The 265,000-nt window shown below is 38.9% G+C and overlaps 11 protein-coding genes and 13 non-coding genes across 37 annotated transcripts in view; 7 read left to right on the plus strand and 17 right to left on the minus strand.

The window, feature by feature from the left end:
- arid1ab (AT rich interactive domain 1Ab (SWI-like)) overlaps positions 1-9,115 on the minus strand; it is a 75,230-nt gene extending 66,115 nt beyond the window's left edge. The window contains exon 1 of the mRNA XM_053638717.1: positions 7,833-9,115. Coding sequence (XP_053494692.1) covers positions 7,833-8,729 — 897 coding nt within the window. The 5' untranslated portion in view covers positions 8,730-9,115. The remainder of the gene's footprint in view (positions 1-7,832) is intronic.
- A 42,265-nt stretch (positions 9,116-51,380) lies between these two features.
- tbxta (T-box transcription factor Ta) lies at positions 51,381-55,394 on the plus strand. The gene is made up of 8 exons (XM_053638159.1): positions 51,381-52,032; positions 52,344-52,608; positions 52,778-52,912; positions 53,005-53,066; positions 53,188-53,249; positions 53,341-53,514; positions 53,721-53,844; positions 54,031-55,394. The coding sequence occupies exons 1-8, from the start codon at positions 51,848-51,850 to the stop codon at positions 54,293-54,295; spliced, it is 1,272 nt and encodes a 423-aa protein (XP_053494134.1). The 5' UTR covers positions 51,381-51,847; the 3' UTR covers positions 54,296-55,394.
- Positions 55,395-64,452: 9,058 nt separating this feature from the next.
- Positions 64,453-72,052, minus strand: nudc (nudC nuclear distribution protein). The gene is made up of 9 exons (XM_053638766.1): positions 71,862-72,052; positions 71,412-71,489; positions 71,049-71,264; positions 69,681-69,749; positions 68,138-68,251; positions 67,198-67,392; positions 67,027-67,110; positions 66,794-66,912; positions 64,453-64,702 (listed from the first exon to the last, which is right to left on the minus strand). The coding sequence occupies exons 1-9, from the start codon at positions 71,934-71,936 to the stop codon at positions 64,651-64,653; spliced, it is 1,002 nt and encodes a 333-aa protein (XP_053494741.1). The 5' UTR covers positions 71,937-72,052; the 3' UTR covers positions 64,453-64,650.
- A 3,348-nt stretch (positions 72,053-75,400) lies between these two features.
- Positions 75,401-75,472, minus strand: trnad-guc (transfer RNA aspartic acid (anticodon GUC)). Its single transcript has one exon. It is a non-coding gene; the product is annotated as a tRNA-Asp (tRNA).
- A 923-nt stretch (positions 75,473-76,395) lies between these two features.
- trnay-gua (transfer RNA tyrosine (anticodon GUA)) lies at positions 76,396-76,483 on the plus strand. The gene is given in 2 exon segments: positions 76,396-76,432; positions 76,448-76,483. It is a non-coding gene; the product is annotated as a tRNA-Tyr (tRNA).
- Positions 76,484-77,668: 1,185 nt separating this feature from the next.
- On the minus strand, positions 77,669-77,740 carry trnae-cuc (transfer RNA glutamic acid (anticodon CUC)). The gene has a single exon. It is a non-coding gene; the product is annotated as a tRNA-Glu (tRNA).
- Positions 77,741-79,206: 1,466 nt separating this feature from the next.
- Positions 79,207-79,278, minus strand: trnad-guc (transfer RNA aspartic acid (anticodon GUC)). The gene has a single exon. It is a non-coding gene; the product is annotated as a tRNA-Asp (tRNA).
- Positions 79,279-80,527: 1,249 nt separating this feature from the next.
- On the minus strand, positions 80,528-80,599 carry trnad-guc (transfer RNA aspartic acid (anticodon GUC)). Its single transcript has one exon. It is a non-coding gene; the product is annotated as a tRNA-Asp (tRNA).
- A 923-nt stretch (positions 80,600-81,522) lies between these two features.
- On the plus strand, positions 81,523-81,610 carry trnay-gua (transfer RNA tyrosine (anticodon GUA)). The gene is given in 2 exon segments: positions 81,523-81,559; positions 81,575-81,610. It is a non-coding gene; the product is annotated as a tRNA-Tyr (tRNA).
- Positions 81,611-82,795: 1,185 nt separating this feature from the next.
- Positions 82,796-82,867, minus strand: trnae-cuc (transfer RNA glutamic acid (anticodon CUC)). The gene has a single exon. It is a non-coding gene; the product is annotated as a tRNA-Glu (tRNA).
- A 1,470-nt stretch (positions 82,868-84,337) lies between these two features.
- trnad-guc (transfer RNA aspartic acid (anticodon GUC)) lies at positions 84,338-84,409 on the minus strand. Its single transcript has one exon. It is a non-coding gene; the product is annotated as a tRNA-Asp (tRNA).
- Positions 84,410-85,332: 923 nt separating this feature from the next.
- Positions 85,333-85,420, plus strand: trnay-gua (transfer RNA tyrosine (anticodon GUA)). The gene is given in 2 exon segments: positions 85,333-85,369; positions 85,385-85,420. It is a non-coding gene; the product is annotated as a tRNA-Tyr (tRNA).
- A 1,185-nt stretch (positions 85,421-86,605) lies between these two features.
- Positions 86,606-86,677, minus strand: trnae-cuc (transfer RNA glutamic acid (anticodon CUC)). Its single transcript has one exon. It is a non-coding gene; the product is annotated as a tRNA-Glu (tRNA).
- A 1,470-nt stretch (positions 86,678-88,147) lies between these two features.
- trnad-guc (transfer RNA aspartic acid (anticodon GUC)) lies at positions 88,148-88,219 on the minus strand. The gene has a single exon. It is a non-coding gene; the product is annotated as a tRNA-Asp (tRNA).
- Positions 88,220-89,142: 923 nt separating this feature from the next.
- On the plus strand, positions 89,143-89,230 carry trnay-gua (transfer RNA tyrosine (anticodon GUA)). The gene is given in 2 exon segments: positions 89,143-89,179; positions 89,195-89,230. It is a non-coding gene; the product is annotated as a tRNA-Tyr (tRNA).
- Positions 89,231-89,878: 648 nt separating this feature from the next.
- Positions 89,879-89,950, minus strand: trnad-guc (transfer RNA aspartic acid (anticodon GUC)). Its single transcript has one exon. It is a non-coding gene; the product is annotated as a tRNA-Asp (tRNA).
- An 11,213-nt stretch (positions 89,951-101,163) lies between these two features.
- Positions 101,164-141,663, minus strand: cgnb (cingulin b). Of its 2 annotated transcripts, XM_053637999.1 has the most exons (21): positions 140,990-141,663; positions 130,453-131,529; positions 129,801-129,901; positions 129,272-129,341; positions 126,539-126,618; positions 125,176-125,308; positions 124,352-124,564; positions 123,989-124,116; positions 122,080-122,106; positions 120,513-120,609; positions 114,567-114,785; positions 113,449-113,538; positions 113,114-113,359; positions 111,510-111,680; positions 109,592-109,753; positions 109,256-109,345; positions 109,066-109,149; positions 106,178-106,296; positions 105,871-105,979; positions 103,297-103,460; positions 101,164-101,635 (listed from the first exon to the last, which is right to left on the minus strand). In XM_053637999.1, the coding sequence occupies exons 2-21, from the start codon at positions 131,518-131,520 to the stop codon at positions 101,503-101,505; spliced, it is 3,504 nt and encodes a 1,167-aa protein (XP_053493974.1). In that variant the 5' UTR covers positions 131,521-131,529; positions 140,990-141,663; the 3' UTR covers positions 101,164-101,502. The 2 variants fall into 2 exon arrangements, with proteins under 2 accessions (XP_053493974.1, XP_053493975.1); XM_053638000.1 differs by lacking the exon at positions 122,080-122,106 and having other exon boundaries at positions 140,990-141,662.
- A 4,114-nt stretch (positions 141,664-145,777) lies between these two features.
- Positions 145,778-151,660, minus strand: pygo2 (pygopus homolog 2 (Drosophila)). Of its 3 annotated transcripts, XM_053638598.1 has the most exons (4): positions 150,543-151,659; positions 149,826-149,875; positions 148,357-148,696; positions 145,778-148,323 (listed from the first exon to the last, which is right to left on the minus strand). In XM_053638598.1, the coding sequence occupies exons 1-4, from the start codon at positions 150,598-150,600 to the stop codon at positions 147,077-147,079; spliced, it is 1,695 nt and encodes a 564-aa protein (XP_053494573.1). In that variant the 5' UTR covers positions 150,601-151,659; the 3' UTR covers positions 145,778-147,076. The 3 variants fall into 3 exon arrangements, with proteins under 3 accessions (XP_053494573.1, XP_053494574.1, XP_053494572.1); XM_053638599.1 differs by having other exon boundaries at positions 145,778-148,696; positions 151,337-151,660; XM_053638597.1 differs by having other exon boundaries at positions 145,778-148,696; positions 150,543-151,660.
- A 13,651-nt stretch (positions 151,661-165,311) lies between these two features.
- Positions 165,312-169,842, minus strand: s100s (S100 calcium binding protein S). Of its 2 annotated transcripts, XM_053637588.1 has the most exons (5): positions 169,606-169,842; positions 168,809-168,862; positions 167,411-167,463; positions 166,939-167,092; positions 165,312-166,146 (listed from the first exon to the last, which is right to left on the minus strand). In XM_053637588.1, the coding sequence occupies exons 1-5, from the start codon at positions 169,657-169,659 to the stop codon at positions 165,946-165,948; spliced, it is 516 nt and encodes a 171-aa protein (XP_053493563.1). In that variant the 5' UTR covers positions 169,660-169,842; the 3' UTR covers positions 165,312-165,945. The 2 variants fall into 2 exon arrangements, with proteins under 2 accessions (XP_053493563.1, XP_053493564.1); XM_053637589.1 differs by having other exon boundaries at positions 167,411-167,466; positions 168,809-169,842.
- Positions 169,843-169,958: 116 nt separating this feature from the next.
- Positions 169,959-177,047, minus strand: s100u (S100 calcium binding protein U). The gene is made up of 3 exons (XM_053637590.1): positions 176,893-177,047; positions 172,793-172,919; positions 169,959-172,278 (listed from the first exon to the last, which is right to left on the minus strand). The coding sequence occupies exons 2-3, from the start codon at positions 172,910-172,912 to the stop codon at positions 171,940-171,942; spliced, it is 459 nt and encodes a 152-aa protein (XP_053493565.1). The 5' UTR covers positions 172,913-172,919; positions 176,893-177,047; the 3' UTR covers positions 169,959-171,939.
- Positions 177,048-179,141: 2,094 nt separating this feature from the next.
- s100a11 (S100 calcium binding protein A11) lies at positions 179,142-181,938 on the minus strand. The gene is made up of 3 exons (XM_053637591.1): positions 181,845-181,938; positions 181,276-181,429; positions 179,142-179,478 (listed from the first exon to the last, which is right to left on the minus strand). Exons 2-3 carry the CDS (start codon positions 181,402-181,404, stop codon positions 179,344-179,346), a joined length of 264 nt encoding a protein of 87 aa, XP_053493566.1. The 5' UTR covers positions 181,405-181,429; positions 181,845-181,938; the 3' UTR covers positions 179,142-179,343.
- Positions 181,939-182,054: 116 nt separating this feature from the next.
- On the minus strand, positions 182,055-197,222 carry pbxip1a (pre-B-cell leukemia homeobox interacting protein 1a). Of its 2 annotated transcripts, XM_053637586.1 has the most exons (11): positions 197,105-197,222; positions 193,751-193,841; positions 190,393-190,477; positions 190,188-190,261; positions 189,024-189,861; positions 188,712-188,939; positions 188,551-188,574; positions 187,890-187,921; positions 187,686-187,748; positions 187,357-187,519; positions 182,055-184,308 (listed from the first exon to the last, which is right to left on the minus strand). In XM_053637586.1, exons 2-11 carry the CDS (start codon positions 193,814-193,816, stop codon positions 183,530-183,532), a joined length of 2,352 nt encoding a protein of 783 aa, XP_053493561.1. In that variant the 5' UTR covers positions 193,817-193,841; positions 197,105-197,222; the 3' UTR covers positions 182,055-183,529. The 2 variants fall into 2 exon arrangements, with proteins under 2 accessions (XP_053493561.1, XP_053493562.1); XM_053637587.1 differs by lacking the exon at positions 188,551-188,574.
- Positions 197,223-207,618: 10,396 nt separating this feature from the next.
- tuft1b (tuftelin 1b) lies at positions 207,619-234,912 on the plus strand. Its single transcript, XM_053638778.1, has 13 exons — positions 207,619-207,756; positions 215,731-215,775; positions 223,699-223,773; positions 225,437-225,517; positions 225,607-225,687; positions 226,478-226,537; positions 227,050-227,139; positions 229,498-229,596; positions 230,056-230,273; positions 230,607-230,712; positions 231,009-231,092; positions 232,185-232,276; positions 234,265-234,912. The coding sequence occupies exons 1-13, from the start codon at positions 207,697-207,699 to the stop codon at positions 234,335-234,337; spliced, it is 1,164 nt and encodes a 387-aa protein (XP_053494753.1). The 5' UTR covers positions 207,619-207,696; the 3' UTR covers positions 234,338-234,912.
- Positions 234,913-242,790: 7,878 nt separating this feature from the next.
- Positions 242,791-265,000, plus strand: part of ubap2l (ubiquitin associated protein 2-like) — a 40,842-nt gene continuing 18,632 nt past the window's right edge. For 8 of the 9 annotated variants that reach the window (XM_053638769.1, XM_053638776.1, XM_053638771.1 and 5 more), the window contains exons 1-14: positions 242,902-243,039; positions 244,602-244,734; positions 249,488-249,565; positions 251,792-251,902; positions 253,185-253,362; positions 255,590-255,685; positions 256,212-256,257; positions 258,935-259,041; positions 259,765-259,824; positions 259,930-259,982; positions 260,072-260,157; positions 260,945-261,125; positions 264,339-264,540; positions 264,900-265,000. The exon at positions 264,900-265,000 is cut by the window's right edge and continues 216 nt beyond it. In XM_053638769.1, coding sequence (XP_053494744.1) covers positions 244,645-244,734; positions 249,488-249,565; positions 251,792-251,902; positions 253,185-253,362; positions 255,590-255,685; positions 256,212-256,257; positions 258,935-259,041; positions 259,765-259,824; positions 259,930-259,982; positions 260,072-260,157; positions 260,945-261,125; positions 264,339-264,540; positions 264,900-265,000 — 1,389 coding nt within the window. In that variant the 5' untranslated portion in view covers positions 242,902-243,039; positions 244,602-244,644. Of the gene's footprint in view, positions 242,866-242,901; positions 243,040-244,601; positions 244,735-249,487; positions 249,566-251,791; positions 251,903-253,184; positions 253,363-255,589; positions 255,686-256,211; positions 256,258-258,934; positions 259,042-259,764; positions 259,825-259,929; positions 259,983-260,071; positions 260,158-260,944; positions 261,126-264,338; positions 264,541-264,899 lie in introns of those variants that run through there. The other variant, XM_053638770.1, reaches the window with a different exon arrangement.

Below are 265,000 nucleotides of genomic sequence, written 5' to 3' on the forward strand. Positions count from 1 at the left end.
AACTGGAGATGTCCTTGACAAGTGTAAATGCACATGTTCTCGCCTCTTTGTCTCACTGACTCTTCAAACCCACACTACTGCTTAAAATAAGTTTATGTCCATGTCCTCTCAATGTTGACTGCAACTATAATTTCACATCAATCTATTACAAACTTCTGCTTTAAATCAGTGTTCCAGCTTCATGAACGTTCATTAAATCTGCAATATATTATAGCACTGCTGAATTTTTTTTTATTCTGATTGGTCAGAACCATGGCACAGCTCTGACAGCAAGGCTTATAATTAAATCAATTGTTCCAATACGTTATCGTTTCTATAGTAACAGCTCATTCACAGGGACACCTACAGCAGATGCTTCACATAATCAAACACTAAAAAAACAAAAAAAATTTTTTTAATATGCTGTTTTTTTTTTTTGTTTTTTTTTTAAAGACGTAGATGTACAATCATTGATATAGTTTTCTGTAAGACGTTTATTTAACATTTATGGAGGGAGTCTCCACTGTCAGCACTTTGTAACAGCAAGTTTTCCACCATGGGATAGTCTTCAGGAGTTTTGGGGCTTTATAGTTTCTCAATACAGAAATGTCAAGAAAGAAAAACAGAAGCAGGTGAGGTGACGACTGTTTATAGCTGTTATAACATTAGTGGAAACTTCTGCAACATTAAACACTACTATAAAAAGTTTAGAAGTATGATGCGTCACTCGTTAATTTAAAAAAAAAAAAAAAAAAGAAAGACAAACAACTCCGCTTCACATCAGCACACATCACACCACCACACTATTGATTTTCCAACAGAAGCATGCCCTATTGTGTTGCATTACTTGGTTGTTACATACGATTCCTGATAGATGCCTTATCTGGATTATTTCAATCAATCAATCTAATGCTGTACTGCTCAGAAGGTTATTCTGTCCCAATCACCACAGGGCAGGAGTGCAAGCTGAAATCATACAGACCTCCAAATCTGCATATAGTTTAGGTTATGAGAACGGACTTACTCAATTTACAACAAGTCTTTTAGGCAACAATTCACACACCAAGCCTATATGTTCAATTTTCAGCATTTGTAAGTAATAAGAAGATAAGCCTGAGGTGGCTGAGAGAGAGCGCTCTCAATATCACAGCATATTTATAGGCAAGAGGATATTGATTCGAATCGTGTGTGTTGTGTGACTACAAACAGCCAGCAACCGTTTAACACATCAGGTCAGGTTAGAGGTGCTCTGTGAATGTGGATAAATCTTAATACAGCACTGCTTATGAACTTTTTCACAAAGTTATAAGCCATCAACAGAACTCAAGGTTTTCTTTTCAGTGATTGGCACAAATACATCCCTGTAGTTTCTACTGTTTGAACTGATGATTATCAGTAAAGGCTGGTTTTCTTCTGAAACTATTGGTTGTGCTCAGGACGACAGACGATAGCATCGCTGATAGATTCTAACTATTGTGAAGGCTATCGAGTCAGACTATTTAAATGTCTTTGGATAAACATGGTGTCTGCAGCATTAAGATTGACAAAAATAAAGTGTGTTTTATCTTGTGATACACGTTTCCTTTTCACCTATTTTTAACCTATTTTTTTGTACTTTAATAACCTGCTGTCTGACTTCGGAGCACAGCAACAAAAGATTTTTCTCTGATGTGTCTTAGCTTCCCATGTCGGTGCTGCTGAACAGATAACATCGTGATGGTCTTCGATCACAAATCATGAAAAGAGATTTAAAGAAATAAAACATTGTTGTTTATTGAGGCGACTTCATTCAACGAGAATTCAATCCTGCTAATGCTCAACACTGAACACACGCACATTTAGTTTGTCATTTCATAATGAGTATAGTTACAGCTAATAACTCATTACGTTTATTTAGTATATACTTCAGTTTTGTGAACATTGCCGATCTTGCTAATGGGCAAATAATAACAAAAAAACTAATGCTAATTCTAGACACTAGCAGCTACAGCCGACCTGTAACCACGTTCCCGGTATGTTTTTTTTTTTTTTCTGTTGTAATGACGCAAGGTGTACTTTAGGCTTGTGAGATTGTGTGCAAAATGTAAATTTTCCTATGGTTACTCCTAACTATCGCTGATTGATGACCATATCTCTTGTAGCTTTGGAGACTGTCTGCTGCAGCCAGTGTGTGAGATCAGGGTCCTTTTGCAGCAGGTGGGAAAAGAAGGGGCGTGGCTAGATGCATTTAAAACATGTGTGCATGTTACGTCATTTCAGCGAAACACGAAGCAAGTTAGTCGGTTGCATGATAGGGCAATGCTATACTGCACACAATCTCACAAGCCTACTGTTGGCATCTTCTTAATCATTAACAAATATCAGCAGAATTTTTAGCCTCCTAAAATCTTTATTCGCATTACTGACAATTTTCATCAGTCAGATGCTGCAATCAGCTGTTACTTGGAGGTAAATTGCTAGTGCAGTGTTGTATATGTAAAGCAGGAGTATACACAAGTGACAAGAGGTATAACTTGTGTCACTATTTTGTACAGGGGGGAAAAAAACCCAAATAAGTGAAAATTTGTAGAAAATTGGTTATGTACACAGGCAGAGAGGGTTGTCTGTTCAAGAAAAAGAACTGGAGAAACAGTGCAAAAAAAAAAGTAGCTTTTTTTTTGTTTGTTTGTTTGTTTGTTGTTTTTTTACACTGTGCACTGCTGAGAATCACATCATGTTTTTACTTTTGCTGCTCCGAACAAACATGACATTCTAAATAATTTCTTACAGAAATGATGGTGCTCACATTCTGTTCTTGTCTTTTTAAGTACATAGATGGATGATAAACTGGGTTCAGGGATCTGCTGCGCCTGAGGGCAGATGAAATTGACTTCCGCTCATGACACTGAACTGTTCACACTACACGAGTCGGCAAGCATTAGACTTTGCATTCGGGGCTACGAGTGCGCACTAGGTTTAACTAATGAGTTGCTAGCCAGCTAGTATAATTCGCATGCTGTCTCAGGCTCTGCTCACACACGTGTCTTGGGTGATCCAATCACAAGTGGGCAGACAAGATGTTCACACCTGGAAGTTTTCCCTGACCATGTGTGATCATTTTTCTCCAGTAGATGGGCTGCCAAAACTGGCAGAAACAACCTGTGGCCACTCACTTTTAAAATCAAACCCAAAAATACCAGCAAATACTAATGCATTTATTTAGCCATCAGACAGCATTTTTCCAACAAAACCATTCAACACTCGAAATAATCAATAAAATCTATAGTGCTACTCCTGCGGTCATCTGACTGTGCAGCTTTTTGCATAGGTTAGCTAATTGTGCTTAACTTTTTCAGCCACCACACAAGTACACATCTGAAAGGAGAGGAAAGTAAAAACCATGGATGCATCAATACCAATACCAGTCAGGTACAGGTCAGATACAAGACATTTACTCACACTTGATGAAACAACAAAATATATATATATATATATATATATATATATAAATGACCGTTTAATGGCATTTTTAGACCTGTAGTTCTGTGCTTTGTTCTGAAACGGGGACTTAAACTGTAACAACGTCGCATGTTCTCCTTGGCTCGGTTTGCGTTCACAAGGCAGCATTTCAAAGCATACCTAAATGTGTTTTGTGACGCAAGTCACATGTGAGTAAGCGTCCTCTCTTTGGTCAGAGTGTGCCTGTTTATGTTCCAGGGGTTCCGCTCGTAGCAGTCGACCGTCACGATGGATAGACAGCAGCTCCATGAGCTAATTGTGGCTTTCTTTTTAGCTGTAGTTATTATAATGGTTTGAGTGGCAATCGATGTTCCACAGGGCGATTAAAGCCCATATCCTTGAGACACTCTCTAAACACCTTGTAAACCTGTGTTTTTATCCGTTTTTGAAAGTTATTCAGAAATATGTTCGTCAGACCAAATTTCAATGAGGCATTTTACCTCGTCTTTAGTCCAAGTTAAACCACAATTCATGTTGGGAGTCATTAGCAAAACAAACGTGCTTTTTAGGTAACGAAGTTCTCATCATGCATTGCTATACAGGTTGGTTCATTGTGTCGGATTGCTTTCTCACCACAAGCAAACCACTCCAGAGATTGTTTTGGTGCAGATCCGAGCGCAATTGCCGCGTTCATACATGTCGAAACAAACTTCAAATGAGCCTGGGGTGAAAACGGCCTAGGACCTGCATAGAAACATTGCATTTTAACAATGGACGGTGAAAGTATGCCAAAATAAAGAACTTTTTTCCCCTCTAATAAAAACAGCTGATGAGTCAATCGGCATGTGAATCTGGAATGACTGACAGCTGCACAGGTGCTTTAACTTTACAATAAAAAGACGCGCGGATGCGGCACTCTTGCTTCTTGTCACAATATGGAATTTTTTTAAACATTTATTATGAATGCTAGATAAAGTCTATCAATGTGTGTCTGACATAACGATTAATAAACAAGTATATAAAACATAAGTTGACTATACTTATTAGGGAGGCCACTGGAATATTTTGTTCAAAAATAGTTAAAAACTCCTTGTTTTGTCCAAAAGAGAAAAAAGGCTGAACATTTTCACCAAAAAAAAATTAAACATGCCTGCAATAAAATGTAAAATTTAACACTTCACAAACAGTGCTGATAAAAATTATAATTGGATGGTGACAAACCATTCTGGGTTCACGAGGGACATCAGACCAGATATTTCTAAAAGGATAAGACCGAAGATGTACTGTTATGTTTCTTACTGTTCACGGTGTTTACCTCCCTCCAATATTCTACTGTATTAGAAGACTTTATTGAATTTTATTTTCCAGTTAATAATAGGCAATCATTTCACTGGGTTTTTTTTTGAGGGAGTAAGGGCTTGAAAGTTTGAATACCTCTAGTCTAGAGACGACCCTATGTGAGTGAAAATAAGCCACTATCGGTCTTTGACAATAAAAACAGCTGTAAAGAAGAGCATTTCCGAATTTAAACACACCTGCTCTTCTCCACTGCAACTCTACACAAGCCAAGGTAATGAAGTAGCTACACTAATATTTATAAATAAAACACATTGATTTTTGCACAACAGAAGAAGTTTTCCCATTGGTGTGCATGTTTAAATGTAATGTACTTTACTCGTGTGACGTACCTCAATGTTATAACCAACACACGCTTGTGAATCTCTCCACCTGCCGCACTACACACATCAGCCAAGGCACGAACCATCTGAATGTTTTTATTAGCTGGATTACTCAGTGTGCATGGATGATGGATGATCTTTTGCGAATCAGAGACACACAAGTACATGGCAACACTGACAAGACCGAGAAAACGTGCAGTGCAATGCTGTCAAATAACCACTGTGCAGTTAAACATGTGGACTGAAAATAACATGAGAAGACATGTTTGTTAGCGAACACTTTTTAACCTAGTCAATTAATTTTGGCTACCTAATCACACTCAAATTTACCCAGCAGGCTAGCTAAATAAACTTGTCATTTGTCCAAATTATTATTTTATTTTAACCAAAAATTGCCTTGTACACTCTCAAAGCAGCCTGTTAGAGCACAGTGCATTGTTTCAGTCTGAGAAATTTCCAACAGCCTGCTTTAGTTATTCGTAGGTTTTCCTATGACTGGACACTAATCTCAACCAATTAAAATTTATAAAACACTTCCCAAAAGACACTACTATATACGTAACGTGATCAAAGAGTGCACAGAATCAGTGGAAACATAAGCCCTATTTGGACGAGATTTAGGTGGCGGTTACGTTTTCTGGTTTCAGACTCACTTGCGCTCATCTTACATCATCACAACCGAACTCTGACTACCTCCTTCAGGTAGTCTCAGGTGTGGTACTGTGGTGCTCTTCCCGTTCCGCATGACAGCTTTCATATTACCAATTTTTCATGCAGACCGTGCACTGTTTCAGACTAAACTGGCAGTGTGAAAAGCTCCTAAATGTACATGGGGTCCTGGGGATGTTTCTTATTGTACAGAAGCTCCTCTATGATTTTATTTCCATCATCATCACCCATGTTGGTGTTTGTCTTTTGTCCTTTGAGAAATTTTCAGGCTAAATTAACTTGCTTAATTTACTGTTTTGCACCAAACTTGGCACTAGTCTGATCAGTTTAATCCAGATACACACGCCTGTGAGTTTCTATGCAAATGTCGGCTCGTGTTGGAGGGGATGGGGTTTGGGGGTGTTTGAATGTTGTATTTATTTTTGTAGAGTGCGCATCAGTGCCGTTTCCCAAGATATTAAATACTACCAGAGTAAAGAAACAAAAAACCCTGATGTTTTAGAAGAGGCATTCTACCTTATACTTGGCAATGCTTTGACTTCACACGCTACCTGGGAAAGAAAAGTGAGTTCCTGCATTCGGATTAAAGGAGCCATTATAATGACAGTCACAGGTATAAAACATTACTTTATATTCACATTTCAACTTTCTTCAACTTTTCTATAAATAATAACTAGTTGCATCACTGCCACATTATTAAATATGCAATGTTAAATGCTAATAAATTCATATTGTAAATTATTTCATTGTTGAGCATGATCATATGAGCGCGTGACGCAAACATCTGTGTTCACAGAAAGTTAACACTGACGAGGCGTGTTAAAAAAATGTGTAATAAACTAATCCAATCCAAATAAGTCATTAGACACTGAACTAAATGTAAAGAGAAATAGCTATACAAGATACAGTGCTAAAGTGTTTGTTGAAACATGTCATGCATGCCCCTGATCCAAGGATGGACTAAATATATACCACTGCATATACTTTTATATAGGCCTATACCTGCTTACACAGATAATTCATATGGAGAAGAGCATTTCAATTCAAGGAGTAATGGGGTACATCCTGGACACGGACACACACACACAGCTGAAGTGCAGCAGCGCGTCAGCAGGACTCTTTGCAGCATTACATTAGATACAATTATACATGGCCAGGAGAAGACAGGCAGCCAATCAGATTTCAGCTTGCGTGTCAACCCAAGACCAACTGTGTCCTGGCTTTGACAGAAGTATTTTACCTCCATAATTCAAATCCCAAAGCAAAGCAGCCTGCTCCTGCTCACATCACTGACCTGTTTACCAGCACGAAACACACAACACTGTGCACGTCAACCTCACTGAAACAGACACATGCTCGACCCTTACACGTGTACAAGGCACAATTTTACACACAAATCAACACGAAATGGCATCCACATGCAGCAGTGTGACCGCCCACGTGCATGCTGTAAACAACTGCAATGACCCTGTGTGTGAGATATCAAACACACTGCACTTATTACACACCATCAAACACCCTAGCACACACGCACAGAAGGTGGGGAAAAGCCTACAGTAGAGTACTGTTATTTTGTATTTGAATGATTTACATTGCATCGCTCTATCTACTGCAGTAAGAAAACAGGACAGAAGTGCGCAGCCCTTTTTTTTTTTTTTTTTTTTTGCTGCATTCCCATCCCCAGACTTCTGCTTGAGGAAAACACTTGTTTTCACGCGTGAAGAAGTCCATCATCACCATGCCCACTCTCAACTTAATCCCTGCTACACCACAATCATCAGAAGTGGACACTACACTGGTATAGTTCAGGAGGGAGGTATATATATATATATATATATATATATATATATATATATATATATATATATATATATATATATATAAAAACCTCCAAACAAAACCTCTCATACACACTACTGCGAGGGAGGAGAAGAGAAAGGCAGCCATTTTAGAGAAGACGTAGAGAAACAATGGCAGGTCCGTAGCAGCAGTTTGTTTCCTATAACAGCACTACAGCTCTCAGCGAGCGCGTGCTCACGCCTAAAGTTTGAGTTGAACAAAGTTTACCTGGTTCCTGTTGAGCGCGTGTGCAGTGTTCCCCGGGCTCATGGGGGGCGCGTGATGGCCTCTTTGTTGCCAGGGCGGATGACCCCCTCCATAGTGATTAGTGCTGCCCATGTCCCCTGCTCCTTTACTCGTCCCGTCCTGACTGTTATAGTCATTCTGTGGGTAATTCTGGTAGCCTCTGGTGGCGCTGGGTGATGTCAGAAGCTGGTTTAAAGTTGGGGTCGGGGTTGGCTGAGGGTTGCTCATGTTATACCTCTGATTATTATACGAACCCGCCATAAGAGTTCCTCCTGGTTGCTGCTGCTGCTTGCCTGGCTGACTCGCCTGGTTAGTGCGCGGGGAATTCATGCCATATCCTTGGCCCTGATATTGAGTCCGATTTGGGAATGGCCCATAGTTGTTGTAGTGGTTGGGGAAGCCGTGATCGTGTGAGTTTGTCGGATAAGGCTCCATTATACTGCCCGGTGCCATGCCAGGGCTTTGTTGTCCGCCATGTTGATGAAAAGGGCCCCGGTTGTAGTGCTGGTTGCAGCCGTATGGTGGTGGAGGGAAAACACTCGGGTGGTGATGAGCAATGCCTGGGTGACTGTTAGCGTCTAGATCGTTCTGGTTGTTATTATTACTGTTGTTCATCCGGGACGAATTGTCGTTGCCGTTTTTCATGTCAGGGTCCCCTCCTCCGCCTCCTCCTCCTCCTCCACCGCCTCCTCCTCTTCTTCCTCCCGGTGCATTAGCTACCTCCGTGCCGTCCTGGAGCTCTTTCTGTCCAGGAGAGCCGCCGTTATCCTTGATTTCCTGCTGTGTCTCTCCCGGTATCGAGTCTTCCTGCGCGTCTCTGTCCGGTTTCTTCAGTTCGGCGGCTGGGCTCGGGCTGAGCGCAGCGACCTGAGCGGCCATTATTCCCCTCTCTCTCTCTCTCTCTCGCTCGCTCACACACACACACACACACACACACACACACACACACACTCGCTCTTTCCCTCTCCCTCTCTTTTAAAAGGAGGTAGTTCTCACAATCGAGCTCCAAACAGCACTGGATATAAATAAAATTATTTTAACAATGTAGCTGTGTCCTGGATCATTCCTCCCCACCCCTACCTCCAGACCGGACCCGGTCTTCTTTCCAGTTTCTAAGTAAAAAAAAAAAAGTTACGTGATTAATATAAATGAGGACCCCAGGAATGAATTGAACGGGCACAAAATGTGTGCACAGTGCCTCTGTTACAGAAGGAGAGTAGGAGCGAGAATCCGATCTAACCAGCACGAGGCTCCGCGAGACACGGCCATTTTACCGAGGCGCAGAGTCACATGGAACAGCAGGCGTGGATCTGAGCATGCGCGTGGATCCGGACTACAGTACAAACCTGTCAGAGAAACATTGTACTTTCGCTTCAGGGTGTTGTTGTTGTTTTTGGACATTTATGAAAATATCAGAATGAACAAAATTATATGACATAACCTAATGCATGAGTAATTAATTTAGTCTCATGGACATAGCAGTTATTATTTAATGCTGCAGTAGACTGTTATATTTGTTCTCATACACATAGGAGGATAAAAGTGTACTCTCTACATGTATACACAGCAAATAGGAGTGCCAAAGCGAGAAGTTTGTTCTGTGGAGAAAAGCGTGAAATTGCAGCCTACGTGCGCGCGCGCGGTTCCGCATGGAAAAGGAAGAATGATGGGGGGATGGCCTGAGAGCAGGAAGTGAAAATGGAAAAAGAGAGAGTCAGAGAGAGAGAGAGTGAAATGCTGAGAGAGAAAGAAATGCTGTGCAGAGAGGAGTGGAAAATATGTAGCCTATAAAAGGACATCAGTGATAATATTCTTTAAAAATTCGCCGCAACAAATATACGCAATGCTAAAATAGCATAATTTTAATTTCAGGTGTGTTGGTGAGGTAGGGTGAACGAAAAGAGCCTCGCGCTCGCGCTCCCCCACTCCTCCAATGCGTCCCTTTGCTTGTTTCTGTCCACCCCCTCTCTCCCTTCACCCCCCACCCCCATCTCGCTCTCGCTCTCTCTCTCTCCCTCTCCCTCCCCCCTCCCCCCATCCCTCAGCACAAGTTTGCTATCGCAGTGTGGGGGAGGGGAGTGAAGCTCACAGCTCATATACAGCCTTGTTCAATGCACAGAATCAGTTAAAGGTGCAATAGGCGATGTTTTTATTCTTCATAAATAACATGTAAATGATATAGAACACGATAAAACATATATAGATAAACATATATAATATATAGATAAAACATATATAAGCCTTGACCTCAGCACAAATATGAGACATCCCATTTAGAAAACTGTCTTATGAGCCATGGTGCTTGTTTATATTGACATGGGCCTCTTGTCAGTCTTTGTATAGACACGCCCCCATCTCAGTTTGTTGGCTGAACAGGGACACAGAAAGGTGTTTTACATTGGGGGTGCTGGAATTTTAACCAGCGTACATGTGATGTGTGCTATGATGTCACACCGGAATGACAGTCACATCATTCTCTTAACAAAGAAAGGGCCTCGTTTAGTAAATGGCGCACTTATATAGCGCTTTTATCCAAAGCGCTTTACACTGTGTCTCATTCAACCACACATACACACGGTAGCAGAGCTGCCATGCAAGGCGCTAGCTTGCCATCGGGAGCAACTTGGGGTTCAGTGTCTTGCCCAATGACACTTCGGCATGTGGAGTCACGTGGGCAGAGAATCAAACCGCCAACCCTACAATTAGTGGACAACCCGCTCTACCACCTGAGCCACAGCCGCCCAAGAAACCTCTGCAAACACATTGCTGGTTCCACTGAGATAGTAAGCTGGATTTATTCATAAAGCATTTCTCTGAGCATTTACTCAAGAAATTTGGTATTCAAGAAAATCCCTTAAATTCTGGAAAACGTTTGTATTGTACTCATGCTCCTGAGTGTGTGTAATTTTACACACAAGAAGACTAACTAATGTGCACCTCGACTTCACATGATATAATTTGCATGTATTACTGCACTTTTATATACTGTGGAGTTTAAACTGCTTATTTTTATTACGTTTCCAACGTTTAGCAGATGCCCTTATCCAGAGCGACTCACAGAAGAGCTTTGGATTCTCTATCAAAAACACATCCTCATGCTAGTTCACTGGCTGAGGGACCATCCAGAACATTTAGTGAAAACAAGTCATTTTATTTCATTATCACTAATTAAAGAATATTAAAAAATTAAAGAAAATGAGCCTACACTCTCCAATAAATTAAGACTAATAAAACTAATCATTTGATTATGATAAAAGAAATGATGATGTATAAACAGAGGATGGGCCTGTCTGTCTGTGCAGAGCCGTAAGCCGTAAACACATGTTTAAGCTGACACAAGACTTACAACTCACTTATATATTATTACATTTTTATTTCCATAGAAGTGGGTCTAAATAACTTACACTTCCGTTTTTAAGCCTTTACCCTGATTGGTCATTTAGTGCTCCCATCTGCCTGTGCACTTTACCTTTTATGGAGTTTTGTGGGCGTCACTATATGCAGATGAGTTGTATCAGGAACTCGCTTTGCATGTTAAGGGTGATCAACATATTGCACGTGAGTACAATGAAAATCAACATTTCCAAATCTTTTGTAAATCCGGTGGAAAATTTTTATTCAGTTTGGTTTACACGCACACTTACACACAACTTTACTGAAAGATAAATAAAAGATAAATGAGGCTCAATGTTTGTTGAGAGAGCGATTGAATTCTTGAATCAGAGGGTGCTGATTAATTTTCTATAGCAGCACAGACCTGACAGTAGTTACAACTTTATCATAAATGATACATTATTAGTATTTTATTACTGTTGATGTGGATGAAGCTGGATGCAGATTTAGTGACGTTGCTCCCTTGTGGGCATGTACATGCTATCTGTATAAAGCTTTGAATTTTTTGAGTGACTGGTTTTATATAACAAATAAAATAAAAACCTTTTTATCACTTACAGAGCTGGTACTGGTAACGCAATGTGCATAGGATGAAAGACTTTCAGCATAATTTAAAGCTAGCTAACTCCTGTGCAGCTACCAATGCTATCACCAGCGCTTAAAATCTAATGAGTGCTCATTATAAAGAAAAACAGGACAGTGAATGCACTCTTGACCATTATCATAAATCAATATAAGCCAAATTTCACATGTTTATAGTGCACTCAGCTCGTCTTCCTGATCAGCTCCTTGTGTGGGTTTTGTGACACATACCATCTGTAGCAGTGGTATAATTTAAGACTGTTTATTTGGTCCTCCCTACACCATTTCCCCATGTGCCTAATCATGATATATTGTTCATTGCATCACTCTAGGGTCTCTCTGGTTGTCACATTAAAATGTTTGGAAGCCAGCCTAGGGACACCTTGACCAAAATCAAATTTATGTACAATGGTGTCATCAGTTTATGAGCTTTTTAGCTGTTGTTGTAGTTATTCAGCGTTCCTCTAAGAAAGCATGCTGAGGATGAGATGATGTTCAGAAGACACATATCAACATAACCTTACAGTAAGTAGAAAACCACTCCTTCACTTCACTGACATCACAGCAGGTACTATTGGAAAAAAAAAATGTCACGAAGCGTTTCATAATGCTTAGCCAACATCTCAGAGCAGTGATGCGATTTTGGGCAGTTTGTTGCAGCCATGGACAGAATGCACAGTAAAATCCACAGTGTTGACCTGCAGTGTTTAATCATGTCCTATTGGACACAAATGAACACTGAAAGTGTTAATTCAACACTGGGGTTTTTACTGTGTGACCTTTTGTGATGTATTGATTCATGTGCAGAGATCCTAATGCATGTTATGCTATATGTATATTTTTCCCCCCATTAAGAATGTGTATTTTTGAATAAACATTGGGGACAAAAACCAAAAGACCTTTTTTACTTTTGGGGAAATTGATGCTTTAGTGTTTTTTAGGCACAAAAAGTCCAGCAGCAACTGAAAATATAATTTTTTGATCTATGACAAAAGGTTAAGTTGCACAAATGTAATGACTGAATGGTAATATACAGTATAACATAGTTAAGAGTTGTATCAGTGTCAGACCAAAAAAGTTCATTGATGACAGTTAATACATTTTTTTCAATCTCATGGGGAACAGTCTGGGATCTGCGCCATCCAATTATCAAGACAATCCAGTAATCTGGAGTGGAATTTCTTAAATAGAATGGACTCAGGTTTTGTGCACAAAGATATTACCTCCCACACTCACTTAGTACTTCATTCATGGCCAATAAGCAACATGCAGTCAAAGTAATCAAGCTGGCAGGAATGACAGAGGAAACACCCCTGTGAGAACGTCCATGCACATATGCACACTCACCACACAGCTCTGAATCTGCTAGCTGATGTGTGATCAGGAAACTGCCACCTTAGTTTTCAAACAGATATTCAGCACAGACACTTGGCACACCAGATCACAAATACAGTGTAAAGAGAAATGGATATTGAAGATGATGATAATGAAAGAAACACGATGTCTCATTTCTCTTTCCTTAGATGGTTTTGGAACATTTCATTATGCAGAGTTGGGTATCACTGCTTACCCATGTCCCATGGCAGTGCCAGATCGGACGTACTGTACTGCCGGTACTACAGCACTCCTTGTGTTCTTCTAATGGATATGGTCATTTCGTAATTACCATAAAATTATGATAAAGTGTGTTAAAGAAAGGATGTTAAATTCTCAATATTGACTGCAATCTTTGATGGTCATGGTGATTTGAGGAATGATTATTATATTTTGTGATTATTATAATGATTAATGATTTGTGATTATTATATTTATTATAACATTATTTTGTATTTTGTTCCCAGAGATATGGATTGAACATATCACCATGTTTTGTTCACCCTCAGCCTTGTTATGAGGATGCTACTTTTCTACACCTCACATAACTCTGAGCAATTCTATTTGACACCACCTGTTCATCTTTACTGACAAGTCATGAAACTGTCATGAAAACAGGCATTATGAAATAAATTAGAGAGGAAACTTAGTAAAAAGTAATCTGGAATAAGCTCCAATCTTCACAGTGAGAATTCTGAAGTACAGTACCCTTTGTAGGGGTAATGAAAGTAAAGACCATTTGGAAAATTGTATCAGTTTGGCAGCCCCCACAGTCTCCTGACAGTCTCCTGTGGCTAAGTGCACCTAATCTTAGTTTAGTTTAGTTTATTTATTTAAAAAGCACATTTAAAACCAACATTTAATAGTATCAAATACCAGTTGACAAATGAAAATTCTACACCCTCAGACCAAATTAATAGATAACGAATAAATATGAGTCTTCAGAGGAGATTTGAACATAGCAATAGAAAGGAAGGGATAGGGAAAGACCTAATATGCAAATGCAGACTATTCCAGAGCCTGAAAGCAGATACTGAGAAAGCCTAATCACCTTTTGTTTTAGAATGTGAATGAAGGACTGAAAGGAGTAGTGCACTGAATGATCTTGATGGAGTATACGTGGTAAGGAGATCCCGAGTACTGGGGAGCAAGTGTATGCAAAGCTTTAAAAACTAATAGCATAATTTTAAAATCAATGGTAACCGGTGTAAAGAGGCGAGGACAGGAGTAATGTGCTCACAGTTTCTGGTGCCAGTCAGTAATCTAGCCGCCACATTTTGTACCATTTGCAAGCAATTTAGAGCCGTTTTAGGCAATTCAAAATAGAGGGATTTACAGTAGTTTAACCTTGATGTTATGAAAGCATGAATAACAGTTTCCAGGTCCTTTTTAGCAATAGATCTCAGCTGAAAAAGCTGCTTTTGACAGCACTGATCTGCTTATCAAAACAGAAGAATGACATAAGGTTTTTGACACAATCGTGCACATTGTTAGACAGAGGACCTAACTGATTGAAAATAGCAGTAGTTGAGACTGGTGGGACAAAAATTATTATTTCAGTTTTATCACTATTTAGCTGTAAAAAAAAAAAATCATGTCCATCCAGCATTTAATGTCATAAAGACATTCAAACAGATTTGACAGAGAACAGCTGTTATTCAAATTGACAGGAAAATAAAGTTGTGTGTCATCAGCATTCACTGTTAGACTTTGCTGTCATTTTACAGTTACTTACCGGAAAAAAAGCCCAGTAAAATACCATATATATTATTTACGGTTAACTACTGTAATATGCACTGCGTTATGGGTATTTTTATGAAGTTTACAGTAACTTACTGTATATGGGAATTTGTAGTACTTTACTGTTTACGCAAAAGCAGTAGTGCTACTGTAAATGAAGAGGACAGATTTCTTAAGTGTGTATATGCTGCTACGGACTGCATCTCAGCAGTCAGTATATGGATGGGCATGCATGCAAAGCACTATGCATACAATTAAACTGTAATTATTGCCTTATAATTCACTGGAAGACTGCTCATTGTTCTGTTCATTGTGTATACAATTTGTATTACTCATAGGGCTATATGCATATTGTTTTAGGCCTATTAAAATGTCATACAGGCAATAATTTTATTTAATTTATTATTTTGTTTAATGCCAGGGTAATAACAGCACAAGTGTAGTAATATAAATGTAATTTTTAAATGCTAAAATAAATGAAATATATAAAATTTGCTTACACCTCACAAAATTGAAATGGTTACTTGCGTGCAAAGCACCCGCAACAGCCTGGCAGAGGGCATATAAACTGAGGTTTGTGTCCAGCTCGCGCGTAACGGTCGTTCCTGCTGAGAGGATTGCCAGACGCCAGCTGCGAATATTCCTAAGGTAAGTACTTTCTACTTAACACATTTTTAACAAATTTCTTATGTAAACCAATATCAATGAAATATAGTTAAATATATGAAGAAAGTAAATAATAAAATTGAATTATAGGCTATTACTAACAGGACAGTCTGAGGGAACTGTTAGTTTTCCTCAAAAACTACCTCTTTCGTGTGAAACCCATTAAATTGTCATATAATTGACTGACTGTCTTTTCCAGTAGATCTAGAATCCAATCTAGTATTTACACAAACGATGGTTTCCCGTCTTTTTTACGGCAAGTTATGGTATATTATACTTGTCAATTAAATGAATACCGTTAAATGTGTGTGACGTCATTGGAAGTAGCGTGTTTTCTCAAAGGCTCTCATTCGCCCCCTGCTCTCTCTCTCTCTCTCTTTCTCTCTCTTGTATAGAAAACATTTACTCCAATGTACACCAGGGAAAAAATGAAGAAGAAAAATTCTAGTAAAATTATAATTCAAGAATGAAAATGCATTCCTTATTATGGCTTCTTATTTCTTATTTGATTATGGCTTGTTATTTCATATTAATATTATTATTCATTAATATTAATATTACCCTAATATTTATTTTAAATATTAATATGAATATTAAAGTGATAGCCATTCGTTCTTCCTTCACTTCATAGTTCCCAGACCTATCCCTGAACTTTCTGGCTACACAGGTTTCTCTAAAGGAACTGTGTGATCTGGTTAACCAGATAAAAATAACTTCCACCTCACTTGAAGTTGTTCCCCCAGAGATTATAAAAGCAACTTTCTTTAATTGTTCCCAGTATCCAGGTGTTGATAAATTCATCTTTGGATACTGGGGTGGTCCCGAATTGTTTTAAGCATGCTATTGTTTAAACTTTGCTTAAGAAACAGGGTTTGGATGAAGGTTTCTTTAATAATTATCAACGTGTCTCTAAGTTATCATTCCTGTAAAAGCTGTCAGAGAATGTTATACAGTCACAATTGATCCTGTTTTTAAATTCAGCTAAGTTATTGGAACCTTTCCAGTCTGGTTTCACTGCTTATCATAGCACAGAGTCTGCTTTGCTAAAAGTGTCCAATAACGTTTTACTGGCAGTGGATGGTGGTAAAAATACTGTGTTGATGCTACTAGACCTTACAGCTGCCTTTGATACTGTAGATCATAACATACTTCTTTGGCATTTAGAGCATTTGATTGGTATCAAGGGTACCACCTTACAATGGTTCAGCTCATGTCTTAAAGACAGGTCCTTTTCGGTAGCGTTGGGTAATTTCTCTTTATCTTCTGCACCTATTATTAGTGGTGTACTTCAAGGCTCCATTCTGGGCCCACTTCTCTTTAACAGATATATGCGTCTGTTGGGGAATATTATTAGGGTGCACAATGTCTCTTTTCATTTATATGCTGATGATACCCAGTTGTACATAACGTTGAAAGCTGGTGCCTCCATTGAACCATTGTTGGACAATAGTTCGACAATATTAAAAAATGGTTGACAAATAACGTTCTTCAACTTAATGAAGACAAAACCTAAATAATTGCTTTTGGTCCCCTGAGATTGAGAGATGGTCTTATTAATGAGCTTTGTAATCAGTTCCCCTCAATTTCTTCCCAGGTTTGGAACCTTGGTATCATCCTGGACTCGGAATTATGCTTAACCAAGCAAATAAATTTGTTCCACAAGAATAGTTTTTATCAATTATGGATTATTTCTAAACTTAAAACATTTTTTTTCCCCAAGATTTGGAGAAGGTTATTCATGCTTTTTATCACATCGCGTTTAGATTATTGTAATTCATTGTACTTGGGTCTTCCTCAGTCATCTCTTGCTCGTCTCAAGATGGTTCAAAATGCAGCTGCCAGGCTGTTGACCAAGGCAAAGAAATATGATCATGTCACCCCAATTTTAGCATCGCTCCATTGGCTCCCAGTCCATTTTCGGATCCAGTTTAAGATTCTGTTGTTTGTCTTTAAAACTCTTAATGATCAAACTCCTTCTTATCTCAAAGATCTTCTTACACCACATTCATCTAGCAGATTTTTAAGATCTTCTGATTAGTTACTTTTGTATGTCCCTCAATCCCAAATCCCGTTTTATAAACTAAGGGGGATAGAGTTTTTGCAGTCGCTACCTCTCGTCTATGGAATCAATTGCCACTGGATATCCACCTTGCACCTTCTATTATAATTTTTAAAAAGAGGCTGAAAGCGTATCTCCCAGGCATTTTAATCTAATATTTACTATTGTTTATCTAATTTATACACTTTGGTCAGCTTTGCTGTGTTTAAATGTGCTATATAAATACAATTTAATTACTTACTATTAATTCATTTTTACATGTTATTGTAGGCTATATATTCTCTTCTCAGTGTTGATTGTCATCTGATTGTGTAAGTGATCAATCTATCAGTCATCCTAGATCTATGATTTATCATGTTCATAACATATAGTCATTAGTCAATAATCATTGATGAAAAATTATGATTCTTCTTTTTCTCTCTTTTGCCTGTGTCAACAGGCACTAACTACACCCCAAAGGCCACAGCACTGAGCATCTTTGGCTTTGTAATTATATGTTTTGAATAACTATCAGATGCATTATGTGATTAACATCTTGTAATCCATAACATTTTATTATTTCAACAATAAAACAACTGCCTAAATTTCTGCCTACTTGGCATCCATTTGTTATATTGTGATTGTTTTATAGTCTCATGTGGGATATGCCACTGTATAACATGTCAATCAGTGGTTTACCAGTATGGAGGCCAGCCAAGACCAACTGGGATGTTTTGTTCATGCCATATTTTCATGATCTCTGCTTTGATTTGTTGTTATGCATTCAATTCTCTATTTTTTTTTTGTAATGTTGTATCATAAATAAATAAATGAATTAAAAAAAATGGATGTAACTGATAGTGACAGTGAATAAAAATATACTGATGTGCATGGACTGAAGTCACTTATTTGGAATTTATTAAATTCCATAGCATTCCTGTAAAATATTCAAAATAAAGATTTTGTAAAATAAACAGTGTAAAATAAATTGCACAAAAATTACAGTAATATTATACTGTAAAATGAAATTGTGGTAAGGGCATCATACTGTAAAACACATTTACAGTTAAGTTACTGTAAAGCCCTGTTCACAGTAGGACGATTTTCGCAGCGTGAAAAAAGGTCAGTTTAACTGACAGCCCCAGTGGCTGTCAATAGAAGTGTTCACACCCAGGCGTCAAAGCGTACATTTTTTTAAACGTCAAGGGGTTCTTTGGGGGTTTTTTTGTCACGCCACATCAAAGACTGGCCGACCAATGAGATTTGCGCTTTTGTTCACGTGCCCGGAGCACGTATTTTGCACCTGGCATATGTATGCATATAAGTATTCTTGACCTCTTATTCAAATAGCTAAGTGCCCCATTATTGTGATGTTGTATGACCATATTCACCACAAAAAAAGACTATTCATAGTCAACACTTCATCAATTTGCAGGAACATTAACATTATTTGTCTTATACCCCCTCCCCTCCCAAAAACAAAATTAGATTCAATTTTTTTTATAATAATCAGGGTCTTCCCATAAGTATGTGAATGCTATTGCTGATTTGGTATAATTCGAATCAGTTCTTATTTAAAAAGAGTATACTGTTTAAAATGAGAACTTTAAGGATTTAGCTTTAAAGAAGTAGTTGTTGCAGTGGCCAAATCACCAAATACATTTCATTTCACAAAAGTGCGTACATGCTTTGCCAGTTAGCAAAAAGTGTGTGAACAACTTAAAGACGGAAATACTGGCTCTCTTCTTCTTATTCTCAGTGATAAGCGAGTGTCAGAAACGGAAAGTTGTGCAGCGCCACCTTGTGTACCGGGGTATTTCTGCTTTTCAATAAGCACCATCTACTGTCAGGGAGTGAATTTGCACTTTCATTCAGCGCGTCCCTCGTGTTTAACGAAAATGCGTTGGAAAAACGGACCGTTTAACGCATTGTGAAAAACGTCCTGGTGTAAACAGGCCTTAAAGGGGCAGTTACAGTAACTTACTGGCAATAGTGCTGCCACTAAGTTACCGCAGAAATAAAATAAAATGTCTACAGTGCAACAGTGATATAAGTTGTGTTTTTGAATGATGTGACCAAGGGGAAGCATATATAGAGTAAACAAAAGAGGTCCCAAAACAGAACCCTGAGGAACACCATAAGAGATTTGTACATGAGATGACAAACAATTTCCTACATTAACAGAAAAATTTCTCCCCTTATGGTAAGAGGCAAACCACTTCAACACAGGTCCCTGAAACCCAGACACATGATTGAGTCTCTTTAAAAGGATGTCATGATTTACTGTATCAAAGGCCACACTTAAATCCAGCAGGATTAAAATACAGCAGGAACCAGAGTCAAGAGAGAGTAAAATGTCATTGGTCACCTTTAACAAAGCAGATTCAGTACAATGTAGCTCTCTAAAACCAGACAGAAATGTATCAGAAATGTTAAAAGTACTCATGTAAGAAGAGATCTGAGAATAAACAACTTTTTCCAAGACTTTTGAAATAAGAGATAGTTTGGAGATGGGTCTGTAATTATTCAGATCATGTTGGTCAAGTGTAGTGGATTTTGTACACACCATAGAATCAACCCGAATAAGGACAAACATCAGTAGTGCCTTTTCTTGGGTGTTTACAGCAAGCATAAAATGTGAAAGTGTTACAACAATCGTCTCTGTTCTTGTTTCACAATCTCTCTTCAGAGTGCTTCCCGCCGACTCATATTACAAGATGTTTTCTTTTCGGTATCTTAAATTGTTCCACTTAATAAAATGCATAACAACACCAAAGACATATTTCTATATTGAACTAACAAGATTTATGAATTTGGAAAATTAATGAAACAAATAACATTAATTATTATTAATAATAAATAAACTAAATTAATATAATAACTCATACCTGCAAGCATAAAATAGGCCTGTGTTACAACAATTGTCTCTGTTCTTGTTTCACAATCTGCAAATGCATCATTTAGTTAATACATTGTCCCATTCCTCTAATATGCAGGCAACTACAATACCACAAAGTCACAATTCACAGGTTCAGCTTTTTCTTAACTCATTTAACATGTTTTAAGTCATGAACTGCATTAGCCAAGATGCACCGCTCTTAACTGGCGCGCATTTCGCTCTGTGCGGCAACAAATTAACCACAGGTCTTATCGAAACAGAATGAAATTGGACTCAGATCAAGATTAACAAGCCTCTGCATACTCCTGTCAATGAACATAGGACATAACCAGATACTTGAGATGTTGTACCGTTCATAAAAATATGATGCAACAACCGCGTTTAGAGCGATACAGTATATACAATGTATTTAACATATATAAACCCTTCATTTAACACATAACAGGGTCCACAACAATATTACCACCATATTATATCTCATCGTTACTTCTATTTAATATGCTCTAGGAGCTTGTTTGAGTTGTCCATTAATTGAGACACATTCCCACAGACTGAAGAGTGCAGCACATGGGGAATATACCATTGATCGAAGAGAGGAGGTTATCGATAACACGAAACAACATTGCACATCTTTCTAATCAAACACATGCAGTATATGGCAGTAGTGCAGTTATAATGTTCGATAAGCACCAAGACTAAATGCTGTGAAAAAACAATTACAATTTCCATGCTGCATAAATTAAATATATACTCCCAACCCCCTCCTTAATGAAATCATGAATCATCTCTTGCTCAATCTCTCTGCACCTGGTTGAGAAATTTATCTGTTTAACAAAGTTTGATGAATTATGACTATGTTTACATGGAAAGCAATAATTGAATTATTGACCGTATTCTGAATAAGACAATATTGTGATTAAGGTGTTTAAATGAGTCGCTTTAAGAATACTCCTTTCATGTTCCTGTTTTACATGTTATAGAACATAGATTGATTAACAGCACACGTCATTATGTCCCCACGCCACGCCGTCCGATGTTCCCTCCAGAATTTCACGTATCAACATACAGTTCGTATTTGTTATGGTACCGTATACAGTTTTGGGTGTTATTCTTAATTTTATGAAAACTTCAAGTGCAGTTAATTACTTGTCATGCTGTACGTGTAAATAGACGACTGCTTGAAGCTGTGGGCTGCGTCCGGAACCGCATACTTACCTACTATATATTAGCTGAAATATATGTATCTCGCCTACTATATAGTAGGTAAGTATGTGGTTTCGGACACAGCCGTTTGTGGACTTCATGTTAGAAACAATATCAGAGAGTTGTAAAGGTGACAAATTGAAACTGATATAGAGAGCTCTGATACGACAGCATTTCTAAGAGAACAGAGCTATAGGGCAATATGTTAGACCTTATGTCCTCAACTTTATGAATAAAATTATTTACAAATTGTTCAGACAGGACAGTAGCAGTCTCTAAAGGGCCAATAAAAGTAGGATTTAAAAAGGCATTAATTGTACTAAAGAGTACCTTTGGCCTTTCTGCATTTTGTGCAATTAAATCTGACATGTATTTGAACTGAGCTTCTTTAACAGAGCTCTGATACTGCCTAAGGCACTCCCTAAGAATTTCATAAGATATCTGTAGTTTATCTTTTTTCCATTTGCGCTCTGCGTAACTACGCTCCTGTCTAAGGGCATGGGTGAACCCATTTAGCCAGGGCTGGACTTTATGCATCACCTTGGGTCTTGCATAAAGACCAACCAATTAATCAGGCTTGAAACAAGAGGATAGAATTTTCACAGCATTTTGCAGTGGAGTAGATATATAGACATCACTGAAAAGCCTGGCAGTAGTGGGACTGAAACATCTGGAACAACAAGATGGTTGATAAGATTTAGACATAGAACATGACAGCACATATTCAAAAACAACTAGACAATGATCAGAAACAGCAGCATCACATATTTCGAGGTTTGCCAGAGAAAAACCAAATGATAGCACTAAATTAAGAGTATGACCCTTCTGACGTGTAGGTCCAGAAACAGACTAGACAAGGTTAAAAGAGTCCATAAAACAAAAACTCTTTTATCAGAGGTTTCGACTGGCAACAAACATGTATATTAAAATTGCCTAGAATCAGAAGTCTGTCAGTGTGTGGCACCAGAGAGGCCAGAAAATCAGAAAATTCTTGAATGAAATCCTTGTTAAATTTAGGTGGTCTGTAAACTAGCAGACATAGCAAGGAGGTAGGAAGATCAACCTTGAAAACCTGCACCTCGAAGCTTAAAAAATCATCAACAGGCAAAAGTTTACAATTAAAACCATTCTTAAAAATTGTTGCTATTCCACCACCAGAACCTACAGTTCATGGAGAATTAAAAAACGAACAGTCTAGATGAGTAAGTTCCTTCAGGGCAGTAGAGTCACCAGGGCTGGGCCAGTTCTTCATCGCAAATAGAAAATCCAGAGCACAAGTGCTGAAGAAGTCATTTAAAATAAATGATTTGTTGGACAAAGACCTAGCATTTATTAAAGCAAATTTAACAGGGAAGTCCATAATCTGCACTGGGTCTGCCATGGTGTGTATTGGTAAGTATTCCAGCGATGAAATTAACTCCCCCATTTCCAGCGCTTGAGCTAGCGCGAGAATGGCGAAAAGGAGACCAGATGGCCAATATTTGATCATCAACAAAGATATCAGGGAGACTGGAAGTACAAAGGTTGCGTCATGAGCTGCGGTGAACATAGCTTGGGTGACAAGCAATTCCCAGTGAGACACAGGTTTTGTAGACTCCGGCCAGCAGGCATGATGATTAATTCCAATGATAAAGCTCTGCAGATGTACAATAAACCATTGTAGAAAAGATAATTGTGAAGAACACCATAACAAATGTAGTTGACCTGCCATGCATAATGAAAAGAAAACTGTCCAAGTATGGAAAAAACACTCAATCATGAGCAGTGCATCTCTCTGCGCCATCTACATGACCATGTTGAAAATGCGCTAGCCTGAATACCACAGGACCACAAAGAAAACCACTGGGTAGGAAAAGAGCAAACTGGTAAAGAATGCTCCAGACCTTTAAGACCCAAAGGAGAGTAGCAAGCAATAAACCAGAGAGAAAGTAGAAACTTACCCACGGGTCTATATGGGACAAACTGGGGGTAACAAGAGTACCGAAAGATTGTGGTAAGCCAGTCAATAATCCAGAAGGACAAGCAAATATCGACATCAAAACACCTTAGAGCAGCGACAGACAAAAACGCCAGCATTCACTCAAACAAGTGTGAGTTGTTCTTGATGTTCTTGATGATTCTGCTAACGGGTTCGGATGCTGTTCTTAGCTAACAAAACTTCTTTATCCAGATTGCTAAATGTAAACTTCAATTCAATTCAATTTTATTTATTTAGCGCTTTTAACAATGAACATTGTCGCAAAGCAGCTTTACACTAATATATAGATAGATAGATAGATAGATAGATAGATAGATAGTTAGATAGATAGATAGATAGATAGATGGGTAGATAGATAGATATTAAATCTTCATATACAGATATCTAGATATATAGACAGTTAGATTTATCCTTAATGAGCAAGCCAGAGCCGAAACAAAGCTATGCCCCCTACTGTAGTCTTCATTATTCTAGGTACCAACAAAGAGATTGCACCTTTTTATCAAATCTCTACAGGTTTCAGTTCAATTGCAACTCCACTCACTTCTTCTCTTCCAAAGGGTGGTACAAGGAAACTAATGATACCAAAAGCTTTTGATACCATTCATTATTCTATAATCCTTGGTAGACTAGAAAATGTTGTTGGGATTAAGGGAACAGCCCTCTCCTGTCTCAGGTCTTATTTGACTGATTGCTATCAGTTCATAGATGTAAATGGTGACTTCTCTATGCATACTGAGGTAAAGTTTGGTGTTCTAAAGGTTCTGTTTTTACATTTACATTTACATTTATTCACTTAGCAGACGCTTTTATCCAAAGCGACTTACAAATGAGAAAAATACAAGCAAAACAAATGAGAAAAATACAAGCAAAGTTTTCTATCCAGCAATATCACAACAGACTAATTCATTGCCACAAAAAGGTCCACTGCCATGTAGGTACTGCTTCCCGCTGTAGATGGTGTGTGTGGCTGAGCCTTTGCAGGATTGCTCTCTTCAGGTCCGGGTACTCCAGCAGATGCATGAATGGTAGCTGTTGGGCTGCGATCTAGGCTTGCCCCCACAGCAGTGGAAGTACTCGGACAACCCACTGGGCCTCTGGCCAGCCCCACACTGCCACCACATGGTTGAAGAGATTGATAAAGGCCTCTGGATTGTCTAGTGGGCACATTTTACATAGAGTGATGTGGGCCATGACTGCTGCTGGAGTACCCACCGAGCTCCAAAAGCACCTGTTGATCCTCAGTCTAGGCATGAAGCAGGGCCTCAAAGTGCTGTTGTTGCTCCGCATGCAGTTTGAGGATGGTCTGGTGTTGACTTGGTGGATGCCAGAAAAGATCTTAATAATGTCTGCAAGGGGCCAGGATATTCCTCAGTTTCTCTTAATGGTATCAGTGTGACACTCATGGGTTCTGACAGAAATGAGGAAACAGGAGGGAAGCTTGAATGCTTTATTTTGTACAAACACAAAACAGGTCAGCTCTCACTGTGTGACTCACATCTCTGTCTGTCACACACTCTCGTCTTCCCCTTTATCTCCTCTCTGCCGCTCACCGAAACACAATGTATTCTTAGTAAATCACCCACAGGTGAAGGCTCATCCTTGCCACTCATTCTCCCGACTCCATCCTCCATTCACAAACTGGTGCTAGACCACACCCCAGAAACTACACCCATATGCCAGGGAGAACATGCAACTCTCTGCACAGTAACTAAATTTCTGGATGCTAGTTGTTTCTCTTTTTTCATATATTGAGGGAGAATATATTGTTTTGTAATGCATGCCCCTTTCTATCCTGTCCATCAGTGCATAGTATAGGGCCACAGCTGAGCAGATATTATTGGTATTATTGATGGTAGATCACTCAGCATAGCAGTACCACTGACAAGATAGCGTGTATTGAGTGTATCAGGCACAGAAGCATTGCTGGGTCTTTTCAATATTATTGCTGAGTTGAGAACAATCCACTAAGGTAAAATATCTAGCTAAACTAACAGCAATGCTGTGATGACAAAAGGACCACTAATAAAGGGATAGTAGAGGAGTAACACACATTGTGCTATAGTCTCTAACTATACACCTACAGTGACTAGTTAAGTGATACAGAATTTAAAAATTCCACAAACCCTGTGCCTGAGACACACACACACACACACACACACACACACACACACACACACACATTCATTCACACTACCTTATCAGTTTCACTGTGTGCTGAGAATGTTGTTCAGACTATCTTGTCAGCATTGGTCCTATGGTGGTCTCTTTTTATTGATGGACAATATGTCATGGGATAAAGAATTGTGTTGTAACAAATTACAGAAACAGTTCATGTGCATTGGTAGTGGACACCACAACTGAATCCTTGGGTCAGACTGCTGTGCTAAACATTGCTCTGTGCTAATCAGGCAGTAACTCATTCTGGCACCTAACCATGAAACATGGAGCCTGGCAAATGAACATGATGCCCACTCCAAGATGTTGGTTGGTTTTTATGCTTGACACAAAACAGAACTCATCAAGCTGATTAACAGATGCCTAGAATAGTCTTTTTTTTTACTAGGTCACTGTATAGGACTAAAGGACAGAGTTTTGTCAGATTAGAATGTTAACCCTGTCAGTGTCTGTTGGTGTTGGTCAGTGTTTGGCAGTGTTAAGCAGGCTTTAGATTCTCATTCTTGGGTGGCTGTGGTTCAGGTGCTAGAGCCGGTTGACCACTAATCGCAGTTGGAGGTTTGATCCCCGGCCCACATGCCGAAGTGTCCTTGGGTAAGACACTAAAACCCAAGATGCTCCCGATGGCAGGCTAGCACCTTGCATGCCATGTCAGTGTGTGTGTGTGAAAGGGTGAATGAGAAACAGTGTAAAGTGCTTTGTAGAACTGCTAAGTTTAAAAAGTGCTATATAAGTGCTTACCATTTATTCAAAGCCATTTTGGGATAAAGGATGATAGAGTAAATAATGTCATTCATATTCATTACAACTGTGACTGTATTTCAGATGGTATGTTCCACACGTGTCAGTGAAATGAGTTGAAAAATATCAGCCCAAATGGTGATCAGATCTAGGGTATCACTCCATGTAATCACCTGACACGATTGACATGACTGATCAACTGCATGAATCTACTCTACAAGCTACAAAGAAATCAGCCCAAGCCTCGCATCTTTATCTATTTAAAAAAAAAATCTTATGACTGTTGGAGGTGCTGTTCCACTTAGTTTCACAAAAGTCCAAAATATTGTAATCTGCTTTACGATACAGTGTCCTCCACTAATATTGGCACCCTTGGTAAATATGAGCAAAGAAGGCAGTGAAAATTTGTTTTATTGTTTAACCTTTTGATATTTTGTTAAAACAATTCACAAAAATACTCTCATGGATATCAAACAGTTGCAAACACAACAGAGGTTTATCCAAAAAAAATATTTGTTAAATATAGGTGTGCAACAACTATTGGCACCCCTATGAATTCATATGAGAAAAGTATATTTGAACTATATTCCCATTGATGTTTAATTATTTTTTTTAGTATACCTGGGTGACTAGGAACAGGAAATTGTTCAACCATGACTTCCTGTTTCACAGGGGTATAAATATGAGGTAACACATAGGCCAAATTCCCTTAGTCATTCATAACAATGGGTAAGACCAAAGAATATAGCTATGATGTGTGGCAAAGGGTTTGTGAGCTTCACAAAATGGTAAGTGACTATAAGAATATAACACAAGCATTGAAAATGCCCATTTCCATCAAGAGGGCAATAAGTAAGAAGTTCCAGTCAACTGGAAATGTTATTAATCAACCTGAAAGAGGAAATGTGTCTATATTGTCTCAATGCACTGTGAAGAAGATGGTTTGAGTGGCCAAAAAATCTCCAAGGACCACAGCTGGAGAATTGCAGAAGTTAGTTGCGTCTTGGGGTCAGAAAGTCTCCAAAACTACAATCTACGAGTTGTTTGGAAGGGTTTCAAGAAAAAAGCCTCTACTCTCATCCAAAAACAAACTCAAGCATCTTCAGTTCACCAGACACTACTGGAACTTCAAATGGGATTGGGTTCTATGGTCAGAAGAAACCGAAATATAGCTTTTTGGCAATAAACACCAGAGGTGGTTTTGGCACACACAGAGGTAGCCATATGGAAAAGTATCTCATGCCCATGGTTAAATATGGTGGTGGCTCTTTAATGTTTTGGGGCTGTTTTTCTCCAGAGGACCTCGATATTTTGTTAGGATGCATGGCATTATGGACTATCAAATATCAACAGATATTAACTGAGCACCTGACTGCCAGAAGGCTAAAAATGTGATGTGGTTGGATCTTATAACAGGACAATGATCCAAAACATACTTCAAAATCAACACAAAAATTAACCCCTGACTTGAAACCCATAGAAAACCTGTGGGGTGAACTGAAAACGGGAGTCCAACAGTGTGGAGCTCGAAATTTGAAGGATCTGGAGAGATTCTGTATGGAGGAATGGTTTCAGATTCCTTGCCATGTATTCTCCAACCTCATCAAGCATTATAGACTCAGAGCTGTTATCTTGGCAAAGGGAGGTTCCACAAAGTATTGACTAAAAGGATGCCAATAATTATTGCACACCTATATTTAACAAAGATATTTTTGATAAACCTGTTTTGTTTGCAATTGTTTTATATCCATGAAAGCAGAGTATTTTTGTGAATTTTTTAAACAAAAGATCAAAAGTTTAAACAGTAAACAAAGTTTCATAGGCTTCTTTTCATATTTACCAAGGGTGCCAATAGAATATAATATAAGGGCACTGTATATCCATCCATCTTCTATACCGCTTAATCCTTTTCAGGGTCACGGGGAACCTGGAGCCTGTCCCAGGCACAAGGTGGGGTACACCCTGGACAGGGTGCTAATCCATCGCAGGGCACACTCTCATACACACTACCATGAATGTCTTTGGACTGGGGGAGGAAACCCCCACAACACAGGGAGAACATGCAAACTCCACACACACAGGGCCACGGTGGGAATCAAACCCCCAACCCTGGCGGTGTGAGGCGAACATGCTAACCACTAAGCCACCATGCACCCCAGGCACTGTATATGTTAATATTTTAATATTTTTTGCAAAAAGCAAAACCTTTGCGAGAGAGAGAGAGAGAGAGAGGTGGGGGAACTAGAAAAACATTAGACCTCAGTTATGCAGATGCACAGATTTAATGTGAGAAAGAAGGAAAAGCTGGCCTGCATTTAAGGACAAGGCAATTCATACAGATAGGTAGAGTAGAAGAAAACACACTGTTTGTGCTACTGTTCTCTTATCATGGTGTAGCTATACAGTTCCGTACTCATACAGAATTAAATTATCAACCCACACCCAGGTGAAATCAGAAACATTAGCTATAAACTGACAGTGGCTCCAGCAGCACGCTTCCATTTTCATAGTCTCCAGCTCAATAATCCTGTTAATAAAGGATGTTCTGTAGAACCACATGTACATCATTGTCTTAGATGCAGAGCTTCTAAGGGATGTGGATTACTGATCTTTTCAAGTTTTCAAATCTCCTAAAGTATATTAAGAAAGCAGCACAGTGCTGCTATGACTAACGACTAAAGCTCTAAAAAGGACACTTATGGCTTTCATGGTGACACTTGCTACGAGTTGAACCGCTAAGACTTGAATAATAGCTTATTAATGACCTGGTATAACAGTGTGTATTTTTATTGAAGTCAAGTCCTCAGTTTAGCCTGAATCTTATTCCTACTTATGAACGTATAATTGACAGTGATTGTAAGTCTATTTAGATTTATGCCATACACCACCCGGGGAAACCTGATCAAAAGATTATATGTTTATGACATCTCACCTGTTAAACACTATAGTGACAACATGTCATCTACAAACAAGACTAGTTCAATTCTACCATAAAACAGAGAGAAACAAAAATTGTCAGGACACAATAAATTTTGACATAGAACTGAGAGATGTGGAATATCACAAAAGCCCAAAACCTCATTGCATTGCATTTCCTCCTGATGTGAAACAGAAACATGGATGGAAGCAGGTCCAATACAGCCCTGTTGTGTCTGCCTTTTTTATTTAACCAGCACATTTGACAAACAAGCAAACACTCATAGTGGGAAACCAACCATAGAAAAAGCCCAACAACCAGCCATTTGCTTTGCCAGCCTTCAGCTCAGCATCTGTATGTGATTTTTGCTGTGTTTTGTGCAGATGGGGATCAGGTACAAACCCCTTCAAAGCATCTTCACACACTGCTTAATCTCACCCTCAGTTGTAGCCAGTATCAGGAGCACAAAGCCCAACAAGGCCTCAGTATTATGTAAGCAGTGACAGCTCAGCAAGCAGGGGAGGAGGGAACCTTGTCATCATGGCAGTAATGTGTATCAGCCAGACATTGCCATATAGGAAAAGACCAAGGATGGGTGGGGGCTGGGCGGTGGTTGCTGAGCATTAATTGGGATTAAAAAAAGAAAGCAATTAATTAAAGCAACTAAAAACTCCCATTCCATTTGAGGCTTTGAATAAGACATTTGTAGGGATTTATAAGAAAGGTCTCATGATCTGTAGTGGTGAGTAGAGGTTAGATTTAATTCTATCTTAAATGCGTCTTGTGTGAATTTACACTTCAATTCAATTTAATTCAATTCTATTCTATTTGTATAGCACTTTTAACATTGGACATTGTCACAAAGCAGCTTTACAGAAATATATAAATTCCCAGATATAAATTTAAAATTTATAAATGTATCTCTAATGAGAAAGCCAGAGGCGACAGTGGCGAGGAAAAACTCCCTGACACGATATGAGGAAGAAACCTTGAGAGGAACCAGACTCAAAAGGGAACCCATCCTCATCTGGGTGACACCGGATAGTGCGATTATGAGTTATGATAACTACGTAACTTGGATGAGTGAGGGCCACTATGCACATTAGAGCAATAGAGTAATTATGAAAAAGGATAGTGAAATGATATTTCATTGTTTGTTGATGGTGTGAGCAGCCATGTTGCTGAACTTGAAGTTAAGGAGACGTTCCCAACAAGTAGGATTTCCAAGTGGAGTGGGTGTTTTTTGTTTTCTCCTAAATAGTGGTCGAAAATTCAGAGATAGGAGTTTTAGCTGAAGGCAGTATAAGCATTCCACAACATAGGTTTTGTCAGTAGGTTGCTTGTCCTGCCCTTCTCCCTTATGATGATTGGGAGATCTCTCAAAGGGACGTAACCTCATGACCAACTGCTAATCAGTGAATCGATAATCTACATGACATCAGCTCCTGTTAGAAGAACAGCGTGCTTGGAACTGCAGTAGTGGTCAGTAACCTAATCCCTAACAGTTTTACACAACTAGTATAGCTTGTTATTTTATCATTGTAATTGGAAAATATTGTACATAAATTGTAGGTGTAACGTTATGAATAATTATTTGTGTATGTTTTTTTTTCGTTTATTTATAAGTATAGATCTCTAGCCGCACTCCCTTCTTTAGTGAAACAGAGCTAGTTGAGCTGGAGGGCAGACCAACAGATGAAAAGGATAAAACAGTACACACACACACAGATATATACTTCAATAAGACACCTATTGCCTATTTTAAAAATCCACCAGCCACAACTGTTTTCCACCAACTTATATTTTTTAAACATACTATATTTGCAACTTCCATGCTGGGCGATACATATGGGATTTCAGTCATTAAATCAGACTAAAGGGTAACACCTGTCAACTTTCTGAATCGTTTTTAGAATCGTTAAGCAGCATTGTATTAATTTTAACCATTGTTTTAGCCCAGTGAGGTGTGAGTGCACATGTGCTGCACGTTAGCATGTGTGGAACGTGATCAGTCACTATGCTACAGGTCTGCTGCGAATTCTAGATAGTGTGAAAAATGTTCAGGTTTAGGTACTACAGGCTGTATCAGTATTAATTTTTGTAAGTTATCACTGGCCGAATAAATCGAGGCCCATGGGCCTTGAGTTTGACACGTGGTGCAGTGTGCACACCCCTACAACACCAAAGCTAATGATTCTAAGTGATGCAAGTCATGTAATGTGAAAGGGTCAGTGATGCTGAGATTTTAGAAGTCGTGTAGTGTGAAAGGATCAGCAGTCACAAGGGCACGGAATGTCCCAAAAGGCGTCCTACAGTGGACAGTCAAAGGCTGTGATGGCTATATATTGTTTAAAGTTCATACCTGTATTGAATAAAAAAATATATTTTTTTTTTATTTATGCATGGGGGGCATGGTGGCTTAGTGGTTAGCACTCTTGCCTTGCACCTCCAGGGTTGAGGGTTTGATTCCTGCCTCCGCCCTTCTCACCATGCTTCCGGGTACTCCAATTACCTCCCCCAGTCCAAAAACATGTGGTGTAGGCTGATTGGCATTTCATAATTGTCCGTAGTGTGTAAGTGTGTGTGCAATTGTGCCCTGCGATGGGTTGGCACCCCATCCACGGTGTACCCTGCCTTGTGCCAGGAGTTCCCTGGGATAAGCTCCAGGCTCCCCCACGACACAGTGTAGGATAGTACAGAAAATGGATGGAAGGATATTCATGCTTAAATGGTCTTGCGCTTATATAATGCCTTATAAAATGCTTTACATTGTTTCTCATTCACCCATACACACACACACACACACACACACCATGCAAGGGGTTCAGTGTCTTGTCCAAGGACACTTCAGCATGTGGAGGCATGTAGGCCGGGAATCGAACCACCAACCCTATGACTGTCTCTACCACCGGCTCCACAGCCGCCACAACTTTTAAAGTAAAGATACTGTAAGTGTCCCTCTTTAAAAGTATCATATGAAAAAGTACAGGCAGAGGTTCTAAGAAGTGCCTGTGTTTCTACCTCTGTTTGATATTTCTTGAATTTTGCTTTTGAATAGTGTAAGGGAGATAAAGCTTTTTCTAAAGATATATCCTGTTGGTAAAAAGTGACAGAGAAAAGTAATTTTCAGAAGCATCTGACTTAAACAATATTAATCCTGTTTTTTTTTAATAAATATATTTTTTATATAGAAATAAAATAGTATGTTTCCATGCTAAATGTACAGAACAGTAATACAGTGAGATGAGTTAGCGTGAGCTGTGTGTGTGTGTGCTCTGTCAGTGTAACTGCAGGTCTGAGAAGCGGATCCTGATCCTAGTTTACTCAGAATAAAAATGACTTCAATAAAATTAAAAAGTAAACCACATGATTTTGTTACTACTAAGCTTACTTGATATCAGCGACGAGTGTAATCGACCACATTATCATATTTGTTTTATTTGATATACGGTTTATTTTGATAGATAACGCCAGAATCCACTGCGGGTTTTCAAGCAGATTCTTGGTTCAATTTATTGTGTGCGCTCTCAGGACCGCAGCACAGACCGACAACCTTAAGTATTCCTCCGCGGTTCACTGTTGTGGCTGTGTGGTGTTTTTGCAGAAACTCATCCAGTAGTATCACTTGTTATACTTTTAAGAACGTCTCCGTAAAATATAACATGTGTTGTTATTTAGTGGTTCATTGTGTACGCCTGCAAAAAAATTAATAACTCAAGGACTATTTCGCCTGTCTGCTCAGTCTAACACGTACAATGCATTCCTGTGTCGTTCCGCGCGTGATGCGGCCCGCCTGCCTGCTGTTCCTGTAAACTCCCGCCTTAACTTAAGGAGAGAAACTGAGGCAGACTTACATCAAGTAGACTATTGCTTTTACAGGCTTTTTACAGAGTACCGTAACATTGGTTACATCAGTACATAAACACAAACTTATAAATTATAACATTTGTTAATTATTAAATAACAGTGAAAATATACATGTCAGTAAACGGTTATGGCTGCACAGGTTTATTGATGATGAATACTACTAGTACATCAGGTTATTAACTTGGCTTGAGTGAGTTCTAATGTAGTCCATATTAATTTAAACCATTATGTACCCACTTTCATGACCATTAAGATGATTTTTTTTTCAATAAGTTACTAAAATATGTTATACTAAAAAGACACCATGTGGCCAAAAGTATGTGGACACCTGACTATCACACCATCCCTCATTTCTTGTTATAATAAGCACTAATCTTCTTGGAGGACTTTCCACTAGATTTTGGAGCATGGCTGTTGAGATTTGTGTTCATTAAGCTACAAGAGCATTAGTGAAGTCAGGCACAGATGTTGAGTGAGGAGGCCTGGGGTGCAGTTCATCCCAAAGGTGTTCAGTGGGGTTGAGGTCAGGGCTCTGTGCAGGACACTCGAGTTCTTCCACTCCAAACTTAACACCATGTATTCATGGAGCTCACTTTTTGCACAGGGGCATTGTTATGCTGGAACAGGTTTTGGGTGTCTTAGTTCCAGTGAAGGGAGATTGTAATGCTACATCATACAAAGACATTCTATACAAGTGTGTGCTTCCAACTTTGTGGTGACAGTTTAGGGAAGAACCACATATGTGATGTTCAGGCATGCCCATACTTTTGGCCATGTACTGTGTATTAGGCTGTATAATACTTACAATTATGTTGAATGCAATTGGGGAAAAAGTATTTATACACTTTGGTGTTACAACCTACTATAGATGAATGTGAAGGTCTTGTTTTACATGCACAAGCCTCATTGCCTGTTTATAAGGTTATATGAACATCTTCACAGTTGGGGTTGATGGCAAAATGATTCTCCACCTGTCCTAAATCACAGTTTATGGACTCTGATTGAGTTTGGGATGAGACTGCCAGGCAACAAAACCAGCCTGAGTCTTAAATAACCCGTCTGTCCCATGGCCTGATAAAGCAGAATTAATTTTACAGACTGCTGGAATTCATGCTTCTTTTTTTTGTGCATATTATGTGCTCTTCACTTGTCCTTCTTGGTGACTTGACACATTGGGTCTTGACACATTGTTGTGGCTGCTAAATAAAAAGAAGCTTAAAGCCTTATTCAATGAAGTACTTTTATACCTTTTGAATAGGAGAGGTCAGTGGATTACCAAGGCCAAAGCTTTGTTGAGATATTTTGTATAAAGACGGGTGCAGCCATCCAGTGTTTTCCACTAAATGAGCTTTGCAATAGATAAGTGGTTAAACCACACTTAAAAAATCCACTCAAACAGGGCATCACAATGGCAGAATAGATATGTTTGGATGAAGGAAATAAAACATTTGGCTTTGCATGCTAAATAATTAGCACAAGTGTAACAGTACCTCCAAACACAGTAATCCTACGTGTTATCTACACAACTCAGCAAGTGTACTGAGATACAGTATGGACCTAAATACATTCTCTGTTAATTTTCTAACACAGAACAGTTTAGAGGTTTAAATGACCCTGCAAAGTTAGATGAATGGGTTTTTGTATTTTCTTGTTCTATGCCCTGTTAATTGTTAATTGTTTGGAGACAATGAATTAGATTTAAACAAGCAAGCGAACAAACAAATAAGTGGCTGGTAAGAACAATAAGTGCTGTTTTGAGTCCTGGTTTAGGCACCGTAAGTTAAATGAATTAAGTAGCAGCTCTGTAGTTTAGAAATGTTTTGACAGCAGAATGGTAATCTCTATCAGGGACAATGCAGCAATGATCTGAATAAAGATTCAACTATTTCAATGGCTTGAAAGACGTAGTGTCAAATGCTACTCAACAGTGTCATCTAGTGACTGTAAAGTTGTAACGCCATGTAATCAGCTAAATCATACTAAACCCATTATCAAATTTTGAGGCTTTTCTGTGACTCAAGTCATGTGTTCAGTTAAATGATTCCTTCAAATTAAGTCACAAATTTGTTCAATCTGTGTTTGTCCAAATGTGTGGCCTGATCATGTAGCCAACTAAGGCAGACATCAAACAACTACAGCAGTGTAAATTAGCTAATAGTTATTGTTATTTTGTGTTATTTATAATATACATGTATGTCTGTGTTTAAATGATCTATCTTTCACACCCAGCCCATATAGCAAGCTTACTGTTGCATGTACTGAAACACTGAAGCTAAGCAGGGTTGAGCCTGGATGGGAGGACCCCTGGGGGAAACCAAGGGTGCTGCAGGAAGTGGTATTAGTGAGGCCAGTAGGTGGTGCTCACCCTGTGGTCTGTATGGGTCATAATGCCCCAGTGCTGTGGCTCAAGTGGTAGAGCTGGTTGTTCATTAATGGTAGGGTCGATTCCACATACCATTCCATGTCCTTGACACTGAACAGCAAATTGCTCCAGATGGCAAGTTTGTGCATGGCATGCTACCAGTGGTGAGTGTGTGACTGAGACACTAAAAGCATATTGTAAAAACAGTACAATCTTTTGGACAAGACATTAACTGACTCTCTGTGGTCATTAAACATCAGGCAAATTCCCCCATGGCCCCAGCTCTGAGATCAGGCCCTGTTTACATTAGTGGGTTTTAAAATGAATGCTGGCGTTTCAGTAACACACTACATAACCATTCATGCACACTTGGCAAACAGGAAGTTGGTTGCTAGTCACCGGCAGCCACAACAAACCGGCGTTCCATGTAGGGCTTGCTCTGCTTGAAATGAGATTTGTTGCCAATTGCTCTAATAATAGCTTGCCTTTTGCACATGTAGGCAGCTGCAGTATTATAAAATACAGAATTTAACTGCACAGTGGCTGCTAAGAACGACAACAAAGCCAGCAAAGCTTGCGGTTCCGTCTCCGCGTTATTGTGTACGATCAAGGTAGTGTAATGGTCACATGGTAGGGGCTTGACGAATCAGGGAAGGAAACGCAATGATCCAGAAGAGCCAATCAGGAGCGAATGTGGGCGAAGCCACGCCTTCATTTTCAAAAGTCTTCGTTTTGGTCTGTTTACACTGAAACGCGAGCCCGGAGTTTTCAACTTAAAACGGTGTCTACGGCGTTTCCAAAAGTCTCCGTTTTCTAGGGTCGAAAACGCCGGAGTAGTGTAGACGACAGGCATAACTGTAGTAAAAGTTATGTGTTTTAAAACGAAAACACACTAGCGTAAGCACGGCCTCACTCTCCTCTCCACCAACAGCTGGTGTGTGGTTTATGTTCTGGCGCACTATGGCTGCCATCACCTCATCCAGGTGAATGCTACACACTGGTAGTGGTTGAGATTTCCCCCATACAGTGTAGTGCTTTGAGTGCCTAGAAAAGCACTATATAAATCTAAGAAATTATTATTATTATTATTATTATTATTATTATTATTATTATTATTGGATCAATGATCAGATGATTTGGATCAATAAATTGAGGCAAAAAGCATAAATTGATTATTATTGATTATAATTGATTACACCTAATGTGTAAATACTTTTTTCATATTTATTAAACTGATGTGTAAATAACAGCAGCAGCTTGTTACCACAGATTTTGGTGGAGCAGTCAGACATAAATTCATGGCCTCAAACAACAATGAATTTGAACGCTATCACACTTAACCTATGTTATAGGAACCTATCTAGTATAATATAGTAAAACATCTGAAACCACCCTGAAGATTTGGGCATTGCAAATTTTTTTAACTTTTTCTTGTTGACTGTGCATAAAAATGTCTCACATTATCCACTCCATAATCCCGCTTTCCCTCTCCCAATCTTATGCAATATATCTTACAATAGAAATGGTTCTGTACATCACAGAAACCCTGTCTGCACTTACACTGTGCCTATTTGCAGAAATGTATCACATTTAATTCAGATTATTTGCTATAAAACAAAATCATGGCTGCTGTGGATATTTGAAACTAGCCCAATCTAGCAACCCTGTCATTAACTGTTATGCCTGCTTTCTTTCTCCACTGAAAATGATCATAGCGAGGGCATGGGGCAAGAAAAATCCTGCCCCTATGGATGTCTATTAGTGCTTGTTTCAGTTCTAATATTTGACCACTAGGTATAATGATAACTCTATGGAAGCTAAGTGTGGCAGTACACACAAAATCTAGAAAACACAAGCAAATCAAACGATAATCGGCTTATGTCTGTGTCTGATTACTTTCACTATCGGATTTTGCACCTGAGATCTCTTGCATGTGCTTAATAACATCTCTCGCACTGTTGTGTTGCAGCATAGGTGCAGGCAGCCAGTCCGAAGTTGCCAAAATCAGCCCCTCTGACTTAGACAGCAGATCTTGTGGAGAGGCAACTTCCAAGGCATCTTTTCATCTGCGAGGTCAGCAGAGGAAACCAGGGTCTTACCCTAAGGGAAATACTGCTGCAGCTCAATTCAGTTCAGTTTCATTTTAACAATGAACATTGTCTCAAAGCAGCTTTACAGAAATCCATATATGGATTTAGAGTTAGATTGTTAATGAGCAAACCAGAGGCAACAGTGGCAAGTAAAAACTCCCTGTTTTGAGATTTGGGGTAGTGTGAATAGATTATGCTCTTGTGCTATACTGGTTTAAGAAGATGTAATGTGATAAGATAGGGGTGATCTGGTCATATCTTCCAGTTCTATTAAGTACTCTGGATGCTGCACTCTAGACTAACTGGAGCTTGTTTACATGTACATGCCTACTGGAACATCCAGATAGTAGTGCATTACAATAGTCCAACCTAGAGGTAACAAAAGCATGAACTAGTTTTTCTGCGTCATGTAGTGACATTAGCTACCTGTGGTCCTAACAGAATTACTACTGTCTTGTTGGAATTAAGTAGGAGGAAATGTCATGGGCTAGTTTCATTCTGGACCACAAGAGGGCACCCTCTTTCCTGGTGTAGAACAACTTCTTCTATTGTCTCCCTCATTTCCTGTGTAACCATGCTCATGTGTTTGTTATTTTCTCTGCTTGATTAGTGCTCGATTTAAGTTGCTCTATTTAAGTTCTCTAGTTTGGCTCCTTAATTGCTGGAGCAATGCTTCAATTCAGGAATTGTGCCTGAAGTCAAACTGGTGTCTTTTGCCTGGCTTTCCTGAAACATACTGCTGTGTTTCATCAGCATGGCAGTGGAAACTAATATCACATTTAGGAATCGCTACACTTACTGTCCACTTTAATAGGAACACCTGTAATCCTACTTATTCATCCAGTTAACTAATCAGCCAATCATGTGGCAGCAGCACAATACATAAAATTATACAGATACAGGTCAAGCGCTTCAGTTAATGTTCACTTCGTAGATCTGAATAAAGAAAAAATCTGATCTCTGTGACATTAACCATGGCATGGTTATTGGTGCCAGGTGGGCTAGTTTGAGTATTTCAGAAACTGCTGATTTCCTGGGATTTGTACACACACAAGTCTCTGAGTTTACAGAGAATGGTGCCAAAAACATCCTGTATGAGGAGGGTCTGCAGTATGAAACACCTTGTTGATCAGAGGAGAATGGCCTGACTGGTTTGAGCTGACATGAAGTCTATAGTAACTCAAATAAGCCCTCTTTACATCTGTGGTGACCAGAAAAGCATCTCAGAATGCACAACTCATCAAACCTTGAGGTGGATGGGCTACAACAGCAAAAGACCACAATTGGTTCCACACCTGGCAGCCAAAAACAGGAATCTGAGGCTATCATTGGCACAGATTCACTGAAACTGGACAGTTGAAGACTGAAAAATATCAACTGTTTTTTTCCCCCAGTATTCAACTGTCCAATTTTGATGAGACACTTGAATCTTACTTTTGTCTTGTATTTGTGTCTTAAATAGCATCCAAGATTAGAATTAGTGTGTTAATCCTTAATGTGTGATAATCCTTGAGCAAACCACAGTTTTTGTCAATGCAGAGGTGGTTCTGCTCGTCACATTTGGCCAGTAAAGCGATGCACATCCCTCCCTCTGCAGTTTAAAGTGGTTAAAAACTTTTAAAAGTCCTTAGTACAAAAGCAGGTAGTCCAGCTAGTTTCAGTTGCTTAGTGTCTATTAAAAACAGTGCCTTGTCCAGACCCCAGCCTCCCACTGTGTGCAATATTCCATGCGGTACTTCTCTCCATGACAGATTCTCTGAAGTTTCTGCAAAAACTGGAGATCAACTGCTACAGTTCTGCTGGACTACTGAATAAGTCCATGTCCACTCACTTCCTTGGGTAAGTATAAATACTCTGTGGTTTCCAATGCAACTTGTCCCCCCAAAAAATCCACTAGCATGGCCAGTGTGTGCCATAGCACTGATACTGCTAGATTGTTTATGACCAAGGTTCTTTGTCTATATGTCATTTTTGGAATAAGCCATTTTAATTTATTTAAACGTCTTTTTATTCTCTCAACTGTGCCTTCCCAGTTGACTTCTTCAAATGGTGGATTAAATAAATATCATGAAATGAAAGCTGAAATTCTGATCTATCGTCTCATCATCATATTCATCTTTTGAACTCAAACCCAAATGTCTCCAGGTGCACAGCAAAAACAAAGGAATTGGCCTTGCTGTTCCACTACTTTCAGAGGGGACTGTAACTGTGTATAGTGGGACCCAGCAATTCAGTGATTTACCACAAGGAGCAATATATCAAAGGAAACCCACCCAGAAATGATATTAGAGGATGTGGAAACTGAATGAATTGCTGAGCAGAACATAAAAAGAAACTCCAGAAAGACAAACAGGAAGTGAAAAGTTGGCCCTAATTTCAGTCTCAGTGATCCAGATGATGTTCTTGCTGAGATGGAAATAATTTAAAATTTATTTAAAACTCGAGCAGTGATTAAAAAGCTGAACATGTTGACTGGAGTCAGGCACTCCTTGTTTATGGTGGTAATGCTAATGTTAAACCTTGCTGCAGGCAGGTGTATGACATACATGTGAAGGGATGATTTATATAGATTGGTGGGCATATTTGCAGCTAAACATAGCCAGAGTATCAACACAACACAACCTCCTGATCTCTCCCCTCCCTCCTTTACTACAGCTCACTGATCCTCAATCTGCAGGCAATTTAATTACATCTTTTATTTAGGAAATGAAAAGTGCCTCTTTAAGACAAAAGTGCCGTTCTTGACTATTGCTGGTCCAAATTTTTGGTGGCATCCTTAATAAATATAGTTAACCAATGATGATTTATATACTTGTCTAATGTTAGCTAAGTTGAACATACATTTATAGATTTTATTTCATGTTGATGAACTCAAAACATTCTCCATTTACACTGAAAGAAAATAAGGGGTCAGTGTATCTTTCAAGTGGAAAAATGGAGAGGAGACGAGAGATTGCTAATGTGAGACAGGGTAAAGGGGGCATGGCTTCCAGGGTGTCAGTTAATATTGTTCAAAATACACATGTAAATCTAGCCACTCTAGATTTACATGTCAGTTGGTTTGTATACTATTTTTTTGGGGGAAAAAAGAAGTTATTTTTTATTTAGCATATTTTTGAGTGATATCTCATAGTAGCACACTCTGATGCTAAAATGTGGTTGGCAGGTCTGCATTCTTTCTAGATTTTAGAAACTGTTCAGAAACTGTCAATGAGCAGAGATTTTTAATGAAATAATATGCACAATGGAAAGCCAAATTAATTAATTGCTAGCATTGCCATCTCACATCTCCAGCTTCCTCCTTAACTTGGTATTCCTGCCTTATGACCAGTGTTCTCAGGTTAAGCTCCAGATCCATCACAATAAAATTTGGTAAAAGCAGTACCACAAAAATAGCCTAAGGATGGTTGTGGATGTTCTTACTTTGAAGTAGTACTGCATGAATATACAGTATACAGCTGTGGAAGAAATATTATTTTGTTCTTTAGAACAATTAAAAACAAGGATCCCAAGGACTAGCCACTTCATCTTTCCACAACAAAGGAAAATTCTTAACAAACCCAATCAATATAAAATCTCCATATGTCTTCATTCTGAAACGTGTGGGTGTATAATCAGGCCTGTGGGTTCATAGTGACAAACAAAATCAAAGCCTTGAAAAAATTTGCTAACTGAGACACCCTGGCCAGCAGAGGGCACACATACACCACTGATCTCATTAGCTTTGTGTTTCAATTCCCATGTCCAAACCCAGACACCAGACTGTGAAATTAAATCAGCATGCAAAGGTGAAGTGTTATTAATTAATTAACGTCTAGTTGTATGCTGGTCTTAAAAGATTGAATGGAAAGGTTGTTACATTTTCTTGATCTCACTCCCACAAACAGCAATTCCTCAAATCAAATGCAGTAAAAGTAAATAATTAAAGATGAATAGGTTCTATGGCCAAATTCTTTCAGCAGATAGCAGTCCAATAGGCATTTAAAATCTCTCCATGTTTAAACTTGTATCATTGTAACCCATGTTATGAGTTATGTAGTGAATGTATAAACATTTTCATAGACGTTGTAATGATTCATACTGAAAGAGTCTGTTGATTATCACATTTTCACAAAATGACTTGTTTCGAAGCACCAGCTATTTTTTCTCAGCCTTCAAATGAGCTACATCCAGATAGTTTCACACACTGGTTCATAGATTTGACATTAAGTGACAGTTTATCCACAAAGCTATGCATTTGTCATACTTATCAATAATGTTTTTAAATAGCCATGAAATAATATTTGATAATTATATCATTATATCATGATACATATTATATCTGGTCATTGGGTATGTTATCACTCTAAGTAAGTAATAACACACGATGGACTGTGCTGTTATACAAATATAATCCACAATGGGTTGGTGTGATATGGCCAGACATGAAGCGGAGAAAAGTCCCCTGAGGTTATGATTTTCGTATAACAGCACGGTCCGAAGTGTGTCCTGCTTGCACCAAAAAGAAACCCGAAAGTGTCCTGAAGATTTTCCCATGCTGGGAAACACTCAAGACACCGTCCATAAATGACTAAATTAGATATATTGTTTAAATAAAGTCTTCTTTTAAAAAAACCTTCAACACATTGCTTCTTCTTTGTTGAGCAACTCATTTTTTATTCATTTATTATCCGTCTTAGATTGTGTGCAGTGTCTGCCATACACAAACTGTTCAATCGAACAAACAAAAACATAGAAAACACTTTTATAAAAGCTGTTTTTGAGATATGACAAAATCTTTAAACACTGACCAACAAGCCATTTAAGCTATATCTGTTTCAGGTGTACACATACAGAGGGGTCCAAAAGTCTGACAACACTAGTGTAGATACTTCAATATTGTAATATTTGCTAATTTAATATAAAAATGTTTATTACAAATAATAATATCAGCAAAAACTTGAGTGAAAAGTAGAATCTTCTTGTCTCCACAAGTGTGTGCAAAACCTGAAAACCGAAATAAGATTAAATGCTTCTGAGTGTCGTCTAAACATGTGCTTCAGTGGAAAGGATGAGACTTTGACATAAAAGACATAAAAATCTGACCTTTTCCACAAAGGATTAATATTGAATATTTTCCAGATATTGAACATTTACTTTCTTTGTTTTACTTTTTCCAAAATTCTAAAACTTTCTGTTTATATCCAGTTTTAAATGAAAGTTTTTAAAAATCCCAGATTTCAATGTGGTCTCAGACTTTTCAGGTCCATGAAAGTTCTCATTTGTACAGATGTGTTTGACAGGCTTTATTCTGTTATTAACACTGGCTGTTTGAACAGAGTGCAGGAGGGATCAATGGAGATGTCACCAAACACTGAAAAGGACTTGGAAGCACTGCATCTGAGATACAGACTTGAATGTACCTCATGCCATCATTTACTCACACACCCTAGTTAAATAGGGTGCTGATCACAGCCGCTCACCTCTGATGATGCTGCCATGCAGAAAAAAATCAGCACAGAATGCTGACACAAAAATGTGTATAAGAAAAGTTAGTAATTGGGCTTTTTTAACACTTCCAATTTCAAAACTTCTGGTGAGATTGTGAACAATGGCAGAAAATACAGCTTACAATCACTGCAGCATCTCCAGATGCACAAAGATTTCAAACAAACATCCAACTTGAGGTTTCACTCATTTTGTACAGATGTACTTGTGAAAAAGAAATGGCTTTGTGCTTTTTGCTAGGATAAGGGTGACCATTTTAGAGGCAGCATGTACGTCTGTAGCTGGCATTTAAAAAAAGTAATCTGAAAATCACTGGCTGTAACTAGCTATGTTAGCTGTGAGTTTAGGAAGCCATCTTTTAATTTTTCAAGACTTCTGATAATCACCCGTTAAATCTTGTTAGCATAGTGGTGCTGCCTAGAGTCGTCTTCCCAGGCTAGCCAGCTAATGCTAACCAGGCAGGGGCAGACCAGACACAATCTCTGTGATTTATGGGGTATTTCTACTCAAATGGCAGAAGGGTCTGCCCGATAGAAATACGGTTTGCTTAGTAAAAAAATAAAATAGAGGGAACATTGCTGCTGATGTCTGATTTCTGATTGAAAATTCACAAAACAATGCAGATTTAATTAGAATTCACTGGAAATATGCTATTAATATTATGTATTATGATGAGGGTCAGGCAGAAATAATTCTGAATATTAGATGCTAATATTTGTGAAATGAGCCTTCAATCTGTGTTTTACAGGGAAATGGTTAATGGTTAATATTGACACAAGAGAGACTGACACATTTATGAGTGCAAATGAAAGTGCAAGGACAAACCAAAATTTGACAATGTTTGGAATTCTGTATGAAACGATATGGATTTTAAAATGTGATATATTTCTTCACTTTTTCAAGTGTACACTTAGCACCATTAGGAAAAGCAAACAAATCAATATGATGGGAGGTGTTCAACTTAGCTCACAGGCCTACAGGAGTTAAGTCATGCACAGACCTAGCCTTGCTGGCTCTCCCTTTAACAATGGACCAGACGCAAGATACATCCTACTGCTTTTGTACTCATCCACATGGGGCCAGGGGTAATAGGTAAGGCAGCTAAACTCACTCTGGGGGGTACGCGCAGACACAGACACACACACACACACGATGATGATGATAGCTTAGAAGCTAGGAACACGATATAAACAAACAGGAAGATAGGAAAGATGAGCTGCCTCACAGTTTACGCAGATCTAATAGTCTAACTGCACTTTACTATCCACTATATTCCTAGCTTATAGTGAACTGACTATAGTTAACATGGTGGTCTGAAAATTTTAGCACTTCAACATTTTTTACGACAGCCTGTAAAACTTCATGGTTGAAATTAATGTCATGGGAGTTGGTGGAATGAAAGGATTCATCTGTAACCAGAACATTAAAAAAAAAAAAAAAACTCGTGATAAGCTTTACACTAAAGCCCTTTGCATTGTGCATCCCAGCTACAATTTCTGTCACTAACACAGTGATCAGTAGAATAACACAGAGATCAGTATTCAACAACACCTTGCACATCATGACAGGAAAAGGGTTAGGTGGACTCAGGGTGTGTTTTCCCACCTGGTTGGGTGGCAGGTATCCTAGTGTGAGGGTGAGGAAACACACTTGCTGTGGTGTGTTTGCATGCATGCATGCTGTGAGCTTGATGGAATTAGGAGGCTGTCGATTGTTTTCTCCGCATAGGCCCACAGCCTCCTGACCCTTCCACTCAACCCTTCTCACACTTCCAGTTCAAAGAGAGGCAGACATTTAAGAATGGGGTGGGGAGGGATCCCTCTCTTCCTGCTCGCTTCCACACGGTGTTAGACTGCTCATCCTTCTATGCCTAATTTCCTAATGACTGGCTTCAAGTGGCAAGTTCTGCTTACTCACAACTACTCTCACGTACACACATACAAGAGTTAAAGGATTAGTCTGGAAAGCTTGGTCTGTATCACACATTCTTCGATGATAAATAAAGGTCAAAAACTTAGCATTAAACATTAAAGCATAGCAGTAACATTAAGTAAAATGTATTTCACTGAAAAGTTTTAGAAGAGAACACAGTTTATGCTGTAAATAATATATAATTTATGTCAAAATATGTCATGTTTGTCATATGTCATTTCACATTCATGTACACTGGTCTTCTGAAAATGCGTCTAGTCATCTGAATCTAAGTCACCACCAGGTAATGATAAAGTTTTGTGGAGTCCTTCTGCTGCTTGGTAACATGTTAGTCTATACAGAGTTACTAGAAAAGATAGGTAAATTGCATATACTAACTGTACGTGAAAGTTTGTGGATAATAAAAATGCCAGTTGAGTTCTCTAACTGTCATCAGTGTAGACATACTAGACATATCTTGTACACAAGATAGGGAGACTATTAAATCATTAGAAGGTTAAAAGTACATAAACACACTGTTGGATTTGTAGCCTAAAATGTCAGTCTTGTCCCCAAAATCAAAGAAGCTCAGAATTAGTAAGTGAAAATATGTTGAATATAGCCAAATATATTTGAACTAATTTCAGATTTCTATAACATGTTCTATTGTGAGATAATTTTGTTTATTTCAAGTATTTATTTGTAGAAAGAAGCAAGATGGTAGATTCTGGAAATAGTACAAGACACTTTCAAGCATGAATTAAAAATGTCTAGAAACAGGCTTAATAATCTCATAATGAGAAATATTAGATAAACTATCCACGTTCAAAATTATTTATCCAAATTATAGACATCAACCTAGACACATTTAAATTTGGCAAAGCATCAACACCTATAAAGTTACATTTTGGGATTCTGCTATCAGACGAGAATGGAAAGAGTTCAGAGGAACATGTAAGGGGTCTGAAGATGAAGGAACATCAGAAGAAAAGGTGCAATTACATCTCCTTTCTTATGGAAATGCTAATGAAGTAGGCGATAGGGCCACAGACAATGGGGGCTACAGGCAGGTTGAGCGTCACCATGTAAACAGCTTCCTGCCAAGGAGCCATTTACCCCTCACTTTTACTGACTAACAAGCCATCTTCACGATGACTACAAAGAGCTAGGTTCCATCAAAGACTGCCACAAGCACCAGTGGAGCTGCCAGGCCTGATCACTACACAGCTTTCCCAGGACTACCAGAAAATGATGTACCAGTGAGTCAGGGACACATATTTCTCATCTTTTTCATCTATTCACAGTTACAGTTCTTACAGGACTAAAATTAACCCCAAAGCTAACACTAGTTACAAGGACTTTAGCTGAAAGACCTTCATTGGTTTCCCAACAATCGTAGCCCACGTTCTCAATAAGTGTTCCAAAGTGAAACAAAACCATCCACTTAGAGACAATGAGTGAGTATTGGCAAGAGTTAAACTATGTTATTTAACATATTCTCATGAGTGGTGAAAAACTGTTCTATTTTGGGTTTACCTTGAAACCAACTTCAATGACCTTTCCAGACTGAGTTAATGTAAATAAATAGTCAACTCCATCCAATATCCAATATCCTATCCAATACATATCATGCCTTTCAGTGCAAATTGTTAAACACACACCCACACATACAGAGAGAGAGAGAGAGAGAGAGAGAGAGAGAGAGAGATGAACTCAGACTCACACTTATATGTGATAAAACTCCTGTATAAATTCCACTGTCTGAGTCATGCAGACACTCCATTCATTATCGAGTATATCATTTCCATCTGCTCACTTCAGCTGATCAGCCTGAATATATTTTCTCATTAGACACTGTAGTGTGAAATGTATACTGCAGCTGAATTTTGTTACCATAACAAATGTCAATCATTTGGGTTTGCTGGGAACTTAATATACATTAATCATTGTAATATGTTCGAATTTGTCTAAGTTTGTCTAAGCAGCATTAAAATGTTTCTACATATCTGCTTGTGTAAGTTAGAAACAGAGAATTTAATAAAGTCCTCAAATGGAGAATAATTCAACATCAAATTCAGCAAACAAGGTCAAATGACAACAAAGTAGTAATGATTTTCAGACTATTTCAATACAGGTGTATTTTTGGTATTTCAACTTGAGCTCCAGTGCTTTTCTCCGACCGCCCCTGCAGATGTAATAACTAAACCAACCTATAGATGGCACTAAATCAGATAGGGAGTGGAGGTGGGTGGATGTACCTACGGCTGTGGTAAAAGATGCAGGAGTGGGCTGTATCTATTGTCCTTTAATGAGTGGCTTTGATCTGTACCCAGCATTTAGTGTTTGTACACCTGGACCACAGCAGTGCTGGTGGAAGCCTGGTTTGGGTGACAGGAAAAAGAGAGGGTGCTGCTGGGTAATTGGGGTGGGGGTGGGGGTGGGGGGTGATTGATTGATGGAAATTAAGACTTATGAGTTAGATCCAGCTTCATGCAGGTAACAATCCTTAGTGAGCCACTGCTCCTGGCGTGGGAATGCAGTAAAAAAAAAGCCCTAGTTAGGGCCCTACCTCCATTGTTTGTCCTGTTTTTATGGTCTATGGTTTTTATGGTCATGGAACTTCATTGGGATCATAACCCAATAGAACTTCAGTGTGATGCCCTTGATGAATTAAAGGCAGATGAGAATCACATTTGGGCTCCTACAGTATGTTAAACATCTCAAAGTGAATGGGATGTCCTAGGATCAACCTCGAGGTCATTTGAAATTTGGAGACCATGATAAAATGAGAGCAACTGATGTTGATCTTAATATCACATGTGTTTGTGTATCACAATCCAGCCTCTGACAAGACTGCAAGAAGATATGCATTTAGCATGAAATTGAAGACTAGTTTTGATACATCATTTCAATTTTATTTTCAAAGTGGTGAAACGTTATGTGCAACACGTATGCATAGTTCCTATAGCTCTACGTCAATACTGTCCTGAGAGGCACAGGGGAAACTCGCTCTTACACTGTCTCTCTCTCTGTCTCTCTCTCTTTCTCTCTCACTATCACTCTCTCTCTCTCTCTCTCTCTCTCTCCCTCCCTCCATCTGCAAATTTTTGACTTACACGTTCAGTGAGCTCTCTTTCAAATTTTGTTGATCTGAAACTCTACATTTCATAGGTGCTATTTCTGAATCCACAGTCTGAAAGCATGTATGGTGCAGCTGGTCACTACAAGCTCTGTGTTTAATTGTGTTTTCTCACACACTGGTGACTGCAGACCTCAGCTGTACATATTTGCACCACAAAACATGAAGCCTACAGATTTACACAATAGCTCACTAAGACAAAGTTCAGGCTCTGCTGCTAATAGTAAGAGGCATGGATGGATTCATTAAACCAAATAAGGTGAAGCAGCTATCACACACACACACACACACACACACACACACACACACACAAAAGATCTTATATCTTTTCTATATAAAAATTTCTGTATTATTACCCCTGACTACATACATATGGCAGAAAGACAAATACCATTTGTATTATTACAAACACTGATACTTACTTATGTATTATATTAGATGATAATATTTATATTTCAAAATATGTTTCCTACAAATTTCACTAAATCTGTTTTTAGAGCAGTCAAGAGCTCGTGGCTCGCTTTCAGTCTACAAGTTGATCATAGAGTCCTGTTCTATTTCATTAGCATCCCAAAGGTCCTGACACTATTGTTGAGGACAGAAGCAGAGATGGGAGGGAGCAAGGAACAATTACTGACCCTACAAATTCTTTTTATCCTTTTCAAAGCCAGGGTGATTAGGAGAGGAAAGTTTAGATTTCCTGAACTTGAAGTGGAAATGCAGCAGTGACAGACGCATCTCAGGGTCCAATCCACATCTGGTTAAGAGCAAGGGGAGCCTGTGTGTGTGTGTGTGTGTGTGTGCGTGTGTGTGTGTGTGTGTGTGTGTGTTCTTTTCTGTGAAAGTTAAAATATAGTACCAGTGCTATAGAAACAGAATTTTGGTCAAACACAGAAGCAAACTGCAAAACTGCAGTAATCAGGCAAATACAGTGAAACAAGATATTAAAGAAAAGAAAAAGAAACAAAACCAGTCAATTGGTTTAAAAAATGGCTTTGAAAACAAAGTTAAAATGTTTCCCTCTTAAAAGATGAATGAAATTTTGGGGAAAAAACAACAGAACTGAAATTGTGAACTGAATACAGGATATTGATCTTCATAATTTTTTCTGAGCTTTTGGGTAACGATGCTTGTGCTTGGTCTGTGTGCCCTCTTCCCAGGCCTGAGTCATCTTCCACTGTTTACTTATTTCGGCTGGTGAGGAGAGGATGGTGGAAAATATGCATCCTCCCTTATAACCGTTTCTTTGTGGAGCACCAGGCCTCTGTAATATTTCTCACTCTGGTGAGATAGTGCTTGTGCCAGGGAAAAACAGCATCTCTTAACCCCATAGACACCGAAAGGGTACATAGTCTCTCTTTCTCACGAAGCACAGTTCACCACGGATAAGCTGTACAGCCAACGTGCGGGACACATAACCATGATTTTAACAAAAATGGAAGTGAACTTGTGTGTATTAAATAATTAACATCATATAACTGGCTACTGTGTATAGCAGTCTACCCAAGCAAACTTATTGTTATTATCTACAGCAAAAACTTAAAATGATCATAAGTTGCAAATTTAACAACACTGATTTTCTAATTATCATGCTGTTTAATGAATTTCTTGTGAGTAGAGCTGACTAAAACACCATAAACCATTCAATATCCAGACTATCGGGCCTCTCTAATCTCACCTATCAGCCTCTTCTGTATTACTTTATTTTTATTAGTTCATTTTAATCATTAGTATTAACAGCAGGTAAAGTTTAGGAACTAACAGTTTATTTCTCTTGAGGTTTGAAACAAACAATAGCTCTCTAAACACAAAACACAAAAGATTGAATTGAATCCTTAGCATGGAAAAGTGTGAGGAAACTCTCTGCCTTTATGGCCTCTGAGAAGTGCAGTAGGAAGTGGTGCAGTAAAGAAGTCACACTCCACAAAGCTGCTCTGAGACCTTTCCATTCAAGCCATGCCTACATGTAGACAGAGGCCAAGATAAAGAACTATAAAAACATGAATGAAAAATGATGTTGTGTGCATTTTTGCACAAATATGAAATTATTTCTGCACATTATAGAGCAGAATTTATGGTCACATAAGTGCAGCATGTTCCATACTCTAATCTATACTATTTTCTCTAATAGTATTAAAAGTAGAAATAAACAATAGGGACAGCTAATGCTGATAAAAGCAGATTCTGGACACACATTTATGTGGATTATTCTTGGATCATGTTTCAGTATCAATAGGTCAGATAACAAAAACAGTAATGTACTTACTATTCTGTGTGCGTCATATTAAATTGAGCTATAGCAGTAATAATACAGCTGCTGAAAGAGTCAATGCAAAATCAAAACAAATCAAATCTTCTGTATGACTGAAAGCTATTATAGACTTAACGAATAATACAGCGTAGCATAAGATTAGCTGAGGATGAGGGCTGTGAGAGCTAGTACTAATACATACTGGTCCTGTGTAATATGGATTGTAAGTTTAGAGCAGGCTCCTGTCAGCAGAAGTGCTGCAGCTGGGGGTTGGTTAAAGAGTTTCACTCCAGAGCAATCCACACCATTGCAATAAGTACAGAAGCACAGGGCCAAACACAAAGGATTTCACACATGTGTATTTGGGACAACAAAAGATTAACATCACTTGCAAATGTACAACTGACAGATAAGGCTGCTTAGATGGTTTGTCTTCCTTGTTCTGTTTTTAAGTTGGCCTACAAATATGAAGAAAACTATGTCAAGTGGGAATTTTAAGGTGATTTATTATATCGACATAGTTTGTTGAAATACAAAATTAAAGGGAAAAAGTTTTTTTTTTAAAAGGCAGTTTTTCCTCACTACCATTGCCTCTCTAACGCTGCTTTGCGACAATGCCCATTATCTCAAATCTTTACAGAGAGACCTTTTCAATTTTATTTTTGATTTTCAAAAAAATTAAATGATTTTATACCTCTGTGGAGCTCTGGGCCTAGTTAGTAATGCATACATACATTATAATGCATATAGACTGCGTTACTAAGTAGATATAAAAATGAAGCTTAGTACACAAAGCGCAATAATAATAATTATTATTGTTTGTTTTGTATATTTTAAATGTGAAATCATCTCCAGCAGTAAATAGGCTAACTCTTGCAAACCTTTAGGCCATTGTTCGTGCGTTGCTGTGTGATCGAGACCCAGTGTGCAGGAGTAGGGGGCGTGGCTTCAGTGTTCGAGCTCCGCCCCCACAGCAGCATGAGGTCTCCGGTGGCCTTTTAAATCGCGCATCGTCGCGTAAATAAAGTAGAAGTTAGCTGTCAAAGCGCCGGGACTCGAGCTCACTGTCGTCGTGTAAAGCGCGTAATAAACTCACAGCCGGGTGTTTTTTTTGTGTTTTTTTTCTTTTCTTGTTTGTTTTTGGCGTTGTTCTTAGCTTTTCCCCCAATAAGACTGGAAATATGAGTTGTTCCGCTCCCGATCAGCGGCTGGAGCACCTACTGAGCGCTGTAGAGAGCGAATTTCAGAAAGGCAGTGAGAAAGGAGACGCCTCCGAGAGGGACATTAAACTCAGCCTGGAGGACGCCGAGCTGTGGAGCAAATTTAAAGAGCTAACTAATGAAATGATTGTCACGAAGACTGGAAGGTAGGCTATATACAACCTTACATAACGGTTTGTGCCTCTTCTGTTTTAGAGAGTAGTGCATAAAATTGTTCTGAACGTTAACATTTTAGCCTTAGCCTAGAAATGGTATCAAACAAACAAACAAAAAATACATTCCCAGCCAGTATTTGCATTATTAAAGAAGTTATTTGGTGTCGGAGAATCATGCTAAAGTTAGCCTGTGCTCAGAGACAGTGCTGTGCTTGTGGTTAGTAATAACTCCCAGTGGCTCCTAAACGCGCTGAGCTCAGAGGCAGTTTTCTGAGTCGGTGTGTGTTTTGTTTTGTTTCCAGGCGGATGTTCCCCGTGCTGAGGGCGAGTGTTAGCGGTCTGGACCCCAACGCTATGTACTCGGTGCTGCTGGACTTTGTGGCTGCAGATAATAACCGCTGGAAGTACGTGAACGGAGAGTGGGTTCCCGGCGGAAAGCCGGAGCCGCAGAGCCCCAGCTGTGTGTACATTCACCCGGACTCCCCCAACTTCGGAGCCCACTGGATGAAAGCACCTGTCTCCTTTAGCAAGGTCAAACTGTCCAACAAACTCAACGGAGGAGGACAGGTGAGGCCCAGAGCAGCTCGGACTCCTGTCCTGATACTCAGTAGCTGATTGTTTTCTTTGTATAATCATACCTTTTGTTAAAATTGCCTCAGTGATATTTTCTTCCTTTATTATTATTTTTTATTTATTATCATACATTAAGTTACAGTTTCCCCTTTCCTTTTGGTAGATTATGTTGAACTCCTTGCACAAGTATGAGCCGAGGATCCACATTGTAAAGGTGGGCGGCATCCAGAAAATGATCAGCAGCCAATCTTTCCCAGAGACTCAGTTCATAGCAGTTACTGCCTACCAAAATGAAGAGGTATGGAGGTCAAATATGGCGTTTCCGTCTGAGAAAATAGTATCATGCTTTCATCATACCAGATTAAAAATAGTCCTTGTTTCCTCTTTCAGATTACAGCACTGAAGATCAAACACAACCCTTTTGCTAAGGCCTTCTTGGATGCTAAAGAGAGGTGGGCGGTAACTCAGTTAAGATAACGTAACACTAATTTAGTCTAATATAATGTGACATAATAGGATGATGATGTTATGGAATAAGCGCTGAACAGTTCAGGTTTTTCTTCATGTTCTCAGGAGTGACCACCGGGAGGCCCAAGATCAAAGCAGTGACAATCAGCAGTCTGGCTACTCACAGAGTAGGTACTCTTATCAGTAGTACACCCAAAGAGGTGTCAGAAAAATGCTTAGTAGAAGGATTCCTCATGACATAACCTTCTTCCCCTATAGTTGGTGGCTGGTTTCTGCCCAGTAATGGTCCCATCTGCCCCAGCAATAGCCCACCCCAGTTCAGTGGGTCCCCGGGTCACTCGTCCAGCTCTTACTGCGAGCGCTATTCCAGCCTGCGGAGCCACCGAGCATCTCCGTACCCCAGCCATTACCCTCATCGCAGCACTAACAACAGTAAGACACCTCACTACCTGTTGCTTTTCTTTTGTTCTTTTAATAAATACATAACCTGTCTAGTGAAACGTGTTAGTTTTAATACTAAATGTTAACAATTTTAATTGTTAGGTTTTCCCAAAAGGAAAGGTTATAAATGGCTCTAATTTAGATGTAATTGTACTTTCTTAGGATAAGCTGCTGACTATCTTTTATGGTATTTTTAGACAATTACATGGACAGCTCATCAGGGAGTATTCCAACCCATGACAATTGGTCAACCTTGCAAATCCCTAACTCTAGTGGAATGGGCACCCTTGCTCATACCACCAACTCCAATTCCAACACAAGGTCAGTCCACACACACACACACACTCACTCACTCACACTCTCTCTCTGCCTCTCTGCTACACCTAAAACTAAACTCTTAACTTTGGAAACAAATAAAAATCTTATCTAACTTCCCGTTTTCTAGATTAATGAGGCAGTTTACTTAGTGATTGGCTCTCTAACCTTTACCCTATTGTGTGTTAACAGCCAGTATCCCAGCCTATGGTCTGTAGCTGGGACAGCCCTCACCCCGTCTGGCTCAGCTTCAGGCTCCATTGCTGGGGGTCTAACCTCTCAGTTCCTGCGAGGCTCCTCCGTGTCTTACTCGGGTCTGACCTCTTCTCTACCCGTGTCTTCACCATCGTCCATGTATGATCCAAGCCTGACTGAGCCAGGAGTATCTGATGCACAGTTTGAGACCTCCATTGCTAGGCTTACAGCTTCTTGGGCACCTGTAGCACAGAGCTACTGAGAACTGACTGGGGCCCAAGAGACGTGCTCCTGCTGTTACAGAGATAGTGTAAGCACCCTGGATCTGAGATTAAGATCCCTGAATGGTGATTAAAAAAATAGATTGCTCTAATGCAGGTGAGTAGGAGAAGATCCAGAAGAGATTCCTTCAAGCAGTTTTAGGAAATTCCTTTATTGTGTTAGAAAGCTAAAATAAATGACACATAGTCATTGCTACTGATGATAGTAAAACTCTTAGGAAATTTAAAAGAAAATGTACTGTCAGCCATTTTGGGACCAATGATGGAGCTCCTGGATATACAAGATTAATAAGACCAAAGGTTGTTGTTGACTGAATAAATGTAAATGTCTGTAAATAAATTTAAGTTAATGTCCATTCTCGTGGTTGGTCATGTAGAATATGAATTTAAAATATTCAGAAACCTTGTAAGAAAGAAAGACATGTGTCTTGTATCCTTTCTGGTAATATACAATGGGACATCCTCTAACTTGCACACAGAAGTGCCTTGTACATAACTATCTATTTGTACTTGTTTGCCTTAAGCTTTATTTATGTCTTTTTAATATTAAATTAATTTTTTTCTCCGAAATGTCTGGCTGTTCCTAATTCCTTTCCCTCGAAACTCATTTTAAAATGTGTACACATACAATTAAAAGTCATTACAAGTACCATGAAAACGTATTTGACTCTAGTATTTCTTCTATTTTTACATATATGTCACACTTAGTTTCTTCAATTAAAACAATTCTGAGGGATATTTTTCCTCCAAAGCGATGTGAAAGACTGTTATCAAAATTGATTGGTGGCAGTTGTTGCTGCTGAAGGTGGCAGAACTACTTATTAAGATAGATTCTAGTCTTAAAGAATAAATACGAATATATAAAGTTACTTTAAATATGGAGAGATGCAGATTTTTATAGCTAATTATCCTGAAACATGTTAATAATAAACATAATAATAAAGTATGTAATAGGCCATAATAGTATGGATAACTGGATAGTTGAAGATAATTGATTTGCAGCCTTCAACTGTCCACTTGAAGATTAGCCTCAGATTCTTGTTCTTGGAAGACAGGAGTGAAACCGGAGGTGGTTTTCTGCTGTTGTAGCCTATCCACCTCAAGTTTTTATGTGTCGTGCATTCTGAGATACTTTTCTGCTCACTATGGTTGTAAAGAGTGCTTATTTGAGTTACTGTAACTTAACTCCACTCAGCTCCAACCATTCTGGCCATTCTCCTCTGATTTCTCTCATAAAAAGGGGTTTCTGCCCACAGAAATGAAGCTCACGGTATGTTTTTTGTTTTTGCAACCATTCTGTGTAAAGACTGCTGTGTGTGAAAATCCCAGGAGATCAGCAGTTTCTGAAATACTCAAACCAGACTAATCTGGCAACAACAAATGTTATGACAATTACATGAATGAGCAGGGTTGCACAGGTGTTCCTATTAAAGTGGCTGGTGAGTGCATACTGTATTTAAATGTAGTACACAATGATTCTTGTGAAACTGGATGTTTTGGACAGAAGTCCTTCTTTAACTTTACATTTCAGGTGCTCCTGAGGCTATACAAGATAATCTTTCGTAATTAATTTATTCAATTTATTTAGAATCTATTTATATACTTCTACAAATCTTGATCCTCTAAAGCTATATAATTTATGATGTAACTTTCTATCACAAAAATGATGTGTTTTTCTATTTTTCGGTCAGATTTTAGAGGCAGTTATAAGTAATTATAATTACCTCCAATTATTAAGCAGTTATAAGTATGTTTGCAGTTATTCACTCAAGTATTAAAACATTTTTTTACTTGGATTTGTGTTATATTCTTGCTGTTCTTTTATAATTTGTTAAATTATAGACATACAACATGTTAGAACATACATCAGAATTTTCTATATTTCTTTTTGTTATTCCTACTCTTATAATGTATTTTTCTGGAAACCCAGACTTGTTTGCTTGTTGATTTATTTTATTATTGTGATGGTCTGCCTCTGTAAATTCAGAAAATCAGAAAAGGGCCATGGCTTTCTGTGCACACAATATTAACACTAAGACATTACAGCTGTGCTAAGTGAAATCTAGGTTTTGTTAGTTGTGAAGATGTGGCATTGCAGGTAGTTCAGACATAGTGCTGGGCTTGCAGCTCCAAGCCTTACGCACGATGGCCTTTTTCTACCTATCACACAGATTTGTTAGAATTTACAGCTCTGTGTCATTCTGGGGAGAAAAAAACATTAGATATTAATCTTCCAGTGTTCTTGAGCAAATCACATCAAAATGTCAAAACTAAATGCACAGAACAAGGCAGCTGGTTCATTTTCTAGATTTTTTTAATCGTAAGTTGTTAATGCTGCTGACCTTTTTTCTCTTTTACACACACTTTACATGTAAGAAATATTAGAAAAGGCAGACATTTAAAAGAGAACTCCCATACTGCTGATCCTCTTCATTACAATGTAGTGTGTATTGAAATGTAGAGGGACAGCTTCTGTCTACTTGTATATTACCTACATATATTGTAGACCACAGGTTTAATGCATTATATAAGTTTCTATTTTGTAGCAGTGGGCGTGAGGGATGGTGCTGTCAGTGCTTCAGTTGCTACAGCTCTGAGTCTGTGATTGAGGAGTCCACACAAGGGTGCAAATGAAGCCCACAGGGTTAAAGAGCCACAGGCAAACAGACCTGAAGGAACAACATTACAGACATCTGGGACAGGGAGTGTGTGGGAGTGTGTGTGTGTGTGTGTGTGTGTGTGTGTGTGTGTGTGTGTGTGTTGAGCTTCTAAGCAAATTAAAGTTATTTTCTCTGAATATCTCTACATTTGATGTAGTCATAATGTGTCCATAACTGAGCCTGTCATTTGCCTGTCCTTTCAATTTCATATGTCTATAGAGAAAAAGAGGTCTCCCTAGTAAAAATTGCAGTTAAATATATTCTAACTTAATTCTCATTCATACGTCCTCTTGTCATGGGCATGTCTGGATTTCACACCAATTAGGGCCGGTATAAAACACCAGCCTGCATTTCTAAATCACATGCTTTGACCTTCCTACATTGTCATGCTTTATTATATCTAAGTACAACATTACTGACAAAAAGATATATTCCACTAAATAAGCAATTGTAAAAGAATTTTTGAAAATTTCTTTATGGTCTCATGAGCCTACCCTCTCCTTTTCTCTGCAAACTCGTTCATTCTGAACAAATCTTTAATATGACTTGGGAACAGCGAGTTGTCTCAGAGAGTGATTAGTTCAGCCCCATAGGTTCTGTACAGGAAACAGAAATGATTAGTTCACGTCTCAAGTCTTCGGGTTCAAGTCATTCATTCATCACGTCACAGCCCCACTGAACTGTGTCCGTGTCAGTAAAATGATCCAAACTTCCCAGCACTACTGCAAACACAACTGGGCTTGCAAGTCATGTGGTAAAGCAGTGCAGTTACCCGATCCCAATCCCTACTCGATTTGTGCCACACGTGCGTGGTACAGACCAGGTTGCAAAGATGCTGCCTGATCTGTAAAAGAAAAACCTCATACGTTTCAAAACCTGCATGCCCATGGTTATAACGTACAAATGCAAACCCTGCAATACAAACTTTTTTCATAACATAAAAGGCATGATGTTAAAAAGTCTGTTATTATTAATAGTGTGGAGATGGTGGTCCAAACGTCCTCCATTTTGCTTCCTTGTAAAATACATTTAAGATTAACTAATTAAAAAAAATTCCTCTAGCCCTTACTTAATATAGAATATTAGTTCTAATTTTGTATAAAACGTTGGTGGTCTCCAATCTTTAGATTTGCATCGGGTATTTATAAACACAACTGTAACATGGGTATTTTCAAAAGTCTCTGTAGTCTCTAGCCCAGAAGTTCTCAACCTTTTGTAACCAAAGAAACCCCCCCCCCCCCCCCCCCCCAAACCCTCTCCTATCATGTGGCACGCATAACCCCCTTATTGGAGGAGAGCAGGTATAATGATTATCTACTCTATATAAAATCTATATATAACCTAATCTATAATATGTTTCGATAGATAGATCGATTTTTTTTTTGCTTTTGTGTTTTTGTACTTTTTAAATTACTTTTCATAACTTTTATGATTTAAAAAAAAAAAACGTCTTTTATAAAACTATATAACGGACAGGTATGGAACATGAATGATATAAAATGTTTCTGAACACTATAACTACTTTGAACAAGAGAACTAGGCTGTAATAACGTGGACTATTTACATTATTACATTCGTCTTGCATTCTAAAAACATTCGCATATGAATTATGTGAATTGGGACGAAGGGAACGTCTTGTTATCCATGACATTGTTAAATCTCCGGCTCTCAGGCACTCACTGAACCGAGCAGACGCAGAGAAAGGTGTGAGTGCGGAGGGAAAGCAAGACCTTCTGCTTGCAGGACAGTACTGGCCACATTTGGAAAGTTGCTAAGGTTTGTCTAAAACGTTGCTAGACTTCTTGTTAGGCACTTTATTTTGCAAAAAAAAAAAGTCGCTAAAGGGGTCTGAAAAGTCGCTAAGTTGGCAACACTGGTCTGCACTGACAGCTAGAGAAAAGGCAGGATAAGCTCCGCCCAGCAAAAAAAAAAAAGGGAGAGGGAACGTGGGGTTTTTCATTTATGCACATTATATTTGAATAGCAATAAAATACAACTAGTACCAAAATTATGCCCTGTCTGTTTTTTTTTCTTGGAAACAATTTGCGCCCCCCTTTTGATCTCTCCGCGCCCCCCTGGTTGAGAACTACTGCTCTAGCCTAAAGAATTTATAGCCTCACATTTACAGTGGTGAGTTGAGTCTCCCTATCTGTTTTTTTTTTTCTCTGAAGTTGATTAATCCCTGGCTTTGGATTGATTAAAAATTGGAATTTCAGCTCATTTTTTCATAAAGTTTGTAAAAAGTCCAATGAACAATCAGAGGTTTCACATCAGCATAGGAAACCCCAGAAGTAATCGTAGAGCTGTGTTCACCTGGAAATTTTCTGGTTTCCTGCTAATTCTGGCTTGGTTCATGTGACACCATCCCATAATGCTTATGTTACATGCAGGTATAAATGTAGACATGAAGGCAAGGCCCAACGTGTTTCCAATTATGTGCAGAAGAAAAGTAAAAAAAAGGATTTTTTTCAGTCATGCACAATTGAAATGTGAATGCAGGATACACGCAGCAGCAAACTTGATTTCATAGGTAAGAACAAGTATAAACCCAATCTAACGCAATGCATCCACGTCGATCCTAAATAATAGTGGCAGTATAGTACGATGTGTACAATGTCTGCAACACACTGAAGAAACTAGAGCTGTGCCTTATACTGTATACCATTTTAGTGTGGTAACACTAACTGATTTCCCTATTACGATTGGTGTTTGAAAGAAAAAGAAAAAACAAACAAAAAATGTCAGGCCCCCAGGCATGACTTACCAAACTGTTCAAGCTTGATAACAAATGTGAACCCATGACTATTTTCCCCACGTGTATCACTTTTACCTCAACGCATAATTTGTAGTTATAAAATTCATTCACTCATTTTCCTTTCACTTTTCCTGGTGGGGATGTAGCAGCAACAGGTAGAGTCCAGATTTCTATATCCTCCAGTTGGTCCTGAGGGATCCCCAGATATTGCCAAGCCAGCTGAGAGATATGGCCTGCCCTTGTGTCTCCAGCCAGTGGAAAGTGCCTGATACAGCTCTAGGGGGCCATCAGTGTAAGGTGCCCAAACCACCTCAACTGGCTGCACTCAATTTGGAGGATCACCATATCTAACACTTTACTAGATTGTCGAGCTCCTCTCCCCATCAAGTAGAGTAGGCCCTGCAGCCCTGTAACACTGTTGCTGCTCACCTGACCCATTTGTCATTCTCATGCTCTCTTTTTCCATCACTCAAGAATAAGATCCCAAGGTACTTCTCCACAACCACTAGGGTCAAGGTCTCTGCCCTCTAACCTGAATACAGCATCCAACTCTACCTGGACTTGGAGGTGATAATTTTCAGCCTAGTTGCTTCACATTCAGTAATGAAACACTCAAGTTCACATCGAAGGTCCACAGATGGTGCAAAGAGATCATCTATAAATTATAGTGATGTTACCTTTAGCCCCTCTTACTGGACACTTCTGCAACCTCTGCACATGCTAGGGTTACCACCATGACAGGCACCAGCAGCCTTCTTTTTGGCATAGCTTTTGCAGCTGCCTTTATGGTTGAGGACTTGAACATTCATATTCAATATACCTGACCTCACATCACCTTTCCGAGGTGGTTGTTTCTGGTGTTTTAGCAACAAGTACAATTATGGATAAAGTATTTGTTATTGACAATGCATGGCTTTAATGGAAGTTTAATTCCATTTCACAGCTTAGTTTCAGATATGGGAGGCCATTATTCCCAATCACAAACCTCAGAGTATCTCCATTATTCCCAACATGAACAATGAAAATCCCCTGTAGCACTATGGAGTTAGTAGGAAGTACCGTCTCAAGCACCTGTTCTACCTTCTACAAGAAGGCTGAATACTCCCAGCTGGTATTTAATGCATACCCACAAACAATAGTCTGAATATTCCCTCCTGAATTCAAAACCTGAGGTTCCTATCTACTTGCATGTACCAGAAATTGATTGATAATTAATCTCTCAAATGTGGAATTGAAATGACTGTTAAAATCTGATAAATATTGTGAAAATAATGTGTGGTCTTTGGCTCAAATTACACCCACAAAAAACCCCCACCAATTTGATGTATGACAGGAGTTTTACTGATGAAATGAGATTAAAAACAATAGTTAATGACACTTCAAAACCCTATTTGTCTGACACCCATTCCAATATTACATTACCAAAAGCATACATATCGTTACATGCTATCTGAACACATTTGTTAGTAGCAATAATGCTGCAAATGACTAATTGTTAGCATCATGATAAGCAATTTCGCAACAACTTTAAATTAAACATAATGAAACAACAAACACCTCAAATTAATAACAGAAAAAAGGCAAAGTACCTATAGCAGTTAGTTAAATATGATCGAAAGGGGACTTGAAAATGTGTGCCTACCAATTCGGATCATACATTAGTAAAAGGGGAGAGGAAAGGGGGTCACAGGAAGTTTATGGGGGGAACAGGAGAAATGGGTGTCACAAAAAGATAGCACATGGAACAATATGCTCCATCTGATGCAACAGGTTCATTCTGATGTAACATTTTGTGCAATTATACAACTAATTGTTCCAGAAAAATGTATATTAATAACTGTTACACAAGGCAATGCGCTCCTATCTCACCTTCTCTAGCACTTCTAACCTAGCTAGCTGGCTCTAAAGGCACACCATTCCCTCGACATACTTGCTTTTCCATCATTAGCTCTCCAGTTGTGGCAATCTGTGCCCACTACAGCCTCAGAATCCTGTTTCTGGCAGACCCATTGTGGTCTACTATGCCATGGTCAGCCGCTGATGCTTGATGTGAGCATTAATTGAAGCTCTCAAATCAAATCAAATCAAATTTTATTGGTCTCACACACACAACCATACACAATACAACATGCAGTGAAGTGCTTTTTACAACTGTCTGGTGACATTTAAAAAAATTATTTAAACCAAAATTTACATACATGGAAATATAAAAAGAAAAATAACATTTTGGATCCTAACTCTAAAATACTCTTGGATAACTCTGCATTCGTATGATTTTATTCATGTACTTTTTTTTTTAAATTGGATTTGTTTTCTATGCCGTAAAGAGCAAAATCCAAAGATGGAGACTCAATGGTAAAGATTTATTTCAGAAAATCCCAACAGTTGGTCTATTCCCAACATTAGGTGCTGCAAATTCAGCAACTGCATCTTCTATAAAATCGCCTATGATGGGTAGGAGCTATATGATGGGAAAGCTACTCAGTGAGGATAGAGATAGTCCTGGGTTCGCATTTGTCTGATGAATCATGTTGTTCGTGTAGATATTTAGTAGACAGTACACAAGCCTACTAATAAAGATTTTTGTGGTGGTAGAGAAGCCATTCCAGCTAGACACAGTCACAACTGTTTAATCAGTTGATGATCTGCACCATTTTAGCTCCACTTGTATATCCCGGTTGATTTACTTAACCCTGTTGCCAAAAACAAGTCGTCAAAGTCTGGTTCGGCCCATCACTGAACAGCACTATGTTTGCCGATCTTTCGTGCTCCTCCCATGTCCGCACACACAAACCCACCTTGCCCTCTGATGTCTGTGTGCTTTCGTTAATGAAGAAATTCTCATACCTGGGTGAGACATTGCTCTCAGCTGAGGAAACCATGCCTTGTGTTCACTCTGGGCCAGCTCATCACCATGGACATAGCAGAGGCAGATACATCAGGCTGAAACTGGAATAAGAAATTCCAAATGCAAGTACTATTTAGTAAACCAATTTTTTTGTTTTTTCCCCCATCATAGAATGGTAAGAGAATAGGGGTAAGAGTAAGAGAACTCCCTATATGCAAGCAATTACAATTTCTGTTTTATAAAGTCCCAAGGTTTTGAGGCATGGAGCGAACAGGTAATTCGCAAATTCTGTGCCAACCACTCTGTGATGTCCAAACTATTTAGAAATTAAACAATGGGCTAAAAAGTATATTGGATTATAAATAAGGATATTGCTTGCTAAATTATTTAAGTAAAATTGCTGTGCCTGGAGAAAGAGGCAAAGTAACAGTTAGCACAAGCTAACATCAGTGACTGTCACCGGTAAGATCTGACAGGATCCCCTACCTATTAATCATGTCACTATCATAAAGCCTTGTGACACATGAAAACACTTAGTATAGTAACATAACCAGTCATAACACCCCTAAGGATTAATCTTTAATCCAACAACAGCAATGTGGTCAGTCTACACCAACACACCTCAATCCAACAGCTCCCTCTTGTGAGCACAGAGTGAACAGGTTAATAAAGGTGGTGTTGACATGGTGACAGGACTGGTTATATTTTTTCTATTCCTTTGAATTATATGTTTTTTCTTAAAATTCTGTGATTAAGATTTTGAGCAATACAATTTTGACCAGCAATAAGGGCAAAGTGTATATGATTTCTCAACTCAATTTTTTCTAAACACTTTTAAGCAATATTTTGGTGTAAAACATAAAATACTGTATATACTATATATACACAGCCAAAAGTTTGTGAATACCTGACCATCACAGTCATGCTTGTGGAACATCTCATTCCAGATTTGCTCCCCTTTGCTAATAAGCTCCACTCTTCTGGGAAGGCTTTCCACTAGATTTTGGAACATGGCTGTGGGGATTTTTATTAATTCAGCTACAAATGCATTAGTGAGGTCAGGTACTGATGCTGGTTAAGAAGGCTTGGAGTGCAGTTGGTGTTCCAGTTCATCCCAAAGGTGTTCAGTGCGGTTGAGGTCAGGGCTCTGTGCAGGACACTAGAGTTCTGCAACTCCAACCTTAACACACCATGTCTTCATCTTCATGGAACTCATTTTGTGCAGAGTGGTGTTGTCATGCTGGAACAGGTTTAGGCCTCTTAGTCCCATTGAAGGGGAAATTGCAATGCTACAGTATACAAAGATATTCTAGACAATTGTGTACTTCCAACATTGTGGCAACAGTTTGGGGAAGAAACACATATGGGTGTGATTGTCAAGTGCTAACAAACTTTTGGCCTTGTAGTGTATAATGTGGTATCACAAAAACATTCAAGAAAATAATTGCTTAAACATGCTTAGTCAAATGCAAATGGTTGTCTCCTCATAATCAAGGAGAAAAAAAGAATTTACATTCAGAACCAAGATGAATGCATGAAAAGGCTAAAGCTGTAATAAAACCTATAATAAAACTGTCAACTTTTCACCCACTAGTCAGTTTATGACATGGAAAAAATAGCTTTAGAGGATAATATTCTGATTGTGAAAGAGCATAGTACAAATTTAAAGATCATTAAAAAGGTTAGTAGATAATATGTTGGTAACCTTTCATCCCAAAACAATACAAAGGAGAAGTTACCCAAAAATTTAGAAAAGCAAGACCTTCCCCAGTCTTCAACACTGCTGAAGCTCTGAAACGGTCACTTCTCAGGTTAAAAATCTAATGAAAAATAAATGAATGTGGTATGACCTTCTGGAATGACACACTATTCAGATTTCAAGTCATGGAGATTGAATCGATTTATTTAAAAAAGTGTAAATATGAATTAAATATTCAGAAGACAGTGAAATATGCAACATGACTTCGATGAGGACCTTTTCCACTGTGCAGTAAAGGAGTAACACATGGATCAGTGGACAGAAATGTAGAACTTTCTGGATAAGAAGCTTGTGAATGTAGAATGCAGGGGTTCTCAGCTGAACTTGGCTTTGGAGAAATCCATTTCAGGATGCTGCTCCATGAACCTACCAGACAAATACACCTGTATTAATTAACTCATAACACAAACATATGGAGGGATTTAGAGATTAATTTTAAACAAAAGCAATCTGTAATCAGTTTTGGATGTCCTTTGTACCTTTTCCATTAAATGCTAACTTAATGAAGTGTGATTATAGTAAAATGCCTACTGTCTAATGTAATGTCTAAGTAATGGACTTTATATAATCTAAGAAGTAGAGAGCAGAGCTGAAATGCATAGCTGTTCACAGTCTTCATTTATTGTCAGGCAGAAATGTCCCACAAATCCTGCCTCATCTACAATTACAGACTGTTTCAAACGTTTTAATCATGTGGAGATGAGATGAGTGAAGCTATGAAAAGCAGCTGCTTTCAGCTCTGTTGTTACAGCACTGACTTAATCCATTAGCCTGGTTGCAGAGAGCTTTACCTTTCAGAGCTATTTCCACACAGTCTCACAATGATTACATATATTCTGACAAGAGTAACACAGCCATCAGTTGGTCATCAAAGTAGTTTGAGTGATTGGATTACAATTCGTTTTCGAGACACATTGGACCGCATTCACACCTACACTTAAAGCTGACCACTTACAATCCAAATCATCCAAGACACATGCAAATGCCAGGTGTGAACGGGATCTTAGAATAAACACATATGGACACAAAAGAGAGAGCCTGGAGCTGTGAGGTGGCAACAATTACCTCTGTGCTGACCAGCGCAGGAGAACAACAAAAAAAAGCTCCCTCTATTAAACATTACCAATAAATTTATTTGTAAATATTTATATTTCATGTTTCATCTTATTTTCTGTCAAAATTTTCAGTGCAAATTTTTTGACTATTTTCAGCTTATTTTTGGCTCATTGCTAATAAATATAGCTAACCTATGTCAACTTTAAGCATGTCTAATGTTAGCTAAGACATTGATAGATTTTATTTCCCATTAATGAACTCAAAACATTTTCCATTTACCTTGACAGAAAGAGAGGACACTGTATTGGTGTACTGTTCAGTGATAATTTGTAGCAGTGGTGTTAAAATCATGCCAAAGTTCATGCAAAATGTAGAGTGTGCAGTTTGAAAAATCTGCAGTGATTCTCGCATGGACAAATAACTATAAATTATCACAGAAACAAATAAACAAAAAATTTATATATATATATATATATATATATATATATATATATATATATATATATATATATATATATATATGCACACTCAGCAAAGAACTGACAAATCTGGTACAGTCCATGAGGATGAGATGCACTGTAGTACTTAAAGCAGCTGGTGTTCACACACAGTCTTCTTTGCTCATATTTACCAAGGGTGCCACTAGTAGTGGAGGGCACTGTAGACATTTTTGTCATATGCTGTATGAAGGAATAAGGTGGCATTGACCAAATATCACTCCGAAAGAGCGTGCAGAACAATTTCATGCAATTGCGATTTCACCAGTTCAAGTACATTTAAAAAAAAAAAAAAAAAAAAAAAAAAAAAAAAAAAAAAAATTGGAATCCTGTGCAGACTGATTAAGTTAGCTACTATTTATTAGCCAAGTTAATTAGGATACCAAGCAACAAAAACATGAGACTGTACTGACCATTGGAGGTTTTATTCGCTCGGTGGGAGAGCTAATTAATTTATCATTTGTCCACCCCTTCAGAGTGTGTAACACTGCTTTCTCATATATTATCTTGTATATTGTGTGCATAGTACAGTACAGTGCAAAAGTCTTAGCCACATTCAAAGAAATGTTGTACAGCAAACATGCCTTCAAAAATAATGCAACTAAACATTTCTACATTATTTTATGACTTCCGTATTACTAAATATAATTATTTGAACATCAAAAATAACAATTTGTACAACCAAATATCATGCCAAAGACTTTTGCACAGTACTGTATATTATGTTCTGAGAAACAGTAAGGAACATTGGTTTATTGAGCCTGCATTATTTAAAAGGATTCTTTAAAAATTGTGACAGTGCTATGAAATAGCAGATTGTGGTAAATATTGAGATTGACATTGATAGTGGCAACATTTTAGGGCATGACTGCCCAAGCTCTAGCTGGAAATGAATGTCACATACTTCTTCAGGATGTCCTGCTTCTTCTGCTCCTCAGAGGTTGGTAGGCCCATGGACTTCTGCCTCTGGTCATACATCATCTTTTCCACCATGCTCCGTGTTTCACCATCCAGATCAGAAAGCTATACAGAGAGGAAAGAGATGAAGGTGTGGAGGAAATAAAACAATGTCATCCTTGTTTCAGGAAACAAGGCCATATCTGAATTAATGCTTGGTGTGTACAGTATGCTGCCTACCTTGGAGTTTTCGGGGCAGATTTTCTTGGTGTTGATTTCAGGGTCAGTGGTCACCAACTTGTTCCACCACTCCATTTTATTTATCTGCCAATGGTATAAAATTTAAGTTAAAAGATTTCAGAGACAGTAATGACTGATGTGACCAACTGTGATGTGACCCCCACCCCATACCTTCTCCAGGTGGATGGTCACTATTTTTCCGTCATCAATGAGCCAGGAGCATTCCTCTACCTTCACCTCATTAAAAAGTTGTGCATCAATCACAGGTGGGTGGCCCTTTAAGCCCATTTTTAGATGACGCCTTTGAACTTCCACCACCACGTCCTTCCCCTTCAGGCGGAACTTCACATCAAAAGGCACTACGAGCTGGTGAAAGATTAAAACAAAGTTGACATCACTCATACTGCTGACAAAAGAGATGTACTGATGCAGGATTATACCCGTGTAACATCTGAGAGGTAAGCTGGTGAAGAAAAGTTTTGTCTAATTTAGTAATTTGGTATCGGTTGATGTGGTTTTCGTCACATCAGCATTAACCTGAGAATAACTGAGCTCTCACCCACAACATGAAATCAAAGCATGTTAGTTACTATGTTCAATACAGCAGCTGAATGCTAGCCAACAAGAGAGAAAATAAATGCTTGCAGCTAAATCCAAACGTTATGATTGAAATGGCAGTTCCAGTGACGCTGGATGCATTTTAGGTTCTATAATTTATGGTTTAGTTAAGAAGGGCTTTTGTCCTTTCAAGCCTGACTAGCAGCTTGTTATTATGGAAGTGCTGTCTAATAGCTGAAAAAAAAGCAATTCTAAAAGGTTCTTGTTTTTTTTCTGTGTTGTTTTTTAACTTGTGTGTTTATAGTGCCTTGCATAAGTATTCACACCCCTTTCCGCATTTTGTATTGTTGCGACCTGGAACTGAGGTGGACCTGGGATTATTTCATGACCATAAACAAAATAGATCATAATACTGCAGTGTACTTTGCAAAATTATGTACAAATAAAACATGTACAACACCAGACATGAATAACAAAAACTAATTGAAAATCAATATATTTGACATCACTTACAAGACACATCTTTCGACACACTGATTAAGAAAACACTTACATCCACTTCAGACAGTGTCTGTGTCCACCTGTAGTTGGAGAGGTCTGCTCCATTTCCAGCATTAGGCTTCATCTTGTCCTCATCCTTTTCATCCTCTTCTCCTTCTGACTCAGACTAAAAAGGCACATCAGTGAGTATTATTAATTACTACAACCAAAGTTGTTCTAGTAAAGTTTGTCCCCTTGGCACAGCTGACATAGAATCGCTGCCACAGAATTGAAATAAATTTACATTATTTTTTCCCAAAGACAATTTTAAACCTTACAAAAACTGAAAATAAGTTGTGGTCCTTGGCAAGAACAATCTAATTTATGACTGTTTCTATGGTAACAGTGACCATTATCCAGTGCACCGAATCCCAAATTGCTTGCTGCTCCTTAAAAATCAGGGATGTTGTTACATTTGACTTCGATTCCTCTCATCCTTGCATCCTTCCCTCGCATCCTAAAGAGGTGGAGCTAAGATGTGAGGAAAGGAAACGAGGAAAGGAAGCGAGGATGCACAAATAAGAAATGAGAAGCACACACTGTGTCTGTATGTTATAATGCAGAGGTTCTCAACCTTTTGTAAATAAAGTCCCCCAACATTGGAGGAGACCAGGTTTATTCTAGAAAATCTATCTATATAACCTAATCTATAATCTGTTTTTAATAGATAGAATTTTTTGCTTTTGTGTGTACTTTAATTATTTTTCATAACTTTTAAAAAAATAATTGAAGACTTTTATAAAACTATATAACAGACAGGTATTGAACATGAATGATCAAAAATGTTTCTGAACACTATAACTACTCTGAACAAGAGAACTAGGCTGTAATAACGTGGACTACTTTACATGTAAAACATGTTGCATTCTATTCGTCTTGCGTTCTAAAAACATTCGCATAAGAATTATGTAAATTGGGACAAAGGGCACATCTCCTTATCCATGACATTGTTAAATCTCAGAACCCAAATGATGCCCTGTCTGCGTTTTTTTCTTGAAAATAATTTGCGCCCCCTTCCGATCTCCCCCATTGAGAACCATTGTTATAATGCCACTTTAATTGTCAATTAGAGATTTTACAAATTTGCAGTGATTTTTCTAACAGCTGCACTTTTCTCATAAGTGCACTTTAATAAAGAGAAAATATGGCAGAGAAAAGAATGGAGATACAGTGGGTTCAGAAAATATTCCAATAAATAATTTAATTTAAAATGGATTTACAATTTTGGTCATAAAGGTACACACAACAATACATAATGACAAAGTAAAGACATGTTTTTAGACACTTTTGCAAATTTATTACAAATCAAAAAGTGAAGGGTGTCTCATCAACCATGATTGTACTGACTTAAAATGCAAGTTTGTCTTGTTTTCCATTCATTAATGTCCCCCTTTTTATTAACCTGACTGACTGTACATAAAAAAAATCATATACTCCTGAAATTTTACAGATGCAGTGCAAGGTCTAAAAATATGCTTAAAAATTACAGTATTTTTGTTTATATCGGATATTCACTAAAAACAGATTCACATTAATGCATTACACATCTTACTTACCCCTTTATCAGCTGCAGCTGCAGTACTGCTTTCAGAGACTTTCTCCTTTTCCTCCTCCTTGTCTTTCTCCTGCAGAGATTAATAAAGAATACAAAAATATGTTTGTAGGTGTTTGCTTGGGCAAACATTTCATCATCAGTTCAATTACCAATAACTGTCAAAAATTTTAATGTTCTGCCTAGAATACTTTCTTGGAGTCATTAATGAGGGGCCAAGCACTATGAGTTGACTTATTATTATTGTCACACTTCTTATGAAATTTTGATAGTGATAGATTTTGGTGTACACCCTTCACAGGGCAAATTTGGACATATGTTTAGAACAATAGCTCCTCAGTACAACATTGTAGAAACACAATTCCACTTTCCTTTGATTCTTTAAAATCCTCCAGCCTTTAAAAAAAAATGTTTAAAAACAATTTATGAATTCGTGTGATTTTTCTTGATGTAACAAATTTGTGATTTGTCATACAGGAAGATGGTGATTTTGTTGGTAAGGTTTTTTTTTTGCTTCTTCAATTTCAAATTGTCATAAAATTTGGATCATAGCATCGTGAGACCAACATGAACAATTCTTGTTTCTCGGATTTCTGATATGTATGACGTTTCATTCATAATGCACAAATAAATTTGATGCTGATGCAACGCTTTTACATATTGACACCACACTTGGCACATATTTAGCAAAATGACCTGATACTAACAAGCTCTGACTTCATCTGCAATTTGAGAGGGTAACTGAAAAAAGGAAGTGAGGCAATATCTCAGCAATGCCTAGAGATTATAAACATCATTTAAAAGGACTTTAGGAGCAATGCTTCCGGGGGTTTTATGTCATTTACAGAGTTCACGGCACAGCCTACAAACTTGCTAATGTCATGTGACCAAATAACGATCAAGCACAAGTTAAGCCCCAAGAACAGCACTTATAATAAAGGTCAAAACAATCAATTGGTTTTGTAATTGTAGATTGTATGTATGTAGTAAGCATGAAATGTTTAGTATGACAACTATGTGTACACCGTGAAGACACACTTATCTCTGATTTATACAGAGATCTCCTGATAATCAATCAGAATTACTAAAGACATCCTCCAGCTACATGACTTTACGACCAAAAGTCTGTAAATCTTTTTGCTTCCTTTTGTTTCCGTTACATACACAATGATGTGCAAAGAGACTTCATGTGTGTTTAAATGTTGGATGAGATCGTAAAACTGTATTACATATATTTTTTCTTGGTTATCACACTGCGATAAAATAAAACAATCACACCCCTATAGTTTAGCAACCAAAAGTAAACATAATAATAATAATAATAATAATAATAATTACAATTTAAATTAACCAGGAAAAGGTGTGTGTTTACCTGGTCTATCTGTGTCTGGAGTGTCTCTGCCTCCTCATCTGTGAGCTCTTTGATTCTGGGCTCGTTCTCAGCATCCTTCTTCTTTCTGTCCTCCTCAGCCTTGAGCATGGCAGCTCTTTCTGCTTTCTCCTTCTTCTCTTTCTCCTGTCTGGACTGTTTCTCTTTCTGGGCCTTGAGTGCCAGCTGACTGTGATGAGCAAATGCCTCTTTCACCAGCTTGTTAGGAGAAATTAAAGGACAACTGCTGTCACAAACCAACAACTCAATGCATAGCACTGTGCAAAAACACTGCAGAAGCCTTAAAAAGAAGTTATAAGCTTTTTTTAGGTGGTGTATATGTAAGCATTACAGCCATTATCTCACCTTCTCAGGAGCTCCATGTTCACCACCCGTAAAAAAGTCTGTTTTTCGTCGGAGAAAGCTAAAGAATGTGTTCACCAACTGTAAAAAGGGAAAAATAATTAGACGCCTAAGGATATGCAAAAACAACACACTGTACAACAAGAACGCAGTCAGGTACTGACTATTTACAAAGAAATAAGGATGTCATTCAAGCACTCAAGCATTGTGAGTATTGACAAACTCAGTGACTCGACATGATTAATTCGTTCAAATAATCATTGTGTTTTAAGTGAGCGAAGCTTTGGCCTGTCAAGACCTCTACTGCACTAGAGGATGATTAGTACTGATTAGTAATGATGAGTAAAACAGCTAATTGCCATAACTAAACGTAACAAAACACTGCTCCATATTCAAGCTGGCTGCTATTAGGTAGCCAGCTAGCATGGTCATCCAGATAAGTAAATGTTTTACCTCTTGTACCCCGCCTTCATGCTGTTGTGCCATAACAAGCAACATACCGTCATACTTTTCTTCATCACTACCCATGTTAAGGATTTATACTCAACACTGTGTCAAATCTACAGTAATAAATATACACGTGTATGAAAATGTTCTCGGTGTGGATTTAGCTTGCATTCACTTCCTAGCTACCACATAGAACCGCCCCCGCGAAACACGAAAACCAATAACATTGATTCAAAGTTGAATGACAGGACACAAGGCCAGTCAGTTTTTGAAACGTCACTGCTGCAGAGCTTTTTAAGTAAAGCCCTTCCTTTGACGGGTGGGGGGGTAGCAGAATTCTCTAGAAATGTCAGGAGTAGGTACGTGATGTGTTTAACCCAGAACCCTAGACTGGCATAATGAACACTTTACAGTTGGGTATATGACTGTAAGTCATTCCCTTCAAATGCTATTGAGCTTTAAATAATGGCACATTTTGTGTATGGGGCCCATTCTGTAGTGAAATACATGTCTGATTTACATATGATTTAATAGCTTATTTTGATAAATATCAATCTAAAAGTTGTGCATCATACCTGACACCTAGATGAACACTTTACAGTTGGTTATATGACTGTAAGTCATTCCCTTCAAATGCTATTTAAGTTAGAAACCTGTTTAACAATGTCGTATGTAACTTTAGAGACGGTCCCTTAATTTCCGCATATAGGCGAATATCGAACATCCAACATCAAGCCACCTTTATTCCAGTGAACCCTAGACGATATATAAATATTCACTATATCTGTGCACAATAAGATGAAAGGCTTCCCTTTAGTCGCACGGTGGCTTAGTGTGACGTGGCTTAGCACGTGCGCCTCACACCTCCAAGGGATGGGGGTTCGATTCCCACCGTGGTCCTGTGTGTGCGGAGTTTGCATGTTCTCCCCGTGCTGCAGGGGTTTCCTCCCCATGTCCAAAGACATGCATGGTAGGCTGATTGGCATGTCCAAAGTGTCCATAGTGTGTGTGTGTGATTGTGCCCTGCGATGGATTGGCACCCTGTCTAGGGTGTACCCTGCTTGGTGCCCAATCCTCCCTGGGATAGGCTCCACGTTTCCCCCGACCCTGAAAAGGATAAAGCAGTATAGAGGATGGATGGCTTCCTGGGGGTTAGAGATTGAGTAAATCTGAAATCTAACAAACCATATAATTTAACTTGTTTTGTAATACACACTGACCTCACTGTAGGTTTGTTGGTCCTAAATACATATAAAAAGTCCACACACCCCTGTTAACATGGCAGGTGTTTGTGATGTAAAAATAAATAAATAAATAAATAAAAATGAAACCAAGATAAACCATGTCAGAACTTTTTCCACCCTCAAAGTGAAATTACAACATATAAAAATTAAACCAAAAACAATTAGACACATTTTAGGGATAAATATGAAAATATAAAAGTTGCAATAACCTAGTTGCATAAGTGTGCACACCCTTTTATAACTGGGGATGTGGCTGTGTTCAGAATGAACAAATCACATTCAATCTCATGTTCAAAAGTAATTATCATACCCATATCATCAGGGAAATTATTCTGATTAACCCCAAATAAAGATGAAGTGTTCCTGTAGGATTTTCTTCACATCTTCTTGGTTTCATCCGATTGCTGAAGTCATGGTCCACAAAGAGCTGACAAAGCATGTACAGTATCTAACTTGTTGAAACATACCGATCAGGAGTATCAACACTTTAACTTTAGGTAACTTGAATAACAGAATTAGAATAAATCTATCTAGCAACTTGAGAATATACCTAGATTCAGTTACACTGTTTCGCCACAGGATGTCAGTAAAATAACACAAGATATTCCGTGCTCTTAGTGAGGAATCCTCTTTCCGCTGTTATCGTGACAGACGGAGATACTGTCCACTATACTAACGAGGAAATGCTGCTAAAGCTCGAAAAGACGCTTGGCTAAGAAATTGCACTTAAGCCGTGTCTCATGCTCCGTTCCAGTGATGGCCAAGAGAACATGTCACTGGATTTGAACTGCTCTAATTACTTAATTGAAGTAAATGTGTTGAAGAGGTGCAGAAACATGAAAATATAAATCATATTGTAAAGTTGATGGTGAAGAAGGGTGTAACATAGACAAACACGTTTATAGGCTCCAGAAAAAATAGCCTAGTGTTTCCTTAAATCACTTAGCTGTGTTGCTTGTGAAGAGCAAGTTGGAATAGCAAATTGGTCTCGTTTGCTAGCTCACTTATCAAAGATCTCTTCTACCTTACTGTCGATAGCTCAGTTGGTAGAGCGGAGGACTGTAGGTACTAATAGGAGGCGTCCTTAGATCGCTGGTTGATGGGAATGATGGAAACATAAACGCTCAAACCATAAATGAGCCAGGAAATTGCACTTAAGCCTCGTCTCATGCTCCATTCCTGCGACGGCCAAGAGAACATGGCACTGGACTTGAACTGCCCTGGGGTTTTACCTGTGCAAGTTGAAGCCTGCTATGAACCTGTGTCTTAATGCGGAGAAAACTCTACACAGATGAGCAAGAAAGCACCTTGGCATTCATCAAACAAGCTCGTGCCAAACAAATCTTCCACCCTAGGGAATTGCTTTGACGTAAAGGAAGTCATCCGAATGTGTACATGTAAACTTGTAAATGCTCTGTTTGCTTAATTGAAGTAAATGTATTGAAGAGGGGCAGAAACATGAGAATATAAAGATGGACAAACACGTTTACAGGCTCCAGAAAAAATAGTGACTCCCAGAGGTAAATAGGCAATAAGTAAAATAAATAAGTCCTGAGTGAAATAAATTGACAATAAGTAAAATAAATAAATAAGTCCTAATTGAAATAAATATGCAATAAATGTTATGTACAAGTGATTGTACATTTTATGTGATAACTGTATAAAAGCACGTTGTGCTGAAAAGATCGCTTGTGAACTAAAAGGGAGTTTTTTTGTAAACCTTGATATCATCCAATAAGAGGGCATATTGCTATTGGGACATTGGCCTGTAAGGTTGAGCGTTACTACTTCCCAGCCAACAGAATGGTTAGGCCCGCCTCTCAGCCATTCACGCTAAATGTAAGCTAACGACTAAAGTGTATTACCGCTGTTAACATACTAGAAATGTATTTAATGGTAAAACGGGATAGTTCATGGAATTCTGCACTGCTACCGCTGGTGAGTGGCGTAGCGCCGTTGAGTTATGTGTTTCGTAACTGTGTTTTACGTCAAGTGTTAAATCATGTGTGTTAACCGTTGCGCCCTTGAGCAATAAGAAGGCGGCTTGGTCTGAGGAATCACGTTTTCTTTCACATCATGTATGGCTTAGGGTTAGGGTTAGAAATGGCTTGAAAAGACGCTTGGCCAAGGAGTTGCACTGAAGCCTTGTCTTATGCTCCATTCCTGGTAAGGCTTGTAAAGACGGTTGGCACTTTGGAAATGACCAAAACATAGATGAGCCAAGGAATTGCACTTAAGCCTTGTCTCATGCTCCATTCGTGTGATGGGCAAAAGAACATGGCACTGGTGCTAGAAAACAGACTCCCCGTCGGGGAATCGAACCCCGGTCTTCCGCGTGACAGGCGGAGATACTGTCCACTATACTAACGAGGAAACGCTGCTTAGGATTGTAAAGACGGTTGGCACTCTGGGAATGATGGAAACATAAACGCTCAAACCATAAATGAGCCAGGAAATTGCACTTAAGCCTCGTCTCATGCTCCATTCCTGCGACGGCCAAGAGAACATGGCACTGGACTTGAACTGCCCTGGGGTTTTACCTGTGCAAGTTGAAGCCTGCTATGAACCTGTGTCTTAATGCGGAGAAAACTCTACACAGATGAGCAAGAAAGCACCTTGGCATTCATCAAACAAGCTCGTGCCAAACAAATCTTCCACCCTAGGGAATTGCTTTGACGTAAAGGAAGTCATCCGAATGTGTACATGTAAACTTGTAAATGCTCTGTTTGCTTAATTGAAGTAAATGTACTGAAACTTGAGAATATAAAGATGGACAAACACGTTTACAGGCTCCAGAAAAAATAGTGACTCCCAGAGGTAAATAGGCAATAAGTAAAATAAATAAGTCCTGAGTGAAATAAATATGCAATAAATGTTATGTACAAGTGATTGTACATTTTATGTGATAACTGTATAAAAGCGCGTTGTGCTGAAAAGATCGCTTGTGAACTAAAAGGGAGTTTTTTTGTAAACCTTGATATCATCTGATATCATTTGACCTTGGCATTCATCAAACAAGCTCGTGCCAAACAAATCTTCCACCCTAGGGAATTGCTTTGACGTAAAGGAAGTCATCCGAATGTGTACATGTAAACTTGTAAATGCTCTGTTTGCTTAATTGAAGTAAATGTATTGAAACATGGGAATGTAAAGATGGACAAACACGTTTATAGGCTCCAGAAAAAATAGTCTAGTGTTTCCTTAAAACAGTTTGCCGCGTTGCTTGTGAAGAGCAAGTTGGTATAGAAAATTGGTCTCGTTTGCTAGCTCACTTATCAAAGATCCCTTCTGCCTTACCTTCGATAGCTCAGTTGGTAGAGCGGAGGACTGTAGGTACATATAGTGGGCATCCTTAGGTCGCTGGTTCGACTCCGGCTCGAAGGAAGGCTTGCTCTATGTGAGCTGGCTTTTTTTTTTTAATAAATGTTTATTTGCACTTTTTTTTGTAAACCTTGATATCATCCAATAAGAGGGCATATTGCTATTGGGACATTGGCCTGTAAGGTTGAGCGTTACTACTTCCCAGCCAATAGAATGGTTAGGCCCGCCTCTCAGCCATTCACGCTAAATGTAAGCTAACGACTAAAGTGTATTACCGCTGTTAACATACTAGAAATGTATTTAATGGTAAAACGGGATAGTTCATGGAATTCTGCACTGCTACCGCTGGTGAGTGGCGTAGCGCCGTTGAGTTATGTGTTTCGTAACTGTGTTTTACGTCAAGTGTTAAATCATGTGTGTTAACCGTTGCGCCCTTGAGCAATAAGAAGGCGGCTTGGTCTGAGGAATCACGTTTTCTTTCACATCATGTATGGCTTAGGGTTAGGGTTAGAAATGGCTTGAAAAGACGCTTGGCCAAGGAGTTGCACTGAAGCCTTGTCTTATGCTCCATTCCTGGTAAGGCTTGTAAAGACGGTTGGCACTTTGGAAATGACCAAAACATAGATGAGCCAAGGAATTGCACTTAAGCCTTGTCTCATGCTCCATTCGTGTGATGGCCAAGAGAACATGGCACTGGACTTGAACTGCCCTGGGGTTTTACCTGTGCAAGTTGAAGCCTGCTATGAACCTGTGTCTTAATGCGGAGAAAACTCTACACAGATGAGCAAGAAAGCACCTTGGCATTCATCAAACAAGCTCGTGCCAAACAAATCTTCCACCCTAGGGAATTGCTTTGACGTAAAGGAAGTCATCCGAATGTGTACATGTAAACTTGTAAATGCTCTGTTTGCTTAATTGAAGTAAATGTACTGAAACTTGAGAATATAAAGATGGACAAACACGTTTATAGGCTCCAGAAAAAATAGTCTAGTGTTTCCTTAAAACAGTTTGCCGCGTTGCTTGTGAAGAGCAAGTTGGTATAGAAAATTGGTCTCGTTTGCTAGCTCACTTATCAAAGATCTCTTCTGCCTTACCTTCGATAGCTCAGTTGGTAGAGCGGAGGACTGTAGGTACTTATAGTGGGCATCCTTAGGTCGCTGGTCTGGCTCGAAGGAAGGCTTGCTCTATGTGAGCTGGCTTTTTTTTTTTTAATAAATGTTTATTTGGCCCGAGGTTAATAAAACGCAATTCCCTGACCGGGAATCGAACCCGGGCCGCGGCGGTGAGAGCGCAGAATCCTAACCACTAGACGACCAGGGACGAGCACCGAGAAGGTGGTGGCCTCTACACTGGCTATGCTGGCCCCTGTCTACCAGCAAAAGCTCCTACAAAGGGCACGAGCATCAGCACAGGACCATGGAGCAATAAGAAGGCGGCTTGGTCTGAGGAATCACGTTTTCTTTCACATCATGTATGGCTTAGGGTTAGGGTTAGAAAAGGCTCGAAAAGACGCTTGGCCAAGGAGTTGCGCTTAAGCCTTGTCTTATGCTCCATTCCGGGTAAGGCTTGTAAAGACGGTTGGCACTCTGGGAATGATGGAAACATAAACGCTCAAACCATAAATGAGCCAGGAAATTGCACTTAAGCCTCGTCTCATGCTCCATTCCTGCGACGGCCAAGAGAACATGGCACTGGACTTGAACTGCCCTGGGGTTTTACCTGTGCAAGTTGAAGCCTGCTATGAACCTGTGTCTTAATGCGGAGAAAACTACACAGATGAGCAAGAAAGCACCTTGGCATTCATCAAACAAGCTCGTGCCAAACAAATCTTCCACCCTAGGGAATTGCTTTGACGTAAAGGAAGTCATCCGAAAGTGTACATGTAAACTTGTAAATGCTCTGTTTGCTTAATTGAAGTAAATGTATTGAAGAGGGGCAGAAACATGAGAATATAAAGATGGACAAACACGTTTACAGGCTCCAGAAAAAATAGTGACTCCCAGAGGTAAATAGGCAATAAGTAAAATAAATAAGTCCTGAGTGAAATAAATTGACAATAAGTAAAATAAATAAATAAGTCCTAATTGAAATAAATATGCAATAAATGTTATGTACAAGTGATTGTACATTTTATGTGATAACTGTATAAAAGCGCGTTGTGCTGAAAAGATCGCTTGTGAACTAAAAGGGAGTTTTTTTGTAAACCTTGATATCATCCAATAAGAGGGCATATTGCTATTGGGACATTGGCCTGTAAGGTTGAGCGTTACTACTTCCCAGCCAACAGAATGGTTAGGCCCGCCTCTCAGCCATTCACGCTAAATGTAAGCTAACGACTAAAGTGTATTACCGCTGTTAACATACTAGAAATGTATTTAATGGTAAAACGGGATAGTTCATGGAATTCTGCACTGCTACCGCTGGTGAGTGGCGTAGCGCCGTTGAGTTATGTGTTTCGTAACTGTGTTTTACGTCAAGTGTTAAATCATGTGTGTTAACCGTTGCGCCCTTGAGCAATAAGAAGGCGGCTTGGTCTGAGGAATCACGTTTTCTTTCACATCATGTATGGCTTAGGGTTAGGGTTAGAAATGGCTTGAAAAGACGCTTGGCCAAGGAGTTGCACTGAAGCCTTGTCTTATGCTCCATTCCTGGTAAGGCTTGTAAAGACGGTTGGCACTTTGGAAATGACCAAAACATAGATGAGCCAAGGAATTGCACTTAAGCCTTGTCTCATGCTCCATTCGTGTGATGGGCAAAAGAACATGGCACTGGTGCTAGAAAACAGACTCCCCGTCGGGGAATCGAACCCCGGTCTTCCGCGTGACAGGCGGAGATACTGTCCACTATACTAACGAGGAAACCCTGCTTAGGCTTGTAAAGACGGTTGGCACTCTGGGAATGATGGAAACATAAACGCTCAAACCATACATGAGCCAGGAAATTGCACTTAAGCCTCGTCTCATGCTCCATTCCTGCGATGGCCAAGAGAACATGGCACTGGACTTGAACTGCCCTGGGGTTTTACCTGTGCAAGTTGAAGCCTGCTATGAACCTGTGTCTTAATGCGGAGAAAACTCTACACAGATGAGCAAGAAAGCACCTTGGCATTCATCAAACAAGCTCGTGCCAAACAAATCTTCCACCCTAGGGAATTGCTTTGACGTAAAGGAAGTCATCCGAAAGTGTACATGTAAACTTGTAAATGCTCTGTTTGCTTAATTGAAGTAAATGTATTGAAGAGGGGCAGAAACATGAGAATATAAAGATGGACAAACACGTTTACAGGCTCCAGAAAAAATAGTGACTCCCAGAGGTAAATAGGCAATAAGTAAAATAAATAAGTCCTGAGTGAAATAAATTGACAATAAGTAAAATAAATAAATAAGTCCTAATTGAAATAAATATGCAATAAATGTTATGTACAAGTGATTGTACATTTTATGTGATAACTGTATAAAAGCGCGTTGTGCTGAAAAGATCGCTTGTGAACTAAAAGGGAGTTTTTTTGTAAACCTTGATATCATCCAATAAGAGGGCATATTGCTATTGGGACATTGGCCTGTAAGGTTGAGCGTTACTACTTCCCAGCCAACAGAATGGTTAGGCCCGCCTCTCAGCCATTCACGCTAAATGTAAGCTAACGACTAAAGTGTATTACCGCTGTTAACATACTAGAAATGTATTTAATGGTAAAACGGGATAGTTCATGGAATTCTGCACTGCTACCGCTGGTGAGTGGCGTAGCGCCGTTGAGTTATGTGTTTCGTAACTGTGTTTCGTAACTGTGTTTTACGTCAAGTGTTAAATCATGTGTGTTAACCGTTGCGCCCTTGAGCAATAAGAAGGCGGCTTGGTCTGAGGAATCACGTTTTCTTTCACATCATGTATGGCTTAGGGTTAGGGTTAGAAATGGCTTGAAAAGACGCTTGGCCAAGGAGTTGCACTGAAGCCTTGTCTTATGCTCCATTCCTGGTAAGGCTTGTAAAGACGGTTGGCACTTTGGAAATGACCAAAACATAGATGAGCCAAGGAATTGCACTTAAGCCTTGTCTCATGCTCCATTCGTGTGATGGGCAAAAGAACATGGCACTGGTGCTAGAAAACAGACTCCCCGTCGGGGAATCGAACCCCGGTCTTCCGCGTGACAGGCGGAGATACTGTCCACTATACTAACGAGGAAACCCTGCTTAGGCTTGTAAAGACGGTTGGCACTCTGGGAATGATGGAAACATAAACGCTCAAACCATACATGAGCCAGGAAATTGCACTTAAGCCTCGTCTCATGCTCCATTCCTGCGATGGCCAAGAGAACATGGCACTGGACTTGAACTGCCCTGGGGTTTTACCTGTGCAAGTTGAAGCCTGCTATGAACCTGTGTCTTAATGCGGAGAAAACTCTACACAGATGAGCAAGAAAGCACCTTGGCATTCATCAAACAAGCTCGTGCCAAACAAATCTTCCACCCTAGGGAATTGCTTTGACGTAAAGGAAGTCATCCAAATGTGTACATGTAAACTTGTAAATGCTCTGTTTGCTTAATTGAAGTAAATGTACTGAAACTTGAGAATATAAAGATGGACAAACACGTTTACAGGCTCCAGAAAAAATAGTGACTCCCAGAGGTAAATAGGCAATAAGTAAAATAAATAAGTCCTGAGTGAAATAAATATGCAATAAATGTTATGTACAAGTGATTGTACATTTTATGTGATAACTGTATAAAAGCGCGTTGTGCTGAAAAGATCGCTTGTGAACTAAAAGGGAGTTTTTTTGTAAACCTTGATATCATCTGATATCATTTGACCTTGGCATTCATCAAACAAGCTCGTGCCAAACAAATCTTCCACCCTAGGGAATTGCTTTGACGTAAAGGAAGTCATCCGAATGTGTACATGTAAACTTGTAAATGCTCTGTTTGCTTAATTGAAGTAAATGTATTGAAACATGGGAATGTAAAGATGGACAAACACGTTTATAGGCTCCAGAAAAAATAGTCTAGTGTTTCCTTAAAACAGTTTGCCGCGTTGCTTGTGAAGAGCAAGTTGGTATAGAAAATTGGTCTCGTTTGCTAGCTCACTTATCAAAGATCCCTTCTGCCTTACCTTCGATAGCTCAGTTGGTAGAGCGGAGGACTGTAGGTACATATAGTGGGCATCCTTAGGTCGCTGGTTCGACTCCGGCTCGAAGGAAGGCTTGCTCTATGTGAGCTGGCTTTTTTTTTTTAATAAATGTTTATTTGCACTTTTTTTTGTAAACCTTGATATCATCCAATAAGAGGGCATATTGCTATTGGGACATTGGCCTGTAAGGTTGAGCGTTACTACTTCCCAGCCAATAGAATGGTTAGGCCCGCCTCTCAGCCATTCACGCTAAATGTAAGCTAACGACTAAAGTGTATTACCGCTGTTAACATACTAGAAATGTATTTAATGGTAAAACGGGATAGTTCATGGAATTCTGCACTGCTACCGCTGGTGAGTGGCGTAGCGCCGTTGAGTTATGTGTTTCGTAACTGTGTTTTACGTCAAGTGTTAAATCATGTGTGTTAACCGTTGCGCCCTTGAGCAATAAGAAGGCGGCTTGGTCTGAGGAATCACGTTTTCTTTCACATCATGTATGGCTTAGGGTTAGGGTTAGAAATGGCTTGAAAAGACGCTTGGCCAAGGAGTTGCACTGAAGCCTTGTCTTATGCTCCATTCCTGGTAAGGCTTGTAAAGACGGTTGGCACTTTGGAAATGACCAAAACATAGATGAGCCAAGGAATTGCACTTAAGCCTCGTCTCATGCTCCATTCGTGTGATGGCCAAGAGAACATGGCACTGGACTTGAACTGCCCTGGGGTTTTACCTGTGCAAGTTGAAGCCTGCTATGAACCTGTGTCTTAATGCGGAGAAAACTCTACACAGATGAGCAAGAAAGCACCTTGGCATTCATCAAACAAGCTCGTGCCAAACAAATCTTCCACCCTAGGGAATTGCTTTGACGTAAAGGAAGTCATCCGAATGTGTACATGTAAACTTGTAAATGCTCTGTTTGCTTAATTGAAGTAAATGTACTGAAACTTGAGAATATAAAGATGGACAAACACGTTTATAGGCTCCAGAAAAAATAGTCTAGTGTTTCCTTAAAACAGTTTGCCGCGTTGCTTGTGAAGAGCAAGTTGGTATAGAAAATTGGTCTCGTTTGCTAGCTCACTTATCAAAGATCTCTTCTGCCTTACCTTCGGTAGCTCAGTTGGTAGAGCGGAGGACTGTAGGTACTTATAGTGGGCATCCTTAGGTCGCTGGTCCGGCTCGAAGGAAGGCTTGCTCTATGTGAGCTGGCTTTTTTTTTTTTAATAAATGTTTATTTGGCCCGAGGTTAATAAAACGCAATTCCCTGACCGGGAATCGAACCCGGGCCGCGGCGGTGAGAGCGCCGAATCCTAACCACTAGACGACCAGGGACGAGCACCGAGAAGGTGGTGGCCTCTACACTGGCTATGCTGGCCCCTGTCTACCAGCAAAAGCTCCTACAAAGGGCACATGAGCATCAGCACAGGACCATGGAGCAATAAGAAGGCGGCTTGGTCTGAGGAATCACGTTTTCTTTCACATCATGTATGGCTTAGGGTTAGGGTTAGAAAAGGCTCGAAAAGACGCTTGGCCAAGGAGTTGCGCTTAAGCCTTGTCTTATGCTCCATTCCGGGTAAGGCTTGTAAAGACGGTTGGCACTCTGGGAATGATGGAAACATAAACGCTCAAACCATAAATGAGCCAGGAAATTGCACTTAAGCCTCGTCTCATGCTCCATTCCTGCGATGGCCAAGAGAACATGGCACTGGACTTGAACTGCCCTGGGGTTTTACCTGTGCAAGTTGAAGCCTGCTATGAACCTGTGTCTTAATGCGGAGAAAACTCTACACAGATGAGCAAGAAAGCACCTTGGCATTCATCAAACAAGCTCGTGCCAAACAAATCTTCCACCCTAGGGAATTGCTTTGACGTAAAGGAAGTCATCCGAAAGTGTACATGTAAACTTGTAAATGCTCTGTTTGCTTAATTGAAGTAAATGTATTGAAGAGGGGCAGAAACATGAGAATATAAAGATGGACAAACACGTTTACAGGCTCCAGAAAAAATAGTGACTCCCAGAGGTAAATAGGCAATAAGTAAAATAAATAAGTCCTGAGTGAAATAAATTGACAATAAGTAAAATAAATAAATAAGTCCTAATTGAAATAAATATGCAATAAATGTTATGTACAAGTGATTGTACATTTTATGTGATAACTGTATAAAAGCGCGTTGTGCTGAAAAGATCGCTTGTGAACTAAAAGGGAGTTTTTTTGTAAACCTTGATATCATCCAATAAGAGGGCATATTGCTATTGGGACATTGGCCTGTAAGGTTGAGCGTTACTACTTCCCAGCCAACAGAATGGTTAGGCCCGCCTCTCAGCCATTCACGCTAAATGTAAGCTAACGACTAAAGTGTATTACCGCTGTTAACATACTAGAAATGTATTTAATGGTAAAACGGGATAGTTCATGGAATTCTGCACTGCTACCGCTGGTGAGTGGCGTAGCGCCGTTGAGTTATGTGTTTCGTAACTGTGTTTTACGTCAAGTGTTAAATCATGTGTGTTAACCGTTGCGCCCTTGAGCAATAAGAAGGCGGCTTGGTCTGAGGAATCACGTTTTCTTTCACATCATGTATGGCTTAGGGTTAGGGTTAGAAATGGCTTGAAAAGACGCTTGGCCAAGGAGTTGCACTGAAGCCTTGTCTTATGCTCCATTCCTGGTAAGGCTTGTAAAGACGGTTGGCACTTTGGAAATGACCAAAACATAGATGAGCCAAGGAATTGCACTTAAGCCTTGTCTCATGCTCCATTCGTGTGATGGGCAAAAGAACATGGCACTGGTGCTAGAAAACAGACTCCCCGTCGGGGAATCGAACCCCGGTCTTCCGCGTGACAGGCGGAGATACTGTCCACTATACTAACGAGGAAACCCTGCTTAGGCTTGTAAAGACGGTTGGCACTCTGGGAATGATGGAAACATAAACGCTCAAACCATACATGAGCCAGGAAATTGCACTTAAGCCTCGTCTCATGCTCCATTCCTGCGATGGCCAAGAGAACATGGCACTGGACTTGAACTGCCCTGGGGTTTTACCTGTGCAAGTTGAAGCCTGCTATGAACCTGTGTCTTAATGCGGAGAAAACTCTACACAGATGAGCAAGAAAGCACCTTGGCATTCATCAAACAAGCTCGTGCCAAACAAATCTTCCACCCTAGGGAATTGCTTTGACGTAAAGGAAGTCATCCAAATGTGTACATGTAAACTTGTAAATGCTCTGTTTGCTTAATTGAAGTAAATGTACTGAAACTTGAGAATATAAAGATGGACAAACACGTTTACAGGCTCCAGAAAAAATAGTGACTCCCAGAGGTAAATAGGCAATAAGTAAAATAAATAAGTCCTGAGTGAAATAAATATGCAATAAATGTTATGTACAAGTGATTGTACATTTTATGTGATAACTGTATAAAAGCGCGTTGTGCTGAAAAGATCGCTTGTGAACTAAAAGGGAGTTTTTTTGTAAACCTTGATATCATCTGATATCATTTGACCTTGGCATTCATCAAACAAGCTCGTGCCAAACAAATCTTCCACCCTAGGGAATTGCTTTGACGTAAAGGAAGTCATCCGAATGTGTACATGTAAACTTGTAAATGCTCTGTTTGCTTAATTGAAGTAAATGTATTGAAACATGGGAATGTAAAGATGGACAAACACGTTTATAGGCTCCAGAAAAAATAGTCTAGTGTTTCCTTAAAACAGTTTGCCGCGTTGCTTGTGAAGAGCAAGTTGGTATAGAAAATTGGTCTCGTTTGCTAGCTCACTTATCAAAGATCCCTTCTGCCTTACCTTCGATAGCTCAGTTGGTAGAGCGGAGGACTGTAGGTACATATAGTGGGCATCCTTAGGTCGCTGGTTCGACTCCGGCTCGAAGGAAGGCTTGCTCTATGTGAGCTGGCTTTTTTTTTTTAATAAATGTTTATTTGCACTTTTTTTTGTAAACCTTGATATCATCCAATAAGAGGGCATATTGCTATTGGGACATTGGCCTGTAAGGTTGAGCGTTACTACTTCCCAGCCAATAGAATGGTTAGGCCCGCCTCTCAGCCATTCACGCTAAATGTAAGCTAACGACTAAAGTGTATTACCGCTGTTAACATACTAGAAATGTATTTAATGGTAAAACGGGATAGTTCATGGAATTCTGCACTGCTACCGCTGGTGAGTGGCGTAGCGCCGTTGAGTTATGTGTTTCGTAACTGTGTTTTACGTCAAGTGTTAAATCATGTGTGTTAACCGTTGCGCCCTTGAGCAATAAGAAGGCGGCTTGGTCTGAGGAATCACGTTTTCTTTCACATCATGTATGGCTTAGGGTTAGGGTTAGAAATGGCTTGAAAAGACGCTTGGCCAAGGAGTTGCACTGAAGCCTTGTCTTATGCTCCATTCCTGGTAAGGCTTGTAAAGACGGTTGGCACTTTGGAAATGACCAAAACATAGATGAGCCAAGGAATTGCACTTAAGCCTCGTCTCATGCTCCATTCGTGTGATGGCCAAGAGAACATGGCACTGGACTTGAACTGCCCTGGGGTTTTACCTGTGCAAGTTGAAGCCTGCTATGAACCTGTGTCTTAATGCGGAGAAAACTCTACACAGATGAGCAAGAAAGCACCTTGGCATTCATCAAACAAGCTCGTGCCAAACAAATCTTCCACCCTAGGGAATTGCTTTGACGTAAAGGAAGTCATCCGAATGTGTACATGTAAACTTGTAAATGCTCTGTTTGCTTAATTGAAGTAAATGTACTGAAACTTGAGAATATAAAGATGGACAAACACGTTTATAGGCTCCAGAAAAAATAGTCTAGTGTTTCCTTAAAACAGTTTGCCGCGTTGCTTGTGAAGAGCAAGTTGGTATAGAAAATTGGTCTCGTTTGCTAGCTCACTTATCAAAGATCTCTTCTGCCTTACCTTCGGTAGCTCAGTTGGTAGAGCGGAGGACTGTAGGTACTTATAGTGGGCATCCTTAGGTCGCTGGTCCGGCTCGAAGGAAGGCTTGCTCTATGTGAGCTGGCTTTTTTTTTTTTAATAAATGTTTATTTGGCCCGAGGTTAATAAAACGCAATTCCCTGACCGGGAATCGAACCCGGGCCGCGGCGGTGAGAGCGCCGAATCCTAACCACTAGACGACCAGGGACGAGCACCGAGAAGGTGGTGGCCTCTACACTGGCTATGCTGGCCCCTGTCTACCAGCAAAAGCTCCTACAAAGGGCACATGAGCATCAGCACAGGACCATGGAGCAATAAGAAGGCGGCTTGGTCTGAGGAATCACGTTTTCTTTCACATCATGTATGGCTTAGGGTTAGGGTTAGAAAAGGCTCGAAAAGACGCTTGGCCAAGGAGTTGCGCTTAAGCCTTGTCTTATGCTCCATTCCGGGTAAGGCTTGTAAAGACGGTTGGCACTCTGGGAATGATGGAAACATAAACGCTCAAACCATAAATGAGCCAGGAAATTGCACTTAAGCCTCGTCTCATGCTCCATTCCTGCGATGGCCAAGAGAACATGGCACTGGACTTGAACTGCCCTGGGGTTTTACCTGTGCAAGTTGAAGCCTGCTATGAACCTGTGTCTTAATGCGGAGAAAACTCTACACAGATGAGCAAGAAAGCACCTTGGCATTCATCAAACAAGCTCGTGCCAAACAAATCTTCCACCCTAGGGAATTGCTTTGACGTAAAGGAAGTCATCCGAAAGTGTACATGTAAACTTGTAAATGCTCTGTTTGCTTAATTGAAGTAAATGTATTGAAGAGGGGCAGAAACATGAGAATATAAAGATGGACAAACACGTTTACAGGCTCCAGAAAAAATAGTGACTCCCAGAGGTAAATAGGCAATAAGTAAAATAAATAAGTCCTGAGTGAAATAAATTGACAATAAGTAAAATAAATAAATAAGTCCTAATTGAAATAAATATGCAATAAATGTTATGTACAAGTGATTGTACATTTTATGTGATAACTGTATAAAAGCGCGTTGTGCTGAAAAGATCGCTTGTGAACTAAAAGGGAGTTTTTTTGTAAACCTTGATATCATCCAATAAGAGGGCATATTGCTATTGGGACATTGGCCTGTAAGGTTGAGCGTTACTACTTCCCAGCCAACAGAATGGTTAGGCCCGCCTCTCAGCCATTCACGCTAAATGTAAGCTAACGACTAAAGTGTATTACCGCTGTTAACATACTAGAAATGTATTTAATGGTAAAACGGGATAGTTCATGGAATTCTGCACTGCTACCGCTGGTGAGTGGCGTAGCGCCGTTGAGTTATGTGTTTCGTAACTGTGTTTTACGTCAAGTGTTAAATCATGTGTGTTAACCGTTGCGCCCTTGAGCAATAAGAAGGCGGCTTGGTCTGAGGAATCACGTTTTCTTTCACATCATGTATGGCTTAGGGTTAGGGTTAGAAATGGCTTGAAAAGACGCTTGGCCAAGGAGTTGCACTGAAGCCTTGTCTTATGCTCCATTCCTGGTAAGGCTTGTAAAGACGGTTGGCACTTTGGAAATGACCAAAACATAGATGAGCCAAGGAATTGCACTTAAGCCTTGTCTCATGCTCCATTCGTGTGATGGGCAAAAGAACATGGCACTGGTGCTAGAAAACAGACTCCCCGTCGGGGAATCGAACCCCGGTCTTCCGCGTGACAGGCGGAGATACTGTCCACTATACTAACGAGGAAACCCAGCTTAGGCTTGTAAAGACGGTTGGCACTCTGGGAATGATGGAAACATAAACGCTCAAACCATACATGAGCCAGGAAATTGCACTTAAGCCTCGTCTCATGCTCCATTCCTGCGATGGCCAAGAGAACATGGCACTGGACTTGAACTGCCCTGGGGTTTTACCTGTGCAAGTTGAAGCCTGCTATGAACCTGTGTCTTAATGCGGAGAAAACTCTACACAGATGAGCAAGAAAGCACCTTGGCATTCATCAAACAAGCTCGTGCCAAACAAATCTTCCACCCTAGGGAATTGCTTTGACGTAAAGGAAGTCATCCGAATGTGTACATGTAAACTTGTAAATGCTCTGTTTGCTTAATTGAAGTAAATGTACTGAAACTTGAGAATATAAAGATGGACAAACACGTTTACAGGCTCCAGAAAAAATAGTGACTCCCAGAGGTAAATAGGCAATAAGTAAAATAAATAAGTCCTGAGTGAAATAAATATGCAATAAATGTTATGTACAAGTGATTGTACATTTTATGTGATAACTGTATAAAAGCGCGTTGTGCTGAAAAGATCGCTTGTGAACTAAAAGGGAGTTTTTTTGTAAACCTTGATATCATCTGATATCATTTGACCTTGGCATTCATCAAACAAGCTCGTGCCAAACAAATCTTCCACCCTAGGGAATTGCTTTGACGTAAAGGAAGTCATCCGAATGTGTACATGTAAACTTGTAAATGCTCTGTTTGCTTAATTGAAGTAAATGTATTGAAACATGGGAATGTAAAGATGGACAAACACGTTTATAGGCTCCAGAAAAAATAGTCTAGTGTTTCCTTAAAACAGTTTGCCGCGTTGCTTGTGAAGAGCAAGTTGGTATAGAAAATTGGTCTCGTTTGCTAGCTCACTTATCAAAGATCCCTTCTGCCTTACCTTCGATAGCTCAGTTGGTAGAGCGGAGGACTGTAGGTACATATAGTGGGCATCCTTAGGTCGCTGGTTCGACTCCGGCTTGAAGGAAGGCTTGCTCTATGTGAGCTGGCTTTTTTTTTTTAATAAATGTTTATTTGCACTTTTTTTTGTAAACCTTGATATCATCCAATAAGAGGGCATATTGCTATTGGGACATTGGCCTGTAAGGTTGAGCGTTACTACTTCCCAGCCAATAGAATGGTTAGGCCCGCCTCTCAGCCATTCACGCTAAATGTAAGCTAACGACTAAAGTGTATTACCGCTGTTAACATACTAGAAATGTATTTAATGGTAAAACGGGATAGTTCATGGAATTCTGCACTGCTACCGCTGGTGAGTGGCGTAGCGCCGTTGAGTTATGTGTTTCGTAACTGTGTTTTACGTCAAGTGTTAAATCATGTGTGTTAACCGTTGCGCCCTTGAGCAATAAGAAGGCGGCTTGGTCTGAGGAATCACGTTTTCTTTCACATCATGTATGGCTTAGGGTTAGGGTTAGAAATGGCTTGAAAAGACGCTTGGCCAAGGAGTTGCACTGAAGCCTTGTCTTATGCTCCATTCCTGGTAAGGCTTGTAAAGACGGTTGGCACTTTGGAAATGACCAAAACATAGATGAGCCAAGGAATTGCACTTAAGCCTTGTCTCATGCTCCATTCGTGTGATGGGCAAAAGAACATGGCACTGGTGCTAGAAAACAGACTCCCCGTCGGGGAATCGAACCCCGGTCTTCCGCGTGACAGGCGGAGATACTGTCCACTATACTAACGAGGAAACCCTGCTTAGGCTTGTAAAGACGGTTGGCACTCTGGGAATGATGGAAACATAAACGCTCAAACCCTGGGGTTTTACCTGTGCAAGTTGAAGCCTGCTATGAACCTGTGTCTTAATGCGGAGAAAACTCTACACAGATGAGCAAGAAAGCACCTTGGCATTCATCAAACAAGCTCGTGCCAAACAAATCTTCCACCCTAGGGAATTGCTTTGACGTAAAGGAAGTCATCCGAAAGTGTACATGTAAACTTGTAAATGCTCTGTTTGCTTAATTGAAGTAAATGTATTGAAGAGGGGCAGAAACATGAGAATATAAAGATGGACAAACACGTTTACAGGCTCCAGAAAAAATAGTGACTCCCAGAGGTAAATAGGCAATAAGTAAAATAAATAAGTCCTGAGTGAAATAAATTGACAATAAGTAAAATAAATAAATAAGTCCTAATTGAAATAAATATGCAATAAATGTTATGTACAAGTGATTGTACATTTTATGTGATAACTGTATAAAAGCGCGTTGTGCTGAAAAGATCGCTTGTGAACTAAACGGGAGTTTTTTTGTAAACCTTGATATCATCCAATAAGAGGGCATATTGCTACTGGGACATTGGCCTGTAAGGTTGAGCGTTACTACTTCCCAGCCAACAGAATGGTTAGGCCCGCCTCTCAGCCATTCACGCTAAATGTAAGCTAACGACTAAAGTGTATTACCGCTGTTAACATACTAGAAATGTATTTAATGGTAAAACGGGATAGTTCATGGAATTCTGCACTGCTACCGCTGGTGAGTGGCGTAGCGCCGTTGAGTTATGTGTTTCGTAACTGTGTTTTACGTCAAGTGTTAAATCATGTGTATTAACCGTTGCGCCCTTGAGCAATAAGAAGGCGGCTTGGTCTGAGGAATCACGTTTTCTTTCACATCATGTATGGCTTAGGGTTAGGGTTAGAAATGGCTTGAAAAGACGCTTGGCCAAGGAGTTGCACTGAAGCCTTGTCTTATGCTCCATTCCTGGTAAGGCTTGTAAAGACGGTTGTCACTTTGGAAATGACCAAAACATAGATGAGCCAAGGAATTGCACTTAAGCCTTGTCTCATGCTCCATTCGTGTGATGGGCAAAAGAACATGGCACTGGTGCTAGAAAACAGACTCCCCGTCGGGGAATCGAACCCCGGTCTTCCGCGTGACAGGCGGACATACTGTTCACTATACTAACAAGGAAACCCTGCTTAGGCTTGTAAAGACAGTTGGCACTCTGGGAATGATGGAAACATAAACGCTCAAACCATAAATGAGCCAGGAAATTGCACTTAAGCCTCGTCTCATGCTCCATTCCTGCGACGGCCAAGAGAACATGGCACTGGACTTGAACTGCCGTGGGGTTTTACCTGTGCAAGTTGAAGCCTGCTATGAACCTGTGTCTTAATGCGGAGAAAACTCTACACAGATGAGCAAGAAAGCACCTTGGCATTCATCAAACAAGCTCGTGCCAAACAAATCTTCCACCCTAGGGAATTGCTTTGACGTAAAGGAAGTCATCCGAATGTGTACATGTAAACTTGTAAATGCTCTGTTTGCTTAATTGAAGTAAATGTATTGAAGAGGGGCAGAAACTTGAGAATATAAAGATGGACAAACACGTTTACAGGCTCCAGAAAAAATAGTGACTCCCAGAGGTAAACAGGCAATAAGTAAAATAAATAAGTCCTGAGTGAAATAAATATGCAATAAATGTTATGTACAAGTGATTGTACATTTTATGTGATAACTGTATAAAAGCGCGTTGTGCTGAAAAGATCGCTTGTGAACTAAAAGGGAGTTTTTTTGTAAACCTTGATATCATCCAATAAGAGGGCATATTGCTATTGGGACATTGGCCTGTAAGGTTGTGCGTTACTACTTCCCAGCCAATAGAATGGTTAGGCCCGCCTCTCAGCCATTCACGCTAAATGTAAGCTAACGACTAAAGTGTATTACCGCTGTTAACACACTAGAAATGTATTTAATGGTAAAACGGGATATTTCATGGAATTCTGCACTGCTACCGCTGGTGAGTGGCGTAGCGCCGTTGAGTTATGTGTTTCGTAACTGTGTTTTACGTCAAGTGTTAAATCATGTGTATTAACCGTTGCGCCCTTGAGCAATAAGAGGGCGGCTTGGTCTGAGGAATCACGTTTTCTTTCACATCATGTATGGCTTAGGGTTAGGGTTAGGGTTAGAAATGGCTTGAAAAGACGCTTGGCCAAGGAGTTGCACTGAAGCCTTGTCTTATGCTCCATTCCTGGTAAGGCTTGTAAAGACGGTTGGCACTTTGGAAATTTGTTCGAGAGACACCCAGGTCAGGCAATTGTAGAGGTCTCAGCTGCAGTGGACGATATAGGGCTGGAGAGATTGGACAGACGGCACGCAGGGTATATAACAGTAACAATAAGACAGTTGACGCATGGTGACCAAAGGGTGAAAAAGGCATTATTTATACATAGGTATCCCTTAAATTAAGAGAAGAGTGAGGGTTAGAGATCCTCAAAGGGTGGAATGTGGGAACAAATTTAAGACAGAGGAAAACACAGGGGTAACAGAGTATGTAGTTTATTGAGAATCACTATCATACACATATTCTGGGGAGGGAATAGGTCTTGTAAGAGAATAATTTGTAGGTGAGAGGTCATATGATGTGTTTGTAGCAAAGCTAGTATCATCATCAGAGGAAAGAATAAACGGGCCCTCCACAGAAGTTATGGAAGAAGTTGAGCTTCAGTTTGAGTGGAAGCATGAACATAGGTCACTGATGGAATGATACGATAAGCGGAAGAATAAGGAAACCCTGTGGGTACAAGATGAAGAGCAGAGACGTTCCAGCAGAGCTGTAAAATTGACGGCCAAATAAGCCAGCTGATGACGTATATATTCATTCAGGCCTGTGAGAATGAGAAGCCGAGAGAGAGAAAGTCCAGCTGCAGGAGGGCGTTGATCAGCTGGACGGAGATCAGAGAGAAAGGATGGAAATTAGATAACACAGTAGTGGTAACACTTAAAATATATTCACATAAATATATGTATTAGCACATGCAAAGAATGTAAGAAACAGGTATCAATACATGACATAGAAAAAGCATAAAATTGAAAAACACACACACCCACAAAAATGTTCAAGAGAAACACACACACACATACTCACAGAATGTCTAAGAAGCACCCAAAAAAAAATTTAAAAAATAAATAATAATTTAAAAAAAAAAACAGATTTAGAGAAGAAATATGTTTAACATTAAGCAACAATAAAAATATATCTCACCCAATATGAAGAAGTGATGAAAATATCCAAAGTGTTCAGGACAACAGGCGATGCGCACAGCTCGATTACCGGAAGTGGGAATAGCAGTAAGGGCCTTAAAAAATGTTTAAATTACCCAAAAGGAAAACATGAAGATAATGGGATACCCACTGGCTGAAAAAATGTTTCAGAACGAGAAAAACTCGTTCTAATGGTATTTCAGAATCCAATAAGTAGTTTTTAAGGGGAATCAGAGAAGACGTTAATAAAGCATATTGGGATTCCAAAAGAATGAGATAATTGGGCGTAACCTAAGATGTATAAATAGGACACTGAATCTGTGCTTAGATTCAGATCAATTTTGGGATGTCTCACGAGGGGATCTCGTTGTTTTTTGAACAATAAACTGGACTTTTGCTTCTCTCATCCATCTTGTTCATGGCTTCATTTTGATCAGTAAATTGAGGATTATTGTATTGACTAACTAGAGGAAATTCAGCAACCTAGTCGTTTTAGATAAGACACTTTTATAGGCAGTAAAAATGGTCTAGTGTTTCCTTAAATAACTTTGCCTCGTTGCTTGTAAAGAGCAAATTTGAATGGAAACTAGCTCACTTATCACAGACTATTTTTGCTTCACCTTTGATAGCTTATTTGGTAGAGTGGAGGAATGTACATACATATAGTGGTCATCCACTGGTTCCAATCAGGCTTGAAGGGCAGCTTTTTTGACCTGAGCAAATTGGCTTTTTTTTACTGCAAGTTTGGCCAGGGGGGAGTAAAACCCGGGCCACAGCGGTGAAAGCGGCAAATCCTAGCCACTAGGGTCGGTATAAGAAGGTGGATATTTCTGCTTCCAACACCCTAGTTGAATCCTTATTTGCTACAGATGCTATGACCACCTTGAAAGGAGGGGGTTTTACAGCAAACTGAAGCCTGTAACCCTTGGTTACAGTCACGAGGACCCTAGGATGCACAGAACACTCACTCTCAGCCTCCTGATGAAGAGCCAGAGGGTTCTGCTGAACTAATTCCACAGATTGAGTTCTGGCGCCATCTAGTGGACATAGAGAAATCTGTGTGATTTAGAGACTGATTTCTCTCTTGGTTCATTGTTTTGTTTTGTTTTTTGTCCCCCTGCACCCTCAGCACTGAGCCTGGATGCGACAGAAAATTTTTATTTGCTTTGAACCCATGGGCTGAAGTGCTTTGTAACAATAAACTTGAGAACTTGTGCTTGTACCCATCAGACCATATTCTTTTGGTGGCTTAGTTTCCTGCACTTGAACTTGTGGTATTACTGTCAGCAATCCAAGGAACATTGTGTGCAGTGACCTGCGGTGAGGTTCGTGGCTGGGGGAGGCACTGACTCTTCCAAAGTCAGATTTACAGATATATGAATTTAACAGAGTAACATAAATTCACCATTCAACTGGCTGCTTGCAGATTGACCACTGGTTATGTTTCATATCCCATATCAGCATTCTTTACACACACATAGGTAAGGTACATATTTGGCCAAAGAAGAATGTTAAATTTATAGCGGCTCAGAGAGAGCGCATTTGCTCTGCACCCTCCATGTGTTCTAAATTTGCCATCACAATTCCACAATTCATACTCATTCAATACAAATGAAAGTATATATAGTCCACAACAAAAAAGACAAATGTAGTTTTATACTTTAAAATAACTTACTTTTTTCTTATCTTGTGTTATATATATATTTTTTATTATTAAAAAAGGGCTAGTCTTTTATTTTTGTAGTGGACTATAGATAGCAGTGTATGCATGGTCTTACCTTTACTATCCCAAAAACTCCTCCCTCACTTCACAGGCCTCCTCACTTTTAGCCACATAACACAAAATGACAGATCTGGGCTTTGTTTGTGACATCCGTTGTCTCGTCTACCTCTACAGCAACAAATAGGGCTGCATTAATCTCCTTTTTTATATATCGTTTCTAATCACATCACTTATTGCTTCAATTAAATCGTTCTGAATTCTGTTTGATAAGCCAGAAAACACAGTGGATGTCTCCAAAAGACTAGCTAACCCATCAACTTTCTCAGCAAAAGCATGTAATAGTTCTACATAGCTGCCACGATTAGAAGAGCTCGTACTCTCATCGTTAGCACGAAATGCTAATTGACTAGGAAGCAAGTTGCATTAATGAGGTCTTTTAAATTCTCTCGGTTTTCCTTTACCTTAGCATTATGGATGATAATATTTAGTCTCCGCTGTTGGTTCAAAGCCAGATCTATCCTTGAGCTTCCAAAAGTTTTTAAAGCAATTTGGCTTTGAATGTGAGTAGTTGAACTTTCATGTCTGCTGAGGCTTCTTGGTATATTTTTCAAGTCACCAAATCCCGTTGTAGTCCAGACATTGTCACTCGTTGAGAACAAAAGGCAGGGAAAGCAGAAAAGGCGGTTTTTCGAAGCACAACCACACAGCCAGTCACCGGGTGAACCACTCCGTTTGAAAAGAGCGCGTTATCTTCTGTCCCGTCCTTTGAAGCAAATCTTTTAGCTCAGGCATCGGTCTTCCATTATTTATCACTTCCAGTTTTGAGAAATTTTTTAGATTATATATATAATCTTCCGTTTTTACAGTCAGTGCAAAAAATAAAAAATCAACGGACTGACGCGGTGCACTTAACTTACTCTACTTGACTTTTTTTTAGCTAGCATATTACCCACAATGCCATTTGTCTGTAATACGTGAAGAAGAACAATTGCAGAACAAGCCTGTATGCTCACACACGCCCCCTTCAGTGAGGCAGAGGTACTGGCTGCCTCCCCTCCTGCTTTTTCACTGCAGTGTTATATCAGATCAGCAAGACTAATAAATTATACACATACGTGAAATACATGACCTAGACTATGGAATGTGAGGACATATAATAAAAGTGTGTACAAACATTACATTGGTGACATACAGAGAGATCAATTGCACGTGCTCAAATTGAGCAAAACAAAAAAAATGAGCAGCTCAATCCAGTTTGTGAGGGATTGCGCAATCCGAGAGGAGGCTCAAGTCGTCGCTGCCTCCCATTCGCGTCTTTCCCCCGTATTTGAACAGGAAAATGCACAAATTCAGCGATATTGACTATAAAAATCATTGGAATGATTGGAATCATACAACAATTACATTTCTATCACAGATCAGTGGACAAATATTTATTTATTTATTAATTTTTAAATCATTATTTGTTTTTTACATTTCACGATGACACAGAGGAGGTACTGCCTCCCCTGCACGTCACTGATTGTGTGTTGAGGGGTAGCTGAACTTGCCTGAACACAATTTAGAACCATTTTTTTCAAACCAAACTACACATCCTCCGCTTCTTTGCGGGTGGTGGAACAGACCTGGTGGACTCAGGAGAGGACATCACAGAAAACTCTAGGTGTTATCTGTCCCTCCCATGAAGAGATTGCTTCCTAGGTATCCCTCTTCTTTTTGTTGGAATGTTTAGCGGACCTAGACTTTGCAGCTGCCACCGTGAATGACTGCTTTCTCCATGGCTTAGCGTTCAAAACAGCAGGGGGCAAGCCACCTGCTCTGCGCTCTGGGGTTTTGCAGTCGTGGACGCGTTCAAAAACCTCCCTTCCTTTTTCTGAAGGTTGAACCTCTGTCTCATTGCCGCAACAGCCGGGCAGAACAACCCATTCGAATCTACGGGCGTGTCAAGAAAATCTAACTTCTCCCTGTCCCCGATGCTCAAGAGATTACACCTAAACGACCTCTCACCTGCAACAAGAGCCATAGTACAGCTGCTGCATTGCACCACACCACAGGAGGTGTGTAGATTGAGGTCTGTTATGTTACAGATCTCTTCCCAGACTGCCGGGTTTTGATTGCCAGCATCTAGCTGAGTGTCAAGCTCCTCCAATAACTTGGCTTGATAAGCCATCAACAATTCAATTCAATTCAATTTTATTTGTATAGTGCTTTTAACAATGGACATGTCTCAAAGCAGCTTTACAGAAACATATAAACATAGGATACAGATTTTAAGTGTGTGAATTTATCCCTATTGAGCAAGCCGGTGGCAAGGGTGGCCAGGAAAAACTCCCTAAGATGATATGAGGAAGAAACCTTGAGAGGAACCAGACTCAGAAGGGAACCCATCCTCATCTGGGTAACAATGGATAGTGTGAAAGTAAAAGAAAGTTCATCATGGTATTAACATGAAGTCTGTTTGTTGAAATAGTCGGCATGTGATTAAACTGGATTGGCGTGAAATCAAAATGGTGTACAGAACCAGTAAAGACACACTGGAAAATGTGCTAGAGAGGCATAAAAGTGCCTTTAAGAAGAAACTGGGCTTGCTGAAGAGCATTGAAGCCATTGTGATCCTGAAAGCACAGCATCACATTTTTAGCAGATACATGTGGTACTCTATGCACTAAGAGCCAAGGTAGAAGCTGAGACAGACTGACAAAAAGAGGTAGGAGTAAATTCTCCTGTGACTTTCAATGACTGGGCCACTCCAATAGTGCAATTAAAAACAATGGTCATGTGAGGATTTGTAGTGCCTTTAAAGTGATGGTCAACCCTTCTCTTCATTTAGAATATTATCCAATCCCCCATATTAATGATCTTTGCTTCCCTTTCTGGAGGCAGGTGCTTCCCCTAAATATGCTATCAAGATAGATCTGTCTCATGCCTGCTTGCTGATGTCTGTGGAATAAAAACCATGATATCTCACTATCACCAAATCAAAGGGCTTATATTGTTATAATTGGCTCTCCTCTGGGATCACATTGACACCTGCCAAGTTTCAAAGCATCTATGGGGTTCAGTTGGACTAGAGGCAACCAGGCCTGATTACTGCAAACCCTGTTCAATTAAATCAACACTTAAATAGAACTTTTTTAACAGCATGAAGTTGGTTAAAAGGTCTTACCCAGTAACACACTATGCCAAAGTTGAAAGAAATTCCAGAAATTGTGAGGAAGAAGATGATTGAAATACTTCAGTCAGGGAAGTGTTGCAAAGATATTTCAAAGTTCTGGGACTCCAAAGGATCACAGTAAGAGCCATTATCAGATGTTTTTCCATTTGGAAATGAAAAAACTCGGCACAGTAGTGAACCTTCACAGAAGTGGCCGACCTTCCAAGAGCACAGCAACTACTCATCCAGCAAGTCACAAAAGACCCAAGGACAACATCAAAGGACCTAAAGGCCTCTCTTACATCAATAAACATCACTGTTCATGACTCCACTATCAGAAAGACACTGGGCAAAAATGGCATCCATGGAAGAGTGTCGAGGTGAAAACCACTGCTAACCCAGAAAAACATTAAGGCTCATCTGAATTTTGCCAAAACACACCTTGATGATCCCCAAACCTTTTAGAAGAAAGTCTGTGGATTGATGAATCAAGAGTGGAACTGTTTGTAAGACAGGGGTCCCGTTACATCTGGCGTAAACCTAACACAGAATTCCACAAAAAGAACATCATACCTACAGTCAAGCATGGTGGAGGAAGTGTGATGGTGTGGGGATGCTTTGTTGCTTCAGGGCCTGGGCAACTTGCAATAATTGAGGGAAACATGAATTCTGCTCTGTACCAGAAAATCCTAAAGGAAAATGTCCAGTCTTCAGTCCATAAGATGAAACTCAAGCGCAACTGGATTATGCAGCAACACAATGATCCAAAGCATAGGAGTAAGTCCTAGTCCTAGAAGTAAGTGAAAGACTGATCTCCAGTTATCGGAAGTGTTTGGTTGCAGTTATTGATGTTAAAGGTGTCACAAAGTTTAAGGGGGCAATTAATTTTTCTCATTGGTGATAGGTGTTGGATAACTTTTTTTTGCTTCAATAAAACAAATAAAAAAATAAAAACTATATTGTGTATTTGCTCAGGTTTCCTTTGTTTTATGGTGTATTTCGTTTGAAGATCTAAAACTATTTAGTATGAGATAAACAGAAGAAATAAGAAATCAGTGCTGTTTTCAAAGTAATGTATGTTTTGGATCATGAGCAGACCTTTCTCCACACTTCGGCCTTTCCATAATTTTATTTCTGCTCTTAAGTCTTCTTTGAATGGTGGATTGTGGTATCTTCACCCCTGCCCTGTGAAGGTTGTTGGTGATGCCACTAACTGTTGTTTTTGTGGTTTCCTTCACTGCTCTCACAATGCTCTTTCATCAACCGCTGTTGTTTATGGTCTTCATGTTTTATTCATTTTAACAACAAATGCACAAATCCAGGGCCCAAACAAAGATTAGACATTCAGAGTTATTAATTGTTCAATCAATCTAACAGTATACACGTGGGCAAAAAGAAACATCTGTCAGTCACATGTTCCAATATTTTTGATCACTGTGAAAATAGGTGTGTGACCAAGCAAGGAATCATGGGAAGCAGACTTCGGGACATGACAAGAGATTCTCTGTGCAAGTTAATGTATGTAATAAGTCAATTAATGAAGTAACGTAATAACACCAGAAATATCTGTTTTTCACCCATGCTGACACTGCCTCCTCATGGTCGGGATCATTTCTGTTGTGCTTTCTTTTTAAATTTCGTTGTGTTGTGCAGTACTGGGCCACCTTGCCCCAGATAACATTACTATTAAAACATTACTACATTGAGCACTATAATTAGTTTACATTAAAAGCAGTAAAATCAACTTGACAGTTCCAATATCTATTTCCAGTGACTTTTTGTATCATTTATGCAGTAAAATAAAGAATTATTTAACTTAAATAAGTAAGGGGAAGCATGACAGGGCGTGAAGTTGATCCATATTTTAACAGTTTATAGTTAAGATTTAATGGAACATCCAAGAGAGAAGTTAGTTCCTGTTATCACTTATGTTATTATACACTCACTAAGCACTTTATTAGGAACACCTGGACACTTACTCATTCATGCGATTATCTAATTATCCAATTGTGTGGCAGCAGTGTGATGCATAAAATCAGGCAGATACAAGCCAGCAGCTTCAGGTAACATTCCCATCATCCATCAGGACAGGTTGGTGATCAAGTTACAATCTCAAATGTCCCACCACTTATAGCTAATGAAGCTATAGAGCGCAAACTTTCTCATTTTGGAAAGTTAGCAAAAGGCATTAAAATGGTGTCGTTAAACTGTAAACACCTGGAGCTGAAACACGTCATGTCTTTCATGCTGCACGTGCTGATGTTTCTGAAGGAGCCCTCATTAGAGATCTCCTTCAGAATTACACATGAAGGTAAATCCTACATGCTGTATGCAAGCACGGGGAACATGAAATGCTTTGAATGTGGAGACATCGGGCACAAAAGGCTTAGCTGCCCACACTAAGCACAGGCTAGTGAGGAAGCAGGACCGAGCGGTGTGAGGGTGAAGGAGAAGCCGGCAGCATGGAGGGAGAACACAGGGCAGACCGGGGTCAGTACAGGGTGTGTGGCTATTGATCAACCTGCTGTTCCTGCTGCTGCTGCTGAGAGTAGTACTGAGGATGTACAGGCAGGAGAAAATAATGAATCTGAACCTGTGTGTGAAGCAGACTCTGCTGAGCTCCAGGCTTCACAGCTGGAGGACAGTATAATTGAGGAATGTGGTGGAGTGGGTATACAGAGTGGTGACGTGGTAGAGGGAAATGGATCAGGTGCTATTCTAATTGAGAATAATAGTGTGTTGATCAAGAACGATGGTTTAAGTGTAGAAAATGAGGAGAGCAGTGAAATGATTAGGGAGGATACTGAAAGTGTCATGGAGAATGCTGGTATGGTCAGTGGAACTGTTATGGGAATTGGTGATATGGTTATTGAGGATGATGAAAATCACTTGAAGCAGGGGTGTGTAACTTTACTCTGAAACATACTCTGGCACCAATGTCGGAAATCAAGTCAGAAAAAGATAGAGAACTTAAAGCTAAACCCGTTAACAATGTATTAAAAACCATTTCCATTTCAAATTAATTCAAAAGAAACACATGAACATGAATTGGAAAGAATCTTTATATAACTTGTCAAGTTATATATGCACACATATAGGCAGTTGTACAGTAAAAAGGACAGTACAGATTTCTGGATGAAACGAAGTCTTTAACTTTTCATTTAAAAAAAAGAATGATTTATAAGGGTTTAAACCCAAAGAGTTTTCCCTTCTCATCACTTAACAACTTCGTCAAACTAGAACTTTCAGGCACTTTATGTTTTCCTTTCAGAATTAAGGCATTCATTAGCTGATATGGTTTATTTATTTGATTATTTTTTCAGAGGAAACAGAGATATAAACACCATTCTCATGTTTTACAGTCTGCTCTCTTCACTCTCTCTTCAGCAGGTGGTGGTCTGTAACTGTGACTCTGTCAGGATGGATGCGATGCTGCTAGAATCAAAGCATCCATCGTCTTCCTCTGAGCTCAGAGTGGATCCCAGCATGGGACGCCGTGTCTGCTGAATTTTCCTCCTGACAAACATGTCACAATCACACCAGTTACACACTCTGACTACTGGCGAAAAGACTGAGATTAGTTTCACAATGGCACTCCATCTTGACATAAATCCAAGTTTATTATTAGAATTTGTTTCAAAATCAAACACACAGAGGGGCAATGAAGGAAAAGAATGGCACATTTATTCTGGAACGGAGCTAAAATAAAAGTTAAAAAGTTTTTTTAAAGTCCTGTCAGAAATATCATAAATTCGAGGTGAACATACATGAACTCCACTACAACGCTGTAATTACCACTCAGAAACTCAAATGTCTATATAAGCCCTGACTCAATAACAGAAAGTCATGGCATCTAAAGCAGACTGTAAAATTTAAGTGATAATTTTGCATGTTCATGTCAGCTCTTGATTTTCTTTCAGTAAAGCAAAATAAACTTCTTGTCCTTGATGATAGAAAAACAATGAATAAAAACAAGTGGTATTCTCAGGACCAGGGGCAGCGCTACATGGCAACCACGGGTGGCACCGACCACCACTGAAATCTAGTGGGCCACCCCGGGTGCTCTCCTACCAAATGTCTTGTGATTGGGCTTGTTTTTATGACAGTCAGTTTCTAACCATTTCTGGTGAAATTAGCGATTAAATGAATTTCAGTGCTCCTGGACATTGGATGTAGTGTGTAATTTCATCGAGTGGACATTAAGTTATCAAGGAGAGACGCAAAAACAAAAGTACAGGTAGGTATTCAGGGGTGTAACCTGGCCTGGGCATTTGGGGTTGTAAACCAGAAGATTTTTTCTTTAGCCCCGAATAATTCTCCACTTGGAGTGGTTTCTCACTATGTAACTGAACGTCAGTGTTGTAGTTTTCTATCTTCAGTGAACAGAGTGTGAGGTGATACCAGTCAGACAGGGTTTACAGGAAAACACATGGAAATACTTGTGTGTTTTATTGGCTGACAGCTCTCAATTCTGCCAAACACTAGCTCACACAGTCAGTTAGCATGAGGGGGAAGAAATGGATATACGCCGATTTTTATTATTTTTATTATTACCAGTAAAGGGGTTGAAAATGAAACACTAACACCCTCTCATGCTGGGCAGGAAAACAAGGCATGTAAATGTCTATATATGAGTTCCAAGTTACATGAACATGATATGAGTAGAGCATAAGGACAGCTAACGTACTTTGCATGGCACTGTAGCAGCTAAACCCATACAGTGATAGTGTAGTGTGCCTCCCATCGCCTAGCGACCCCAAACTAGCCTAGTTTCATGTTAGATATCCTAAAGTTTGAAATTTTATCAGTCTTTTAGTCCTGCAGTGATAACACCTGAGGCAAGTTTTATGACAAAGTGTTGTCTAATTTTCACATTTTTAAGCAATTAGTCCTCACATGCAAGGAAAAAAATGAAAGGAAACAGTCTATTTAGAAGTATGTTTTAAACGTTTTTTTGATGACGAAGAATCTGGGCTCAGCCCCGATGATTAACAGTCCAACTAACGCTCTTTGCTATAACTTTAATTATGCTTCAGATATGTCTTCACAACTATACATAGCAGTTTCTCCGTGTGAGTGGTTTGCCCAGGCTGCTGCAGACATATGATTCGATTATCTGTATATTTGACTGGTATGCATGTAGTAAGTACTGGTAAGTATGTAGGATATGGACAGACCTCAGCTCGTTTTCCAGCGCACTGACTTTGGCTTGCAGCACATCCTTCAGCTCCTGCTGCTCCTCCAGGTCCCTCAGAATCTTCCTCCTCACTCCCTCCAATCTCTCCACCTCTCCCTCGCTATCATCTACCTGCCTTTTCAGTGCCTTCACACGCAGAGAGAGCTGCACACAAACATGTTATTACTTTCACTTGGATCCTGCTCCAATTGCTACATAAAGTCATGCAAGAAAGATCTGCAACAGGTACCAATTACAGTGCTGATACTCTGATAACAGTATACAGGCTACAACGTACACGCACACACACACACACACACATTACTGTATAACAGCAACACTAAGACCTTGTTACAAATACTACATAAAGACTCTGACATAATTTCAGTTCATAATGGAAAAATAATATCCTTGAAATGTAATAAAGGAAAAATATATATATTAGAGCTGCAACAACTAATCGATAATAATCGATTATGAAAATCGTTGTCAACGAATCTCATTATCGATTAGTTGGTCTGCGGGCGGCACGGGGTACATTTACTCACTAGGTTACTTCTGTTCAGAAAACACGCTTCGGAGAGTAAATACTAAAGTTGTGTCCCAAATCACGTACTATACACTTACACTGTGCACGGAGTAATGTACCATGTAGTGTGTGAATTTTAGAAAGGTAATATCATCTCAAATGGAACACTAGCGGGTTTTTACTAACCGGAATTATAAGCCACTTCCTAGTTGATGGCGCATGCCGCCACACGCACGTAATGTGACACCGCTAGCTTTAGCCTCAGAGTCACCGACACTGACTTTCTTCAGTTTACTGTTTCTGTCAGCGTTATCTTTTATTCCCAACATGACCTCATTCGCATTTTATATTAAACACCGCCGAGAAGATTTATAAACTTTATAAAGCAGAGCTTGTGTAGCACGGAAGCACGACAGTGATGCGGTCGCGAGTTGCTTAAAAGGTTTAATTTAATTCCAGTTTATTGTCATTATATGCAGTATTTGCGCACTTGCAGTGTAAATTCTGTTGTTTATTATAACAGAAGTGATGTGTTAATAACAAGGCCACGTTGCTCCTCACGCGTGATGCAGACGCACTGATACAGAGTGTAGCGCGAGTAAGATCTGTAATTTCTAATTAAAACACTATGATCAAAAGTACAATAATATGTCTAAAGGCAGCGAGTAACAGAAACCACAAGGTGCAGTGAAAGTGAGTTTTTATTATTAATTTAGGACTGTGGTTTAATTCAGTGCTTTTTGTGCATCCATAAAAAATAATTCTATCTATCTATCTTATATAGAGATAGATAGATAGAATTAATATATAGATATATTATATATATATATAGATATATATATATATATATATATATATATATATATATATATATATATATATATATATATATACATATATACACACATACACACACATACTTATCTTATTTAGTTAGTTTATATTTATATTATATATAAGTACTTATGCATAATTTTTTTATGGATTCACAAAAAGCACCGAATTAAATTACAGTTCTAAATTAATAATATATATTCTTGTTAGTGTGTGTGTAGGGTTCTTTTCTGTTTTGGACAAACAGTTGTGTAAAGTTTTAGTCTGAATTTATATTTGTAACACTCAGTTTGTGGATTTTATTTTTAAAACAACAACAACAACAAAAAAAGGCACTGAAAGCTTGCCCCACCCCACCCCACCCGATTAGTCGGAAAAATAATCGGCCAACTAATCAATTATGAAAATAATTGTTAGTTGCAGCCTCCCTCCCTCCCTCATATATATATATATATATATATATATATATATATATATATATATATATATATATATATATATATATACACACACACACACACACACACACAGAGTATCTCACAAAAGTGAGTACACCCCTCACATTTTTGTAAATATTTGATTATATCTTTTCATGTGACAACACTGAAGAAATGACACTTTGCTACAATGTAAAGTAGTGAGTGTACAGCTTGTGTAACAGTGTAAATTTGCTGTCCCCTCAAAATAACTCAACACACAGCTATTACTGTCTAAACCGCTGGCAACAAAAGTGAGTACACCTCTAAGTAAAAATGTCCACATTGGGCCCAATTAGCCATTTTCCCTCCCCGGTCTCATGTGACTTGTTAGTGTTACAAGGTCTCAGGTGTGAATGGGATGCAGGTATGTTAAATTTGGTGTCATCGCTCTCACACTCCCTCATACTAGTCACTGGAAATTCAACATGGCACCTCATGGCAAAGACCTCTCTGTGGATGTGAAAAAAAGAATTGTTGCTCTAAATAAAGATGGCCTAGGCTATAAGAAGATTGCCAAGACCCTGACACTGAGCTGCAGTACGGTGGCCAAGACCATACAGCGGTTTAACAGGACAGGTTCCACTCAGAACAGGCCTCGCCATGGTCGACCAAAGAAGTTGAGTGCACGTACTCAGCATCATATCCAGAGGTTGTCTTTGGGAAATAGACGTATGAGTGCTGCCAGCATTGCTGCAGAGGTAGAAGGGGTTTGGGTGTTTGTTTGTGTGTGTACCTGGTCTCGCTGTTCAGCATGCTGGCTTCTCTCCTGGTCCAGTGTGGTGCTGACATCCTTTAATTTCCTCTCTGTCCTCCTCTGGGCTGCCTGAATGCTGCTCTTCTCTCTGATCAGCGTTTTACACATAACAAGCAATTTAATACACAAACACCAACATGTGCCATTTTGTTTCATATAATTTTAAACTAGACTAAGCCATGACAAGGATGAATATACATGGGTGGGTGGGGGTGGGGGTGTGTGTGTGTGTGTGTGTGTGTGTGTGTGTGTGTGTGTGCGTGTGCGTGTGCGTGTGTGTGTACACCTCTCCTCGCTGCGTAACCGATCTTCCAGCTCCTGGATTTTGTTTTCCAGCATTGTGACTCCTGCAGTAGATCGAGGCTGACCTTCCATATCAGCTAAACGAGACTTCAGCTCTTTCACCTGAGAAACAGGGAAACGCGAGAGACGTGACCTGCTCTGTGGAGACATTGTTTGCTCTGTAGTTCCTACTTGCCCCCTCATGCACTCGTGCTTTCCGACTCTTATTTCACTATTTGTTCTGTACAGGACTTGTGCACATGCAGTTTGTAGCACTATGTTCCTGGACACATCCGACTATACTTTAGGGATGTGTCAAAGTATTCATTTTCAAAATTGACTGAATGACTATAAAACTATCTAACCTTCACATAAAATCAGACTCAAGTTCCACACCTGTGCAGCCACACGATAATCTGAGCCAAGTTAAGATTCAGCATTTGGCTGAAGGTTATAATGATGATTTTTTTTTTTTTAAACTATGTGAAATGTGAAAAGCCGCTTTTAGACTATAAAGAATTGCAACAAAAAGTGAAATCTGTTTCTTCATTTTTTTTGATAATTTTCTCTCTCATTTGGTCATGGCCAATTCCCACCCGCCAGTCAGCTCTCCCCTATCATACAACAGTTACCAATCGTGCAGGGTGAAGGCTATCAGATGCTTCTTCAGAAACAGGTGAAGCCAGACAACCACATCTCTTAGAAATGCTGCTCAGGCTACATCACAGAGCAGAAAAACACACTCGGAGAAAAGCGCAATCCGCCCTCTTCCATATACATGAGCTCACGGATAACTACAGTTGGCTAGTGACTGTCCTTCCAAGATGACGGCATGTACGAATGCAGCGGCCTCTTCGGGACAGTATTCATACATTACAACATTTTTTTTACTATATGTATCCCACTGCTGCTACACTTATATATATATATATCTATTTATGTGACTTGTTAGATTTCATATGATTTTGTGTCTCCTGAAGGAATTGTGTTTCGTTTTTTTCCCATTGTCATGCGATGTGCTACAAATGACTATGAAGCTGACTTTGACAGGAGAGAGCGAGTATGCCCCTTCCACCTAGAGAGCACGGCCAAGATTGCTCCCTTGCATTTTTGGCTATAGATGGCTGTGGCACTGGTGGGATTCGAACTCACAATCTCCTGATAGAGTGAACATGTTTTGTGTTGCAACACTCGGGTGCCAAAATCACATTTTATCTTATATGTGAGACGCGTTTGAATAGATATCTGGTTATCATGGCTGTAAAACCAGACTCCACAAATGTGTTGGTACTGACAGAAATCAAGCTTTAAAAGTTTTATAGGAAAATCACTTTCATGAATCTGATCCTTTTTTCACACACTGTCAAACACTAGAGGGCACTAACCACTCAAGTTTTTTTCAAAGCTTTTTGCGTAAAAATAATAATAATAAAAATAAATAAATAAATAAATAAATAAATAAATAGTACCCTAATCCAGGGGTTCCCAAACTTTTCCAGGGCAAGGCCCCCCAGGTGACATTAACATTACACCGAGGCCCCTCTTTTGCAAGATGTCTTTAAAACACATTAAAAATACAGACTTCTGAATATATTCCCCTTTTTTATTAATAATTACATCTTTACATTACATTAGGAATTGACTGCATAACATATATACATATATAACATTATATTATATTATATATATATATATATATATATATATATATATATATATATATATATATATATATATATATATATATATAAAAATCATGTATTTATTTATTTTTCACACCAAATTGTTGAGGCCTCCCGGGCGCCCCTTGGCGGCCCCCACTTTGAAAAACACTGCCCTAATCGCTTACAGCACCATATTGTGCTAAATGGTTTTAGCTCTATAAGAAATCAGATAATAAGACCGCAAGACACTGTGCACCTGTGTTCATCTGTCAAAATGGCTGCTGCAATAAACGATGAGGCTTTTTATTTACTAATGCCAGACCATTCAAGTAACCAGATAATTAATGCTTTACTTCAGAAACCACTTAACTATACTGCAGCACCCCTGAAGCAGTCTTCCAGAGAATCCCTGAGAAAGCCTTAATGGAGCAGACACCAAGGCCACACATCTGACCCAAATAAACTACCCCAGAGGAATTAGAGACTGAACAAGTTAGCCATTTTGAGTGCAAGTGTTTTGTTCAGTTCTGATATAGACTCACTGGCCAATTTAATAAGAACACCTGTACACCTGCTCATTCATGCAGTTATATAAACAGCCAATCATGTGGCGGCAGCACAATGCAAATAATTAATGCAGATACAGGTCAAGAGCTTCAGTTAATGTTCGCTGGTGTTGGACAGGCTGGTTTGAGTATTTCAGAAACTACTGATCTCCTGGGATTTTCACACACAACTGTCTCTTGAGTTACACAGCATGGTGCGAAAATGAGGTCAGAGGAGAATGGCTAGACTGGTTCAAGCTGACAGGAAGGCTACGTAAGCTCAAATAATCACTCTTTACAACTGTGGTAAGCAGAAAAGAATCTCAGAGCCCACAACATGCTGAACCTTGAGGTGGATGAGCTACAACAGCAGAAGACCACGTCAGGTTCCATTCCTGTCAGCCCGGAACAGGAATCTGAGGCTACCTCGTGGACACAAGATCAGCAAAATTGGACAGTTGAAGACTGAATTACATGGAAGAGCAGGTGTACTTGTTCGAATTAATGTGAACAGTGAGTGTATTGATATATTTTGTACTGAACCAACTGTGGGGGGGGGGGGGGTCATTAGTTGATCATTTACATGTACGACAACAAAAACCATACAAGTTTAGGATTTTTTTGTTTAAATGCTTAGTGAAGACCTTGTGATCATTGTGACACAGTGTATAAAACCTGTGTACCTGTCTCTCCAGTGAACTCTTGTCCATCTCAAGGTCATTTCTGGCTGAGCGCTCTTGCATCAGCTCAGAGCGGAGTTGGTCCACCTTAAAAGCAAAAAAAAAAAAAAACCACAAGGTGGGGGGTATTTTTCTCAAACTATATAAAAAATAAACAAATAAACAGGATATTTGGCCGTGTGCGTTTAGCTACCTGCTCTCGAGTGCGTGTGATGCGCTCGTTCAGAAGCTCGGCTCCAGTCTTTTCCTCATCCAATTCTATCTCCAAAGTCTTTACTTTATCCTAAGACATAGACAAGGATGTATTACACACACATACATATACACTGACACACATTACTATATCAAAGTGCATCTTTATATAGTGCTTTAACAGGAAACACTCGGTCCTGTTCAGTGTAATCAGATCCTTTACAATTCCAATCAGACAATGTGCTGTCATAGATTTGATTTTCAAATTAACTGCCTTTGTACCAGCAGAAAAAGTACAAGGAGAAACAACTTAACACATGCACGTACGCACACAAACCTCTAGAAGCCGTATCTCTCTGCTGCGGTCTGTCTGTGAAGTCCTCTCACTGTCCAGCTCACTCTCCTTGTGCTTGAGACGGCTGCTCAGAAGCTCCTTATCGAGCTGAGCGCTATCCCTCTCCTCAGAGCACACCAGCAGTTCCTTCTTTAGACGTGAAACCTGATACACACCACCATACAGATCCGTGTGCGATGAGGAATAGAAAATTCAAGCAATGATGATTAGCTGAAAGATGATTCAAGACAATTGGGCATGATTAAAAATAAAAGAGCACAAAGCACGAGGCTCATGAGAGAACAGGTTAAAAACCACGTCTAGATTACATTTCAAGCGAACAGCAACTGAAACAGACATACACAAACATCACGATGACGGAGTGACATTTCCCCAATAGATTAAACATGCAAAACACGACGGTTTCACTGCATTCCTCAGCAGTCAAGTTTCTACAGAAGGTTAATGGCTAATCTGTAGCATGTCCTCTGAAGTCGAGTAGGTGGCATATAGCTGGTAAGAAAGATCGACCAAGAAAATACAAAACCAAAAAATAACAATAAAAAGTAACTGTTAGTGAATCTATAGTCAATTTTTAAAAACAAAGCTGATGTTACAAACATCTCAAACAGCTTTAAGTCTTAGTTTGCACAGTAACCTGTATATCAGTGTGATATGTAGTAATACAATCAGCAGGGCAATAAAATCCTCGTTAAAGTATCAGATGCTTCCCTTTTAAACAAATTGTCTTTATTTTGCATGGGCAGAACACTGAGACAGGCAGGCTAGTGAAGTGTATTATATGGAAGCTAGCAGAGTAATCTTATCTCACTAATGCCTGATTTAATTATCTTTTACCTTCAGACATAACAGGAATAAAGAAATTAAAGAGACATTTCTTTCGGTTAGGAGACGTTAATTTAATATTTATAGAAGGAGTCTCAGATGTCAGAGCTTTGCAAAGTTTCCCATTAAGTCTTCAAGACAGAAGTTTACACTTTCGGATTTCTCAGTAAAATGACAAGCTGCCATTTTTGAGAACGAGAGAGAGATGCTAGTGAAGAAAGTACTGTTTTATTGTGCATATAATGAAAGTAGTAACAGGAACTTTTCTTGTGGATGTTGCATAACGTTAAATCTTAATTATAAGCGTTAAAATGCATGACGCGTCGGTCATTAATAACATTGTAATCATTAAGAACACTGTAATCATTGGCAAATATCTGTGGAGTAACACATGACAGACCATGCTGTTATACAAAAATAGTCCATGCTGGGGTAGTGTGATGCCATTACCACCCCAAACTGGATTCTTTTCGTATAACCGCATGTTATGGAGTGCGTTATTGCTTACTTACATGATGACTGTCTAACCTTTTATGACAGTTCTATTGTATGAATTCTGTCCAAATACTGGATATAGCGCAGATCTCATTAGCAGAGTTAACATCTCTGGTCCTCTTTCATAAATAAAACAGCAATTTCATGAGTTGGCTATAGGTTAGTGTACATCAGGGAGGCTCAGACGTGTAGGAAGATACTTTTTTTTTTTTTTACTCGCAGTAAAAAGTATGAAGCTGCACTTATCGCTTACTGGATTCTGCAATGGTTTTCTTTTTGAACAGACTGAGATGGGGCGGAGCAAAGGGGCATGGGGGCGTGTCTATAAAATGATTGCGAAAAGACATGTAAACACAGACAAAGCATTTTCTCAGCCACATAATAAACATGTGCTAATGCCATTACTTAACCATTATTTTTTTTATCATGTCCTGTCTGTTTTCTAGGTTATTTGTACAAGTAAGGAATAAGAAAAATAATAATAAAAAAAAAAGATTGTTGGACCTTTAAATATCATGGATACTAGTTAGCTACAGAGAAGGACCAACAGCCACCTAATGGTCCTGCACGTCTCCCTCACCTCTTCCTGTGCTGCTTTGAGGCTGTTCTGAGTTCTTTGCAGCTCAACCAGTCGGTCCTTGTTTAGCCTCTGAGATTCGTGAAGCTCCTTACGAGAGCGATCTCTAAACTCATCCAGCTGAGACTGCAGATTCTGCACAGACTGCCGGGAATCGCCCATCATCAGGTCTATCTGTGATACAGTAATATTCACGTGTTAAACACTATTGATAGAATAATCATACTGATCACAATATTTTTTACCCCAACAATATGCAATTAAAAATCACCAACTGGTGACTGGAAAAATAGCCTCATTCATTAACACTGTACCTTTAACAAGTATAAAATGTAGTGATGCAAAAGAAAAACTCTGTGGAAATTCAGTGTAAACAAACGGGTGATGGAATTATAATTGTTATGAATTAGCTTTTTGTGCTGTTGTATAAATTGGATAAATTACAAGATAGTGTAAAAAAAAAAAAAAACACTATTCTAGACAAGTTAGTGTTTTTAATGAGACTTTATGCCACAAAACCAAGCAGACAATAAAGAAAACAAATAACAATTGTAAAACAAATAAAACTGTAAAACGGTGCACTTTTGAAGCCTTTTCTGAGTTGAAATGGAAGTCGCCATCTTGTAAAAATTGGTTTTTGCACAGTAAATACAACCGGCCCACATCGCATGGTCTAACTCAAAGTGGGATGTACAGCATTATTAATTATTAAGTAAAATGCTAATAGTCATATATTATTGGCAGGTATATTGATTTTACTGAAAAGATTTTAGAGCTTAAGTCATGACTGATTGAGCTACCATTTGCTAGCTAGCAGACATTACCTAAGCCATTGTTTTAATCAATGCAATGTAAGCATAAGTAGCAAATGTAATATACCAAATAGCGCTTCAGTCAACATTTACACTCAATACAGTCTATTTTTAAGAGGAAAAAAAATAATCTCTACGCTCCATGATTTCCATCTAGCTCTACCCAGCTGAAGAAGTGTTCTTGTATCCTCTGTTCGTTCTGTCAGTGCATTTCTTTTAAAAAGTGACTGGCCAACCTTAAAATATTTTGAGTGTTCGCTGAGGTAAATATAGATTCATGAAATGTAGCTAATGTTAGCTGCCTTGGTTTATGCCATCACTTCATTCACTCATATTGGTTTGCTATATAATATTAGTACAGCGAGCTAGCTTAGTGGTGAACTAAAATATAAACTGCCTAGAAGCAGTTGATAACATTTTTTACAGATATGTTTTTTCTCATTTTCAGTTTTAAATAGTTTATATAAATTTTCTTTAAAAAATAATGTTAATTAAAGGAATTTTTATATAACCAATGTATTAATATTTATTTAACCTATATATCATGATACATATCCAGTATTGCTGAAATGCCTCATTATATGAGGCCTCATGAATCATTATATGGTTCATTATAGTCTATATTTTTTGTCATATCACTCAGTCCTGCTGTAAGATACAGGGTCAGGTTTGAAGTCGAAATAAAAAAATTTGAAAGTTCCCCTAAGCAAATAATTGAATATCTGCATTATTGCTGCAGTGTTTTATACCATTAAACACCGAACAGCGAGCACACTTTCACATACACACACTTACATCTTTGTTCATCTTCTCCAGTGCTCGGTCAAGCAGCCTCTTCTGCTCTTCGAGGTCTGCTTTGCCACGGCGCAGGGTTTCTCTCTCTGCTTCTTTTTCCTCCAGTTGGCGACCGAGTTCCTCTTTCTCGTGGCTGAGGCGGGAAGCTGCACGCCGTGCTTCCTCCAGCTGCGTCTTCAGATACCGGTTCTCCTCCTCCAGAACATCTGAAGCCCCACTGTCAGGCAGACTGGTGTGCAGTTGGGACTGTGCAAAAGAAAATGCACACACTATTTATTATACACAACGTATTTGTTTTTGATTAAATCATGTAAATCTGTACATGACCACTGTACCATGCGGGCAATTCTCTCTCTAAGGCGATTGTTGGCCTCGTGAAGGTCCCGAGTACTGTCTTTGGTAGGATCCTGAGATGATACTAAAGACTGGGGAAAGGGCAGAGAAGTAAAGAGGACTGAGAAAACAAGGAGAAGAAGAAGTCACAACTTGACTATGAAGTCACAACATTAGGAATGAAAAGAGATGTAGTACAGGCAAATTCATGAAGACACACAGAAGTGACAGCCCTGAATCATCCACTCTGCCACTGAAAGAAATATGCTACTAGTAGGCTAAAGGGATCCTGAAGCTGTAGAGGCCGTCACTGCTGCATCATCACCACTGCACATACAGTATAAACCATTTTCCTGCAGGCTTTTACTGTACCGGCTTTGCTAGCATTTAGTGACAGTTATGCAGCACACCAAGTAAAAAGTCAAAGGAAAAGTGCAAGGTGTGGACCTATTTTAATAAAAGTCAATTACTCAATTATTAGCCCATTACATCTTTCTCTGGTTGTGGTATCACATACGTTTGTCTTTTTAAGGACAGAAATCTTGAAGCTATCTAATGTTCTCTTTGGCATTTCTGAATGTTAAACTCTGGTGTGTTGTATTAATCACTTCACTGCATTAACAGTAACAGACATTAGGAAGCATGTTTTCCAGCCCTGGTTGGTGCATTTACATCCATCAGTGTTTTATAACTACAAAACCCAGCATCTCTTAACTAATGGAATCGTAACCCAAATATTTTTGTTGATGGAGCTGAAAGATTTTCAGAGCTGTGCTGATCTCCAGCACAAAAACATATCGCCCAGGAAACTGTTTTAGTTTCCATCTGATTTTCTATGGTTCCACAAAACAAAATAGTGTTATACATATACATTTCCTCAGATTTCAAACCAAAAGGGGAAAAAAGATAAATATTTTTTATCTTTTGTGGAATAATTGTAGTTCAGAATTTAAATTTTAATAATTTTTTTCTAAATGCTTATTCTAATGTTTTATCCGTCCAAGCTGTTTATATTTTCTATGTCATTCTGTTGATAAAAATTAAGAACAGAGAAAAAATTAACTGTCACACATTAAGAATTCTTAATTCTTCCTTAAAAACTCTTTAAAAAACAACTAACCTGTTGCGTCTTCTCAAGCACTTTGGAAAGCTCCTCTTTGTCCATCTTTGACTGGTCCTTCAGTTTGTCAATCTCAGCCTCAAGCTCCTGTTCTTTGTTTTGACTGGTTCTTTTCAGAGCTCGGAGCTCCTCCTCCTTCTTCACCAGCTCGGCTTTCTGCTCATCGATTTTTAAGTGTGCCTGTTTTAGATCGTCGAGACAGCACTGCAGCTCCTGAACCTAAATATGATGTTCATGTGAAATGACCAACAATCAAATGTCACATATGTAACTTTAGTATCTTAATGCTGCATTTGATTTACTGCGAAAGTGGGAACTTGGATTTACATAATTTTCGACCTCCGTGCGTTCGAGCTACCTACAAAGTGCAGAAAAAACCATGGGCGTCTCCATATTCATCTTTTCTTAGGCTATATAACATATACAACAGGCTAGCCAGCTAACTGTGATAAGTGATGTATCTTTACTAGAGTTGGGGTACTCAAGTCTGGACTCGAGTCCAATTATGGACGAACCCGAACTTGTCACGCACACGAACGTGGACTCGGACATTTTGGACTCTGTCATTTATCAGAGTACAGTCGAGTCCACGTCATGCGTAACATGAAAAGAAAGTAAATTTAAAAATAAATAAATAAAAACATAAACAGACATTCCACCACTCTCAGAAGTTCCGGGAGTCTCCCGTATACTGATAGCAGCTCCTTGACAGCCTCAAATTATATACAATATCCTGGAAATCGATTTTTTGAGACCAAGTGAAAGACCAGTAGGCGCAGAGTGTGAGTGACTAGAGTGAGAGAGTGACAGAGAGGGTATCCTTATTGGTCTCTCTTTCTGCTAGCTAAACCTATCAGTTTTCTCTGTGGGCGGGCTTTAAAGTCTTTAAAATCTCTCTCTCTCTCTCTCTCTCTCTCTCTCTCTCTCTCTCTCTCTCTCTCATCAGTTCAGTATCACTGTAGTGAAAAAAAAGGAAATACAAAATGCACTTCACCCCAGACTCCACTACAATGTACAATTTTGCAAGTTTTTAAATGATTGTAAAAGACATGTTGAGGTGAGTTTAACAGGTCTCATTTGTTCATTAGCATAGCTAATGCTATTTAAAGCTGCTAAGGAGCTACTCTATTGATGTCCTACGTGATGAAGCCAAACTCCCTGTATATTTGCTTAAAGCTGTAATAGAATTTAAAAAAACAATTAAATGAGTTGAATATAATATAATAGTATATATTAAGTACATGTTTTAATGACACATTTAGCTATTAGCATTGAGACTGCCAACAAAATACTTACAAATGAGTGTACGTATGTGTGTGTGTGTGTGTGTGTGTGTGTGTGTATATATATCTATATCTACATATATATATATATATACACACACATACATACATATATACATATACACACATATGTATGTATGTATGTATGTGTGTGTGTGTATGTATATATATATATATATATATATATATATATATATATATATATATATATATATATATATATATATATAAATAATTTATAATATATAGGTGAGATGGGGTGGCTGGTGGTATGTCAGCATAAAATTAAGATAAGAAATTAATGTCTCCCTGCCACACTTGAAGCACACGCACAGAAAGCCGCCTCATCGTGTGAGTACCGAATTGAGTTCTCTTTAGCAGCTTACTACGCTTGGACGGCCAAATAAATACACACACACACATCATGTCAAAATGCAGGTCTGGCCAAGTATTCATGCAAACATGGTTGGTTATGTCTTAAGTTAATGTGAACAGTTGGGGAAAAAAAATGGAGGTGTGTGAATACAGTTTATCGGATCTGTGCATTAGGTCTTAAAGTGACAGTAGTCTAATAAACCTGCTGCTGTCTGTGTCATTAATGTTAATCATACAACAAAAGACAAAGAAAATCACTCACTCCTTTGACTGAATAACTTCAGTAAATTGAATAAGAATCACTGTATATGTCATAGAGTGAAGTCTATTTTATTTTACATTTAATTGCTTTATTCAGTTTCTGTAATATTTCTTACATACTATTATATACTACTGATAGACCTACCTGAGAAAACGTATTGATATCGTGAAATAAGATTGCAGTCATATCGCCCACCCCTAAACATTAGCATTTGGTGATTCCAGTCTTGGATTTCACGTAAAATGTGAAATGTACTTCTTAAATGTAGTAAATATCTTAAACCCTGCTGATAGGTTTTTTTTTTTTTTTATTTTATAAATTAAAATGAAAAAAGTTACAAGAACAGAGCTGTGTTCAGAAATTAGTTTGTTGTCATTCATAGACAGATTAAAAGCAGTTATAAAAGCATGACGCTTGTTATGATATCCTGCTAAATTTAACTCTACTCTGTACTCTGTACTCTGTACTCTGTCTCTCTCTCTCTCTCTCTCTCAGCCTATATAACTGTGGGGGAGAGGCATCAAATAATTGAAATGTCAACTCAAACTGGAGGACACAATATAGTGTGATACAATAACAAAACAAGCTAATTTGCATTTTCATACGGGGGTGGCTGTGGTTCAGGTGGTAGAGCGGGTTGTCGGTTCAATTCCCGGCTCACATGACTCCACATGCCGTAGTGTCCTTGGGTAAGACAGTGAACTCCAAGTTGCTCCCAATGGCAACTTAGCTCCTTGCATGGCAGCTCTGCTGCCCTTGGTGTGTGAGTGTGTGTGTGTGTGTGTGTGTGTGTGTGTGAATGGGTGACTGAGACACAATGTAAGGCGCTTTGAATAAAAGCGCTATATAAGTGCAGACCATTTACCATACACTTGTAATATACTAAAAGTTCTACATATACCTCTATATCCCTTTTTTCTTTGAAAAAATTTTTTTGATAGGAAACTAGTTGAAGTGCTGATGACATGAAATAAAAATATTAAACGGCAATGGCAAGATGTAATAGTGGTATTTTTGTTACATGTATGCGGCCATTGGTTTGTGAAGGTTAAAATGTTAATTTAACAGCTCAGGGTTGAGTTTACAATTGCGATTTAAAAAACAAAAAAAATGTTTAATTACTTTCTGGACTTGGCCAGACTCAACTCTGACTTGGCCAGTAAGGACTCGGACTTAAGTCTAACTCGGCCCCTTTTGGAAGTGATTGGTTAAGGACTTGGTCTCGACTCAGACTCGACAAAGGTGGACTCGGACCAGACACTAATATTTAGCTCCTCAAATCAGTAACTGTAAAGTCAGTGTTATAGATTTAACAAGTGAATATGTCTGTATATTTATTGATCTAAAGCTACTGCTTATAAATAGAAACTAGAACTCATTTAAAGGTAAGAAATGTTGCTGTGTTTACTGCTCATGATGTGAACCATCATACTGATTTGACAATGCTTGCTGAACTCAAGGTTTAGGAGACTCACCCGAGTAGGAATTCGTGAGGCATTATCTTAGTTATTTCCTAGACAAATTTGGAAATTATAAGCTCGGACCTTTAGTCGAATACAGCATTATATTTGATTGCATTAAGATGTGTGCAGCAGGGTAAATCTTAAATGAACACTGATGATTTAGCGTTGATTCACCATGGTATCCATGATTGTGTGTGCAATGGTGATTCAAAAGCTATCTTGTTTTTCTGACACAATTCAAATTAGCTTTAGCTAAATGTTCAGGATGGTCTATATTGCCTCCGAAAATCAGCAAAAAAAACCCAACATTAAAAAGAAAAAAGGTTTTAAACATCATAACTAGGTCTTTATAGTTAATCTGACATGCTAAATGCTATTAAACCTACTATTATATGCTCTGATTTTCTTTCCCTGGTAAGATCACAGGCTGCTACTTTCTGAACACCACTATATGGCCAAAAGTATGCGGACATCTGACCATACAGTGAGGGAAAAAAGTATTTGATCCCCTGCTGATTTTGTACGTTTGCCCACTGACAAAGAAATGATCAGTCTATAATTTTAATGGTAGATTTATTTGAACAGTCAGAGACAGAATAACAACAAGAAAATCCAGAAAAACGCATGTCAAAAATGTTATAAATTGATTTGCATTTTAATGAGGGAAATAAGTATTTGACCCCCCTCAATCAGAAAGATTTCTGGTTCCCAGGTGTCTTTTATACAGGTAACGAGCTGAGATTAGGAGCACACTCTTAAAGGGAGTGCTCCTAATCTCAGCTCGTTACCTGTATAAAAGACACCTGTCCACAGAAGCAATCAATCAATCAGATTCCAAACTCTCCACCATGGCCAAGACCAAAGAGCTCTCCAAGGATGTCAGGGACAAGATTGTAGACCTACACAAGTCTGGAATGGGCTACAAGACCATTGCCAAGCAGCTTGGTGAGAAGGTGACAACAGTTGGTGCGATTATTCGCAAATGGAAGAAACACAAAAGAACTGTCAATCTCCCTCGGCCTGGGGCTCCATGCAAGATCTCACCTCGTGGAGTTGCAATGATCATGAGAATAGTGAGGAATCAGCCCAGAACTACACTGGAGGATCTTGTCAATGATCTCAAGGCAGCTGGGACCATAGTCACCAAGAAAACACCTGGTAACACACTACGCCGTGAAGGACCGAAATCCTGCAGCACCCGCAAGGTCCCCCTGCTCAAGACAGCCCATATACATGCCCGTCTGAAGTTTGCCAATGGACATCTGAATGATTCAGAGGACAACTGGGTGAAAGTGTTGTGGTCAGATGAGACCAAAACGGAGCTCTTTGGCATCAGCTCAACTCGCCGTGTTTGGAGGAGGAGGAATGCTGCCTATGACCCCAAGAACACCATCCCCACCATCAAACATGGAGGTGGAAACATTATGCTTTGGGGGTGTTTTTCTGCTAAGGGGACAGGACAACTTCACCGCATCAAAGGGACGATGGACGGGGCCATGTACCGTCAAATCTTGGGTGAGAAACTTCTTCCCTCAGCCAGGGCACTGAAAATGGTTCGTGGATGGGTATTCCAGCATGACAGTGACCCAAAACACACGGCCAAGGCAACAAAGGAGTGGCTCAAGAAGAAGCACATTAAGGTCCTGGAGTGGCCTAGCCAGTCTCCATTCCTTAATCCCATAGAAAATCTGTGGAGGGAGCTGAAGGTTCAAGTTGCCAAACGTCAGCCTCGAAACCTTAATGACTTGAGAAGATCTGCAAAGAGAAGTGGGACAAAATCCCTCCTGAGATGTGTGCAAACCTGGTGGCCAACTACAAGAAATGTCTGACCTCTGTGATTGCCAACAAGGGTTTTGCCACCAAGTACTAAGTCATGTTTTGCAGAGTGGTCAAATACATATTTCCCTCATTAAAATGCAAATCAATTTATAACATTTTTGACATGCGTTTTTCTGGATTTTTTTTGTTGTTATTCTGTCTCTCACTGTTCAAATAAGTCTACCATTAAAATTATAGACTGATCATTTCTTTGTCAGTGGGCAAACGTACAAAATCAGCAGGGGATCAAATACTTTTTTTCCCTCACTGTAACACCGATATCTTTTGGGATGAATTGGAGCCTCCTCAACATCCCAACATCAGTACCTGACCTCAACCTCACTAATGCTCTTGTGACTGAACAAACACAAATCCCTACCAAAATCTAGTGGAAAGCCTTCCCAGAAGTGGAGCTTATTATAACAGCAAAGGGGGAATAAATGTGGAATGGGATGTTCAACAAACACATATGAGTGTGATAATCAGGTGTCCATAAGCCTTTGGCCATATAATGTAGCTAAACTTTATTTACAAAGACTGCAGTGAAACTAGCTATGTTTATCAAACGATAATATGCGATGTTAGAGATCATACCTGGATTAGAATTGAATAGTGACCCTTTACACCTACAGATGGCACTTGCATGGTAACTGTTCCTGATAAATGACCCATAATTTAGGTATAAAAACTGTCTACCTAATAAAGGTAATGTCTTTCTATTAGCAAATAAACAACACTGTGTTACCTGAGTGAAAGAGTGCGAGTCGGTTTCACATGTCTGCTTCTTCAGACTGAGCAGTTTCTCCTCAAGTTCCTTCTTCTCCTGCTGAGCCTGCAGCAGTCTAGACAAGCAGACAATTCAGGATTATCACACACAACCCTCTACACACACACACACATATCTGAACACTGAACACATGTAAAAGCTAGTTACAATAACAATCATCAGGTCTAAAAATCATCCTCTGCAATATATGAATTAATAGGCCACAAAAACTTAAATACTTGTTTAACAAATTCACTTCTTTAAAGATATTGTTTTTTAAATTAACACAATGTAATGCAAATATGGAGCTCTTCTTAAAGGAAGAAGCTTTGACAATTTGTATACCATGGAAGGTCACAGGCTTTCACTTGAAGCAATTGGTTAAACAAGTATTCACCTTTACATGGCCTATGTAAGTGGTGGCAAGATCATAAACTAAACGTCCATGAGTGAGCAAGCACGCACACGTGCACACGCACACACACACACACACACACACACACACACACACACACACACACACACACACATGATTAAAGAATCATACATATTTCGTAATCATACATAACATTTTTTAAATAACCACCATGTTAGTTATAACATGATTTGATATCCCTTGATTTAATCCATTACATGCTCATTACTGCTGACTGCAGCAAATCATGATTTGTTTGCTTTTGCTTATGTATCAGTACTTTGATAGAAGTAGCAATTGCTTGTAGAGTTAGATTTAAAGCTTTCAAGCCCAAGGTTGTGTTATTCGTCGGCTTCTTCTTCTTATTATTAGTTGTTGTTGTTTTTCCAAGAAGCAATACATAGCATTTCCTGTAACGCTTTACGTTATGGTTTCTTGATTATTTATTACATCAGCTGACATTAACATAAACCATAACTCTAATCTTCAAAATGAATACACCATCAGTAATGTTAACAAAGTAACCAAGTAAGTTAACACTGATGCTTATCTAACAGCTAACTATACACATCTGCATTAAATAATATTCATTCCATTCATGACCAAAAAACAAGTCCAATTAATCAGCATAAATTAAATTGTAGCATGTTATACATTGTAGATACTCATTAGGACTCAGGTTTCCAAGTGTAAATCATGGCAGCCATTCTTCAGCATTATTTATGAATTTTGCCAAACCACCACTGAAAATCTAAATTAAGATATTTATTCATATTAGTCACTGTAGATGTATTATTCGTGGATGGTATAAACACTGACTGATGCATGTGTCTTATTTGGTTTATTATATAAAAACATTACATAATACAAGTGTTAACATTACTTATAGTTTATTCATGCTGAAGTGTATTGTTTGTTAATGTTTACTAATGCAGTACATAATCTTTGTTAAAGGGACCTTAATGTAAAGCGTTACTGTATTAGCTCTGGTATTTCAGATTCAGCCTCAATCATGTATCCAATTATATGCCCAGAAGTGATATTATAAGTTAAAAGACAAACACAAAAATGTTATATATTGCTTCTTTAAGTTGTCTGAGGCCCTTGTGTAAATCTAGAGAGATCTCTCACTTTTGAAACGTGCTGTGCTGCCTGCGCCTGGCAAACAGAAACCAAGGTGAATTCATGAAGTGAATAACAACAAGCAAATAAAAAGCACATAAAATACCACAAAATGTAAGAGACATTAAAGTTTAGAATATTTTTTTATATTATCCATTCAGTTTAATAAATTAGTCATATCAGGCCTACTTAATTAAAGCATATAGACTGAAGTCATTCCTTATGGAATTTAACTTAAGATTCCTAACTGTGATTTGTAGAACGACCGGCCTGACATCACCTGCTCCTAATATAGTCCAGCTAGTCTCATATCAACCAGAAGAAACCAGTGGAGGAAACTGTGTTTCTGTATTGGAGAGTGATGAAAATCAAGTGAGTAATTATTCTTTACTGTCCTCCTACACATGATAGACAGGCTGTTAAGAAGAATATGATTATTAATACAAATATTAACACGATGGTTTTGTTTGGACTGTAGTAAGCATACTTCTGAGTCTAAAATACACTGGAGCTAAACTTTTTAGCCATACAGATGAATGGATGTTGTGTTCTCAACAGCCCAACCCATGAGCATATTTACATATGATAACTTGTGTGGAAAAAAAAAACCTATGACACCTTTGATAAATATTAGACTGAACTTTGGATACTCTCAGGCTGCTTAAACACCAGGAGTGTATTTTGTACAGAAAATGCACCGGCTGGAGTATTAAAAAAAAAAAACTTTCACTTGACATGTACACTGTAACCATAATAACAATCCCACTACAAAATAAAAAAAGATTAGAATTCATTTACGACATTTACGCCAACAATGGTGAGGAGGATGCAGCTTGTCTGAGCTTTGGAGACTAGAAGACCAGAAAATCACCAGAAGAGGAACGCTTGTGTGCCTAGACAGCTGTTAGACGGTTAAAACTCTCAGAATTAGCATATCATTAAGCTCCTAATTCACCAACAACACAAACTGTTCTATTGGTGTGTAAACTGCTTCCGGTATAACTGCATGAAAAACAGTAGAGGGGAAAAAGCCTAGTATGAAAGCAGCCTCATGTAGGGCAAAGTCTTAACTCTTAGAGCAGCACATTGCCATTTATATGTGTCAGTGTGCTATAGCAACCTAAAGTACGTAATGAACATTAGGCTGCAGATAAATCAAAAACCAGACTGGTTATTTGGCTCTGCGTTTTCCATATGCAAAATTCTTTAGAACGTTGTTTGTATAGCAAAACAATGTATAATAATAATAATAATAATAATAATAATAATAATAACATGCTTCTAAATACTATATTAAGAGCAGTCTTAGGAATGGCACATTTTTAGCTACATATTAGATATTCATCCATCCATCTTCAACCGCTTACTCCTTTTCAGGGTCACGGGGGAACCTGGAGCCTATCCCAGGAAGCATCAGGCACAAGGCGGGGTACACCCTGGACAGGGTGCCAATCCATCGCAGGGCACACTCACACACACGTTCACACACTACGGACACTTTAGACACGCCAAGCAGCGTACCATGCATGTCTTTGGACTGGGGGACGAAACCAGAGTACCTGGAGGAAACCCCCACAGCACGGGGAGAACATGCAAACTCCGCACACACAGAGCCGCGGAAATCGAACCCCGACCCTGGCGGTGTGAGGCGAACGTGCTAACCACTAAGCCACCTTAGTGCCCCCATGTTAGATATTTATTTAATGTTACTAAGAAAGTAATAATAATAATAATGAGAATTGTTTGTATTAATTAACAAACGGCTTTGAAGATGGATGTCTGAGACCTGTGGACAGGCAATTTTCCAGGGAACTATGCTTAAATTAAGATTAAATTAAAATTACCTTATGTTTCCCCTCTGGCAAAATGTACATGTGAATATATCATGTCTGAATGTTTGTGCAGTAGTAGAGCTCACTCCTGTTTGACTGAGGTCATCTGCTCCTTCCAGTGCTCGCCCTGTTCCCTATAACTGTCCAGCTCCTCTTCCAGAACCAGAATCGAGGCATTCACTTTCTGCCGCTCTTCCTCTATCTCCTGCTGTGACTAAAGGAAATGTGGTGTTAAAACAGGACCTCTTGAAGTAAGAGAGGAAGGCTTGAATAATGCACACTAATGCCTGAAAAACTATAGGAACATCTCTTCACCTCTTAAAGAATGCAATGATCGAGGAATACGCATAAATATGATAAATGGAAAGCCCAAGTCCTCTTTTACAAGTTTACACACTCAGACACACACACACACACACACACACACACACACACACACACACACACACCTGCGATACATGCTCCATGCTTTTTTGAAGTGCCTCCATATTTCGGCTGTACTGTTCTCTAACTGCCTCCATCTCTCGGTCGTGGACGGCCACCTCGTCCTTCAGTGCCCCCTTCAATGCAGTGAGCTCCCTCTCTCTCATGTGCAGTGTCTCTTCCAGCTTCTGCCTCAGCATCACCACCTCAGCCAGCTCAGTCTGAAGCGTCACCAGGTCCTAGATATCAGCAAAATGAAAACCTGTGCTGTTTAGCTTTGGGCTGCATGTGATTATGCACATATATTGCATATTGTGCCTTGGTTTGGGTGCATGATATAAATATTCACATATAATGCAGACTCAAATATTAAGCAAAGGTTCGTAATCACATGCCAGCATTAGGTACGCCTCAAGTAAATCAACAGTCCACTTCACTCTTTGTAAAGAAAAAGAGATGTGAGTGCGACCAGATTGGAAAAGTTTTGAGAACAATCTGACATGACTTGGTTATAATTTGATTGAAGAATCTATCAAGAATTTTATTATTACTGCTAAAACACAGGAAGTGCTATTCGGCTAAAATAACTCTGTCACATGGTGTAACTCTTATGGCTTCTGAGTCCTGTCAGTGACTAAATGACGCTCAGGAATGATCTAGCTTGCAATGACCAGGCGTACACACACATCTCATAGAGACTCTTTACAATTACAACATTGAGGACGTCGTGGCACTGAAAGCCAAGGTGCTGCCCAGCCAGATGCGGTAAACTCAAGCTGTATAAAAAAAGTTAGCTAGTTAAACATTTTCCATCTGAAAAATGCTCCATGGGTGTGGTGCGTCTGTATACCATTTGCAGTGAGTCTGTTTGAGGTGTACTCTCCGATACTCTCCTCAGCTCCTCCTGTAGCTGAGCCAGCTGATCCTCCTGCTGATGAAAGCGCGACTCCGCCCCTTCCTTCTCCAAGCGCAGCTCTACCAATCTGAACACAACGAAGACAAATTCATCAATCACTTCACTTCCAAACGGAACAAAATAAATAGCCCTGAACTCGGATTATGCACAGTCTGAGATGACTGCTGATTATATGCCGTCAGGGGTTTCGATCAAAAAAAGATATTCCTAATTGGATTCAGGCTAAACAAAAGTTACACTGCTTTATAGTGCAAAAACAATATCAAGTGAATATATCCTGAATAATGGAAACAGTATCTAATACAGATCTCATTAAAAGTTCAGTAAATAACAAATACAAGACCATTCAAACCTATTTCTTGACATATTTACTCATTTCAAGATTAAAATGGTCCAATTCTATTAGCAGCTCATTTTTGCTAACAGAATAAAACAATTCCAAGTTTGAAATGAGCACAAATATCTAGAAATAGGCTTAATAATCTTATAACTGTTTAAAACATTCTAATAAAGAGAAGTATTAGTTGAATTTGCATGCATTCAAGACATTATTACTTGCTAACATATAATTTTTTTTGCATTGTATTAAAGTACAATGCAGAAAAAAAAGTAGAGTTCCAAACATGTTTCTACTCAGTGTTTACCGAGTGTTACACATTTACCAAGTGCGCCTGATTATTGGCCTAAAGCATGTTGGAAGCTAGAAGAGATCAAATAAAATGTGTCCACATGGAGTCAGGTTGGAAAACACTGATAAACAGCAAAATATATCGTTGTTCAACTTTTGAAGCACAGAAAGCTGAATAAACTATGTGCACCACACATCATTCCTTCTCTTTCATTTCATCCCTTTATTTATGCTGTATTCATCTCACCTCAGAACAACGTCATTTTCAACCTTCGTGTGTTCGAGCTACAATGTGGGGGAACAGCTAACTGTGATGAGTGATTTATATTCACCTCCTCAAATCAGTAATTGTAGAGTCAGTGTCATAGATTTAACAAGTGAATATGTCTGTATGTCAATGAGCTAATGCAAATACTTGCATATACAGTGTAATTCATTTAAAGGTAAGTGCTGCTGTGTTTACTGTTCATGCTGTGAGCCGCCATGTTGATTTGATGTCACTTGCTGAACTCGGGGTTGAGGAGACCGACCTGAGTTCCTGATTAGGAATTCTGAGATGAGGGGACGTTTACTTTAGTTTTTTCCTAGTTGGAGGTTGGAAATGATGAGTTATGACCTTTGCAGAACTTAATTCTGTCTCACACTCTCACACAGTTTTTTTTTTTTTACCGATCTTGGGCATGCTGCAATTCTCTCTTGGTCTGATCGAGCTGATGCTGTAAGCGGCTGTCTGTTGCCTCGTGCTCATCCTGCACAATGAATAAATATTTAGGTACATCACAAGATTTAACAGAAAACAAACCACACGCATACACACGCATACACACGCATACACACACATACACACGCATACACACACATACACACATACACACATACACACACATACACACACATACACACACATACACACACATACACACACATACACACACATACACACACATACTTAAATGTCACTGATTCAATTCGATCTGTATAGCGCTTTTAACAATGGACATTGTCACAAAGCAGCTTTACAGAAATAAATGCATTCCGTATATATATTTTAAATTGATAAATTTATCCCTATGGAGTAAGCAAGAGGCTCTGGTAGTGAGGAAAAACTCCCCGAGACAATATGAGGACAAAACCTTGATAGGAACCGGACTCATCCTCATCTAGGTGACACTGGATAGTGCAGTTATCTGACCATCTGTAGGGTTTCAGGGGAGACAGCTGGCAGAGGCAACTTTACACTACACATGTGCTTTTGTGCTATAAAAGCCCACTTCACCACAATGCACCTGTCCTCTGAGGGAACACAACACTGACGACTCCAATCACTCACATACTCTATTAAAATATATACCCAAATTTAAAAAACAGACACAATGCAGCGTTCAAAACACTGAATCATGAAAGTTGCGCAAAATGTTACCACCTTTAAATATAATCTCACAAAAACAGTGGTATTTACTCACTAACAAAGAAAAGTGTGGTCTGATTAGGATGATTGTCACCTAGTTATTAGCACAAATTAATACCAACAGCTAACCAAGCAAAAAAGGATAAGTGGATCAAAGATTTTAAAAGATAAACAGATTTTCATTCAATTAAAATGAAATCTGAGGGGAAATGCTTTAATGTTAAGCTCATTTAAACAGTTGAAATTGGTTGAAGCTGACACATGAAGCTCAGCTGACTGTTTTTTTTTTTGTTGTTGTTGTTTTTAAAAAGATTATTGCATCTAATCTAATATATCACTGGTAAATTTTCTCCAAAAACAGCTGAATAAACATTCATAATCATACAACACTGAGAACATATCTGAGACTAAAAACGTGCAAAAGGTACACATGATCCTATACAAAAGAAATGCCTTAAAGGACTATTTTAAAAAAAAATAAACATAAAAATAACCTTATCAAACTAAAAATGGAAAAGTCAGCCTTTGCTCCAAGAGATTGCCTTGTTTTGAACACAAATACGCTTTCATTACATTTATGTCCAAGACATCTTGATTTACACACCATAGAAGGCTCAAAACCAGTCAGTACCTGAATTGATCTTTCCTGCATCAAAGCCACTCCTTTAAAGTAAAGAGCAGACGAGAGAAAAGTGGCTACTGGTGACAGCTAACACAGAGGCTATGTGGCGATCAGCATGTGCTTATTCACAGTGCTGTGGTGTGGATACCACATGCTCCAGCTGCTGCTGAGGGACACAGCATTTTAAACAGTGTTTGTGCAAAGCTAAAAGCTGTTATATTCATAAAACTGTCCTGTCTGTTTGTTAGATGCAGAATCACATAAAGACTCCTCCAATCCAAATCTAAACTGACTTCCTGCTCACTACACTGGATATTAAAATGGTACTGGAGTACTAATATATTGCACTATACAGTCCAGAACGTCTCTAATACACACCTGTTACAAATGTTAACTACTCACATATAATATTTTTTAGAACTTATTTATTTATATTATTAACATCCTAACAGATGGATTTTCCAAATAGGAATCTGTTGTCCACACTTGAGGCCTCTTGAGCAACATCATTTCTCTACGGACACAGAACAATCAGCTTTATTTGTTTGTTTGTTTAATTGGTGGCTCTGACTGGTACACATGATACATCAGTGCATCTGTAATAATGTGGCATACACTCTTTGATTATGACTATTAATTACGTAAAAATGCAATATAGTAATTATGTGGTAAACCATGGGAAAGTTCATTCATTTAATTATAGCTAAAGCAACTAATTAGAAAGAGACTATGACTAAACATACCAAAACTCTGCGTCTTATTTACTCAGTGTTAATTAATGTCATATCTGCTGCGGCTCCAAACAGCGTTTTACTGCACACAAATAAACACTGAGGGTTAAGTGACTAGAAAAGCGGTCTGGTTTCAGAGTCATGAATAATGTAACACAGGTATATCTGAGAGACCTGACACTGAAAGGGAACCTCTCTTCTAAGGTATTGGCTTCTGGCGTTCCTCAATTATAAATGCATCACAGATTCACGCGACACTCTAATCAGCTGTCTTCATTAAAGCAACGGTTGCTAAGAGACCGATGGAGGATGATTTGCATGCAGGGGGCCTTATGCAGACGCAGACACACACACACACACACACACACACACACACACACACACACACACACACACACACACACACACACACACACACACACACACACACACACACACACACACACACACACACACACACACACACACACACACACACACACACACACACACACACACACACACACACACACACACACACACACACACACACTACTGTACAACACATCATGCCCCACAGCATATATCTTCTCTCTACATGCACTGACAACAGCACAGTTACAGGAAATGCTAAGTGTTTTGGTGAATGTGAAAGTGCTCACCTTCAGCCCTCTGTACCGCTCATGAATGAGATTTGCTTTTCGTCTAAGGGATGTCTCACTCTCAAGAGACCTGATGTTTTAAGATACAAAATGGAGAAATAAAGCATGTATGTGGAGAAGAGAGTGTTAAAAAAACTATAACGTAAAATGTTAATTTTTTTTGCGAGGTAAGCTCAGCCGGTATTAAGGCTTGGCAATATGATTACATAATATCGAAATCATGATAAATGATGTCACTGAGACATCATGGGTACCATGACATTCTTTTCTAAGATTTTTTTTGTACCGAGTAAAAGCAGCGAATTTCATGTTAGAGTTGATACATAACTCATTTTTTCTTATTAGAATTATTTTTCTTAATTCTTAAGAAAAAAACTTCTTAATTAGAATTATTTTTTCATTATGTCTTATTAGAATTTACCATTTTTTTTAGTAATACTTTCGAATGTCTTCAAGTATAGTCATGAGAGATTTGTGTCATATCGCCCAACCTCAACCATCTACTGGTTGTAATGGAGAGGATGCTTACCCTTCTTTAAGGACTTCGTAGATCACCTGTTTTTCTTGAGCTTCACGTCCATTAATGGAATCTGTACTTTGACTTTGGCAACTCAGGAGATCGGGAGTCACCTAAAATGAAGGCAAGAGCATTCATTCATGAAACATTTAAGAAGGAAACAGAGGAGCCTTTGCATCATTGCCACCCAAAATGAGTATATTTCTTGGAAACCTCCAGCCACAGACAACATGGCAGAAAATGAACAGTTAGTCAGAACACTGTGTTCATTCTATTAAAGCTATTAATTGGCTATGAAGTTGATTTCTCTAGTGGTTTTATTCATGTTTAAACAGACCTCCACAGTTGGTAGCTGTCAAGCTACAAACTGAACTCTGATAAACACACATAATTGTTTATGTCCAAGAGAATGGAATCTGTCTCCCCTCCCCATCAGCAATAATTTTTCTCTGAAAAAAACAGATGTTTGTAAATGTTGCAATGATGAAAAATAAGTAATATCCATCTTACGACTTTAGATAACATTCAGCTATTTTATAACATTTTATGTATGTGTTATGCGGTTTTTTTTTGTATACAGGCTATATCTGTAGATCATGTGATAGCTGGTAATGTTCGCACAGAATGTTCTGGACTTCCTTCTACAATCTTCATAAAAGCTTACCTGTTTCTTTGATACAGAAGGCGGCACTTCCTTGGCAACAAACATCTTTGGAGTTTGATTAACGGTAGGTGCCTTTGAGGCAGGAACAGCGGGCACCTTTGCTATGGAAGGAGAGCTCTGTCCAAGACTGCTGTAGTTTGTATGTTTGGGTGAGGTAAGACTAGAGCTTAAGGTGGTGTTTACTGTAGGACCGTAGGGGTTTACAGTTGGTGAGGGAGGAGGCTCTTCTTCCTGTTCCTTTCGGGCATCCAAGCTGTGAGAACGTTTTCGCTCTTCAAACTGCAGACATGCTCGAGCTCGAGAGCGACCCCTGATGCGGCTGGGCATGGTAGAGGTGCCAGTGTTGTTAAATTTACTGATAAGTTTATTAATGGGTGCCAAAGATTTTGTGTCGATGGCTTCAACTGGCTCTTCCTCAGGTTCTGAAGCTTCAGGGAATGGCTCTGTAGAGGTATACTGATTCCCTCTTTTCCCTGTCCCATTCACAGTTCCACCAATTCCAGTCTGCCGCACTGGCCTTAGACCAGCTTCATTCAGATCTCCAAGGTCTTTCTTCTCAGGGTCTTTGGATGAAGGAACAGATGCAGGATTTTCTGTAGTCCCTCTTTCTCCATCTCCTTGACTTCCTGCTTGCCCATCACCAGGCGGCCTCTTCAAAGGGCTCCCAAATTCGACGGTCTCTTCCTCTGGTGAACTTGGTGACCCAAGTGAGCTGCATGGGTCTTTAGGAGTCTGAGCACTATCACGTGGTCTTGGAGGCAGGCTGTTATATGGGGAGGAAAGTCCAAGAATTGGGGTCTTTGGCTGAGGCTTCAGTTGTACTCCATACGAGTCACCCTTCTCTCCATCCTTCAGCACCACATAGGGCTGTCCAGAAATGCCCTGAACCCTCACTGCAACCCCATACTTAGAAGATGGGGGAGTTCCACTGCCACCAGCAGCTCCTGCTCCTCCAACACCCCGACTCCTCTCTGTATAGCCTCCACACACATCATCCAGGTCTTTGATGAAGCGGATCTGGACACCATAGTCCACTGGGTGCTTTCTATCTGCTGACAGGGAACTCATTGTGGCTCACTGTGAAAACAAAGTTTAAAAATAATAAGCAAGCAGTTTTGTGAGGCAGGCCTTAATAACAAGATGCGATGATTAACAGGTGCCACAGGGAAGCTCTGAAACTAAGTGTACAATTCTCTCCAGCTGTTGTAGAATTACATGCATGCTCTCCATCACTGCTTTACAGGCTTGGAGTAAACCCCAACTTAAAAACCCTACACTTTCGAAGCAGGTGCTAAAAGATTTGATGGGCTTTTTTCATGCATGTTTGACTCCTCATCCCACATCCCATTCCACATCAAAGAGGAGGAGAGTACTCTACCAAGAAACTCAAAGACTGTAAAGAGACTGTTATTAATTGTATCCTCTTGTTTTCTATTCTGCACAAAGGACCCGATAGCATAAGGATTCAACTCCTAACCTGCCAACCATTCGTGTATAAAGCCAGGACCAATCAACATGGTTAAAATTAGGGTATCAGTACCACAATTACCAATGAGTCAATGATAAATGGGAAATTTACTGCTCAAACTGCATTACATGCACACAGTATCAGAGTCTCTTCCTGTAAACATGGGACAGCATGCAAAGTCATTAAAATACACAGCAAGGCAAACAACTAAAGAGCAAACACACACACACACACACACACACACATAGAAAAATAGACCAGGTGCCTAAACAACATTGGGTAAAGAGAGTGGAAGTGAGGAAGAATTCTGCGTTATGTCTGTATAACAGCACGGCTCAGACAGTAGTTCCAACTATAACATGAACATATTAATGCGCTCGTTCTAACACATTATTGTTTCTATAGTAACAGCTCATACACAGGGACTTGTACAGTGGATGCACCACATAATCTAAGTCTAATAATAAACATATTAAAAATGTGTCTCCAGTGTCAGCATTTTGTAACAGTCACAGTGCTTTGCAAAGTTTATCAGCAAGGGAAAGTCTTCAGGACAGAGGAGTTTATACTTTCTGGTTTCTCAGTAAAATGACAAGCTGCAGTTAGACAGACAGACAGACAGACACACACACACAGACAGACAGACACACACACACAGACACACACACACACAGAGAGAGAGAGAGAGATGCTGGTGAGGGAAAAACTGTTTATCACAGCATTAACATGAGAACAGGAACTCGTCTCTCAGATGTTCCACAACATTAAATCGAACCATAAACCCTTAAAATGTGCAACATGATTTTCATTAATAAACAAAACTGTAATCATTGGGAAACTGCTGTGGTATAAGTGGAATAACATATTTAATCTTAGTCTTTACAGGATATACCCTCAACTTTATCACAAGGCTTATATTTTGTCCATGTTGTGCAGCTGTAGTTCACAGTGTAGTGTAGTACAGTGGTGCTGGAAATTTTGTTTGTGTGAACCCTTTAGAATTTTCGATATTTCTCCGTAACTGGTGTGACCCCCTTGTGCAGCAATAACTACAACTAAATGTTTTCAGTAACTGTTGATCAGTCCTGCACATCGGCTTGGAGGTATTTTAGGCCATTCCTCAGTACAGAACAGCTTCAACTCTGGGATGTTGGTGTGTTTCCTCACATGAACTGCTTGCTTCAGGTCCTTCCACAACATTTCTATTGGATTAAGGCCAGGATTTTGACTTGACCATTCCATAACATTAACTTTATTCTTCTTTAACTGTTCTTTGGTAGAGTGACTTGTGTGCTTAGAGACATTGTCCTGCTGCATGACCCACTTTCTCTTCAGATTCAGATCACAGACAGATCTCCTGACATTTTCCTGTAGACTTCGCTGGTATAATTCAGAATTCATTGTTCAATTGATGATGGCAAACTGTCCAGGCCCAGATGCAGCAAAACAGGCCCAAACCATGATACTACCACCATTATGTTTCACAGACTGGATAATGGTCTTATGTTGGACCATTTCCCCAAATATAATGCTTCTCATTTAAACCAAAAAGTTCTGTTTTGGTCTCATCCATCCACAAAATATTTTTCCATTAGACTTCTAGCTTGTCCATATATGATCTTTAGCAAATTGCACATGGGCAGCAGTGTTCTTTTTGGAGAGCAGTGGCTTTCTCCTTGCAACCCTGCCATGCACACTATTATTGTTCAATGTTCTCCTGATGGTGGACTCATGAACATTAACATTATACTTTCGTTGCTTATAAGGTACCCTGGGTTCCTTTGTGACCTCGTGGACTATAACACGTCTTGCTCTAGGAGTGATCTTTGTTGGTCTCCACTCCTGGAGAGGGTAACAATAGTCTTGAATTTCCTCCATTTGTACACAGTCTGTCTGAATGTGGATTGGTGGAGTCCAAACTCTTAAGGAGATGATTTTGTAACCTTTTTCAGCCTGATGACCATCAACAACTCTTTTTCTGAGGTCCTCAGAAATCTCCTTTGTCCATGCCATGATCCACTTCCACAAACATGTGTTGTGAAGATCAGACTTTGATAGATCCCTGTTCTTTAAATAAAACAGGACACTCAGTCACACTTGATTGTCATCCCATTGATTGAAAACACCTGACTCTAATTTCACCTTCAAAGTAGCTGCTAATCCTACAGGTTCACATACTTTTGCCACTCACAGATATGAAATATTGGATAATTTTCCTTATTAAATAAATGATCAAGTATAAATGATCAAGTATAATATTTTTGTCTCAACTGGGTTCCAGTTTTCAAATTCTACGATATAAGTAAATATAAGTGAAGCAGAGTCTCTGTACAGAGAGTCTACATGTAGTGGTGAGTATTTGCAGCAGCATACAGCAGGGCTGTGACAGCTTTCTTACGTCAATGCACCAGCACGGATTTACATAGAAACACAAATCTGCCTTTCTTTTTGTGCGGATCCTCTTTGAAACAGAGACAACTCAGCCTGGTGTAATGCTGAGTCAGGAGTCGAGCATTTAACCAAGTCTCAGTAAAAGTCAGTAACAAGTAGTTAGTATCGTCCAGTCTGCTGTTTTTGAGAACAGGTAACTTCTCATGCTTGGTGAATTCCTGAATACGACACAGCAAAATGCTAGCAGTACGATGCTTTTAGGGCTGAACCAAAGTGCTGTCTTTTTCCTCTGATCATATTGTTTGTCAAACTCAGTTAATTAGACATATTAGACTGAGACACTGGTGAGCTTAACATCTGTTCGCTTACTAACATTACATATCAGTGTTTATTGAGTCTAGTTACCAGAACAACATTTTTATGGTTGGTCAGTCTGTCGGTCGGTCTGTCTGTCTGTCTCTCTGTCTGTCTGTCTGTCTGTCCCATGCAGCTAAATGTCTTATGGTTTTGAAAGCGGAAACTAAACATAAAAATAATCAAAACAACTGTGTGCACATCTTTGTCAGTTTTGACATTTAAACAGTATTAGCACAGTAGCCACAGTATTTGTGAGCACAATGCAGGGAAGTGAGTGTGCAGAGAAACTGTCCTACATGAGAGCACTTCAATTCTGCAAGCACCATACATGCGTGCTTTCTCCTCGATTACGAGGGATGTAAAAGAGGCCTAGCCTGACGTAAAAAAGTAATCATTAGTATCATTAATCTAACAATTTGTGTGTAAATAAAAAGTAAAACACTGAAAATGCATGATATTGCAAGGATTTTTGCCAGCACCTTTGATATCAATTTGCTATTATTATTATTGTCATTTTTAGTACTGGTATGTATAAACACTCAAATTAATAAAAAGACTAAGAGATAAAGTAACTGTCTGGATTGACAGCTGTGTTTGTTAAACAGGCTCTTGACCCAACATGATCTTTGCAGACAGACAGCCACGGTAAGATTAGAAACCTACATAAAAACTTTGTGATTATCATAGTTGGTCAGTATTGTGCAGCCCTTTGGTGATCCTGATGTGTATTTTAGCAGATCGACTGTATCATATGCAGCACTCACATAACACTCATAGCAATCATGTAAACGTGATTCATGTGTGAAAATCTCCTCTGAAGACCCTGAAACAGTACCGGGGACTTTGTCCAGTAAATCCAGTGAAGCCAGGCTTCTATCGGCTTCTATGGCAGATTCAATTACATTGTGTTTTAATGGGAGCAAAGGGACACTTATTGGACAATAGGCTTTTAATAATTCACATCCTGGACATACAGCTTCTCTGTATGATTATTGGGAGATCTCTCAAAGGGGCAGAACCTTGTAAACAACTGCCAATCACTGAAATGGCAATGAACAAGACTGACATCTCAAATTTAAACATATCACCGCCAATTAGACTCGCAGTGCTCAGAGTCAGGAACCTAATCCATAATAGTTTCATACAACTTGTATTGCTTGTTATTTTATCAATGTAATTGATAAATAAATTGTTAGTATAAAGTTTCATTATTTGCATTCGCTTTCTTATTTATTTATTTATAGGTCTAAATATCTAGCTGTGACTCCTTTCTTCAGTGAAACTGAGCTAAAGTATAAATGCCAAATGTTTTGGTGATCATTACAATCATATGTGCTTGTTGAACATCCCATTCCAGATTTATTCGCCCTTTGCTGTTATAATAAGCGCAACTCTTCTGGGAAGGCTTTCCACTAGATTTTGGAGAGTGCCTGTGGGGATTTGTGTCCATTCAGCTATCGAGGAGGCTCCAGTTCATCCCAAGGTTGTTCAGTGGGATTGAAGTCAGTGTCTGTGTAGGACACTCGAGTTCTTCAACCTTCTTCCAACCTTAACACACCATGTCTTCATGGAGCTCGCTTTGTGCACTTTGTGTCATGCTGGAACAGGTTTGGGGCCAGTGAAGGGAAAGTGTAATGCAACAGCATACAAAGACATTCTACACTGTACACCTGTGTACTTCCAACTTTGTGGCAACAGTTTGGATGAACCACATATGGGTGTGATGGTCAGGGGTGCACATATTTTTGTCCATACAGTATATGTATTAGCAGCTTAGCTGGCAGACACTACTTATTTTGTAGAGCTGATGTTGGATGCGGTCTTGATGAAGTCTTTTGACAAGGACAGATTGAGAATGAAACAGGAGACCAGAGCCACATATAAAAACAGAACACACACAGACACGTACTTCAATAATAGACCTGTGCTTCGCCTATTTTAAAAACCACCAGCAGCCACTGATATCCAGAGATGTCAAGTATTCACTAAAGCACCTAAGGGTTTTACTAATCGATCAGTAACTTCTTAGCCATCAATAAATAACTGGCTGTAATGGAGGCCTGAGTTACACTGTAACAGGCCCACTGCTGATCAGCCACTGTCATGTGCACATAGTCAGAATTCCACACATTCTCACTATGCATATTCTGCTCCGTGTGATTGCACAGAGTAGTTTGAACAAACACAAGAAACAAACCTTTCCAAGCTGCGACACATTCTTTTCCATTTTTCAAAACACACTGAAGGTATGGCCTCGTTCCCGAAACATGAAACAAGTGGCACAAAATGTACGGTTACAGTAGCTTTATTCTTTTCACTGGCTGAATTTGCTACTTGTTTTGAAGAGACTCGCCGTGTCCCCTAGTCTTTGTGTATAGAAATGTGTCACTAGTTCCTGCACTTTTATTCAAACATCAGGTCAAGTTTTACTTGTTTTTATTTGGGGTGTTTTGCTTCCTTGCTAACATTACAAACTCATCTGGAACTGGAGCTTCGATCTGCATTCACCTTCTCAGAAACCACTGTGTCATTGTCGAGATGAATGTGACCAGACAGGATCATCTGGTCCCACAACTATACTTAGTTTGTCTAATTTGGTTTTCTCACTGTTTGATTTTCAAAAACAGAGCCATTAATGCCAACTATTATAACGTGTTAGCAGTGTAACAATATGGTGTATTGAACCATATTGTTTGTAACAAGGCTGTGAATTCAGTACATCTGCATATCGAACAATCCATTCAACAGACTGCATAATGGAGTAGGCTATTCTTCATGAATACCACTTATATTACATGAGGTGTAACAAACCTTTAAATGTAATCAAACCCACCCTCTTCGAAGCACTCTGCTTTTCAAAAGCTAATATGCTAACACACTAGTGTACGTGTAAAAAAGAAAAAACAGCAGCAAGCAGGATAAAAGCTAAAAAAAAAAAGAAATTTAAACAAATTTTTAAAAAAAAAAGAAATTAAAAAAAGATTCCCCCAGATCGTGAAGGAGCACTCTGGCTTCCTGGCAAGTTACGACGCTGAGGTCAGTAAGTGCTGGACTGAAAAGTTATAGTCTGCCGAATCCAACAAATCTGTGTAGAATAGCTCTGCACTAATACTCTTTCCTTTAACTCATTCAACCCAGGCTAAAGAAATCTCTGCAGTGACTGTGAAGTTCATATTCAGTAGCAGGATTCAAACATGCATCGAGGGCTACGGAGAGCTGCGTGACTCGGACAGCACTACTCCAAGCTTCAGACACACCTCCTTGTGAGTCACACCAGTGAAAAGCTTAACCATGTTTAATTTTGTTCCATTTCAATGCACAGGTTTCATTGTCAAGGGTCTGAATAAATCACACAAACACTGTCATTGTTACGTTTCACTTACTATCCTTTTCTAATGTTGAATGTTTTAATCAAATGAAAATGGCAACTTAAGAAAGATTCAGAAAGAAAGGTAATGTTTATTTTTGCTGTATTAAAAATGTATTTGTGTGCCATAATACCCCTATAATATGTCAATACCAGAGTGCTTACTACTCCACCACAGGCCATACTTATCATTTAATTATATAGCAGAATAATGAATTGTGAATATGGGAGTACAAACACACAGAAAACTCTGATTCCTCCTGGAGTTTAATTATTCTGCACTGAATTATGCATCAAGCTCAGCTTTGTGCACAGTTTAGTGTAAACTGTGTGTGACGATGTATAGGAGTTAAAAGGCCAAACACCCCAAACACCATTGTTCCCAGTCACACCCAGCACTCTTATCTACAACAATTTGTTTTTGCCAAAGTAAGTAAGTAAGTAAGTAAATAAATAAATAATATTTAGTCCCCTTAGGGTGTCATTTGTACTTTTGTCATCTGTGCTCCCGTAAGCTGAAACTAAACCGGCACACACATCATCACCTGTAATCTTGCTTTAAACAACTGTCATTGACGTTAGTCCAGACAGCAGTGATCACATCTTATTTCTAAAATTCCTAACCTCCAAGCATTGTGTGTGAATTAGCACAGCCTATGGAACAATGACAAAATATGAATCTGTATTATGATTGTACTATATGTCAAAAGTATAAGAGTAAGAAAATGCTGAATAATATTCATTTGTGATGAAGGTGAAGTAGACACTTATGACAATCGCCCTAATATAATATGCAATCTGTGACATACATAGCCAATGGTTTATAGCTTAGATCAACTACAGAAGTACTATCTTGACTTATTAGTTGTGTTAATATGCAGTTTGGATTGTAGGTTATAACTGAAATAATTATTTAATTTGTCAATTATCCAGAAAATTATCCAGCCCTAATTGACGTGCATACCATTCTCTCTCTCTCTCTCTCTCTCTCTCTCTCTCTCACACACACACACATTAATTGCATCATACTAATCCAGCAGGTTGGTGAGTATCAGTCAGTACAATAGCATGCTGCTGCTGGAATGTTTGAGCTTTTACCCAACACTGAAATTCAGCTTTTTAAAATGTTATGATACACTACAACAGTTAAACACAGAACACGTATAAAAACAAGTCTGACTGGAGCCTAGAAAAGCTAAACCTATCTGACCTTACACTCGCTGAAGCTTAATCACACTGCTTAACCAAACATGTGTCATTCTTACACATTGAAGAAACAACAATAGATATTCAATTAGGGAGAGGAGATGTGTTGTTTTTTTAACCAGGTCAATATTTTAGTTTTGCTGTACTCGCCCTGACTCACACTCAAAAACAGTGTGTCGGTGTTTATTATATTTATCAGTATGTCAGGTGTTTTCTTTTCTGGATTATTGTGCAGAATGTGCATGGTGCACACTAATGTATACTGTGCATGTGCACACCAGTGTATACGTGTAAATAACCGATCAGATCCGGCACTGTAATGTACGTAACTGGAGGCAAGTATCTGGACTAAATCTGTTCTAAGTCAATGAACTTTTTTTTTTCACTAACAGGCAGAATGCGTCTTGTTGCTCTCAGAGTAAACGTAAGCAGGATTTTAGTCCCTAGCACTCTGTAGCTCATACATGCTGATACAGGATCGGGGTGTTATTAGGGCTACACTTAATTAATAGCAGCTTTCTAATTAGAGCAAATGAGAAGGTCAGAGCAGAAGCCATCTGTTGTGGTCAAGATGAGTCCACGTTTAAAAATCATTGATTGCGTACGGGCTACATCTCCTCCCTATGTAAAAAAAGAAAAGAAAAAAAAAGTGTGACGTAAATATAGATATATTTGTATTACTCCAACTCTCTCCCTATTCAACCACCTGGAATATCCATCCATCCGTTTTCTGTACTGTTTATCCTACACAGGGTCACGGGGAGCCTGAAGCATATCCCAAAGATTCAGGGAACAAGGCGTGGGACACCCTGCGTCTCACACACACACACACACACATACACACACCCATTCACACACTACAGACAATTTAGAGATGCCAATCAGCCTCCAATGTATGTCTTTGGACTGGAGGAGGAAACCGGAGTACCTGGTCATGCAAACTCCACTCTGGAGGTGCGAAGCAAATGTGCTAACCACTAACCACCATGCTTGCTCCCCCAACCAACCAACCAACCAATAAATAAATAAATAAATAAATAAACAGTACACATTTACATTATTTAAGTGCATTAGTTCACACCAAAGTTGTATGTTTTCCCTGTGAAAATTAAATCAAGTCAGGTTTACATTAGGAATAACAAAAATGGTGGATCAAATATCATGAAAACAACAAAACCATAATTGGATTTGGAAGAAAAATTTATTTTTGGAACTGGAAATGTTTACAATGTTGTGTTTTTTTTTTTCTTTGTTTGTTTTATACCTTATTGATTTATAACATTACTTTTAGTGTGTTTACAGTTGAAGTGCTTTTTGTGTGAGAGCGTTTAAAGAGTGAAGTGCTTCGGTTTAAAATAATAATAATAATAATAATAATAATAATAATAATAATAATAATAATAACAAAACATGTTAAAGCATAGTCCGGGTATCGGCTGATACTGAAGGGTTCAGTATCGGTATTGGGACAGAGACAGAATGGTATCGAGCCTTCTTTATAATGCACTGAAGCCTAAAGCGATACATTCCCCGTGCTGTTAGAAAACAAGCAGCAACAAAGCAACCTGGAAGCAACAGGTAATCTCTCAACTCACCTCACCTTATCTCTCCCACACAATTACCGAAACAAAACACAACCTGTTACAGTGAGAATGAAACTAAAGCTGTAACTGAATGTACTGATGAATGTAGCAGTGTAGAGCCGTGACAAGCCGCACTGAGTAAACATTAGTGTCCTGTTTTCCTACCAGACAAAATAAAGCTGTCCCAGTCTTCAGCACACAACGATCACAGGCAGGTCCGCTGCAGAGTTACTGCTTATTACACCATGTAATTCTGATCCTGCTGCTTTTCAATAAGGATGGAGAGTTCACACAATCCACCGTCGGGTATTAAAAAAAAAAACTCTCGACAACCTGTTGCGCTGTCGTCACGCAACCTCTCCATTGCCCCGCCCCCCGACCTCTCCAATTAGTCAGAAATATCTCGTGAGCCGCCCTCAGATGCACCCTATTGGCCGTGAGAACATGTCAATCAAATCCGAATATCTCTGCATTAAGCAGTGTGTTCAGCATCTACAGTGGTGTGAACACAAAACAACCAGGAAATATATTACTGATCTACAGTTAATATAGAGAGACTACATCATTACAGACTGCTGATAATCCTACAGGTTTGATGTGTATTTTAAAAACAACAACAACAAAATAAAAAAATAAAATAATAATAACTAGAAAGTCAGAAAATAATGGTTGAATTTCAATTAAATTTTTATTTGTGTAGTGCGTCTAACAGTGGACACTTTCCTGAAGAAGCTTTCCAGAAATATATAAATTCAAGATAAAAAATTAAAAATGATAAATTTATCCCTAATGAGCAAGCCAGAGGCGATGGTGGTGAGGGATAAACTCCAGGAGATGATATGAGGAAGAAACTTTGAGAGAAACCAGACTCAAAAGGAAACCCATCCTCATCTAGGTGACACTGGATAGTGTGATTATAAATAAATCCTTTCTATAAATGTGTACTACATGGTCAAAAAATGCAATTATGCAACCAGGAAATTCATTACAGTTTTAACATGAAGTTTATTTTGTTGAACTTATCCACTGTTCACTGATGGAGACTTGAGTGCAAAACTGTCCATAGTAAATTGCAGTCCAAATCCTGGTCAGAGTTTAAATCAAAAGGCATCTTTTCAGGCATGAACTAGACTGAAAATGGTTCATTGTTAATGGTTAACCCCAAAAGTACATTTTAAACCAATATTCCACTTAGAGGAGAAATTGACAGAAGATTAAAGGTATGAAGTAACTGAAGGTAAGGAGGTAAAGTGAATTGGTCAGTGATAATCATACAGCAGGGCCCAAAGGTCTGAGAGCACTAGTGAAAATGCTTCTGTTTGGCTTCTGTCTTTTCAATTTAATACATTTTTATTACAAATGATATGATCAACAATAACTTGTAAATTGTAGACTCTCTGAAATATTTACATGAATTTCAGAGTTTCTTAGTATTTGGTTCGTCCCCTTTCTGCTTTAATGACAGTGTGCATTCCAGCTGGCACGGACTCCACAAGTTTGTGCAAAACCTTATGATTTATTTTAGATCAAAACCATCGGAGTGTCATCTGAATGAGCACTTCAATGGAAGGGTTAAGACTCACGGAAAATCTGACTTTTTGTACAAAGGACAAAGGACATGGTCAATATCACACATTTGCATACGTTTAAATAGCGACCCAGAAATTGTGCAATATCTTGAATATTGAATATACAAGATCTTGCAGATTTCTTTTATTTGTGTTTTAGAAGTTTCACAATTGTTTATTTCCAGTTTCAAATTAAATGAAAAAAATCTCAGATTGTCAGTGTTGTCAAATTATCAGTGTTGTCAGATAATCTCACATTATTAGTCAATTAAATCAGCATGGAACAGCATAGCAAAAAAAGAACACAAACGTACAGACACAGACAGACACACACACACACACACACACACACTTGAGGCACTACAGTTAGTAATACATGTTTGGTAATTTGATGACATTTGTTGAACACTTCTTTTTGGGGGCAGTGGTGGCTCAGTGGTTAAAGGCGCTGGGTTACTGATCAGACAGTCAGGAGTTGAAGCCTCAGCACTGCCAAGCTACCACTGTTGGGCCCTTGGGCAAGGCCCTTAATGCTCAGTTGTATAAATGAGATAAATGTAAGTCACTATGGACAAGGGCGTCTGCCAAATGCCATAAATGTAAAATGTCATAAAGGTTATTACATTGCTGTATTTTATGAACACAAACAGTACCAGTCTTTACACTATCTTGTAGTTTGTAATGTACATTTATATAAATATACAACTTATGGTACACATATATATTTTGTTGGATGTTTTGAATGGTTGGTCATTACTGTATTTTGGTATGTTCATGCCAGCTAAGCCACTCGTAATATTTGGCCCATTTGTGTACCCTAAAGCTTATAAATGGGGCGGCTGTGGATCAAGTGGTAGAGCGGGTTGTCCACGAACCGTAGGGTTGTCGGTTCGATTCCCGGCCCGCATGACTCCACATACCGAAGTGTCCTTGGGCAAGACACTGAACCCCAAGTTGCTCCCGATGGCAAGTTAGTGCCTTGCATGGCAGCTCTGCTACCATTGGTGTGTGTGTGAATGGGAGAATGAGACACGGTGTAAAGTGCTTTGGATAAAAGCGCTATATAAGTGTGCCATTTACCAAATAGCCCTCCCTCATCCACTTACTGTATATGCTCATGGCAAAAAAAAAAAAAAACACACTTCAGCCCTAAATCTATTGAGAGGTAGACTCTTTCAGGGTTAGCTGTTCCTAAGTTAATTTTTAAAATCCATCCATACAAATTATAGGCCTAAAATAGAGCATGAATCAGGCCTCAATCTTTGAATGTAACTCAACCAAAGCCTGAATAAAATTCTGTTCATGCATAACCCAACCCACAGCACCAACCTGCACTGTACAAATAAGCATGGGTTTATAGTCTGACAAACCCATCAGAAATCAGCTAAAACCTTCCTTCACTTTACTCACATTTACATTAATGCTTGGATTTTAGACATCGTATTTCAGAAACTGATCAGGCTAGGACTGGGTTCAAATTTCACGAATGAGTCTCTCATAGCCTAGTTCTTATTTTGAACACTCTTATTCTTGTTATCAGAGATAAAATGCAAGAGAATACAGTGGTGCTTGAAAGTTTGTGAAACTTTTAGAATTTTCTACATATCTGCATAAATATGACCTAAAACATCATGAGATTTTCACACAAGTCCTAAAAGTAGATAAAGAGAACCCAATTACACAAATTAGACAAAATATTATGCTTGGTCATTTATTTATTGAGGAAAATGATCCAATATTACATATCTGTGAGTGGCAAAAGTATGTGAACCTTTGATTTCAGTATCTGGTGTGACCCCCTTGTGCAGCAATAACTGCAACTAAATGTTTCCAGTAACTGTTGATCAGTCCTGCACATCGGCTTGGAGGTATTTTAGCCCATTCCTCAGTACAGAACAACTTCAACTCTGGGATGTTGGTGGGTTTCCTCACATGAACTGCTTGCTTCAGGTCTTTCCACAACATTTCTGTTGGGTTCTCTTTATCTATTTTAGGACTTATGTGAAAATCTGATGATATTTTAGGCCTATTTATGCAGAAATATAGAAAATTCAAGCACCACTGTATTCTCTTACATGTTATCTCTGATAAAAAGAACAAGAGTTCAAAATAAGAACTAGGCTATGAAAGACTCATTCATGAAATTTGAACCCAGTCCTAACCTGGTCAGTATTTAAAATATGACGTCTAAAACCCAACAGTTCAGACTGAAAGTTTAAAAAAACAAAGTGGCAGTGTGGATGATGGCTTTTGTTCCACAAACGAAGTTTCACACCCGAGTCCAGATCAAGAAGCTTAGCAATGCTACACTGAATTAGTCAGGTTAGTTTAGGCTAGGATTTTTCCAAATATAAATGACCTTGTATTGGAAAAGGAAATGATATGATTGCTGCAAGGCCAGGCCCAAGTGTCTCTCTTACTTCCTATTCAGATTTCCATCTTATTTTGGTGTCAATTACCACTTCCCACTCCAATGTCAGTAGCCTGGACATTCTTGCTTTTCAGGCATGCTATATAATTTCTTACAGCATGTGACTGCTTGGTTGGATCAGTAGCACTTACGTAAGCTATATTCAGACTACGGAGACTTATGGGTAAAATCCAGCAGACTCCAAGTGCTGTTTTGTATCATCGGTGCTCCTCTGGTGGTTCCTTACCCTGATGAACAGTGTATAGTGGAGTTCACAATCAACATATCTACTACTGTTAGCAATGTAACTGCATGGTACCTTTACCTGATAAAATGTCAAATAAGTGTAGATACATAGTAGGTGTACTCAATAAAGTGCATTTTAAGTGGGATAGTTTCTTGCATTCCTAAGCCTTCAAATGTTAACAGACAAACCCTGTTCTTATTTCAGTGCTTTTGAAAAGTGCCACATTGTGGTATTGAAACTCCTGAGTATCTTTAATGGCTTACTGTGAATTTGTAAAGCACAGCACATTCACAGATGTGTTATTTAAACTGTAATTATACTGAAGCATTAATATGTCTAAGATAAAATGCATTATTAGAATTAATTTTTATTCAAAACACTAGTAAGACTGTGTTTCATACTATATAGAAACCCTGAAAAGGTTTCACATCAGAATTATTACAGGTGAGGTAATAAAAATATATTACTTCCAAGGATGTGGCAAAGTTTCCAAACAAGACATACCATACGATCATAGAATTACTTAGTTGTAAAATTTAGGATATTTCTGAAATCCCAAAATGCAATAAGAAAATAACCTGTAGTATTACTTACACACTGTGGCAGACATCATGAGGAAAGACAGTGTTGTTATTTGGAAGGAGAGTAGAATGGAGTGCTGAGGCAGTGGAAATTAATCATGAGCCATGCATTCAAAAGCAAAGAAGAATATTACATTAACTTCATGACTTGGTTTACTGGGTAGTCACACCCAGATTTAATGCAACAATAGTCTACAAAAACTGGCAAGTAAAAATACAAATACATTTTCCTTTACTTCTTTCACAACATTCCCTTGCTTCTGCCCACCTCAAACATTACTGCACAATCCTGGACAACAGAGGGCACTAGAGTAAGCACACTAGACATCAGTACAAAAAAAAAAAAAAAGATAATTGCTAAGAAAAAGGCAACCTGGACAGAAAGAAAATATCATCTTTATCAGCAACAGAAACATGAGCTGATATTTGATTTCATTCTGTTATTTGGTCTACTTCACACCCCTCACTGAGGCCTAAAAAGAAACAATACATTACAAACAGCAGACAAATTACTGCATTTGGTTCACATGCAATCCAAAGACTATACACATCTGATATGGTTATGTAGCACTACTCCCTATGTATCCAACCATCCACACTGACTGCTCAGTGTTCAGTTTTAAATAAACGTGGTGAATGAATGTATATTAAGACAAAAACTTGGCAACTGAGTGATTAAAATGTCTGGGATCTTTCTGTTTACAGGACAACTCTTCCCAAAAGGAACTGAAAAAGTGTGACTAATATTCATTATATACATGTGTATACACCATTTCTCTCAAAGGTGAAGGAAGGTACTCGTTTCCTTTGGATACACTGAAATGGAAACCATGGACTAGAGGAGGGGGTGCAGGGAGACCTCACTCTAGATTTAGATAGCAGTCAATCTGTGCCAAAGCATGTGTACAACTGTAAAATCTGTGAGGTAGTGAGTTGTTGTCAGTGCTTCTGGTAGACAAGCTGCTTTTGGAGGGAAAGTTTACTCTGACTGGAAACTATACTGGATATTAGTTAATGACCTTTTAAATATGACAATGTTAGAAAAATCTTCTGTACTTTTATAACCATGTGTTTAAGCAGTAACAGAATTTAAGCAATAACAAATATTTTATTTTCCTTAAATCCAAATCGTACCGGTAATATGAAATGGCAGATTCATTACAGGTTGTTGTGTTCTTGAAAAACCATGCTCAATCTTTCTCCAATCATCAAGAAATGTAAGTCCTAAAAGTGCTTGTGTGGTTTGCAAGAGCACTCAACACAGGAAGTACAGAGTCCACATTTTCCATTCGTGCCCCATCCATTGGTTTCCCTACATTTCCTTCTCTGTCCACTTTCCTTAGCTCGACCTGCCTCTGTGTTGTTGACTGAAAGGCATAAAACGATCAGTTCCATGTAATTTACGTTTCCTTTATTATTTCTTTCCTCTCTCCCAGTCCTGGTTGCTTAGCCTTCATTGGCAGCCACCAGCTGTCCCAGGCTCTGGCGTACATATACTGCCTGAATCTCCTTGGTCTTGAGGCAGAAATCACAAGCCCATACTGCAGCACTCTCTCTGGTCAACAGGCCATACGCCGGCTCAGTTAGGCCTGTGCAGTCTCTGTGGAACCAGCGTTGACATGATGCCTCACATAGAATGGCCTCCTGGTCATCATGTACCTCTAACAAGCAGAAGCCACAATGGAACACCATGCCACTTCCCAGCTTCGGCGGTCCAGAACCTGGACCAACCGAAGGTGGAGCTTGGCCGGTGGGAAGTGGAGACTGTGTATTAGGTGTGGAGGCTGAGTTAGATGGAGGGTTGGGGTTACTACCACCAGTGTTGTTTAGGTTGTTTTGATTAGTATTGGGTGGCTGGTTTGCCATAGGTCCACCACCAGGAGCACTGTTCTGTTGATTGTAAGCGGCAGAGCCTGGGTTGGAGTTGGGTGGCGTTGGCTGCTGCTGATTGGATGGAGTGTTGGGAGCAGGGCCACTTGCAGAGTTAACTGGAGTGTGCTGATTTGGTGGAACTTGTTGAGGTTGTGGACCGTTTAGTGGACCGGTAGGGGAGGAATTAGGGTTGGGTGGAGGAGGTGCTGATGAAGGTTGCCCAGGTGTGTTGGGTGTTGATTGCTGAACATCGGGGTGCCCAGGAAACCCTCCTCCAGGCTGTGGGGGTCCAGAAGCAGGGGATGGACCTGGAGTGGCATTGTTGGATGGAGGGCCAGATGGGTTGAGGTTCGACGGCTGTTGAGGTGGACCTGGTGGACCACCACCTGGTCCACCAACAAAGTTTTTGCCTTCTTCACTACCAGGAGTGCCCGGCCCAGGATAGGGGCCCTCTTGCGAGGGAGGGAAAGGTCCCTGGGGGGGCAACCCTGTGTGGCCACCTACCATATTACCTCCACCCATTCCACCCCCCATACCACCCATCATATTCATTCCAGTTGGCATGCCACCCATTGGATTCATTGGGCCATGGGGAGGACCACGAGGACCCCCAGGCATTGGAGGACTGTTGAAAGGATGACCACCCTGTCCATGCTGAGGCTGCTGCATCCCAAAGCGGGGGTGAGGAGGACCACCACCTCCAGGACCACCACCCATTCCACTAGGTGACAGTATAGGGTTAAAACCTTGCCCTGGGTGCATAGGAGGGCTGAAATTAGGTGGCATGTTAAATTGTGATGGACCCCCTGGAGGAAATCCACCTCCACCACCACCACCACCTCCTCCTCCTCCACCTCCAAATCCAGGCATTCCTCCAAATCCAATTGGGTGATGTGGTCCTGTGTTGGGTGGCGGAGGTCCGAAAGGGGGTCTTCGTCCAGGCTGTCCACCACCTGGTCCTCCAGGGCCACCCATGTAGGTCATGCCCCCTCCCATTCTACCTGGTCCTCCATAGCCTCCACCTCCCCCACCAGCCCCTGGGCTTGGCAGAAAAGGTGCGCTTCCCGGGACCCCGGTTCCAGCAGGACGTGATGGTGGGCCAAAGTCATCGTCAAATGGGTTTGAGGCCACAAGATGGTCTACCATAGGGGTTGGGGGAGGCGCAAACTCAGAGAGGTGGGAGAAACTTGCCCCCTGTGCACAAGAGAAAAAGATGAGGAGACTGAATGGCCAAATTAACATGAAGCTGTGAAAATGTCAATTTGAAGATATCATTAAATGCATTAAAACAATGATTACAATTACCATTTAGAAATAAATAATAAAACAAATTATGAAAAACTAATGCACTGGATCTATGTGGAACCATTCATTCATCTTCAGCCATCTTCACACTTGATGTGAGCACCACACACACAAAAATTATATATATATATATATATATATATATATAAAAAAAACTGGGGTGCAATTTAGAGTAGTCAATCTGCATATATGTTTGTATTTTGGAGGTAGGAGGAAGAACATGCGAGACTCCACAGATAGAAACCTGAGCTCAGGTTTAAACTGGAGACCCTGGAGCTGTGCAAACTGCTCAAAATATTTCCATGGCTGCGTCCGAAATCGCCTACTGTGACAGTACATACTCCATTCGATGCAGTACCTACTGCACGGCCGTTGAAACAGAACGTACTAATCGCTATGTGCGCGTGTAGTATGACTACAATCCCAGATATACTACGTCCGCCAAGTGACCTTCGATGTTATCATAAACAAAAAAATCTTAAAGTGACGACCAGATTAAAGCAACCGCTCTAACGGCAAAATGCGCATCAGGAAAGTTAACTGAATTAGTAATGTAATGTGGGCAGTGTTAACAGGCTGAGATAAATTCGTTGCTGTTAGCATGGCCGGCTATGGAATGATGGGAGATCACAAAGAAGATTTCAAATGCTGTAACACCTATTTTCTTGTTTAAACCTTCAACAAGTTAACAATTTATTCAGGCATTGTTAAACAAGTCCTGTTTAACCAAGGTTTAATACTTAAGAAGAGCTGACGCGCTCTTCCGCATTTTTTTTTCCCTTCTGAGCTCGTCCGCACCAGTCCCATTGCATCGTGGGATTTTTGACTCGCATAGTGTCCATCGGTTGCACACTGCAAAATCTTGCCGGAAGCAGTACGCCAACCGGGTATTTCAGACATACTACCCCTCTCACGTACTGTTTTTCGCCTACTGTGTAGTAGGCTAGTACGCCATTTCGGACGCAGCCCATCTCTCCCTTTATATCACCAAAATGAAAGTTCTAGGCACTTATTTCACCTGAGTGCTAGACTTCCTCTTCTTTTTCTCTGGACTTTTCATCTGGGAACCTAAACACAAGCAAATAAGGAAAGACAGTAGAGAGAGAGAGAGGAAAAGAAAAGAACAAGACAAAAAAAAAAGTTAGTGGAGGATTCTTTAATATTTTATTGTTGAAAAAGTAGGTTTTGTACCCATCAGTATATATGGACCTGTGAGCTTAATGCAGCTGTGTGCATTAACTTTGTACATTCCAGTAAACAAATAATGTCATGTCCTTTACTCCATGCTGTATGCATATCTGCTCCAGCCTGGATCCAGGTGTAATAACATATATCTCTTGCCACTCTGCTAAACCCAATACAAACACTAAAGTATCGCTGCGCGTCATGTCGTGTAGATAACGTTTACAGTGCAAGAAAGCAAATGCAAACCGAGTTCCGCACCACATTGAGTGCTCATGCCCAATATTTAAGCTGGGTGAGAGAGGGCTTGAGGATGATGGCAAGTAGGAAAGAGAGTCGAGCACAGAGCGTGTGAGACTTGAGTGGACACAGGACGCAGGTAGAGCCCAGTGGACAGACAAGCTGACATACAACCAGCTCACCATAGAGAGAGACAGACCCCATGAGGGAAAAATACAGGGCCAGTGTACACACAGGGACAAGGGTGGAAAGGGCAGATTTGAGTTGTGGACTCCGCTCGGACACAGAGATGCGCAGATGGCCGTTTGCCTACCTTTGCCTCGCTTCCCTTGACCTTGTCCCGCCTGCAGTCTCCCCGATTCGGCAGCCATTAAAATGATTGGCGGCGCGCAGCCATGTCACCATTCACATATAAAAAAAAAGTAGTAGTGACGAACGTGTCCTCGGGTCCAAGTACCGACAGCGTAGGACTACAACCTGACAGCTAAGATCGCAAAATCCCTCACAGAATCCTGAGCAGGTCGCGGATCTGGGTTCATCTGGGCTTTTGTTACGCAGGGAAAACACTAATCCCTCCTCAAGACGACTGAGATGTTTTTTCTGAGCATGAAGAAAGACAAAAAAACAACAACAAAAAAAAACCGAACCAACAAGCTTGTAATGTTATTGAATGAATGTGCCTTCGAGTCCCCCTCCCTCCTGTGATCACTTACAGATGTGCTGCTAACTGACTAGCGGTTAGCTACAGCGCTACACAATGCTAGAGTAATGCAAAGACAAATACGACAAGACGATTAGCCTTGTCCCGGTCATAACGCGACGCGAACGAGCTGCACGCTACACGCACGCGAGATGAAACCTCGCGCGCACTCACTCCATGTTTAACTCGAGGCGGTTTCTGTGAAAGCGCTCGCCAGATTGCTAGCTAGCTTAGCTACGTTAGCTGTTAAGAGCTGAGTAGCTAGCATAGCTAGTAAACCAGCTAGCTCAGGCTTTGACTGCAAGCTGTATGTGGCTCACGCTAAGCGTTCAAACAAACGAAACAGTTACATTATTCCATATTTACCAATCCTCATAAAGCAAACAGTCAATGTCAAATAGACTTACAATTAAAATTTATCCTCAAACGCGAAATTGGCCATGACTATTACGGCCTACAGTCGCTGCCGGACAAAGAGGGACAGCCGGGCGAGACGCTTACACTGGATGACGGAAATATAGGGGTGACTGTGTTATATTAGTTATTGTACTTTATTGAGGAAAACGCTGTAAGGTGTATATGCAATCCACATTACATTAGTTTACCGTATCTGACCATTTTCACCAGAGGTATATTATGAGGTTTAAAGGAATTGCTTCAACGTGCGAGTTAATCTTTATGAGGCACCCCCACCAATTTTAGAATTTGGACTCGTCGAGATCAACCCATGAAGGAGCATGGCTCAAGGTACTCTTGTTTCACGTGGAAGAGCGCGCGCGGGCTCTATGCGTGAATGTATGCGCGCGACTAATGCATGTTGCGTTATGTGTGCGTTTCTTTTTCTACTGTGTGATACTATCAATAGTTTCGTTTTATGGAGGTACTAGTAATTACTATCAGAAATCTGTGACGATCTGAACAGGCCACCGAGTTCTCTAGTTAATATAACGCCCAGCTAATTTAAATTGTGCTCTCCTTTTAAAAAGGTACGACACTCAATTTATAATTGAAAATGATTCCTCGTGCTCCCTGAACCACTCTTTCACAATTTGAGCCAGATGAATCTTGGAATTGTCATCCTGGAATATGCCTGTGCTGCCAGGGAAGAAAATAAAATCCATTGATTGGATAACCTGGTCATTCAGTACATTCAGGTACTCAGCTAACTTCATTTTATTGCCGCATAATGTTGCAGAGCCGAGACCTGACAAATTGAATCAACCCCAGATCTTAACACTTCCTCCAGAGGCTTATACAGTAGGCACTATACATTCATGTGCTTCCCTTCTAACCCTGATGCAGCAATCACTTTGGAATAGGGAAAATCTGGACTCACATGACCTTTTTTCTATTTATCCACAGTCCAATGATTATGCTCCCTAGAAAATGTAAGTTATCTTTTTCGATTAGCCTCACTAACCAGTGGCTTAATTGTGGCCACACAGCTGTTTAGTCCCAAAGTTCTCTTCACAGTGTGCATGTGGAAATGCTCTCACTTTCACCATTAAACATGGCATGAATTTTACTACTGAAATGATCTCCGATCATTCAAGATTTTGAACATTAATTTTTCCGACCACATTTCTACCTCGAAGTTGACAGTTCACCACTTTCTTTCCAGGTTTTAATAATGCGTTGGACAGGTCTTAACCCAATTCCAGGGATTTCAGCAATCTCCTTAGTTGTTTTCTTTGCTTAATGCAGGCCAATAATTTGCCCCTTCTGAAACACAGTAAGATATTTTCCACAACCACAGGATACGTCTTCCGACATGGATGTTTAAGAAATGAGAAGCTACTCACTGCATCAGTTAGAGTTAAAAGAATTGTTGCCAGCTCAAACATATTAATTACTGCAATAATGATCCAATCATAGGCTCTTAAGTATTTGCTTATTTAAATCCAAACAGCAACCCTTTTTTGGCCAGACAGTGTACATATACTATATAAAGCATAAAAAATTGTTATTTTTCAAGATTCTTTTATTGCTACACAGTAGTGGTGATAATTGAGTTCGGTTACCGTTCAACCATCAACAATAAACAAAATGATACAGTGCAGAACAAGACAACACACAAGAAATGTGCATTAATATGTAGTCACAGTGCAAATTTATCAGTAAAGCATGTGCAAATGCTGAAGTAGTACAGACAGTCTGAATTCTATAGATGCAGTAGTGTGTAACAGTAATGACACATGAATACCATCAGAATTAGTAAACCAACATTCAACAGTGATAGAAAGTGACTCAAAGTAGAAATTATTAGTGTCATTTTTAAATATTTACATTTACATTTATTCATTTAGCAGATGCTTTTATCCAAAGCGACTTACAAATGAGAAAAATACAAGTAAAGCAATATATCAAGCAGAGAACAATACAAATAGTGCTACCATACAAGATCCGTTAATTTAGTTCCAGAAGAAGCAAAGTGCACAGAGTAGAGGTGTAAGTGCAATTTATTTATTTATTTATTTACCTTGAGCCACGCTGAGTGGGAACTACTAAGCGTCGGTTGCTAATCGATCGCAGATTGCGTGAGGGAACGTAAGCCTTCAGGAGAGAGTTGAGGTAGGAGGGTGCTGTTCCAGACAAGGTCTTGTAGGTGAGCATCAAGGCCTTGAATTTGATGCGGGCGGCTACAGGAAGCCAGTGGAGGGAGATGAAGAGGGGTGTGACATGGTTTCTCTTGGGCTGGTTGAAGATGAGGCGTGTGCAGCACTCTGAATCATCTGAAGGGGTTTGATGGAGCTGGCTGGGAGGCCCGAAAGTAGTGAGTTGCAGTAGTCCAGTTTTGAGATAACAAGAGCCTGGACTAGTATCTGTGTAGCCTGTTCGGTGAGGTAGGGTCTGATTTTCTTGATGTTGTACAAGATGAACCTACAGGACCATGCAGTTGTTGAGATGTGGTCTGTAAAGGTCAAGCTGTCATCAGGAATCACCCCAAGGTTCCTGGCCATCCTGGTTGGCTTGAGTGTGGTTGAGCTGAGCTGTACAGTGAGGTTATGGTTGATTGAGGGACAGGCTGGGATGACGAGAAGCTTAGATTTTGCCAGGTTGAGCTTAAGATGGTGTTCCCTCATCCAGACTGAGATGTCCGACAGACAAGCAGAGATGCGTGCAGAGACGGATGGATCGTCAGGCTGGAAGTACAAATAGAGCTGGGTGTCATCAGCATAGCAATGATATGAGAAGCCATGAGACTCAATCACCTGCCCTAGAGATATAGTGTAGATAGAAAGAGTAGTGGACCCCGAACTGACCCCTGTGGAATGCCAGTTGTGAGTTGCTGAGTTTCAGAAATACCTCCCCTCCATGATACCTTGAAGGATCTGTCAGAGAGATAGGATGGATCATGTTTAGACTGAGCTGTAATCTGCAAAATAACTGAAAGCAGCAAAATAAACGATTGAATATTGAAAAAGCGTATCCCATTTTCAATTCGATTCAATTTCATTTGTATAGCGCTTTTAACAATGGACATTGTCTCAAAGCAGCTTTACAGAAACATATAAACACAGGATACAGATTTTAAGTTTGTGAATTTATATCTAATGAGCAAGCCGGTGGCGACGGTGGTAAAGCCGGTGGCGACAATTTTTAATGCTAGATCCTCTCAAGCTCTGTCAGATTGGATGGTGAGTATCTGTGAATTACCATCTTCTGGTCCCTCCACAGATGTTTGGTGGTGGTTAAGTCTGGGCTTTGGCTGGGCCACTCAAGGGCAGGCAAAGACTTGCCCCAAAGCCTTAAAGTCATTGTCATGTTTGAAAGTTTAAACTGTCACCCCAGTCTAAGTTTGTGTAACTATGGAGGAGGTTTTCTTGAAGGAGGAAGAATATATAATTGTCTGCATTCATCTGTCCCTCTATTGTTTCCAGTCTTCCTGTCCCTGCTGCTGAGAAGCACCCACATAGCATCATGCTGCCACCACCATGTTTCACTGTAGGGATGGCATTAGCCAGGTGGTGTGCAGTGCCTGTTTATTTTGCCAAACATGTGCTTACCGTTCAGCCCAAAGAGTTACATTTTTGTCTCATCAGACCAGTGAATCATTTCCCACATGTTAGCAGAGTCCTTTATGCTGTCATATGCCTTTTGCTCTGTATCTCTTAGAAACTGTGTTATATCCTTGCCCTGATCTATGCCTTGACACAGACAATTCCTTGGAGTTCATGGTTTGGTTTTTGTCCTGACAATGCAGTGTAAATTATGAGCCCATATATTAGTTCAAATTGCAGCAGGTGGACTCCAGTTGTGTTCTAGACACGTTTCAAGGATAATTAAAGCAAACAGATACAGAGTATGAACACTTTTGTTAATAAGAGATTTAGGTTTTAGATTTTTTATTAGTTTATTCTTGTTAGGATTTGGGAATCTATATCCCGGGATGAGCCCCCAGAAAACAGTTAGGATTTGAGAATAGAGAATCTCCGGGTTATGATTTTTAAGAAAAGAGAAAATGAAAGTACACAAAAAGACAGCGCCCTCGCCCCACTACACACTTTCCACACAAAGGCCTTGTGAGAGTTTTCCAAATAACACACAGACACGCAAAGTTCAAATGGTAAGATCTCTCATTTATCCCAATAAAGGCAGAGTATATATCATGCTTGGCACACAACAGAGACAATGGGTTAACTATTGATTAGCTAGGTGGAAGGGCATATTTGCACAAAACAGGAAGCATATCAATGTAGGACAGGAACAACTCCATATATGGTTTTCATGAAGTCATTGGAATACGGGCAAATGTTAATCAGGAAGGTATGTAAATGCACGCCAATGGTATTCGGGGAGACAAAGGAATGCACAAATGGTGAGGGGCTTCATCTGTCCGCAACTGACTCAACAGAGGAATAAAAAGAAAAAAGGTGCCAACACAGAAACAGTGAAAATGGGAGGGGGGAGTGTTGACAGTAAACTTATCAAATCTCTAAAACATGTTTTTACTTCAGCATTATGGGTGATTAAGTGTAGATCGATGGGTAAAATGGCAATTATATCCATTCAAAATCAAATCCACAACAGAATAAAGTGTGCAACAAGTAAAGGGGTCTGCATACTTTCTGAATACACTGTAAATTGTACATGAATTTACTGTCAAAGAAAGCCTGTGCTATGTTTAATCATGCAGTTATTTTGGCAGACTCTTCCTGAGATATTTAAAGAGCTGTGTCTACATGTTATTGGATGGATCTGTGTTTGAAACTGGTGCCATGCCATTGCAATGTGGCAGCAAACTGTTTACCAGCTGCAGTCATTTAAAATGTTAGTTGTTTCTTCAAAATGTAATCATTTGAGGTTTTCTTCACATTCTTTAGTTCTGCAGAACAGCTGAAGGCTGTAGACAACATTACTGCACTTCTCACACCTCATACACACTGCTTGCAGCTCTTCATGCAAATAATGCAAAGCTGTTTTGCATGTCAAATCTTATGGAGTTGACTATACAAGCCTAAAAAGGTTTAAGTTTAAGCTTTAGGACTACAACTGCCACCAACAGTTTTGCATTCAAGTCTCCATCAGTGAACAGTGGATAGGTTCAACAAAATAGACTTTATGTGAAAACTGTAATGAGTTTCCTGGTTACACAATTGCACTTTTGACCATGTAGTATGAGCACATTAATAGAAGTGATTTATTTATTTATAATCGCACTATCCGCTGTCACCCAGAAGAGGATGGGTTCCCTTCTGAGTCTGGTTCCTCTCATGGTTTCTTCCTCATATCGTCTCAGGGAGTTTTTCCTCACCACCGTCGCCTCTGGCTTGTTCATTATACATGATTCACTGTAATCTCACGCTAAAGGCCACGCTAAAGGTTTTGAGCCAAGCTGAAGTCTGAGTTTAAAAACCTCCTTCAACTCTGTGATTAAAACTGTGTACAAACAGTTTTAAAGATTGAAAATGATTTTTAAAATTATTTAAAACACACTCACATTAGTCATCAACATGTATACTCATTGTGCTATTTTCAACTGTTCTCAATATGTTCTGACAAAACAATGCAAGAGTGCAAGTCAACATCAGACTCCCCAATTACTATCAACTTTCTATAAAGGTAGGAGTCTTTGAAATTGCAGTTGATTTAATAGACTATATTAATCTGTCTACTGCCTCTTTGCTTCAAAACAACAGCAACAGTATTATTAAATACTAAAGTGTGAACATGATATTCAGTTGTTCTTAAAACAAATAATATAGTATTCCTGACTGGAAATAGAGTATTCCTGACAAATAATGAGAGGTGGTATGTTTTACATTTCTGAATCATTAAAAACAAAAGGCTGCTCCACTGCTTTATTACTAGACATGGCATTGTATCACTAAAGCAGAGTAGAGAGAGAGAGAGGTCTGTTGCTGTATCTTTGTCAATGCAAAGTAGCTGGTTAGTAAAATGCTAACCAACTGCGGCCATCTGTTATGTTAGTGGTACTTAGTCCCAGTCCGAAGGGAACTGCAGGGTCTGTTTTTTGTATGTTTGTTTGTTTTCACATATTTTACCTCCTAACATGTATCACATAATTGTGAAGTCCTTCATGAACTTAGCAGGGTGTAGTGAATAAAGACTAAGACAACATTATTATTATTATTATTATTATTATTATTATTATTTTAAAATGAACAAATATATCTACCAAAAGAAATCGTGAGAATATTTATAATAAAATTTAAAGCTTGAAATGAGTGGAAATGTCCATAAATATGTTTAATAAGCTTATATTTGGTGTAGTGTGGATTTTGCAGTGTGGGTGTTTAAGGAGTTCTACAGTTTTTAGGAACTGAAGCTGAGCTGATGTGCAGCAATTCGGACACAAAAGCTCAGGTTCCACCTCGTGGCTGTAACATCACACTGCAGCACACCAACCCCAGAAACTCAAAAGCACACTGTATGTGAAATGCATTCGAAGCTCCAGATATTCAGAACCAGATATAAATCTCACACGTTTCCTACTTAAGTCATAACCTGGTATGTGTATGAGTGTAGGCTTTTGTGTAAATATGTAATGTGCAATGCTTTATTTGTCTATGAGAAGTGTTCATGCATCCTGGGGGTATTGCATATTATTACCATAGTCAAATAAGATATGCAAAAAAGGTTTAGAAATGGCTCTACAGTAAATGAGTGAAACATGACTCTGTAGAATAATTTTTATCCATTGACACAAGTTGTAGACACCTTGCTTGTTAATTTGTGCTTCATACACAAACTTTACCAATAGAAAACGATAGAATGTGTACGTATAAATGTATTTAGTTTAATTTCCCCTTCTCCATAGTTAACTCCATCTTTTATATATATATATTGTGATTTTTTTTATGTATATAAGAAATTCTCAAAATATGAGTTTTTTTTTTTATTTAAATTTAATTTAATTTGTACTGCCCCTTGTGAACACAGAATTACCACACAAACAGCCTGGCAAGTTGAAGTATGTGTTTTGAAGGTAAGCAGCTGCCAGCAGTGCTAAAACCTGACAACTAATAAGAAATATTTTAATATCAGTATAGAAAAAGCAGTTATTTTTAGACAAACAGTTACATGACAGTATTTCATAACAGAATGAAAGGAGCTGGAGCTGCATCTCAGTGAGATTTAAGAAGGCCTCCATCTGTTTCTTCATTTAATGGAAGGTTTTGCTGATGTAGGCTAATGATTATTGCATGTGAGTGAATAAGCTGTATCACATGTGAGGAAAATGATCTAAAGGTCTGTACATCATTCCGTCTTCATCATATTCATCATATTCATCATATTCATTCATCACAAAAAAGTGCAAAAAATATATGGAAGTACATGTTGTCCCAAAAGTCTCCATACATAGGGCACTATGTTTGCCAGCACCACGTCGGTTGCACCTTCGTCAGTGTTTGTTCATGGACATCCACTTCTCGGTTGTTCCGCAACACTTCCAGTCTTTTTGAATTGGTTAATAAGTTTGGCAGCAGTGTTGTGTGTGATGTGCTCACCATGTTTTCTGTTAAAGTCCATCGCAGCTTTGCGACAGCTTCCAGATCCAGCCATGAGAATGATTTTCTTCTTCTTTTGTCAAAGGCATTCTTAAAGGCTGTCTAGGGAAAAAAAGACATTTAGATAAAGAAGTGTTAATTTCCCCTATGAATGGAGATTTCTGTGCCACCATGTATTTTGAAGCCAGAAAGGAATTATTAGTGATCTTGTGAATAAAACCTACTAACCATTTGTAGTTCAGGAAGTGAGAATTGTAAAACAACAACAAAAACAACAACACTGTAAAACAAAATCACAATGAAAATTGCCAAAGAAAAATTAAAGTTGATATTATCTGCCTGTTCCCTTTCAGGTCAACATCCCAAACCAGCATGATGAGTTACGCAATATCACCCTAGTTTAGGTCACATCAATCCAACTACCTGACCCAAAATGCTAAGCAACTGTGTTGTAAAATTAACCTGAACTCTAGGATGAGATTTGTAATGCCTTATAGTGTCTTCTACAGTTGTTGCTATACGTATACCTCACTTTTTCTAATGTTTAAACCTTTAGGGTTTTTGTTGAGTTTCTCTTTCTTGCTTTGTGGTCTAAACGTCATAGTAATTCCTCTAGAAGCTTGTTTTTGGTAAATGAGCTTGAGCTTACAATTACATTACTATTAATTTATTCTTTATTATCATCCTCTACCACACAATCCTGCTTCTTCTTTCCCTCTTCATTATGGTTCCTCTTTCTCTTTTAACTTCCCAATAGATAAGTCGACTTTATTTAGACAGTGCCCTTTGTACAAACTCATATGGTGTTTACTGGATGTTGTACTGCTGCCAGTTCTTATCAATATGGTCTGACAAAACACAGTGTGAGAGTGAAAAGTCAACATCAAAATCCCCAATTTGTTCCAAATACACTCCAGACAGACTTTATTAGGCCCTTTAATTAGTCTGTGTTCATCAGCCTTCTGTCTTTGTGCATGAAATGAAAAACAAAATGTAAATGGATCCAAAATGGATAAAATAAATTAAAAAATAAAGTAACATTTTGCCACAACACCAAATAAATACAGTTGGTAATGCATATATGACAAATTGAGGAAAAAGAAATCTGGAAACCCATAATGAGGATCTGAAAAAATGCTAGAAATTATAGCTTACAATTAAAAAAAAAAATGCTTTCTGCACCATTAATTCTGGCCTCCTTCTGCATTAACTATTAAATCAGAAAATAATAGTTTATAAGTGGGGGTGGAGGGAGTCGTCCCTCACCTTTCCCTCATCAGTCCCTCACCTGTCCCCATTTCCAAATGATCTATGATCCAAATGGTCATAACAGAGTAATAGAACTACTCACATTTCTGGCAGCTGGTGATATGATGCAGAGCAAATGATCCGAAACCATTTTGAGTGCACCATTTTACATTCCCACATTTACACAACGTTCTTTCAAGAGAAACAAACATCTAACAAACTTTCTTAGACATTATATCACATTTAAGACCTCTGAAGTTTGACTACTGTGAGCACAGATGCCAAAGAATGCTATTGCACACTTACATTAATCTACACTACCACATTGCAGCGACATTGTTCCCCATCTTAGTGATTTGTATATTCCAAAACACATTTATTTAAGACATACAGAGGATCTATTCCAAGTCTAACAGAACACGGTCAAATCTGTCAATCAGGCTATGAGTCATCAATCACCCCAAATCATTAGTTATAAATTATCTTGATGATGTTACTCTGGTGTCTGTCTCTGTTAGTCATAATTAACCATTTCTGCACACTTAAACCCTCAGTAGGGTTAATGTAAGACCTGGTATTGAATAGCCTGTGGTATTGACTTGGAGTCAGATTAAATGTTAACCCAATGATGCTGTAATGGTCAGATTAAGGTCACAGTTAAAGGTTAGGTGAATGGATGAAGGAGATGATGAGATTAATGACTGTTTGCAGATCGGATGTACACCAAGCATACAGATGCCAAGGTCAAAGCTAAGGTTGGATATGCAGCAATATGTGATAACTAGAGAACAAGCAGGCTGGTTAAAAACAGCAAAGCACCACCATGGTATCATTTCACTGGTATTAGACACATTTAAGGAGGAAGTGACACCATTGTTCCATGTGCTCAGCCCCCTCTCTTTTTACCTTTTACACGCCATCACTGTGATAGCTCAGTAATATGAGTGGTCTCTTATTCGCTTACCATGGCCTAATTTAGGTGCAAGAGAGAAACAAAGCGAAAAGAAACAATAGAACACAACAACTGGAATAAGTCAACGAACTAATAAACTACAAAAGAAGTACATGAGCACTAACTGTAAACTTGATACAACCTCAAACCACAGTCTAGTCAACCGAAGCTACTAGTGATATTAACCTGTATGTGACAAACCACAATCTTCTCATCTGTCATCACTTCTCTTCATTTGTGATCAGTGGAAAGGGACCACCAAAGGATCAGCACTGACCATTATTTGGGTGGTAGATGATTCTAAACACAGCACTGGTACTGACAATCGAAGCTACATAATAGTTGGCATAGCAGTAGTATAACTGCAGCAGTGCTGCTGAGATATCTAAACACAGTCCATCAACCAAAAATATCCAGCAGTTCAGTTGTAAAAACCTTTGCCTTGTACGCATTTCTGGGTTTGGGGATTTTATTACCACTTTTACGCTGTGTGGGCGGAGTTTGCATGTCCTCCAGATACTCCCCCAGTCCAAAGACATGTGTTGTAGATTGTAGGTGTTTCCAAATTGTCTGTAGTATGTGAGTGTGTTGTGTGATGTCCTGCGATGGGATTAGAAGAGACAGCACATACTTTCAAGGGTGTTTATGTGAATACATGCATGATTATGTATTATACAACCTGAAATTATAGTGATTGTGTTGCTGAAACGTGAGTGTGCAAGTCATTCTGAGGCAAAGTACTGTCATGAGGAAGACACAGACAGAGCTGGTAGTGGAAAATGGAGTGTGTGGTGTGTGATATGAGCTAGAGTGTGTGTCAGGCCTGTTGAAGACATTGTGGCCACTCAGTGATAAGAGTTACAGGGCACACTACAATTACCAGTGGAGTCAGACGACACCACCACGTCAAAGCCACGACGACAGGCCTAGCCTGAGCCAAGACATTCAAGATCTCACCACAGCATATGGGAAGGGCACAAGAACACACATCACAAACCAATACAGTACACATACCATCAACACAACACAGACATTATGCTTCTGTTAGCATTTTTTGTATTAGGGTCATTCCAACAAATGGGTGCCATTTGCTTGTTGTAATTCTTCCAAATTAAACTTCATTGTTACAAACTCTTTTCAACACTGAATCTAATAGTATATATAATACACATATTTAACTATTCAAAATGTGTATTGGTCCATCTCAGGTAACTTTATTTAATTTTTTTACAAGGTTCCTAAGCAGAAGATGGTTGCATTTTCTCAGTCCTGTTACCAAAACTCATTTGTCATTTAAAAAGCATATTTAAAAGCTTCTCAAATAATTCCTTTGTTTTCCCTTGAGAAAGTTTATTTTAAAGAAATGGTTGGTTACATTGGTTACAAATAATTTATATTTGTGACTAAAAAAAATCACTATGTACAGTGCATCCGGAAAGTATTCACAGTGCTTCACTTTTTCCACATTTTGTTATGTTACAGCCTTACTCCAAAATGGATTAAATTCATTATTTTCCTCAAAATTCTACAAAGAATACCCCATAATGACAACATGAAAGAAGTTTGTTTCAAGTCTTTGCAAATTTATTAAAAATAAAAAACAAAAAAATTACATGTACATAAGTGTTGACAGCCTTTGCCATGACACTCAAAATTGAGCTCAGGTGCATCCTGTTTCCACTGATCATCCTTGAGATGTTTCTACAACTTGATTGGAGTCCACCTGTGGTAAATTCAGTTGATTGGACATGATTTGGAAAGGCACACACCTGTCTATATAAGGTCCCACAGTTAACAATGCATGTCAGAGCACAAACCAAGCCAAGAAGTCCAAGGAACTGTCTGTAGACCTCCGAGACAGGATTGTATTGAGGCACAGATCTGGGGAAGGGTACAGAAACATTTCTGCAGCATTGAAGGTCCCAATGAGCACAGTGGCCTCCATCATCCATAAATGGAAGAAGTTTGGAACCAGCAGGACTCTTCCTAGAGCTGGCCAATTGGTGTGCCTCACTCCTTCCCCGGCAGCATGACATGGGTGGGTATTTCTGGCTCCTGCATAGTATAGGTTCTTTCTAATCTTCTACTACAAAACGTAAGAAAGACAAAGACAAAAAGTTGAAGATATTATGCCAAATCCTCAGATCTCTGCACTGACTACCAGTACCTAAGATCAAAAAATATTCTTGCTTGTCTACAAAACACTAAATAGTTCAGCTGCAAAAATGACTGCATTAAATTCATGAACTTGCTGGACCTTTTCTAATAAGCCTTCTCTTTATATAAGTGACAGGACTGAAAGTAACAGGATTGAGTTTTTAGCATAGAATTAGCAAATACATGAAATATAGCCACATGGCGCACATGAAAATAGCATGAGGACACTGAGCACATACTAGTGATTTGCCATAAATGAGTACTTTTAAAATAAACAAATAACATCTAAGAAATAATGTAGTACAGTGTGAACATGTGACTTGTGGGGACATACAAATGCTATTTTTTCAGTGTTCTAGGTAGTTTTTATTAATGTTTTAAATTATATATTTTAAATTTACAGTCGGATTAATGTGCAGGAGACACTTTGCGTAATAATAAAATGTATTTTTCAGTTATTTTTCATACATATTTATACATATAATGTTCCTGGAACGTAAGTGGCACCCATTACTTACTTACACTTACACTTACTTAGCTGTATAATATAGTGTATAGTATTCATGTTATGTAGTATATATTATTAATGTTACTAGGCTAACACAGTAAATTGGCATAGTGTTTAGAAATTTATAAATACAGGAAACTAAAAACGACTATAGGTTTCAGAAATGGACGAACGATCTTCACTGTAGTTTGTATTTACACAGATACAGACATGTACATAGACATTCATTGCTAAAGAAGAAGAGAGGCCAATTAGAGGACGTTGCATCAGGTTTCAGGAATTTACCTAAAGATCAAGCAAAGCTATAGAGAGTGACTAATGTTGAGTAAATATGACTAAGCACTCAGATGTGATTGATTAAGAATGGACACTCAGATTTAAACGATAACACATGCTTCCACCTTTACACACCCATACCAGTCAAAGACTTTGGACTCATTGGGCAGCCACGAGAGTATCACACTCCTTTTAATTTCTCATCTTTTCCCTTTCTGATATTGAACACCATTGAAGTGTGGGTGAATAGGACAGGTCTAACAGGCTAGGCAGGATGTGTGTAATGTCCAGGATGTGTCGTAGCAAGCTGCCTGAAATTCCTCACGTGCATATACACACATACACACAGGTAGTGTACCTTCTCATCTTCTCATTGATAAAGTATGTACAGTGTTATATCTTCAACCACAAAGGTTGTATAAGGAAAGAAAGACATGCTTGAGACAACTCACTCATTTAATCCATACTCAGGTTTCCTGATTTACAGAATTTTTTTTCATGAATTCCAAAAACCTACATTGTATTCCAAATTTCTATATATAATTGTTCTGCCTCAATATGAGTCAAAGGATTTAATTTTGTGCGTAATTTAGCATTCAGAACTCTGTATAACAATATTCAGTTCCTCTCTGAAGCCCCCATGTTTATAAAACTTTCATAAACTTTATAATGAGGTGTTTTTCATTGACTTGTGCTGATTAAGTTGATGGATGTCAGTGCAGTCTGACTTTGTAAAATCACCTAACGTGTGTAATTAGGCACGGGTTTGGCTGAGTAGAAGTCTGGAGATATGGGTCACGTGTGCTGTTCGTGTGCTGACATAATGTCTGGTTTGTAGCTGATTGTTACACTGATAATCGGGGGAATTCGCATCTTGGATAATAACACTTTCATTCAAATAGTAATATTCATTTTATAATTATAAACTGCTAGATGAAGTTACAAATTGTGTCAGTATATTTATATAATATTAACATTATCTTAAATAGGCTATCTTATTTTATTACATTTTTTCTGGAAAGCAATATGAGAGCACAAAAATGTAGGAAAAAATGTCTGGCAATGCCTGTGGCTATACTACTTAAACCATGTTCAAAGATTATCTAAAAGTTAACATAAATGTTTATTAGAGAGTTTTTTTTATTTATATTTTTTAAAGATAGCTTGACAACAAAAAATCCCTATGAGGTGAATACAATATAGGGTTTCATGATAATCACCAGTGTGACTAATTTGTTTCATCTAAATGAGCAGTAAATTCATCCTAGTGACAATCCATTAGACATATTTATTGTAGTGATAAAGATACATATCAACACTTAACAAAACAGGCTACAAAATAGATGCCTTGAAAAGAAGCAAAACACTTTGAAGTATTCAACACCAGTGACATTGCTAATAATCTATGTGTTACAAATGAGGTTACAGTTAACCCCTCCCTTCACCCAAACCCTAACCATTTCCAGTAGCTTTCCTTGTGATAATTTCAGGAAAGTTTCAGTGATAAATTGTCAGGGTAATAGATGTGTTTTTTAATGTATTTTCTCTTCAAATTAAAGGAGAACTTTTGGACAATTCCTAAAATCACAAAATGTATGCCAAAATGGAAGAAACGTATCTTAGTACCGTGAGGAGGATTTAATTTAAACAAAAGCATCTACAGCTGATTGTTGCTTTTCTGCATACCTGGGGAATTAGATTAGCGTTGGGCAAATATTCTCCTGAAATTACTGAAAGTGTTCATGTGCTTAGGGCAAAGTAATGAGTAATGACAAGCATAATAATTGGAAATTTCAAGTAATTAATAGCTCAAAACAGATGGGTTTCTTCTCAGACCGTCACTCCTGGCTACAGAAACAACCTGATACATTTCTCTCTCATGCTCCCATTCTCATGCCCTCATTACTCTTTATTCTCTCCATCCTTCACATCTGACTTTGACTCAGGCTTGTTCTTGGGTGGTGGACTGTCAAGGAAGAAGTCATTGCAGGCCACGGTGAGTGCGCCCATCAGGATGATGAACTCAGTGAAGTCCACCTCACCATCATTATTGGCGTCCAGGTCACTCATCACTCGCTCCACGGCATCCTTGTCTTGTGCATTCTTTTGAAAGATGAATGGGAAAAAGCATAGTTAGAGATAATTCTGTTCAGTGCTGTTGGGTGTGAATGTGGAGAATAAAGAACTTTGTATACGGGAATGAATGTAGTGTGTGCTTCAACAGATGAAAACAGGGCAGAAGTGGAACAGTATGAACCAAACCATAACACAGACATACCATAACCAAATTACCAAGTATAATGAGTGTAGGGAACATAATATTATGTAACTGGTGGTTTTGAAGAGGATGACATTTAAGTATTAAATAGTTTGATTAGGACTTGATCACTCAATTTGTTGAGTTCCTCTTAGTATGGTTTTAGGCATATTTTTAGTATTTTAAAGGGATGTTTGTGACATTATCCATGTCATAAGTTTAACAGTATGACCGCACTTATCACAGTATACCATCATACTGCTGTATGAGTGGATTCAAAATCATCTTAAATATGTTGAACACCTGGATGAGTGTGAATGTGGGAGCTAGTTACACAAAGCATTAAAGAAAGAATTCTAAGTATGTATCCTTAAATGCAATGAGCATTTTGGCACGTTGTAACATGCCACAGAGTACAACTGTAGATTGTCTGATACTGCTTGAGTAAATTAGTCTTAAATGTGGTAATTATTCATTTCTGACAATAGGTCAGATTTGTTTTCCAAAACTCCTTTCACATATTGTTTTGTTATTTGGTTTCAACATATTACTTCAAATATAAACTTTTTTTTCTAAACATGTTTGGACCTATTGTGTGTGCTATGTGTGTGACATGTGATGTGTGCTTGACTTCTCACCCCTAGATAGTTTCCCAATTCCTCTGTCAGTAGTTCTCTTAACTCCCCTCGGCTAAGCGTGAATTTGTCACCTTCTTTCCCAGAATACTTATGGAAGGTCTTGATGAGCATCTGCATGGCGCTCTCCAGGTTAGTGCTTGGTTCTTTAGACATGCTGCAAGGCATTCGAAAGATCAAAGGTTAAACACATAGTGGTGCAGCCCACGCTTGTCCCAGCCGCATGTGAGGTTACATGACTGGCATGGGCGGAGCTTTAGCTCGATAGAAATGGCACAAGCACAAGAAGTGGATAGTGGGGACAGAAACACAATATCCAATTAGTAAAATTAATGTACAAACCACAATCATAGATCATCTACAATGAACCAAGCATCACATCCATAATTCTTCATAGGATTATAAGTTTTCTCATCTAAACTGAAAGAGAGAAAGAGAGAGTGGGGGAATTGTGTAGGGGGCGAAACATTCTTACACATCACAATTTGAGCGTGGCATCTTGGTTCTTCTGTCTCCAGGCTTGCCAAGCTACTGGGATTATACAGACACAAACATTCATTAAAAAGTAAAGAAACAAGAAAAAGGAAATTATAAGAAACACCTGGAAATTACAAGTAGTTTGAGGCGAGAGAATAAGACTAGAGTGTGTTGCACTGTAGACAAACTGCAGAAACAGCCGAATATTCTGACTTGTGTGAATGTCTTTTTGACTTTTCCTACCTTACACTACACTAAAGGAAATCCAAAACAAAACTCTAAGTATGTGGACACATTGAAGATAAGTTATTCGTGTAATCTGGCCAAATAACCTGAAGCACTCAATAAAGACTAACACACATTAAAATGAAAGGAAACCCAATTAATGAAAGTTCTGCTAGAGTGGTTGTAATGATAATGGTTTTATTCAGTGAAAAGGTCAAGCTTCCTTTTGTGTTAATATTTAATTCAGAGTCCCGATTAAAATCCTAATCATAAACAATGATCTATTGTGAAAGATTAGCTGGGGTTAAGTCAAAAGTATGGACTTACAATATATGTTTGCTGTCTGCATCCAAGTATGTAAAGCAATTTCACTAACATGAAGCATAACAAAAATTTACTTAGGACTTTGTGCCTCCAGAACCATCTAATTTCACTTATTAATTAATTATAGACTCTAATTAGGAAGCTCAGATGGTGCTGTGGAACTAATACCTACAGGCAGCATGAACTCAAGAACTGGTCTAATGTAATACTGGTTTAGGTGCTATCCTAGAGCATGTCATGAAGTTACCAAGACTATGGAATTATTTTGCAGAGAGATATATGGCACAATTACAGATTGGAAGGGTAACATGGCAGCAGAAGCAGCACTATGGTGCATCACCCAAACAGGGAATCCAAGCAAGAACGTGAAATATGGCACTTTTTAGAATACAGGTATTTTGATGACATTTTGATTAGCAAGGCTGAAATCTGTAGGATGAAGTATCACAATGAGAAGCCACAGCAACCATGACATGGATGGAAACAGTATACAGTGACCTAGTGACAACAAACTTTAAAAGTTATTCTTTCTGTTTGGCAACTCTATACTTTATAGAACAAGGTCAAATCAAATTGATATGAGGTGAAAAAGTCATAGAATGTCTAAGAGAATAATATAAATATAAACAAAGTCTAAAGAAAGATATGAATTTAGCTGAATCCAAAATGTTAAACATCTCAAACAAAACCATTATCACTTAGACTATGGTATATAACATTGTATAATTAACATTTGCAAAACTATAATTAATGCTGTTAATATCCCCATTGGTTGCAAGACTGATGTAAACGAGAAGTTATCAGCTAAGAGCTGGAAAAGGAAGAAGCCTTTAGCTGTCCATCTTACCTGAGTGTTGCTGAAGAGCCTCCTTTGTCTGTGACAAAGAGCCAGAGATGCAGACTGATAGAAAGAAGCAAAGAAACGGATGAGGAGAGAGCATCTCCAGGTCTTAAATATCCTTCACTCCTATTCCCTCCCTCCTCTTGCACATCTCCGTCAGCTTATGTTTCTCCGTTCCTCTATCGTCCCCTCCTCCTGCCCTTCATGCTGTCTTGTGTTCACCTACTTGATCATGCAAGGACACTCAACACATAGAGATGGCTTTGGAGTCCTTAACTGCTTTTTAAATCATCAGAGCATGTCTTAGTTTTGAAACTGTACAGCATGGCCAGTGTAGATGGGCTTACTGGTAGATGTTTAACCATGGAATGGCATGGCAAAGCTGTGAATTTCTCAGCTAGAGAGATCTTACACAAATTAATTAGATTTTTTTTGAGTAGACGTAACAGGAGGGTTCATGGTCTAATATTCTCAAGTACAGGATCTGTCAAGCTGAAAGTATCACTCAGAAGATCAAGCTATCAAGCTGATATTTTTAATCCAAACAGGACTGGGCCAGGCAGTAAGCATGTTCAGCCATGCATGTGCATGTCTGCTATTGTTTTTAAGAATTTTAAGTTATTTAATAAAATGTTTATTTAATAAAAGTCTCTCTTCAGGGTCTGTTGAGAGGAACTGGGACTTAGAACCTGGAGAACAATATTACAATATATTCAAGACAAGATCTCTAAACACTGAGCAACCTGCCATATATCCACATCAAGTGCTGCATAATAAAAGATGTTAGCAACTGTAGTGCTAACCTGAGGAGGCTGGCACTGTGGTGTCCCATATCGCTTTCCAGAGTGACGGCACATTGATAATGCTAATGTAATGGAGCCCAACGTCACAGCTTCAGCCACACCAAAAGCAAACACAACAGTAACACAGCCAAAGGTTTACATAGTCAAGGCATACACCACCTCTACTTACATGTGCTTTACTTAACATTGTCTGATTATATGTGTAAAACTGCTTAGAACAGAGCTAATGAGAAAATAACTGTACGTGTGTTTTGTGGTAATCTATGGATCGGTGTGTGCCTGTTAAATAAGCATACAATTTGTGAGTTTACCCTTTATACAATGTTTTTATTGTTTGCGAAATTTAATGAAGAGTAAACTTCCAACTAAGTGATTGTTTCTGTCTTTGTAAAACACACTGAATTACATTGAATGACTCTTTTAACAGACAGCTATTCTTTTCCTTTACACTGCTACTGAAAAAGGTAGTTATTACATATATCACTTTTTCAGACATTACAAAAACTGCTCCAAAGTACACGAAAAGCCTAAATGAAACAATATATAAATCTAAATAAAGCAATATTTCCAGTTTCAAGCCTATGAGACATTGTCAGGTAACTGAGGATAGAGGTGAATAATATATATAGTATACATGGTTAAGTAAAACATGGATAATTGTAATAATAATTGACCAATAATCTCATAATTTTTAGAGATACATACATACATACACATGATAAATTGAACATTTTAGTGGTCATTTAGATGCTTCTTTATCATTAGTATACTAAATTAAAGCCCCAATCGAGAATGGCCAGAACAGTGGTTAGTGAAAAAAGACAGATTGCAATACTTCATGTGAATGCATGGAGCACAGCCATGGCATAAAAATGTATGGCAGAAAGTGAACTAAAATAGCAGGTGGTTTAGTATTCTGTACCAATCTCATTAATTCCCAGCTGCACACTGTTGACTGAAAGCTTCTAACAAATGCGACCTAATTCTAATTGCGCCTTTATTCCAATTTATTTTTACCCTGGGAAAGTATCCCAAATATTACTGATTGGCAACACAGTTTAGAGCTCATTTTAACAAATAACAGTCACAAAATGTAAAATAACTTATTTGAGACAGTACATTTACAAATTACAACACAAACAAGAGTTATTAGAAGAGTCAACACTTTGCACTGTTGCGGCCGACATTGTTAGCAGTGTGTATATGACACATAAAACACACCCATAGAGAGCTCTAAATTACTTTACTGTCATTTGAATGTTATATCGAATCATAAGGACCTCCCTGCGGCAGTGGTCCAGTACTTTAGGGTAATTGTGTGCTCCCTTAGGGTCACATGGTGTGTATTCAAATCCACAGGTTCTTAATTGTTAAGTCTTGGACATTGTTAGGACACCAAGCACCTCATGTACCAGTTTTATAGCAAGCAAAGCTAGCTGAATGAGCAAGGAACACAAAATGCATGTTGTATAACGAGCATGTGCCGCATGAAGAGGAATATAGTTTAAGCTGTGGAGAGCAGAATGAGATTAGACAGACCAGAAAGAAGCAGAATATCAGAACACACAAGCGACAAGATAAATGCTCGAAGAAAGTAAGTTTGTTTATTGTCATGCAAATGAGTGACCATTCAAATTTGGCAGTGGTATGACAAATATTGCTCAATATTAGTATGCACTTGTTAAGAAACAGTGAAATTGTGTTAGCATATATGCTAAACAACTCAAAGTGTACACAGCCTAAACTATTTGAACATATCTAGAAAAATAAACAGGGGTGATAACCGGTGTGAGTGGGTTACACGTGGGCGTACCGTTATCTTAGAAGAACACCAGGGTCGTTTAATTGAACATGCCAATGAAAGCATCATTTGTAAACATCTTGGTAGAGGTACTGCGTATCATATTTATAGATCCATGCTGTAATGTAGTGTTAATGTAAATACAAATACAAATACAAATCTTTAAATGGATAAAATACAATACATATACATTTTGTTAGTTGTGTCTATTCAGACCAGGGATTGTCTAAACTGCCCTCATGTATGACCCCCCATTCCACATTTTTGCTCTATCACTATATTGTGTGAGTTGGTGTAAAGCAAGATGTAAATTATCTGGAGGGCTGGAGTCTGAGGACTGATTTGGAAAAACCACTGATTTAGACAATAGACAAAAGGACTTCCAAATAATATTGAGTGGTTTATGATTTATCTAGTGGTACAATTTGTAGTGTTGGTCAAATTTGGTTAGCTGGGAAATAGTAAAAAATATACTGAAATAAAAACCAGGATATGTAAGGTCTTGAGATGTTTTTATCAGCTGTCTCAAGAGCCTACGTGCGATCCACTACTTCTATCACCTCTTCTACATTTTCTTCTTCCTCTACCAATTCCACTTCCACTGCCTCATCCTGCTCTTTGGCTGGCTCTTCCTCTTTCACCGGCTTTACTTCTTTCTCAGCCTCAGGCTCAGCCTTCGATGCTTCAGAGGCCTCTGCCTGCGTTTCTGGGCCTGAACTCGCCACTTGGGTCTCCTTGGTGCAACGCTGCTGACTGACTGACTGTGCCAAGTATCCGATCAGCGTCATGTACTCCTGGAAGCTGACTTTTCCATCTTGGTTGGCATCAAGGCCTTGACGCATATTTTTGATGGCCTCAGAGCTCTCTGTATCCTGTAACACAACGACACACATTTTTAACTTCTTAAGTTAAGCTCACAATTAATTCATGTCTTCAAGAACATTTAAAACACTTTCATTCCTTCATTCACCATCTCAAACTTCTAATTTACAAATGCTTGTAAACCATTCTTAATATAATGTTGAAAATTTTTTTAAAGGGCCTTATATTGCGGTTCAAGGGATGCTAAATTTGATTCATGAGGTTTTCCAAACTGAATAACTATGTTTAGACATGTATTTACTTTTGTATGATTTCCTGAGATACTGTAAGCTGCAGATCCATCATGGCCTTAACCAGGATAAAGCACTTACTGAAAATGAATGTACGATGATTTAGCCTATCAACAGCTTTATAAATAGGCTTCAGCCATCACGGATATGGAGCTACCCAATGGGTATATGAAAAAGTCAGACCCTGAAGATATTGTTATCAATTGATGAAATGGTGAATGATGGGACTGAATAATTGATCTGGATTTTATAAAGGAAGGTCACAGTTCCTAACCGTCAGTATGTTCTTCAGCTGGTTCTTCACTAGGCTTTGGAAGTCCTTCCCTCCAAGGTTCTCCTTGCCTTTTGCTGACTTCAAGAAGACTGTTACCACTGTCTTGATAGCTCCTTCCATGTTTGCTCTTACATTAGCACAAGCATGAAGAGAAGATTGGAATGTATGAATTTTTATTTTAAAAAAAGTGTTATTCATATAAGGTCATAAGTCATAGGCATATGTAAGATGCATATTATATGCAGTTTACCTAAACCAGACAGTATATTTTACTGAGTAGACCTGTTTGTCCATTTACAGATTTGGGGTACTGCAATTTCACAAATCCAGAAACTGAGAATAGTTCCTCTCAGCATCTCTGAGATAATATTTAGTGTGGGTTAGTACACAAATGTCAGAAACTGACCCTAGATCTGCCCTGAAGGAGAAGTACTTGCTCAGTGGCTAAAGCACTTTGTTAGTGACTGAACTGTTATTAGTTATAATACATGAACTGTCATATTGTCATATTGTCAAGCATGTAATGCTGAGCAAGGACCCTCAACCATCACATGCTTTAGGCATGTGTACTGTATCTGAGCCTTCACAGTGACCCCAAACTTCCTTGCAAAAAAAAAAAAAAAAAACTATTTAAAAAAGTCTGGCATTCTTACACAAGATATATGACATATACAGTATAACCCCAAGGTCTTTGGCTGTTTGGTAAACATAGATAAACATTAGATACTTCAGCTGGTTTCACTAGAAAAGTGGAGTGTATGAAGGTCTTAGGGCTGACAGTTGATTGCAGATAAGGGAAAAGAGGAGGGAGTCGCCTCAATGACTCTACTGAACTTTGATAGGTCATCTGATCTCCTGAAGGCCTGACTGCACGGTGGCTTTGTGTTACCTGAGGGATTACCTGAAGCCAAACCATTTTTGCTCATTCTATAGCTTATCAGTTGTAATGCACTGACCATGTTCTCTGTTTACGCATGCATTCACTCTCCTTCTTGGTCAGTTGTTCATTTAGCTGTTCTTCTCTTTCAATCTGTGTCATATACCATTACTCATATGTCATAACACCATTCCCTTTCACTTCACAGCTGTGAGTGAGTGAATGATGCAATCCAGTCCTTAAAATTGTCTCTTCAACAAGCAAGATGCATTCCAGAAAGCCATATGAACAATGAAACAGAAAGTGACAGTTAAGGATGACAGAAAACAATCAATCATTTGTTAGTAGCGGGAATTCCACTGGTCAGAGTCACTCAAACGTGACTAGTAAGTTAGATGAGACTGAATGTTATCTTTGCGATTGCTAGACTATGTAAAATATAAAGATAAGTGTCAGCTTCATTAGAAAATATCACTTAATAAAGTTTTTTTTTAAAGTGTGCACCCAACAGTCTGATGCAATATGCACACGTACAGTGACCAATCAGGAAACCTAGCTATTAGACTAATTAGCAGAGGGGGAACAAGCTGACATAACAATAGTAGCTTATTAAAGTATTTGGTTTCATAGAGAGGTTGCCAGAGGACTGACAGCACTACCGTGTGAATCTCTGGTGTACAGCACAGGAAACGGAAACCATCCTCTAGATCACGCTATAAAACCTAACCATTTCTGATGGTCTCCAGCCAAGATACTCATTTCTGAAGCTGTAAGATGTTCATCCATTTGAAATTCTAATGCTACAGTCAAAGGCATTTCACATACTCCCAATACTTAGAAATGTGTATAGTTCTTTCTCTTAGCTATCCAGTGATGTCAGGAATCGTACCATACCTCACTGCACAGCTGATGTAGAATGCAGTTTACCATTTAGGAATTATACCAAACCTGATACACCTTTAATCATTACATGAGACGATTTATAAAGTCGCATAATTTAATGTGTTCTCATAAAAGCAGTCACTAGTTGAAGAGACTGAAAACTTTTCTGAGCTCAGCTGTGGGAATGCTGTTCGGGCTACGCAAAAACAGCCACCTGCCGCAGCGCGCGCGTTTCTGGGATAAGATAAGGCATAAGACATGTTACATCTCCAGCTACAGTGGTTCTGTCCGGTTCGTTTGCTCTGTGTGTCTCAGATCAGAATGACCGCCTGTGACCTCTGCTCACCTATTTATTTCAGTCGTGGCGTCAGTTTAATAATTAAAGATGCACCCGGCCAATCATATGCAAATTAACCTCATGCTGCCGAAGTTCTGCTTTTTACCGTCAACAGTTTATTACTGATTTCCCCTGAGACACTGCTGACCAATCAGTTTACTAATTAGCCACTAATTTCCTTAGTCAGTTTAAGCTTATGACTCAGAGTTTACAATGTATCAGCATCATATTTCGCATGAGAACACACACACACCCTCTGAAGTGCATCATTAAATATATAGCGTTTCTCTCCACTGTGCGAAGGGGACTAAAGGAGATTTGCGTTTCCTCCGAGGCGAACGCGATACGCTGCGCGAGCTGAAGGACGACGATAAAGCCGCCACGCCATTAAAGATTCACACAGGAACAAGCTGAAGCGGTGCATAAATAAACGGCGGCGGCGAGCGCGCGCTGTCTCTTCACTGCTCCAGGTCGCGCGCCCTGAAAATTTTGCATGCGGAATTCCTAATGCGATAACTCTGCGTTCCAACCGGAAACGTTTATAGCATATACAAGCATACACCGAACAGATATTTTTGAACTTTACATGCTAACCAGATTAGAGGCTATAGTACTTCTGAGTTTTAACAATTCAGGGTATAAACTGGAGTGTAGGCTATGAGTAGGCTACAGAACCCACAGTGAACATTAAAAAGGTTTCTGGAAGATCTTTTAAAGGTTCTTGGGTTGTCTCATCTGTGGAACCTTTACACACGCCTGTAGGAACCTTAGACTACTGCTACTCAGGGTGGTGGTGGTGGTGTGTGTGTGTGTGGGGGGGGGGGTGTCCTAAAAAGGTTCCTAGTGGAACCTTAATTTTTTTTTTTGGTTATCATATAAATCAGATACATGTTATTTTATCAGAAATGTCAAGACGGATAATCTGACAATATTTGGTATTTGTAAGATATTTTGTTGTTTAAAATAGCTGAGTGTTGAGGGGAAACCTCTTCGGGTGCTGTATATCTGCCAGGCTCTTTCAAAATCCATGTGTTTTTCTTCTGGATGTTATCAGAGACACAGCTGTTAGGGTAGTAGTGTAGAGCAGATACACATTTCAGTACAAAGCAGGTATCTGAAAAGCGGATGTGTGCTGTGTGAGCCACAATAACATCACCTACTGCTGGGAACGGACAGACATGAGATAATAACCCTGCTGAAAAGAAAAAAAAACTATAGAAAGCATTACAGAAATTCTAACACTACAAATACCATTCAAACCATTAACAAATGTAGTGTGTTTTGGGCCATTAGGATTGAATGGTTTGTACTGGTTTCCACTAGACACAAACATGCCACCTGAACCCAACACATTACCAGTAAAGACCCACAATGACCATTATAGTTTCCATTAAAACCAATACAATTCCCATTATAACCTTTAAAACCATTAGAGTTTCTGTAATGATTTTTATTGTTCTATTTTCAGCAGGGAATAATAATAATAATAATAATAATAATAATAATAATAATAATAATAACAACTGGTACTGATCTTCGTTCTATTCTTTGCTTTTTGTAGTTGACTAATAGTCTAATTATCTAATTATTGCTGATCTTTAGACTACAGTCTGCCTGATCCTCGGTGAGAGAAGTCAACAGTTACATGTCGAGGAAATTCCTGAGCAAACTCTTTTCTCTTCAGTGTGCACAGTGCGCCATATTAAACTCCACACCACAGCAGACCTTAATGTAGCTTAAAAGTTTCAAATCAGCCACAGGACTTTTATTGTTAATCCTTAATAAAGAAAACTGAAGTTAAACTGTGATATTTTTCTCTAAGGCAGATAATAACCGCGTGACTGTAGTGCAGAAGCCGCAGTCCCAGGCCAGTCCCGCACTGGAAGGGCGGACCGAAAACGTGGCGCTTCAAACCCGCCATCAAACAGCGCGTCGGAAAACCCGCACAAATCTGGAAAGAAAGCAGCGCAGAGAGAAAAGCGCGCAACACAGAAGTGCACTTACCATCAAAACACACCGGCACTCGAGAGACTGACTTAACCGTGTTTTTACGCCTTCCAGAATCTTCTTAAGCAACTAGGGGAAAAACTTGTCAAACTAGAAGCGCTAGAGACAATCTCTTCCGCGATTTCGTTTTTTTTCCTTCTCTCTCAACTTTTTTTTCCTCCCTCTCTGACAAGTCAGAGGGCGTGTACACGGGAGAGACAGCCTGGAGAAAGCAAACATGTACAGGACGAGAGTAGGGGAATGCTGGCAAAGTTTCAGAGGGAAAACCTTTTACATTATGAACACAAGCCACTTCATTTCTTTTGTTGTGGTTTTGGTTTAGTGGCATTTCAGTTTAGAGCTGCTATGATATACAATATACTGTGTGGAGAAGGGAGGGATTTCATCTGGTGTTGCAGAAGATAAGACGTGTGTGTGTGTGAAAAGTTTTACCCAGTTGCACAGTAAAACGCTCATGGTGTCTCTCAGCACTTTCTCATTAAGGAGCAGGACAGATTCTTTTGATGCTGAAGCATGTCCCATAATTAATTCTACCATTTTCCACATTATCAGGACAAACCTTTCCATTGGTTTCTTCTCTGAGAAGTCTGTGCTTGCAGAGGAAATTGTGGTTCAGCATTTAAGGTGCTGTGCTACTGATCAGAAGGTTATGAGTTTAAATCACAGTATCACCAAGCTGCCAGGGTTGGGTCCTTGAACCTTAGCCCTCTAACACATAGTGCTATGCTGTCTCTGATGTAAGTCACTTTGCTGGAAAATGAGTCAAAAACTTTAAATAATCCTGCTGTGAAGTTGTGGAAAAATGTGCTTACTTTCACTACAGTAGCTTTACATGTCTAGGTAGAAATACACCTCTTAATCCCATTTACTACATTCTCTCCACAGACCCTGATGTTTCCTCTCTCTCTCTCTCTCTCTCTGTGTGTGTGTGTGTGTGTGTGTGTGTGTGTGTGTGTGTGTGTGTGTGTGTGTGTGTGTGTGTGTGTGTGTGTGTGTGTGTGTGTGATCATGCCTGAGGGTGGCACCACCATGCTTATGACTGTACCTGTCTGTGTCAGTGTGTGTAAACAACAATCATTCCTTTGTTAGGCCCACCTCTTATTTGTTTGAGTAGGTTAGGTCCCATGAACAAAAGAACCTCCTGTTCAGGCCTCAGGGCACATAAACTGCTCATAGTACGTGAAGAAAAAAAAAAAAAAAAAACGCTTGATAAGTTTACTAGGTCAGATCAGCAGTTAATTTGGAAGCAGGTTGGGCAATGAAGGTACATGAATGGGTTTTGGAATAAAAGGGAGTAGTCTTGTTTTGCTTTAGCAAACATGCAGTTATAAGCCATGCTAATGAAAGTAGCTTCACCTGTTACTGAGGCTCATAAATAAGGCAGCTGTGTTGTGAAACAATGGTTTTGTACTATTAATAATTTGTTTTAGCATCAAATATATTCACATAGAATTGTAGATAAATACAGTACCAATTGATCCCCACTGAATTATTATAGGCTACACAGATATTAAATTTCACAATTACTGTTAGTAATACAATTTTTTAGTAATATGTAAAGAATCAATTTCTTATTTTCCATGTTTGCGATTCCTTTTAGGGTATAACCCAGACTCATCTGATATTTTCTGATTAAGAAATTTAATTTATGCTGCATTCAAAAGTAAAGTATTTGTTTGCTTTTAATCTGACTCCATCTTTCATATGACTCCTCTGGTTTCAACACAGGAGGCATGATGGCTTAGTGGTTAGGACATTTGCCTTGCACCTGGGGGTTTGATTCCTGCCTCCGCCCTGTATGCGTGGAGTTTGTTTGTTCTCCCTGTGCATATGTGTCCAAACACAATAGTTGTAGGCTGATTGGTATCTGTACCTTGTCCATAGCATGTGACTGGGTGTGTGTGATTGTACCCTGGCTTCCCCTCCAGGGTGTCCCGAGTGTCCTTGTGTCCCTTATAGGACCATACATATGCACAAGATTTTTTATTTATTTATTTATTTCAGTAAATGTACCTGTTATGAGTGAATAGAATGATGGATAAGCAGACTTGCTTTAACTTTAAAAGACCAGTGTGTAAAGAATTCCTCCATCAGTAAGTCACACAGCTGAAAGAATGTGGCTTTGGCTGTAGGCCTATTAATTTTTCAATAAGATGTGTTTTTGCCAGTTGTAGCTTTGATATAAAGTAAGGTAACCCTCTACTGATTTAATAAGACAGAGAGAGGAAGAGAATGAACTGAATATATCACGTGTATGTAATCTTTTATTACAAGGTCAATAAGGTCAATAAAACCAAGATAATCTTATGACTACATGAAACTCTTGTCTTCATCAATGGTTAACTTACACTCTTTTGTGTTAGAGCTAGATGGGAAGGTGTCATGGTTATACTTGACCTTTGCCTGCATGTGTGTCAATGAGATATTTCAAATTGTTTGCCTGTAAAATTATTGGCTGAAACCACCATGTGTGCTTGCCAGTTTGCCAATCAGCTGCCAGAATTCCTGAAATGTCAGTTCCCCATCATTGTTCTCATCCAAGGAGCTCATGAGATTGTCGATCACAGCAGGATCACTGGCATTCTGCAGGTAATCAGAAAAAACAGAGGCATTTTTGTAAAATTATGTGGCAAGACAGTTATAATAAAGCAATCCAGTGGCAATATAAAGGCACTATACATTCCTTTCTGTGAGTTAATGTAAATATCCCTCTGCTGAAGTGCCACTGTTTTTTGCTTTCCTCCACTAAGCTGACCAAGATACTGTTTAATATACAGAACTCAATAACACTGAGTTTTATTTGGGCGTTAAGCATTGTCTGTTACATAATAAAGATTGTCAAATATACAGTTGCAATCAAAATTATTCAACCCCCATTGCAAATCGGTTTATTGTCAAAATTTACAGACTTTCAGCTGTTTGCAATGAACAAATCAAACAAAAGCAATTGAAAGTGGTTTCCCCGAATTCAACTGAAATGCAACTTATAATGACTTCTCCAGTTTCAAAATTATTCAACCCCCTGAACAGAATCCCTCACAACAGCACAATTATGCAAAACAGGTGTTGTCTCAGGCACACCTAATGCAACTAATCCTGGGCTTCATTACTTGCACCAGGTGTACTTGAGCTGGAACACATGAAATACCTGAACTGGCTAGAGGCAAAAAAAATATATGAAATACCTGGACGAGGCAGAAAAAGGAAGCTATCAAGGGCTGCAACCAGATTTCTGAGAAGGTAGGTTGTGAAAAACTCTAGAGTGACTGCAAAAGACCTGTAGCAAGACTTGGTGGCAACAGGCACTGAGGTTTCAGTGAGAACAGTAAGGCGCATACTAAACGCAGGTTTCCATGCCAGAACTCCAAGACGTACACCACTACTGACCCAAAAGCACAAGAAAAGTCGGCTCAAAATCATATAAATAAGCTACAGAAGTTTTGGGATTCTGTTCTGTGGAACTTTTCAGCACGATGGATCAGCGGTATGTCAGGAGGCAGAAGAATGAAGAAAGAACACTCTGTCCACAGTCAAGCATGGTGGTGGCTCGGTGATGCTCCGGGGCTGCTTTGCATCCTCTGGCACAGGAAACCTGCAGCGTATGGCAGGCAAGATGGATTCATTGAAGTATCAGGAAATCCTAGAAGAAAACGTCTTGCCATCTGTGAGGAAGCTGAAGCTTGGGCGTCATTTGACCTTCCAACAGGATAATGATCCCAAGCATACCTCAAGTCTTGGTTGCAGAAGAAGTCCTGGATTCTACCGGGCCATCACAGTCATCTGACTTGAACCCCAGAGAAAATCTGGTGGGATTTGAAGAAGGCGGTTGCAGCACGCAAACCCAAGAATATTACTGAACTGGAGGCTGTTGCTCATGAGGAATGGGCTAAGATTCCTCCAAAACGCTGCCAGAAGCTTTGCATCTCGTTTGTAGCAGGTCACAACAGCAAAAGGGTTCTCTAATAAGTACTAAAGATGCTTGCCATAAAGGGGTTGAATAATTTTAATACTGGATAAGTCATTATAAGTTGCATTTATAAATAAATTGCATATATATGTATGTGTGTGTGTGTGTGTGTGTGTGTGTATATATATATATATATATATATATATATATATATATATATATATATATATATATATATATATATATATATGAGAGAGCGCAAGAGAGATGTATAATACAATTCATTGTATTGAACTATTTCAATTGCTTTTGTTTGATTTGTTCATTCCAAACAGCTGAAAGTCTGTAAATTTTGACAATAAACCTGATTTGAATTGGGGGTTAAATAATTTTGATTGCAACTGTATTATTAATACTAAAAGATAAGCAAGAACAATAAGCCAAACATGAGAATAGTAAATAGATGATCTGACCTTGACAAGGTTTGGTAGTTGGGACACCACAAGGGTCTGGAATTCTTCTTTGCTCAGGGTGTGTGAGCTGCCATCTTTAGAGGCAAAAGTCTTGAACTGGGCCACAAGGACATTAATGGCAGACTCCATGTCTAATTGGAATGGGAGTTTTACACTAGACAAAGCAATCATAATACAAACACAAGAGTTACTAATTACTGTCACAATTAGCGCACAAAGCTAGTGCAAAAATAACCTGGTCCAGACAAACAAACAAACTAGTGTTAAATTTATTAAAGGAACAGGTTTATGATTCTAAATCAGTTGCTGTTTCAGATCATTTTTAAAATAACTGAATAAGTGTGTGAATAGGTTTGTCAGCAAAGTAAAAAAACGCAGTGAAGGCTAAAGACGTTATTAACAACACAGATCCAGCATTATCAATTCTTCCAATCTTCCAAGCAAACAAAGAATATCAAGGAATCTTAATTTCAGTTTCATCAAATAATTTCAGCAGAAAATAGCCCAAGTGTGTCCTTAAAGAGTTGAAAAAGAGAGATGGAAGTTAAGAAGGCAGGGAATTTATTTACCTGAGGAGTGCTGTATTGGTAGCAGAAGCAAGCAAACGAATGTTTCATTTCATTTTCACCTCCTCTTTTATTCCCTTCACCCTAAAGCACAGCTCAGCGGAAAACAAGATTTTTCCCCAAACAAAACTCAGATTCCACAGACGGTCAAGGTGCTATTATCTGCTTTAGAGATCTTTCCATTGCAAAAATAAAACACACAACCTGCTTCCATAGTGACACTCTTTTAATAGGCCGATTATAAACATGTACAGATCATAAGTAGACTATAAGCATTTCATACAATAGTCCTAAGTGTTTTAGATGCAATGATGCATCTAAAAAAATCACCTGATGGAATACATTATTAATTTGATTAATATTTAAAACCATTCATAGTGAACTATAATTTATTGTCTGACTTGAGTCCAGCCATTGCATAAATTAATTTCTGACATGAAGGAGGTTAACATTGAAATGGGATTGCGTATTAACATGGTCCAATTTTAATTATGTTTTTACAATTACAATTTGGCTTTGAAAAAATAAAAAAAAAAATCATTCACTGTAGTGCAAAACGAGAGACTGAAAAACAGATTGTGTAAGTTTAATACGGCAGACTTTTTCTTCAGCTAGGAAGACGAGACAAACAAAAAATAAATAAGCAAGCTCAAATTACATGGACAAAAATAATTATCTAGGTGTCTTTAACCCCCTTGTTTAAGTGAGATCCTGGGAGGCTTAATTTGACACCCAGCATCTCACTTAAACTATAAACGCACATTAGCAAAACAAAAAAACGTCTTCAGAAATTTAATTACCTTTGTAGCTTACAATGCACAAAGCTGACAACGTACGAGGTTAATTTAATTTCTTGAAATTGCTCTGATGTGCAGATAATCAAACTCATAAATGGTGATAATAGCATGTTAGTGCTTTCCATATCAATTAAAAGTGCTTGCATGCAAAGTAAATATAAAAGCATCACAACAAAGCTTAAAAGGTTCTAAAACAAACGTCATGCTGACAAGGTCATATGTACACAGGACAGAAACCAGTTTGACACTTGAGCAGTCAGTGATTCTACAGTGAGAATGTTAACAGGAACAGAGAGGTTGTCCCAAGTAAATGGACAAATACATACACACAAAATCCTTCATCTCTGTCTTATATTGTGGCCCTGGGCAGCTTAACATAGTCACTAATGGGGGTCAACAGAATCGTTATGTCCTGAAGATGATGTGATTTTACTTGACAGCAAAAAACAACAATGTACTGTTAAAGTAACTACTGCTTTACACAGTACGCAAGAACCAGGGTCTTAGTGTTTAAGAACAGAGGTAGTGTATTACACCCATCACACAGAAGACACTTCACTATATAACTCCAGAAACACATCTTACAAACACTACAAGCATACTGCAGTTAGTACATGGAGCTGGGGGGAAACTCAGACCCATTATTTCTCAGACCTCTCATGTTGGTGTAATGGGTTTGATGATCCACCTAAATTATGGTTAGAACTTTACAAAAGACTCTAGAAACACTCTCCTCACACTACAGACATATTACTGTTATATCATATAGCTTGGGGAAAAGAATTCTGTATAGTGAGAGCATTGCTCACTGCTTGTCATCATGTGGTATCTTTTATTTATGTCATATGGCTCATTTACTATGTTCCTCAGCACTGCTCCTTCCTGCTTTCTCTACGCAGCAAACTGCCACAGTGCCTCCCTCTCAAACTCCTCCATCTCCTCCTCCAGCACATCATCGTCGATTAGAACATCCGCCAAGTCCTCCAAAATGTCGGCCACATCTTCTGCAAACTCACTGAAGAGCATTCTGTCGTGGCTGAAAACTCCACCATAGAAAAACTGGGAAACAAGATGATGGAAAGCTTCCTTATTCTTCGCACTGAGCCCTTGCAATTTGTTAAGATAGATATCCAGGAGGCCCTGAAAATCAGAGAGCTTGACACGAATGAGGCCCTCTGCTTCAGCGCAGCCCGACACATCATGGCAGTGTTCAGGAGGATTTTGGTTTCTCTTGAGCTTCTTCTCTTGAAGTTTCCAGAAGTCCTTTGATTCATGGTGCTGGTGCACTTTATGATCATGCTTATGCTTGTGGCCAGGCCTGGCCTGCCAAGACCTCTCCTGCTTCCTCCTCTCTCTCTCCAGCTTCCGCTCAGCCTTCTTATTCTCCCACTCGTCGCTGTACTTCTTTAAGAGCTCTTTGTGCTTTTGGACATTGTCACCCCACTCATTTTTCCTGTTTTCCCCTCCTTTTTGCTTCCTCCTCCACTCTTCCTTCTTGCCTATGTAGTCCACCTGTTCTGATAACCTCTGCTGCATCTCAACCAGTCTCTCTCGTAACCATTTCTTGGGACAGTCCGGTTTTTTCATTCCTTCTAACCGTGTCTTACTCTGTTCCAAGAGAATCTTTTGTCTCTTGAGCTCATCTTTTTTTCCCTGCCGTCTGCCAGGCCCTGGGGGGCAAAAATATATATAAAATTTAATGCTTATGTCATAACAGCAATAAAACCAATAAAACCAGCAATAATAAAAAAAAAACCCCACACACCACTGTATACAGTGCTGTGAAAAAGTATTTGCCCTCTCCTGATTTCTTCTGTTTTGTGTATAAATTGTTTCAGAAATTAAAACAAAATCTAAAATAAAACAAAGTAAACACAAAATGAGTTTTGTAAATGATAATGTAATTTATTGAAGCAAAAAAATTTATCAAATTCGAACTGGGCCTGTGTGAAAATTTGTTTGCCCCTGCAGTTAACTAACTGTGCATCACTCTTAAACTTCTGACTTGTTTACATTTCTGAGCGTTTGCCACCTCTGAGATGCTATCATAAATGACCAGTAGATGGCAGAGTAACGTGTATTAGAACTCCTTGGCACAGCAGCGATTTAGTAGGCCTACCAGTAGGCCTATACAGTGCCCTCCACTAATATTGGCACCCTTGGTTTGTTTGATATCTTTTGATATAATTGTTTGATAGCCATGAGAGCATAGTATTTTTGTGAATTAAAAAAAAAAAAAAGATCAAAAGGTTACACAATAAAGACAATTTTTCACAGCCTTCTTTGCACATATGTAAGTTCAAAGAAATTCCAGAAATGATGACGAGATTGAAATACATCAGTCTGGGAAGGGTTACAAAGCTATTTCAAAGGCTCTGGGACTCCAAAGGACCACAATGAGACCCATTATCTTGAGAAACTCGGCTCAATAATAAACCTTCCCAGAAGAGGCTGACCGTTCAAAATTCCTCCAAGAGCACAGCAACGACTCATACAGGAAGTCACAAAAGAGCCAAGGACAACATCAAAGGACCTACAGGCCTCTTTTGCATCAATGAAGGTTCATGACTCCACTACTAGAAAGACACTGGGCAAAAATGGCATCCATGGAAGAGTGGCGAGGTGAAAAACACTGCTAACCCAGAAGAACATTAAGGCTCGTCTGAATTTTGCCAAAACCCACCTTGATGATCCTCAAACCTTTTGGGAGAATGTTCTGTGGATTGAGTCGAAAGTGGAACTGTTTGGACGACAGTGGTCCCGTTACATCTGGCATAAACCAAACACTGAAATCCACAAAAAGAACATCATACCTGTGATCAAGCATGGTGGTGGAAGTGTGATGGTGTGGGGATGCTTTGCTGCTTCAGGGACTGGGCAACTTACAGTGATTGAAAGTAACATGAATTCTGCTCTCTACCAGAAAATCCTAAAGGAGAATGTCCGATCTTCAGTCTGTAAATTGAAATTCAAGTGCAACTGGATTATGCAGCAAGACAATGATCCAAAGCATAGGATCCTAAGTCCTAGTCCTAGAAATAAGTGAAAGTCTGATCTTCAGTTATCGGCAGCGTTTGGTTGCAGTTATTGCTGCTAAAGGTGCCACAACCAGATTTGAAGTTTAAGGGGGCAATTAGTTTTTGACATTGGTGATAGGTGTTGGATAACATTTGTTGCTTCAATAAAAAAATTAAAAAATTAAAACTGTATTGTATTTACTCAGGTTGCCTTTGTTTTATGTTGTATTTCGTTTGAAGATCTAAAACTATTTAGTATGAGATATACACAAAAACAAAAGTAATCAGAAATCAGCTTCTTGACAGCACTGTATTTCCTTCATGTTATCCCTAACAAACAGGTTCCTAACAGGAAGCCTTCTATACATTTTTCTATAGTACATATATCAGAGTCGGACATTACGTGTCAGTCATTACAGTAAATATAATTTATTGTCAGAGAGTATAAACAAAAGCCAGGCTTATTATTTCTCACACTGTTTGTGCATATGTGTGTTTTAATGTTTTGATTTAGGCAACAATTTATTAGTCCTTCCTACACAATGATCACTCTCAATAAAGAGCTCATCCAAGATAACACATCATGTCAACTAATTCAAACAGTCAAATATGCGCAGTCCATTTTATTCAAAACCATTATTTTAGGCTTCGCGCTAAAAATCACCGTATCAAATTTTATATTCAATTAAAGCTTGATTTAGTTCATTGAACTAAAAGTTCACCCAATTACTAAAATAGTCATATAATTTTTCAGAACACAATCATAATATATACACAACATCTTTACAAGCATAACATGTTTTCCTCCTGTGTTTATATTTTCTTCAGGTGAATGCATAGTGGATATAAAAAGTCTACACAAAAACTGCTATTTTAACATGAGTGTGAAGTACATCCGAAACCAACTATTTCTTTACACCGTGTTGGGTTATTCACTTCCAAACGAGGTTATAATTGCAGAAAGTTTTATTTATTAATTGACTGATTGTATTTTATATAGAACAAATAGGTTTTGACCATTTATTTATTTCTTTGCTTGCCCCACTCTATATGCTATCTTTTTATTCCTTGACCTATACGAGTTTATTCCTGGTGGAGGTAGAAAAACTAGTAACCTTTGTAAATGTTTAATCAGATACAGAGAAATTTTCTGTTTAACTGAAATAATGGTCATTGGCCAAATGTGTACAGGGGAAAGATGAGGTTGAGGTATTCATTCATTCATTCTTCTGTAAGCATGTTATCCTGGTCAGGGTTGTGGTGGATCTTGAGCTTATCCCAGAAACACTGGGTGTGAGACGGCAATCCAGTCTGTTGTAGGACACCATGCACATTCTTGTTCACATCTAGGGGCCATTTACTGTAGACAATGTACCTAACTGCATGTTTTTGGTAGGTGGAAGGAAACTGGAATAACCCAGATGAAAGCCATGTGAACACAGAATCTCCGCACAGTCAGTAACTCGAGCTCAGGATCGAAACAGGGACCCTGTGCTGCGCTAATGTACCGCTCCAGTTGAAGTGTTTATAAAGCTATTCATATTTTGTGTTTGCAGTCACTGCTATTTGCTTTTAACTTTTGTTAACAAGCAGTGCAGTGCAGAGTTCATAATAAATTAACTCGATTACTCATAAGTCAAACGACTTAGAAAGAATGAAAATGGAAAAGAAAAGATGAATTTGAGAACAGCTATGGTGTACCTGTGAGTTGGGTCAGCTCAGAGACCCTAGCTTTAAGTGCCTCTAATTCGTCTTTCAGGCTTGGCAATGCAGACAATTCTTCTTTCATCCTAGTGTGTTCTTCGTCAGTGATTCCTTTCTCTGCAGCTGCCCTCAACGCCCTGTCCAGTTCCTCCTTTTGTACCTGAGAAGTTGATTGCATATAGTTTATTCACTGCAATTAATGAATGTGTTTAAAAGTATCACAATAGGACAACGAAACAAACTACACATTAAAGTTACATTTTAAAAACAAGATACAGATACAGATGAGAATGAACCGTAACACAACAAGGGACTGTTATTCCAACCTGTATTTGGGTCTCCAGTATGGAAATCTGCTTGTTTTCTTCAACAAGTTTTTCAAGAAGTTCCTAGGGTGTAACAGATTGGAGTACTGATTAGAGAAAACTGCAAAAGATGCATTTTCCACAGAAACAGCCAACAATAATACAATTGCTAATGTGACAAACAAAGGAGGGTAGAACAGATAAAGTATGTAGAAAGGAGTCAACCTGGTCACTTAACTCTGAGCCATCAAAGTCATCTGGAGGGAGAGAGAGAGAGAGAGAGAGAGAGAGAGAGAAGAGAGAGAGAATTAGGATAGAGAGAGAAATTAAATAGAAGCAAGATGCATAAAAAAGAGATGAATTTAAATAAACATGCCACAGAGTTCCAGTGCTTTGTTTCCTCAAATGAAAATATTTCCAGTTACAATTTTCAAGAACAGAGACCCACTGATCCTTATCCTAACACAAAATTTTGACTGAAAGTGCAGTTTAGAAAATAATGCGAGTACATTCAACCGTATTGCAAAAGTTGTCTCAACATGCTCTTAGCAAAGCCATTCACACAAAGCAGTGAAAGTGTACTAGCATAGTGTATATCAGCTAAACAGTTACACTTAGTTCATGAAATACCACATGACTGTATTGTATGTAGTCCAGGAAACCAAACGTTAGGAGAGACAAGCACCTGATGGTATTTGGTCAGGGTAAGCTTTTGGTTTTGGTAGAAGTGGCCCTCCGTCTCTGATCTAGGTCCGATTTTATGTTTCCCTTCAGTAGAGGTCATGGGAAATGTTATAGCTAAGAAGATGGTCCTGAATCAGCACTAAAGGGAGACCTCTACCTGTAGGCAATACACAAGCTTATACCGCCATCTAGCTGTACCTACCCCCGGCTTGGTTGAATATGGTACCTGGAGACGCAACACAATATAATACAACACCTGAAAAGTTTCAAATTATTTCTGAAATCATGAAGTCTGGAAATAGAGTTGCATGGTCTTAATTGGTCTTATTCAGGAAATATTCCCAACATAACTACATAACTCACCAGATAAAAAAAAGGAGCCTAGACACAACAGCGCCAGAGCTCCTATGATCAGGCAATTAATCGACAAGCCAGGTTTCTCTTCTTTCCTCTCTGGTAGTTTAAACTCCGTTTCCTCCCCATCTTCCTCATCTGAGCTCTGTCTCAGCTCCTCAGGATAGTGCACATGTCGCTGTCGCAGTCCACTGTCCTCTCCTCTGTGCTCAATCGGCACATCTGTGCCAAGACATTCTGAACAAAACAGGAGCAAGTGAGAAGTTAAAAATGTGATAGAAAGGAAGGAGAAGGTAGACTGCTATAATTACTGTACTGTACCTGCCTCCGTTGCAACATTAATGGATTTGTGTTCCTCTCTGTCAGTTACAAGCTCTTTCTCTTCCAAGACCAAGGAAGCAGGGGTTTCTGGGTAAGGGCTCTCAGTTGCAGAGCTAAAATTAATTTCCAAAGACAGACTAGGAGATGAGCTTTCAGGGCAGGAGCTTACCCCAGTGTGAATATCTAACACAGGGACTGCAGAAGTAAGACTAATGTCAGAGACAAGGCTTACATCTGCAGTAACATCAGAAAAAGAAAACTCTGGGGGCTCAGGGGCGGGGCTTATTTCAGCTGTAGGTTTTGAGGCAGGGCCAATTTCAGCTGTAGGTTCTGAGGCAGGGCCAACTTCAGCTGTAGGTTCTGAGGCAGGGCCAACTTCAGCTGTAGGTTCTGAGGCAGGGCCAACTTCAGCTCTAGGTTCTGAGGCAGGGCCAACTTCAGCTCTAGGTTCTGAGGCAGGGCCAATTTTGGCTGTAGGTTCTGAGGAAGGACAGATTTCAGCTATAGGTTTTGCAGCAGGGCCAATGTTATCCACAAATTCAGGTGTTGCTTCAGCTACAACTTCACAGACAGGACATTGCTTGGGTGAAAATTCAAGGGTAGGCTGTGTGTCAGATAAAAGCTCTTCATAGGATGTTTCAAGGAAAGGCTCGTGTGAAAGAAAGAGGGATGACTCAGTTGATATGCTAAAGGGAACTGCTCCAAGCAGATCATTGTCTGGTGGAGAGGTTGTGATAGTAGCATGGATAACTGGTGCGCAAATCTCAGGATCAGCCTCAACACTTGGACCAGACACCGCTCCCTCATTAAATAATTCTGGGGATGTTTCTTGGCAAACCTGCAAATAAGACATTTCACATGCATGTGTTTAAAGGTCTGCCATCTGTTTTACAAATGCACTATTTGTCATATCATAGGACAATTTAAAAAAAAGTTTCCAAAATATACACTGCTTCTAGGTACCACCAGATATATACCCTTTTGGTCTTAAGCAATTATTTTCTGTGTGGTTTACTTGAAAGTTCTGTGCTTTGTTGTAAATATTTACTTTATCAGATGCTGTTCTGTACTAATCAGATATGGCAACTCCACATGTACCTACAACAATTTTCCTTTGATTTAAGATTATGGTAATATGAACAGAATATGAACAGAGATTTGAACCTGGTGGCCCTCTTCTGACAAGACGGTCTCCTGTGTAGCTTCACTATCACTTGGCTTCACCTCGAAAGAGCTTCCTGTAATGAACAGAGATGTAAAGTTCAGATGTTATAAACTCCCAAACATTGGTCATTGTAAGACGTCTATTCAGGTAATCTAACTGTGTCTAATAAAAGATGAAATGCAGGCACAGGATTGAAGAAGTAACCTGCAAGTTCCTCTGAAAGGCTTGGAACATCACCGATACTCTCAGTTCCATCATCTACTGGTCCAGCAGTGTCAATGGCAGCCTCCTGAAATAAGTAAAACCGGTCTCTGAGTATTCACTATGTAAAGAATAATTTATATTCCACAAACCAGGATAAAAACAGCATGTCAGCCGCTCTCTTGGCTCATTTCCTACATCACACCAAAAACAAACAATTACACATAAAAATAAAGATGTTGTAGATTGCAACACAGTAAACCAAGTGAACACAGTAGATAGCAGCCTTCAAGATTCTGAAGCTTGTAGCCAGCTAAGTGTACAAAAGGTATCAAAAGGTATTCAACATACAGCATTACAAACTGGGAAGGAAGAGACATGTGACACATAGTGAGCGCAGTATGCCATCTTAACTAGCTGGTGGAAAAGACTTGTGAGATTACAACAATGAGTTACTGCATCTATTGGTTATTGGGATAGCCATTAGATACCTGGATTATTGGTTTTCTCTTAACGTGATCTAAATATAACAACGTGTTTGTTTGACTAAATTTACACTTACCATCCACTTTATTAGGAACACCTGTACGTTCATGGCACTTTATATATCATCTTTTAACCTTAGCGGTTCTACAAAGTGCTTTACAGTTTCTCATTCACACACAACCACACACCAAGGCACTAGCCTGCCATCAGGAGCAACTTGGGGTTCAGTGTCTTGCCCAAGAACACTTCGGCATGTGGAGGTATTTGGACCGGGGATCGACCCGCCAACTCTGTGATTAGTGGACATGCATAAAATCATGTATATACAGGTCAAGAGCTTAATTTAATGTTCACATCAAACACCAGAATGAAAAAAAAAACTGTGATCTCTGTGACTCTGTGGTCGTGGTATGATTGATGGTGTCAGATGGACTGGTTTGAGTATTTCAGAAACTGCTGATCTCCTGGGATTTTCACACACAACAGTCTCTATTTTACATAGACTGGTGTGAATAACAAAAAAAAACAACATTGAGTGAGTGATAGTTCTGTGGGTGGAAACGCCTAGTTGATAAGAGAGGTCAGAGGAAAATGTCCTGATTGGATCGAGCTACCAAGAAGGATATAGTAACTCATATAAATACTTTTTATAAACGCAGAAAAGCATCTCAGCATGCACAAAACATTGAACCTGGCGGTGGGTTAAAACAACAGAACATCATGTTCCACTCCTGTCAGCCAACAACAAGAATCTGAGGCTATCATTGGTACAGACTCACCGAAATTGGACAGTTGAAAGAAAATCACCTGGTCTTTTTCCAGTCTTCAACTGTCCAGTGTTAGTGAGTCTGTGCCCACGACAGCCTCACATTCCTGTTCTCGGTTGAGAGGAGTGGAGCCTGATTTGGTCTTCCTCAAGGTTTGATGTGTTGTGCATTCTGAGATGATTTTCTGCTCACCAATGGTTGTAAAGAGTGATTATTTGAATTACTATAGACTTCCTGTCAGCTCAGACCAGTTTGGTCATTCTCCTCTGATCTCTCTCATCAACAAGGTGTTTCAGCCAACAGACCCTCCACACATAGGATGTTTTATTTTGCTTTTTGCACCATTCTGTTTAAACTCTTGAGACTGTTGTGTGTAAAATTTTCAGGAGATCAGCAGTTTCTGAAATTCTCAAACCAGCCCATTTGATACCAACAACCATGCCACGGTGTTAAAGTTAGAGATCACACTTTTTCTTCATTTTTATGTTTGATGTGAACTGAAGCTCTTGACCTGTATCTGCATGATTTTATACATTGTGCTGCTGCCACATGATTGGATGATTAGATAACTGCATGAATATGCAGGTGTACAGCTGTTCCTAATAGGGTGGACAGTGAGTGTATATGGTCATACATGAAATCATCTGTACAAGTCTAAAGCTACAAGATATGTGATCCAGCTGCAAACAACTTATATACAATATATAATAGGACAAAGAGAGTGCAAAAAACTATTTGCTCATCTTGCAAATATCGAAACCATTTGGCCAAGATTACACCCAAATTAAATATCACAATATTTCATTTATTCGCTGCAATTTATTACAATTGAAGAGAATGATTTTCAAAATTATTCTTGTAATATGTAGCATCGTAGTTTGGAATATATTCCCATATTTTAATAGCTAGCTAATTAGCTTTCCGAACAATAATAAAACTAAATACTAATACTAATAAAATACTTTCTATACTGCCTTTCTTACATATAGGATAACAATACATTTTAATGATCAAAACGAAAACAAAACTTACAAACAAAAAAAAAAGCTAATTTTGATATGGTTTCACTGGTTGCAGTCCATTTGATGACCACACACAATCCACAGCTCACCAAAGAAGACAAGACATTACTGTGCTTGGGATAACAAAGCCCACCAAACAGACAAACGAGCCAACTAACATTAGCTAGCTAGCTAATGTAACTTCACAACTTTGCTTTAAATTCCACTGGTAAAAAAAATAACTCTGTATCACTCTTAAACTTCTGACTTCTTTACATTTCTGAGCCTTTGCCATCTCTGATACGCTATCATAAATGGCCAACAGATGGCAGAGTAACGTGTATTAGAACTACTTGGCACAGCAGCGATTTAGTAGGTCTACCTATATACAGCGCCATCCACTAATATTGGCACCCTTGGTAAATATGAGCAAAGAAGGCTGTGAAAAATTGTCTTTAACACTAAATTACTAATTGTATAATTATTGTGGTGACAGTGAAAAAATCATATTGTTCTTTTCTGACTTAATTATTTTACTTATTTCACTTAGAACAAAAATCTTATACCAGATTTACAAAAAATGCTTGCATATTGTTTTATAGATCCAGTCCTGGAGTACCAAACACCTATATCCTTGTCTGAGTTGCACGGTGCGGTCATTTTATCTGAATACCAACTGATTCAGATAACTGATAAAAAGATTTGGCATGGCATTATATGTAGGCCTGTCATACTGCAATTATCACTTCGTCTTTTTTGTTGTACTCTTATAATATGAGCATAACAGTAGTGTAATAGTGCACATACCCTATAAACACCAACCATTTATCAACATAAAAATATAAAAAGCTTCTGACCAAGAATAATGATTAAAATGTGATACTGTATGATTTGATTATATGAGCTAAGATTTAATAGGGATAAGCTCAAATATTCAGGATCAAATTAAGCAATTGCAGTTAGGCACTCACATATTAGTTATAACATGCCTAACACTAAAATCAGAAGCAAATTCATAACCAAATTTGTCACATATTCTTTTATGAAGTATCGTTATGTGCAAAAAAATAAATAAAAGTCATGTGTGTGCTGTGTCTAATTGTTTACCTCAGGAGAGAGGAGTGTCCAGCTGTTACTGGATGACCCGCTACTGCCGGTGCTGTTATCCGACATCACCTCCGTGTGGCTGGCTCAGCAACTGCAAAATACCTTCCATTAAAATCTTTTCCCAGCTCTCACCAAGTGTAAAGGCTGCATCCAACTAAAAGATGTAACTCGTAATTTCCGAGCTCAGACTAATAAAAAACAAAGAAAGCGGGTCTCCTCAAAGCCAAGCTCAGCAAGTGACGTCAAATCAACATGGCTGCTCAAAGCATGTAAACACGGAGGCTGCGTCCCAAATCGCGTACTGCAATAGTACGTACTCCATTTGCTACATACTAATCAGTATGTGTGTGCAGTATGACTACAATACCAGACATACTACAACCGCTATGTTGGCATTGTCATGTGACCTTCGATGTCATCATAAAAAAAAAAAATCTTAAATGGACCACCAGATCAAAGCACCTGCACTAACGGAAAATGCAAATCAGGAAAGTTAACTGAATTAGTCATTTAATGTGGGCAGTGTTAACAGGCTGAGATAAATTCACTGCCGTTAGCTTGGCCAGCTAAGGCATGATGGAGATCACAAAAAAATGCTTCAAATGCTGTGACAACTGTTTTCTTGTTTAAACCTTCAAAAAGTTAACAATTTATTCAGGCATTGTTAAACAAGTCCTGTTCAACCAAGGTTTAATACTTAAAAAGAGCCGACTCTTTCATCGCTGAGTTATTCAGAAATCTCTCTGCGTGCACCGCACAGAAGCTCCAGGACATGGTTGACATCACACATCGGCTCGGTCCAAATCCTCGATGCATCATCATGTAATTTCTATCCCGCACATGTCGTAATGCAATATGGGCAGCAGCCAAATGATCTGAACTTTTGAAACAAAAGAGAATCCGTTTTAATGCAGGATTAAATGGGATCTGTTGCGTTTATTAATGGGAAAAGAATTTCCGTTCACGACATTTAGTATGGCATTACAATCTCAATAAACATGCTGCTGCTGATGTTCGTTTTTTTTTTTTTTTTTTTGCTTAACAAATACTTCATATAATTTATCATTTCTACCATTTCGATTGTATTATTTTCCTTGTACGGGTCCATGATAGGGTATATCGATATGCTTCATTAAGCTTGGGTGGGACGTTTGAACCCAAAGTTTTGCATATCCTTTAAGAAGGGTTACGTTTTAAGTTTGTGTATTGGAATTAGACATTTTGTAGTATGTAAAGTTCTAATCTCATGTTCTCGTTCAATTGTCCTTGTTTTTTATTGAATGTTCAGGGACTATGTGGTCTTAACAAACGAAAAGCTTTATTTTTATTTTGTAAATCCAAGAAAACGGACATATACTTCCTGCAAGAAACGCATTCATGTGTTGAGGATGAAAAGCTCTGGCGTAACCAGTGAGTGGGGGAGCACTGTTTTGTTCTGTCATGGGTCCAGTGCATCAGGAGGGCCCGCTGTGTTACTTAATAGTGGGTTTCAAGGAAAGTTCACTGAGACATTTTTTCAGGGACAGGGAGATGGATAATTTTAGTGACCTATACAGATAGTAGTATTTTTATAATGATTAACATATATGGGTTGAATAGAGCTTCATTAAATGTAGCTCTATTTGATTATATAATTTCTAAAGCAATTCATCTAAAAATCAAATATCCTTCTGCCTTTGTTTTCCTTGGTGTTGAGTCTAATGAGTCACCTGATTCGGTTGCTGATGGATATCCGCCAAGAAGGGTTTCTGATGGTGCTAACCCCCTTATAAGAAAACTTTGACAGAGTTTGAACTTGTTCGATGTGCATAGGTACTTCCATGTACACCTGTTTTTTCTCATATTCATGAATAGATCTGTGACTGATATCAGACTGTTTAATACCTTATTTGACTTCTGCAGAAAATTCACCCTCGTCCTTAACAGACCATTGACATTAGTTTGTCTGATGTTAGAACAAGGCAAAAAACTAATTAAACCCCGGCTACTGGAAGTTAAATTGCTCTTTTCTTTTATCTGATTCATATTGTCAGGAAATTGCAAAAATCACAGAGAACATTAAGTCCCTGGCAGGTGTCTCAGCCATCATGAAATGGGAGCAATTTAAGTATGAAGTCTTCCACGATTTTTTTTTCTGAGCTCATCCACACCACTCCCATTGCATTATGGGATTTTTGGTGTTTTTAGGTGGCAGATATCAAGCCATTTTCATAGATCGCATGTAATAATGTTATTTATTTATGTTACATCATGACCACACATTGCCAGTGACATGAATGTTTTATGAATTCGCTGCATGTTGCAGCTGCATGTTTAGCTCACTCTGTGCTTTGGGTGTATTAAAGTGTCTGGTTGTGAAGAAGCTCAGGGAACATTTAGTAAGATATTGTTTGGCTGAATAGTAAACAAGGCCCGGGGTTCAATGGTAAGTGAGAGCCAGCTGGTCTTAGGGCGCTCAAAAAAAATAATAAAAAAAAATAAACAGTGGGTCGTGCAATCAGTTTCACTCTGCAAAATCTCACCGGAAGCAGTACGCCATCCCGGTATTTCGGACATACTACGGCTCTGATAGTACGCGATTTCGGGCGCACCTCCTAGCACTTCTTACCTTGAAACAGACATTCCCACTTCCCACTTAAGTCGAATGCAGCAATATTATTGCCCTGACGACGACAGTGACGTAACCTACCGCGGGCACGGATAACGTCACGAGCGTTTAGCATTCTGGGATACAGTGACACGGGTAGACGGACGCGCAGATTATTATAACAGCAATGTTATTAAACAGAAACGTTAAGGCGGCGTTTCAGTTGTAAAACGCAAAGGTCAGATTTCAGAAACGGTCCAAATAAACAACAACAACAGGGGGCGACTTAAGAAACCACACTGTAAAGAACTGAATACGCTGCACGACCCACTGTTTATTTATTTTATTCTTTTATTTTTTTTAATGTAAGCGCCCCAGACCAGCTGGCTCTCACTTATAATTGAACCCCGGGCCGTGTTTACTAATCAGCCAAACAATATCTTACTAAATATTCCCCGAGCTTCTTCACAACCAGACACTTTAATACACCCAAAGTGAGCGAAACATGCAGCGAATTCATAAAACATTCGTGTCACTGGCAATGTGTGGTCATGATGTAACATAGCCTAAATAAACAACATTATTACACGCTATCTACGAAAATGGTTTTATATCTGCCACCTAAGAACAACAAGATGAAGGAATGTATTATCTGCAGTAGTATTATCCCAGTGGTTCACACTACACAGACACGACACACAAAATGAAGGCTTATGGACGACTCCGGCTGTTATCTGGAGCTCAGTCCAGCCCTTAAATGTTCATACCGTGATTATAAACTGCAGTTTATAAAATCCTTCTCTCCTCCGTCTTTGTTTAAATGTTTTTTTGATGCGTTCGTGCGTCCAAAGTTGGGAACTTCGGGAATTCCGAGTTGCGTCCCGCCTACTGCTGTATGGTGTCCAGTGACGTCGGAAGGAACCAGCCAATCAGATCCTTCACGCAGCTGGTGCTCACTGTGATTGACAGTTACAGGTGAGAGTGACTATGAACTCTTCCTGTCTTATGGCACACTAGAGACAAACCTAAGTGACATCACAACATGTATGTGTGTCCTATATATACACAGGGAATGGCTGGGACGTGTTCTCCAGCCATGGACTGACACGTCTGCATAGGGCTATATTTGTTGGGGTTTCCCAAGTGGACAGTCCCATCCTATTAACATTAGCCTGGTATTGCATCATTGGGTCAAGGAACATGTTAGAGTTTATTCCTTTGGTGGATAAGAAGGAAACAATAGGACATTGTTAATATAGGATATTGATATAGGATGTGGAATGAGAATATAAAAAATATCAGTGCAACCAAATGGCCACTTTTTGTGTACAAGTGTGTAAGTTGTATAGTATAGGCTATCACTTCTCTTTCTATTAGCAAATTTGGAATATTATCTGGTGTGGTAGTAAAAATGTTAGAGGTTTAAACTGATTAACACCAATTGCAGTTTCCCAAAAATAAAAACGTCACAGGGGTTGTTTCTCTCAAACTGACTCTTCGTGTGCATGAAAAGGGGATCAAGGTGTTTGTTGTTGTTGTTGTTGTTGTTTTCCCAGAGCATCACACTCCTTTCATCAGCTTGTCTTCTTCCCACATTGCATCTTGGTGCTATCACTTCCCCAGGTAAATGGCACATTAAACACATAATGTAAAAAATAAAATTAAATAAAGGGGACTCATCAGACCAGGCGACCTTCTTCCATTGCTGCAAGGTTCAGACCTGACACTCGTGTACCTGTTGTACATACTTGCGATGGTGGACAGGCATTGGCATGGGCACTCTGTTCAGTCTATGGCTATGGAGCCGCATGTAATGTATAGTGTGTTGTGACACATTCCTCCCGTAACCATCCATCCATCCATTTTCTGTACTGCTTCTTACCACAGGGTCACAAGGTGCTTGGAGCCTATCACAGGGAGCTCGGGGAACAAGGGGGGGGACACCCTGGATTGGGTGCCAACCCATCGCAGGGCACAATCTCTCTCTCTCTCTCTCTCTCTCTCTCTCTCTCTCACACACACACTGGATCATTTAGAGATGCCACTCAGCCTACAAGGCATGTCTTTGGACTGGGGGAGGAAACCAGAATACCCCAAAGAAACTGTGGTGGCAGAGAAGTGCAAAACAAAAAGAACAAATCCGAAAACAAAATAACAAGTCAGACAAAACAGAAAAGGTAGGTATAGTTTACGAATGGAATACTCACTGCTGATTGGCAAGACATCTATCAATCAAGATATACAGACAGTACAGCAGGCTTTGGCAGTACACTAAAAAATAGAAAATGTGGTCAATGTGGTCAAACTATCTTTTCCATTTTGTCTGACTGGTTATTTTGTTGTCAGAGTTGTTATTTTGTTATCGTAGTGAACATACCAAGAGAACATACCAAGGTTATTATCGTTTGCGAAAACTAAAGCTATCAGTGAAAAAATATTTTCGTTAACTGAAATAAAAAGAAAAATGTGAGTTTCCAAATAAACAAAAACTAAACTGCAACTATAATGCTCACCTGCAATACAAATGAAAACTAAATAGAATTTCAGACAATAAAACTTTCGTTTTTGTATTTTAAATGTTTGGTGATCTGACCTAAGAACAGAGGTTGATCGGAGTGGATCCATTAATGTTGCCGAATCGTAAATGACCAGTAGAGGGCAGAGTAACGTGCATTAGAACTCCTTGGCACAGCAGCGATTTGGTAGGCTTACATACAGCGCCCTGTATGGTTCTGCAAGATGTTCAATAAAATTTACCAGCTAATTTCCTTACAAAACTGCACAAATTCTACCGGAGACTGCTATTTATATTTATTAATTTTTTTTAGTCACAACAAATATTGACTTTGTTTCATTTAATACTGTTTACTGCTCTTTACGGTATTTTCCTTTAAAAGTAGAAACATTTAATTTCATTCTTTTGAAGGCATCTTTGTGCTACAGCATTTCTTTGCGTGTGCCTAAAACCTTTGCACAGTACTGTATATTTAATAAAGATTTTTTTTGATAAACCTGTTTTGTTTGCAATTGTTTGATATCCATGAGAGCAGAGTATTTGTGTGAATTTTTTAAACAAAATATCAAAAGGTTAAACAATAAAGTCAGTTTTTCAAAGACAGTTTTTGACACACTTCTTTGCTCATATTTACCAAGGGTGCCAATATTAGTGGAGGGCACTGTAGACATATAATTACGTTGGCCGCTGGATCGCACGTCAATGTTGCCGCCATGTTGGTCCCAGCAACAGTAATAAGTCTCAATATAAGCCTAAGTATAAGCCTTATATTATAGTTTTTATTATAAACTACATTGCCCATCAGTGAGATTTTCATCTATACTGCCATTTTTCTGCAAACCGACTTTTATGACAAGCTCCTCATTTTGGCTGAGTGACTGACATATTGTGAATCTTGCTGTAGTTAGTTGGCTGGCTAATGTCTCTCACACTCTGAAGGTTTCCTCAAAGAGAAACAATGGGAAGGAGGCAGTTGGAAATAGCTGTTAGAAGGGAAGGTGTTTCTGCCAGTGAGTCGCCTGTACTATGCAGTGAGCACTTCAAGCCATCAGCTCAGACTGTCAGGATTAGAGATGGAGATAAACCATCTGTCTTCAGTTTCCCCACTCATCTCCAAAAAGTAGGTGTATTGATATAATGATTTAATAGCTTGTCATCAAATTGTGGCTCATTTCTTCTTCTTCTTATTGTTGCTGTTGTAGTGTAGTGTAGTGTGTATATAGCCTACTGTTATACATTTTAAATTATATAAATACATTTTAAATTTATAAATAAATTTTAGCCTACTGTTTTATAATTTTATTATTATTATTATTATTATTATTATTATTATTATTATTATTATTATAACATAAATGTTTTACCACTGTAACTGTTTTACCGGATTCATACTTATATAATAATTTTCTTTGTAATTGTCTGTTTTGGAGTATATCTGTATCCTATTATTGCTAATAAAAGTATTATTTAAAAGCAGACTGACTGCCAGTGTCTCACTATTAGATTTGTATTTGTCAATTTAGTTCTATTTTCTCATTGATGGTTGAGAAAAATTATTAGTACTTAAAGATGCACACTTTCGACTTTTTTCATTATTTCAAAGTGAGCAAGCTGTGTTCTGACCTGGAGCAGAAGAAAAGCTAAAATGATGGGGTTGAAGACAGACAAAGCCATTTCTACAGTAAAAAAACTTTATGTACATTTCATGTACATTAAATTATATAACATTAGGGACGTCTCCACAATTATTAACCAAGAAAATGAAGCCAAATCTATGCTTAACAAACATGAGTTTTCACAATTCCTTATGACAATTAATAATTTTCTAAGTCTAACTATCGAGATTGTAAGTAACTGGAGACAGAACTTTTTTGTACTCCATGTAAATCATAAACCACTGAAATCAGTTGAGAAATGTAAACGCTATTGTACTTTTTATCCAGAAAAGACACTGCACATGCACTAACCCAGTAAGACTCAGTACTACTGCACACTGCACTTTACATACTGTAGCTGCATCAATCACTTTATTCTATGGAACTCATTTTTACTGCCAGCAGTGCTGCTATACTTACACAATAGTTTAGTTTACAGTCCATGTTCTGTGTATCTATTGTCCTGTGTGTTTACTGTGCTGTATATATTGTTTTGTTCTGTGTATTTATTGTTTTGCACTTGTCTCACACTGTAGTGTATATTTGCACTTTATGTAGTCTTATGTACTGTTCTGTGTTGCACTATGGTCCTCAAGAAACGTCATTTCATTCCAATGTATACAAGCTATATAGAGGAATGACAATAAAAAAACCCACTTGACCCGCTTGACTTGAGCTCCCCCATTTACTTGTATTTGTTTATAGGGCAGTCTTGCCTGGATCAATATGGCAGACGTGTTGAAGTATTTCAGCAATGGGCCAAAGCAGTCAATGCGGTGTCTACTGTATGTATATGTCTATGATTCAGTCGGCACTGGCGATGTTGCAGTTATACTAAAGGTATTAATCATTTGGCGTTAAGATTTTAAAAAATAATGTAGGAGCAAAATCGTTTCAAAAGCTCAGGCTGGATAATGTGATCATCCCTTCATTAACTGAGGAATAAGATAACCTACTGTAACATGTTTAGCTACTTCACTTAATCTGTTGCTTCCGACATTTAAATTGAACGTACAATGTTATCAGTATGTAGTGTATACACATACACACACACCACATTTATTTGATCTGTAGAGGAAATACAAGTACAATGGAAAAATACATCTTTACAAGTACTGCAAATAAACACTTAAGCAAAAAGACACAAAATATGTGTTTGTATTTTAATACCTAAAACAAAAGAACTCATTCTGCACATACAGTCTTTTTCTTTGCACTGAAAGCTCCAGAAACATCACCTTAAATGACATCACCTGTTCTTTTTCTGGGGCAGAATGATTATACAACGTACAAGAAAGAATCTCCTGCTCCAAAATCGACACCTTCAAGCCAGTCTAGTTTGCAGCTGACCATATGATCATAAGTATGTATAATTTTGGTCCTGTGTTGATTACAGAAAGCACCAAATTAATACATTTGTTTTAATTAAAATGTATGTTCTGCCCCAGAAAAAGAAAAGTTCAAAGAAATTATTGAAAGCCCAATATTGCCATGACATTCATGTCCATGATAAGTGTATGTAAACTTCCGACCACAACTATGATAAATGGTAAATGGTCTGCACTTATATAGCACTTTTTTCCAATGCGCTTTTACACTGTGTCTCATTCACCCATTCACACCCACAGTCAGACACCAGTGGTAGCAGAGCTGCCATGTAAGGCGCTAACTTGCCATCGGGAGCAACTTGGGGTTCAGTGTCTTGCAATAGGACACTTCAGCATGTGGGTTCATGCGGGCCGGCAATCGAACTGCCAACCCTACGATTAGTGAACAACCCGCTCTACCACATGAGCCACAGCCACTATGGCTCTATACTATACTGTAGCTTTCTGCTTTATAGATTTCCTGTCAGAGGTTCTCCAAAATTCCCTCCAATAAAGTGACCATTGTCTGTTCCATCCTTCATAAGTGTGTTCCTTTGAGAGTAAATACTTCCACCAGTCTTAGTTTGATTACAGGACACAGCGTTCCCTGCAGAACCTTCATAATCCTTCATAATCTTCTTTTAGAGGTTAGATAAAGCACACTGAGAGCTGGATTATTGTGCATTCAATTGCTAGAGCATGGCATGATCTTTAGTTGTGTAACAGACAACTCTCATTTCACTGCAACACCTTACAGCTACAATATAATACAGTTGCAGAATGAATGGTTTTCCAATGGGTAAAAAATAATGCATTTTCTGCCCAATTTAGAAATAACTATTTGCATGCTGTAGCACATGACTTCCATATAAGCTGTATTCAGCATATACAACAATTTTGAGGCATCTTATTAAATGACAGGTCCTATAGGATTGGTACAGTATGGATGAAGCATGTTTTCTTTGTCCCCTGGGTGTGCAGGTGATTGTATTTTTCTTTTCACAGTACTCTTTTGGGAGTGATATCTGTATCATCTCCAAATGGCCCGTGACACAAGATATAAGATCTGATGTCTTTATAGGGCTGTACACATGGCAGATGTTTCATGTTCCTCCATGACTTTTTGTGAACCGTATCTAATGACTTTATTTAATGAGCAGACAGGCATGCAGCAGATGACATTATTCACTGTTTTATTAGAAGTGCTTACTATGAGTCAATCAGTAAAAGCTTATTATTTCATAAGTATTTTAGTTACACCAGTACATATATGAAAATAGTTGTGTAAAATCTGTGAAAAGTTGATGTCAGATTTTCGCAGGATCAACTTCTGACATGTAAAACTACAGAGGTTAAAAGTCGACGTTGTATAAACTGATGCCGTTCAGAAGTGCATGTTCAGAAACCCCAAATCAATTTTAACAAGCTATATTAGTCAATAGTGAAGTGATGATTATGTAGGTACTTGTCTGTTGGTTGGAAACATAATGACCCGAGTTACTGACCAAAACAAACAGAGCTGTGACTTCTTTTGATTCTCTTTTGTTATTAGACTGATTATCAGATCACATCAGTCATAGAAGCAGCTTCAGTATATACAAAGCCATGCATTGTAGGCTGATTGGCATTTCTGTATGAATGGGTGTATGAGTGTGTATGAGATTGTGCCCTGCATTGGGTCGGCACCACGTCCAGGGTGTCCCCGCCTTGTGCCCCGAGTCCCTGGGATAGGCTCCAGGCTCCCTGTGACCCTGTATAGGATAAGCAATATGGAAAATGGATGGATGGATTATTTTAATTTTACCTTTAACTTTACATTTATCTTTATGATGTCCTTTTAAACTTACTGTAATATTTGTTATCCTAATAGATTGTCTAAAGTTATTACACGTCTGGTCCTATTTTAAGGTTCAATTACTGCCATATCTAAAAGCATCAACTTTTTATGCGAGTTATGATATAGCACATGCATCAACTTCTGCACATGAGAGGTCAAGGTTAATGCATAAAGTTTTGAAAGCATCAAATATTTTCATTACACTGCGACTAGGCTTGTCTAGAACAGAACCGACTATATGTCATTCCAAAAGCCTAACCCAAATAGCAAGAAACATTTGTCTTGGATTTCTGCTAGATGTATCATAATAATTTGGCCAGTTGCATAGGATGGATCAATGGACCAATCTGCACACATCTGTATGCTGGATTCCAAGCAAAATAAATCACCTGTACCAGGCTGTCATCCTTGTACGTTCCAAGTGGTACAGTAGACACACTGAAAGAAGATGAAATGTGTCAGTATTTCTTGGAATACAGCATACTGAATGCTTTATTTAGGAAAAAAAAGTAGTAGAAATAGTAATAGTAACAGTAAACATACTTAGTTAAATTTTATCCAGTAGAATCATATAGTGAAAAAAAAAAAACAACTGCCTCGTAAAGCTTACAGAGTGGTACAGCAAAGCGTAACTACATTATACCGCTGAAAAAAGACACTTCTAGAAAATATTCGTAAATAAAAAATAGTGTTCAAGTAGTTTAATAACATACAAACTAGAACCAGAAAGACTTTATTTAAAAAAGAATATTGAACTGAAACTGACAGCCTATGCTATGTTAATATTACTAAACCCACTGTTTAGGCTAAACTCATTTTGCTTCCTCATCTAAAAAATAGTGGTTATATCTTATTAAGAAAATCTCTTGGATCATTGGGTGGAAAGCCTGTTTTTCCTTGGGATCAGCACAAGACTATCTAGGCTGAAAACCTTTTCAAGAGGTGCCCTTTGTGTTACAGTGTTGTATTTCATTGAGATTTTCTCTACCCTGGGGAACTCAAATCCCACTATGCTGGTTTAGTTTCTTGCCAGTGGCCATGGTTTCACTGGTAGTGCCAGGTTTGTGCGATATCCACGCAAGCCAACTGCAGAACATACAGTTCCCTCTGAAACTATTGGAACTGCAAGGCCAATTAATTTGTTTTTGAGAGTGGAAGATTTTAGACTGGCCGGGCTTGATGCAGTTATTGCAAGCAAGGGATATGCAACCAAATATTAAGCGTTATTGACTTTAATTTACTTCAAAAGTTGTTTTTGACTCTAAGGTTCTTGTTATTGATTTTAATTTACTTCAAGACAAGATCTGTTCCTATACTTTTGCTCACCTAAAAGTTGGGTGGTCTGATGCAAAATATTCTATGTTTATGTTGATTAGACACATGTAGATATGTATTTTCCTGCTCAAAACATTGAACTTTATAGTCAGTGTTATAGATTTAACAAGTGAATATGTCAGTGTTGATTAAAGGGAAGTATATACAGTGTAACTCATTTAAAGGTAAGAATATATGTAGTACCTGACTTGGATTACAAAAACATTAGTATTCTAAGCATAAGTAATATACGGTCCCCTTTCGAAAGTACTGGAACAGCAAGGCCAATTCTTCTGTTTGTGCTATACATTGAAGATATTTGGGTTTGAGATGAGAAGATGAATTATTGTTCTAAGAAGGACATGGGGGCACGGTGGCTTGGAGGTTAGCACATTTGTCTCACACCTTCAGGGTTGAGGGTTCAATTCCTGCCTTGGCCCTGTGTGTGCGGAATTTCCATGTTCTCCCTGTACTTCCAGGGTTTCCTCTGGGTACTCTGGGTTCCTCCCAGAGGCATGTCCAAAAAGTGTCAGTACTGTATGAATGGGTGTGTGATTGTGCGATGGATTGGCACCCCATCCAGGGTATCCCCTGCCTTGTGCCCCATGCCCCCTGGGATAGGCTCCAGGTTCCCTGTGACCCAGTAAGGATAAGCGGTACAGAAAATGGAATGGATGGACTTAGAAAATGTCACATTTTGTGGCAGACCACCCAATCTCCAGGCAAGCAAAAAATATAGGAACAGATAGTACTGAAGTAAATTAAAGTAAATAACACTTAATATTTGGTTGCATATCTCTTTCTTGCAATAACTGCATAAAGCCAATGACCCACTGACATCACCATACTGTTGGTTCCTTATTTTGTGATGCTTTTACTGCAGTGTCTTTTAGTTGTTTGTTTCGAGGGGATTCTCCATTCAGTCTCCTCTTCAGTAGGTGAAATGCTGCTGAACTGGATTAATGTCTGGTGATTGACTTGGTCAGTCTAAAACCTTCCACTTTTTCCCCCTGATGGGGGAAAATCAGAGGGAAAAACTCTGGCCTGTCTTCAGTGTTTAGCAAAAACAAACATGTTTTTGGGATGGCAATCCCAATCCCAATCTCATCCCAATACTTTCACAGGGGCTGTAAGCATGAAATTAAAATTGAATGTCTGCTAAATAATATTGTGATTTTAGCTAATGACTACATTTATAAATGTAGTTTTTAAAATTAAGGTTTTTAAAATCCCTAAAGCATATCCATCCATTTTCTACTGCTTACTCCTTCTTCAGGGTCACAGGGAACCTGGAGCCTATCCCAGGGAGCATCGGGCACAAGGCAGGGTACACCCTGGACAGGGTCCATCGCAGGGCACAATAACATACACACTCACTCATACACTACAGACACTTTGGACACACCAATCAGCCTACCACGAATGTCTTTGGACTAACTCCACACACACGGCCCCAGCAGGAATCAAACCCCGGACCCTGGAGGTGTGAGGCAAACACGCTAACCACTAAGCCACCATGCGCCCCCCTAAAGCATATGTTTATTTGCACCACAGTTATCTAAATAATTAAAAATTCTTGAACTTGTATCTTGAAGATTCTTGAAAAGGGAACATTTCATCATATTTCTATTATAGATTTCCCATATTATTTTTTAAAAATAAAACATGATATATCTCTAAGAATGACTAAGCAATTAATTCCTGAAGGATTAAATATATAACAAGCTAAATCTTTCCAAATTTACTCTGAAATGTTACATTAAAAAAAAAACGTTTCTTTACTTTGCCCTCAAAAAGAATTTATGACTCATCAACATATGAGTAATGAGTTTAAAGGTAAATAGTATGACAAAGCTTAAAATGTATCTCTTTTGCCTTATTAGTGATAAAACTTAACAGCCAGGCTCTTTTCCAGTTTATATTGCTATGCCTCCGTCACTGCTGAGTAGTACGGGGTGTGTTCGTGTTGTCCGTCTGAGATTCCTGTGATATCTCAGGAGCGAGTGGTTGAACGTTTGTATTTTTATTTTATTTTATTTTATTTCCATATCACTTTAAACAATGGACATTGTCACAAAGCATCTTTACAGAAATCCGGATATAACATTTAAACTGACCAATTTATCCCTAATGAGCCAGAGGCGACGGTGGCAAGGAAAAACTCCCTGAAACGACATGAGGAAGAAACCTTGAGAAGAACCAGACTCAAAAGGGAACCCATCCTCATCTGGGTGACACCGGATTGTGCGATTGTAATTTATTTCTGATTAATTTATTAGAGTTTGGAATTAGCCTGAAATAGATTTTCTTCAGTAGTGTCCTTCCTGTTTGAAGTAAAATTTTAAGGATATTTCTGCCATACAAATTAGACTTGTTAATATGTCTATTCCCAAACAAACAAACAAAAAACTTCACCTGGAATAATACGTGTTTTCTTTTGCAAAAATTTCCTTGTATACTTACTGTTACAGGTTTTTTTTTTAATCTCTAACATCAACTCCTGCGTTGGTTATATTAAAAAAAAAGTTTCCGGACGTGACGTCTTGTCAAGAGGGCGGGGCGCTCAGCCGCAGCAATAAACAATACACACACACACACACACTCGCACACACAGCCCAGCGGCCCGAGTGCTCATTCTCAGGTGCGGAGTGTTTACTCCTGTGCTGTGCAGATGGAGGAGTCAGAGTCGCCCAGAGCAGAGCAGGCGGTGAATAGGACTGAAAAGGAAACTGTAAGTATTCTTCCCGTCTTGTCTTCTGTGCGCGAGGCTTTCAGTACAATACACAATAGACTTAAATATCGATTTGAATAGAAAATCTGAGAGAGGAGGGCAGTGCAACTGAACTGTTCTTTACACTGCATTAAACACTTCATTCACTTATCATCAGGAAAACTGGCACTGTCATATTATTACTGTTTAGTAATAATATGTGTGTAGTGTGTTCATAACACTAATACTCTCCACAACAAGGAGCTTTATTCAGCACTGTTCAGGTCTCTCCTTATATTTCACTTCTTACTTGAGAAAGAAGCTTGTCATCTTACACCAGTCATTTGAATAGCTTGTAAATAACAGCTGGGATTGCTGCAGGCTTGAGGGAAATGCAATATTCCTCTTTATGGTTCTGTATGGATCCAGAAATCAGCCTTCAGTGGTTTCTCAGGGACTCTAGATAGTTGCAGGTTCTTAGGTTTCTAAACCAGTTCTATATGCAATTAATTTTTTTTGATAGAGAAACAGCTGTAGGGGTTTTGTTTTGTTTAAATTTTGATCCTTTAAGTGTATTCCACAGAGACCCAGCTAAAGCACCACGATCATGCAGAGAACTGTAGAGGGGCAGGTGCTCGAAGTTCAAACGGGGCACGTGGATTACAATTCTAAAAGACTTAACTACAGTATAAGGTGCTGAAGTCTATCAGCTGATATTACAGGAGATAACATGTCATGTCATAGCATAGCATATTATAAGATCAGAATTGAATGATCAAATTATACAATTAATTTTTAATAGATTGAATAATGAAAGATGATATGATGCACAGGAAATAAAGTGAAATTATAACGTAAAGATGAAGTTTAAAGTGAACTAAACGCAACCTAGCTTTGATTCAAAATAATATAGTATATTGCAAAAGCAACAACATGGACAGCGTTTTATTGCTAAACATATTTATCCAATAGTTCGCATCCAAACTAGCAATAAGTCAGAGAAGGATCTATTTATTCTGCTCTGATTTACACTAAATTCACACCAGGCTCCAAAAAATAAAAAAAACGTCAGTAGGGGGAGTGGCATTAAATTGCTTGTAGGTGTGAATGTGTGTTTTCGTTGGTGACCTGCTGTGTACTGGCGTTCCATCCCATTCCGGATTTATAGCAAAGATACAGAGTTGTAAAGTGTATAGAGAGACTATGTAATGTGCAAAAAAATAAATGAATTATTAATCCAAATGAAGCATAGTGTACAATTTCAACCAAAACCTTTCTTTAAAACATCCTGTTTCTCTTGTAACCTTTTGTATTGCAATTCATTGTTACAAGCCTCAGGTTCTTGTTCTTGGCTGACAGGAGAGGAACCCGATGTTCTGCTGTTGTAGCTCATCCACCTTAAGGTTCGAATTGTTTTGCCTGCTGAGATGCTTTTCTGCTCACCGCAGTTGTAGAGTGCTTATATGTAGCTTTCGTGCCAGCTCAAACCAGTCTGGCCACTCTCCTCTGATCTCTCAACAAGGTGTTACCTCCTGCAGTACTGATGCGCACGAGATGTTTTTTTTTTTTTTTTGCAAGATTCTGTGCATAAAATAAATGTTCTTTATTCAGCTCTTTATCCAAGATTGTACAGTGTGCTTTAGCTTTGAAGGTTGTTTGCATGAATGTGTCTTAAAAAAGAGCTGTTTTGTCTAAACCATGATACCTTTATACAGTGTGTGTGTGGATGATGGACTCTTTTGGTGGTCATCTGCCAGAACAGATGGCAGAAGTTTGGGCTGGGTTGAAAGTAGGCATGCGGTGATGATCAGGTATATGGCACATCTGAATCAAGTTTGTTTATCCCAGACTTGTGACAAGCCCTAATCTGACTAAATTATACTAAATTAAATTATACTAAAACTATACTAAACTAAACTAATCTGAGCCTGACAATGTTCTCTGTAGTTACTGTAGTACAGTGAATAAAAACACAAACTCTAATCATAGCAATCTGTTAGCAGTTACATTTAGCAACATAAAAAAAACTAGAAAAAGCTGTCCACACAGCCGTACTTGTCTGTGTTCTACATTTTGGTTGAATTTCTGTACACTAGTGCTTTATATGTGCTGACAATGAGGAAAAAATTTGTTATGCTAGTTCTGGTTGAATGCAAATCATATCTAATTGTTCGTCGAACAGAATCCTCCCTGCGAGGAATGACAGACATGTAGTTATTATTCATAAGAAACTGGTGGCATGCGAGAGTGCAATGTGAGGTTACTGTGAGGATAAACAAAACACAGTGCATTTGTTTTGTAAAAGACAAACAAAAACAAAATGACATGCTATTATATATGGACTCTGAAATGTTATCCACAGTGTAATTTTTCCTATTATCTGAATTATTATTTGTAGCAGCAGTAGCTAGTTCCCTCTCTAATAGTTTTAAGTGGCGTGTTGAGCGAACGCTGGTTTAGTCTAATGCATGCTTTGAGATGTTTTGTATGCTGTTTGACCTCTGTAACTTGACAGTAAAGAGATAATGAGTTTGCTTAGAAGAAATGAAATTGCTTGCGGATAAATGTTCCAGCTTAAAGGCACATTCAAGGCATTCTTTAAATGAATGTGAAACCTGGAACACAAACCTGTTCAGTAAATAAAACATTTGTTTTAAGTACAGTTCATTCTAAAATCTTTACAAAATGAACAGTCTTTAGCATGAATTATCAAATGGGAAATTACTAACAAGTGGTGGTAATTGTGATATGACCTGTCATTTAGATCATGTTGCATAACACATACAGAATCCTCCTGCAACATGTATATTTTGTTTTTGTTTTTTTCTGAAATACTGAGATACTCTGCAGCTTGTCCAAAGCAGAATTTGCGTTTTTATTTGAAAGTGTTTTCCAGAGAGAGTCAGCACTTGTCACGATCTCCCCTTTAGACAGAGCTGCAACCTGCCGCACACTTTGAGTGCCGGAGGGCATGCACGTGCACGAGCCAGGCGCATGCTCTTCGAATGTTGACAACTGTGACATTGTTTACTGTGGACATGTGTGTTTGTTTTGTTTCTTTTCTGTCTCCTCCCTGTTTTGTCACTGGTGATTGTTTGAGGGTGTGTCTTGATTGTTTTCAGCTGTCAGCACTTAACGCTGATTATGTTCGTAATAAATACCTCTCGCTTCCCTGTACACCTTGTGGAGTATTATAGTTAATATAGTTAGATAGTAGCTAGTTAATGTTACGTACCACGATAGATTAGTTCACTTAGACCACGCTGGTGTTTTCCCCAGTTCCCAGTCGTAGTTTCATGTTTCTTGTTTTGTGTTTTGACCCTGTTTTCTGTGACCGCGACTTCGATTCCTGCCTAACCCTGTATATGCTTGTTTGCCAATCGCCCGACCCACTGCCTGTTTTTGACTACGCATCTGTTAAAAGTTTTGGATTTGTCTGCCTGCCTCCTTTAATAAACGTCTTTACCTGCACCTGCTTCCGTATTCAACTCCTTACGTCTCGCGACATGACAGCACTGACCAAGATTATGTTGTAGATCAAGCCCATGTTCTGTGTTTGTAATCTGTATTTTGAAAGGCACATGTGTTTATTTCTAAAGACTGAAACCACAATAAGGTGCAAGATTTTAATGCAAAATCAAAGAAACTCCACAATATTTGGAGGAGCTAGCAGTTGTTCAAAATGACTGCAGATTTGGGCCAAGACGCACCATGTGACGTCATCACAACGTGCCATGTGACATTGAAACGCATATTCGAGCCGTCTTTGACTCACGTATGTCAAACATGAGTACAGCTAAAAGGTCTCATCACAAACATCACTGCGAAAGGCAGTGTAAAACAATTTCGTGTTACCTTTTAATTTGATGTGCTATCTGTCTATTCGTCTATCTGTCTGTCTGTCTGTCTATCTGTCTATCTATCTGTCTGTCTCAGCCACTATTGTTAGCTTCAACATGTTTGCATATCAGTAAATGCATATCCTGATTCAGTTGTAAGTCAGTATGTAAGTGTATGGAGAGATGCAGGTCTACTTTGGTAAAGTCAGCTATAATTCTAATAAGATAATATAGCAGATAATAACACACTGTGTGATAACACGTGCCATGTCAGATTACCCGATGAAGATTCTAGACATATGATTAAAGAAAATTACTATGTTCGGACCTACTCGGTGCTCAGCGATGCAGGATTAGCAATTAGCTAGCTACACAACTGAAGCTATAATCCATCCTCTGTTTCTTTCCTTGCCACGCTCTGTTTTGTCCTGTCATGTTGAAAATATTATGGAGGCATTTTGTCTGCTGCCACACTTCACTCTTGCACTAAATCAGCTGCCAGTGAGTGCATCACATTATATGTTCTAAGACCACTGACCAAATATTTTCATTTTATGATGTGAGCTTGTGCCTGTGAAAGCAAAATTGTACAGTGTAATGCTGAGTTTAGAGATGTCTGCAGATGTCTCTGCTCCATTTCTGCACAACACAGATGATGTAAATGTAAATAAACATGCATGATTGATTTGTTTATTGAGCCTGTCCAGAGCACACTACAATACAATAATTACAACTACAATAATAACAATGTAATAATTATTATAATAATAATAAATTAGACTAGAGATCCCAAGAGAGTTGATGTTTGCATGAAATGACAGGATTGTTGGCATGGTTTGTGTGCAAGGGAAGGTCACTGCAAATCAATACAAATTCATTTTGAAAGAATGCTTTTCCATCTCTCCAGTACAGTTCCAGAGACATGTAGAGTCTTAAGTTGAAACTGTTCTGGTGGCTGATGTAGGCACAACAACATTGTTGCATGTTGCACTTTTGTTTTTAATTGTTCTTCTATTTGTCATTTGTTTGTATAGTGACAGTAGATATGTGACAGACAGTATATGGGGGTATACTCTCATTTTATGATGATTCTGACAGTTCCTCCCCAGACCACCAGAGGGTACCAGCACTCACTTTGAATTTCTTCGTTTGTTGTCTGCTCCGTTTCCAACCTTGATTGGGCTCTCCTGTTTTGTGTTTCCCCAATTAGTTCCCTATTTAAGCTCTGTGTTTTCCCTCCTTACTTATGAGTTAGTGGGTGGGTGTGGATGGTATGGTTTATGTTTTGTTATGTTTTGCACCATGAGTGGTTTTTGTTTTTTGTTCTTTGCTTTGCCTTAGTCTAGTTCCTTGTTTTAGTTGTACCCTTTTGGCCTTTTTCGAGTCTTCGCTTGTTTTGTTATTAAAGGGGTGGTTCACCCAAAAATTTTAATTCTGTCAATATGTCACCTTCTTGTCATTCCAAACCCAAAGATTTTCATTCATCTTCGGAACACAAATGAAGACATTTTAATGAAAACTGGGAGATTTCTGTCCATCCGTTTATAGTCCAGTAACCAAAACTTTCAAGCTCCAAAAAGTTCATTAAATCATCATAATAGTAATCCATGTGAATCCAATGGTTTAATCCCAATTTTATGACTCAATAGAGCGTGTCTGAGATCTATGCGGAAGTGAAGATATTTTGTGAATAAAGAATTAATTTTAGTTTTTTTGCACAAACACAAAGCATTCGTATCACGTCATACACCTGCTTGAAAGACAAGGTACCACTTATATATAGACAGGTACTATTTTCTTCATAATGATTTATAAGGATGTGAAGTGACATTGTGGGCGTGTCTATGAAATGAATGTCAAGGGTCCAATGTAAATACAAACAAACATCCTGGACCAGAAAGCAGTTTTCCAGACATGGTTTATTTCAGCTACGTAATATATTTGTTCGGAGTCAGTGGCTTAAAGTATTTTTTATTATTATTATTATCATTTCTACACAATTTTCTTCATTATTTGTACTAATACGAAAAAAAATACTATTGCACCTTTTAATTCAATACTGTGTGCCTTATTGTTTTGTTGATTTTGGAGACTTTTTCTCAGGTGCTGGGATTCACTGTTAAAACCCCATTCCACACTCCCTCCTTTCCGCTGAGACGGTGGGGTCAGTGTGCCTCATGTTACTCCTGGGCTGAAATCCAGCTCTGCTTTGGCCTGATATGAGAAGTAAAGTCTGAAATGAAACGAGATTGTTATGAACGGCTCAAGTGCAGATTACAATGCAGTTACACAGCAGGAGCTGATTAATAACATTAATAACACTGCAAGCAACATTATGTACAACTTACACAACAATACCATAAGTCAGGTCTGCCCTGTTCCAGTTACAGTGGATGTATCATATAACACTGCAGTGTAGCATGGTATAACGCCATAGTAGTATATTGTCACAGGTACAGATGGCTAAATATATAATTGTGGCCTATTTTTTTGTTCAGGTGTTCAGTCATGTCATTTTCAATGTTCCCAAGTCAAGGTGGCTGCTTTTTTTTGGTTTCACAATAAGTCGTGAAACATCTTTACATGTGGTTCCAAATGTAAAAACAACAACAAAAAAAAAAACACAACATTGTGATTCTAAAGATGTCATTAAATAATCATTTACTAATGATAAATGTGCTGTATATCACTAACTTCAAAAAGCCCTCAGTCAAGTCTGATCAGAGCTGTGGGGTAATTATGTTGCATGATAATTGATGCTTGATGAGGTAATTATGTAGTGTGATGATTGATGCTTGATGGGGAAATTACATTGCATGATGCGGAGTGTCTCCCTGGCAACGTAAACAACTTGTGACGGGTTATGCTACCTTCAAGTCCTCTTCAGAAGTTTGTGTGTACAAATCCGGATATGGCAATTAGGATAATATGTGGTGTGTGCTCAAGTGGTACAGATCAGATAAAAGTTGTATGGTGTGTGAGAACTTTTGTTTTTATTTGTCTTTTGTTTTTATTGATCTTTTTTTGTATCATCTGAAAGAAAATAAAAAGACAAGCAAAATTATCACTTAATTCTGCTGTAGACGTTGCATTTGTACTAGGGGCTTCGATTTTGTTATTGACACTCCCCAAACTCAGAAAGTCGAGGGTCGTTTAAAAATACGAGTTCCTGAGTGGTAATTATGACACTGTAGTGGCGTTCATGTACGTTCACCTCGTAATAACGATATTTCTGACAGGACTTAAAGGCAGCATTCGTGCTAGAAAGGACTAGTACTAGAAAAGTATGTAAGGAACATCAGAGTGGAGCTTTCACTGCATTTTTGTTTTTGCATGCGAGTCCTGAACATTGGGTTGTGTGTGCGTGTGCGCGTGTGTGTGTGTGTTCGGTTATTTTGTACATATTTCTAGTGACACAACGCTTGTGAAAAACAGCAGCCTCAGATACTGCAACGTTTCTATCTAGTTTTAAAATGACCCTGATGGGCAGAGCATGGCAGTGCAATGTTCAGAAGCAGTGAGCATACCGTTTCTTGTTTACCAAAATATATTCAAATGATCATTACTGTTCTCTCATGTGGTGGTGGTGAACCACCATGTTTTACTGGTGAAATGCTGCAAGGTGATACCTGTACCCAATACAGATGTACAGCCATACTACAGTTGCAATCAAAATTATTCAGCCCCCATTGCAAATCAGGTTTATTGTGAAAATTTACAGACTTTCAGCTGTTTGCAATGAACAAATCAAACAAGCAATTGAAATAGTTCAACACAACAAATGCTTCAAGTGGTTTCCCCAAATTCAACTGAAAATCCAACTTATGATTTCTCCAGTCTCAAAACTGTAACTGGACCCTTAACTTTTGCAGTCGGTGGTAAATTCAACACATAAGCTACAGATACACATAAGCAGCTAAATATGAAATGAGTGGATATTAAACACCTTTAATATGTTAGCTTTTTCTTACATTTCTTACCAGACACCTATTAGATTATCTGATTTTGTGTGGTATACAGCAGTACTGTGTGTCCTGAAGGTGGAGCAATATACAGGATTATAATTTAAGGCTGGGCTTTCATTAGACCTCGCCTCTGCCATGTAATGTGATCGGTATTCACACACACACACTTTCTCTCTCTTTCTCTCACACAGCATGTGCAGACTATCAGCAAGCAATATACAGATGTCTGGTCTGAGGTAAGGTACAAAACTCTGTGTGTTTTCAACCATCTTTTGTTTGTTGTTAATTAATACATGTGTAATAATTAATATTGTACTTGTGTAAATATTTGTGTATTTTATGTTGCGTTTATGTGGATTTATCCATCTTAAGTATTTTATTTAAGGAAGTTATTGACTATATTTTTGGTTAGTGTTCTGATACAGATCTGTGACAGAAAGGAGCTTGATTTTTTTTTTTCTTGTTGTTTCATTTATAACTGGTCTTTGAAAGAGGAATAACACTAAAGAAATCATTACTTGTAATATGCTAATGGCGGGTGTGTGTGTGTGTGTGTGTGTGTGTGTTGAGAGATCAGACTTATGCCTATATTTCATCCCATTACGAAACATGAATATCATATATATATAGATAGATAGATAGAGAGAGAGCAGCTGTAATAATAAATAATTAATCATTCTAATGTGGTGAAAATAAAATGAATGTTTTTTATTAATGCTCTTTGTGTAGTAATGAATTTTTCTTGGAAGATTTCTTTCTGTCTATTGCTGAACAGATCGTGTCATAACTGCTTTTTCTGTAAAATGTACAGTGTGTTAAGCTCACGGTGTGAAGGCTGGTCAGGGCTGGTTTTTATATGATGATGAATGTTCTCTATGGAAAGCCAAATGGGTCATTATTCGCGCGCATCATTACGCTGTTTTAAATTTAAAAACGCAGTTTTCTAATCGCCGCCAGATGTTAAATAAACGCAGAGGGCCGCCATGCGTTAAGTTAGCATCACACACCGACCGGTGTTAAATTAATGCCATACATCGCTTAACAGGTACATTAATGTGATCATTAATTTGCTCATTTGCTCATTTTCTGCAACAGGAAACTTTGCAGTATTTTTTTGGCTCGTTAACCTAAAGAAAAGTGACACGAACAACTGTTTATAACTGCTATAATTAAAGTAATAACAAGAACAAACTTCTTTTTCTACTCACATTCTGCTATAAATGGACAAAAAGTATTACGTGTCGTTCTTTAATAAATACAAATTGTAATCATTGGCACATGGCTGTGTTATTAGAGGAATAAACGTGTTGTTATAGGAAAAAAATCATTATCTCTTGCTTCGAGTTGAGCTGCATCATGTCACTGATTATTTGCCTGTAACCGCACACCCCAGTGTGTTTTATTCTTTACGTACTGTTTACTGTGCAAGAAAAATGGAACTCATTATAATACTCTCGATCCAGTATGCATCAGTATAAACAGTCTAAATTTTCAAACCAAAAGTAGTAAAATATGGTCTGATTGGTAGATGATTAGATTTATCACTGGTAATATCAAGCCTGTGCTGATACGCTAATGTTTACTACCTGGCAATACTGACATGATTATGTTTACATCCAGTCCACTCATGACAGCAGTTTGACACAAAATAAATTCAACCATATCAAACATAGCCAGTTTTATATAATATTTCGATATTTGTAACATTTCTGGGGTAGATGGATAAACATGGTTTTCTGTGTAACATGCTGTACAGTGATGTCCACAGTTCAGGGCAGTAGATTTACAGTGAGAAGAAATAAATGTTCAGATTTTTATATATATATATATATATATATATATATATATATATATATATATATATATATTATATAAACTTCCAGTACATATCTCCACTTCAGCTTTCCATACATAATGTCTTTTGCCTTTGTACTTAATAATATAAACCAAAAATATGTTTTCATAAGCATGCATATAAACTAAGATATGTAAGACATTAGTACATTGTTCTAAACCTGGTATTGGCAGTTACAGCTTTGAGACGTCTACAGTAAGAAGTAATTCGCGTTTAACAGCATCGTGGTTCAGTTTTGGTTCCTCTCAGCAAAATGTCTTCAGTTCCCCAAGGTTATGGTGGTCCCTCAGATGGAGTCGGAATTTCAAAATCCTCCATAAGTTTTTAATGGGATTCAAGTCAAGACGTTGGTTAGGCCATGCAAGGTCTATTTGAGTTATTTTGGCTGTGTTTCGGGTCGTTGTCTTGTTGAAATATTTCAGTTTCATTGAGATTAAATTTTCCTCTAATACTGTATGTTCCGGTACATCGCTCCATTCTTGTTTCCTTCGATGATGTGTAATGCCCCACCACCTTTACAGAGAAGCAGCTCTATATCATGACGCTGCCACCTCCATACTTCACTGTGGGTATGATGTTCTTGGTCTTCTTGGGATCATATACTGTACACAACCCTTCTTTATCCAGAAACGACGAGCTGATTTATTGCCAAAGATTTATTTATTGTCTATTTTTTATTGGTGCAGTTCATTGCTTATTATTCTCTGTGTACCTGTTGTTCCTGCTGCTTTCAGGTCGTTCTGCAACTCTTTTTTTTTTTTTTTTTTTGAGTGACTATTTTTCCTTATCATTAGTCTGAGAGCACAATGTGAAATCTTGCGTGGTGCACCTGTCTGAGAAAGATTAGTTGTGGCTCCATGAACTTTCCACCTGCATATTATTGAACAAGTTGTACTGACAGGGATGTTTAAGGTCTTGGCTATGGCTCTGTAGTTTTTTCCACGTGCATTGTTCAGTGTTGTCTCTGAGAACTTGATTCACCATGATTTCTACTTTTTGCATGAAATCTTCATAACCAATAACATCTTTTATAATGACACCAGGTTAAATTCACACAAGAATATTTTTTGCATCTTTTTACATTCATATCTAGAATTAGATTTTTATGCAACCTTTACATTTATATAGTGTCTGAATACTTTTTTTTTAAAACATATATTTTTTAATACTTGAATGCATAGTTTTTGTTCGTGTTTAGAGTACAAAGTCAAAAGACATTGTGTGTAAAGCTGAAGTGGAGATTATCACTGGAAGTTTATTAAACAACAAAAACTATAGTGTCCAAATATTTTCCCTTCACTGTAAAGCATTCTTTTAAAGAAGTGCTAAATATCATGTACCACAAACCTCAGCAAGTTCCAACCCATATACAATAATGAAGCCTCTGATCATGAGAGCTCTCACACACAGATCCAGACTGAACTTGATTTTGGGGCATTGCCTTTCTTCACAATTATGTTTTTTGTGTGTAAAGGGCCTGGGTAAATGTACAGTAACAAGATGGATATTGTACAGGTAGGTAGTGGAATGAGGCTGGGAGGATTGTGGGGGTGTGTGGGTGGGTTGTAAGAGAGAATTAGCATGAAGTAGAACATTATTTGGGATCTGCCCAATAATTCAAAATAATTTTATCTTAATAATCATTTGACGTAATAACAGATGAAAGATGAGTTTATGAGAATTGGAAAAGCAAGCTGGAGCATGTTTTGCTCCAGCTCCTTGGGTGTGGTCACACTTCATAGGAGTCTGTAGGTTTGCTGAACATCTGTCAGTCTTTTCCACATCTACAGTCTAGTCAACATTTCTTTGTGCTGTCCTTTTTCTTTTTCTCTTTTTACTATATACTTTTACTCTTTTACTGTTTGTGAGGACAAAAGATCCTTTCCAATTCTTCAGAGATTACTGGATGTAAAGCCCATAGGATATGCTATATCTGCTGTGCGTGTGTGCGTGTGTCAGTGTGTAACGATAATGATTGCAGTTTAGCCAGTGTGTGTGTGTGTGTGTGTGTGTGTGTGTGTGTAAGCACCCCCAGGCTGTTCTTTGTATCTGCCTCTCTCTGATCCAAGCAACTGAAAGTACATCCTTTACATTTCAGGACAGTTACAGAGCTGATGGTTTTTTGCCAGCACACAATTCTCCTAATGGCCTTGTTCTGACATGCACATTGACACACTCATGCAATAACATCGCTTGTACAAAGAACAAAAAAAAAAAACATGCGCGAACGCACCCTGAGCAGGATACCAGTACACACACACACACACACACACACACACACACACACACTTTAGAGGCAATTTAGAGTAGCCAATCCAGCTTCCGTCATGTTTTTGGGAGGTGAGAAGAAACTCACGTGGGAAAGAACCCACATGGACAACATACGAAACCTGACACCAAAATACAAAAAGTTAAATATAGAATATATTGCACTCTTCCTCAGACATTGCAAGGTACACTATATGGCCAAAAAAATGTGGAAACCTGACCATCACATCCATATGTGCTTGTTGAACATCCTATTCTAGATTTATTCCCCCTTCGCTGTTATAGTAAGCTCCAATCTTCTAGGAAGTCTTTCCACTAGATGTTGGAGTGTGGCTGTGGGGATTTGTGTTCATTCAGCTACAAGAGCATTAGTGAGGTTGAGGTCAGGTACTGATGTTGGGATGTCGAGGAGGCTCCAGTTCCAGTTCATGCCAAAGGTGTTCAGTGGGGTTGAGGTCAGGAATCTGTGCAGGACACTTGAGTTCTTCCACTCCAAACTTAACACACCATGTCTTCATGGAGCTCACTTTGTACACAGGGGCACTGACATGCTGGAACAGGTTTGGGCCTCTTAATTCCAGTGAAGGGAAATTGTAAAGCTAAAGCATACAAAGACCCCCTATACAATTGTGTGCTTCCACCTTTGTGGAAACAGTTTGAGGAAGAGCAACATATGGGTGTGATGGTGAGGGGTGCACATACTTTTGGCCATATTGTGTAACTATAATGTACTGTATGATATGTTGTACAATACATTTTCAGTTATTTGTTGATAATAGCCACTGGGATTTATGTGAGGAATAACGCAACAGCCTGTGTATAAAAATAATCCACCCTGTATAACAGCTAGGGCTGGGCGATAAAACGGTATCGGTATTTATCGACGGTACACCTTTATCGGTAATGATAGAAAAAAATGTTTGTTATAACGCTCGACAAAATGTAAACAGACATGAAGTTTGGTTGCATGAACAACCCTCATGCATGCACTGTCCCTAGATCATAAACCGCCTATCATATACCTTGATAAAGGAGTGTACTACGAGTGACAAGCAAACAGCCAATAACAAGTTGCGTCTCTGTGGGGTTCGGTTGCGTCATCGCCAAGTGACATCAGAACACACGCAAAAATGAGTTCAGTGCCTGCCGAGGAGATCGTGAATAAAAAAGGACGTCAGCTCACCAGTGTGGTAGGTTTTTTGGTTTCTTTTTGTCTGACCAAAATCAGAACACCGTTGTGTGTAAGCTTTGCACAAAAAAAACGTCCTGGCCAAGTACAGAAACACAAGCTGCGAGAGACTTGTAGTGCGCATGCGCAGTGCTCTGCACATGTACAGTCTGTGTGACCCTGCACAGCATGCAAGGAAGAAATGTGACATTTTGCCGCTTTTTGTGTTTTCTGTTAAAATTTCTGCTTTGGGGAGGACAGTGAGTGTCCTCAGAGCAGGAGCTCGACTCGTTAGACGCAGACCTCAGCACAGTGTTTTCCGGAAGTAAGTGTTAAAGTGGAAGTTTTATACGAGGCTAGGCTAACTATGCTAACCGGCTGAGCAGAAACCAGACCACAAGGAGTCACATTCTGTGCTATAATGCGATGTTGCTTTACCTCAAAGTTTGCCTTTTACATTGCACACATTTTGTAACATTTTATTTATTAAGTTCAAGAGTTTCTTTAACACTTATATCTTATATGAAGATTAAATAAATAAGAGAAGATATTTGTTTGAATTCTATTTTGTTTTTGACTGTTAAAGCTAAAATGATTTGTTGTTTGCCTTAATAAAGTGGGTAAATTTAAAAATACAGTTGTTAAATTCAAAAACCTTTTTTTTTTCTACTGGTCTTTGTTTAAAAAAAAAAAAAGCTTAAATTTGATAAATAATTATCGATACCGAACCATATGAAACATTATATCATGACACATTTTTTAGCTGTACCGCCCAGCCCTAATAACAGCATGGTTTGGAGTGTATGGAGTGTATTGCACTTAGCCCACAGCGATTTACCAACAATTACAGTGTTTACTTTATTACTGAACAATTTTAATGATTTATAGTTGGATTTAATTATGTGGAACATCTGAGAGACAAGTTAGTTCCTGTTGTCACTTACGTTTTCTCTCTCTGTCTCTGTCTCTCTCTCTCTCTGTCTCTCTCTCTCTCGCTCATCATTTTTACAGAGAAACCATAAAGTTTAAACTTCTCCATGCTGTGAAACGTTGCAAAGCACCACGACTCTTACAAAACATCTTCCATAAATATTAAATGAATGTCTCCTAACAAAAAAAAACATCACCACATCAACAATTAAACAGTGTTCTTTATTAAACAACATGTGTTTAAATCTGTTTATTAATGGTCTTCAGTTATGTGGAGAATCCGCCGTACACGTCTCCGTCTATGAGCTGTTACTATAGAAGCAATAACTCATTAATATAAACCTGTTGTTCATGTTACAGCCGGAGCTACTGTCTGAGCCGTGTGTTTATGCAGAAATACTGCACACCATCTGACCAATCAGATTTGAGAATTCTGCTGCGCTGTAGCATAAACAGTTAATTGGGTTGTTGTAGTAGTTACTTTGTTGCAATAATTTGTTCCACACCTTTGACGGACGCTCCTTCTTGAATGATTCAGTCATGCAGTGAGATCACTCTTAACCTGTATCTGTCACATAACAGTCATCTCTCTAATCCTTGGAAGCGCCTCAATGGTTCCATCTTGTAGTCATTCAGTACTGAATTACAATTTGATCCTTTTCTAATATCTAACTTCCTTCACCTTTAGTGTTTTAAATGCCCAAGACAAATGGGAACAATCCAACATTAAACAGTGATTGAAAGTGAAAAAAACCCCACAGATTAGAGGCATGTAGCAACGGTTCCTTTTTAGAAATCCTCATCAGTGTGCAGGACTGGAGCCGTTTTTGGTGTTATAAGCTTCAGTGAAATATGGCTTTTGTCTTCTGTAAGCTGTGGCTAATGCTACATTTAGAGTTAGGATTATTTTCAACAGTAGTCTATCATTGGATTGAATGTATGATCTCAGAGGAACTGTATTACGTTACTGTGTGTTTGTGTTGGCGGATGTGTGTGGGCGCTGGTAGATTTCTTGGGAACTTTGGTTCGTGAAACTTTAAAATGTAGTTTATTTGTAGATACAGTTGGCTGATTGAGAAGCAGCAGAGTTATCTGTGAGAAGTACATGGCCGGGGGTATTTATCTGGTAACAATTTGCATTTGCTTTGTTTTATTTTTTTCTTGTAAAATTAACTTAATGTAATTTCAGGTAAGATCTACTTGCATTTGCATTGCATAAATAAATATGGAAATAAATACATGCTCGAATAAATAAATATCAAAATAAATGAATGTATAAATAAATATAAAAATTAATGGGGTAAATAAATAACAGTTAAAAAGAATAAAAAATAAAATAGAAAAATTATACAGAAAATATTACATGAAGGAAAAAAGTAATACAAAAATAAATTAGGATTAAATGTAATAAAAAATGATTTATATTTGTTTTATCAAGTCATTTATTCCTTTGTTTATTTTCCTATTACATTGATTTATTTATCCATCTATTTATTTATATATTTATTTATTTAATTTCTGCAGGTTTGGTCCTCCATATCTTTCATGCATGACTGTTTAGGTGTGTACATTGTTGTATAGCCCTGACAAACATTTCATGAGCGTTTGTTTCGCACACTACAGAGCAGTTTTTCTTGCACACCGACACTGGTCAGGCAGGAAGATGGAATGGGTGGTTGATTTACTTCGTGTACTATAAAGTGTAATTTAAATCCCCTAGGAATGTGACAGCACAGTGGTGTGATTATAATAGTAACCTGAAAGTTTTGATGCTATGATGTACTAATATTGTAGATATTAATGTAAAAAAAAATTAGGTGAGGTCCATCCCTTGAATATTTTAACTTTAAAATATTTTTGAATGATATCCCAGGTGATAATCCGAGTAAATAAAAACTGTTCTCTGCTTCCTGTTTCCTGTTCTCTCACTCCTCACAGGACATCTGTAAGCTCACAGTTCATGACTACAACCAGAATCTAGTCACTGAGACACTAAAGGATATTGCCAACAAGGTAATTTTACACACAAATACACATTTAGAAGCCAAATGCATATTGGGTCTCATTTATTTATCTTTTAGTAAAGTTGTTTTTACATATTTTTTTTTTTTATGTAAGCCAAACCAAACTTCGTAAAAGGCAAGACTCCCACAGTAGGATATGGTAGAAATTGAAGTTACTGTTACTCACATGTATGCCAATAAATAGATATATTATTTAACAGTGTAACAGGACCTGAAATTACAAATTACAATAAAGGTGAATTAGTTGTAAATTAAGCAGAAAAATAAAAATGATTTGGCATGAAAACTTTTCTATATATCTACTGTGCCCAGGTGATCACGAACGAAGAGAAACCGCTATTGTTAATTGTTCTGTAAAAAAAAAAAACAATTCAAGGCGAAGTATCTCAGGGACTCTCGGCCAGAAATCCCTTGTGTGCTCCCGATGCCATATTAGAAAGGCAGGAGGGTGTGTGTGTTTATGAGGAAGCGAATGGTCCACAGCACATTAAGGAGTATATGGCACATTGTTGCTTGAGACATACCAGACCAGTCAATTATCGGTCACTTAGTGCTGCCTCTGATAAAGTGTTGCACAGCATTAAAAGAAGATGCCGTGGCAAACAGAACTGACTTACACACTGCCTGAGCTCTTCCTCATTTTATAAAGTGTCATTCTTAATAGAATGACTGGTCTTATTTGACTTAATTTATGGATTTATGTTGGCTTGCTTTCTTAATTTTTTTCATATTTAATATAATTTACTCTGTGCTCACGCCATGTCAGAATTACGATAATTACTAGATGACAACCTGGACATAATACTCAGAGCTGTTCATGCCCTCGGACTCAGAATTATGTGTTTTTATACGCCAAATCCGTGTGAGATGATGCTGTTGATGACTGCAAAATACATAATTACAACATTAAATCACATTTGCTAAATATTGAAGAACACAGAAAGCACATCAATAACATGTTGTTTAATAATAATGCAGGCATGGTAATGTGTTGTTTCAAACATAAACAAATAACAACAACAACAACAACAAGAGTAAAATAATAATAACAGTAATATCAATATGAAAAATTAAACAATATAATTTTGTAAATATATTATCATTACATCTCTTTTTCCTTTTTTAGAGCAGCTGTCGCCATTTTGAATGTTTCCTCATGACGTTGCAGCGGTCAGGTGGTACAAGTCGGAGCTCTCCGAAACTTCCTAGTTGTAATTACAAGTTCTACGAGGACATTAACGCTTTTTACAAGTAGAAATTTCATAATTACCGTAATTACGACATGGCATGAACACAGCTTTAGTTAATGGCATTAATATGAAACAACTGGGTTTCGCAAAAGTTTCATTCAATTTGTGTGAAACTTAAAATACACAAGCTGTTAAAACCTGACAGTGTAATGACATCTCAGGAGCACGAGTGGGATACGCACGGTTTTCCGAATTTATGGGATTTTTAAAGATATGAAAGATTTACTGGGCACTTTATTCAGTAAGGCAGAGTCTAATTCAAGTTAAGAATTTGAATGAGTCACAAGAACAGGGCTTTAAAAGAAACTCTTCGAATCCTTGATAAGAAGACATTTTCTTACATTTAGTCTATAAAACAAAACAAAACACAACAAAACATTCATGTTTTTCTGCCGTATTCAGCCTGCAGTGATTTGTGGAAAGCAGTGGCAGATAAGGCCGGATTCCAGCACACTTTTAGGAGAGAAGATCGAAGTCATCAAGGTCAGCTTTAGCACATTTGTGTGTGTGTGTGTGTGTGTGAGTGTGTGTGCGTATTTTTTGTGTTTTGTAAATGTTCTTCTGTATTGTAGGTCTATCTTGAACGAGGCAAACAGGAGAAGGAGCAACAAAGTGTCGCAATGCTGACTGACGAGGTTTCACAAATACAGGAGGTCAGTACAGCGGTGTATAGTGTCCAACATCCATACTGGCACACATTCACTCCTGTGACTATTAAGTCAGTCCAGTGACAGAGCTGGTAAAGGAGCCCACTTGCTCAATCAGACCAGTATTGAGTTCCCAATAAACCAGCTTCCTGATGAAGAAGTTATGCAAGTCTGCAAGAGAAAATGAATTTTATTCTATAAGCCCTGATGAGATCAGGTCATAAGAGAGCGCATACGTAGATCAGCTATTACTCTTTAACTCCACCAGCCAGTTTCCAGGTTGGGCAGACCTTAAAGCCGAGAGCACAGTTATAGATCAGGCCAGAGTCTGTGTTGCTGGAAATAAAAGAGGAAAGTCAGTCAATGCTAAAGCTGTATTTGATCTTTTTTTCATGAAATGTACAGTATATAAATGTACACTGTGCATTGATGTGGTCATGTTACGAGTTTTAATCACTTGTATAATTTTTTTTTTCTTCATTTTTTTAAAGCACTTTTTTATTTTGAGTTCAAGGTGTCAGTGCTTTACATTTAAAAGATTAGAAGGCTGGAAATGAAGTATTTAGGATAATGCATGATAAAGAATAAATGTGCAATCATTACTGAGTTCACTGTACATCTGGGAGAATTACTGCGAATCATGAAAAGCTTATTTAACCAAAAGTATTTGAGAATAGGCCAAAATAAATTTTTAAAATTGGATTGGAATGTGTGTGTATATGTGTGTATGTGTGTGTCTCTGTGTGTGTGTGTGTGTGTGTGTGTGTGTGTGTGTGTGTCTTTTGTATGCTGTAAGGTGAGGTACTGCTTGAAGACTCTGAGGGAACAGATGGCAGCCCGACATAACAATAACAAGGTACTAAATTTCATTTTGTTTTGCTGTTCTCATATTGTCAGATATTTTGATGGTGTAAATTACATAGAGTACTGTGCAAAAGTCTTAGGCACATGGAAAGGAAATGCTCTAAAGCAAAGATGACTTCAGAAATAATAAAATTAAATGTTTTCTGCTTTAAAAAAATCTCTAAAGTGCAATAAACAGTAATAAACTAAACAAAGTCAATATTTGCCCTAGTAAAACTTTGTCTTTAAAAATGTATCAGTAGTCTCAGGTACAGAATTTTTGCTAAGTTGGTCTAGTACAAAATATCTTATCTTCATTACTGACATACAAACATTTTTCTGTAAAAAATATTTTTACTGTCCTAATAATTAAGAAGTCATAAAATAAACATCAAACACAAAATTATCATTGTAAAAATGAGGGTCCCTAAGACTTTTGCACATTAATCTGTATTGTAAGTAAAATGGTGCAAAATGGTTAAAGAGCACCAATAAAGAAGTCAAACGATCCGCCTTGCACTCTAGAGTCCAGACAATGGGATCCGAGTTCATATGCTCAGCAGCAAATTCCCTGTCTCCAACTCTGTTGTGGACGCCCCTGTCCCTGAGAGCCAGGTGAGATACATTTTATCATGCAACATTCTCTGGATCTTCAAGTACATTTTTGTGTTTTTAATTTACATGTAGAAATGTACACTATATGACCAAACGTTTGTAGACATTTGACCATCATACCCATATGAGGAGGAGGCCTGGGGTGCAGTTGGTGTTTCATTTCATCTCAAAGGTGTGCAGTGAGGTTGAGGTCAGAGCTCTGTGCAGGACACTCGAGTTCTTCCACTCTAACCTTAACATACCATGTCTTCATGGAGCTCGCTTTGTGCACTTTGTGTCATGCTGGAACAGGTTTGCGCCTCTTAGTTCCAGTGAAGGGAAATTGTAATGCTACAGCATAAAGAGACATTCTACATAAATGTGTGCTTCTAACTTTGTGGGAACAGTTTGTGTCATGTATGGGTGTGATATTCAGGTGTCCACATACTTTCGGCCATATAGTGTAAATTTATTATTATATCTATTTACTACATCTAGAAACAATATATAACACAGTCTTAGTATGTATATTTACCTCCTCAAATCAGTGAACTATAGAGTCAGTGTTATAGAGTTAACAAATGAATATGTATGTATGGTGACTGATGTAAAGCTAATAGAGTTACTCCATTTCAAATACTACTGAGGAAATATCTTTTAATACTACTAAGACATGAAAAAATCACCCACACAGTTTATTTAAATACAGTGACTCCTATGGATGTTTCATAAAAACAGTTTAATGAACCCTCTATGAACCTGCATGTTGATTTCACAGTCACACTGTGTGTCTCTCACTCACACACACATTTCTGTGAGCACGTGGCACGGCTTTCACGCTGCTCTGAGAAGTCGCACCTCTGACGTTCTGAGAAACAACACTGGCCAAAGCTGCATTTAGCTTTGCAGACAACAAGCTATATACTTCAACAACAACACACGTACACACACGATTTCCCAGACTTTCTCCGTGCCTTGCTTATGTACTGAGATGATGTTTCCACATCATTTTCACTATGTGCCATGAGGTTATAGTGAGATTATGAAAATCCATTCTGCTGTAGGAGCGTAGACCCACACTGTGAAATGTTCACAGGCCTGTTAAACCAGTTTTATTTGATTTTATTGGCATGTAAACATGACGTAGTGGCTTAAAATCTATGGAGAAGAGTTAGTTCCTATACTCCGCCATTACGTTCTCCTCTCTGCCTTCAGGTGTCTCCGTCTGTCAGGCTTGTGGAGTAACGTAATACATGTAACGGCGTTACGTAATCAGTATACAAAAAAATGGGTAACTGTAATCCGTTACAGTTACGTCAAAAAACAAAGTAATCAGATTACAGGTACATTTTGTAAATAATGGGAATACTATCAGGATTACATTTTTTTTTCATTTAAAAGCAAAGAAATCAAACTTTTGCAGGGCTCCAGACTGCACCTTAAACGGTTGCATTTGCAACGAAAAATATTCATTTGCAAATTATATTTTTGCTGAGATCACCACTGATGATGCTATAAATTTACATATTATGATTTTTAAATTAGCATGTAATGTCTTTTTAATTGCGTGTTGTGTGAAGAGTAGCCTATCACATAATTTGTTGTGTTGACATAATAAAATGAGACGCTGCGCATGAAAGTTCAGATTCATCCAGAGTGTCAAAATACGCACTGGGAAAGCGAGGATCAGCTTTCCGCCTCAGAAAGACATGTCAAAATAAAAAATAATAAAAAAGCCGGCTCCAGTTGTGCCAGCATAAGAGAGATAGAAAACGACTGAGACACAGAGGATCATCTTTCTGTGTCAATCAATGAGCGCCCAAGTAAAAGTGCAGAAAGGCATTTTAAGACTTCTTGGATTCAAGAGTTTGCATGGCTCAGGTATGATCATTGCACACAGAAAATGTTTTGTGACGCTTGTTCCAAAGCGGGTAGAGAAAACGGATTCCATTACCGAATGAACACATGAACGTTAGCGTGAGAGTGGGGGGTGAACCAGGACTTTCTCACCTCCTTGCATTCTCTCTCTCTTTCACTAAATAGTTGGTCTGGCCACAAAGAACTCCAGATCTCTAGCACGTAGCTGTTACTGGGTTTGTCATGATATTTATTAACGATGACTATGTCACCATTTTGCAAATTCTATCACAAATGTGACACGGTATGCCATGCATTTTTGGAACTGTCCTAGAGATGAGTTATTAAATACTGGGATGAGAAAAGGTTGAGACTTCTGCTCATAATGTTATTTATTTTTGCTGCCAGGATAAGGATAAGGAACTGTTTTGGGGTTTTTTAGGTTAAAGTCTGAAGGGTCGCACTCAAACCTTTTCAAAAATAAAAGCCTTTGGTTGTTTTTTTTTTGTCTGCCTCTATCAGGAGCAGGAGTGTGTGAGGTTGAGAGAGATGTCCAAACGTCTGTATGCTGAGCTGCAGGAGGCAGAAAAGAGACACCAGGAGGACAGAGAGGCATTGCAGGTCAGTGACACACACACACACACACACGTATCCTCTTCTCATTCCATCTACTTCTAAACAATGGAAATGACCTAATGATCTTTAATGAACTTTAATGATTTAATTGTCTTATTTCACCCACTCCAATTATCAGTGGGCATAATTCGCATCTAGTTAAGATGGGTAAGAACCACAAGCTTTCTTTCTGTGTGTCTGTGTATATCCCTCAATGTACTGGTTTAAAAATAAAAACCTATGGGCAATTCAGTCACTCTTATACTTATATATCTTCCAGATAATGAATAAGTAATATTTAACCACACTATCATCCGCCATATTGTGTCTTAGTGACTCACCCTCAAAACTATTTTTCTGATGCAATGTCTGTGTACGCTGTTACAAATGACATGTTCTTGTTAAATGAACTCTAATAAGGACTGATTTGGGATACACCCCAAATCTGTCTGTGATCCTCTTCAGGCAGAGAACAGAGAGTGCCTGCGGTGTCTGGAGGAGCAGAACGAGCATCTAAGGCAGGCCCGGGGCGAGGCAGAAGGCCAGGGCCAACGCATTGAGGAGCTGCAGATGATTTTGGGAAATCTGAAGCTTGAGAATGCCAGCCTTCATGATGAAATGGCTGCAGGCGAGGCTGAACTTCGGGAACTCAGAGCCCTGAAGGATGGGGAAGATGGGAAAAGGTGGGAGGAATGAGTGAACTAAAGAACAAGGCAAATTAAAATACAGTGCACTTTATCCTCGTCAGTTACGACAAGGTTATTTAATCAGCATGAGGTGCAGATTTGATTTCCAATTCACACAATTCCATAATGCATGTTGCATGTATGTAGTGTGACCCTTTCTGTTGTTTCTGTGACTACAGAAATCTGTACTACTACAGTATCTGGTCAGTCATCAGCATATACTAACACTACAGAATCAACACTTTAACTAGTGTAGAGCTGGATATGTGGAGCAGGTTAGGCTTAAAAAGTGTGTGTGTGTGTGTGTGTGTGTGTGTGTGTTCATTCTAGATGTAAACAGCTGGAAAAAGAGCAGGCCGTTCTGAAGGAGAAAATCCATCACCTAGATGACATGCTAAAGAGTCAGCAGAGGAAAGTGAGACACATGATCGAGCAGGTGAAATATACATACACACGCACACGCACACATACACACATAATACATGTTGCATATGTATGTTAACACAGACTCAGAGTGACACAAACCCAGGTGCAAATGAGCAGATAAATGAAACACACCTTATCATAATCTTACACATGGCAGCTACATGGATTAATACTCTGCTTGTACATTGGTTGTACATTATTATTTTTATTATATATGTAGTGTGTGTGTGTGTGTGTGTGCGCGTGCGCATGTGTGTATGTGGTTAATATTATAATAAACATTGTGCATATATTGTGTGCCCCCAGCTTCAGAACTCTCGGACTATGTTGGAGGAGAGAGACCGACTGATTGGTGATCTAGAGGAAAAAGTGGCTTTTCTGGAGGCAGAGGTTAGTTTCTGTGCTGGGGTGTCAATATTGTGAGTATCTGTAATAGTGTGTAGGACAGTGTTTCCCAATCTCCCATCCCCAAAACACCTAAGGGCCATATCCTCCCAACCCCAAAACACCTAAGGGCCATGTTCTCCCAACCCCAAAACACCTAAGGGCCATGTTCTCCCAACCCCAAAACAACTAAGGGCCATGTTCTCCCATCCCCAAAACACTTCAGGGCCATGTTCTCCCATCTTCAGAAAACTTCAGGGCCATGTTCTGCCATTCCCAAAACACTTTAGGGCCATGTTCTCCCATCTCCAAAACACATATGGGCCTTGTTCTGCCATCCCCAAAACACCAAGGTGATGTTGAAGTAGTGAGGAAGTTTACTCATTGGGAGTTGATCTACAGTAATCCCCCCCATCTTTGGTCTACAATGGGATCTCCATCAGGACATACCTGATATTCTTGTAAAGTGTCCAAACCAGCTCATCTGGCTCCTCACAATTCAGAGGAGCAGCAGCTTCACTCCGAGGCTCTTCTGTTGAGCTCTTCACATTATCAGAGAGTGTAAACCCAGCAACCCTGTGGAGGAACACCCTTTCCACCTCCTGTACTCACGATTTTATTCTTTCGGTCACTACCTACAGCTCGTAAGCGTAGGTGATGATAGGGGTGCAGACTGACTGGTAAACAAAGAGCTATATCTGCAAACTGAGCTCCTGCTTCACCACCACAGACCAGTACACCACGCTGACTCCTTTGCCAGGGACAAGGTCTCTCCCCTCACCTGAAGGGAGCGTATCACTCTTTTTTTTGGGAGAGAACCGTGTTATTAATTTATTGTTTTATTAATGAATTAATTTATTTATTCTATTGTGTGCGTGCTGTCTTGATATTCAGTGATGAACACAGATTATCTGGTTCAGGTGTATTGGTAGTTTGGCACAGATTTGGGATAACACTGTTAACACACAGATTTAGAGGTTCTAATGAGGAACTGGTGGAGAAAAGGAAACAAACAAGAAACTTCTATATTGATCTGTTTTTCTTCCTCATTCTTCCCATTAATCTCTGAGAATAAATTGTTTCCTTTCTTTCCTATAGAACAGAGAGATGCGGTACCAGATAGAGTGTGGTCTGGGGGATCAGACACCAAGCAGTTTTCAGTCAGAGAAGGAAGCTCAAATTGTCTACAGGTGAGTCTTCACAAACACACCCACTTCACAACTTCCTAGATAGCCAAAAGATGTTGGCAAACAAACACATTCTGCATTTCTGCATTACTTTGTATGTGATTGTGTAATTTGCTGAGAACTGCTTAGGTAGGAGGCATTATGTGATTAAACACATACTTTGTAGGATTGTGTAAACATTTCTGAGCATATTCACTGTTGGTGGTATGGTGGTGTAGCAGGTAGCAAGTTGTTTTTGGATAAACCTGTGTTTTGTTTGCAATTGTTTGATATCCAAGAGAGCAGAGTGTTTTTGTTAATTATTTGATCAAAAGATAAAGAGGTTAAACAATAAAGACCATTTTTCACAGCCTTCTTTGCTCATATTTACCAAGGCTGGCAATATTAGTGGAGGGCACTGTATCTTCTGAATGGCAGTAGTAAGTGAAAAAAAAGTGTTGGTCTTATCTAATCAACACAACTGAAGTTTAAGTTACAGTGACATTTTCAAATGTCTTACCAGTAACTTGAGTCCTCTGGTAAGCTTGATGAAGTTCACTTCTAGCATTAAAATAGCATCTCTGTCCATTTTCATTTTTTTGGGAACTTAATGACCTCTAAATGCAACAAGGTACAATTCTTGAATAAATACTTGAGACATTTTCAGCTTATGACTACAAAAAATTAGCTAGGTTTTAAATTAGCGGCAATATTCAGAAGCAGGTTTTTCAAAATAGACATTCAATACCATTTTTTAAAGACTTTTAACATACAAGAAGGGGATGAGCAAACTCTTTTCTGAGGAAGCTCAGATCTTTGTGTATGCACCAAGATGCTGGAGATCTTCTACCAATCTGTGGTTGCGAGCACCATCTATTATACTGTCGTCTGCTGGGGGAGCAGCATCAGTGTCAGCAGGATAAATGAACTCCTTCACAAGGTTGAAACTATCATCAGACAAAACCTGGAGACGTTTGATTCAGTGAGGAGTAGGAGGTTACTGAACAAACTGCGCTCCATCATCGACAATCCAGCCCACTCACTGCATGACAAACTACAAAGACAGCAGAGCTCATTTTCATTCAGCTACGCTGCCATAAAGAACATTTTAGGAACTCATTCTCACCTTTCACCATAACACTGTACAACAGCTCATCTCTTTGTGATAGGTAAACACACTACTGCACAATTATCTGGTACACACTGTTTGTCATACATACATTGCTTATATTATTCAATACCATTTTTGCACACCTGATTTTATTGTTCATTTTTTCTTTTATTTATTATTATTATTACTCTTTTTGATGTTGTGCATATATCTATCTATCTATCTATCTATCTATCTATCTATCTCATTAGAAACAACTTTAAAGGGGTCATGATGTTTCTTTTTTATTATTATCTTCCGTGAGGTGTAATTATAATATTAGTAAAGCTTTTTTCACAAAAAACCATACAAAATTTTGTATCTTTTTCCACCCTGTCTCTGACCCTCTGGCTGAAACAACTGGTTTTTGTGTGCTTTACCTTCAATGTAACCACCCACTGCTATGATTGGCTAACATCTTTGCCTGTGAATTAATTATCAGTGCCTCCTGCTCTAACACATGCAGAACTGTTTTCAGTGACTGAGAGCCAGTGGGTGGGGCCAGCAGTGCGATGATGTAAAAGTAGGTGTCGATGTCATATGCAAATGTATTTGCCTGTGTGATGTCACAAATCCTGCCACATCCAAACGGGAAGTTTTTGGAGCTTGGTTAAATAAATGCTCTTTTTGTACTGAGGAGGACGTATTAAGCTATGAATTTTGCAGGACTTTTTAATGTCCTCTTATATGCCAAAAGATCAAGGAAAATTTGATTTCTCATGTCATGACCCCTTTAAATAGTCCTCAGACCATACAGTATGTAGTCCTGTTGTTTGTAAATGATGAAAACATATTTTACATCATAAATGTGAGAAGTTGTTTACTTTTGTTAACTCGAAAAAACATTTTTTCTGGTTTACAGCAAGCCTTTGACACCAATAAGTCCTGGAAACAAGTCTCTACCCTTCATCAAAGTGATTGAGATCAAGTCCTGAGCACAGAGAGGAACATGTGATACAGAGAGGAACATGTGAGGCTTGTGTATACAGTATACATGCACCTCATTATATTTTTCATGTAACATCAGTTACAGAAAGTGGCTGTACAGAAGAAACCATCCTCATTTAAAGAAGGCCTTAATCACTGAACTTAATAGCTTCTTTAGTAAAATAAATACAACTAATAAATAATAGCTTCTTTGTTTTAATTATAACATAACTCATTGCACAAATGATCATAGTTCAGGCAAAAAATAAGGTTCACTGGGGGAAATTAAGTATTTAGATTTTAATCTATAGTTATCAACATTAAAAATTCCCCCAGAAGGCCCAATTGGTGTTTAAATACAAAGTATGTAAATAGAATTGTGTGTGTGTACAGTATAAATATAATAATGCTGGTTAAATGTGTGATAGACCCAACTATTATACCAGTTCCCATATTAAATGTGAAATATAAACACTTCCTGCTGTTAATAGAAGCTGTATAGTTGATATTTTGATATATATTATGATGTAGTTCTGTATTTATATCATGACTTTTGTGGGTCCAAATAAAGTTAAATTAAAGTTATGTACAGATTGCTCTGTGTCTTTCATATATGTACATCATATAGGCGGCACATTTGGATAAAACTCATTAATAGTACAGCAAGTACAGGATTTATCCCACTAAACTTAAACAGTATTTGAACTTCCTACTGAATTCATACATATTTCTGAGATTCATTATTTTGGGGTATATAGAGTGCTGCAGGAATGAGTCCTAAAACTCTGAAATCAGTTAGCATTTTTGCACTTCTGGTTCCATCGTGCTGACATCAGTGGGTTTTTTAATGGGTTTTTGGTTAAATGCCTGAAATAAGGTCTGTGATTAATGCAAGATCAAGATATTTTCACATTTTATTCTACAACAGAAAATACATACACTACAAAATATATTGTATACAAATACACTACAAAAAATACACTACACTACAAAATACTACACAAAATACGACATAAAATCAGTAATACCCCACTCATGATTTTTTAAGCTTTATGTATCTTGTAAAAGGTACATTGCTAACAAGTAACTCCTGTCCATATGGAGCTCTATTAGTGCTTGAAAAACTATCACTGTTTGTTCTTCTTCCATTTTTAGCCTTCAGTCTGTAAATGGGAATTAACTTCAGGTAGAAGCTAAAGTTGTGAATGGGGTACCGAAGACACGTTGGACAGTACACGCCATAGGATTTGCCTATGTGAAATATCATTTGTATCACTCAAATCACCTCTCCCGATTCTGCTCCGGGGAAGTCCCTCCATTTCCTGTACAGCCTCCTGTGATCTAATACAAGGCTGCCTACGAAACACCAGGGTTGATCCTGAACAAAGTCTGCCACCTATTGGTAGTGCCACGGGTGGTCAGTCAACTACAGTGATGTCCCCCTCCAGGAGATCACTGCTTGCAAGGTAGCCCTCCGTGCCCCCAACCAACGTTGCCTGGAAAGCCACATACATCGCCATGGTCTTAAGAGGGGCACAAGCTCCTCCCCTTCCTCCTTTTTCCCGTTCTGTGCACATTCTTACGTGGGCAACCTGCTCGCACGTCACAAACAAATCTTCCCATTACAAACAGGATGGGAAAGACGAAGGCCAGGTGGTTAAGGTCTGCCAGCAGGTTGGCATTCACCACACCTACCCTTCCTGAAAGGGAGAAGTCTCTTTTGCCCAGCTCTCGGGCCTGGCTTGCAGCTTCCTGAAGGCAATGTCCCAGTTCTTTTGGGCACTGGATCCTCTCCAAAAGATAACCCCCAAAATGTTTAGACCATCCTGGCACAAAGCGAACCCCCTGGGACTTGCGGTTGACCCGTGCTCCAGTGGCATCCGAGAACACCTCCAAAACACATTCCACTGCGCAGATGTTCTCGTCCCAGCCAAGGAACAGCGTTGTGTCGTCAGCGTACACCGACACCTTGGCCCTTGTTTCTCCTGCACCAAATAAGCACCAGAGGCCTCGAAGTTCTCCACAAAGAGGCTTGTGTAGATACCCTTCCGTGAAGGGCACTGGAAGTAGAGGCGTTCTTTGCTCCTGCAGAGGCTATATGTCTTGGACACCCTGCACTCTGCTGCTGCGTGGTCCTCCTCTCTGCAGAGACGGCACCTCCATCCAGTGCAGGTCTACTTCATGTGGCCGAGTGCCCCACATCTCCGGCAGTACAGGGGCTGGCCGGGGTAGTGGAGGAAGCCCCGGTGAGGACCAATGGCGAAACTTCCCAGGGAATGGTGAAACCCCCAGGTGCCATCAGGTCCACCTTCAGCCTCACCAGGTACCTCTGCTTGCCATTCCAGATCCCAAAACGGCCATGGATCTTCTCCTCTGCCGACATGGACGAGCAGTATTAGTCAAGGAAGACCTTGATATCTTCCTCAGACACAAAGGAGGTACACAGTCACTGGAACCTCATCCATCACAAATAAGGGCATGAAGCGGAGGCTGCAGAATGCTTCCTGCCCAGCATGCTAAGAGCACTGGTCAAAGAACGAAGAGCAGTCCTTGAACAAGGTGAAGGTCAGGTCCAGAAATCGAGCTGATGAGAAATCCTGAAGGCAGAGGATCTCCGCTGCTGCATCAGCGCGTAGCTCCACCCGGACAGTATGCCGAAGCTGCACCACTCAAGTCGGCCAATTGTCGTCTTCTGAGGAAATGGCTAGAAGACCAAGAATTCTACTGCACTTGATCCTAGCCAAAACGCAGACAAGCAATTTCTCACTGATGTAAGCTCAGTTCCAAGACAGCTTAAATAGTGCGTGAATGGGGGAAATATTGATTTATTAAATATGTTGATTTATGAAAGCTTTTTTTTCTTTTGGCTTTTATGAAAGTTGTGTTATGAATTAATTGGACTTTGTTTAATTCGGTAGGGGGGTTTTGATTTGTGGATGCATTGTTTAATTTAATTGGGGGATTTTGATTTGTGTACGCATTTTGGTTAATAAGAAAAAGATATATAAAATGATGTAACCCCAGCCTCACAGACAGGGGAGAGGGGGGTCCTGTCCTGGTTGGGCCGAATATGGCACCGGACTACAACTACCATCAGCCACTGCACATCACATGATCATGACACTCACGTCACATGACTGTGGAGGTGCCACAGGTAGTAATGCCATAGCAGGCCAACATCTACCAGTGCAATTAATATTAATAACTTGGTAGAAAATAAAGAGAACTTTGAAGTTGTTATATTTACTCTATTTGTTTATTTAAATTTGGTGCAAGCCCCATGCCATTAATATTTGTGCTGTTGAACATGCAGTAGAGTGCATTCAGATATATTGTCTAAGCCTTCTTTAATGAAACAATCAACACATAACATTTCTAAAATCCTTACAGTGTTGTCCATCTACATGTGAAGGAAAAGGTTTGTCATTTTCTAAAGAAGCATGGCTTACCAATTTTCTTTGGTAATTTGGGAAACATGCTTTATTTCATCCTCAATGACACTTTTAAAATTATTCATAACATCAAGAAATCACAATTCCTCGACAATTACAATGACATGAATCTCAAAATCTCAAATTTCAGCACCATATTGTAGTACAGTATGAACACAGTAAAATTGACTATATATTAAGATGTTGGACAGAGTTACATCCTATAAATGTTTACAGCAATAACAACAAACAGGGTTTGTTTTAAATTCATAACCAAACTTTTCTAAAATTCAGTATGAACAGATTAAGTACAAACCACATTTTTGTTTTGCAGTATCAGCATAACACATGATTTAAAAAAAAAAAAAAAATAAACATGGTTGACCACTCCTGGAGAGGGTAACGATGGTCTTGAATTTCCTCCATTTGTACACAAGCTGTCTGTCTGTCTGATTGGTGGAGTTAAAACTCTTTAGGAGATGGTTTTGTAACCTTTTCCAGCCTGAGCATCAACAATTCTTTTTCTGAGGTCCACAGAAATCTCCTTTGTTCGTGCCAAGATACACTTCCACAGACATGTGTTGTGAAGATCAGACTTTGATAGAGCCCTGTTCTTTAAATAAAACAGGATGCTCACTCACACCTGATTGTCATCTCATTGATTGAAAACACCTGAATCTAATTTCACCTTCAAATTAACTGCTAATCCTAGAGGTTCACATACTTTTGCCACTCACAGATACGTAATATTGGATCATTTTCATCAATAAATAAATGACCAAATATAATAGTTTTGTCTCATTTGTTTAACTGGGTTCTCATTGTCTATTTTTAGGACTTGTGAAAATCTGATGATGTTTTAGGTCATGTTTATGCAGATATATAGAAAATTCTAAGCACCACTGTACATGAATCATAAATATGTGTAATATAGTAGTCTTGACAATTTTATGTGATTTTAAAAATCCTAGTCACAGGAGTTAATTCATGTTATTTCAATTGAGAAAAAGCTGAAAATAATTGGGGCGCACGGTGGCTTAGTGGTTAGCACGTTCGCCTCACAGGGTTGGGGGTTCGATTCCCACCGTGGCCCTGTGTGTGCGGAGTTTGCATGTTCTCCGTGTGCTGCGGGGGTTTCCTTCGGGTACTCCAGTTTCCTCCCCCAGTCCAAAGACATGCATGGTAGTCTGATTGGTATGTCCAAAGTGTGAATGTGTATTTGATTGTGCCCTGTCCAGGGTGTACCCCGCCTTGTGCCCGATGCTCCCTGGGATAGACTCCAGGTTTCCCCATGACCCTGAAGGAAGGATAAGCATGATAGAAGATGGATGGCTGGATGGATGAAAATAATTGCTGGTAATTGAAACTGTCAAAATTTATCTGACACCCTATTACATGTGAAATGTGGCATGTAGATGTGCATACTGCCCTCTACTGGGGAGCGATAGCAATAAACTATACCATTTAGTCAACAGTCCTACAGGCTTTAACCCAACATGTCCCCTAAAGTAGGATTTAACTTCAAACCAGTCCCAATAAAGCTGATATTATCTCACATGACTGGGAGTTAGAACAGAACTTTTCTGGTGTCTAGCTACGTCCAAAGCCACTTACACATTACAATGTATATTTTAAAAAATTATTTTGTCTAAGCATTCATTAAATTCTTTGAAGGTGGCTCAGAGACTAGGGCTCTGAACTGTTAATGGGAAGGTTGTGAGTTTGAATCCCAGTACCACCAAGCTGCTATACCACTATCAACTCATTTACTTACTTATTGAGTCACTTTACATAAAAAGTCTGCTGAATGAATAAATGTAAATATACTACATAAGTTACTTGTCCTAATTCTTTCATATTTGATTCTATGTAATAGTTTTGTCCATATACACACCAGCTTTAACATAATGTACTTTCATTAAGTTTTGTGATTTTGAGGAGGTGACATTTTTTTCTAGGGAGAACTTTCACTGTAGAGAGCAAGCAAGTCTTATAAACGTTTTTGTCTTATTTATAATCTTTTATTGTGCTTAACCATTCATAATAATCATACATCAACTCTGTTACTCATATTCAACAGAGTAGACAGTGTTATTAATTAGTTATTAGTTATCAGAGTTGATTTATAATAATAATAAGAAGAAGATGATGAAGAAGAAGAAGAGAATAAGAAGGTAGATCTAAAAAAGTAAAAGTAAATTAATTAAATTAAAATAAAATTTGCACATCCTTAATGATAAAGTGTGAATAAGTACACATCATCCACAACATAATGATTCATGAATGTGGGCACTTATATAAAAATATTTTAAAATGTATATTTAAAAAAAGGTAGGATCATATCTTTAATTAATTAATAATTAATCAATCTTATGGTAATAACTGCCACTTAATTGTTACATTTTCAAATTAGACATTGGATTCAAATAATTGTGTGAATGGCTTACTTATTCAATTATTCATTCATCTAGAGTAACTGATTTATCGTGGTCAGTGTTGCAGTGGATACTGAGGCAATCCCACACATACACACATGAACACACTCATTCACACCTACCAGCATAGTTTTAGGTTGACAGAGAAAACTGGAGAACCCAAAAGAAACTCAAGCAGACTCAGTGAGAACATGCAAACCTCCAGACAGTAACCCGAGCTGAGGATGGACCCAGGGACCCTGGAGCTGTGAGGCGGCAACACTACCCGCTTTATCACTGTGTTCTTTGGCTTATGTGATGTTTAATTATAACCCACAGAATATATATGGAACAATATTTTTTTGCCACAATTCAAATACATACTCTTTTGAATATTTAAGTTGAAAATTTTTAATTTAAGTAAATGCAGCTTGCTAAGTAAAGGGATCACTCCGTTAGGGATACCGATCTGACCGGTACTAAATGTAGTTGTAGTAGTTTGACCATGCTTAATGCGGTAGGATGTCAGTATTACAGACATCACCAAGTTAACCTTCTGTATAATGGCTTCCACCTCACTGCTGCTCCGTCACATTAGTTATGCCATGATTTAATGATTCATAACCTATGTTGGCTATCTATTTTATCACACAATGTAGTACATTAGTGTCCTTATGGTAAAGCGCTATACTGTAAAACCATTTTCAAACTGGATATGAACTGATTTATGTGTAAATTGTTCGTACGAACATTTCCACAATAAATTTGATATTCATGAAAATCCTGTAAATTCGGAAAAACGTTTGTATCCTACTCGTGCTACTCGTGTGGAAATTTACATGTAAGAAGACTAACTTCAACCTGATCAACTTCAGATAATATAGCTAATTTGCATGGATTTCTGCACTTTAATATCTGCAATAATAACACTTTAATATTTAATAGTATATGGTGGCGGTTAAACTGCTTATTTTTATTATGTTTACAGTGTTTAGCAGACGCCTTTTTTACAGAGCGACTTATACAAGTGTAAAAGCAGTCATTTTATATCATTGGTTTTAATTAAAGAACAAGAAAACTAAAGAAAGTGAGCCAACATTAATCCATAAATTAAGACAAATAAAACTAATCATCATTAGTTTTATTTGTGAGTTTTAACTAATCATCATATAGTTTTATATCATCATTTGGTGTACTTAAAGTACACCAAAAGAAATGGTGGTGTATAAGTGGAGGATGGGCGGGTCTGTCTGTCTGCACAGAGCTGTAGGCTGTAAACAAACACCTCAGCTGGAGAACGATTTAGCGCTCACTTATTATTATTAATGTTATTAATATTAAAATATTTTTATGGGCATAGAAGTGAGTCAAAATTACTTCCACTTCTGTTTTTCAGGCTTTACCCTGATTGTTCATTTCGTGTTCCCAGCTGTCTGTGCATCTGACCTATTATGGAGTTTTGCCTTTTTGCACTTTACAGGGGATCAACATTTACACACGAGTACAACGTTTATTAAACTTTTATGAATCCAGCACAAAATTTTAGCTCGGTTTGGCTCATGCAAACATTTACACACAACTTTACTACAAGACTGATAAATGAACCCAATATTTTATTTCAATTTTTACTAAGCAGAACTCATGTGACTCATACTATCTAATATTACTTCGACCAAACATCTTTTTTTATTATTATTATTTCTCAACATCTCATACCAAAAAAAAATAAATCCTTGTTGGTGTGTTCTTTCACTTAAATTCATGTTAGTTACTTAACAAATAGTGAACAATATAGGCCAGGGGTATGTCATTAAATTTTGAAAGGTCCAGTTTCATAAAATCTTTCTTTATAAAATAAATCACTTTCATGACTGAATGGTGATGACAGTTACCGGGTTCGATCCTGGCGTCAGGTAACTGTCTGTGTGGAGCTTTGCATGGTTTCCCTGTGTCTGTGTGGGTTTTATCTACGTTCTCCGGTTTTCTCCCACCTCACAAAAACATGCCAGTAGGCAGATTGGCGAAGATAAACTAGGTGTGTACAAGTGTGTGAATGTGTGCGCATGTACTGCTGTCCCACTCAGGGTGTATTCCCACCTCACATACGATATTCCTGGGATAGACTCCAGATCCACTGTGACCCTGATAGACCATAAAGCACTTACTGAGAGTGAGTCAGTCAGATGTTTTACTTTTTAACATAGATTTATAAACAAAAACAAAAAAGCATTTCAATATAGACTTAATGAATTCTTTAAACTTAACTTAGTTGATTTAACAAAGAACTAAGTGCAAAAAGGATAAGTTAAAGACACTCAAAATGTGTATAATTTAGCTGTACTCAGAGCAATCAGTTTTTAAACTTAAATGGTTCAAGGCAACCAGTTAACTGATTTGAGTAAATGTAACTCGTGTTGCTCAGCCGTTCATATGAACTGTAGAGATGATGATGATGATGATGATGATGATGATAGCTCCAGCCTCTGGTGTGTTAGCATTGACGCACCTCGCTAGTTCTGTACCGCTTTCCTGAATGTAATGGTGTATGATGTAGAGTTATTTATCCTGTAGAAAGGCACACGTTTCAGTCACGTGTTCGAGGGTCTCTTGTGTTGAAGACGCAGCGGCTGGGCCGAGTCACGTGACCACTGTGCGAGCCGTGGCGCTGTGTCAGTGTGGGAACAGAAACAGGTAAAAAATCCGCTTCATTGTCTGCGCGAGTCGGTTCGGCTTCGTACTCGGTGTCGGATTGAGCAAAATTCTGGAGTTTATTTTTGGCTTGATTAGGAGGTCAACTCAGGAGTGGCCTAATTCTTTGGTCAGCGTTTTCGTAAAAATCTTCCGAGCCATCTAGTCGGGTTTCTGGTCAGTACAGCGCTTGTTGTTTATTTTCGTGATTTGCGGCCTTCGGGCCTAAACTGAGCCTCGGCGTTGAGTTTGCAGGCGACGCGGAAAACGCGCTTCAGTCACGGGGACGGCGCTGTGTCGGTTCCACTCAAGCAGTTCGAGGCTAACGCGAGTCCAGCAGATTTCGATCAAATACGCGTTTCGATAACATTGTCCGCGTTTTGCTGGGAGAATTTAACCGAGATGAGGATTATTCCCCTGGTAAAGGGGGTGCTTGTCTCTGATAGCAGTAGTGTTTCTAGCTGTGCCGGTCGGCCATGAGGTTGAAGCCCCCTGCTGCTTTAGGTAGCTTAGCTTAGTTTAGCTTAGCTTAGCTATCCTACATGTTCGCTCTGGGAGGATTTAAATATTGCATAATACGTTGAAATCTCTTTAGACAAAGGAACGGATTTCTGTTAAGTGCAAAACAGGACTCTTGTGGTAATAATCATAATAATATGCCAATTGAGTTACCTTAACTTGGGTTAGCAACATAACTAGCCAACTTTATAGGAGTTAATGATACAGGAAGTTAAGTGAATATTAGTTGATTTAATAGTCCCGGTGTGTCGGAGTTTGTCCTGGAGAGCAGAAATCAAATATTGATTAATAATTGTGTGGCTTTGTAAATAATGTAAACGAGCGCGTTAGCTACTCCGGGCTTGTTTACCTGTTTATGGGCCTCAGTGTTTGCACTGAAATCGGGTTTAAACTCCCGGGGAAAGTGCAGCACAGCAGCAGGTGAGTGAGCTGAGCTGGTTAAGCTGCTTGGCTGTAGGTGTGTAATGGTTATAGGAAGGCTGACTAGCTGCTGAGGCAGGTTTGAGAAGTTCTAGGCAGTCAGGTGTCTGTCTCCTGAAGAAGTGAAGGAAAGCTATTTTGTAAACTCGCCATATTATTTCCGTTATGTGTGTGTAATAATAATAATAATCTTATTTAATCATGAAGGAGAGTTACCTCCGCTTCTGTATAAAACTACGGGCTGGAAAAGGTCGCGGCTTGTTTTCATTTCTGTTCGGCACTCTGTGTGTTTGCGTTTGGTAATTAAAGACTCGTTAATTAAATTAATCCCGGCGTCCATCTTCCGGCCTGTTCGCGCGGTTTAACCCGGGCACGACATGAGGGCTAAATCGGAGGTCGAGTCCAAAACGCCTCACTTTATGGACATCTAGTGCACTACCTAGGGTGTAGAAGCCATTTAAACCGTACTCTATATAATAGGGAGCCTACACTGGGATTAGGTGGCCGGTTTGGTTGCAGCCGCCTGCTCAGAATGGAGTTAGAAGCAGTCCTGCATTTTGTTTGTGTTGTATGAAGCGGTTGTGGTACCCGGAAGTGCGTTTTGTTCAGATTTAATGCGTTCCTCTGCACATAATTCGTGGTTTAATTATTATTTTTGTTCGGAAAGATAATCTTTGTGGTTCTTGATTGATTTACACCATTTACGAGGTTGTGAAAGTGATCTAGTCTGCATGAAATGTCATTTAGAGTGTTTTGTCCAACACTAATTGAAAGCCTCTTCCTGTTTGTTTCCTTTCCAGGTGTTTATTTCTTTGTAAATACTCTTATTTGTATATACTGTAAATGATGACATCGGTAGGAGGAAACCGGAACCGGGCTAACTGGGAGCAGACACAGACACAGAGCCAGTCACAGCACAAGCAGAGGCCTCAGGTGAGTGTGTGTATATAACTTTCTCTCTCACACACACACACAGGTTTGTTGCTGTCCCTCATCTCATTGCCAAAACCTCATGGCTCTTTCCCTGTTTAGTGCAATATTTCGAGTCTTGCACTCTTGAAATCCTAAAAGGCAATCAAATGGTGTTCTGAGTAAGTACAGAATACCCATAATGCACTTGCAACATCTGGAGAAAACTTAGGCTTTTTATACTGAAGGTGGACCTTGTTGCACCTCCTCTCGAGGCTAATGCCTAATCGTTTCAAAAAGAAATGGCATCATATCATTGCAGGATGATTGAGTGCTGTTGCGTAAATCCCTAATTCTGTTCCCTGTGAGGGTTTATATAGACCAGTCCACTAATATGTTCACTAGTCCTGCTGTCAGCTAAAATGGAGGTTCCTAAGTTAGTGGTCAAACACAAGTCTTTTTAAATGACAGTGTTACTACTACAGTGTTAGTACAGTGTACAGTGTTGGTGTACTACTACAGTGGGCTTCTGAAACAACTTATGATGTGTAAGTGGCTAAAAACAAAAGCACTGGCTTACCAGTCTAGTGGGAAGTGTTGTCGTTTTAGGGAAACAATTCACGTCACGGCCTGATGTGAAGCAAAGGATTCATGTAAATGTTTAAATCTAAAATTCTCTCTAGCCAAAGCATACCTTTGCACATCTTGATTCCAGGTCGAACTGTAAAATGTTTAACGATTTCATGCACAACAACGTTAAACGCACAGTTTCTCTTTAAAACTCTCTGACATCATCGCAATTGTTGTCATGAGCTGCGTCTTAAATCCAAAACTCTGACCGTACACTGGGAAGAATTTACTAATCTAGAAAATCCAGAAGGCTGGTACACAAAACAGGGCTTTCAGACGATTTTGAAGGCAACATAAGAAACTCAAACACTAACTGTAATAGGATTTTCAGTATGCAAAATCTGCCTTCATGGTTGGAGCGATATTTGTGATATTCATTTGTGAACTACATGCCGGAAACAAGAGTAGATGAGGTGAGGTACAGGGCGTGCTCTGTTGTCAGACATGAGCTTCTTTGCTGCGCACTCTCAGTTTAGGAATCGGTTTCCAAGGATTTCAGCTCCTCCTGGATGTCCCCACGAATGCATTTTTAAGAATTGATATTTCCCTAAATAGGGTAATATACTACAGAGATTTATTGTATGTATTTATTTGTTAATCACTGATGCCTCCTTTGCTGTTGTTTTATCTGCGTTTAACTTTTGCTAATTACACAGCCTAAACCTGGTGAGGTCCCACTGACTATGGCAAAGATTATTTATTTATTTATTTATTGGTCAGCTAGTAAAAACGAATTGTCGTGCACCATGTTATCTGCTATGTTTTGATCCTCAATCCTTTAATTCCTGTATTCCTCTGGTAACTGAATCGCTTGACCCTGCTGCTGATTATGTAGTCTCTTTTAAAGGATTAGTTCCAATCCTGACAGGTAATCTGTAATAAAATATAATACGATAACCACACTATATTCGCATGGCTAACATTCACACTTTTAAAAAGGAAAAAAAAAGGGTTCAGAGAAGCCAGCAGCATTTTAGATCAGAGAATCATGATGTTCAAGCCACTCCCATGATTCTGTCCACCGTATATGACTTCCCTGATGGTGTGTGTTCCTCCTCGGTGCCCTCTTCCTCCTGAACTCTGCTGTGGTTCGATTGCACTGAGGAAATGTTTCAATCCTGACCCGATTCAAACATGCTGTGTGTTTTGGAGATTTGAATAGAAAGTGGAAATAAGCACTGAATATACACTGCTATAGTCATTTCAAGAATTATTTAGTATTTAGTTCTTGGGTGAGAACACATGAGAGTTTCAGGTATGTCTTCATTTTGTTTTGTTGTTTTCTCCCTCCCCCCCCAGCTCTACACATCCCTCAAGTGATGCATTTTTTTTTTAATTATTTTTTTTTCCCAGTTACATGCAGTACCTGGGAAACCAAACAGCAAACGAATCAAGTTTCTCTCTTATTCAGACTAAAGTGAGTGAAGGAGCCCTGAGACACTGCACACTGCTCTGTACTGCACTGAAGTAATAAAGATTAGTTGAAGTTGGAGGTGTACTGTGAACAACCAAACGAAAGGCAGGTTGCTGTGATGTCAGAGTTGGAACCTCAGTTGCCGGAATTTGTTTTGTAAAATGGCGTGTTGCTGAATTGGAAAAGTGTTCATGAACAAGTCGGGTTTTTACCCCTGCTATCGAATCGGATTCCTTTCCAAGCCGACGGGAGACTGTTGTGGTTACAGGCAGTTAGGAGGGATAACTGGTCTGATTAGCTCTGCCTTTGCAGTTTTGCAGTGCTAACTATCCCTGCTAACTAAGAATTTAACAGGTTTAGCTTGCTAGTTAGCCAAATTGCGTAACTTATGCTGCTTTAACAAACCTACGTAGTTTGCCTGAAATCTGCTGAAGGAAACTAGGTATATATGCCATAACGACTATAAGCTCGGTCACTCCGGAGTTGCCTATAAAGGATGGGAAGCACGGATCAAACAGAGTACAGCTTAAAGCCATTGTCTACCTGCAGTGTGTCCCTGTGCAGTTAAACATATCCAGAGACCTATGACTCAAATAATATATATACTCGCGATGTAGGAAAACACCACAGCTCAAAGCCTGGTGACTTTCTCAGTCGCACACGTATTACATATTATGAGTTCACTGATAATTTCAAAATAGAATGAACAAATAAATAAATATCGATAAGCCTAGTTGTTCACAGGGTTTTTATTTTTTTATTACTGCAGAAAATACAACAACTAAATATGGCCGTTTTACCACCTCGGGTGTGCATTATTTTTCTAATAATTCAACGGCCCATCAATTATTTCTTAATTATTTCTGGAAAATTTTGTTAAATGTGTGTGCTGTGGTGAACAGTAAGCTTAATGTTTCCGTTATTTCAGTTCACTTGAAGTGATCTGGAACTGTAAGGTGGTCAAGACCTGACTGGAACTACTTTACATTTACATTTACTGAAAAATAATTGCACACCTCGGAACGTCTGTTGGCCAATCTGAATCGAGAATTCAAGGGAGCTGTGGTATAATCTGTAGTAACTTACATCTAGTTCAGTAGTTATTACATTATTAGCAGCCACTTTTGTTTATTAAATTGTTCCATTGCAAAACTTGTAGTGTCAGATCAATATGGTTGGGGTGTGTGTGTGTGTGTGTGTGTGTGTGTAAAAGTTTAAAAAAGTTTTACATGTCTGAGGAAGAGTGGAACCTCAAGGTTCAAAATGTGTGTTCGGAGATGTTTTTCTGCTCACCATGGTTGTAAAGTGTGGTTATTTGAGTTACTGTAGACTTTTTGTCAGCTCAGACCAGTCTGGTCATTCTCCCCTCATCTCGCTCATCAGCATGGTGTTTCAGCCCACATGTGATTGGCTGATTAGATTATTGCATGAATGAAGTGGTATACAGGTGTTCTTGATAAACCGTAGTAATTAGCGTAGGAACCAGTCACTATGTTTACATGGACAGCAGTAATCTAATAATTGAGGTTATTCTGAATAAGACAATATTGTGATTTAAGGTGTTTACAGGAGTTGCTTTTAGAATATTCCTTTCATGTTCCTGTTTTAAATGTTATAGAACAATTAGTGGCACACGTCATTACGTCACCACGCGGTCTGACGTCCCTCCGGAATTTCATGTATCAACATACAGTTGGTCTTCATTATGGTACCGTATACAGTTTTGGGTGTTTCGTTTTTAATTTTAGGAAAGCTTCAAGTGCGGTTAATTATTTATCATGCTATACATGCAAATAGATGACTGATTGAAACCGTGGGCTGCGTCCCAAACTGCGTACTTACCTACTACATAGTAGCCGAGATGCATGTATTTCACCTACTATATAGCAGGTAAGTACGCGGTTTTGGACGCAGCCGTGCTCTCTTGTTTGCCGTAAAATGGTTGAGTACTGCCGTGTGTGTACGTGTCCTGTCGCAAAATGCGGTGAAAACTCCCACATGACGTTAATAGTGTGATTAAAGATGTGTACATGTCTATAATGCACTTCCATAATGTGACTAAAATATGAATACTCCACATGTCTTAATTCGATTTGTGTTTACTTCGAGTATGACTTTAGTTGGATTAAGGTCATCAATAATCGCTGTTTACATGGTAGTTTCTTAATCAGAGTATCGTCTTAATTGGGTTAATATCGTAATATTATTGTCCATGTAAATGTACTGTCTGACTAGTCAGTAGGTTACCTGCTTATCTTTGGTCAGTGAATGTTTAGTATAAGGTTGTGGATAGGTTTATGTAGAAAAGAAAATCCATAGAACAGTTTCCGTATAAAATATTACATGAATGAGTAAAGTGCTTTAAGAAAGGTCGGAAATGTTGTTGTTTATAAATGCATGCTAATTTGTCCTGATGTTTGTAGTGCATGTCTCAGCGTGTTAGTTATCCTGGACCGTGCTTGTTGGATGGTTGAATGATGCAGGTTGTGTCCTTGCAGTGTGTGTTGGAGTGATGGTGTTGTGCCCACACACAGTCTTTCCAACGCTGACGTTTTGTTTAACAATTACACAGAAAATGGCCAGAATTTAATCCATGCTGTGTTTCTTGTACACAGAGATGTGTCCTACAGAGCGCAATCCTCCTGCTGTTCGTCTGTCCTGAAGTACAAATTAGTTTTCCAAATATCTTTAGCACGGTTTTCGTAATTCTCTTCCTCTCTTTTCTTCCCCCAGGCCACTGCTGAGCAGATCCGACTCGCGCAGATGATCTCGGACCACAACGATGCTGACTTTGAGGAAAAAGTCAAGCAGGTCAGGAGCGTTTTTAAATATCACAAAATCATGCTCAAATCCTGAAGCTAATGCGAACGTCTGCCTCTCTGAAGGAGCTGGTCTGGTGAGGAATAGGTGAAATCCTACTTCAGTGGCACTCGGATGCTTTTCCTTTTTTTTGAGTTAGATTAATCAGACCTCCCTGGACATTTCTTATCAAACATTACGGAATTATGTATTGAATTCCAGCGTTTTCCAGATTGTGCTGTAGACATTTTTTTTTTCCATCTGTCTCATTTTACCCATCTCATCACGGACTAAACCTGTTAAAATTGTGTGTAACTGGTCGAGTTGATTAGTTGTCTCTTGTAAAAATGTTTGCTCTGGTCTTTGATCATTTTAACACAATCCCAGAGTCAGCAAACATTAAGCATCTAGTGATGGTTTTAACTTAAATATGATTAGGCCATTAGAGAGAGATAATATCAATATCGTGATAAGTTATGGCACAATATACATTTCTGAGATATCGTGTGTGTTGTGGTATTTTTTCTTTTTTTAATTTAATTTTTGTGCTTTTTTTTTTAATATAACAATTAACAACTCTAGAAGCAGGTCTGAATCTTTTAAAATTGTAAAATGTTCAACTTTTTGCATTTTTGTGTTGCTTTTCAGTGTTTGTACGGAGTCCCTACGCCAGTGGTGACCAACCCTCTTCCTTCAGATCTGCCTTCCTGCAGGTTTCATCTCCAACCAAAATCTTAACACACCTGTTTTAATTGATCAAGAACTGCTTAAGGCAACGATTATAGATGGTCAGGTGGCCACGATTATGGTTGGAGTTAAAGTCTTCATGAAGGTAGATCTTCAGGGTTGGGAAAATATGAGATGAAAGGAAAATTTTATATTTCAATGCTTTTGCAATCGCTCACACAACTTTTGCTCTGCACACAAATATTTTGCGTCCTCTCGTAAAACCAGTTTATACTTTATTGGATTTGCTGTGAAGTGCTTCAGTTAAAAACACTTGAAAGCTTTTTAAAGGAGACAAATATCGGATGGATATCGGAATCAGCAGATGCTCAGGGTTTCAGTATTGGAAACACCTGTTCACACATCACCACAGCTTTACTGGCAGCTTATTTGGAAACCTTCAGTAGAACTTTGATGTGTGCTGAGCCACTAAAACCACATTCTGCTGCTTTCCTGAAATCCGTGTTATAAATGTTGAATGCAGTATACTGCTCAGTCGTGACCTAATGAGCTTTACGGTACATACCCAGCACTCCGGAAACCCCTTCTTAGGCTCCCTGTGTAGTCATGAAGGGAACCATTTGTGCGAGATCAACTACAGAGCTGCTACCGGATGCTCTCGTTCTGTGTGTGTCTGAGTCTGAGAGCAACATAAAGCTCTGCCATTCAAATCAACAGCTTAGTAAGATCATCAGTAGCCGTTTTTTTTTTCCCCTTCAAATTTCTTACTTGTACGAATAACCTGGAAGATATATAGAACATTAAATAGTGGTTAAAGACAGCGGTTCTCTTTAACCTTACAATAAATAAATTCCCCTCAGTATAGTAATAGTGTTAGAGCTTTCAATTGCTGAGGTCTGGGTTTGCTTCGGTGCTTGGCCCCCTTAATGTAATAACTTTTTGATGAAGTGGGTTGTGACTGGTTTTTTTTAAATTATTTATTTCAAAGAAATTAATATATTTTTTTCTTTTTCTCCCCTCACCACACTAACAAAATAAAACAAACAAATAAATAAATCATGGACCCCTTGGCTGTCCCTCGCAGACCTCTGCAAATCCCCGGACCCCACTTTTAGCACCACTTGTCTGAGCCGTGGCCTCGGTAGAGGCATATTAAGCGGTGTGTAAAGCTGACTTCTGGCCCGGAACGCTTGCATATTGTAGATGCAGGCCACCGTAGATCCTGGGGGTGTGGCTCATTCAAATGTGAAACCCACGTAAACGACTGTAAAAATGTCCTAATCTTACCATTATTTCTGTTGGCGAGCAGTACAGACATACCCTGTGTCTAGTGACCAGAATACACAGATTTGTCATATTTTAAGCTCTTTGGTTTTTTTTTTTTTGGTTTTTTTTTTGAGTTGGAGGATTTCTGAGGACAGTTAAAGCCTAGTACAACCTCATTAATGCCCTTTCTGAATATAAAATTTTGTATAGTTTTGTTTGTGCGCTTGCAATTTTCCCCAATTTAACGCCACGTTCTTGAACCGTGCTCTCTTCTGTCGTGTCCAGCTAGTTGACATCACTGGAAAGGACCAAGACGAGTCTATGATAGCGCTTCACGACTGCAACGGAGATGTGAACAGAGCCATCAATGTGCTGCTGGAGGGCAGCCCCGACACCGTGAGTGCTCACCACCACCTCGTGCTTTCACACATCTGCAGCTTTTCTTACTCCAAATCAAATAATTGTTTTTAAAGCACTCGACAAATCGGGGAATTGAGTTGTTTTAAACACGCGTGTCCTGTATTGGTAACTCTGTCTGAAGAGTTTGTGTTATTGTCTCTGTCTCTGACATAGTTTTGGTTAAGCACACATGCACACCCACAGTAAGTAGACAGACTGTTAAGTGATGTCAGGTTTCCCATGATTCAGGGCACGGCTACCATTTTGTGTGTCCAACAATACAGGGTGGCTGAAAATTCATGAGCCATTGCGAGTAAAAATGTGTACTTAATTTTGTATTTATTGTTTACAGCATACATTCTACATGTTCACCCTTATGCTCTACACATTTTCTCACTTTTCCTGCTGCATCATTTTTTTGCGGCTTTGGTGTTTTTTGATTTCTGACCTTTCAGACACTGTGTAGGATTAACAATGTGTAAACAATCGAACATTATTTTTGAAAACACTGTTAAACTAGTCATCATGGTATGTACATGTGTGGTCATTGGGAGCTGAAATGAGTCAGATCAAGTACCAGCTCTGCGTGAGTGAAATATCGGTGTAGACGGCAATGAATGATGTGGATTTATACGTATTATTTACAGAAAGGTTTCCCAAGTGTTTACATTATATTCAGAATATAATCTGTCATATTTTACGTTTTTGTTTCTTAATTTGTTTATCATCTGTTTATACTTCTCCCCTACCGACTGGCTATCTCAGTTTACCCCAAAGTTAGAAAGAAAGGCGAATCACTTATAAAATATTTAACTATTACCCATGACTTTGCCTTGTAATCTGTTTATTGATTGACCCACAAAATGGCGGACGCGCCTGGTGACCAGGAAACTATAAACAAAGCAAGTGAACACTATCTACGTGCCAAGTTATGATGAAACACTTCAAAAATATTGTCAGATCACATGGTTCATATCATAATATTGCATATCTTGGATCACACCACCAACGTGAGCACAGCAGAAACCCCTCCATAGACTCCTGTGTAGTGATGAGGTGTGTGTGTGTGTGTGTGTCGGAGAGCAATGTAAAGCCCCAATATGTGACGTAGATTAACTTGTTCTTTGAAAGTTAAGTCAAGCTGGTTATTATATTTTTTGATGAAAGGATTGAGCACAGCATTTGTATGCTTATTAACTCATCCTCTTTTACAAATTGCACCTTGTTTAATATCTGATCAAAGTTGGGCCTCATATAAAGGTTTCTCTCTTGTCCACAGGATTCATGGGAAATGGTCGGAAAGAAGAAGGGGGTGTCGGGCCAGAAGGAAATCGCACAGACAGATGGAGGAGAAGAAGGGAAGGAGAATCGAGAGAGAGGAGGAGAGAGAGATGTCGTAGCACGCCGTAGAGGAGGGGCTCCGAGGAGGGGGCGTGGAACCAGCCGTGGACGAGAGTGTGAGTATAGACGCTTTATTCACAAGACTCCAGAAAAACCTAAAAAATAAACCCTGAAAACTTTTTTTTTCTTCTTCTTTCCCTTCCTGAGAAAAGCATCTCCTCTCTATCATCTCTTCCCTTTTCTCTTCCGCTTCTCTCTCCTCTTCAGTATAGTGTGTTGTTTATATAGATGCTCATGTCATGCTTTAGCAGAACCCCAGAGTGCTTGGACGGCACTCTTGGAGAACGTTATAAAATTAACCCCTATTGCTTTAACTTTAACACACTGCCCAGTGCTACACTGGAGGTGTTGCAGTATGAGGTGTGTTTGTGTTCCTATTTGAGAACTAAATTAACTAAGGCTGGTTTGGATTTTTGGAAAGGTTGCAGAGAGGGAGTCAAGCAGAAAATTGTGTAATTCATATAAATGTGGTAGGCTTAAATGAAGAAATTTAAAATCTGTTTTAGGTGTTTATTTCATTTTTTTATGAACGCTTTAAGTGCAGTTAATTATTTGTCATGCTGTACGTGGCAATAGGCAATTGCTTGAAGCCGTGGGCTGCGTCCTAACCCGCGTACTTACCGTCTATATAGTAGCCGAGATGCATGTATTTCTCCTACTACAGGCCTATAGTAGGCAAGTATGCTGTTTGGGACGCAGCTGAACTCTCTTGTTCGCCGTAAAACGTAAAACTGCCGTGTGTGATCGTGTCCTGTCGCAAAATGCGGTGAAAACTCTCACACGACGTTCATAATGTGATTAATGTGTTTACATGTCTGTAATACACGTCCATAATGCGACTAAAACAGGAGTACTCCACCTGTCTTAATTCGATTATTGCTTACTTCGAGTATGACCTTAATCGGATTAAGGTAATTAAAAATTGCTGTTTACATGGTAGTTTTTTAATCAAAGTATGGTCTTAATCGGGTTAAGAGTGGATTATTGTTGTCCATGTAAACGCACTGACTGTTGGGCAAAACACTAGCAAAACACTAGCATGGACAACAGTAATCCACTCTTAACGTTTTACGGCGAACAAGAGAGTTCGGATGCGTCCCAAACCGCTACTTGCCTACTATATGCCTGTAGTGGGGGAAAATACGTGTATCTCGGCTACTATATAGACGTTAAGCACGCGGTTTGAAACGCAGCCCACGGCTTCAAGCAGTTGTCTATTGGCACGTACAGCATGACAAATAATTAACTGCACTTAAAGCGTTCGTAAAAAAATGAAATAAAAACACCCAAAACTGTATACGGTACCATAATGAAGACAAACTGTATGTCGATACGTGAAATTCTGGAAGGACGTGGGACGGCGTGGCGCGGTGACGTAATGACGCGGGCTGTTAATCTAATTATGTTCTATAACATGTAAAACGGGAACATGACGAGTATTCTAAAAGCGACTCATGTAAACACCTTAATCACATTATTATCTTACTCAGAGTAAGGTCAATAATTAGATTACTGCTGTCCATGTAAACGTAGTCACTGACTCCTGTTGCTGCTTTCATAGAGCAACCTCCGTAAAATTGTAATGCATGTGGATCTGACGTTTTTGCCACTTTACTATAGTGAAACACTTACAGTCCTGTTTTGAATCAGTCTGGGTGATTTAAACAGTGTCAGTCATCAGATTAAAAAAATCAGCTTTTAACGTGTTTCAGAATGTTGTTTTCAACAAGGTAATGTCTGAGGCTCTTACATTTCTCAGAGCTTCTTGGCTTGGGTGTATGGTGTGGGGGGTTGTTGTTTTTGTTTTTTTTTGTGTGTGGTGTGACCTAGTTTGCATCAGCAACTGAGACCAGTTGTGACAACAGCAGCACTTTTATGTTCCCAGCAAGCCTTTGCTTCGAGCGCTCCATACACGCGGTCCCTATACATGCTCCCTCAGAGCACTCCCTGCCAACATTATCCACTTTGCGTAACTTGTATTACGCAAAGTGAATATCTATCTTGGTCAGGTCTGTCTTGGAAGCAAAAAACATTTAAAAGCTGTTGTTTTTTATTATAATTTTTTTTATTGATATGGCAGTCATGGAGTGTTTGCTCCTTTTCTCTGAGTACATCCCTGATCTTATTCATTTAGTTTGGTATAAATCACGTTTAGTTTCTGCATTTTATGCTCTGTATTATTGGGCAGCTAAATCATGGAGCTGAGGAAAAGCTTGTTCATTAATGCCCCCTTATCATCACTCATCACTCTCTCCTTTCTGTTGGTGTTTATGATGCATGTAGTTCGTGGGCAGGAGAATGGTGTGGATGGCACTAAAGCAGGTGGAATAGCGGGCAGGGGGGCGGAGCGTGGCCGCCGAGGACGAGGCAGAGGGAGAGGTGGGTGTTACTTTGGGTTTTAATTCAATGATCTCAATGGGGTTTTGCTGTTAGCTTCTTTAAACAAAACAAGACATTTAATTTTTAGTCACCATTCGACCCCATGTTTCAATATTACTCCAGATATTAAGTTATAAGTCCAGAAATCTTATCCTGCAGGAAGAACGACAGTTAGTGGATTTAGTTTTATACATCTCTATATAAAGATTTTGTAATGATTAATCCTATATGTATAGGATATAATATCCTACAATGTAGGAACCTCTTAACCAAAGTGAAACCTGCACCGTTGAAGGTCACAAATTAATGGTAAATATCGGTAAGGAAGATGTCATGGGTTGGTTTATTTTTTTGTTTTTGTTTTTTTCCTATAAAGATCGTCCTGCGAGTTTCGTGTCGTGTGAAGTGTTTACTCTCTGCACACTTAAAATGTTTATGCAGATTAGCCAAGCAAAGCACAAACTGTACTGTGTACTCGATTCCAGAGCTGTGTCTTACTGGAGTGTGTGTGTTTGAATCCTTTTAGGTGGTGCTGGTAGGAGAGGTGGAAGGTTTTCAGCTCAGGGCATGGGGTAAGTTTAAGTCTCTGGTGTGACTGATTAAGTGCTCGCTGTATTCATCTTCCCGATCACTTCTCACTCTGAACACCACCAGTTCTGATCACTATACTATATTACACTATACACATTTACTCTTATTACATCACATTATGTTCAGACCTGCCACTCCTTATACATTTTATGTAGGAGCTCCATAATTTAACAATTAAGTTATTGCTCAAAAAAATGATTGATTCCATTCATGATAATGTTCAATTTGATTCTCAGAATATTTTAAACAAAATTTAATGAAGAAAAATTATGACTGAAAAAGCAACGCAAAACTATGTGCATTTTTGTCTGTATAAAATGAAATAAATTCAAAATTGCTGTGAAGGGAGGTTTAATATTGCAAATGGCATGTATTGCAAGTTTACCATACCTTCAAAATAAATATTTAAATTTAAGTTCTCCCAAATAATTTTATTGCATGTGTGATCTATGGATTTTGAAAATGATCGATTGAAACATGATGAGCTCTGTAGCAGAAATAGAACTCCAAATTCAGCTAAAATGCCCGATTTCAGCAACCTTTTGTGTTTGAAAGCTACTGAAGATAACTGTTTTAACATAGTTGTGTAACTGTATAACGTATTATGTTGGCCATTGCAATCTGGAGCTATCGGTCTGTCGGACTTCACGAGTGCAGGTCTCGCAGGCTTTCCATGCAAGAGCACGGTGCCTGTGGGTATGTCTTAATCAGCTACCTAGCTCGGTACATGGTGAATGAGTATATGGCGTACACGAGTTTGGGCACTGATAAGCACCCTGGCTCGCTAATCATTGGCACACTGATAACTGAATTTCCAGTGACATGACTATGTACTCGTGTTGTACAATGTCGCCAAAAATTAAAACCATTTTAAAATAATAAATAAAATTAATACCATTTATAAAACATTTTTTGTGTATAATTATGTTAATATTAAACTTGTAATTTCATGACTTTAATGAATCTGAATTGGAAAAATTACAAACCAATGAAATGACTGCACTTTTATTGAAATGAACACACCAAAACTAAAACAATATTTAATATTATTCTTTATTCAGTTCTGTAACAAACAGATTTTTTCATCCAATTATCCAAATAATGTAATGTTAACTATTATGATGTGCAAAACAGCAGTAAAGTAGTAAACTTGGCAGCTCTAGGCTAGCATATTGCAAATACAGTAAGTTTAAATATGCTACACAATTGTTTTAATGAAAACAACAGGCAAAACACAGAATGGCAGAGGGCCTCTATTCTGTTGTTGTTTTGATGTACTCTGCATACTGAACCGGATGTCATGTTTTCAGGTAGTGTATCAAACTTGTCGTGGAAAAGTGCTTCGACACCTCACCCCCTCTTGAAATTTCTGCTGAACAAACACTGCAGATTTGTTGACCTTATCAGAAAGTTTGAAGTATTTCCAAACCGCTGACATTATCGCCCTTTGCCGGGTAGCACCATGATAACCGTCGGCTAGATATGTCTTAGCGCTGAGCAATTGAGGGGCGGGATGGGCATGGCATCATATATTGTCGGCTCATGTTTTTTTTTTTCCTCTTTCTGCCAGAAATCGAAAATGGCATTTTCAGCGGCTGAAATTTCGGCGCATCCCTAGTTAATTTTTTTTTTTTTTTTTTAATCGCTGATGTAAGTAATCATTTGAGAGTTACAACAACGATAACAAGCTATTTACATTTGTAGCCAGAAGTTGAGTTTGTGGTCCCCTGCCTTTTTTTTTTTTTTTTGGAGCTGAGAGGCATTAGAAAACGTTTCAAGTAAGGGAACATAGTGGATGCTGACTGATTTTTGCAGTGCGTTGTGGGATTTTTTTATTCTATAACTTTTTTTTTTTTTTTTTTAAAGGGAGCAAATGTTCCAGTGCACTGGAAGGATTTTGGATTGAGACTGAGATAGGGATCTGTTTCACCCTATATGTTTTACCTATGTGCAGATTATGCCCTCTAGTGTTTAAACAGTGCAACTGCATTACAAGCATAATTAATAAAATACATCAACAGAGAAAGTGTCAGCTAATGTGGATGTTAAGACAGCTGTGAAAAGGATTTTCAAACGAACATTTGTAAAATGGATTGTGTCAAGTTATATTGATTGTCGGCTCTGATTTTGATTTTATTAATGAATGGTAAGTATGTTAAGAGTTCTGTAGCATAGGAATTGGTCAAATTGAAATGCTGTAAATGAATCATTTTGGTTTTTAATATATTTTAAATACAACCCAGTGAATATATTATTTGAAAAAGGATCAATAAGTTAATTTGATGATCAAAATAATCATCAGTTGCTAACAGTTTGTATTGTACTGCAGCAGCTACTAGAACTAAGTGTCAGACATTTTGTTTTCACTTTTTCTGCTGCTACCATTTTGTCCACTGTGTATACAGCCTGTGCTGGTTGTGTTCATTTTTAAAGGATTTGCTTTCTCAGTTACAGCGTAATGTATCCTGCTTCACTGCATTTGCAGCCTGATCTAAAGATCAGAGGAATTTTATAATGGCCTTCCTAGTGTGCTCCTATCTCACACCCTCACTCTTTCCCTCACCCTCAGCTGCACCCTCCAGAATTTATTCTCTGAAGTCACTGTAGTTAACCTTCATTGCTTTTTGAGACCTTTTATATTCTCTCTGTCTTGTTCAGTACGTTTAACCCAGCGGACTATGCTGAGCCAGCGCAGACAGAGGAGAGCTACACCATGGGAAGCACTTGGAGCAACACGGGCAACTTGGAACCAGAAGATGGCGCCAGTTTGTATCCCTCCTTTATTCTCACTTATATTATTTACTTTTCTTTTGGATCATGTTTGTTTTATTTTGCTTTAAAGTGGTGAATATCGCCAATATTATCTGTTGCGTAAACTTTTATAGTCAAAAATCGACAGTCACATCCAGTCAGGAGCGCATTAAAATGTTATCATTTTTAATTTGGTCTTAATTTATCAGGTCGTAATATCCAGCCACTTTTATTCTGTATTGTGATTTATTCCTCAGCCTCTAGGTGTTGGAGGCGTTATGTTTTCAGGTTGTCTGTGTGAATGTCTGTCCGAGAATCTCATTGGCGCTATGTCTGAAGAACGAGTGGTTAAACGTTTGTGGGATTTATAAGGAATCATAATCTTAACCAGCAGATGAACTGATTAGATTTTGGAATTGATCCAAACAGGTTCAAGGTCACAGCAAGGTCAAAAGTCTGAAATAGTTTCTCTTCAATAGCTTCCTTCCTGTTGTAGACACGAGTTAATAAGAAGGATTAAACTTTTCATTGAGTTCTACTTGTAAAGCCTGGTGTGTACACACAAGGGCATCATGGGTAAACATGGCATGCTTTCCTACAGTGAACTTTTGTTTATACCTCATCTGTGTAATTCAGTAAATACTGGTGTAGTTCAGAGTACACACTAATGCTATGGGCAAGTATGATGACTTCATGCTGTGCAAGCATCTGTTTGATTTGTTGTTATATTTTTGTAGGACTCGAGTTTTCTGGAGGAGAAGGAACAAATTATGCACGGAAGTTCGACTCTGCTCCTGGTATGTATGCCAGCCATCTTTATACATTTTTGTCCCTTGTGTAATAATCAGACTTTCTGCCGGTTCTGTATTGTAACTCGTCTTCTTTTGTGTTCCCTTTCTCAGGTGCATGGCGATCTCCTACAGAAGAATGGGGCACTGAGGACTGGACTGAGGATGTAAGAAATACTTAAGCTAAAATAAGGAAAATATTTCATTTTATTGTGACGTTAAACACATCAGCTCTTCTTTCTGGATGTGTCTTCAGTTGTCAGAGACGAAGATCTTCACTGCTTCCAGCGTGGTGTCCATGCCCATGCCTCAGGAGAACGTAACCATAACCGCTGGACAGAGGTATGTCATGATTTAAGGGAAGGATACTGTAGTTTTAGTTTCTGTTTTTGGGAAGTTATCCAGATGTTCAGCCAGCTTGGGTGTCTGTGTGTCATTTCATTTATGCTAACGCATTATAGGTCAGCTCGCTGCTAATTTTAAGACCGCATGACCAAAGATCGAGGGCATATTTTGAGAAATGTGAGGTGTTTTGATGTTTTATTCTTCCCACAAATCTGAACCAAATGCATCTGGACCAGACTGACTGTTCTGGGATATACTGGTGCTGTTACTTCACCCAGAACCACTGTAAAATGTCCTAATGTCCTCTAATCCAGATGTTGGAGTTTGTACTGGCTGTTGGAGTCCAGCAGGGTGTTTGGATTAAGGCTGGGTGATATTACAATGTAATATCGATATCATGATAAATCTGTCATATGTTAACAGTTTCAGAGAGAGTTACTTTATTAACCATTTATTATATGCAATATGGCCAATTAGCATAGTTTATGTACAACCCCAGTTCTGAAAAACATGGGACAGTATGGAAAATGATAAACAAAGAGGAGTGATTTATAAATGTACTTTGACTTGTATTTAAACAACAAACGTATTAAGACAAGGTATTTGATATTTTACCTAATCGACTGCATACTTTTTTTATTATTATTAAGATAAATGTTTATTTTGAAATTGATGCATGCAACACGTTCCAAAAAAGTTGGGATGGGGCAATTTAGGACTAAAAGCATGGTAGCTGATAATGATCATTAAGTGTGTGTGTGTGTGTGTGTGACTCCCAACACAGGATCGATTTAGCAGTGCTATTGGGGAAAACACCGCCCTCCTCCTCCTCTGAGACCGAGTCTGCTCCACTTGATGCCCCTCAGCCCCCATCTCTATCCCAGTCTCTGGTTTTTAGCAACTCCAAGCAGTCTGTGTCACTCTCCCAGCCCTCCTCCAGCACCTCATATAATCCGCACAGCATGGTGAGAGCGCTTTAAAACAAATGGTGCTGAAAGTATTTATTTATTTCTGGTTTGCATTGCTTACAAGTAAAGACAGTGTGATGCTTTTTTTTTCTCTCTGATACCAATCCCATATTGTTTTCTTTAAAAACTACTATGTACTAAAACGAAATTCTCAATTAAATTCTTTCACACAAAAACACTAACGTTACAGTATAACTAAAAAAAAAAAAAATCCTAACCAACCCTCTAAACATTTGTGCTTCCAAAAATACATTTCGTTTCCAAATCCAGTTCCAATCTTTGTTTGTTACAGCATCTGCTGTCCAATACATCACCCCCCCCCTTTTTTTTCGTTCAAAGAATCCACCCTGTGTAGCTATAGCATAGCTCCATGCATGCTGAGCTGCACACACCCGCTCCACACTAATCAGAAACAAAAAACTATTCAGTAGTTTGTTTATTATGATTTTGTTTGAGTAAAAAATTGTTAAATAATATTAACTGGTTAAGTGAAAAGGGAAATAGTGGAAATGGTGAAAATAAAAGTAGCTTGTTACTGGAAAAGCTACATTATTTTGAAAATAGCTCTGCTACTGCCACCCAACTAAAACATGTAGTTAAGTTATGGCACTTTTCTACTGCATGGTACGGCTTGACTCTGCTCGCTTTTTGGGGGCTTTCCACTGTGGATAGTACTTGGTTTCTGGTACTGGTGTGTTTTTTTTTTTTTTTATTATTTTTTTATATGTATATATGTAATACAGTATCTCACAAAAGTGAGTACACCCTTCACATTTTTGTAAATATTTGATTATATCTTTTATTGTGACAACACTGAAGAAATGACACTTTGCTACAATGTAAAGTAGTGAGTGTACAGCTTGTATAACAGTGTAAATTTGCTGTCCCCTCAAAATAACTCAACACAAAGCCATTAATGTCTAAACCGCTGGCAACAAAAGTGAGTACACCCCTAAGTGAAAATGTCCAAATTGGGCCCAAAGTGTCAATATTTTTTTGGCCACCGTTATTTTCCAGCACTGCCTTAACCCTCTTGGGAATGGAGTTCACCAGAGCTTCACAGGTTGCCACTAGAGTCCTCTTCCACTCCTCCATGACGACATCACGGAGCTGGTGGATGTTAGAGACCTTGTGCTCCTCCACCTTCAGTTTGAGGATGCCCCACAGATGCTCAATAGGGTTTAGGTCTGGAGACATGCTTGGCCAGTCCATCACCTTCACCCTCAGCTTCTTTAGTGTGTTTGGGGTCGTTATCATGCTGGAATACTGCCCTGCAGCCCAGTCTCCGAAGGGAGGGGATCATGCTCTGCTTCAGTATGTCACAGTACATGTTGGCATTCATGGTTCCCTCAATGAACTGTAGCTCCCCAGTGCTGGCAGCACTCATGCAGCCCCAGACCATGACACTCCCACCACCATGCTTGACTGTAGGCAAGACACACTTGTCTTTGTACTCCTCACCTGGTTGCCGCCACACACGCTTGACACCATCTGAACCAAATAAGTTTATCTTGGTCTCATCAGATCACAGGACATGGTTCCAGTAATCCATGTCCTTAGTCTGCTTGTCTTCAGCAAACTGCTTGTGGGCTTTCTTGTGCATCATCTTTAGAAGAGGCTTCCTTCTGGGACGACAGCCATGCAGACCAATTTGATGCAGTGTGCGGCATATGGTCTGATCACTGACAGGCTGAACCCCCACCCCTTCAACCTCTACAGCAATGCTGGCAGCACTCATATGTCTATTTCCCAGACAACCTCTGGATATGATGCTGAGCATATGCACTCAACTTCTTTGGTCGACCATGGCGAGGCCTGTTCTGAGTAGAAACTGTCCTGTTAAACCGCTCTACGGTCTTGGCCACCGTGCTGCAGCTCAGTGTCAGGGTTTTGGCAATCTTCTTATAGCCTAGGCCATCTTTATGTAGAGCAATAATTATTTTTTTCAGATCCTCAGAGTTCTTTGCCATGAGGTGCCATGTTGAACTTCCAGTGACCAGTATGAGGGAGTGTGAGAGCGATGACACCAAATTTAACATACCTGCATCCCATTCACACCTGAGACCTTGTAACAGTAACAAGTCACATGACACCGGGGAAGGAAAATGGCTAATTGGGCCCAATTTGGACATTTTCACTTAGGGGTGTACTCACTTTTGTTGCCAGTGGTTTAGACATTAATGGCTGTGTGTTGAGTTATTTTGAGGGGACAGCAAATTTGCACTATTACACAAGCTGTACACTCACTACTTTACATTGTAGCAAAGTGTCAATTCTTCAGTGTTGTCACATTAAAAGATATAACCAAATATTTACAAAAATGTGAGGGGTGTACTTACTTTTGTGAGATACTGTATATAAGTGCCACCTCAGTCGAGGTTCCGAACGAGCCCATACTAAATGTGAGCCACGCATTGAGGGAGTAGGGCATTCTCCTTAATGAGTGGTTCTGTATTGTGGCCGAATAAACGTGTCATTTAATACATACTTTGCATATGGTAATATTCTATTCATTGAAAATTATGTATCATTTTCTCAGTACAGATAAAATTGCCACAAAGGTTTCTGTCTTAGATTTTTACATCTCTCTTGTTACCGATTTCCCAACAGGCATTTATCAAAGTCACTCCTGTCGTGGCTGAATCTAACTTGGTCATGTCGAGCACTATGTAGGTTCTAGAATGCTGTCGTTTTCATCATTAATAGGGTCTGTGTTCAGTGAACAGGAAAGGCATTTGGAATACTGATTGTGTATTTGTACAGAGCTTTGATAATACAACATTATTCCTGCGTGAAGGCAAGTGGAACATGGCACTAAACTGCAGTGGAAGCACAAGCTCAGAAAAGTAAAGTGCGTTGAGCCGTACCCTGCAATGGAAAAGTGGCTTTAGTAGCATTGCTGTTTGTAGCTAGCAAATCCCTAACACTGGGACCTAAGGGGTATTAAACCTTGTACGCACGTTGGACCTGATTTGTATCAGACTTTTAGTAAAGTTTTGTATTTAGATGTTTACATTTAGAGACAGAACTTATAATATATGTTGTATTTACAATGGGTTCAGAAAGGCTGATTTTCTTCATACTCGTGTGTGTGTGTGTGTATGTTGAACACATGTTCTTGACACAGCTCATTTGCATGTAGTGACGCCCACAAAAAAAGTTGCTTGTCCACTAAAAAAGTATGGACTCCTCGTGTATTTTTAACCCTAGGTGAGCATGCTCAGTAAGAGTTTTGGTGACTTGGGAGACTCTAAAGGCACCAGTGGAAACTCCACCAGTGGCTCCCAGTTCCTGGAGCAGTTTAAGACTGCGCAGGCTCTGGCTCAGCTGGCAGCGCAGCATTCCCAGAGCGGCCCATCCAGCACAGGTCCCTCCAGCTGGGAGTCCAGTCCTGCTCCCCTGGCACAGTATGGTAGGAGAGCTTCCTTATCTGAGCGATTAGTGGTGGTTTTCTGGTATTAAACTAATGGCACTGTGTGCTGCTGATGTGACTGTTAATATTGGTGTGTTTGAGATGGTACATTCCATGCAGTGCTGTTATTGTCCCCAGTAATCCCACCTTCTTTACACCAAAAACTTTTATAGTGATACTAAAATAATTGGCTATAACCGAGGAAACGTGTCCTATGTGCTCCTGATGATGGTCTAGCTGAATATAGCACAGTGTTATTTGAAAGTTTTCTTACGCTTGATGCGCTTAAAATTTTTCTCCTTTTCTAACCATCTTTGTGGAACTTGGTCTTTCTTCTGTACTCATTATCATGTATGCAGACATGAAGTCTCAGACAGACCCAGTGCGACACAGTCCCTTCACCAAGCGGCAGCCATACCAGCCCACCTCCTCCACTGCGTCCTCCATGATGGACGCCTTC

The sequence above is a fragment of the Ictalurus furcatus genome, chromosome 12, assembly GCF_023375685.1.
Source record: "Ictalurus furcatus strain D&B chromosome 12, Billie_1.0, whole genome shotgun sequence".
Taxonomy (NCBI): domain Eukaryota; kingdom Metazoa; phylum Chordata; class Actinopteri; order Siluriformes; family Ictaluridae; genus Ictalurus; species Ictalurus furcatus.

Excerpts from the sequence above, each read along its gene's own strand:
- cgnb (XM_053637999.1), bottom strand. The coding sequence starts at position 131,520 with ATGAGTTCCCTGTCAGCAGATAGAAAGCACCCAGTGGACTATGGTGTC. Across the intron at positions 126,619-129,271 it reads AGCGGTACAGAGGGCTGAAG|GATGAGCACGAGGCAACAGA; the intron begins GTGAGCACTTTC and ends TTCATTGTGCAG. Across the intron at positions 105,980-106,177 it reads CGGTTACGCAGCGAGGAGAG|AGAGAAGAGCAGCATTCAGG; the intron begins GTGTACACACAC and ends AACGCTGATCAG.
- tuft1b (XM_053638778.1), top strand. The coding sequence starts at position 207,697 with ATGGAGGAGTCAGAGTCGCCCAGAGCAGAGCAGGCGGTGAATAGGACT. Across the intron at positions 229,597-230,055 it reads AGGACAGAGAGGCATTGCAG|GCAGAGAACAGAGAGTGCCT; the intron begins GTCAGTGACACA and ends GATCCTCTTCAG. Across the intron at positions 232,277-234,264 it reads GAAGCTCAAATTGTCTACAG|CAAGCCTTTGACACCAATAA; the intron begins GTGAGTCTTCAC and ends TCTGGTTTACAG.
- nudc (XM_053638766.1), bottom strand. The coding sequence starts at position 71,936 with ATGGGTAGTGATGAAGAAAAGTATGACGGTATGTTGCTTGTTATGGCA. Across the intron at positions 68,252-69,680 it reads CAGCTGCAGCTGATAAAGGG|TCTGAGTCAGAAGGAGAAGA; the intron begins GTAAGTAAGATG and ends GTGCCTTTTTAG. Across the intron at positions 66,913-67,026 it reads TCTGCCCCGAAAACTCCAAG|CTTTCTGATCTGGATGGTGA; the intron begins GTAGGCAGCATA and ends CTCTCTGTATAG.
- pbxip1a (XM_053637586.1), bottom strand. The coding sequence starts at position 193,816 with ATGTCGGATAACAGCACCGGCAGTAGCGGGTCATCCAGTAACAGCTGG. Across the intron at positions 187,922-188,550 it reads CATATTCAACCAAGCCGGGG|ATGACTTTGATGGCTCAGAG; the intron begins GTAGGTACAGCT and ends CTCTCCCTCCAG. Across the intron at positions 187,520-187,685 it reads TACTGGAGACCCAAATACAG|GTACAAAAGGAGGAACTGGA; the intron begins GTTGGAATAACA and ends TCAACTTCTCAG.
- s100u (XM_053637590.1), bottom strand. The coding sequence starts at position 172,912 with ATGGAAGGAGCTATCAAGACAGTGGTAACAGTCTTCTTGAAGTCAGCA. Across the intron at positions 172,279-172,792 it reads AGCTGAAGAACATACTGACG|GATACAGAGAGCTCTGAGGC; the intron begins GTTAGGAACTGT and ends GTTGTGTTACAG.
- s100s (XM_053637588.1), bottom strand. The coding sequence starts at position 169,659 with ATGTGCCGTCACTCTGGAAAGCGATATGGGACACCACAGTGCCAGCCT. Across the intron at positions 168,863-169,605 it reads CACAGTGCCAGCCTCCTCAG|TCTGCATCTCTGGCTCTTTG; the intron begins GTTAGCACTACA and ends TCTTTCTATCAG. Across the intron at positions 166,147-166,938 it reads AATTGGGAAACTATCTAGGG|AATGCACAAGACAAGGATGC; the intron begins GTGAGAAGTCAA and ends ATCTTTCAAAAG.
- s100a11 (XM_053637591.1), bottom strand. The coding sequence starts at position 181,404 with ATGGAGTCTGCCATTAATGTCCTTGTGGCCCAGTTCAAGACTTTTGCC. Across the intron at positions 179,479-181,275 it reads AACTACCAAACCTTGTCAAG|AATGCCAGTGATCCTGCTGT; the intron begins GTCAGATCATCT and ends GATTACCTGCAG.
- pygo2 (XM_053638597.1), bottom strand. The coding sequence starts at position 150,600 with ATGGCTGCCGAATCGGGGAGACTGCAGGCGGGACAAGGTCAAGGGAAG. Across the intron at positions 149,876-150,542 it reads TCAAGGGAAGCGAGGCAAAG|GTTCCCAGATGAAAAGTCCA; the intron begins GTAGGCAAACGG and ends GCTTGTGTTTAG. Across the intron at positions 148,697-149,825 it reads AGAGGAAGTCTAGCACTCAG|GGGGCAAGTTTCTCCCACCT; the intron begins GTGAAATAAGTG and ends TCTTGTGCACAG.
- tbxta (XM_053638159.1), top strand. The coding sequence starts at position 51,848 with ATGAGTTGTTCCGCTCCCGATCAGCGGCTGGAGCACCTACTGAGCGCT. Across the intron at positions 52,913-53,004 it reads CTGCCTACCAAAATGAAGAG|ATTACAGCACTGAAGATCAA; the intron begins GTATGGAGGTCA and ends TTCCTCTTTCAG. Across the intron at positions 53,067-53,187 it reads TTCTTGGATGCTAAAGAGAG|GAGTGACCACCGGGAGGCCC; the intron begins GTGGGCGGTAAC and ends TCATGTTCTCAG.